Source organism: Vulpes lagopus, chromosome 10, assembly GCF_018345385.1.
Source record: "Vulpes lagopus strain Blue_001 chromosome 10, ASM1834538v1, whole genome shotgun sequence".
NCBI lineage: Eukaryota > Metazoa > Chordata > Mammalia > Carnivora > Canidae > Vulpes > Vulpes lagopus.
The window spans coordinates 32229180-32517537 of NC_054833.1; the positions used below are offsets into that span (position 1 = coordinate 32229180).

Below are 288358 nucleotides of genomic sequence, written 5' to 3' on the forward strand. Positions count from 1 at the left end.
ACCTGGGTTAAATGGGGCTCCATTGAGAAAGTCAAGAAATGTGAATTCATGAATATTCACATATTCAATAGAAAGTAAATCTAATGCATCAGCGGAGGATGAGACACCTTATCCCACTGAGCTAACTAAGTCTCAGCTACCGCCCCATTACTTAACTCTCCGTGGCTGAGTTAAATTTAATTGAAGGATAATTTGAAGGATAGAAAATAAAGCGTGATTTGGTGTTACCCCAGCCAGTAGCAATATTTGCTTTTCCACCTAGACCGAAGAGCCTGTCCTAGAGGCTGCCTCTGCGGTGTCAGGGGCTGGTGGCATACTGCCTTTTTTTCCAGCTTTCCCGGCCTTGACCACACCCCCCAATTTAAGGAGGCAGCTCTATTAGGAACATTATGGTCTTTGCATCCTCTATAGCCATCGAGCGGAGGATTCCCGCAGGTAGTTGGAAAGAGACCACAGACATTGAGGGAACCTCACTCAGGACCTTTCCTTCACCCAGTCTCTCCGGCAAAGTAGTAAGTGAAGTGTGAGTTTCTGCCTAAAACTTTGCTATTTTCCTTCTCCTTTCCCTTTTCCCTTTTATTATTATTATTCTTTTTTTTGGTTTCATTCCGGGGAATTAAACAGCAAATTGATGGGGACTTTCAGGATACCAGCGGGTTTTCTCTTCCTCTTTTCACATTTTTCTAGATTTTCCATTCAATTACTTAATAACAATTTTCAAAAATATTTCTTTCACATTCTTAAAATAGTCTGAAATCAAGAGTGCTTCACTCTTTTCCCTGCTTTATAGAAGCAAAAATCACACACGTTTTAGATACTCACAGCTTACTTGTCAGAAACTCTGAATTTTCTTCGCATATTGGAGCAGTTCCAAAGAAATAAAGCTGTAGTTAAACATAGAATTCCTCTTTTTTTTCCGCTTTCACTCCTAGCAAGCCTATTGCTTTTTTTTCTTTCTTTCTTTCCTTTTTTTTAATTTTTTTTTTTTTTTTTTTTTTGCCTAGCAGCTTAATGAATTATTATAGAGAGGAAATTGCTACAGGTTTGGATCTTGTAAGCCAGACCAGCCAGGTTTTTCTGTGTTTGTTTGTTTGTTTTTTTGGGGGGGTTGGTGCTTCCCCCTGTTTTGTGACTCCTCGTTCTCCAATATTCTCCTGTTTTGGGGGCTGTAGTTGAGAAAAGGGGAATCTTGAAGTCTGGGAGGCATCTCTTCCCTCCACCGCAGAGCTAGACTTCAGGGGCACTGCCATGGAACGGTAGGGGGTGTGAATGGCTATTTCCCTGCATTCGCTGATTTTTATCCTGCGATGCCACTTTGTGGCTTCTCATCTGCTGTTAAAAAGTCCCTGTTACCCCCACCCCTTAAAGTAGCATTTTACGTGAACACAGTGTTCCAAAAGATTCTGGGTGACTGAGATCAAGGCATTCACTTGTAGCTTTCCCTTACTGCCTTTTGGGTAAGATACATTTTTTAAAACCATTTCCCCCCTTACTTCTTAACCATTACTGGGCAACTGAAAAGAGAGATATTGGCTAAACAACAGTAAAAACAGACTCGAAAATCATAATTCTGGCAGTTCCATTTGATTTGTAAAATGACTGACAATTTGACTCTTCATCGGTTGTGGCTCTGGGTTGCTCTGGGTTGCGTCGCCTCCTTATTACTAAAAAGAAAACCTTTTTGTACTGCGGGCATGGGCTATGCGTGGAGGGTTGCTGGGCACCCACTGTTGCTATCGAGATTCTTACTTACCTGTTTCTGAATGGAGGGAACAGACAGCTAATGAGTTAATGTCTGCAAAGTGCTTTGAAGATGAAAAGCCCTTTTCATGTGTTCAGTATTGTAGTTATTAATATTAATATTTGAAGAAGCATGCTGCTTCTAATTGTAAATCAACAACTTCCATCCTTGCCAACTCAGTAGTGAAAAAACAAACAGTCAAAGCAGCCACACAGCCTCTTCCGTCCTGGTTCCGCTGCTGAGGACGAGGGAGGCAGAGAGTCTGATTACAGAGAGGGTATCTTTGCCTTACAGGCTCCTTGCAGCGATGTGCTAGTGGGTAGAGGCACCACGAGGTCCAAGAGTAGAGCCCGGAAGAAGGTGGGTAAAAGGTGTTCTCCTCCTTCCACACCTGGTCATCTGTGACCGTGGAGAACCGGTTGAGAGCATGGACCTGGGCCAATTGCCTGCCTTGGATTATAATGTGGTTCAAAGACGAGTAGGGTCAGAACTGGAATCAGCGCTGGATTTGGAGTCAAGAAAGTGGATATGCATTTGGGTTCTATTAGGGATTGGCTTGGTAACTGAGAAGAGGTATTGAGCCTGACTGTGCCTTCTTTTCTTCATCCCTAAAACGTGAATGATGATTTGTGCCCCACCTATTCCACAAGGATGAGAGAATAGGAGTAAACAGGATAAAGAGTAAAAGTGCCAATCTGGTTGAGGAACAGTCTGAAATAATATTGTAACAAATTGGGTGTATGGGTGCAGGTCCCTAGGGGAGAGTGAGGCAGAAGACAACCAAATGGGAGGGAAGCAAATAATTGGCATTGATATTCCTCTCTTTGATTACACCCAGAGCCTCAGTGTACAACCGAATTTCTCACTAATAATTCCATTTCTGCCTCTCCTCCTGTTTTTATTTATTGATGAACAGATCTGTTTTCCACAGCAACTCTCCTTTTCTAATTACCCATCGAAAATTCCCATGTCTTCATCAAGCAGCTGAAGGAAGGGTTACATCTCAGAAGCTGAGACCATCCCCCACCCTTGGTTTTCTTTCTTTCTATATGGAAATTTAAAAGTATTTGGTATTTGAGCAAACTTAATGTGGTATGCAGCAATTTAGTGGCATTGGAAGCAAATTTTGTGAGTTTTCAATCTGGGGAAATGCTGGTATGAAAACAACTCATTTTATGCCTCTTCATCTCATTTGTCCCTGCTCTACTGGAAATTCAGCTTTAGGGAACTCCACCTTTTAATCTTGGGGACTCTCTGGGTATCATACCTGGTTTCCTCCACTCTACCTGGGAAAGGATGATAATTCCTAATATTTATCAAGCACTTGGTATGCTCTGGGGCCCTTGCTGAGTGCTTTGCACAGACTCCTTCATTCAATCTATATCTCCGGGCCCTTGCTGAGTGCTTTGCACAGACTATTTCATTCAATCTATATTGAAATATTTAAGGTGGGTACTCTTGTTATTCCTGTTTAACAGATGAAGACATCGAGGCTTGGTGACATGACCAGTTTAGAGGTGGGACCTGATTAGAACCACGGGAATGTGAGTCCAGACCTTGGGGCTGGCACCGGATCTCATAGGAACTTTAGTAGCTTTGAGATACTTACACGAGTTTAGGTTGGAGTTTTCTGCGCGGACTCACAATTGGCTCTTATTTGGGACAATACTGTGGATCAGGCCTCTTTTCCAAAGGGAGATCCGTGGATCAACTATTCATTGTCAGAGATACTATGTAGAAAACCTATCTGGTTGACCAGATAGCAGATGTCTCCTTGAGTCTCTCTTGTGACAAGTATCAATTGAATTTCAGTGCTGTGACCAGTCTTGTGTTGGGTAAAGTGACAGATACAGAAGGAATAATTATGGAAGTTCCATTTCTAAAATCAACATAATTTTATTTTAGGGGGCAAGATCTTGGCTAGAAAGAGGTTGAAAATAATAGACATGTCAGCGTTAAGCTATGTGACACAGTCTATGAGTATTGGGACTTCAGATGGCCAGAAATGGTGTCTAGAGCAGGGAGTGAAATACATTTCTCACCAATTTCGCTTCTCATAGAAGAAGATAGATTTGATATTCCAGTTGACCAAGGGCTGCTTCTATCCAAGAACTTAGAGGAGAATGTTTGGATAATACGTACTAGAACGAAAGTCAAGAAGCAACCTCTAAGTGAGATGTCAAGAAAACATTCTCTGTGGGGGAAATAAAATCTATAAATTTTCAACGATGTGGGAAAATAGAAGGCCCCAGAATTTAAGTCTTTTTTTGCATTTAGATCCTTTTTACTCTTCATTTTGAGATCATCTCAGGTGCATCAGAGGTTGCAAAACACAAACCAGAGCGTTTACAAAAGACTTAGGTCCTTTAAAATTGTGAAAAAAATATACTGCAAATTAGTTTGCTTCATCATCTTTTGGTGCCCACAGTGATCTTTAATCCAAAAGGATTCCTGTCAATGGGGAGAGAACAGCGACACTAGTTTCTTGACATTAGAGGCTGAGTAACTAAAACCACAGGTTCTTAGGAAAGGCAAGAAGCCTTGTCAGATGTGGCCATCGCGTCTGGCATGTGGCTTGAGAGACAGGGATAGGTCCCAAGCTGTACATTTCCCTGGCCAGGTTTGTATTGTAGCTCAGATAAAAATCAAACTTCTGCTCAGCCTGTTCCACAGATGTCTTCTTGCCTGTTTCTCAGTGGGCTCTGCCTCCTGAACACCTGCCTTGTTATAATCACTCATGAATTTAACCAAATTCACCCAGAGGCTTCCTTGCTACTCAAAGTGTGGTCCGCTGAGCTGCAGCGTCAGCGTCACGTGGGATCCTGTTGGAAATGCAGATTGTCCGGCTGTACCTCAGAGCTGCTGACTCAGGGTTTGCATTGTAACACAATTCCCAGGTGATTCCTATGTAAATCAGCTGGGGAAGCGTGGCTCTAAAGAAAAAAGCCGAAACACACAAAAAATTAAAAACACAAACAAAAACTTGCAGTATTTCCATAGCTTCGTGAGGTTTGTATCTAGTTGCTCAGGTGTTACTCCACAAAAGATGGACATATATTTTATTTTTATTTTTTTAATTTTTATTTTTAAATATTTTATTTATTTATTCATGAAAGACACACAAGAGAGAGACACAGGCAGAGGGAGAAGCAGGCTCCATGCAGGAAGCCCGACGTGGGACTCGATCCCAGGTCTCCAGAATCAGGTCCTGAGCCGAAGGCAGATGCTCAGGACCACTGAGCCACCCAGGCATCCCTTGGACATTTATATCAAAAAGATGTTGGTTTAATTCGAGAAGCTACAATATTTCCCACTTTGTGCCATGCAATCTTTCAATGAGTTTGCTCCTCACTGTAAGAAAAATGCTTACTTCTTGGTTTTATGCATAACAATGGTACAAAGAGACTACCATTCAACAGAAATTGTGGCATTCTTAACTAATGCCTACTCAACCTCTGCTTACCGAAGAGAATCCTTTTCTGATTATTTAAATAGGAGTCTTTTAGAAAAAGAGGCAAGGGATTTAGGCCATCTGGGTTCTAGCTAATACCTGAATGAATAGCCTTTGCTGCTTTGGGCACTAAAAATAATAATTAATAAAAACCACTATGACTATGAATGAATGAATGCTCATTAATGCCAGTTGCTGTGACAAAATAGCAATAAATAACCACCACCACTATTTGTTGACATTTTATGCGTAAAGCACGCTACTAACCACGTTTATTTTATCCAACCCTCTACAATGATCTTAAAAGGATGAGGATTATTATCTCCAATTTAGAGTTGAGGAAACTAAGACTTGGTGAGGTTAAGAGACTTGCCTTACGCTCAGTAAGGAGCTACCGGCTAACTCAGTCTATAATTCCAGAGCTCTTTATCGCTGATAAACACTTAACGTCTCTGAGCTCAGCTTATTCAAATAAAAAATGGTGGGTTTGATGGATCTTTTCCAACTCCAAAATTGACTGAATTCGCAAAATCCCTCTTTCTTTAAGAAGGGCAGCAAGCTGCTTAACATTATATTCAGAAATTTGAACCTTACAATTGGGGCAGTAAAACAAATGAAACAACACCGTGAAAATCACAATCGGACATAGTCCAAGAAGTTGCTTGCTGGATTTGAGAGATCTAAGGCAGCTGGTGTCTTTTAGTTCACTTTGAAAAGGGCATTATTAAGATCTATCCCGTTCCCCTTTCATTGTTCTTGTAGTATCTACCTCCATTTATGACATCTTTCAGTTTTGTTGAGAGCTTCTTAGGAGCCAGAACCATATCTAAATTCTAGATTATATCTAATGTGCTCCACATGCTGTGAGTTGAGAAGTAATTTTTAAAAATTCTAGGCTCTTTAGGGATTTCTTTGGCAACATCCATCGGGTTAGAGGTGACATTTGTAGTCTTGCAGACCTTCTTTGGATTTGACTTGGCCAAGAATCTCATATACCATGACCTCCACTACATCTGTCATTGTGAAGCAGAGAGCACTTAATGTCATTTCTGTAGCTAACCCTTTTTTGTTTCTATTTCTTTAGTAAAAAAACAAAACAAAACAAAACAAAACAACACAAAAAACAATTTTAATTTATCTATTCAGCTATTCATAAATAACTACCATCTACATGGTGGCCAATTGTGATCATTTGCTGAGTTTCATGGTTAAATATAGAATTTGAGGAATGACGTTTGGAGACTGGGCTTGTAGACACTTTTCCTGTAAAACAGTGTACTTAAGGTTACCTTCAGTCTTCCAGAGGATGCTCCCACGTGAAGCCTGATTGACTAGAGAAAGTAGACTATGAGTTTCTGCTAAGTTACAGAGACTGGGGCTGACGTTGTGGTCATAAAATTCCTCTCATTTAAGAGCAGGCAGGTTTTCATGTATTCCCTTGATGTTTATGAGAAAGAACTCCATTCTACCCACTGTTCACAATGCCATTCCAACAGTGTGACTGGGAAGGATTTGTTTCCACGAGGAGGAAACATAAAATGGTCTACGAGGCACTCCTTATTTCCTAATTGCTATGGTACAGCAGCCTAAAACTGTCTTATATTCTCTCTCTTTTTCAGGACATATTAACGGGTTACTCCTTGAGGAAGGGCAAAACAATATACTCTGGTAATAGTATGATAACATGAGTGTATTTTTAGTCTTCCAAGAAAGATTGGTTGAGCTATGTCAATTCATACAGAACTTGAAAGTGTTATGCTCAGTTAGGAGATGGGGGTGGTTTAGAGAAATAAGAGATGGATATGAGTCATGTTCATGCCTCTATTCAAGTAAGGCTTGGAGCACTTATTATCAGTGAAGCGGGGGAGAAACAAGACTGTGATGTTAGCTGTACCCTGAACTGCTGCTTTGTGAATCTAGGGAAGGTGGTGCATTTAGTTTAAGACACAAAAGCCAACGACCCATAAATCAGAATGCTGCCTTTATGGGTCAGGGCTGGCTACTCAAAATAAAAAGGAACGTTTACTACTGTAACACTGAAATACCCAGTCAAGAAAATGAACTTCTTACAGATTTGGGACCGAGGAAGAGAAACTATCTCTAATTCTTTGAACTGTTTCTCTTTTCTCCTTATTGCAACCACAAAGTTTGCTTGGGAAACTATCTACATACGCAAAAATTTTACTTCTTGGGAGAATTGAACTTGGTAGCTCTTGTTACAACTGCAAGATTAAAGGAGAGATCTACCAAAATGATTTAAAAAATACCAATGAACTACTCATGAGAGTTAAGAGAGAAAAATGATACAAAACATAGATAAACTTGTCAATCTGGTACATTCATTAGTTTAAAGAAAAGTATGATTCTGCTTGAAGTTAACATTAAAGAAGTGTAACCTCAGGGTTGCATATGGACACATGTCATCATAGGTGATGGCTCTTTTTTGTTCCAGAGATATCTTCATTCTCTTGGATATACTCAGGCCCTGAGACAAACTGATGCCCATTCTAACTCCATTTTATGGACGGGTTCTTTCATTCAATTAACAAACACATTGCATATAAAAAGGCAGTCTTTCCAGGTTTTAGGGACAGAAATAGACATCTATACTGGAAGTACTCTGAATCAAATAACAAATACCAAAGTAGGGCACATTGTTACAGTGAGTCCCATGGACGAGGGTAGAGAGTGCCCATCTAACTGCCTGGGAGGTTCAGGCAAAGCTTCCTGAAAGAGGTGATGCCCACACTGAGTCTTTAAAAACAGATTTTTCATGGCATTCATAAAGAAGAAACTCAAACTACTCATTGGAGATTCAAGGTATTGCCTTGATGACATGGATGACAATGTTTTTAGTTTGGCAAAGGTTGTCATTTTGCTTTAAATGGATAGTCCTTTTGGAAGTCAAGCTCTTTTTCTCCTGCAGTTTAGGCCAAAGTGTGTCTTTTTAATGCCAATGAAGGGGAATCCTAAATTTTTGATATTAGGAGAGATCCTAATTGCAAAATCTATTTAAATTCTGCACAGCAAATTACCTTATCTATGGGTCATAGCCTTATTCCACAGTTGAATCCTCCACGTGCCATCTTTATACCTAGCAAACATTGTAGTCATGATTCCTGACCTATGAAGTTAACAGGAAAGACAGGAGGGTAAGGTCAAATTTAGAACACCATGCCGTTGGTGGCTGTATAGTTTTGGCTTCTCTGTTATGGAAGGCAGTTGGCATACATTCTTTGTCCCAACAATACCATTTGTAGGTATTTAATGAGAAGAGAAAATATTTTAGGAACTTTTATCATGACAAGGAGTTGGGGACAAATTAATTATAAGAGGCTCATTAAGAAAAGAATAACGCATACATAGAATAGAATACCCGATAGCCATAAACTTTGGAAGGTAGAGTTATATTTCTTGACATAGAAAAATGTTCATAGCAAATGTCAAATGTCAATGAAAAAAGCAGATAAAATAGCATGCAGATAATTATATCACGAAGGTAAAATTATGATCATATGTATATGTTATATCTGCATTTGGAAGGACACATTAGAAAAGACCCAGAGGAATGTTGAACAGAGCATTAGTATAATCACCTCTAGATGGTGGGATTTCGGGTGATTTTGGCATTCATTTTATTTTATTTTATTTATTTTTTTTTTTTTTTTTTTTTATTTATGATAGTCACAGAGAGAGAGAGAGAGAGAGAGGCAGAGACACAGGCGGAGGGAGAAGCTGGCTCCATGCACCGGGAGCCTGACGTGGGATTCGATCCCGGTTCTCCAGGATCGCGCCCTGGGCCAAAGGCAGGCGCCAAACCGCTGCGCCACCCAGGGATCCCTTGGCATTCATTTTAGACATTTCTATATTTTTATTATAATTTCTTAAATAAATACATATTATTTTGTCGAGAACAATCATTTTCGGGAAAAAAAAAGTGTTTAAGTGTAGTTTACTGTTTCCCTAAAGGCATAGCGTTTCCTTGGAGAGCACATAACCCAAAATGAAAAACACTAGCTGATGTCACAGTGTTCATCTAGAAATGCAGCCAAGCAGGGGCAGAGTTGATGTGAACTGGATTCGGCCTTTGTGAAGGCCTCATGTCTTTGGGATTTCCTTCTCCTGCTCCTTGGCCTGACACGCTCCCCAGCCTCTCTGCATCCTGGGCATCACTCACCCTGCCCTGGGGGGATCTGGGTGAAAGGCAGCCTCAGCCTGCAGGTCCAGCCCAGTCATTACACTTGCGGAAGAGGGTAGAAAGCTCCAGAAGCAGTCGGTAGCATGCTTTTACCAAGAATAGAGCTCTCCCCAGAGTCCCATAGAAAACTGTTCAAAATCCATTATTGGACTGATACACCCGCATAAACTAAATTGTTATCTTTTCTGTCCTCTGCACAGATTGAGCATTTTTTTATCTGGAAAATTCAGGAGAGTGAGGAGAGAAAAATCCAGGAGAAGGTAGCTGAAGACCTAGAGTCAGATCTCAGCCTGGTTAGTTTACGGCATTGCCTGTGTCCTACTCCTTATCTGTAAAAAAAAAAGGGGGGGCGCTTGAATGAGATAAAAGATGTGTACAAGTTTTCGAATTTAGCTCCTAGAGTCATCAAGTATCTGTGTGCCCATCTCCTACAAGTGCCGGCACAGGGCAGGGGTACAGAGTGAAGACTGGGCCAAAATCCTTGCCCTGGGGGGTGCTGAAATTCTAATGGGCTGTGAGTGGTCCCATAGGACAGCTAAGTGTCCTATGGGGTAAGAGAAATTCTAATGGGCTGTGAGTGTCCCATAGGACAGCTAAGTGTCCTATGGGGTAACAGAAAACGCTTCTGTGATAAGGTGACATTAATAGCCAATGCTTGGAAATGGATCATGCAAGAAACCTTTTTTTTTTAAAAAAAATATTTGAGAGAGGGAGAGAGTGCACAGGAGATGGGGGACAGGGGAGAAAGGGGAAGGGAAGCAGATTCCCCGATGAGCAGGGGCCCCCCACTCCTGGGGCTCCATCTCACGACCCCCCTGAGCCGAAACCAAGAGTCGGACACTCAGCCGACTAAGCCACGCAGCAACTACCCCCCAAACCTATTATTTCAAGTGGATCTTTTAATTTTTAATTTTTTTATTAGTTTTTAAAGATTTTATTTATTTATTTATTTATTTATTCATGAGAGACACACACACACAGAGAGAGAGGCAGAAACACAAGCAGAGGGAGAAGCAGGCTCCCTGACGTGTGATCTCAGGTCTCCAGGATCACGCCCTGGGCCAAGGGCAGTGGCTGAACCACTGAGCCACCTGGGCTGCCCAAGTGGATCTTTTTAATCCAGATCTTTGATCTCTTCAGATTCTCTGATTTGAGAACCAAATGTATGTCTGATCCGCTTTACATTTTCAGTCTTGTGAAACCAAGTTGTTCTTTCATTCACTAATTTAAAAAAATAATGAATTTGCTTATACCCCCCTAGTCTGTCTTAAAGTCTGGAGACACAAAAATGAAAAAGGCACAGTGCCTGCCTTCAGAGAGCGCAGAGTCGAGCGGCAGAGGCAAACAGCAACAGGTGTTTGTAAAACACCGCCTATGCCCAGTGATAGAAACACAGGCCGGGATCGCGGAGCCAGGGCAGCCAGCCCCGCCTGGGTGGAAGGATAGGGCAGGGGGGTCCTGGCAGCCAGGGCTTCTCAGATGAGCCACCCCCAGCAGAAGCGGGTAGATGGCTGAGGAGCAGGGGGGCGGAAGGGCATTTCCATCAGAGGTGATCACATGCCAAGGGCAGGGAAGCCAGAACCAGCCCCGAGAGCCCAGGGCGAGTTCCACATTACAGGAGCAGAGGCGGGGGTGGCATGCAGGGAGCATGAGGCCCGAGGGCTGGGATCACTGCTCCTGGAGTCCAGGGCAGCATCAGACACATTAATCTGCTGCTCAGCCATTGCTGGTGCCATTCGAGAAAAATGATCTCAGCCCTTCACAGCTCTGTTATCAGGTGTTCGGATCATTTCTGCATTCCTACAGGCCTGTGGATGCTTCGAGGCTGCAGAGCAGATCTTAAATCACACCCGTTATTTTGTATTTAGGTAATAAACGTTTATAATGCCAAGACGAAGAAAGCTGGTCCAGCTGATGCTTAAGGTTATGTGGGAGGGAATTCTCTTTGGCCAACAAGTCAAAAAAAAAAAGTATCACCCAGACACTCCTTTTGCTTTTTCTGAAAGGGTTTTATGTCCCAAGCAGCTGTTCTATGTCACAATCTACAAGTGGAAAAAAGGGTGAGTTCTTTTTTTCTTTCTCCAAAAAATAATACAGCAGTAATCCATTTCTGTCCCAGAGTTATTTCCTGAGATGAGAGCCCTCGAGTGCCCTGGCAACTCCCTCTTTTCAGCTTCCTCCCTGGGCGAAGGGCTTTTCCCCAAGGGAAGTGTCATTCATATAATGCAGCCGCAGGAATCCAGCGCTACACGGAATGCACCATATGTGAGGCCATAGGTTTCCTCCCTCACTCTGTCAATTGGAAAGAGAAAGCATATTTCCACTGAACCTTTCCCCAAGCCCTGTTGCTAGGAGGAGTGCTGTCTGGCTGGCAGATTGAAACTCTTGATGCCCTGGAGCTGGGCCCGCTTCAGGACAGGGCTGCCACTTCCAAATCTTTTTTATTCCAAATATATAAACGAAATAGGAATTCAGAAGAGTAAAGGTGTTTGTTGCTTGTGGAGTATAGAGATGATCCATACGGCCATGTGGTCACACCTCTCACTGGGACATCTTCCATGATTTCCCATTCCCCACACCCAACAGAAGGGACTGCTTATTTTTTTCTGTATTGTTGGTACTCTGTTCATCACATTCTATTATGGTTATAGGTAAGTCTGTCTTTTCCACTGCCTGAAAGTAGACACTGTCTTTCCCTGCCTTATTCAGAGTCAGAGAGAATGTTAAGGTCCATGAAGTCAGAGATCTTTGTTTACCAGAGTCCCAAATGCACAGAACAGTGCCCAGCACATGGCAGCTATTTACTGAGTGGATGAGCAACTTTCCAACAAAAGGCCTTCACTGTGTTTGTTGAATGAATGATTGAGGTCTGTGATGACTCAGGGGATCTGTGGGACCTTTTCGGAGGACGTCGGGGAGGGCTTAAAGGGACAGCCCAGTGCTCCCATACCTGACATTTTCCAAAGGTCAAGGCTGCCCTGGAGGGAAGACCAAAGGTACCCCAGGGAATCTGATCATGGTTAATCCATTCTCAGGATGACATACTCCGTGTTGTTGACTTGTAAGCCTCATCCATGAGTAGATCAAAAACTTTCAACTGGGGATGTATAGATTGATAATGATTCCTTAGGACTTCCGTGTCCAATTTCAAGATTAAAGGTAAGGAGTGTTTTGGTAGGAAGGGAACATTGAACTCATTGAGCTATCTTCACGACACATGGTCAGGCCCAGTCCTTGTTGACCTAGGTTGTATGTACCTTATTCTTTCATTCTCAGGGCCCAGCACAGTCTGATATGCGACAGCTGCTCGTTATTTTGAGAAATGAGCTCTGAACAGGTGATACTGATGGATACTGATTTTAACAATGTCCTTGGACTAACAGACTTTGATCCTTTTCTCTTCAGCTTCAACACTAGTGGTTCTTCCAGGGGCCATTTTGCTGCTATGGAGATCAGTTCCCCAGAAAATCATGGGAACAGCATGTTGATTAACATAGCCTAGCTTCTCTTAGTTATTTTATTTTTTTAAATTAATATTATTTTGCCTGCATTTACTTTTGGAGAAAATGCATCATAAGAAAAGTAAAGTTTTCATGAAAAACAAGAAGCACAGTTCTGGGATAAGGTGTGTCTGCAGCTTCCTGATCTCAATCCTGCGGCATCAACTGCTCTGTGATTGTGTCCTTAGTAGGTATAATTTTATATTGCTCAGCCAGTTTAACTATATTGTTTAAATTCATTTCATACGAAGGAAGATCTGCTCATTGGCTGTCAACTGAATGAAGACAGTAAACCCAAAACCACAGATTGAACATAGGACATAGAATACTCATTTTTTCCCTTGAAATATGCCAGTGGCTTCACATATTAGCAAGAATAAAGGAAAAGACAAATGCAGCCCGGAAATAATCAAGTTAAAACTAAAATGTCCCCCGTTTTTTTTTTTAAGTTTTTATTTATGTATTTGAGAGAGTGCGAGAGCGTGAGGAGGGGAGGGGGAAGGGAGAGGCCGACTCCCCCTGAACAGGGAGCCCAGATGAGGGGCTCCATCCCAGGACCCTGAGATCATGACCTGAGCCGAAGGCAGATGCTTAACTGACTGAGCCACCTGGGCGCCCCTAAAACATCACTTCTTAACAATAGGAATCTGGCCTTCAAATGCTGTGCCTCGAAACTAAATCTTCTAAGTCACACAAGAAAGACTTTTTTTCGGTATATAATATTGAATTTATTAAACTGTGTGAACTAATGCACATTAGGAAGCATTTATATCAACAGAAATGTTTGATACATAAATGATTTTCCTGATGACCGACAGCCAGCTGGAAAATCCCTGCAGCCAGAACGTTCCTCAAGCGTTCTTGACATTCAGATTTTAAGTTTGGATAACAGCTCCGGACAAGAATTATTTCATAGTGTTTCTCCTATTGTTCCAGATGAATAATGTCCAATCCCCTTTTGCAGGGCTTCTCTCTGTTTATCTGTGTCTTGGGGTCCTGGTTGACGGGTCTCTTCAGTCATGTTTTCCATCTTTCTTCCCCTCAGACCTTTCTTTATTTACTCTTTCATCAAATTTATACCACACCTGTGTGCTGAGTGCACCTGCTCCATGCCAGGCCTGGTTGGGGTGGAGGGAGGGTGATGGATGGATGGGGATATTCCTCAAAATGACACGTAAGACCTGATCCTTGTTCAGAAACCCTACAAAAGGGTCTTTTTGTAGATGCTTCTACTGCTTCGTGACTGCAGCTCACAGAGGCTGCCACTATCACTGCTACTTTGGAGGAAAGAGGCTGGCTCTCTCTGCCCGTTCTCTGTGTGCCAGGGATCCATTACTTTGTCTTTCTGAATTTTCACTTCCTTCCCTGTAGCATGAAGAGGTGAATGCTAGGGACACCTGGGCGACTCTTGATTTTGGCTCAGGTCATGATCTTGGGGTAGTGAGATGCAGCCCCAGGTCAGACTCTGTGTGGAGCCTGCTTAAGCTTCTCTTTCTTGCCCCTTTCCCTCACCTCTAAAAAAAAAAAAAAAAAAAGAATATTAAAAAAAAGGAGAGGTGAACTCTGTGGTTTCTAGGAGACAACCAGTTCTCAGATTCGAACCCACTGGGGTTTCTAGTGCACACACTGGTGCATCCAGTGGCTCAGCGAAGGCTTTCTCCCACGCAGGTGCTGAAGGTGAGGATGAGCTACTTTGTGGATTCTGCAGCCAGTGGCCCTGCCCCTTATTCAGCAGTGCGGCCCACCGTGGTGGTAAGTGGGGCCCCTTCCCTTGCCCACCCTGCCTCTCCTGTCTTGCCCTTGCCTCCCACTTCCTGACCTCTCCTGGACAAAGAAGCCCGGACCCGACTCCGGGGTTGGAATCAGCCTTGAATCTTTTGGAGGAGCTAAAATGTGAGATTATCTGTCTTTTTATCAGCACATAAAGTAAAAATCCAAGACTGATGGATTTGCTGAGAAAGGTTTTTTTTAGTATGTTTGAGTTTCACAGAAAATGACTCAAACATGATTAATGGTTAAAGCCAGGTGATTTTTCACTGCTCAGTTCACTTGGTGAAGATTTTTCCCACCTTGATATTCTTTAGACTTATCTTAACATAGTTAAACTTCTTTCAAGCCTCATACATAAGAGCTAAATAATGCAAGCCTTCTAATCACAGAATTTAAAACTGGGAAATATAATAGTAAGTTTACAGGAAAATGTTATAAATCCTAGAATAAGAGAGGTGAAAGGAACTTTAAAATAGGACTGGATAAAGTTTCTTGCCTGTATGAGAGAAGACTCTCATGCAAGCTATGCACCGATCAGTAGAAATGTTTAGATGAATTTCTTATAAATTTATTGTGTGAGTAATCCCATGATGCTATCATCGATCAATCCCAATATTAAATGAACCTTTATTATTAGCCGTTGTATTATTAACTATTCATCCTAAATTCTATATGTTTTCACATGAAGGCCCCCAATATAAATGCTGAACTTTTCTCACTTACTCTGGAAATGGACAGATAAAATTAATGTTAAAACTTCCTAGTACACTTATGGGTCTAAATAGACACCAATGGACCAGAGCTCTAATCTGACTGTCTTAAAGTGTCCTGCCTGAGGTTTGCAAAATTTTTGACACTGGTACCCTTAAGTTAACCATGTCCTCTCCATGTAAATTGATATTGAAGGATTTGATGTATTTGCAAATTATTTTCTGTAGCATTGAAAAGATAATTGCTCAAAGGTATTCTGTGTTCAAGCGGTGATTATCACAGCTCTCTTTACTGGCTATTCTGAAACACCTGTTTTTATTCTGTTTTAGATGGCTTCTGTTTTCACATAAACCCCATTCACTTTTCTAAAAAAATTAGAATCAGGCAAAAATTTAGAGTACAATTAACACCAGAAATATGTTTAGAAACATACACACACACACACACACACACACACAGTCCAGACCAGAGCAGTCACTCAGTTTTGCTTAGTAGAAATCGCCTAGAGACTTGCACTTGCAGGTCACATAAGGGGCTGGAAAAGTTGCGAGGGAAAGCCTCTTCCTGCTTCTCACACGGAGGTTATCATCTGAGGTCGGCACAAATTACACTAAATTTTTCTTAAAGATGATATTGTAGAGAGTTGTTCAAACAAACCAAGGGTATCGTGATTTCAGGGCGAAACATGTCATTGGCCTGGAAGAAGCGATTTAAAAGCCAGCCTATGTTAGTTCTTCTTACCAGTATGGTAATCAAAGCAAACAAGATTAATAACTTCTCCAAAAAAAAAACAGTGCCATGCAAATTTGTATTTATTATATTTCAGACACCGAAATACATGTGATTACAAGTATTCAAAAGACAGGTATAATATTAAATTATCCTTGACAGGGTATGTGGAAATTGGATGAAATTAAAAAACCAAAACCTAGCTCTGGGTACATATTTTCAATGAAAAGACCCCACCCCCAGCTGAATACACTGGCTAGTTTTAATGCATTTTAAATGGTTTCCACTGGTTGCAAAACAAAGAGCTCATTTACCCCCAGCCCAGCCCCAACAGCCATATCTGAAAAGCGTTATCAACGTGTGGGATCCTTTTTGCTGTGAGTTTCAGGGTTGCTTGGGTAAAAGCAGAAGGTTGCGTAAGAGAGTTGCTAAGTACTGCACCAGCACTTTCATGCCTAACTTCTCTCTGGGCCTCAGTTTCTCCATCACTAGGACTGGTTAGGCAACTTTTCAGAACCATAGAGCAAGCAGAGAAGTCCTACAGCTTCTTCACCTAAGCTCTCCCTAATGTGAATGAACGAATGAATAAACAAACAGACAAAAACCAATCAAATAAATAAAAAATCTTTGGGTACAAAATCTGGTTCGACAGACCAGCTCCTACAGATACCCTCCGACCCCCGACCCGACCCTGTAAGAGACAGTCGAGGGCTTTGTAAGTTGTCTGTAGACTCGAACTTGGGTCACTGGCATTAGCGAAACTAACAGATCTCACACCCTCGATCCTAATCTAAGACTTCAGGGAGGGGAGAGCACAGCTTCATGAACTTTCCCAGACAGGAAAGTCAAAGCCGCAGACACCACCGAGGTCTTCTCATTCTGCTGGAGCCACTCTATCTAGAGGTCAACCGATGGTACTTGATCCAACAATCCATGCCCTAAGCCTGGTGCCTGGGCTCCGATTTGGTTAGGCCTGGCCTCGAAGAAAAGAAACTCTGTCTCGGGTATGGGGTGTGGAGGGTGGCAGGAAAATTGTAAAGTGCTGTTTTTTGTTTTTGTTTTTGGGTTTTAATAGGGCTGGTTTTGCCCTCAGGGGATATTTGGTGATACTTTTAATTGTTAAAATTTGGCAGTGGCATCTGCTGGGATTTTGGGTGTAGAGGCCCGGGACGCAGCTAGCCATCCCACAATACGCAGTACAGTCCCCTCCACAACTAAGAATTAATGCGGCCCCAAATGTCAGGAGTGCCGGGTCGAGAAGCCCTGGTAGCAGCAGCCCCAAGATCACGTTTGACGGCCCGATGGTGCTAGGCGCACAAATTGGTCTAAGCACGTCTTTGCTGCTACTTGTCAACTGTTGCTGCAGAAAGGGGAAATCTTAAAGAAAAACGAATGAGAGTATTTTCGTGTTATGAGGAGTTCTGCTTAGGATGCTGCTTTAGTTGTTGGATCTGAGGTTTGGTTCGATCTAAATCGGGCTATGAATAGTCTCCGGTCTCCGAAGATGGCTAATTCCCAGATTCCTTACTGGTAGATTAGAGGTGGCATTAGCGCTCCTCGTCGTTCGCCTGCCTGGGGAAGGCTTAGGGTAGTCGCAGCGACGGTCATGAACTTCAGCCACTGGCAGGTAATTAGCCATTTTGCACAGAAGGCACGTTTTCTGCCTCAGGGTCAGCTTGTGGAAACCAGGATGAAACCAGGATGCGTGCTTTCCTCCTTGGAAGGTCAGTCCTGCAGGAGCCCGCGCCAATGAATGAAGTGACGTCACAGCCGGGAGGGAGAACAACAGAACTTTGGGGAGTTGTCTGGCCATTGTGTGGCAGGGGGTGACGTTTTCAGGTACGAATATGGGTTGTGTGTCAGGGACCCTTTCATCCAAGGGGAGGAAGTGCTCCTTCCTGTTATGCTGCCTCAGCAAGCCCACGGTGAGCCCTGGAAGTCCCCAGCAGTGCTGGTGGCTTCATCCTCCCATGCGTCATCCCCTCCTTGGTGGTGCTGGGGCTGCAGAGCTGGATGGGGGACTGGGGGGCCGGCATGGGAGGGATGGGCCGCCTCTGGCTTTGACCAAATTTGTCCCAGGCCTTGGCTACCTTGAAAGCGAGGAGGATGGGTGGAGGAGGCCCTCGGGGCGAAATGACCCCCTGGTCCTGAGCTGCTGGGGGACGGGGATAGTATCGCCTACTCACCTCCTGCAGCCAGAGCCCAGGCCTTTGGGGACGCAGTGCCCTGTCAGGGCGAGAGCGGCTGCCCCGAGGGCCAGACCGCGTGGAAGACACCAATGCCCGCGAGGTTGGTCACTATGCCCCAATTCCCTAGGGTGAGGCTCTGGGCTTAGGGAACAGCCCCCCTACTCTGAGACATGCACAGATTGCATCACACACTTGACATTCTTCCACTTTCTGGATCGAATGTTCTTGTCTTATAAATACGGTCGCTATATTTCCTGAATGAAAAGAAGTGTTTCAGAAAGTGTCCAACAAAAGTCCTTTTTTTTTTGACTTGTGACTTTATTCTAGGAATGGTATGAATGGGATCATACGTCCTGGGCACTGAGTTGCTATAATTGTATAGAATAACATGATACGAAGCCAGGGCTATTTCAGACGTAGGATCACTGAATAATTTGGGTGATGGACACACAAATGCTGGAGTGCACGTCAAATGTCAGCTCTCCAGGGGGCAGGGGAAGGCTGCCAGCCACTGGCTGGTTTTAGGCGCTGGCTGTTGTCCTTCTTGTGCTTTTCCAGTGGAACTCGTGGGGCTGGCAGGCCTTCTCGATCTTCAGTGTGGTGCCTGCAAAAGGGAGTAGCACGGCCATGGGGTCTCGCCGAGTGCATTGCAAAAACGAGCTCCAAACCATGCCCTCGGGCCCAGCTTGCCAACGCAGAGACCTCTGAAATTGAAATCTTGCCATCCGCTTTGTGGTTTGAGCAAATCCTCTTTTGTACATGTTCTTTCCTCCTTCTGTCATTGATCGATTGATTGTTTTTTTTTTTTTGGATACGTAACTCTGTTTCTATCTTCTGACTCTCCAATGAGGTGAAGGGGGAGGGACGCACCTTGTTCCCGCGTCTTTTATATGAGACGTGAGACCCAGCTTTCAGTCCCAGGCCAGGCAGCTGTGGAAAGCAGCCCATCCAATTAAGAAAGCATTTTGGAGTCAGACAGATGTGGGTTAAATTCTGGCCTGTTACTCCTTGGCCACGTGACCTCGGGCAAGTTACTTAACCTCTCTGGGCTTCAGTGTCCTCATCTGTGTAAGGGCAGAGCGTAACTTACCATGTAAGGCCATCATGATGGTTCAGGGCAAAAATGCTTGTCCAGTGCGTCCCACAAGTGTGGCCTCAGCTCATTCTCTCTCCCTCATGTTCACTGTCTCTTCTCTGCTCTTCTCTGACTTCTTGATTGCGTTGGTTGGAGGTTTGGAGGGAGGAGTGGAGATGATTCCACTTATTGTCCATCCGAGGGTATTGCCAGGCCAAGATGGGGCTACTGGGGTGAAGATGGAGACATTCTTCTTGAGCAACCTCCTTGCTTCATCACTACCCTGCACTAGAAACAGCTCCCTCGCCACCAGATCAAAGTTCCCTTGTAATGGGCTGGTGGTTTACAACCCCATTGTGTAAACAGACCTGGTTCTCTTATCTTGAGTAATTGCAGTTTAATTGGGCCTCCTTGGGAAGCAATTCCCTTCTTCCCCAGGGCTGTTCGCACACTCTTCACCTCCACCCCACAGGCCTCGGGGTTCCAGCCTTTGAGTGGTCACTGGGGAGTCTGCTGCCCCAGCCCTTTGTGGGAAGGGTTCATGTTTGTCCCTATAAAGCCGAGCCTCGGTGCCCCTGTCCTTCTCTGCCGATCCTGGAGGACAATGAATAAAGAAAGTATTTGGGATGAGAGGAGTAGAAACCCACAAAAGAAATTTGGAGTGGAAATGAAAACTGGAAAAAAAATTTGTTTTCCTTGTTGCATGGGGTGGCGATGGCTGTAGCCCTGGAGAGAAGGCTGGAGCGGAGTGCCCAGGGATTGTATACAAAGGTAGGGCTCAGCGCTGGTCTCGGACAAGCTGAAGAAAGAGCCATCGTGTCTATTTTTCCAGCACCTTAAAGAGGGAGGCTTTTCTGAGATACTGGGTTCAGTCAGCACAATCTAGAGAATTTTGGAGCCAGGACAAAACCCGCAGGCCATCTCCGGATATCAGGAGTTAGGGTCCTAAGAGATTAAATAAATTGCCTGAGTTTACAGAGCCAGCGGGAAGTGGAATGTGACCCAGATCCCCCGACTCCTGGCTAAGGACACCCCTTACTACTGAATTTAGCTTAATCAGTTTTCAGATATGTGGTAATTGAAAGAACTTATAATAGACTTTCATTCACACATCTATACGCCTTATCTATGATGAAATGGTCTTCCCTGATTTGGGGGGAAAAAAACAAACCCAAACTCCATTTTTGTAGACTGCTTAGTAAATTGGAGTTACTTTTTTTTTTAAATAAAAGATCGTATTTATTTATTCATGAGAGACACACAGAGAGAGGCAGAGACACAGGCAGAGGGAGAAGCAGGCTCCCTGCAGGGAGCCCAGTGTGGGACTCGATCCCAGGACCCCGGGATCACACCCTGAGCCGAAGGGAGATGCTCAACTATGGAGCCACCCAGATGCCCCAGCAAAATGGAATTACTGCAGGGTCCTTAAGCGAGGCGAATTCTTCCATCCGAGACCCCTGAGCCCGGAACGAGGCTCTGAGTTATCTGGCCCTCTATCTCTGCGCGATGGGATGCCCGAAGCTGTCACCTCTGGAGTCACCGGGAGTCTGCAGGTCCTGCTAAGCGAGTAGAAGCTGACAACACATATCTCCCTGCAGATCTTTCAGGAGGGAAGTGTCAAGTCCGGGTGCTCAGGCTGGTGGCGCGGTTCGGGGGCCTGGAGCATCCGCTGGTAGCACTGAGTGCGGGCCATGGGGTTGGGTGGTGGGGAACTGTGGTCCCAGGGGCTACCAGCAGCCTCAGCTGTGGGCTGTCCCGTGAGCAGTCCCATGTGCCTGTCTCTGCAGCACCACGTCCGTGCTTCACGTCTCTCCCTCAGAAACCTGCAGGAGGTCAGGCCTGCCCTTTCACCAAGGCCCAAGCCCATCACTCTTATTGTTTGAAAAAGAATTTCCTGGCCTTGAGTCTAAAATTAAACTGCCCTTTGAGAGTTTCCTATTTTGTCTGTTCCTGCCTCTCCTGCGGCGGCACCACCCTCCCTCCGCTCCTCCTGGACAGGAGCGCTGGAGAAAGCCGACTCCAAGCCAAGGGGCCTTTCTGTTGGCCTCCTTGCGCTCGGCCTCTCCAGGGAGCAGGGTACACGCGCCCTCCCCAGGCTGACGTGCCCAGGGCCCTTCTGAAGGCCAGACCTGGGCTGCCCCAAGCTTCCCCTTAGCATCGCCAGAGGAGCTTCTCCACCCTGCGCTGGGTAGCCAGGGAGCCTTGTCTAGCCTCTTGAAGGATGAGGAAGCCCAGACTAAAGTCTGTGGAGTTCAGCCTCGGGGGTTCGGGGCGGGGAGAGGCCCCTGGGGGGTGAAGGGTTTCGAGGTCCTGTGTTGGTTGTGCAGACTCTCCACCCCCCGCCCCCACCAGCATCTACGAGGCAGGAGCCCCAAGGGCGAGTCTGTAGACAGGTACTTCCGAAACTTCACAGGTCTCGACTGAGAAATGGGGGATGTGGGGTCCAAGCACTGCCTGAGCCTGGTTTTAGGAAGGAATTAGGACAACAGTAGGAAGACTTTCTTATTTTTTTTTAAAGATTTTATTTATTTATGCATGAGAGACAGAGAGAGAGAGAGAGAGAGAGAGAGAGAGAGAGGCAGAGACACAGGCAGGGGGAGAAGCAGGCTCCACGCAGGGAGCCCGACGTGGGACTCGAACCTGGGTCTCCAGGATCACGCCCTGGGCTGAAGGCGGTGCTAAACCGCTGAGCCACCCGGGCTGCCTCAAAGGCTTTCTTAAGAGCAAGGGGAGCATTGCACATCGTGAATCCAAACTACGACGACGACAAGTCTTGGCTCTCTGGGCTCCTCCACCCGTGAAGGCCGTGGGTCGCGGGTCAGGAGAAAGAATGTGGAAGGGTCGGCGGGAGAGGACGGTGGAGGTGGAGCTGTCGAGGAGCCTGCAGATCCCTGTGGCCAGCCTCCTCAGGAAGCAAAAGCTACAGAGGTTAAGTGGCAGGCGGGACGTCACGCAGCTCCTTGGGGACGGAGCAGGACTTGAATCCAGGCTTCCTAACCCCCGTCTCCTGTCTTCCTGCTAGAGCGTGTGGACATCGATGCGTTCCTGGAAAAACAGTTATTCCTGCAGAGGCACACACCCAGGCTAACTCAGCTTAACCCTGGGCCTAAAATGTTTGTTTTATTGTTATTCTGATTTTTTTCTTTTTTCTTTTTTTTTTTTTTTTAAGCAGCAGCATCTAGAAAGGAGGGAAATAATAGCAAACACGAGGACATCTATGGTTGCTTGGCTAATGGCAGACATGAATTTGAAGAAAGGATCACACATAGTCTTACAGACAGGGGGACTCCATATGTTTGTGATTTGGTGTGGTGGTGTGAAAATATTCCCCTCTTCCCTCTTTTCCGACTTTTGGGGGCAGGGAGAAGGGAGGCAAGGAGCAAAAGCTGTGGCTGCGAGGTTTGGTGGCATTGGGTGGGGAAGGGTGGGAAGATGGGAAGACGGTCAGAAAAGACAGCAGCAGGGAGCTGGGGCTGGGGGGCGAGATAGAGTCCCTGGCTCTGAAGCTTCGAGAAGGAGAGGAGACCTTGACTGGAGGGCAAATGGAGGTGGTGGCTTGATGCTGGTCATTAAAGCGGGCTCACTTGCAGAGCAGAGCAGGGGTAAGGTATGTCCATCGTTCTAGTAGCCTCCAGATTACTGGGGCTTTGTTTTATTTGTTTTCAGTGTCAGAAAGGTGAAGCATGTGGGCTTGGGCTGTGTCCTCTGACAGCCCCCAAGAGGACGGGAGAGGAGTGCTGTTCCCTAGGCAGCTGGTCACCATGTGTGTGACGGAGCAGGACAAAACATGTGCTCTCCCGAGATGCCCAGGGCGAGGGGACCCAATCCCTCCAAGGCCCTGTGGCTACCATCCTTCTCTTGGTGGCCACTGGCCAACCAAAGCTCTGCCTTTGGCTTCCACGACACTGTACACTTTCTTGTTTTTCTTCCTCTGTCTTCAATGGCGCCTTTGGGTTGTTTTTCCCCCTTTAATGTCTCGTAACTGTAGGCAACCTTACAGACCCAGTTTTGATCTTTTTTCTGTTTTGTTTGAACTACCATTTTTCTTGACTTTGTACTCTCGCCGGGTGCTCCACGCTTCCAGTTTTAGCCACACCCTTTCTTGTCCTCTCCTATCCTGCATCCACCTTCAGGATCCTTCCTCCCCCAAGGCCAAGTTGCTCGGCCACCACTCCATCTAAACACAGCTGAGGGAGAAGTTCTCATCCTCTCTCCCTTCTTATGTACTTAAACTCACCTTTTTCATTATGAAAAAAGCAAGTAATCCGAGCATTATCTGGGATCACCCCTTTCCTTCATCTCCTATCAGTTAGAAAATCATGTGGATTCTTCCTTTCAGGCACACTTATATTTCTTCTTTCCTCTTCCCCTCTCTACTCATGACCCTGATCTCACTGTCCTGTGCCTGAACTCCCGCTCAGCAACCAAACTAACAGGACACCAGTGAAGCACTCACATGAGGGCAAAACAAGGGCTGCCCAGCACTCAATAATCAAGCTACATGACGTCTTAATGCAATATTTTTAAGAGTCAAAATTAGTGCAAAAATTATTATAAAAAATAAACATTTTAAATAAAGTTAGGATTAGTAGCACTGATTCTTTTCCTCCTTGCCTCAGTCTCCAAAACGGCTCTGTGAGGCACTCTATTTCCTATGTCAGCTTCCTCACCTCCTCCTTTTGCCCAGCCCATCCTACTTGGCACCATCAAATGACTTCTCTAGAACATATTGATTCACCATGTCACTACCTCTAATGTAACCTCCAAAGCCTTTCTCCTGGAGCCAAATTCCTGTCTGGTATTTATTATGGCCCTAACACTGTGATCTTCCCCTGTCTTTCCAAGCTTTACTTCTTATTAATTACCCTCCATGGCAAGCATCCACATTGCCCAAGAGCACACCTTTTTTTCATCCTTCTCACTACCAAACAACACAGTCTCTCTAGATCACTTATCTGAATCTTTCTTATTCTTCCTTTGATAGTATTATATGTTCTTTTTTACCATAAGGTGCATGATCATCTTTTCTTGTTCTCTAGGCCCTTCATCATATGTTCTAGGCTAAATTTTACTCAACCTTTCGGTTACCTTAATTTGTTTCCTCCAGGAAGTATTACCTGCTGCCACTCCCCTCCCTCTACACGTTAGTACCTAACCCTCTCACATCTCCTCGCTGTAATTTCCTGTTTACTCATCTGAATGTTCCTAAGGGTGAAGTTCATTTTTTGTTCGTATTGTGTTCTTAGCATCTAACATAATATTTGGCATAGACTAGGTGCATGGTCTCAATTTGCTCCATAAATGCACATTGCTGTAATATGCCTAGTACTTATCCTAAGATAGCACTCACTCTTCTTGAGAAATCTGTACTTGAGCCACATAAGCTTCATATTGGATAAGTAGAAGAAAAGACAGTCTGAAACCAAATAGACCTGGATTTGAATTCTATCCTTATTATCTTATTAGCTGTGTGGCCTTTGGAAATTTACTAGTCCTCTGTTTTTTAAAGATTTTATATATGTATGTATGTATGTATGTATGTATGTATGTATGTATGTATTTGAAAGAGAGCAGGGAGAGGGACAAGTAGACTCTATGCAGAGCCTGACTTGAGGCTCGATTCTAGGACCCCGGGATCACGACCTGAACCAAAATCAAGAGTCAGATGCTTAATGGACTGAGCCACCCAGCCGCCTCTACTTGTCCTCTTAAAGCCTCAGCTTATTCTTCTGCAAAATGGGGGTAGAAATACTAATCTTGCATGAGTGTGGTGAGGATTGAATGTGACCATTTCTGCACAATGTTTATCACACCAACTGGCATAGAGCAGGTGCATGATGTACGTTAGTTCTTTTCAATAATCACCTGTGGGATAAATGAGTGAGGACCTGTCAGATGGTTTTCTTAAAACTGTGACAGGGACTGGAAATGTTGCTTGCATCTTATGAGTTCACCTTCAGTTGCAGCTACGAAAGGAAGGTGTCAACAAAGAGACTCAAACTTATTTTGGGTGGTGCTTTTTTAAAGCAATGAGGTGGGGGTTGTGCAGCCTAGATTTCTGACCTGTTAATAACCTGCTTCTTTCTCCTCAACTAAGACAGTTTCATAATGAATTGGAACTAGCTATGTGGTTCTTTTGAGTAAAAATGTCATTTTCATACTCTATGAAATAGGTATTAAGTCAGTTTGTGAAATGTCTAATAAACAGGCAGGTGTCTAGATAACAAGAATCATGCTGCTTCCAAGAGCATCTGCTAGCAAAGATGTTTGTGGTTCATGGTAGGCTTGGTGTATTAACTCCTTCTAATTTTTTTAAAAGATTTTATTTATTTATTTGACAGGGAGAGTCTCTCTTCAGGGGGAGGAGCAGAGGGAGAGAGAGAAGCAGGCTTCCCACTGAGCATGGAACCCAATGGAGGGCTTGATCCCAAGACCCTGGGATCATGAACTGAGCAGCTAAGGCAGCCGCTTAACCAATTGAGCCACCCAAGCGCCACCCCCTACCTTCTAATTCTTAAAAGTAGGGTCCTCTGGCTCTGCTGAAGGGTGCTAAAGAGAAAATATGTTTCAAAAATAGATTTCCATATATAAAGTAGTAAATAAACTACCCCCGACAACAAAATGCCTGCTTTAGGGTAGGAGAGAGTCCTCAAAAAAAAAAAAAAAAAAAAAAAAGGCCAACAACATAAATTCAGTCTGATGCTGAGCAGGGTTGTAATCAGAGGTTGGGGGTTGACTCACTACACTGCTACATTGCTTTCATTGCCTGGGTCTGGACCTCATTGCTGTGTCCCTAACCCACAGAGTACTCCTGCCTTCGATCTCTTCCCCTGCATAGTACATCCAGATAGTTTTCCTTCAACACTTCTTTGTAGACAACACCTTGCCATAAGTAGCCTTTCCTTAGCAGAGAAAGCCTAAACTTATAAACCTGAAAAAAAGTTCTCCATTCCATCTTACATCAAAAAGAATAAAATATTTAGGAATAGATTTAACCAAGGAGGTAAAACACCTGTACTCTGAAAACTGTAAGCATTGATGGAAGAAATCGAAGATGACAAAAACAAGTGGAAAGGCATACAATCCTCATGGATTGGAAGAATTAATATTGTTAAAATATCCATATTACCTAAAGCAATCTACAGACTCAATGTAATCCCTATCAAAATACCAATTACATTTTTCAAATAACTAGGACTAATAATCTTGAAATTTGTATGAAACAATGAAAGACCTTGAATAGCTAAAGCAATCTTGAGAAAGAACAAAGCTGGAAGTATCACAATCCCAGATTTCGAGATAAACTATAAAACTGTAGTAATCTAAACAGAACAGTACTGGCATCAAAATAGAAACATAGATCAATGGGACAGGTAGAGAGCCCAGAAATAAATCCATACTTATAGAGTCAATTAATGTACAATGATGGAGGCAAGAATATCCAATGGGGGAGACATTCTTTTCAACAAATGGCGTTGGGAAAACTGGACAGTTACGTGCAAAAGAATGAAACTGGACCACTTTCTTACACCATACACAAAAAGAAACTCAAAATGAATGGATTAAAGATCTAAATGTGAGACATGAAACCATTTAACTCCTAAAAGAAAACATAGACAGTAATTCCTTTGGCATCACCTTTAGCAACATTTTTCTAGATACGTCTCCTCAGGCAAAGGAAACAAAAGTAAAAATAAACTGTTGGGTCTGTACTAAAATGAAAAGCTTTTGCATGGTGAAGGAAACCAACAATAAAACAAAAAGACAACCCACCAAAGGGGAAAAGATATTTTGCAAGTGGTACCTCCAATAAAAGTTTAATATCCAAAATATGTAAAGAACTTACACAATTCAACATCAAAAAAAAAAAAAGCAAAATTTTCTGGGCAGAATATATGAACAGACATTTCTCCAAAGACATACAAATGTCCAACAGACACATGAAAAGATGCTCAACGTCACTCATCATCAGGGAAATGCAAGTCAAAATCACAATGAGATATCACGTTACACCTGTCAAAATCAACAACACAAGAGACAAGTGTTGGTGGGAATGCAAACCATGTGAAAAACAGTATGGAGGTTCATCAAAATAAATAAAAATAGAATTACTATATGATTCAATAATTCCACTACTGGGTATTTACTTAAAGAAAACAAAAAACACTAATTTGAAAAGACACATGCAGGCATATGTTTACCGCAGCATTATTTATAATAGTCAAGATATGGAAGCAACCTGTGTCCACGGATAGATGAATGGACAAAGAAGATGCGAGATACACACACTGGAATATTGCTTAGTGATAAAAACAAATGAAACCTTTTTTTTGTTTCAACACAGATAGACCTAGAGGGCATTATGCTAAGTGAAATAAGTCAGATGAAGACAAACGCTATATGGTTCCACTTGCATTAGTAATCTAAAAAGAAAAAAATAAACAGAAATAGGTTTGCAAATACAGTAAACTGGTATTTGCGAGAAAAGAGGGGGTTTAGGAATTGGAAGAATTAGGTGAAAGGGCTTAAGAGTACAAAATTCCAGTTATGAAATAAATATGTCATGGAGTTAAAAAAAATACAGCATAAGGAATATAATCGGTGACATAATAACATTGTATGGTGACAAATGGTGGCTATACTTATCATGCTGAGTATAGTGTAATATACAGTATCGTTGAATCACTAGGGTCTACACCAGAGACTAACAGAACATTGTATGTCAACTATGCTTGAGTAACAAATATAAAAAAATAAGTAAATGATATAAAATGCAAAACCAAAATGTTCTCATGGGGTTTCTACCACCCTCGCAGGGCCTATACCAAACTACCTACTACCTATCTACAAAGCTTCTGCTTGTACTACCTACTGCCATCTTCTAAGGCTTCTATAAGGAGGGCTTAGGCAAACCATGTACACACTGTCCCAAAATAACAGAGCTAGGCAACTTATAATTCTCCTTTGTATAATTTAGAATCAAACTTTCCTCACTTGAGACCTAATTCCTGCATTGACATTGAATTTTGAGAAAGACTCTAAAGACATATTAGAAGATGGGGATAGATATTGAGAGCACACAGGTAGTCTAGGAAATGTGTTTCAAAATGATTCAGTTGCAAAGGGTTGTTAAAGACCTACTTATCCTTGGGGTTCCAAAGGTTGTTGCCTCAGGAGCTTACAATATGAAAATACAGTGTCCCCCAAATGTTTTTAACCAGAATTCAGGAAACGTTTTCTGCCTGAAGCTCAGTAGAGTGTTCTTGCCAATGATTTCCCTAAACCTTCTGGTCCCAAACACAAATAACTAGCAGAACACAGTTGCTCCATTTACATTCTAGTCGTTTTCACCAGGGTCTGGTAGTAGAAACTAAGGATGTTAGCCTTGGCTACTCAACAGCTCAAGGTGACTCCATTGAGTTCGAACGGTACCATTATGTTCTCGGCACCTTTAGCCCAGTAGAAGCTGAACAGCACCAAAGTAAATTTCATCCAGCCAGCCCTACTTTGAATAATTTCATGAATGTTACAGAAAATGTCATCCTAATTAGTGTGCACAAATGTCCTTTTATATTCTGGAGTCAATTGTCATTTTCCTCTGTGTCAATGTACTCTCTTCTGTTAATTTTACTGAGCTTAAGTTAGTGGACAATTGCAAAATGGGGAAGTGAAAGTAGATAGGGAATGTTGAATCTAACAGAATAGCACAGAGTTCTTGTCCTGAGGCTCACGGGGAGAGAGGGCACAGGAAGTTCTCCAATGAGAGGATCTTACTGGGAGTTAACAAGCTACACTTCTGGGATGAGAATACGTCCCGAACTACATTTGTCCATTAGCCCCTTGACTTCAGTAGGTTCAACCAGTCAAATTCTAGCAGAGTTTGACTATTTTAATTGAGATTTTTACGGAGGTGGAGCGGCCATTAGAGAAGAGAAAAAGGAAAAAAAGAAAGTAAAGGATGGTCCAGTGTAGTAGAGATTCCTCAGGAAATCTTTCTGTGAATCTTCTGCTCCTCTTTTGGTGTCTTACTTTTTATTTTATTTATTTTTTATTTTTTATTTTTTTGTTTTTGGTTTTGTGTGTGTGTGTGTGTGTGTGTGTGTGTGTGTGTCTTACTTTTTAACTCTCTTGCTCAATCCCAGGACTGTTAAGGGTCTGTTATAGTAAGATAATATCCATGTTCTCTTAGGTATCATATAGACGATTTATATATGTATTTCATATTTTATTTTGTTTTATATATAATTTTCTTTACACAGATTTTACGTAATCCTTTCTACCTTAGGAGGTAGGTATTATTCCCATCTTATAATTGAGTAAACTGAGGTTTAGGTAAAAGATAGGCCCAGGCCTTCCGTTAGTAAGTGGTAGAGTCAAGATTTGAATCCACATATATATACCTAGTTTCAAAAAACAGGGTCTTTCTTTCTTTTTTTTTTTTTTAAAGATCTTATTTATTTATTCATGAGACACACAGAGAGAGGCAGAGACATAGGCAGAGGGAGAAGCAGGCTTCCTGCAGGGAGCCTGATGTAGGACTCGATCCCAGGACCCTAGGATCACCCCTTGAGTCAAAGGCAGACACTCAACCACTGAGCCACCTGGGTGTCCTGAAAGAATAGGGTCTTGAACACTGTAAAACATGCCTCCCACGTGTGCTTAGGGAAGCACATCTGCCTTCCTTATAAAGTCCTGGGTAGATGGTATATTTTATGAATTTCATAAAATGGATGAAAGAATGGCATAAGTTCCCAAAATGTTGCAAGAAGCTGAAAATTTCTGCCATTAACATCATTAACACCTATGCACAATGAACTGAAAAACAAGTGATTAGTATTACATAGGCCCGTGGGTGGGTTTTCCTTGACATTTGTCACCTATTGGTTCTATGAGATCAGAATATCTTGTAATAATATCCACTTACAGTGTTATTACAGAGTAAGATCACAAAATAATTCAAAAGTCAGGGTTGTGCAAAGATGGCCAAGATTCTGCATCACTGTTAATCATGGGTCCTTATTGGAAAATTAGAAAAGAGGGCGGCCCTGGTAGCTCAGCGGTTTAGCGCTGCCTTCAGCCCAGGGTGTGATCCTGGGGACTGCAGATCGAGTCCCACGTTGGGCTCCCTGCATGGAGCCTGTTTCTTCCTCTGCCTGTGTCTCTGCCTTTATCTCTCTCTGTGTCTCTCGTGAACAAATAAATAAAATCTTAAAAAAAAAAAAAGGAAAATTAGAAAAGATAGTTGTCAAATGCTTGAAGAAATGGATGAAAATCACTGCCTGTGCAGTCAAAGCAAGAGACCCTTCTCTTTCCCTGTGTCTGTTTTGGTGGCGGTGGTGGGGGATTGTTGTGATCAGTAGTTGGTTCTATTCTGTTATCTTCTATGGATGATTCCTACTCACGTGGTTATATGATAAGAAGTTATTGTGCTGTTCGGGCTGGAGTATAGAGATTTTCCTGTTAATATGCTTCCTTGTTTTTTCCTTGTCACAGAGGCAGGGGCCTATCAACTCCTATGAAGATCCTCGAATGGCCTGTGGTTTCCAGTCCAATTATCACCCGCAAAGAGCTTACTACCCCTTCTGGGATGAGATGGCCACTCAGGAAGTTCCCACAGGTCTGGAACACTGTGGCTCAGGTAGGAACGTGAACAGAAGCTCGGGATACAGAGAAAGTTGAAGGACAGTGGTGGTGTGATGTGGGCTGCATTCTCTGCAGCAGCAACAGCTGCCACGGCTTATGTGGGGACAAGATGCTATTGTTCTCTAACGGAAAGTCCCAGGACTTCTCCATAATTCTGAGTTACTTTATTCTCCAACGACAGGAAGATGGAACTCTAGGAATGAGCCCAAGAGAGGTTGCTTCAGGTCTCCATTCTGTAAATAGTTCTGGCCACCATGCATTTCCTGAAACTTGCCCATTTCGGCCTGGTTGTTGACAAAGGGCCTAGAAGTTCTCCAGTCGGAGAGTATGAGCTGGATAAACAGCCTTCTTACAAAATGGAATTTCTGTATTCATCTTTTTCTCCCCATTGTCTTCAACCTCTTGGCCTGTGCCCACTTGCATCTGGCTCCTTTTCCTCCGCCCCCTCCCTCTCCCCAGCTCTCCCTCAGCGACCTCCTTCTTCTCCAGCATTCCCTGCTCTCCTTGACCTACTGGTCACCCTGCTGCCCCCTGGTGAACAGGAATCGCACTCCTCCAGAGAACTCCCCTGTGGGTCCCATTTCCCAAAGACGTGACAGCTTGAGAATTCTTACCCCTATTCTGTTTTGCAGAAGTCACCGTGTATCTCACAAATTCTATTAGTCCATGTTTATCTGCACGCGCTTTTTGTTACTTTATTTTTTTAATGCAAAATGTAAAGCTTGATGTGGGGATTCTGAAGTGATAGATTAGGGTATTAAGTTTAATTTATCCTGATACCAGATTATATATTCAAGTACCAAAAAGCCAGTTCAAATCTGTATTTTCTCCCAGGATGAATTCTCAGCCTAAGAAATCTCATTACTCAAGTATGTTGAAGGTATGTAATTCTGAGGCATGCCATAGGGAGGAAGCCATTGGGAACTCACTTAAATAAATAAAAATTTTTTGTCCAATGTTTCTTTACTCCACATAACGATATGATAGACTACTTTTATAATAGCAAAGACAGAAAATTAATGTTTGTTTGTTGCCCATGCTTTAGTTTTGCCCAGAAATATAGAGGCACAAAGCAAGGTGCTGTAGCACTTGGTGGGTCCTGGGGGGAAGACATGAGAGTCGGTTTCTAGTTGTCTGGCTCTCTAGAGCAGAATGGAATCAATCCCTGTGTTCCATAGTCTCTTGAATCAATAGTCATTGATATTTGTGATACTCTTTGGCACCACTCTTGGATTTCAGACTTCGTACATTATTGTCACTTTCTGCTTGGTTCTTCCAAGCATAAATACAAATGTCTCAACCATCCATTTAAATAGGAGACAGGGAGGATTTTGTGTCTGTTTGCAGGTTAGATTTAAGGACCCCAAATTTAAAGAGATTAAAAAAGTCATCCTTTACAAACCATTCTAAACAAATAGGGTTTTTTTTTTGGTTTTGTTTTGTTGTTTTTTTTGTACGAGCAAAAGGTCAAAATGGTTGTGCCTACACTGGTATAATTCTTGAATCCTATCAATGACACCAGGCCTAAGTCTTGTATCTTCCAGTGCAACCCAAGTTAAAGCTATTTTGCCTTAATGCTTTCTTCTCTGGACGGTGCTTCTGTTTGCTGCAAGTCACGTCTTGTTAATAGGGGAGGTTTTCCAAGCTGGTCCATAGCCTCAAGATCAGAATGTTCTTTCTTCATAGCTAAAAGATATGGTTCTTCTCTTTTATTTTCAGCTGAGAAGTACATAAATTCCCAAGTGAAGATGATTTTTCATTCTCTTCCTCGTCAAGGTTCTCAAAGGCAGAAAAGTTTTATTTCAGGGCCAATGACACCATGTCTGTGATACATGTGAAGAATCTCTTGGGATGAAGCTGCTTTGAAATGCGAGGATTCATAGCAGGATAATATAGTCTTTTTCCCACAGTTGACTTCATTGTTGCAAGGAGAAGGAAGCCAGGGTCACTAGGCTAGTGGCTTTTGAGTAGGATGGAAAGATGGGTGCATAGAATAACCAGTCCTAAAATGACCTGGTTGTTGTCAACCGCAGCTCAGAAACTCTAGAAAGCCTCCACGGGGAGCGGTGCCTTGGTGGCACATGTGAGGTCTGTAGTTCCCTCTGCCCTAGGCTCCCTCTGATGGAAATATCTGGCAAGAACCCTGAGCTTTTCCAGCCCCTCCTTTGCCTTTTGAGCTGTCCAGACGAAATAGTTGCAACGATTATTTCTGGGCTGTGGTCCAGCCCTCCTCAGTGATGGGTGTCCTTTGGAAGGAGATTTGGGGTTATAGAGAAGGGAGATGAAGACATGGACCAACCAATGATTTCTCCAGCTGCAGCACATTTCCTTGGAGATGTGTTGAGTAAGAAGAAAGAGAGAAAAAAATACGCTACATTTTTTTCATCTTCTTTTATCCTATTTATAACTTCAGTTTCCTTCCCGTCCTCCGTCTCATGGCCACTCCCCACCCCCCGCTCTCATCTCACGTTTTGTGCTCTCAGAAGGAATGAATGAACTTCTTTTCCAAGGACTCCACATCTGTCAGTGACTGGAATACCCCGCAGGAGGGGCCATCGAGGAACATCAGGCCCCTTCCCAAGAATGTGGCTCCTATTCACGAAGGGGCAGAGGCTGAGGAGGACGGGGGTGGTGGTGAGGGAGGGAGGAGACAGGGAATGGAGCCGAGAGGAGATGTGACTGAGGGAGAGCCTACCAGGTGAGCGGGAGAGAATGCTCAGTAAGCAAGACAGTCAAGAATGGGTTGGACAGAACAGATGGTAAGAAAGGTGTCCAGGAAGACAGTGAAGCATGGAAATGGAAAGAAAATACAGGTATGGGTAGGCAGGTGGAGCAGGATGAGGAGAAAATGAAAGCTGAATGGGCAGGCAAGAGAAGGGGGTCCCAGAAAAAGACAAGGCCAGAAGGGGAGGGGAAGATGATATGAGAAAGAGAGACAGACAGAGAGAGACAGACAGAGAGAGAGAGAGAGAGAGAGAGAGAGAGAACACCAGAAAAAAAAAAAAAAACCCAGATGAATCTGAGGACATTAACTATACGGCTAAAAAGGGAAGCCACATTTGCATGCAATTGCCTGCGCAGCTGTACATTTCTTCATGACAATCTCGTAGTCATCATTTTCTTTTATTTCTCCTCCTCCCGTCCGCCCATTCCCCCCCGCCCCCCCAGCCTGGAGCCATTAGCAAGAGCCAATGGGGACGGGGAGCTGGTGTGCTGCATGAATGAATGGCCCTTTCTGTCTCCGCTCCTCGTCATCCCTCTGTCAGGGAGCCTTGTGAATCAATGAGCCCCTTACACAAGACACGGCTGAAATGTCTGTTACTGTTTATAGTCTGACTGGAGTGGAGCCCACTGACCCTGCCTCCTCCCTGTTCCCGTGTCCACTCTTCTGTCCCCAACATCGGCCCTTGCGCTGCATCATCTTAGCAAGGATCACTTTACTCCTTGTGTCTAAGAACTCATTGACATTTCACTGCCATTAACTGTTGGGACGACTTCTGAACCACAGTCCGGTTGAGAAGGGACAGGGTAGATGGCAAACCATTCTTGGATGGAGCCAGTGAGCTCAGAGCGGTGCCCAGTCCCCGCTGGAGTCCTGCGATGCCTGCTTTCCACTGGGATCTAGAAAACCGACACCAGAGACCCAACTGGGCACGCGGGCCACACGACCACAGCCCATACCGCCAGTCGACAGCTGTCCATATTTAATTTTAATATTATGAATGACAACAGCGTGTATCAGAAAAATCTGAGGCTTACTGAGCACCCTTCCAGTTTGTCAAATAACTTGACAAACTATCAAGTTATTTTTCATTTCATGGGTGGATTTATCTTGAATCAGCCACACTTGTGGCTATAAGGCGAAATAGTTGCTTGGAGCTGGAAAGCAGTTTGTAGCTGCAGAAGACAGTATCTCCAACTTATCCCTAATGGGAATGAACCCATGGTCTTGTTACTGTGGCCCTTGATTTCAGAAGCAAGACATTATTTCTTCTTGTATAATGCAGTTTGGTATGTTTTTGGTCATCGGACATAGGAAAAACCTCATGTACCCCCATTTACAGCCTACTTTCCACTTCTCATTCCTCAGGAGAGAGGACGTATATATAGTATATTGGTAAGGAATCCAGATTCTGGAACCAGATTGCTTGGGTTTGCACATCAACTCTTGCTAACTGAGTGACCTTACGCAACTTAACTGTATCTCTGTACTCTCGTTTCCTCACATACACCAGTGGTTCTCAAAGTGTGTCAGAATCACCTGGACGGCTTGCTAAAACACAGGGTGTCGGGTTCTAGCCCCAGGGTTTCTGATTCAGTGTGTGGAGGGTAAGATCAAGAATTTGCATTTTTCACAAGGTCTTAGGTGCTGCTGCTGGTGCTGCTACTGCTGGTCCAGAGACCATGCTTTGAAAACCACTAAGTTAATATATGTAAAGCTTGAAGCAGCGCTGTCACTCAGCAAGCACCATATGAATGTTTGCTATCATCACTTATCGCCCCGAAACGCCTGAGCGGCCAGAAATATCTGCGTATCATTGAGTCATAAAGTGACCCACTGATTGGTTGAACACTTTTGGTGGTCAGTGCTACATACTGGAAATAGAGGAGATGTCTGGAGAAGGGGAAGACTCGTTCGTCGTCTCTAAGCGACTCTGTTCAAGTGTGTACGGGGGGTGGGGGGGTACACTTACATGATGGGAGAAATTGCTCCCATGTGAAATATGACGCTTATTCATAAGATAATATTTGGCAGTGTGAGTGTGTGGCTTTGGATCTTGCTACTTAATATTTCTAAAATAAATTTACTGGTAAAATGGTAGAACAAAAGAATGTCTTTCTCAAATAAACTCTGGAAGTTCCAGTGGGAGATGTACTGGGAGCCTGGGTTTCTGGTCTCTCTTGGGGCTTTCTCAGACGGCCAGGCGGCTGGGAGAGATCAAGCCTGGCCCCATGTTTGGAAAGGGCTATTGACAACCAGGTGGGAAGTTTCAACAGGAGAAGCAGATGCCTCCGTTTGGCTTTTAAGCGTTGAGAACGTTGAGAGAATGCCAGGCAGACTTGTTGAATGGAGATTCACCTTGCTCTGAAATGTTTATTCTCATAGCAGTCTTGGCCTTTCAACTGACCATCTCAGATGGCCTTGCGGTTTTAAAGAACAGTATTTTCAACTCTATCTGCTACACATATCTGTTCTTTGCTCATTTGGGCTGCTTTCCTTCTCTGGAGGACCTGTTTCAGTTTCTTTGTTCTTCAAAAACAGCTCTGATCCTGTGTGTGCGTGCGTGTGTGTGTGTGTGTGTGTGTGTGTGTTTCTGGGATGCTGTAACATGGGTCATTCCTCTCGGGGAAAATTTTAACCTTCTCAGGTGTTAACTTTATCGTTGTGGCCTTTGGGAAGGAGGAAGGTAGTCTCATGGCCTTTCACTGAAGGCTGTGGTTGGGGCCTAGCTGCCCTGGCAAGTCACTTCCATGGGATGGGATGGGGCTGGGGGAAGCTTGATCCAAGAATCTCCTCCCCCCACTCGCATGGCATCTCTGAGGTTGCCAGGAGGTGAGAGCCATGGCGCGCATTAAGAAGAGAATCTACATGCACAAAAGCTACCCTCCATCGTTGCTATATTATTTTCTTCTTCTTGTGATGAGATTTCTATGAATGCCTGACCTCGTTCTCCGTTAAGTGAAGGATACGACTCCAACTATTGACTGAATATGTTCTGATTAACCGATGTCATGTCACCTCCTCTTTTCTACTCCCACCTCCCGAGCCCTTGGCAACTTTTTGGCCTGTGCTATCTCATATGCACATTACAAGAACTTATTGGCATGGATTTTTGAGTATGAGCTGAAGGGTGCTGAGTCCAGGCTAAGGGTTTAGCAGTGGTGTGATGGAAAAGAGCAAGAACATGCCCGGAATCTCGTTCCCTCACCGTTAACAGGTGGGATACTTGCACTGATTGCAAAGAGGTCTTGTGCCCATTAAATGGGCTATATACTTAAAAGGTCATGGCCTACAACAGGCGATCAATAAATGCTGCCTCCCTTCTTTCTCCCTTCAGCATGATTTGAGTGTGCATTTAAGTGAGCCAAAGAAACTAGACATCCCACCTTTATCCAGTGAATCTTGCCCGCTCATCAGGCCGGAGGCTAATTTTCTGACACCTCCCAACTTTCTCCTTCATGTGTCTCCTTTTGCCAGTGAAGGGAGCCGGGAGCCTGGGGCAGGGCCAAGAGAAGGAAGACAAGCTCTGCCCCCTTAGGGACGGGAGACTCCTGCCTCCCTGACAGCTCTGGGCAGTAAGGATTGGAAAGGTCTTCACACTCATGAATCATCTCAGGGAAGGTGCTCGGGAAGGAAGGTCCCCTAGAGGGAGGAACCGTTAGTGGAGCTGCCGTTAGCATGCCCGCCTTCTGGTTGGCTGTCCTGCGATGCGTTGCTTCTCAAAAAAAAAAAATCCTAGGATGCAACAGCGTTGCACTGACAATCCCAGGGGGCTGGAGACAGGAAAAAAAAACGTTCTCTGAACTTTTTCAGACCACAAATATTTGGTCCGAGTTGGGAAAAGGTCCCCGGGGCACCGAGTTCTTCCTTGATTGGAGCAGTTTGACCCCTCTCCTGGAAGTCCTCGGGCGAGGGCTGGGCTGGGGCCGGTGGGTGGCGCGCCTGGCGTCGGCCCCGGCCCCTCTGCGCGCTGCGGGCCCTGCTCGCTCTGTGTGAATGGAGAGCTGGGGCTGGGTGAATGGGGTGGGAGCTGGAGGCCGGCAGGGAGGAGGGGGTGCGCGCGACCCTGCAGGGGTGCGGGGTGGGGGATGCGCAGAGACAGCCTGTTTTTCTCAGTGTCTGGCCGCCGAGAGCCTCTTACCCGCGCTCTCTCTCCAGATGTTCGCTGTGTTTATAGCTGCTGAAGCAGGAGACCCAGCTCCCTCATTAATAAGTTTCTTTCTTGCACCGCGGCCAGGGGTCTGAGCCCGGAGCCCGCAGCTGGAGGAGGCTCGGCGGGGGAGGGCCGCCCGCAGGGGGAGGCGTCTCGCTCCCCCCCCCCCCCCGCCCCCCAGCCTCCGCGTCCCTAACCCCTACCCGCCTCCCTCCTCTGCAATCCTCCCAAAATACACGGGCGCACAAAAAGAAAAACACCAGCAGATTTTTTATTTCAGAGAGTAAACACTTGGGCCATGGGGGTCTGGAGGTTATGGGAAAAGAGGAAACCATCAGGCTAATCAGGCAGGCACACACTTCCCCTGCTGAAATAAAACAGAAATCATTGCTGCGCAGGGCTGGCGGGTTAACCCCGGCGCTGCCAGCGACGCCAGGGCGGGCGGACGGGGGAGGGAGGGCGGGCGTCCGAGGACGAGGACCAGGGTTTTTAAATCCAGATCCAGGCGGGGAGCAGAGGAGAGAGGAGTGAGCTCTCCGAGGCCTGAAAGCCTTGCATTCAGCCTGCGGTAGCCCATGGGCGCCTCCCCGGGCTTTGCAGAGAGGCGGTCGGACCAGAAGAGATGCTGCCCTGAGATGCAGTTTAGCAAGAGGTGGGCGGGAGTCCTAGGTAGGTCAGGGAGAGGGAGAGAGGGTGCACCCCGCGCTGCACCCCGCGCTGCACCCCGCGCTCCTGGATGGTTACTGTTCAGAAACCAGCAGCAGGGATAGTGGGGAGGGACCGGCCTGGGTTTTCGCCCTGCACCTTCAGCTCTGCAACCCTGGCCACATCCGAGCCCTCTCAGCCCTCATTTTTCTCATTTGTAATAGAATCGTGCTGACCTCCCCACCCCTCCCCGCCCCAGTTATGGTGGGGAGCAAAACTCCACATTGGATGTGGAAACTGCAAACACCAAAGCATGGCCCTCCATTCATGATTTCATAGATTGCTGTCAATTGATCAGGCTCTCCTCTCCCTCCCTCTGTCCCCCTCCCTCCCTTCCCCTTCCCTCCTCCTTCCTCCCTCCCTCCCTCCCTCACTCACTCCCTTCCTTTCTTCCTTCTTTCCTCCCTCCCTCCCTCCCTCCCTTCCTTCTTTCCTCCCTCCCTTCCTTCCTCCCTTCCTTCTTTCTTTTCTCCCTCCCTCCCTCCCTTCCTTTCTTCCTTCTTTCCTCCCTCCCTCCCTTCCTTCCTCCCTTCCCTATTAAATGCCTGGCTTCAGCTTCCACCTTCACTCACTCCCCCTGCTGCTGCCTGTCTGGAGAGCATAAATATCTTATTGCCTGGGCCAGAGGTCATAGGTCAAACATGAGACCTAATTGCTCTGTGAGAGGAATTACCTTTCCACTGATGTACAGGGCAACCTTTGGCTCTTTCCGAGGTTGCTATTTTTGAAAATAGGAGTGTGTTTTCTCCACTGGACACCCCAGTTCGATTCACTTACCACCTCCAAAAAAGAGGTGCGATTCTTTTAGACTTTCTTGCTGACAAAGGAAACAAACCTTTGGAACCTCTGTCCATCCTTGCAGGGGCGTTAACCAAACCAGACAAGGGAGCTACCCGTACTCAAGTTGTTTTGCGTCTTTCCCTGCGTCTCCTCAGACTTGGTGCACTGGGTGCTTGAGAAACGGAGAGGTCATACCAGTGATGAAGTAGCCACCGGAGCAGGGTTCTGGTCGCCTTTGCTGCTCTCTTGATTTCTTACCTGCTTCGTACATTTTGGTTAATCAACCCTGACCACTTTCCGCCCAGTCTCAGACCTGCAGATTCTCAGAGGAGCAGGGATGCTGGACCCGGATGAGTGTCAGAAATGCGTCATCCCTCCTCAATGGTGTGCGAGGAGTTTTTGAAGGGTCTGTAGCTTTCCTCTGGTTCTCAGAGTGGTCTGAAACCCTCAAGGAGTTAGGGACTCTTGCCCAAGAGGAAAGGTACTTTTGTACCCCCTCGCAGCATTTAAAAGCATGTTGCCCATAGAGGGTATGCAAAGCCAATTTTGTTGATCTGGGTTGCATTCCATGGTATGAGCTTCCTTCCTATCAATCCCTTCTCACCCCTCTGGCCAGTCCCAAGAGAGTGAATTTAAATCTGGAAGCCGATTCTATCCCATTGTGCCAGAGACACTGGGCATTGAAGCCTTGACTAAAGTCCAGCCACATCTCTCCTTTTTTTCTTTCCTCCTTTCAACATCTCCTTTTATTTGTTTTTATTATTATTTTTAAAGATTTGAGAGACACACAGAGAGAGGCAGAGACACAGGTAGAGAGAGAAGCAGGCTCCCTGTGGGGAACCCGATGTGGGACTCGATCCCAGGACCCCAGGATCACGCCCTGAATGGAGGCAGACGCTCAACCACTGAGGCACCCACGCACCCCTCAACATCTTTCATATCCTGCTCCTTAGAACGAGCTTTCCGAATGTCCATGGAGGTTGTGGACCTGTGGCCTCTGTACTGTGAGGTGGAGGTGGGGAGGGGCAGAGCATTTGGGGGGGGGGGCCTCCAGAGCTTCAGGGGAGAGTCACACTGTGATCTGCATTTTACAGACTTGCTGCTGGTCATAGACTTTCCCAGCACTCTGTCCTCTGCAGGGAGGCGGAGGTGGGAGGGCAATGGGTGGGGGAGAGAGTGAGCCGCAGAAACACTGCCTCTGAAGCGGGTGGGGGTCCAGAGCTAATACCCCCCAACAATGTGTACAGAAACCACCAGGGCACGTACACTTCCAGATGCTGCATACCCTCACCCGCCTGCCTCCAACTCGGGGCGCCCTTCCGATCTCGGCCCCCATTTCTGATCTCTAACCTCTTGTGGAATCACTGACTGTTCTATCTGTCGTCACAAACCGGCTTAGTCAAGCGGAGACCATTTTCAGAAAGTCTCAAATCTAGGGGGAGAGATTACCCCACCCTGGGTCAGCTACTTTGAACTGCCCAGTGACGTCGTAGCATTTCCTTCTTTGGTCAGGACAGATGGACATTCTTAACTGAACAGGGCTTCAGGCTTACGTGACGTTGATAAGTTGAATGTCGGGTTTTATAATGCAAGTGGCTGAAGCGTCTGTGGTCCTGTTCCTGGAGAGTTGAGGGAAGCCTGGGAAGAACAGAAAACTTGTCCTGCCTACTTCAGCCATACGTGAGAAATTCAGGCATTTTATCGGTACTTTGTGCCATGAAAATCTGAGTTCAAAGTTCCTAAATAACAATACCAACCTATCATGATGCCAAGTTTGATTGACTCTTAGTAGTTCTTTTTGTCCCCCTCTAACATAATTCAGATCCCTCAGAATATCCAGTTAGATATTGGACCTATCTGTATTTCTGTGGCTTCTCTCCTGATTAATAAAAACATAGAAGAGTGTAGAGTAAAAATAGTTTGTATGACATTCTTGTTCAATTTTAAATAATCTTACTGTAGGAAGAGAAGGCCTACCTTCTTTCTAGAACAGCTAGAGAGGATGAGTAATTGCCATTCGTTAAATACTTTCTATATGCAAGGAATCACACAAGTGTGGTGATTTCACTCTTCAAACATTGTCTGAGGGTGCTATGATGACCCATTTTACAGATGCCAGATGGGATGAATGAGGCTCAGAGGGGTAAACTGACTTCCCAAAGAAGTCCATAACTCTGGGAGATGAGGAGACGGTCAGTGAAACTGGGATCCTCCTCCAAAGCCCATGCTCTGACCCTGATGGAACCTTGGCCTGCCCCCAAAGTGTTCTTTTAGGTTCTTGTTGTTGCCTTGCCTCTAGTGGCTAATGTCTGCCCTAGACTGGTAGGGGAATACAAGCTCGTTGTCCCACCAACCAGAGACCCATGAAAATCTTGGAGGCCGAATGGAGAGGATGAGCCCACGTAGCCTGTCTTTTGGGACCTTCTCTCTGGTTCCTCTGGGTCTGACAGTGGGCATGAGGGAGCTGGGCCATCTGCAGGGCCCCTCGGGAGAATGGGATTTCCTTGGCTGGGCTTTCACTTCGGATCTGTCACCTTAGCATCACGGTCCCCTTTGCTGCCTCTCTCCTTTGCCACCAACCAGCTTTGGGGGCAGACAGAGTCGCTGAGCAAGAGTAGACCCTAAGAAGTTTGTGAAAGCTTATACCCTTGAAGCTCTCCGCAGTGTACACAGCACGTGCTAAAGTTAACACAGACTCCTCAGACCTCTGAATAGAGGGACTAATTGTGGGGAAGCTGCTTTTCAGCACACAGGATGGGCTGTTCTCTGTGGGTTTTACTATCAAAAGGCTTTTAAAAGTGCAGTGTAGCCATTGTTGAATATTTCACAATGAATTAAATACCATTTTTCTTCTCGCAGCTGTTCCGTGTGAGTGAGCGTAGAGTGCTTTTTTTTTTCTTCCCTCTTCTTCTTCTTTTTTTTTCCCTTGGCAGAAGACGTCTGCTGTATAAACCTAAGCGCTGCGGTAATGAGATTATTTGTGTGCGAATTCTTTAGGAAAAGCATTTCTTTATTTTAAACTCAATGTGATTCGGGGCTGCTGCTCTGGAGATGGGAGACAGGGAGCCTTGGAAAAGAATGGAATTGAAATGTCTCTGAGCAGAATTGGGAGCAGCCAGGGGTGGGGGGGGCACAGGGATGGGGCTTCTGGCCTCCCTGCATGTATCCACAATCCCCGACAATCCCCTGGGGGGCGGCCTGCCTCTCCCAGCCCTACTGACTGGGCTGCGGAGGAGGAAATTCCATATATATTTTTTTCTTTTTTTTTCTTTTCTTTTCTTTTTTTTTTTTTTTTTTTTTTTTTTTTTAGTAAGCAATCACTATTCCATCTGCCCTTTCAAAGTTTCTTCCTGAACTCCCAAGTTTTTTTTTTATTTTTTTTATTTATTTTTTTGAAATCCCAAGTTTTTTTTTTCTTTTAAGATTTATTTATTTATTCATTCAAAGAGAGCGAAGAGAGAGGCAGAGGGAGAAGCAGGCTCCATGCAGGAAGCCCAATGTGGGACTCGATCCTGGATCTCCAGGATCACACCCCGGGCTGCAGGCGTTGTTAAACCACTGCGCCACCCGGGCTGCCCGGAATCCCAAGTTTTAATGGAATTGAAGGGACATTTGTTTTGCTCTCTCCTGTTTTTATATCACAGAGCAGTTGAGAACTTTCAAGTATGAAATACACAAGGAAATACACAAGCTTTCCTCTCAGACTTAAGGTGATTTCCACAAATTAGGACATAGTCAACCTTACTGGTGCCATCAAGTGCTCTACCGAGTGTCCCTCGTCTTCCCTTGCTTGACTTCGTTTTTCCTCTTCCAATTTTTCATTGCCTTTCATAGCCATCAAGCGTCAGGTAAGCAGTGAGTTGGAACTAAGTATAAAATCAATGAAGATGAAAAACTATGCAGACGTAACTCTTCATAAAGGATCATCAGGGAGTTACCAGCTGTTCTTTAGATCCAGTGAAGACGAAGGAGGGGGGGGGAAATAGGGGAAAAAATGGGGAAAAGAGGTTTAGATTAGCTATGGTGAAATTTAACTCTGAAATCCATTATTAAAGGAGTTTGTGAATTGCCTATCCCTTGGAATATATTTCAGGATATTTCAGAAGTAGGTTAAGTAATTTTTTATTATCCTTCTGCTCTTATCACATGAGATAAAGATTCCAAAACCTTTTAAGGGAACTTCAAGGGAATGTTTTAGGAATCTATCAAGTGGGAAAGAGCAGATCGCATATGAAAAGAAAGCTATTGATTTCGAGAATAATCTTTTAGTTCTGCTTCAGTGAGTGAAGGAAAAAAAGGGGACTCGGCTAGGCATGTGTTATGAGAACTCAACCAATAAGATTGGGGGCAGAGGACAGAAGGTTTGAAATGTCATTCTGCATCTTTCCCATTGTTATTGATCACCTACTCTTTTCACTTCCCATATTTCCCGATATCTGTGGCAGGTGGGCAGGTGGAAATTAATCATTCTCCCCTCCCTTTACCCGAAGTGAAAGACCTGCTTCCTTTAAAGAAAGAAAATTTAAAGAAAATTTGTAAATTAAAGAATACCTAAGGGGAAAGGGCACTATCAGTTTCATCAGTTAATGATTAATGTTAAAGTCTATTCTATGAATATTTTCCTGTGAATAGTTCACCTGGTTTGTCACACAGTTATCTCAGTTACACTTGAGCTCATCACTTTCTCTCCTGCGTCTGTAATGTAACCTATACCCTCAATCCTGTCTTGACGGAAGTCAAGCAATCTACCCATCACCAGCCTAGAAAACTAGTAGTTAGTATTGACTTCCTCCTTTCTGCCTTGTGTTGTTTGAGGCTCTTTTTGTCTGCAAGTGGCAGAAATCTGGCTCAATTAACTTAAATTAAGGAGGAAATTCCTTGACTTACAAAGCTGAGAATTACAGAAGAGCCAGCTTGGGGAACCCTAGGATATAAAAAATCTTGTCAAGTCCCTTGCCTTCCTCTTCCTGTGTCTCTTTCTTCCTCTCCTCTTTTTCTTCCTCCTCCTTTCTCTTTAGCTTCTTGTCTTTTTGTCTTTCCTAGAAGAGAAATGGGAGGGGTGAAGTAGGAAGAAGAGGGGGAAACTCTAGGAATGCAAAAGCAGCAGGTGATTACCATATCCTCTTATTAAATTGGGCACAAGTCCTGTCAATCTTATCTTCTAAATACCTCTCAAATGTATAAGGAATCTTCTTCTTTCTTCCTTCTCCTCCTTCTCCTCCTCCTCCTCCTCCTCCTCCTCCTCCTCCTCCTCCTCTTCCTCCTCCTCCTCCTCCTCCTCCCCCTCCCCCTCCTCCTCCTCCTCCTCCTCCTCCTCCTCCTCCTCCTCCTCCTCCTCCTCCTCCTCCTCCTCCTCCTCCTCCTCCTTCTTCTTCTTCTTCTTCTTCTTCTTTCTTCTTCTTCTTCTTCTTCTTCTTCTTCTTTCTTCTTCCTCTTCTTCCTCTTTCTTCTTCTTTTTGTCAGTCTCTTAGTTTAGGCTCCAATTGCATTCCCCCAATACTGGTGAGTACCTGAATTGTAGAGATTATCTCCCTGGGTTGCAATCACTGGTTTTTGTCTTTGCTGCTCGCCTATATGCACCTCGAGGGTAGGGCTTTGTTCTAGTCCTCTTCCTAGGACCAGGCGGAGTGTCTGAATTGTCATAGGTGGTTAAGATCTGTTGGATAAATAAGATAGGGTTATGAGCTTCATCTGTCGGGACGACGGTGATAACTACCCAGGATTTCAGAAGTTATTACATTAAAACAAAACAAACCAATAAAACTCCCAAACCCTTCAGAAGAAAATCCAAAGATTGTTCCAGAAGGCTCTTTGTATTTGGTTTCTCTCCCTCTCAGCCAAGGGAATTTACCATTTATTTTCACATTTCCAATACTTAGCCCAATACTTGCCACAGAACAGAGGATGTGATTAAATATCTGTATCCTGGTTATCCAAACTCGTCATAGCTACTGGTGGGGTCATTGGTGTCTTGGTCCTCAACCAGACCAGAGATAATTCAACATTTCTGACTGGTTTAGGGTCTTGTTTATGTGAAAGCACTTAATCAATCTGTCATCCATCAACACATATTTATTGAGCCCTTATTCTGCATGAGAGATTGTGCACACAACATAGGGTGGCACATTTGTTCTCAAGGTGCTTCAACCCAAGCTTGATGTGAGGTTGAGACAGACATAAGCACACTGGGCAGTCAAGTGAGCACCAGGAGAGTGGGAATTATAAGAATATTCCTGTTGCACGCTAGAAAAGGGAGAGACCAAGGCGACCTGGTTCCCCCTCTGGCCTCTTTACAAATTACGCAAAGTGAAGATACAGAGTGTCTGCGTGAGGAGCACTCATTTGTCCAAACTTGGTCAGCAGTATGAGGATAGGGAGTCTGATTTGAAAAGGGGTTGTTTTACTGATGTTTAGAATAGTGGTCACTCCTGCTCTGTTTTATGTATCCTAGTTTCACTGTTATTCTTTCCTTCTTTACCCTGTGTTGATTTGCACCTCCCTGGCCCTAATCTGGCCCCTCCTGGGCCTTCCTGACTGCCTTCAGAGATGAGTTCAGACTCTCGGGCCTCCCAACCTGAATGAAATGTTCCATTCGTTAGGTCTGCTGCTCCTCACTTCATTAGTGTTCCTGATGTTTATAAAGCCAGGAGATAATATTTTTAGGTTCCATTTGGAGTTTCCCCGGGCAGCCTCTCTCTGAGCCACTTAGGAAGTTTAGAAAAGAAGGTCATGGAAATGTTAGATGTTTTTCCACTGAACTTTGGTTAAGCAAATGGTCTTGAGATGATGTTCATAGACTCCAGTAGGCAGGCTTTACTGGATGATAGGAAATTCTTTTTCTCCCTTTTATTTGTCTTGACTGCACCTCTGGAAAAGCAGAGGGTTTTTTTTTTTTTTAATTTTGTTTTGTTTTTAAGACAGTTTTGAGATGAACTTTATTGAGATATAATTCACATACTAGAGAATGCACCCATTTAAAGAGTACAATTTAAGAGTTTTACATATATTCACAATATTGTGCAAACACCACCATAATTCAATTCTAGAGTGTTTTTGTTTCTCTTAAAGGAAATCCCATATTAGTAGTCAGTCCTGATCTCTCCATCCCTCCCACCTCTATGTCTTAGTAACTCCCTGTCTATTTTTTATCTATGAACTTGCCCATTCTGGCCTTCTCTTGTCGATGCAGTTTTACAACTTGTGGCCAACTTTTTGGGACTATTTTCAAGGATTATCCATGTTGTACAATCTATTAGTACTTCATTCTTTTTCATCACCAAATAATATTCCGTTATATGGGAACATTACATTTTATCATCTAATGGACATTTGAGTTGTATTCACTTCATGTCTGTTATAAATAATGCTGCTATGAACATTCACGTATATGCTTTTGTGTGAACCTATGTTTTAATTTCTCTTGGGTTTATACGTAGGCATGGAATTGCCAGGTTATATGGAAACTCTTACAGAACTGACAAACTGTTTTCCAAAGTGGCAGCACCATTTTACATTTCTGGCAGCAAAGTTTCCAGGGTATTAATTTCCACATATCCTCACTACTATGTGTTTTGTCTTTCTGATGGCTTTCATAGTGAATGTGAAATAGTATTTCATTCAGGTTCAGATTTGATTTTTCTTAATGACTAATGATCTTGAGCATTTTTTCACCTGCTTATTGGCCATTCGTACTTGGGGTAATGTCCATTTAAATCTTTCCCCATATTTTTAAATTGGGTTGTCTTTTACTAATGAATTATAAGAGTTCTTTATATAGTCTGAATATAACTTCCTTATCAGATATATACTTTGCAAATATTTTCTCCCTTAATATACAGGTTATCTTTTTACTTTTTTGATGTTTTTGGTTTGCACCAATGTTTTTAGTTATGGTAGCCTGATTTATCTATTTATTCTTTTGTTTCTCATGCTTTTGGTGTCATAGCTAAGAAGTCATTGACTAACCCAGGTTATAAAGAAATACCCTGGGATCCCTGGGTGGCGCAGCGGTTTGGCGCCTGCCTTTGGCCCGGGGCGCGATCCTGGAGACCCGGGATCGAATCCCACGTCGGGCTCCCGGTGCATGGAGCCTGTTTCTCCCTCTGCCTGTCTCTGCCTCTCTCTCTCTCTCTCTCTGTGACTATCATGAATAAATAAATAAAATCTTTAAAAAAAAAAAAAAAAAAAAAAAAGAAATACCCTTATAATTAATTTCGTGTTGAGAGTTGTATAGCTTTAGTTATTACATTTAGGTCTGTGATCCATTTTGAGTTAATTTTTGTGCATAGTGTGGAGTAAGGGGATCAATTTCTTTCTTTTGTGTATGTATAGCTTGCTGCCCCAGCACTATCTGTTAGAAGATTTTTCTTATCCTGGGGCGGTAGGCTGGCTCAGTTAGTAGAACATGCAACTCTTGATCTAGGGGTCAGGAGTTCGAGCCCCACATGGGGCATAGAGTTTACTTACATAAGTAAGTAAAGATTTTTCTTATCCTATTGTCTTGGCACTCTTGTAAACAGATGTTTTTAAATACATAGGCCACCTATGTATTTCTTAATCAAAGGCATAGATATTCATTTGTATTAAGTGGTTCTGCAACATTGCTCACTGTAATGAGTGTTTTTTGATGGATAATGAGTGAACTTAGTGAGTTGAGGATGCCTGAGTTCTAAGTCTGGTTTGGAATGCATATATATATATATATATATATATATATATATATATATATTTTTTTTTATCAGCTTATTAGAGAGAGAGAGAGAGTATTCACAAGTGGGCGGAAGAGCAGAGGGAGAGAAACAGATTCCCCGCTTAATAGGGAGCTTGATGTGGGACTCGATCCCAGGAGGGTGGGATCATGACCTGAGCCGAAGGCAGACATTTAACCGAGTCACCCAGGCGTCCCTGGAATGTGATTTTAAAGATTTTGAACCTGAAAAGAAATTGCAATTTATTGTTTATTTTGAGCCAGATACTGTTAGATATTTTATATATATTGTCTTATTTAAATCTTACCAAAAAGTCCCGTGAGTCCATTTTATGGATGAGCAAGCTGAGCTTTATGTAGCTGAAGTAACTTGCCAAAAGTTGCACTGTGAGTAAGTTCTAGACTCCTAAATTTGAGCTCAGGTTAGCCTGACTCTGTAGCCTAGTATTAAACCCTGTGCTGGATCTCGAGCAGGATCTATGAAATAATAGTTACCAGGAAAAGGCCTCAGAAAGCAGCCACTATGTGTGAAATTAGTGAAGAATGCAAAATCTAAAAATCTAGTTTTGCTAAGTGGTTATCAATTTCCTCATCTCTAAATGGGAACATAACACTTTTCCCTTACCTCTTGTATTACAATTAAACTAAAGCAAAAGAGTGATTTTTAAGTCACTTTAGTGTGTTTCTTTTTGTCCTTCTTGGTGTACTGTTTTTAATCTTGAGGATGTTAAGAGGATTCATTAAAGCAAAGGATCAATCAGTCTCCAAGAATTTAACTCCAAAAAGAAAAAAAAAGTCAGCAGACTTTTCTAAGCAAATTTTATTAATTCATTTTATGAATGAATTGTATAAATCCCATTTAATGCATGTTTTTTTCGCCAAGGCTTTAATATTGATATTCTTCTTCTTTTTTTTTTTTTTTTTTTACTTTTTTCTTTGATAGGTTTCAAAAAAAGTCACTAACAGTTGTCTGGCAAATATCCTGAATCTATCGAGTTTGCCATAAATAATACTTTTAATATAATTAATATGTTCAATTTGGGCATCTTGAAGGAATAACCACTATGAATAAGGGAGGTAGAGCCACCTCTTATAGTAGAGATGTCAATAAATATTATATCTAAAATCCACCCTCGACTTCTGTTCCCATCTCTTTTCTCTCTCTCCCTTGTTTCAGATGCTCACTTGGCCTTTGGTGAAGAATGGGGATATGTGACTTTAGAACAATGGAACATTTCCCAGAATATATTGTTTGTGCATTTGTAATGTATGTCCTGCTTGTCCTGAAGTCACCATTGGAACATGCTATTATAAAATCCCAATATACATATATAAATAGAAAAAAAGATAATTTAGAAATATGCGTTTTGTGACCAGCTGCTCTTACTTCTAATGCTTCCTAACATTTTCCTGCTGCAGCTGTGAGGGAGATGTGTAGCAGACATTGAGCATTCTGAGCGCAGGAGCTTACCCTATGTCAGTTTCCCTTGCCTCTTCATTCCCATGGGAAGGGAGCTGAGTCCTTCCTCCCCTTTCCCTTAATCCTGACTCTGATTTCATTCTTCCTCTGGTTCATCCTTGAGCTCAGCCAGATACATCACTTGGGACCTTACTCTATCCACCTCCCAATAACAGCTCCCCTTATTTCTATTTTGAGTGAAGATGGCTGGGAATTAATGCATCGATAATCCCTTCTCCACTGCACCATACCTTCCCTGCTTCTCACCCTCATCCTTTCTTGATGGGAAAACAAGGACTCAGATGGTTTAAGGTACATAAGTGATGAAAGGTCTAATAAGATATCCAACAAATGAAGACAGAAGACTTGGTGGGCAAAAACCACATTTAAAGATCTCTGAGTCATAGGTGAGAGAGATGTGGGACATATGAAGAAATGGCAAGAGTTGAGCAAACGTGTGTCATCAGTATTTTGCACAGCTCTCGTGGATAAGAACTGAGCAAAAACAATGGAGAGTCTCTCCACCCTGAACAGATACTGGCATGTTGAGGGCTGGGATGCATGCCCTCCTCCTAGACGTATCTTGAGGGTACTGGGACATGATGTTGATGGAAATGCTTTGTGACCTTCGAGGTCAGACAAGGGAAAAGTATTACTGTGCCTTCAATCAGAGGAAAGGAGCTGTGCTCATTCACATTCAGTTCTGAGTTTTGACACATAAAGGATTTAAAAAGACTCAAACTCTATGAAGATGGCATGAAATGGATGTCATTTCCTGATTGCTCTTCTAGGGGATCCCATTGGCAGAGTTACGTGGCTAGCTTACTCTGAAATCACTGCTTAAAGAACCGGCTAACCGGGATGTATTGTCACCAACTACCAACACGGCTGCAATGTACCACCAATTCTGAGCTCTTCCTCCTCCTAAAGAGAGGGTTCTTATGTGTCTTGATTTGTCTATTTTATGGCTTTTAATATTGCTGAAAACCTCAGTTGGATTCAGAAAGTAGTCATGTCTATCCCACAAAAAGTATGCTATTTTCTAGGACCTTAATAATACCATGTTTACCCAAAGTACTTAATTCTTGTGCCCAATCCCTCCATGACAGTACTCATATTTACAAAACATAGTTCTTATCTTATGTTCCTACTCTTTGCTTAAAGTGCATTGATTATATGCATCTGATATTTCTCTTTGATTAATATGGTGGCATTCACACTTACATTCATTTCCAATCATTCTTCCCTTGCTACCATATTTTCTATTTATCTTTGTTATCATAGTTTATTTCTGCCAGGTAGTTTATTTGATCTGTCCTTGATAAATTAACAGGTGTGATTTTTACACGCTCAGTGCTCAATGGCTGCTTTGTATTCATAGCAAGCTGTGTTTTGAGTAGTCAGATCTATATAGAAATGCAGATCTATTTGTCTTCATTTATTGTCCTATTTTTATATATCTTAGAGGCCTTGGATGAGTCTTCTTTAAGACAAGATCTGAGAATGGGGGCACATTGTGGTAAAGTCAAGTAATAAAGAGCTTATTGCCAGCCAGAATCTAATTTGACGGCTTTCAATCCATTATGATCATTATAAAGTGGGCATTCCACTTTATGAAGTAGGAAGTTGGCCAGAACAAAGTGACTGCCGAATGAATGACAATGTTTTTTCCCTTAGCTTCAGGTTGGAGGTTACAGACTCGTGCTGAAATGGTTATCTCTTGCTGCTGTAGGACCATGGACTCTTCCTCTGTGTCTCTCTTTATGCCTTGATTTCTCTCTCTGTATGAAGGTACCTTCGAATATTAGAAAAACATCATTTTAAAAGTTGAGACTGTTTTAGGAAAATAATAAGGAAAGAACCAACCCAAAGTCATCATGCTTAGACGTGAATTCATAGACAAATCATCAGGTAATGAGTTTTGCTATGAGGTTTTATGTTTATTAGCTTATTTATTATTTTAAAAATTCTTTAAAGTAAGCTTTATACCCAACATGGGGCTCGAACCCACAACTCCCAAGATCAAGAGTCTCACCATCCACCAACTGAGCCAGCCAGGTGCCCCAGGCTTTATGTTTTAAAGAGAGTAATCATTCAGTGACTTTGGCTGCTCTTAAATGTTTGGGGATTTGGCAAAGTTCAAAATCTCTTTTGCCACATGCTTTATTTTTTTTCTTTTATTCTTTCCTGCTGATTTGGAGGCCCACGAGTATTTCATGGGATATTTAAGTGGCATATGGGTTTACTTTAAAATTTAGTCATCCACTCATCAGTATCGGACGTTCAAGAAGATTGGTGAATCTTCTTAAAAACACTTGGAAAGGAAGCTTTATATGGTCCAGTGACTCAGTGAGCTAGAAACCTTAAAGACTAGAGTTGGTTTGAAAAGCTAAGCTCTAGAACTATTAAGCAGATTTAGAAAATGGCTGGCCTGATCTCTTTCCATTCTATTATTTAAAAAAAAATTGTATCTAAGAAGTATGTGCATGTGTAAGCATGCGTATGAGATCAGACAATTCCTTTTTTTTTTTTTAAAGATTTATTTATTTATTCATGAGAGACAGAGAGAGAGAGAGAGAGAGAGAGAGAGAGGCAGAGACACAGAAGGAGAACCAGGCTCCCTGCAGGGAGCCTGATGTGGGACTTGATCCTGGGACTCCAGGGTCATGCCCTGGGTGGAAGGCAGGTGCTAAACTGCTGAGCCACCTAGGAATCCCGAGACCAGACAATTCCTTTTTTTTTTTTTTTAAAGACTTCATTTGAGAGAATGAGGAATCAAGGGGATGGGGCAGAGGGAGAGGGAGCTGGAGAATCCCAAGCAGACTCCACACTGTGCATGGAGCCCAACGTGGGGCTTGATCTCAGGACCCTGAGATTATGACCTGAACAGAAACCAAGAGTCGGACTCTCAGCCAACTGAGCTCCTCAAATGCCCTGAGATGGGACAAGTTGAGAGAGAGAGAGAGAGAACCATGTGTTAAGAGAACAGTGCCCTTTCCAAGCACACAGGTCCTGGTGTAGTGAAGCTGGGAACAGGCCTGTTTCTACCATCTCAGATCACATTTCATACCGAGTGGTTGTTTTATTAATTCATCCACTCATTCATGATTCCTTTTAATCATCTTTTTGGTTATCTGTTCTTTCAACATGTATTAAGCATTTACTATCTCTCTATGTCCTAGTCACTGTGTTTTAAACTGGAAATTATCATTTGAGTAGAAGATGGTTCCTGCCCTCGTTGGGCCTGAGGTGTTTTGTCAGCAATGTTGGAAGTGCTCAGTCAGAGCCTGTATGTGCTGACTCGGAGGCTGTTTGTTCTACGAGAGCAGAGGAGGAAGTGCCTGATTTTATCCAGGAAGGCCCAGGAAACCTTCTCCGGGGTGGGAGGAGTGCTTATGTTTGCTGCTTTGTCTTGAAAGATGAGTGGGACAGGTGGACCGGGGCTTTCTAGAAGTGCACAGGAGGGTGTGTTTCAGGGATTCCAAGTGCACGTGCGCTGGAGAGCAGTGTCCCTTTGCAGGAAAGAAGGTAAAGTGTGGTGGGAAGGTGGGCAGAGGCCAGTTTTGGCCCTTTGGGCTGTGGTTGGGTTTTATCTGCTTAGCAGTAGGAGGTTTTGAAGGAATTCATTACTTCTACATCATGTTTAAAACGTTTCAGTTGAACGGCCTCCTCTGGTCTCTGCTTCCCTCTATGATACCTTTCCAAGGAGCTCGGGCTTCGTCTGTCACAGCCCTCTGAGTTCTTCTGTGATGGAGAGCTGCCTGTGGCCCCTGCCCCTGGCTTGGCTGTGCCTTCCCCAGGCTCTGCGACTTCTGTTGAAAGTCCTTCATGCGTGCTGCACTTCAGGGCTGGCGGCCGTGCTTTCAATCCCATGTGGGTGGGTTTCCACCAAAGAGTCTGCACTGTGACAGACATGTTGCCCTTTCATATCATCTACTTTCTAAAATAATGATTAAAAAATAAGAACCGATAGCAATCACAAGTTAATAATACATTTTATCTATTCCGTTAAGGTGGAGGTGACTAAAGTCTGAACTAGTGGATGAATAGGGAGCATGAACAAGCTCAACGATATTGATAAGATGGCTTTTCAAAGGGGGAGCTTAGGAGAAGTCGAACGTTGGCTTGTCTATCTCTAGGCGCCTTGCAGAGAGGTCTTGGACAGAGGAAAGCTAATCAGGAGACCTGCATGGGGAGAGAGGCGTGTTATTTAATTAGCTTTACAATGGGCTGACTTGAAGGCACGTGGTGGCTTTAATAGAGGGAGATAGATGTCCTTTTTTACAGGGCTAATTGTTGGGAAAAAGCAAGGTCTTTGTTCAGACCCAGCATGAGGGCTCTGATCTCTTGGAGCCTAGGGCTGCCCCTGCTTATAATTTTAGACAGAGCTATTCAAGGCTGCTCTGTAGAGAAAAGAAGAACAAGAACCGTATTGTGTGTGCAGGATCAGTGCCCAAACCTCCCCAAAGTCACTAGGCAAAAAAAAAAGAATGAGAGGACCCAGCCATGTGCATTTTGGAGTATTTCCCCATCATTTATTTGCCACGGTTGTTGGAAAGGGCAAAGCCACACTTTAATCAACTTGGAGCTGAGGTGGGGTGACTTAACCAAACACCCCCAGAAAACCAATTAAGTCCACTTGCCCAGTGATGTGGCATTAATCTTGCCAAAATGGAGCAGGCAACTAGTGAGGAGGCTATGTGTGTTCTAATGTGCCAAGCTTGATGGCAGGGTGCCAGGTGCTGGTAGCGCCAGAATACAAATTATGTAGCCGGTGCCCCCTAAATAGCAAACTACGGGTTGCCATTGGGCAACACAGAGCGGTGAGGGGTCTGACTGGCGGCAGAAGGGGCAATGTGAAACACCTCTCCCCAGGGTTCCTTTGGGCAACTGGTCAGCGCAGGTTGTTGATGCCAGCAAGTACAATACTTCATCTGAATTCTGGGTGGCAAGTCCAAGCTTGGAGGAGTGCTACACGAGTCCAGAATTCTGTAACTAAAATGCACGCGTATGGCGCAATCGATGGTTCGAAGTTCAGAGTTACAGCCCAAGTCAAGTTGTTAGAAAACTCTAGCTCTCGAAACAGAGAAAGCCAAGGGAAATGTAAGATGGGAAAACACAAGACAGGACTTCCATGGAGTGAATGCAGTCGCGTACTGCCTAACGGGGGGCCAGCAGTGAGAAATGCCTTGGACAGCATTGTACAGGGCGTGTATCCCATAATGCGAAAGGTTCTGCTAAGTCACTGAGCAGCTTGAAAGCCAAATGGCACAGCCATTTGCTTAAGTTCCTGTTTTGCTCGAGTTGTACAGAATCACTGAATGGGTATGAGACCTGCAGCCCAGAGCGGGGGACAATCCAACATTGGAAGGTGTCCCAGAGGGTGACTCTTTTCTCTCTTTTTGCTGCTAATGTGTAATGTAGCCATGAACATATATTAGAACTTCCTTAACTGTATGTCATGTCTATATAATGAGAATCAATCCCCTTTCGTCCAAGAGGATGGTGTGATCTGCAAACCCAGACCCAAAGTTATCTTTATGATTATGTCATGGATTTAATGACACACACCAAGAGGGATCACCATGTCCTAATCTCATCACGGGAGCACTGTATACCATGGCTTGGGTTAACTTCTACGAAAATTTTATACTCCCTAAATCCACAGTCACAATTCTGGTTTTTCTAGTGAATAATAGGAGCAAAGTGTTGAGTGCTCATTCTGTATCAGGCCCAGGGCAAATTACTTGGCACATGTTCATTCCATATTTGGTTCAGCTCTGTGAGCGGGGCATGATGATCACCTCCGTTCTAGAGATGAAGAAATTGAGGCTTTCTGAGGCCAAAGGACTGACAGCTGGAGGGTGGCCAAGCTGCAACTCAGACTTTTTTCTCTCTACTGCCAAGCCTCTGCTCTTACTTACTCTACTGCAGTGCCTCCTCAGTTATTTTAGAGCTTCAGTGCGTTCCATGACGGATAGATTAAGACACCAAAGCCTGATAGTCGAGTTGATGAGAAACTGCAGGTCTTTGTATGGACTCTTTGGAAGCAGGGACACTTATGTGGAATTGTCTCTTTACCTCCACGCTTCAGCCCAATTAAATTCAATTAAACAACAACAACAACAACAACAACAACAAAACTCTCCATGACAGAAAATGTTAGCTCATTGAAAATGAAGAGTCTATGTGGATGATGGGCCTCTCCCGGATCTGGGAATGGTTGTTGCCAGCCATCTGGTCTCTCTCAATGCTGTGGAATTCCCTGAAAGAAAAGTCTGTAATCTTTCTGATTTTTGATAATTCTCAACATTATTTAGAATTTTTAATTCCTGGAAAGGGATCTCTCCTGGGAACCAGCCACAAGAGAGCTGACTGCTGTTTATTCTTTCTCCCACACTCTGTTGCCAGCTCCCCACCCAGCTGCACCTCCCTCCCCCCCCTCCTTAGCAGGTCCCTAACGGCCCTTCCCACCCAAGGCCTTTTTGTGATGAAGTCTTTCAAGATGGTTTCCCAGTCTGGGGAAAACACATGTTTCTGATCAGTCTGATGAAATACATTTCCATTAAGAAGTAACTTCTATATTTTCTACTTTCTTCATTCTCCACATTACCTATCATTACCTATCATTTCAAGCCCCGAATGCTTAAAAGTGCTTCACAGGCCTGACTGATTAAATGGCGCCTCTTGGCACGTCACACGTGTCGGATTTGCTTCTCTCCTCCTCACTAACTCCAAGGAAGAAAGGTTTTTATTGTATAGAAGCCAATCCAGATAGATGAGATGTGAGCTGGGGTCTGTTCCACCTCATGCGTCATTGCCAGGACCATCCACTCCATTCCGACTCCTTCCCGAGAGGTGATGTAAGATGCAGAGCGAGCACAGCTGGCTCCTTGCAAATGAAAGAAGGCTTCATCTCTCCTTGGCCCTTAAGAGCAGAGAATTACATGTGAGCTGTAATCCCAGAGAAGTTGACATATCCCTTCTTGAGGTGGTTTTTCAACTGTCAACTTTCAATCGGTGGCTTACTGAGGACTTTAGTCATTCTGAAAATGACCCTAGAGTTGTTTCTATGGCCTTAGGTTCCTGAATCTTTACAAAACTTGGATTTTGTTCACATTTTTCGGGGCAGTACACATACAAAAGGAGAGCTTTTGAAAGTCTTCTGCATTGCAAGGTTCAGCAGGGGCGAAGGTAGTATTCGTATGAATTCCTTGAGACATGGTGATGCTCAGTGGAGGGTGCTAAAGGTAAGACAGGAATATGCTCCTGAGTGAGATGTTTGTAGATGACCCACAGAACGGTATAATTATTGGCTAGGAGGGTGTTCTCTGTGTGACACATTCAATATGTTCTTGGGCCTGTTATATGGGCTGAGGTCCTTTGGTGGAGGTGATATAAAATAATGTGTGTTCATGATCCTCCTCACAGCTTGGTGGTAATGGTGGACCCTAACCAAACCAGTTATTGCCTTGGTTTCTATGGGTTAAGATCAGCCTGCTTTTCGGTTGCAATACTTCCATTTTCCAGTAGTTGATACAACCAAGTACAGAGCCGTAGTCTGCCACAGTCCAGCTGGCAAGGGGGGTTAGGTCTTCCTTAGGTGTTTTTGTGTGTGTGTGTGTGTGTGTGTGTGTGTGTGTGTGTGTGTGTTTTGTTTTCCTACCTGTTAGGTGCTTGTGGCTCCACTAACTCCCTGTGCCCTCCCCACTCCCATCTTCTCCCACTCTGGGGGACCCCCACAGTATGGCCAGTGCTTCCGGGAACCTGACCAATTAGAGCAAATTTGGGAAGGTAAAGGGGATTTGTTACAGGTATTGGCCTCCCTATAAGCATCGACAGTCTATATTCTTCCTCACAAAGATGGAGTTAATGGGGTTTCTTCCATGCATTCTCTGGAATCTTTTTTTAAAGATTTTTTTTATTTATTCATGAGAGACACACACACAGAGAGAGAGGCAGAGACACAGGCAGAGGGAGAAGCAGGCTCCATGCAGGGAGCCCGACTTGGGGACTCCATCCCGGGTCTCCAGGATCAAGCCCTGGACTGAAGGTGGCGCTAAACTGCTGAGCCACCGGGGCTGCCCCTATTCTCTGGAATCTTACAAATAATGGATATAACAATTACACATCTTACCTTCACAATAACCAGTGAAATACAAGATTCGACTTAAGGTTCAGAAAGCCCTGAAGACTGCCGGGTGGGACTACAGACAGTAGGTTGCAGTAAAGTTCAGACCGACACCGAAGCAACTGGTTGGCTTTGTGGTCAGCCAGATGCCATTTTTCACAAACAACTCTACCGTATATGCTCAGATGACAAATAAAACAAATATGCTGACCTTAAGCAACATTTTCCTCTAAAAGAGGTGGAAGAGGACAGGAGCACAGTAAAACTTCATAAAGACCTTTTCAGTTGAAAAAATGTCACTGGGCCCGGTCTTTAGTCTTGAACTTGGGGCAACCTTGAGTCTCACATTAGACAAAACTAAACAAACAAACAAGTAAATAAAATCGGAGATGATATATGAGTCAAAGATCCATATTTGGAATGCTGGGAAATTACCGGTTCCTTAATTAAACAATCAACGTATTTTCTCAAGCTCCTACCGTCTCAAACTGGGCACTGGAAGGTGTGATGTCTGAGACCAGTTGCCGCCCTTCTGTAGCGTTGGGGGTAGACGTGCAGGTTCAGGTATTCACTAGGTGTCTACACAGCCTTTTGAGCCCAAGAGGAGCACCTTTGTGGGGATAGGGAGGGAAATTCTTTGCATATAGTGTGTCCACCTTGGGGGGAGTCTGTGTTTGATGTCCGTTTTCAGCTTGGCCCTCCCTTGCATCTCCTGTGACCCCCTCCTGAGATCCTCACCCCTCTATCCCACTCTGTGTCCTAGGCAACGCTTCCCGATTGAGAACCTCCTCTTGATTTGCTTTATTGTCACTCCATGACCATTGGCTACCGGGAACCATTACACAGGCCCTGTGAGCATACGGGACACATTGCCAGGCCTTGATTTCATTTTGCCATCTTGGGGCTGTAAGTCCCCAAATGCCGAGGATACAGAATTGCTGTGACCGTACCTCTTCTTGCCTGTCCTCGACCCCAACTTGTCCTTCCTTTGTTCTCAGAGAAGGTCCCTTCCTCATGCTTCCCCCCTGTACTATCATCCCTTTTCCTGTCCGGACTATTTCTTGTTCTTCTGGTGCTATCTGCTTCCTCTGCCTGACTTCCAGCATCAAGAACAGGCTGGGGAAATTCTCCACCCTATCTCTCTGCTCCTTCATCTCTGGGGTGGTAAAGGCTAGTGTTTGGGGGCAATTGCCTTGGCATTTTAAAATGAAAGGGGGAAGGAAAAGAGGGGGAAGATTCCACAATGAAATTATCTTAATTTAAGATTCAGACCACAACTGCAGAGAACATCTGTTTTGAAGTCTGCTGTAGTCTTTGTAACCCAAGAGAAAAGCGGAGTAAGATCAGAGGAAGGCTTCAGCCTTCCACCAGATGAAACCACCTGCAGCCTGGGGCGGGGGCCAGGATTCTCTTCTCCCGGGGTACGGAGCTCCTTGCTAAGAGCCTGCCTCTCTGCTTCTGCAGGTTATTAAAGAGCACTGGTTCTCCGGCCACCTGTGCTAAGGCTATCATCCCTCTACCTCCTCAAGAGGCCAATTTAGGACAATTTAAATTGGAATCCAAATTACATGATCCCTAAAGGCTCATAGGGTAGCCTGCATTCTGCATTATCCAGGCCCGGGAGGGAGCAACAATCCCAGGAAATGGGCTCAGTGTGGGTGTGGAGGAAGCCTCGGAACCCTGCAGCCTTGATAGGCAGCTCCTCACCTCTTTCTGTGGGATCAGAGCCTGATTTGCTGCTAGAGGAATACGTGATGTCTAAACTGGTGGATTTTATAGTGTCGCTTGGTCTGTGGATTAGGCCAATCCATCCCACATTGTTGGGGCTGCAGATGCAGCTGAATGGCTCATAATTACAGCCTAAAGAAACTGCAGACAGCAATAGAGCCAACCCAGGCCCCTTTTCTCCCTCCGGCCCATGCCAAGCTGTCTCCCACGGGGAATGCTAGTGTGGTTGCCCTGCACCGTACTTGCCCAAAGACAACACTTCGGGCGCAGAGAACACTGTCAGATTTCTAGAAATCGGGGCCGGTCATCTATCTGTCACTGTGTACACTGGATCCTGCTTTGTGTCTCTAGAGCGTTGGGTGACGGAGCTCGCTGACCGGCCGGGGCTTCTGCAGACGCCGTATCCGTAGACCCGAGGATGCGCTTGTAGTACTGACACGGTCTTTTTTGCGGCCTGTGTGGCCTTGGGCAGAATGGCCTACCCTCTCAAACTCGTTTTTTTCCCCTCTGATGAGCAGGAGGGCTGGACTTGACCATCTCGAAGCGACTCCCAGCTAGCTCCGCCGTGTGACAAAGCCAGGACCCGAGAGTTCTGGCTCCCCAGAGGTACCACCAACACCCTCGTCCTTCCGAATTTGAACTGCGATTTTTCCATGACTCTTAAATGCAAATCTGCAGTTTTCTCTTCTGATCAGGTAGTACTGGGATTTCTCAAATGAGGCCAAACCTGGGCAAGTTCCCCAATCAAGAACTGAGTGAGGAAGGGGTCTGGAGAGATGTGTAAATTAAACACAATCGTTCTCCCTGTCTGTCTCCCCAAAGACAGTTCAGGTAAATAGAGGACCCAAGCTACCCTGCGAAGGGGACGGTCGTAGAGACAAACTAGGATCTCTTGACGGTTCTACCTCCTACTGGATCTTAACAGCCGCAGCAATGATTTAGCTTTAACTGAGCACGTTTTCTGACCTGGACCTGGACACTGTGCTAAGTGCTTTACAGGCATTATCCCATTGAATCCTCCAAATGACTCTAAAAGGTGGGTGCTATTCTTGTCTCTACCGTGAGTGTGGAGGAGCCGGGGTTTTGGAGTCAGCTAGAGTTTGAACCTGAGTCCTCCTCCAGAGCCTACACCCCGCTCACTCTTGTCTTTGTTTTATTGTAGAAGCTCTCCCGGGGCCAAGCAGCCCCCAATCCTCCCTCTCCCTGCTCCCCCTCCCCTCACGACTTCCCCCTAACTATTGCTCTTCTTATGGCCCATTGTTTATTGTGCCTTCTAAACAATAGCTAATGAGTCTGTATTACATGGTAGGGAGAGCCAGGGGTGATTTTATTCCCTGGAACAGAGATGAGGTTGTCACACACAAAGGTTAAGTGGCTCTGGTGAGGTCACAGTGAGCCCGCCACTTGGGTTCTTGAACCCACCCTCAGGCCTTCTGGCATCAGAGTTTAATTAAGAGAGTTATTTTCATTTTCCTTTCGATCTCCAATTTGCCATTTTATTGCTGCTTGATAATGGTAGATATTGAAGCCCCAGGCAGTTTTCTGCCCCAGTAGGCTTTTTTAATGACTCAACTTATCACGGAGAAACCACTTGCTTTAGAGTTAAGCTTTGGAGGCCTGTTTCTAGGTCCCCGTGTGTGACAGAGACCGTTTTCTGACAGAGGACTGTTTTTCTCAGAGAAAAACAACCACAAACGCAACTCAGGTTGGTAATTGAGGACCTTTTTCTTTTCTTTCTTTCTTTTTTTTTTTTTTTTAAATCTTACATTTAAACCAGTAAATCAACATCTGTGAGTCATAAACTTGTCCTGGATCAGCCGTTAGTGGTCTGAATGTTTTTCACCTACCTCCAATACAGCATATTTTAGCTCAAAACTCAGAGGTTTTCTGGTTTGTTGAAGCTGAAGACTCAAGAAAGAGACAAATAACTTATTCGAGCACACTGGTGGAGAGGCAGATCTGTCTTCCATGATTGTTTGAAATGAGGTGTATTTTCATATTCCTTTTTCATTGAGGCTGGTGTGGAGTTGAGTGGGGGAGTAGTAAAGAGAAAGTTTATGTTTTGGACATCTTCTATGTGAGGGAATTCTTTTTCTTTTTAAGATTTTATTTATTTATTTGAGAGAGAGAGAGAGAGAGAGAGAGAGAGGGAGAGAGAAAAAGGGCATGGAGGAGGGGAGGGGTAGAAGGAGCAGGAGAAGCCAACTCCCCACTGAGCAGGGATCCAGGGCTCCATCCCAGGACCCCAAGACCATGACCTGAGCTGAAGGCAGCCGCTTAGCCACCTGAACCACCCAGGCTCCTCTGTGCAGGGGAGTTCTTATAAAAATGTGTCTAGTTCCTTGATATCATTAATGCCTAACTGCACACCCCTGTCACCCAACTTTTGCAGCCCTGTTTTGATCCTTATCGACATGCTGTTCCAAGTTTAGGGAGTTTTAGCACTGGCTGGTTGTAATTCCCTATGTCCTAGGAATGTTTAAAAATACAATCCTGTTTTCTCCTAAGTGTAGGAGGAGCAGACTGCTAGCAGCATAACAAACAAAAGCAAAGAAGTATGTCCCTGGTTGACAAACCTACAAGTTACTGATGATGCTTCATTTTTCCTGAGTGCCTCCCCATCAGATATAGTCTTTGAACAATCTGCCCCAGTAGCTGGAAGGCAAGGCCCAAACTGATCTTGTTTTGCTTGTGGGGAAACTGAGGCACAAGTGAACCCGAGTGGACACTAATGCTTGGGAATGGGGGTTCTTCTCTGCCATGGGGGAAAAAGGGCAGACCTAGGGGCAGAGTCACCAACATGCTTTAGTTCTTCTCCACAAGCCATAGCAGAACCAATTCATTTAAACCTTCGAGTTAGAGAGAGTTGGTGGCAAAGTAGATGCCCGTAGTGACCAGGAAGTTGAGAGCTCATTACTGAATACACAGTTCCCGAGTGTCTGTGATGTGTCAGGCACTGGGCTAGGGATCATTTTTTAGGCTCCAGGACAATAGAAATGCCATCTAAAGTCCATAGAACATTCACAGGAATCTACTCGTGTCGTAGAGAGAATGACGTTTCATTTGCAGGCCTGATTGGATTATTAATATCCCAGATATGTAAACATATTTTTTAACTTGTCTACATCAGTGCCCCGTGTCCCAAGTGACATTTCAGTTAGATCCGAAGTCAGATGCATGATGTCTGATAACTTCGCTGAGTTCAATCAGCCTCAAGTACAGGGAGATTTCCTGGAGGTTTTGTGGTGGCCCCTGGTATCTCACCCACCCTCCCGTCTTACCTAACCCCCTTGCTTGACTTGGGCCTTCAAATATTTTGAGCTTCTGTGCTACAGGACTGGGTTACAAAAGGGTGATGGATAAGGTGAGATGCCATTGTTGAATAACTGGGGGAATAATTCCCCAGTGTTTCTGGTTGGATCAGGGTGGGTTCTTTCTAGTTTCTGATGGTGGGGGGTGTTAGCAGGGTTCAGGCTGGCCTGGGGAAGAAAATTGAGGAGGATTCTGGGGAAGAGAAAAGACTGACTCTGAGAAAAGTACTCACACTTGGGTTTAAAAATACCATCATTTTCTTAACACAACATCAATAAAAAAAAAAAAATGCCCCAAAGCAACTCTTGATTTGCTCAGTTCTTCTGCTGATGCATTCAGAGTGGCCAAGGCAGAATGGGTTCAAGATCCTTTTCTTTGTGGCTCATTTGGATATTTAAATGTCCAATTCATTCTTCCAGCCATTTCCCCTGGCTTTTCCCAGGATCAGAAGTGTCTGTTCTTGTCACCTGGAGGCCACCATTGTTTTCTCACACCTTTTGGAAACACAGCTGGATTACAACAATCCTTCAAGTATTAGAATTATCACATACAAATATTTTCCTCTCGTCACTGAAGGAAGGCTGTGATCCTCTGAGATTTGACGCAGGAGCCAGGGATTTATTTTCTGTTCCTGGCTCCCTCTCTCATTTGCTGTGGGAAACCTGCAAGTTACTGATGATGCTTCAAGGAGACAAAACTGGGATTAGGTGCAGGTAGGCAGGTGTGTTAAAATTGATCTGAGTCAGAGGGTACAGTTACAGGCAAGTGTGGTAGTTCAAGGTAGGCTTAGAAATCAGGAAATGGTATTAAAACTAGCTTTCTCTGAGTTTGTTCAGAAAGATTTATGTTGGGATCCTTGAGTGGCTCAGCGGTTTAACGCCTGCCTTTGGCCCAAGGTGTGATTCTGGAGACCTGGGATCGAGTCCCGCATGGGGCTCCCTGCATGGAGCCTGTCTCTCTCTCTCTCTGACTCTCATGAATAAATAAATAAAATCTTCAGAAAAAAAAAAAAGATTTATGTTTAATGGTCTAGTTAATCAAAGGTAGATCTTCACCTCTGGCTCTAGCTGTACACGTGTGTCCCGGGCTGGATCTCTAGATTTACCGGTTCATATGTTAATTAGAACCAACCGATAACCGACGTGTTAGTGCAAACTCATTATTTGGGATCGTGCTGTCGTGTCCCAAGTGTCTGGAATTCCCAAATGGAACAGGGGCTGTGTGCATTGTGATTTCTGTCACAGCCGCGAATGATGGACTCCAGAAATTCAAAACCACAGAGGCTCTGCATCACTTTTTTGCTGCTGCTGCTGCTGCTGCTGCTGGTGGTAGTAGGGTTGTCAGTTTTATCTAGAGGAGGAGAGTCTGGGATTGGAAAGGCGAAGGGCGACATAATCACAGAGGAACAGAATAATAGCTTTTCCCTTTCCACCCAAACCACTGCTGTAGGTAAACGGGAAGCTCATGGAAGCCCAGGTCTGGGTTCCAGTTTGGGGGCCCTGTTCTGTGCTCTCCCAATAGTACAGGAGCATCTGGGTCTTTGTTTTGGGGTCTCCAGTAGGCTGCCTTGGGCTTGATCCTTCTCCAGGGCAGCCAAGCCAGAATTCCACTGCACCCCCCGCCCCTTTCTTAACTCATGTCTTAACCATGACTCGGTTGGGCTCTGGAAGACGGAGGGCTCCCCCAGCAACACAGCCCCATCCCTGCCTGACTCACCAACCGGCGACAGTCCACGCAGGGCTCCTAAAGCCCCAGGACACGGGCTGGAGGCCCCCCGCGGGCACGCACGCCCCTGCCTCCGCATGCCTCACGTCCTGTGTGTCAGTCTTTGTGAATGAATGATGCACACGCACTCGGGAAACTATGCTGCTACCGGGAGGGGGGCGGGAGCGGGTGACCAAGTCCTCAAGAATGCGTGGCGAATCAGACGGACTTTCCCCGAACCCGCGGCGGCAGCGTGTGCAGCCGGTGCAGCGTGTGTAGCGTGTGCAGCCGGGGTGCTCGCCGGCCCGGGTCGGGGTCGGGGTCGGGGTCCGGGCTGCGGGGCTGCGGGGCTGCGGGGCTGCGGGCGGCGGGCTCCGGGCTCAGCGATGCGCCGCGGGGCGGCGGGGCCTCGGCGGGCGTGGGCAGCGGGCAGCGGGCGCGGGCAGCGGGCGCGGGCGGCCGCGGGCCCCGCCCCTCCGTCCTTTCGTTTTCAGCCCGCCGCCTCCGATTGGCCGCGCGTCTCCGGCCCCGCCCCCGGCCCCGCCCCCGCCCCCGCCCCCGGCCGCGCCGGCCCCGCCGGCCCCGCCCCTCGCTGCCCGGCCCCGCCCCCTCCCCCCGCGGGGACCCGGGGGGATGGGGAGGGGGGGCCGGCGCGCAGACCCGGCGGCCGAGGCTCGGCGCCGCGAGAAACGCCCTAAAGAGGAGGGAGCGAGGGAGGGCGAGAGCGAGCCGAGGCTGCTGCCGCGGAGCGGAGGAGCGGGGCGAGGCGCAGGCGAGGCCGGGACCCGGGGCGCGCGCACTTCTCCGCAAAGTGCCAACTTCCCGGGAGAGCGTGCGGGGCGCGCACCTCCAGGGCGCGGGGGGCAAGTCCGCGGGGGCTTGAGCTCTTAGGGCAGAGGGTCGGATCCCCGCGCCCCCGGCCCCCCTTCCCCCGTTACTGACCCCCGTTAAAAGGACCAGCGACAGGAATCGCAGCCAAACTTGCCACCTACTCCCGCCTGGCCCCGCTCCCGGCACCATGAAGGCGGCCGTCGATCTCAAGCCGACGCTCACCATCATCAAGACGGAAAAAGTCGATCTGGAGCTTTTCCCCTCCCCGGGTGAGTGGCGACTGTCGAGGCCCCCGCGCCCGCCCCGGTCCCCGCCGCCTGCCCCCCTGTCGCTGCTCCCTCCCAGGCTGGCGATGCTGGCGGCAGCTGGAGCGAGGGCGCGGGGGAGGCCGGCTGTTGGTGGCCGGACCCTTTTTGGGGGGTGGTGTTTATTTTCACAGCTGTGTTTTTGTGACTAGTGGGAAAAAGCTTATAGAATGTCCAGCACCCTCATTCCTGCTTTTTTTTTTTCTTTCTTTCTTTTTTTTTTTTTTTTTTAATCTTTCCCGAGGAGCGAGCACACTCTGGCCTTATTCCTTAGCATTAGGGGGGATGGACGCTGCCGCTGAAGACATCCGCCACTGGCCCTGCATCCCCCACTGGCCCCGCATCCCCCACTGGCCCTGCATCCCCCTCTGGCCCCGCATCCCCCACTGGCCCTGCATCCCCCACTGGCCCCGCATCCCCCACTGGCCCTGCATCCCCCAGCACTGGAGCTGGATGGCGGGCCGGGCAGCCAGAGCCCAGACCCTGCCTAACTGGCTGGCCTACAAGCACATTTTCAAACGTCTTGCCTCCCTGCGCTCCTCTGTCACATGTCCCTTTGCTATCCAGCTCCTCTTTTCTGGGTGGAGGGCAAGGAGGTGGTGGGAGAGCTGAACTGATCATCTTAACTTCTGAAAACATCCCGATTCTGTTCGCTCCCGGTGCAGGTTCCTCACTTTATCCTGATCTTTCTCATCTGCCACAAATTTGTCCTCTGGTACCAAAGATCTGGTATCGAAGAGGGAAGGAAAAACAGTCTGACAACCAAACGTGACTCGGGGACTTTGGTTGGGGGGTGTTCTCCAGCTCTGGTTTGAAGGATTTCGAGGAAGGGTCAGGAGAGAAATTTAATTTTTGCCTCAGATACAGTTTTTGATCCTAAGCAGTTTCATGGAGTCCAGGATTCCTGGAATAAACGCAGTCTGAGAAGAATAGGTGTTTTCTTTTAGAAGAGGGAACCGCCAGCTCTCCTTTAGAGATTAGAGATTTTAGAGGTGAGAGTATCTAATAAGATATGGAGAGAAGGTGATGCTTTCTGGAAAATAATTAATGGCAGCGACCTGCTGCTCTGTTGTATCTGATTATTGATAAGTTCAGCTGCTCTTGCCTTGGGTTAACACTTCTTTGCCTCTGGCATCATGAGTTGCTTATTTTAACCCTTTTCATAATCTGCTTAAACTTCCAACCCACGCCAAGCTGGTGCTCTGTCATCTGGAGAGCTTTCCGAGATGTTCTTGAAGACACGGCCCTGTCCTCTCCTGTTAGACCCTCTAACACTCAACCCCAGGGTTGGGAGTTCCACTGGGAAGTGCAAAAAGAAGGCTACGCTTGTTTGCTGTCACAAGGATGGGGAGGGTCAGAGCAATGCTGCTGAGTTAAACTAGGAACCGTGGAGACATTTCAGGCACTTAGAGCTACAGTTCGGAAATGATGTTGCCCTGCTGGTTGTGTTTGGGGTTCAAGGAAGCCGCAGTAAATTCTGTTAGTCACAACTGATCCAAACCGTGTATAAAAGAAATGAAAGGTTCGTTCCCAGCAAAGATATAAACTCAACTAATAGGTTCTTTCCTTAAGAAGGGCTTGTTTATGTGTGTGTTTATGGGGAAGAGACAGATTTGGCTGTCTGGGAAGTATCGTGTGAGATAGGTCAGCCCACATACCTACAATGGATTTCGTCTGCTGGGAATGAAGAAGCGCCCCTGGCAACACATGTTTTAGATCACAGTAAACAGTTGAAGTAATTTTGGGGGGATAATTTAATATCATATATTAGAGATTTTGAGCATATGGTGCTGTTATTTTGGTTATTGATAAAAATAAGCCCCAGGGCAAGTAATGTTGCTTAGCATTCCCATCTGTAAAATGGGGACAGTAAACCTTCTTGCTACAGTCAACTTCTATTGCATTAAGTGTCTTTACAGTGCCTCGCTTTTTCAAAAAGGGCTGACGAGCCACCGATCAGGTGTCATAAGCAGCCTTCAACGCAACAGAATGTCAGCGGGTCGGAGACATTGGGTAAATCTTGTGCTAGTCATCATAATTAGATTTGATTTCTGGCACTGTCATGGGGAAAATAGAGAAATTTGAAAATACATATAGAAGTTTTAGTTAATGTTTCTTTTTCCTAGATTTTTAGTAGCATAGATGGGAATACTATACCCGTATCTCAGAAAGGAAAATAGAGGCACAGAGAAGGTAAGTCACTTAAGAAAATCTTGTAAGCCGGTGGCTAAAGTAAAACGAGTCCCTCTTTCTAACTTCTCAGTGTGTGTTGCCTCGAGTAATACTGCAAGTTACTTTTGAAAAGCTCAGGAAAGAAACTTCAGTTGAGGCTTAAGCTTGCAGGTGCACAGAGAGAAGAAACATTGGCCGGGCCTGCCTGCTTTTGTTGGTGGGTGGAGAAGACACTGGCTAAGTGGGGATTTGCTTTGCCCATCAGACCATATAGGACATGTGTTTAAAGTTTAACTTTTCACAGCATGGCTTTGTGTCCACAGCTGTGACTTAAATATTTTTCAGAATGATTCTTTGGGTCGTTTAGTTTCTTACGTGTGCAGACAACTAGTTTGGGGTCCTATCTGACTTAAATAATTAAACCAGGATTTCCCTCCCCCCAACACATGGGAGCCAAAGACAGGCAGTAGGGAAGTGGGTGTTGAAACAGGAGTCCTGGGTTATTTGCCTGTCTTTGTGGCTAGGACCTGATCCAGAACCTTTATTCACATTTCTTCTAGATTGAGACCTCCCAGGATTTTCAACAGCTTTAAGTACCAAATTAACATATATTTTGAAATAACATTGGAATTGAATATCTCTTGTAAGCGTGAAGTGGGTATATACCATTTTGATTGCAATATGTGATTGCAGGTCTCTCGGATCTTAAATGGACTAAAACAAACAAAGCCTTGGAGAGTCCATGGAGTTCCCTCCTGGTGTGGAGCTTACTGAGGAGGGTGGAGGCTGGGTGCCAAAGCAAATACATTCCCAAGCCGCTTAATTTTTCCCCTCCTTCCCCACTCCACCTTCTCCGTGAGGTGAGCCTAATGTCCAGAGAAGAGCAGGAGGTCTAATTCTGGGTGTTTGCTCCCCTGGCAGGGAATGTGCATTCATCGGGGACCCATTCTGCCCTTAGAGATAGGAAGCTTCATGCCTCACCCCGTCCCTTTGGTCAGTCTTTGTGTCTTCATCAGTGTAGACAAGAAAGAAGGGCTGAGCTGCCCAGACTATTAAGCCTACTCACTCACTATGCCTCCAGACCCCTACGGACCACGCTCCATTAGTGACTAACGAGCCCCGGTGGTTCAGAGCCCTGACTCTGGAGCCAGCCTGTCTGGGTTTGAATCCCAGCTCTGCCACTTACTGGCTGTGTGACTTTGGACAGATTACTTCATCTCTCTGTGCTCTAGCTCCTGCATCCACAAAATGAGTGTAATATGCGTGCTATCTCATAGGGGTGGATATGAGAATTTTCTGTGTGTGGATGTGCACAAAATCTTCAAGCAGTGCTGACCCCTGATAGATTCTAAACAGTTAGAATCTGTTTAGAGATTCTAAACAGAGAACAAGTCAACAGAAAGTGAGCCTGGCCAGTGTAGCATTTTCAGGGGCCCTTGAAAAGTTTAGTAGGGGCCACTGCTGGATTGTGAGCCTCCTCTCATGTCCTTTTTGAGGGGGGAAAGAAGAGTCAAGGTAGAGGGAACTTTTTCATCTCGTGGCTGAGATCTCATGCCAGTGAGGTTCCGTGCTATGCTTTCCAGAGCTAACACAGCGAGCCAGGTAACTTTCTGAGTGTCCAGGTATCTCAAGGTCCCAACTCACAGCCAGAGAAAGGCCCAGCGGTTGGTCCATTACTCTGGGTGGTGGAGGTTATCAGTGCTACCTCGAAGCAAGAGGGCCACCGAGACTAGGGACCGGGGAGGGGGACATTTGAAAGGCTGATGAAAAAAAGTAGTGTTTCAGTTATGCAGAGTTGAGAAAGGCATCATGTCCAGTTATTATAAAGTATCTCACATTTTATTTATTTATTTGGTTGGCAGAGCTTGCATTCCTGGCATTTTTGGTTAGTTTGTATTGCTGTTTTTTTTTTTTTTTTTTTTGTCTATGTAACTTTTTTTTCTTTCTTAAAGAGACCAGACCACCCTGGAGGAGGATAACCACCCCCCCCAACCTTCCCCCCAGGAGACAAACCAGCCCGTGGTCAGCCTCCCAGAACCCAGCTTACTCTGGGTTCCAGCAAAATCTCTGCAAGGCAGAGAGCTGGTTAGTGTAGGTCAGGATTTTTCAGGAAACGAGGCTCTCTGTTTCAAAGAGCACAGATAACTCTACAATGGCTACGGCAACAGCATAATTACAGATGTCGCTCTGGTTTGTGGAATGAATAACCCATGGCTACAATGGTATTCCATGAGCTTGCGCTGAACGTAGATTCTTGCCATTCACAAATGACAAATGATGGAGCCTTCATTATGTGCGTGACCCTCTCCCATAAGATAACACTTCTACCTTTCACATTAACTCAGGTGGCGAGAGCTATTATTTTATCCATTTTTTTTTTTTTTTGCAGATGAGGAAAATGATATTCAAAGAGATGCATAATTCACCCAGGGCCACACTGTTAGAAACTTCCAAATTGAGGAGCTGTTGCAGGCATTGTAGACCTAAAATAAAAGCACCCTGCTCTTCACAGAAACTCTGGAAATCAAAAGGGGCATATGTTTAATATATATATATATATATATATATATATATATATATATATATATATGGGGGCAAATGAGAAAGCAGTGATGGTGGGTGATCTGGGGGTTGAGGAGGTGCTCTTCTGACCTCAGGGAGGGGGCCTGTGCCACGGGCAGCCTCCAGGCAGGCCAGTCCAGATGCGCTGCTTTAGGAAGGTGCTTGAGGGTTTGAGCAATGCTCGCCTCCAGTCACTGAGCAGAGAACCAGGGTTCTGGTTTTTCCAATGTCTTCCAGATGTGCTTCTCTCTCTCGCTCACAGGTGGGGAGGCGATTATGTTCCCTTCCAAGGTCACATCCTTCCTGGAGCCTCCTCATGCTGCCTGTTTTTGCCTCTTGCATCATGGACACAGCTCTGTATATAATCTCACTCACAATCTGGTTGATGAGAGATATAGATCAGCAACTAGTTTGGTTTCTTAATATGGTTGTAGTTTAATTTTCCTGCTTCCTAAAGAAGCCATAGGTGCCTATGTTGGCTGTATACACACCAGGGTTTTTATTATTTTTTTTTCCAACTAAAATTTAGTATTTTCAAGTCCATTGCATGGGTCTGGGCACTGTGTGTGGTTATTCTGGCACAAGGAGGAGAGGGCAAGCTTTGGGAGTCTACCTGCAGACCCACCAGCCCCCCACGACCCATGTCTAGTTGAGAAACAGTCGCCTTGACCACTTGTCCCTGGGTGAGGTATGGTTTCCTCTATCACTGCCTTAGGGGGAGCATTGTCTCCAAGTAATTCCTATCCTGGGACCTGTACAGTCATCATAGAGATGGATTTGGATATTGACAACATAGTCTCCGTATTTTTATCTGGCTTCTCCAGAATGAAGTGTTGGGCCTCCTTCCCTGCTTGAGCAGGATGTCTGATGAGATTCGCTCTCATGTTCACAGCCTCTTAGGCCCACTCTTTGCCTACAGCTGTTGAGCAGTTCTTAGCTCAGCATTGAGAATGTCAAGACAATTCCCAAATCTATCATTTCTATTTGTCATGTGTCTATAGCTTTGCTTTTCTTCGGTTGGGTTAAAGACATCTTTCAAAATGTCAGTAGATGTTTTTCAAATTGCATAAACAGGCTGTTGCTACTTGGCTCCTTTTTCCAAAGCCCTGTGCCTATCTGTGTTACTTTTCTCTTTTAATTGTGTACTTTAGAGTCTCCGTGCAGATATGGAGAGAAATTGGTCTGTGGTGTAGGTTGCAGTAGATCCAATTTCATTGGCAGGGAGCCATGCTTACAGACATACTAAAAATATTGCTGTCCAAGCCATAAATATTTATTGATTATTTGGCCAACCTCATCACATTTCCCAGGTGCTTTCCAGTTTCTGCTGCTTGGGTCTAGGCCTGTCACTGGGCCCTCCAAGTGTCGCTTCTTACTGTCCCATCAACTTTTTTTTTGTCTGTTTCTGCAGCATTTAGTTCTATCCTTGAGAATTGTAAAATAGTGACCCAGATGGTCCTTTAAGACCCAAAGTCATACTGGCCAGCTTTAGGCTGTTGGATTTTAGATCTTGATGGTGTATAGGTAGTGAGTTCATGTAATTTTCCATCTAAACTGGGACGCTTTTGAGAGTATAACAGGTGAATAATTATACTAGAATAGTATATAACATAAGTTTCTAACAGTGTGGCCCTGGGTGAATTATGCATCTCTTTGACATAAGTTGGGACTCTCCCAGCAAATGAGGGTCACACCGCTTAGACGCTGAATATAGATGAAAATATTCTTTATAATATCTATTCTCAATTGCTAGTCTTGGGGTTTAGACCATCCCATGTAAGCTACGAGGGCCAGATGAAGAGTTCAGATGAAGCAATTCAATGCAGTGTGGTTTTTCCCCCAACCATGAGTTATATTTTTAAATGTGTTTTTGACGCATAATATAATATTTCTCAGAGGCTGAGAAACAGCTACAAATCAACCTCAAACAAGTTCACTTCAAGCATTTGAAACCTCTTGGTAACTTTGGGTAGCTAAGCTAAGCTGTTAATTTTTGCTTTGCAAAGTTCTGCAGGGGAACTGTAAGCTTTGTGGATGTAGTGTGTGTGTGTGGGTGTGTGTGTGTGTGTGTGAAAATGAAGTTTTGAGAAGGGGGGAAATGTCATCATTGCACAAGTGAAGACAATTAACATTTTTGCTTTGTTTTCTTTTAATGCTTGTCTAAGATGAGGAGTTTTACTGATGGGATCAAAAGGGCAAGAAAAAAAAAGATTTTTTTTTTTTTTTTGGTACCATTAAAGTGGGTAAACACAAAAACAAAAGTAAAAAGCAAGCCCTCTGCGCTTTAGGAAGGGAGGAAGGGAATGGTGGATTCTATTGCAACATCCCTTTTGGCTAAAAAATGAAGAAAGAAAAAAGGAGTAAGGAAGTATGAAAGAACTCATAAAGGAACAAAAAGAAATAATAGAAAAATGAATCAAAGCATCGAAGTGATTATTTCATAGACTTTTGGAAAAATCCTCATAGGGACCTGTCTCGGGTGGTCAGGTGGGTGACCTCGGCTCTGCATTCTTCATCTGTGTTGTCTTTTCAGGAGCCTTTCAATCCCTCGCGGATGCATGGCTGGTGAAGGTGAATCAGACGTGATCATCTTCCCTGTGCTCTAGAGGCTTTCGTGGCTGAAAGTGCAGGAGGACCATTGTGTGAATTTACGGACCTGTGTGCGGATCAATGATTATTTATATTTTCTGTGCCTGTTGGGTTCTTTCTTCCAACACTTCTAGGCTAGAATAATTTCACGGGTCAGCTTCAGGGAGAACGTGGCTATTTTAGAAGCATTTGAAGGAGGCGTAAAAACAGGGAAAGGATTATTTTAGATAGAAAGAACAGTGTGGGAAGGATGTCGAAAGTTTAGTGTAAAAGAAAGGCTTACATAAATAGGAAGAAAACTACCTTGATTGTAGAAGGGGAAGAGAGAAGAAAACGTGAAGCCAGGACCCATGTGAGAACATTTTGAGTTTGAATTTTGCATTTGAAGGTAGGGAGGTTTTAAGGACAAAGAAGTTGTTACTGAATAGGCTTCTCAGAGAGGTGCTTTTTTTTTTCGGTGGCATTACTTTATCTCCTACTCATACTGTTAGTTATTAAAACCTCTATATCAGTTTATCAGAATAGGCGTTAAACCTCAGCAAATGACAGAATCAATCAGGTACATATTTTCAAGGTACAAATGGAAAATAAAAAAAAATCTAGGTCAGGCCAGGGCATTCCTAAACCCAGGGAGTGTTTGTATATCCATGGTTTTTGAAGTATTTAGGAACTCTTACTATGGGCCAGGTACTAGAACGGTTCTTGTCGAATGGCATTTTCGTGCGATGACAGTTTTGTGCTAGGATAATTCCTTGCTTAGTGTTCATGTTTAAAATAAGAGTGGGTAGTTGAGTCTGATTTGAAAATGTCCTTCAGGAGATCCATCGCCAGCAAGTTTTTGGTGGAAGGATTTCCATAGGATGACCTTTATACTTCTAGGCTTTATGTTTTTTTCCTATGGGATATTCGTTGCCTAGAACTTGAATTCTGTACCTTATGCAAAGGTTGTCATTAGTACCATTGAAATACTAATTGAATGTTTGGAGTACAGTGAGGATTCATGAATGGTAGAGGGAGACTTCTCAGCATAGTAGGAATCAATACTGTGAGTGCAGTGTACACACTGGGGGCCCCCTCATTCATTGCCTGGTGAGTCAACAGCCCTGGATTCCAGCCATGGCTTTGCACCTGTTGGTGTGCGTGACCTTGGGCAAGTCATTTCATTTTTTTCTGGACCTCATGTTCTTTCTCAGTCAAATACATTAACCAGAGAAGATGGCCTATGAGGTTTCTCTTTACCCTGACATTGTAGGGTCTCAGATAAATAATTCAGGCTTGGCGAGAGCATAGAATGCCACTCTGGAGGTAGGCAAAATGAGGAGGTTTTCCTCCTAATCCTTGAATTTTGTCAATCGCCTGGAGCATTTGGGATATACCTGTGAAGGTCAGTAACTTTCACGGAGAGAGGTGTTGGGAACTGTTCCCGGCCTTGCTTGCCGTTGGGGAGACCGGGCACAGTGGCTCAGGGGTGACACCGGACCAGGAGTCACACCTTCCTCTGGGTCCCCTCCGTGAAACAGCTTCCTCGTTCCATCAGCCTTTGCTTCGGTTGCGGCGGAAGGCAGTTCCAGCGTGGGGTCTCATCTGGAGGAAGGAGATGGAGGTTAGGGGTCCGGTAGGTGAAGCAGCCGGCCCCAGCTGCATCCTCAGGGCTGAGCATGTGGTCTGAGCCGGGAGCCGATTCTGTGTGAGCTGCCACTTCTCAGTGCACCGCTCGGGGAGGTAAACAGTCCCCTCCTGCAGCAGGAATGCATTCTGCTCAAAGCCACCTCAGTACCTCTTCCTGACATACTCAGTGACTCAAGGCCCCTGCCTCCTGTTTGTCTAGAGGGCAGGGCCCGGCCCGCTGGCTTCTGGCTGTTCACACAGCAAGCAGCTGACCCTTCTTCGGGGGATGCCCCCCCCCGGGTGTCAGTGAACAAGCACACCACCTGCTTGTTTCCCCAGCCGACCCCAAAGCTGCAAGTGTGTGCTGGGGTGCGGGGAGCACAGGCAGCCTTGCTTTGCAAAGGGCGTTCTCGCAGCCATGGATGAGCGTTGCCTGCACGAAGCTGTTATCTGAAAATCATTTTCTTGATGTTATTTCTACACTTCGAGAAAGGCCTCTCACACTTTACCCTTTCTGTCAGCGGCAGGCGTCTCAGAGTGGCAGGCCGGTTTGGGGAAAAACAAGAAAAACTGCCATTGGTATAAGGTACACTCTACCTACTAGTACTTACATGGGCGCCTCTCTCCACTCAGCTCGACCCTTTGGTTTTGTTTTGTTTTGTTTGTCCTATTAGTTACTAGGTGCTGACTTCTTAATATGTTAAGGTATTCATGTCCCCAGAACCTCATTATTTTACTTTAACCCCTGGTGGTGAAGTATTATTTCCATTTCACAGATGAAGAAACTGAGGAGTTCAGCAACTTGCCTAACACACACAGCTGGTGAGGGGAGGGCTTTGAATTCAGACCCACTCACTCTGAAGTTCCGTGTCTGTGGCCTCTAGAATGTGCAGAAATATCTGGATGCTTGTTGAATTTGGCAGAGGGGGGGGGGGGGAGAAATGCTGAGGTCTGTTGATGCTTATTAGCAGCCAGGTCACTTAATATTTGGTTATAATTTGGTAGCAGTTTTACAGTTAGACACATGACTTCACTACATTTGAACCTCAAGGTGGTTTTTCTTTAGTTAGTAACATTTTAGAAACGGGGCAACTGCAGAGCAGTGATTCTGAGTTTTTTTTTTCCCCAAGTTTGGGTCAGTAAGGTGTAGAGTTAGGACAGGAAGCTGTATTCCTCCAAGCCCCCTAACATTTCCATTTGGCCATACATGTTTTCACTATTTCTTTGATTTGGTGACTACATAATGGGTTCAATGTTAATAATAATAATAGTAGTAATAGGAATAAGCAGTAGCTCGAGATAAGAAATGCCAACAGGACACCCTGTTCTCTTTTACCAGAAATAGATTTCCCCCACATATCTTATATGTAGTTAGTAGGTTGCACACATTTGGCTAATTACTGAGTTCTGAGTGGGCTGCACATATGATTCTGACATAGGATCTGGAAAATCTGCATAGCTTTCTGTGATGCCAACTCACTGGGCCACCCCTAAGGAGGATAGCAAGTGAGTTTCTTCTCAAGAATCAAAAAAAAAAAAAAAAAGTGAGTTACTCCACAGGCTTCTAGATAAATATGCAATTTCCCTCTGGGACAGGTTGACCTTGGACTTTGAGAAATACATTATTTTTTAAATGTAAGGAATTCCTGTCCAACCTATTTTCCTATGTTGAGATATATAGACTTCTGTGCCTCTGTTTACCCATTTCAGCAAATGAGGCTCATTTTAATGTTGTAACAAGAACTTCGGATAGCTGGAGGAGGAAAAAAAAAAAAAACCAAACCAGAAACAAAAACCTTTGAATCTCATACTGCATTTCATGGGAAAGAATTGTGCCCAAGAGTTGTGTAAGAAGTATGACATCTTAGATGAGTGGGTCCCTCCCTCCATTCCCATTTGGAGCAGGGACATTTGCAATGGCACCAGGTATATACACTCCTGAACTCATGCCATGTGTTGTTCTTTAGCAGTAAAAAGAAGTTCCCTCCCTCCTTGTGTTGGTCCTTCTGGAAACTTGAGGGTTCCAAGGTGGAGTGACAGGTTGTTACACTGAGAAGTATCCCCTTGGAATGTTGTTCTTTTCCTAGGGGTGAATATAATACTAAGTAGTAGCCAGCAGTGCGCTTGGGAGGGCTTTGGAGGTGGGAATGGGGAGTAGAGGGTGGTATCCCTGATGACAGCAAAAACAGAGATGACCATTTCAAGTTTGGCACTTTTTAAAAAGGATTTTATTCGTTTATTCATGAGAGACACAAAGAGAGGCAGAGACACAGGCAGAGAGAGAAGCAGGTTCCATGCAGGGAGCCTGACGTAGGACTCGATCCCAGGACCCCGGGATCATGCCCTGGATCAGAGGCAGATGCTCAACCACTGAGCCACCCAGGTGGCCTATGTTTGGCACTTCTTTGAATCTTGGCCCTAGACTTAATGTTTAGTAGGAAAATCTTAGTGTGGCTGCGAAGTGCATCCTTCTCAGCCTGGCCTTTGGCTTCGTGCTCTCCACATGTGCGGAATTTGGGGCAAACCTAAGGCGCCCTTGGTCTTACCTTTTCCTGGGTTGAATGTTCTCTGTGCTTGAAACTGGGAAGGTCCACTTAGACCCCACTTAGTGCCTGGTGTGGGAATGAGGGCTCCTGAGTCTGTTTTTGCTCTGGGCTCCCAGAGTATCTCCACATCTCTGTATCATCTCTCCACTCTTCTGGAAGAAGGGTGCTCACTCCTAGTGAGTGAGCTGCCTCTCATTGGGAGAGAGTGAGAGAGAGTTCGGGAGCTCGGGTATAGAAAGTACTCTGGAGTCATTGGTGATGTAAGGAGTGTTATTAAATTAGGGAGCGATGTGATATAGAGTCACGTACAAGCTAAGGGTGAGTCATGGGTGTGTGTACAGGAAACGCATCCTTGATTTCACGTAAGATCAAGAGTTCAATCTTACACCTTCCTTGCCTCCTCATGGAAACCAAACGTTCTTCAAAACTGCTGGGTGCTCGTTTTTGGTCTTTGAACGGCTCTGGGTTTCAGTTTGGAGGAGTGAGAGAAGTAAAACAAATATTTATAGAGGACCTACTATGCGCCAGGCGCGTGATAGGGTGCTTTGCACCAACTTCGTGAGGTTGGTGTTTTTAATCTCCATTTTGAAGGTAAGAAATTGAGTCTTAGAAACGTTCTATTAATTTTTCCAAGGCTCCAGAGCTGTCAAGTCACAAATGTGGGCTTAGATCTATTTCTAATGACAAAATCCTACCAACTTAGAATCTGTTTGGAGAGAAAATTTGCTGACATTCTCATTAAGGGCCTTGATTCATGGAACATCCTTTTGGGTGTTACGCTCTTTTAGGTTCCTCATTATTATCAGGGTAAGGAAGAAAAAAAACACTCAGTAGGTCTCTAAATATCTACCATTGGGATGTGTAATACAGAGAGAGCCCCCAAAAAGTTCCCCCCAAAAATAGTTCCCAGAATTTTGGCTGTGCATTTTCAAATCCAAAATGCACAAATGAAAAGTCACTAACTGAATTCACCAAACTCATGTTCGGACCTAGGGCTTTGGCCCCCATTTTCCAGATTGAGAAACCGAGGAATGAAGTAAGAGCTCCACCCTAGGTTGAGAATTCTCCAGGGAGGGGATGTTCAGAGGCACAAGTCTAGGCCTTGAGGCCACTTGATGCAACAGGAATGTTTGTAGATAAATAAACACACATGGAATGAATCAGTGTCTACATGGCGGACCTGGAGTTAACCTTTGATTCAATTGAAGATTTTTTTTTTTTTTGAAAAGTAAAGTATCTTTTTCTTTATTTCTGGATTTCTGAAGGCTTCTCTTAGGGGGGCTTTGTGGCTTTTCCACACCCTCACCTGTAGTCTTCTGTGATGGATGGGCTGATGGGAGAAACGTGAAATTCCCAACTGGCTTCAGTGTCTCCAAAGAATTTGAGGTGGTGGATGAACAAAACAGAGATTTTGTTTTTTTTTTCAATGGGATTGGGCCCTGGAGACTTGCCTCTGGGTTCCTAGGGTTTGGTTAGGTTGTGCTCCCAGGGGCACTGCAGACAATGAGCGAGGAGCGGAGATGAGTCCAATCTCCAATGGCCCTCGGAGGCCTTGCTTTCTAAGAAGAGACTATTCAGTGTTTTTCTGGGCAAACCAATGCCAAATAATTAATCTTTGAATTTCTACAAGCTGGTGTAAGATGGGTTCCTTCTACCCAAACCAGTCACAAATCTATTTGCAAATCTCAAAATTCCACCCCCCTTGCAGTGTACCTTTTTTAGTAATTGTATTTGTTTTTTTTTTGTTTGCCAGGTGGATTTGCTTATGCCACGAGTTTTTTCCCATAATCTTGAGATCTATCTTCTCTCTTTTTTTTTTCCATTCAGTGGGTGAGACTTCTAAGGCAAAGGGAAGGGGTTTGCACTTAGATTGCTCTGTAGAGTGTGATCTTTGTCCCTAAATCACGGTCTGCCATTCATTGTGCATATGATAATGATGTGCTTCACTGCGGGCACCATGGTGTCCTAGGAAGAGCAGGGTTGACAGGAGCCGGTCCTGGGTTCGAATTCAGCCTTTCTGCTTGCTCATTTGCCCTTAGGCCAAGTATTTAACTTCCCCAAGCTTTGTTTTTTTTTCTGATCCTTGCAACGGGGGTCATCATGAAGAGCTTTCAGGGCTGTTGTCAGGATTTGAGATGATTTGAGACTATACTTTTCCACTGCCACGGTGTCCAATAGTCTTTTTTATCGTTATCTCATAGGCCACCGTGCTCATTGCTGACAGTGCTCTTATGACTTCAGTGGTTGTTAAAACTGTGGTTACTGTTAACCTGGTTGCAGAAATTTTCCACTCGACACCCCATAACCCGCGGGCCAGAGCAGTCCCTGTGGCCAGTTAGCAATATCTTCTTCCTCTCACGCATACTTACCGAACTTGAATTAGGACTTTGGTCACGTTTCCAACTTGAAAGCTTTATTTACAGGCATTGCCTCTGCCTTAATCCACGAGGACGTTCCCTGGAATTGTGGTTATCGGGGCACAGAATGATTTTTAGCTGCCCGAGGGACTCTCCCCCTCGCCCTGGCTGGGATCCTTTCTTTCCCTGGAAGCCGCCTTAGGGAATCTCTGCTACTTGTGAGAGCAGCAGGCCGGGAGGAGAGCCCAGGAAGGCCCAGGCCGGTGAAGCCGTCGGGCAACCCCCTGACAATGATGAGCCTCAGGACCCAGGAATCCTGCCTGCTGTCCTCTCTGTCCCGTCCGTGCACCCAGGGCGGCTGCTGGAGCTTCCCCATTGGGGCCCTGGCTCCCTCCCCGCCGTGTGGGAGCCGCCCCTCGAGCATGCCCGGTGCCAATTGCGATGGTTGATTTACAGCCGGAATCTGGCACCTCCAGAAGGGGATCCTGTGTCTTTAAACAGCTGTGTGCCAGTGTGTGTAAATGTGCCTGCTAATCCGGTGACTAATTCAGTGTATCATAAAGCAGCAGCGCTGGCTGCCAAGGCAGGGCTGTGCCCTGAGGGGACGGGGCCGTGGCTCAGGAATCGCCCTCAGGCCCGCTGCAGGCCCGTCCCCCAGTGGGCTCCAGGTGTCATCGTCGGTGCCTGTGCCGTGTGCCACGGTCGGCGCAGCCCTCTGTCCTGCCCTGGCTCGGCCTCACGGCTGCCCCCTCCCTCGGTTCCTGGGGTCAGTTTATTTACTCATCTGAGGGTGGAGCTGCACTCATTCTGAGTCAGGGCCCCGGCACCAATCAGGAGCGCCCTGGGGCATTCCAGGGGACAAAACTCATGATCCCTCTTGGAAAAGAATTTTCCAAAAGATGTCTTTTGGTCACAGTGCTGTGACTGCACCTTCCTCCGTTCCTGTCCAGTGGGCCTGGCCAGGTGTGTGTTTGCCTGAAGCCCTGGTCTGTCCTCCCCTTCTGTTGTCTCCCCCCAAGGGTGGGGAGAGAAACCTTCAGGAAGAACCTGGTCTGATGGAGATTTTTAAAAATTTTTTTTTTCTTGAAAGCCTTGTAGATCGAAGTATGAGTGCTTAGGCAGCATCTGGGGACGTCTTTGGGTCGGGGGAACGTGGGGTGTTCTGTGGCTTTCCCTCCCAGGCCTTGCATATGGGGCCCCGCCCCGAAGCTGTAGACACCACAAGTCGGCTTCTGGAAATGGACCTTGCCCAGCCTCTCTCTGGGGCTCCAGTGAGCAGAGCCTCTCTGCTATCTCAGGAGGCATCCACGTGGCAGGGTCCCAGCCTCTCTGCCGTCCCTTCCTCTGTATGCCATCCATCTGCCCTCCGAGTTGGCCTGCACACCTTGGCACACCTTGACCCCCTGCTGCCTCCCCCACACACACCCAGGACATCGCCAGGCTTCTGGAGCCCAGCTGCATCACTTCATCTCCATTGCAAAACCTTTTGTCTTAGTCATCGTTCTCTTGCTCATCATGAGATGTGCCTGTGGGGCCCTCGCTTGTGTGCCTGTGTGAGGTTTGTTTATTTCCCCCACAGAAAGAGAAACTCCACGGGAAGGGTCCCCATCACCCAGGTACGGCTCGGCTCATAGCAGGTGGCTCACTAGCTCCTTAAAAAAAAAAAAACCCAACTATATATATATAAATATAATAAATTATATATATTATAAATATAGGTAAATATATATATTGTTTTTCTAAATTGAGATTTAATTTCCATAACATGAATTTCACCATTTTAAAGGGTACGGTTTGGAGGGGTTTAGCACCTTCGCAGATGCATAACTTTGCAGATGCATCACGGATGCATAACTGTAGCACATTTTCATCACCCCCCTCCCCCCCAAAGGAACTCCATACCCCTTAGTAGACAGTAGCTCTTTCTGAATAAAGGAATGCAGCCAGGCTGTCCAGCAGAGGACGTGAGGAGGGGGACTCCTGTGTCAGGGTAAGAGCCCCCACTACTCTCCCCTGCTGCTCTCGTGTGCTCCCAGGGCTCTCCCTGCCTGTCCCAGGCTCAAGCGCCTTCCTGCTCCCTGCTGCCGCACCGGGCACGCCCCAGCTTTATTTTGGTGGCTCACTTGCTTAGGCTCCACTGTGTAGCGAGCTCCTGGATGTCTGGGCAGAGATAATGAGTGCTTTCACCATCTGCATGCAGACCGTCCGTCCGAGAGCTGAGGGCTGTGGTGGCTGCAATTTCCTAATGGCTTCCTGATGAGGCAGGGCCATTTATTAGCGGCGGATGAGGGCTTGAGGGCTCTGCATCTCGGCCTCCCTTTCCCTACTGACACGGGCAGATGGAGTGTGGCTTCTGCTCCTTCCCCTTTTTACATTGATCACCTTTTCTCTGCTCTCTACCCATTGGCCTATCACACCCATTGATCTGGAACTCAGGCCTGCCTGGCGACTTCCCAGCCTCTAGGGTTTGCCACTGGGAGAGGCATCCGGTGCTGTCTGCTGTGGGCCAGCGTGGGCGACACTCAGGGGGCAGTCAGCAGTGGGGTTGTCAGAAGGTTTGGGGCCATTAGGAGAGGTCTGTTCTGAAAGGAGAGAGAGAGAGAGAGAGAGAGAAAAAAAGAATCCCGTGGAGGCTGAGACATCACACTGAGGGGTATCTTTCCCTAAATCCTTAGCTCCCTGTCTTCTAAATGGATTTCATTTAGAACTAGAGCTGCTTGTGTTGCTTTAGGACATGGCCTTTTGAGTCAGACATCTGGCCTCATTAATTAGAAGCATCAGGTTCAAGGAACAGGCCGATGCCCCTGATTTGATGTCCTGGCTCTGTTGGTGGGGTTTGTTGCATCTCCTCACCCCTATCCCTGAGTCTCCATTACTCTGTTTGGGATACCAGCAGCAGGACTGGGATGGAGTGTTACAGAACCTTTGAATGGCGTGGTGGTGATCTGTTCTCCTTTCAGTGCTTTTTAGATAAAGGTCAATAGATCACTAAAATTAACTGCAGCCTTACTCTGTCTGGATTGATGTGAACAGCACCCTCAGATTTTAGAGCTGTCATACACAGCAGTATCATGCAATTGAACTTCAATATTGAAAGTCGCTTGCTTTAGAATTCCTGGTTTTCATCTGGAATCTCTGCTCAGAGGAAGCTCTTCTATAGTAGAGCCTGACTGTTGGTATTGAAAGTTTATAGTCTGGAGTGGGAACAGGTGGCGTCATGGGTCCATACAATCCCAAGTCATGCTTATTAGATCTTTGGGTGGATTGTGCCTCTTTGATTGTTAGGAACCTGGGGAAGAGCAGTGTTAGTCCAGAAGGATGAAACAGGGCTTGATAGTGGTGAAGTTATGAGGGAGACTGACTCCTTCCCAATCTACTGTTGTAAGTAAACAGCAGTGGGACACAGTTAGAAAAAAAAAAAAAAAACAACACTGGACAGGGAATCAAGAGGTCTAGAATTAGCAGCCCTGAGACTAAAGGCAAGTTGATTTCACCTCTCTGAGTTTCATTTTCCCTATTCTGTAAAAGAAAGGGTTTGATCTAGGTGACGTCTGGAGGGCCTTCTAAGTCTGTGTTCCAGGAAGAGCATAGGACCCCCGGCCAGTGACAGATCTGGGCTCCTCCTCCTCTCTACCAACAGCCTGCTTTCCATTCATCTTACAGTTACGTTGAGTTGCCAGGAAAGAGAACATCCCTCCAAGGAGTTGTTAAAGTTTTATAGCAAATATAAATTCCTCTTTCCTGCTTTTGGGCCCCAGATAAGGCTTTATGTGTCACATCGCCGTAGTGAGGTCCGTAGGGAGGAACAGAGAGGCGAGGAAAAGTGTGAACACACAAGTTGAGTGGATGGGATGATAGTTAGGGCCCAATGCCATAAAGAAAAAAGGCCAAAGTTGAAGAGATAGGGGCCAAAATTATAGATTAGGTAGGTCTAAACAAACCTTGGAGCAGCCTCAGATGATAGGTTTAGCAGCGAACCCAGTGGTTTAGGGAGAGTACCCACAATCCCTTTGAAGCCATCTCTCTGGGTCCGAGGTACCTCCTTAGCAGCTCGGCCACCTTGAGTGGGCACTCTGCAATTATTACCTAAATCCCTCAGAGCGACAGGATTTCTGATTCCTCATCAGGAACGTACATTTGGATTTACCAGACTGAGTGCGGCCTTTAGTTCATGAGTTGTTTGTTGAATCCATAAAGCCTGATGCTCTAAACTCCAGATGTTCCGTGTTCTGGCGATGCCATCAGTTTTTGGCCTGGTTTATCTGGCGCGCAGGCGTCTGTGAAGGCTGGTGGGTCCAGAGAAGGGCTGTCTCCAGCACTTGCTAAACATGCTATGGGTGGGAATCCTCGCATCTCCTCCGCTGTCAGCCCCGCTTCAGGGTGAGAGCGTTGTCTCTGCCTTCTTCTGCCATGTGGCTCCCACGTGGCTCTGTTGAAGCGCCCCGGGCTGGTGCAACAGGACCCTTGCAGTAGAAGGGAGCATGAAACCTGTTGGGAGCATGGGGGTGGGTGGGGTGGGGTGGGGTGGGGAGGGAGAGGGGCAGTCCAGGAGGCAGGGCTGGGATGAAGCAGTGGAGCAGGTTAGTGGCCCACACGCCCGCTTGGATCTTCAGAGTTGGGTGTATTTTGGGTGGTCAGATGTCTCATCTGGGTTTCAGGCTCTGCCATCTGTCTAGATAGAAAGATGTTTAGGAGCGTTTGCACGCTGTGGCCTTATACATATTATCTCAGTTAACTGGTAATTCAAGCTTCTCAGAGCATCTAAACCTGAGCATCTGGAGGCAGGCAGTCCTAGAGTCACCGGAGAGGGTGTGGGGCGGCCAGCGAAGGGACACGAGGCAGCTCTTGGAACCACTCGCCGGTGGCACCCGCTGCAGCCATGCCCAGCGCTCGTCTGCTGTGTGCTTAAGCCTTTACATTCCACACCATTGCCTCTACTACCTGGGAATGTGGTGACATGACCCAGGATAGTCTCCACGACACATCCTAAGCTGTGTCGACGAAAAGGAGGAAAGTGATCTTATTTGGGTCCTTTTCTGCCTCCTTACTGTTGGTTGTCTAGGTGCAAGGAGGGGAGCTGTGATAGGAACTGGTAGGCACTGGGGTGGGGGTGGGGGGCTGAAATTACTCCTCAGGGGATCTCTGTGAAGCCCTGAATTTCTTGCCTTTGGGAGATTCCAGCCTCGCACTTAGGATTCTAGGAGGGCTGTTAGGTTGGATGCTGAGGGCTGTCAGGGGAAACAGACCATAGAGGGGTGTGGCAGGGTGACTGCCCTCAGGGCTCCCTCCCGTGTCCCCACCCCTTCTTCCCTGGCGCGGCTCTGTTCATCTTCAGCTTGGTGTCTATCACAGGCTGTGACCCCTGCGGATCCTCTCCACCAGGCCTCTTGGAAGGTTAAGGATAGAAGTAACACGGTGACTACATTATACACCTGAAACCAATATAACACCATATGTTAACCCTCCTGGAAGTAAGATAAAATAAAATAAAAACTTAAAAGTGGAACCCTAAAAAAGAAAAGAATATGAGTCACTCAGGAAGGATTAAAATGGACGATGGCTCCATAGTCACGTCAGAGCAGAAGGTGGCCTTTCCAGAGAAGAGAGAGACCGTCCGCGAGGCAGAGGTCCTCGTAAGACGTGAGACACGCATATCAGCGGATTCCAGCTCCTCGCCCCTTTATGCCAGCTCCAAAAGAAGTGAGGAGGGAACTTTCCCACAGAAAACCTCTTTTCTGTGCCCTGCGATGGGCGTAATGAACAGACCTGATAGGGCTCTTGTTCCAGGAAGCGTAGAGTTGACCCCCATCCTGGTTAGTCTTCCCTTGGCCTGCCCACCTTCCTTTGACCTCTGTAGGGAAGGCCTTACTTATGTTGGGCTTGGGCTGAGCCACAGTTACGTTGGGGACCCGTCCCTTCCCAGCGGAGCCTGCATTCTCGCAGTAGCCACGCAAACTTCTTTCCTTGGCCGAAGAGACCCTTTAGGCTAAGAAGAAAGTCAACGAGCAGAAAAGGAGCCTGTGCTAAGCAGGCAACATTCTTGGTGACCTCATCATTCTCCCAGCTTGGGTCCAGTTGGAGCTGTGCGTACAGGGCAGACTTCCAGTTCCTCTCGTCTGGGACTAACAGTGGCAGATATAAATAGACCAAGACTTTGTCTGTAGCCATTGTTCTCTCAGTGACCATTGTTTCTGGATGCAAAGTGGCTGGAGCGCATGCGTGGAGCGTGCTCTCTCCCCCTCCCTCCCTCCCTCCCTCCCTCCTTCCCTCTTTCCCTCTTTCCCTGCCTCCCTCACACCCTCCTCTGTCTCTGGGTCTCTCTCTCTCTCTCTCTGTCCTTGTGCAGAGATCTCGATCCCAGCTCCATTTCCTTCAGCTGCCTTTGCACTCATCTGGCGCTTGGTGAGAACCCGGGAGAATGGGCTCCACATCAGGTGCATCAGCTCAATCTTGTAGCCTCATGTTTTCACTCCATCGAAGCTTTGGTCCAGGTCTTTCCATGATGTATTTGTGGTCAAGAGGAGGATATGTGGATCCAGCCAGAGTAAAATCAGGAGGATTTGTGACCGGTCAAGCAACTATTGCCCAAAGGGTCTTGGTGAATGCGTCGGTGTCAGAACGATGCAGGGTCTCTAGCGTTACAGGGCTCAGGACTTGCTCATTGCCCTTTCAGCGTTTTTATCGGGGGCTCAGATTAGAGAAGGATACAGAAGGCATGCTTACTAGACTGCACATGGTGCCAAGCTAATGGGATGAGGACAGATTCATGATATAAAAAAAGATCTCTGCACCTGGAAACATGGATCAAGACAAACGGGGTCAAGTTCAATATGGATAAATGCAAAGCCTTGCACTGAAGTTAATAAGATTCAGTCAGCGGGTTCAGAACTGGCTCAGCCTGACTTCCTATGGAAGAGAAGGCCCTGGTAGTGCACTTTGAGTGGCTTTGGTAGCGTCGCTGTTGGGAAACTCAGTGCTGGTGTGTACCCATGGAAGGGCACGGTGTAGGGGGATGGCCTCATTTCTTCCCCAGGAGTAGGACGTGCACCTGGGAATGCTCATGAGGCTCTTTGGGAACATGGGCATACGGGAATGCTTCTGGGGAGGGGGGCATGGATAGAACCATGCCATTGAGCTTGGTGGGAGGAACCACCAAGGAATGTAAAAACCTGGATAGACGTGGTGGCAAAGGGATGTTAAAGCAGTTGGAAAACCCACAGACGAAGAAAGATTTTAATCCTCTATGGGTGGCTTCAGCCTACAGAAGGAGGGCCAAAGGCTAGAAAGCACGAGAAGGCAGATTTGAACTCAAAGTGTGCGCGCATCATGAAATCGTTATTGCAGTTCATAAAGAAAATCAAGTGGCCCCCAAAGGCCAGAGCAGCTGAATGTCTTAGGAAGTCAGGCATCGTCCTAAAGGACCGCTGGGGGCCCTTCTGGGAAGCACGGCGATCGGGTCCAGGTGGTTGTCCTCACTCGTTAGCACAGGGTCCTTTGTCCATCTGGGGGCCTGGGCAGGCCACGTCCGTAGAGCGGACAGCTTCACTGCCCGTGGCGGCCTGTTGAGAACATTTGTCCCTGTATTGGGAAAATGGACTTAGGTATTCTTATTTTTCATTGTGGTTTCCCTGGGTTGAAAACAGACAGTTGTACTGTGTGAATGTGTATGAGTACGCGTTTTCCTTCTCTGTCCAGATTTATTTATTAAAAGAAAAACACATCTGCATAAAAAAGCCTCAGAACACAGGAAGAATGTCCACTTTGTTTTTCTTTCTGTAGCACCAAGACATGTGGGGTTTCAGCTTCCTCTAAGGGGTTTTTGAAGACTGGCTTTCATCTCAGACAAGGCCTTTTCCCATTGGGAAAAAAAAAACGGTCCTTTTTTGGTTTAAAAATGTATTTATATAATGTATAAATAAATAAGAAAGTCGAGAGAGAATTTCCTTTCAAAATTTATGGAAAAATGCTGCTTTCTGAACATCATTAATTGGAAGTTGCTGGCTCTTCCCAGCCTGCTTCCACTCTGCTCTCTGGCCTTTATTCTGGTTTAAGGTTTCCCAGTAGCTCCTTCCCCTGCCTTCTTTCTCTCCCTCTCTTCCTCCTCTGCCATCTGCCTTCCCTGCCAGCCCGTCCCCTCCTACTCCTCTCCCAGCTCCTACTGTCTGCTCCCTCCCCGCCCCCGTGGGTCTCTAACCAGCCCCCATACCCCTCTTCCCTCTGCGTCTCTGCTAGCCTTCAGCGACTAGAGCCCTCACTGCAAGAGGCCTGTCTCAGTGTTTGTTTCCTGCGTGGGAGGGAGAGGCCGGCCTTGAGAAAACAGTTCAAAAGTGCAGAAAAACTTTACCTCTTCCAGCCTAAATAAACGGGCTCCACTCCATTTGTTTGCCCAGATTTTTCCTTTGCCCGTGGAGAAAACTCCTCATCCTCCGCCTCGCCCAGCCTGGCCTTCCCGGTGATCCTCGTGAGGCCCCCGCCGTGGCTGTCTTGCCTCCAGACCCAGTGTCAGGTGGACCCTGAGCCCAGGGGGGTCACTGGTGGGCCCTGAGCCCAGGAGGGTCAGGGTGGGACGGGTGGTGAGGGCCCTCCCACTCCCCCATCCCCCCACGGCCCTGGGGATGGGACTGCTCTCTGCAGAGGGGCTCAGGGATTGGGGTGCTCTCCTTCTGCGGGAGGAAGGTTCTCAGCCGTGCACGTGATGGGGGAAACGGAAAGAAGTGTCCTGGTGTTCAGCGTTTCCGCCTCCCCTGCTTGGACCTCTGCTGATAGGTCTGGGTAGAGAACACCTGGCTTTAGTGCCTGAGGATCTGGGTTTGCGAGCCCGTCGGACCCCGGCATGCTGGCTTGGGCATCTTAGCGAAGTCACTCGAGTGACCCCTGTGAGCCTCCAGGTGTCCTCACCTGTGCGATGCAGGTACTACCGCTGCTAGGGTGGCTGTCTTCAGGATCCTGTTAGAGCATGGGAGAAAACGTCCTGTAAAATGTGAAATTCTGGGCTGATAACAGTCCTGAGAGGGCACCTGGGTGGCTCAGTGCTTGAGCACCTGCCTTTGGCTCAGGGTGTGATCCTGGGGTCCTGGGATCGAGGCCTGTCTCCAGCTCCTGCTTCTCCCTCTGCCTGTGTCTCTGGGTCTCTCTGTGTCTCTCATGAATAAGTAAATAAAATCTTAAAAAACAAACAAACAAACAAAAAAACAACAATCCTGAGAAATCCGAGGCAGGGGGCAAGTGAAGTGAAAATCAATTGCTGAGGCCAGCTCACCAGCATCTACAGGGTCTCCGGGGGTGAGGCATCAAAGGCCAGTATGTAACCTAGAAGTAGTGGCGCCTGGGATTATAGCAAGAGGTAGCATCTCGAGTGGGCTGATTCTGTGCCACACCACCACTGAAAGCCTGGTGGTCCCATCACAGTGCACGGTGGGACAGGGGTGTGTCCTCACTCAGAGGCAAAAGACAGGAGAAGAGCCAATAGGAGCTCCTGAGGCCATCTGAAAAGCCTTGGGGTCGAAAGGGGCCAATTCAGGCTTCCTCCTGAGTAATGTGGAAACGCGGCTGTGTGTTTTTCTCTGTATTTTTTGTGACCAAGAAGTCACACGGTTCGCGGACACTCAGGTCTTGTAAAATGTGTGATGTGGCGGGAGTCAAGTGTAATCATCCACATGGGAAATGATAGGAAGCATGTGACATACCCCGTAAATGGCTGGAAAGGATCGTGTCAGAGCTTTACATGATTCTTTACAATTCCCCGTTGAGCTGTCCCTTTCAATGCAGGAACCCAAATCTCCCAAATCTCCATTGTTCAAAGATTCTTTTAAATCGTGAGAGTGTCATCATTCATTTTCAGGACCGATGAATGACTCGGGGGGAAAAGGCAGCTTGGGTTTTGGCAAGTTTCGAACATATAGAGAAGCGTTTCGAGCCCCAAATTACAATTCTGTCTTGTGCCATGTGGACTCTAAGGTGGTACTCTTAGGAAGCTTTGAAAGCCAAAAGGCATCTTAGGTTGGATCCTGGAGGTGTTGTCGTGGCAGGACACACCTGGGGTGACAGTGCCGACTGGAGCCTACAGAGTAGGTCAGAAAAATAGTCTGTTCTGTTACAACAAAGAGCGATATTCAGGGGATGTCGATTTCCATTGACATCTCAGAATCGGATTTTTGCATTCATTTTTCTCCTTTTCTCAGTTGCTTACTTGTACCTGGGAAACTTGCCAGATTCCTACCCCTTGCTGTCTCTGGAAGCATTAGGAAATAAAAATCGCGTAGTCTTTTCACTCTTGATATTTTATAAGGTACTTTTTAGTTCTCCCCAAGTCCCCAGTAATTTACCGAGCCCCTCCTCTCTGCTGGGCGCTGGTATTTTCACACTTATTTAATTTAATTTAAACCTCACTGCAAGGTGGGGAGAGAATCCTGGATAACGAAAGAAAGCTCCATCTCCTTGGTCTTGGAGACCTGTCTCATGCACCTTCACTTGCTAGGATGCCAGAAAAGAAAAGAAAAAAAAAAAAAACCCAACACATAATTGAGGAGTCATTCTAGCAGGGCACACTCATTCAATGTTTCCCCTTTCGGGCCATTTGCCCAATGTGTAGGGTAGGAGATTTGAACTCCTCTAAGTAAAGAGCAAGAAAATTTAGCTGCAGGACCCAGGGGGCAGTTCTGCTTTCTGGCTCAGATTTTGGAACGGAAGAGCCTCTCTGGGTTTCCCTGAACACCTGGAATTAATTTGGGTTTTGCTCTGACTTCGAAACATTTGCTGAGGTGGAGGATGGTGGAAGGGGTAGGAAAGAAATAAATCCAGTGATTAAAAATAGCTTTGCATGTCAGGTGCCTGAACGGATTTGGGAACATGCCTGCAATCCCTTTTGTCTGGCAGGTCTGAACTCCGGCGCTGCCGAATTACAACCGCTTTCATTTGTTTTTCCTGCTCCCCTACCATGTAATGGTCAAGGGCTCATTGGAACCATGTGTGAGCCTGGTGAGTCACCAAATCCTCAGGACTTCAGTGGTAATAATGTGTTAAAACTCCTTTTGGGGGATGGGGCAGGGGTGGATGGAGGGGAGAAGGGAGAGGACTGAAGTCACTTCCTACAGATGTTCAGATGTTCAGAAGCCCTCTCTGCAGGCATCTTTCCCAGGCCCGGCTGCAGGACCCCGGGGCCGCTTTGCCGGTGCAGTTGGGAGCATGCTTTGCCTCGCCCTGGACCATCTCTTTTGTCCCGTGATGGCTTCTGTCCGAGAAGGGCCACCTACCCCCGAGGTGGCACGTTGTACCCAAGCAGTGTGCATTCCCCGGTGGTGGTGGCCTTGGCAGCAGAGCCCAGAGGCTGTAGCTGGACACTCACTGGCCTGCATTTTGGGTCAGGTCGTTGGAGGGTGAATTGGGGGTTTTTCTGCACAGCCCGTTTCTCCCCTCTTTGGAATGGCTTTTTATTGGCTGGTGACTCGTAGGAGGTTGGGTGTTAAGAGAAGGGCGGAAGCCTGGTTGTATGTTTTCCTAACCGATAGGAGTCTGTTTCAGAGCTCACGGTGTCCCCTTACTTGGGGGCAGTGATGGACTATTAGGAAGGGATGGGTGGCTCCACAAGGGGACACAAGCCCTATCTTGCTCTCGGCTTGCCGGAGCACAGTCCTGCCTGTCCCCCATTGCTCCGTCACATCATTAGGTCTGTGAAAACAGAGCTGAGGGGCTGAGGAGGGACATTTATTTCCCTTCTTTGCACTAAGCTCAGCCCAGAAGCTTTGTGGATTATTCTAGCTCCCTCAGCTGGAAGGCCTGCCTGCCAAGTTTCTAGGGCCTATTACAGGATTTAGAATCAGGAGTGTGGGAGAAAGAGTATCCTTACAGGTCTCTTCATCGCTCCTTCCAGTCCACCTGTCCATGAACGAGAGAGAGAGAGAGAGAGAGAGAGAGAGCAGCGGTGATGGGTTTTGAGATGCCCTGTCACATTCCTCTGAGCCGTTAGTGTCTTGACTGGGGAAGTCCTCTTTGAGACCAGTAACAACTTTCCAGGGACAGTCACCTCTGGGGTCAGCGTTAGCAGCCCCTGGCCACGGGCATTTTTCTGTTTCTCTTGATCTAAAGGAGTAAATGTGCCTTCTCTCCCACACTGGGACTTTCTAGGCAGCTTGGCACTGCCCTTTGGATGCTTGCCAGAGTCCGCAGCCTTCTCCTGCAGACTCGTAGCTGCAGTTATAAGTTCACGCAGACATTAGGAAGAATGGTCCCCGCAGTCTCTGCTTGTAGGACAGGGGAGTCCGAGGGACTGGCTTTCCATCCTAATTTGAGCCATCCCTCTCTGATCCCGCTTCCTCACTTTCCAGATCATGGTAATGCCGCTTTCAAACAAGCCCTTGTGGTTCACATGGGCCGATCAATAAGCTAGACCTAGGTTTAAGCACTGTGAAAAGTAATCTGAAGCCTTATTTTCCTTCTCCAGGAGTTTATCTGTCTCTCGTTAGCTTTCCTATTACGATCCTCCTTTATCTAGAGAATGTCTTCATGACAATAAAATGTTTGTGGGTGAAATGACATGTGGTCTGGGATTAGCTTTACAGTTTTTCAGTGTGGGGGAAGGAGATGAAATAGAAACTGGTAGTGTTGATAGATTCTGAATAGGATTTCATTGTACTGTTCCTTCTACTTTGGTGTATGGTTTGAAAACTGCGATAAGGAAAATTAAAAATGCTACTTAACATTAACCTAGAACCAATTAATAGCCTTCTTTTTAGCAAAGCACTGATTAAATGACTTATCCAGTGTGATTGTATTAATGGCAAAACTGAGATAAGAACCCATGGATTTTGACCAACAAGCCAAGTCAAGCCCCGCGCACACCCCACTATGTCTTTTTTCCCTTGTCTTCAGAATTCTCTTTATGTAACTAATTAACCTTATATTATGTGCACAGTTGCTCATCAAGGTGACTCAGGGGTGAACACAGACAGGGAAGGAAGCCAGGTTGTCATTTAACCTGTGTTACTTTGTATGGAAGGAAGGAAGTGTCACTACCCACACTCCCAAGAAAGGACACGATTACAGTTGATTCTGTGAATGGCTTTTAATTATGTCTTTGTGGGGCTAGCCATGTGAAATTCTGCATTTGTTCACTGTAGGAAAGGTTTTGTTTAAGTTTTTAATTATTTCCTCAAATGTATCTGATTTTCCAGCTGAGAAATAAAAGTCCCATTTTCTCTCTCTGAGCTGTAAAAAATTTAGTTTTCTTGGATCTCTGATCTATTCCTATTTTCTGCGATGGAATGGAGTTGAAAGAGCTTGAGTTTAAGAGTTGCAGGACTGGGGTCCAGCCCCAGCTGGGCCTTCCTGGTTCTGTAATTTTATGGCAAGCTCTTGATCTCTCGGAGCTTTGTTTCCTCATCTGTAAAATGGGGATCCTGTAATACCTCCCCAGGATCCTTGGATGTTTCACATGTGATATCATGAAATAGTATCCAGGAAGGGTCTTCGTGGGCCATAAATGGGTTTTCAGATATAAGGCATATTATTCATCCTTGGTGTTTCTTTCATGTTGTTGCTCTTGATTGGGACAGCACCCACCACACACAGATAATACCATCATGGTAACCTGGTGGGGTTTGGCCAGTTGGATGATCTCACAAGACTGGAATAACACACCTGGCCTTTCTAGTTCTTACTTTTGTTTCTCATCACCGAGCCTTTGGATCCCAGACACCCCACTTTATTTTTGAGAACGGTGAGGGGAGAAACGTCTCAGGTCAGTAAGGCCATGTCCTGACTTCTTCTGGAACAAACATCACTTCAGGTGTAGATTCTCCGTAACATGGTTGATATGAGCCATTCAGTTTCAAACGGCTTAACAGAAGGGCATGAAAAGTCACATGAAAACATCCTGGACAGGTTCTTGGACATCGAACAGCCCTTAACCTTGAGTTACATATAAGTGAATTGAAACCGTTGTTCCACATTTGACTTAAAACATCCATGGGGTGTGTATAAACTTTTCTTCAGGGTCAGGCCACAATGCAAAATGAGCAGATGTTTCCATGCATTCAGAATGCCCCGGCTTCGTTATGCCCCTACTGAATCAGGGAGTGCTCTCTGCTCATTTCCGCCTCGATACTGTGCAGGCTTGGTAAGACAAGCGTTTGGGACTGTTACTCATTCACCAGCTTCTGTACAACTCTTTTCTCTGAAACTCGGGGTGATTCTTATAAATATTAACTCACAGTTAGGGTCCTGAGGAATAAGCCCTGGGTAGGAAATCCAATATGCTCGCAGTGTCTTCAGTTTGTCATGTATTGTGTTTAGAGTCTCCAGTGTATTGGCATCATCTGTCTTTGGGTCAGGTCCTCAGCATTTTGAGACAAACGTGTTATTTGAGTCCAAGATACTGCAATTACCAATATTAACACAAAGGCAACTTTAGTTCTTGTCCATGGGGATGCAGTTAGTGAATTTCTAGGGGGGTGGGCATTGATTAATTTCTAGATGCCATCCATAAAATTAGAAATCTTTGGTACCTGAGGCAAAAATATTAGAACAGGTAATGAGATAAAAATGTAGCAGGAATGACAGAGGTGCCTGCTTGGGCTACCCCAGGTCATAGTCTCTCCACCTGTGTAATGATTTCCTTATTGTTGTTGATCAGTGTAATTAACAGAACTGCTGTGATCACAAACTAGCACCAGAGGGGGAATTTTTGCATTCATAGTTTCTATGAAGAGAGTTTAATCTCTTAGATTGATGTCTGCTTTCAAATGTGATTATTCATCATCATTTAAATGCAATGCCCAGATAGAGACAATCCTGGCTAATTGTTCACTCACTTGGAGAAGGGGTTTGCATTTTTTTTTTTTTAACCAGTATTCCACACTGTTTAACAAGGGAGGAAAGTTCTGACTTTCCTGTCTGAATCCTCTTGGTCCAAGGGCAATGACACGCCTTCTCCTGACCTCATCAAGTCTAAATGCAGGTGTCCCGAGTGTGCAGCGTTGGCCTTTGCCAACCAGCTGGGCTGTGAGCACTTTTCCAAGAGATCCAGCAGCCAGGGGCAGAGCTGATGGGCGCTGTGCAGCTGCAGCTGACAGCATGCGGACCAGGCTTTTGGAGATGGCATTGAGGTAGACAGGCAAAAGTCATTCCAGCTGCTTCTCTTGGAGAGAGCAAGCGAGAGCCAGGAAAGGCTAGTTCCCTAACAGGAAGCAGGAAGCTGCACGGAGAGTTGTCAGCCCAGCGGTCCTGTCCAGACCATACTGCCTGAGTGTGCAGGATTATAGGAAGCAGACTCCAGGAAACCTCTTTCTCGGGCTTTCTCTTGTCATCCTTAGCCTTCACATCACCTTGGCATCTTCTGTGTAGAAGATGCATGGGCCTCCCAGCCAATACTGGACTTCAGTTCCAGCTTGTAGCCCAACCACCGCTTGTGCATTTGGCCTGGCCTGTATTTTCCACATGTGTTGTCCTGGCCAATTTCCGCCATCAGTAAAGTTCTTTTCATCGAATCATAAATCAATAGTGGGAACAAACACACAAAACAAAACCCACACAGTTCAAGTTCATGAATTTGTGTTGGACGGGAGTGAAGGGAAGGAAAGTTGATTCAAATTTGGAAAACATTGAATTAACTAAACATTTGTTGATTGACTCCTGGGTTCTGCTCTGTGCTAGGAGGTGGGGATGCTGTAGTTGTCCCTTTGAAAAGGACTGCCCTTAGGCCATTAAATAAAAGGTCCCTTTCTCTGAGGTCAACCTGACTTCTACTCTAAGTGGGGACATTTCTGGACCTGACACTTAGCTGTTCTTGGGCGTGTAGAGTGGGGACAAAGGGGCAGCACTGATGTCTTTCTTGGTGACTCATTTGATGATTACTCCATTGTTTGAAGAGCTAGATGTTATGTAATCAACATTTTATCCCCTCCCCCTCTTAACAATCTGGGATTTTCCATCATTTTGTCAACCTTCCTGGAGGCATGTTGATTTTTCCACTAGATTACTAGAATTTTTTGGGCACGTCCCAGGGCAGCCCAAACTCTCCACTCCCTAGAACTTCAGATTCACCCTTGGTGGCAGGGCCTGTGGAACAGCTGCCGTGAACCCTTCGGTGCTTTCAGAGCAGAGCTGAACTCCAAGCTGTTTCCTTATGGCATCACTCAAAGCAAACTGGAGGGAAAGTGCTGGCTCTTCTTTCTTGCAATGTACTTTCCATTCATTTTGACATTCAGAGGCAATATATTGGCTCCTTTTTACAGAGATCAGTAATGGTCATCTTTTCCCTTCTGTATTTCCATCTTATTTAACCAGTAACACATACGTATGTCCAGGGAAATTTTTTTTTTTTTTTTAAAGGCCAGAGCTTAGGGATTACTGGTTGAGGAACTTCTACAGTAGCCTTGCCTGGAACTCAGCCATTGTTATAAGTCAGTTTCATATGATACACTCAAGATCCATGGTGAGGAAGAGGGCTTCTGGAAATTACTACGGTAAAGTGTCTCACTGCCTAAAGATCATAGGTTGGCTAGTAGGAATTCTCAGGTCATTTCTTTGTCTTCCTATTTGCTTTTTATGGGAATTTGTGCCTGAGGTGAATACAGAGGATTTTTAACCTGAGCCATATTTATGTATCTTTGCTCTGAACGTGGTCTGTGAATACAAGAGGGATTGGACGTGGAGATAAAAATACAGATGGATATAGCCAGGGGTGACATGTTGGTGGATGTGCAGATTTTGATTCCTCACTCTTCCTCACCACCTAATAGAAATCAGGCTTTGTAGATATTACCTCCTATATGCACTTCAACTTTGTCCACTTATATGACCTGTATCACCATCTCCCTAGTCAAAGCCACCGTCATCTTTCGTCACAAGTAATGCAAGAACTTTTTGCCAAATCTTCCCACATCTATTCGTGGTTACCTCCTCACCCACTCTATACAGAATAGCTAAGGCGATCTACTCTCTCCCCCCCCCCCATTTTTTTATTGTAGTAAAATACACATAACATAAAATTCACCACCTTAACCATTTTTAAGTGTACAGGTCAGTGGAGTTATATACATTGATAGTGTTGTGCAATCATCACCAATATCCACCTCCAGAACTCTTTCCATCTTGTAAAATTGAAACTTGGTTCCTATTAAACAACAGCTCCCCATTCCCTTTCTCCCTCCAGGCTCTGGCAGCTACTATTCTACTTTCTGTCTCTATGAATTTGATTATTCTGAGTACCTCATATAATTTGTCTTTTTGTGATTGGCTTATCTCAGCATAATGTGAAAGTTCATCAGTGTCATAGTTCAGGTCAGAATGTCCTTCTTTTTTAAGGCTGAATAACATGGCATTGTGTGTATATACTACAGTTTGCTTATCCATTTATCTACTGGTACACATTTGGGCTGCCTCTACATTTTAGCTATTGTGAATAGTGCTGCTGCGAACATAAGCATACAGATCTCTTTTTAAGACCCCACTTCAACTCTTTCAGGTATATAGAGAACTCCTAAAACTCAACAAGAAAAACTCAACAACTCTATTAAAAATGAGCACAATTCCTTGAATAGACATTTCTGCAAAGAAGATACAAAAATGGCCAATAAGCGCATGGAAAGATGTTAAACATCATTAGTCATTAGGGAAATGCAAATCAAAACTGCAGCATGGTACCACTTCATGTCCACTAGGATGCCTGAACAGATTCCATGCTTGTCTTTCCCCCTCCTCTTAATCAACTGTCCTCCTGGTTTCTCTGCTCCAACTGCATTAATCTTTTTGATACTAAGATGGACCAAGTTTCCCCTCCTACCCCCCTCTTCATAACCTTCATATGTGCTCTTCCCCTTGTCTAGGACCATGAGGATGGTCATTAGGATCACCTGGATTGTGAGTTAAAGCATAGATTTCTGGGGTCCCCCACCCCACCCAGAGGTTCTGATTCAGGAGGTCTGGAGAGGGTCTGAGAATTTGCATTTCTAGCAAATTCCAGGTGATGATTGATGCAGCTGCTCTGGGGACCACACTTGGAGAACTACTGGTCTAGAGTATTTTTTTTTTTTTCTTGTTTAAACTAGTATATGTGTTTTGGATCTCAGGTCAGGCATCTGTTCTCCTGAGGAAGGCCTTTTCTGATTCCCCCAGACTTGCAGGGATAACTGTTCCATGTTAACATCTCCTCTTCTGCTTCTCCTACGAAGCCCTTATTGAGATTTTGAATGTTTAATTGTGTAGCTAGTTTTGTAGTGATCGATCCCCTGCCAGAATGTCCTCACGTCCAGCTCCATGAGGGCAGTCATCATTGCTGTCTTGCTCACTGCTTGCTTCTCTAATTCCTTGCACACAGCAAGTGCTCAATATTGATTTGTTGAGTGAATGAATGTTGTTATTTCCTTTTCGTGGAAGTAGGTAGCAACATTAATACTCTCACTGAATGTGAAGGATGAGTAAGGACTATAGGTGAATTAGTAAAGCTACACAGAAAGAATGAGCATTTTTTTTTTTTTTCGAGGATGCAGAACATTCTAGGCAAGAGTCAGGTTTTTTTTTTTTTTTAAGGGGCCTACCATGCTGTGGAAAGCCCCCCAAATTTTACCTGCCCTAGTGAGGACGTGTAGTACAGTTATTTCTCAGCTTGCCTTCTTCAGGCCATTCATGCCCTATCGTATTTTATGGGTGGTTAACTGCCTATTAGTTTTTAAAATTAAGATACAATTAGCATATATTAGTTTCATGTGTACAACATAATGATTTGCTGTTTGTATCTATTGCTTAATGATGGCCGCAGTGAGATGAGCTAAGCTTCATCGCCTGTGTTGTTTTTATTATTCATATGGCATTTCTTTTCCTTACAGATATGGAATGTGCTGATGTACCACTATTAACTCCAAGCAGCAAAGAAATGATGTCTCAGGCATTGAAAGCTACTTTCAGTGGTTTCTCTAAAGAACAGCAACGACTGGGAATTCCAAAAGGTGTGTTTTGTTGATGGGAAAAGAGAGGGATGGGATCAGACTTCTGGGTGAGGTTGGTTTTCTCAGCTGTAGTGTGAGGTAGACATTATGACTAAGCACACGTCGGACAGCACCTGCCACTGCCTGCAGACGTCTGCTCCAACCATCGTAGGGCACATGCCAGTGCTTCCCCATCTCCCAGGTTTTGCCACTGCCATCTTGGTCTTAGGACAGTGGTTCCCAAACTTGTTTGCATGTGAGATTCACGATATTCAAAAAATTCCACAGCCCGGACCATGTCCCAGACCCAAGAAGTTGCAATTCTTGGTAATTCCAAAGCACAGTCAATCTTGGAAAACACAGTCTTAGAGTCATTTTGGGCCATCATTGGATGAACCCAGTGAGCTAGATTCCTTGGAATTTAACTGATTGCTCTTTTCTTTTCCATGTGATTTGGCGAAATGTGTTTATGCTTGGGTGTTCTCATCTGAAAGGGTTTATTCAGGAATGTAAGGGGACTGGAGTTGTCGGAAAGGACAAATGACTGGAGAACACTTAAGCCTCCAGCAAACAACAGTTCCCGAACAATTGAGAGTGGAGAGAACACTTTTCTGTTGAGTAAGAGTAATGCCCTCCACAGCTCCTAGCCCAGTCAGACCCACATCTTAGTCAGTCTGTGAATATACCTCCAAACCTTTTCTCATGTATATACTACGTCACTACAGACCTTAGCTGACAGCAGTGCCCAACATCCTATTAGGATCACAAAGCAGAAGAAGGTGAATTCTGACCCCTGGGTTTTCCCAGCATCTCATGAAGTCATCTGCTGGGTGGAAGTGGGGGGGGGGTACCTGGACAGCAGGCGATGTGAGCACCAAGCCTGCCTGCCATCCTCCGAGCTCTCTAAGGACCACACTGGCGTAGTCATGTTCAACCTCAGGCCCCGCAGGAAGAGGATATGTTATCTGCTCCCTGATGTGCCCCATTCTTGCAGGGTGTCTGGTATAATGGATACAGGCACCTGATAATGTTATCATGACTAAGTACCACTTGAATGACTTATTATTACTAGTTGCTATGGTTGTTACTAGCCACAGTCTGCTAAGATAAAAATGATTAATGCTAACATCTCAGGTCAGTTATGACAGTTAAGGGCAGGGGTAGGTAAGTGCACACATTTGACTTTGTTATTATTGTTATGAAAGGAGTCATTTTGTTCCTTGGTCCTGGACTTAAAAAAAAAAGAGCCTCATGAAAATAAGGCAGTGAGAGAGGAGATTCATGAATTTATGTCTGAATAGAGGGTGGAGACTTACTCATGTATTACGTTTTGGCTGATGGTAGTGATCCTCGTAGCTGGCAGGATAGAGAAGGTGGAGATGCTGAGTGTGGGGAGGAGTGTTATGGAAGGTGCCCCGCGACGTGCCTCTAGGGCTGGTGCTTCCTAAATCTGTAAATCAGAAAAACATCCTCAGTGAGTGCAGATCCTTGAATGTCCTCCCTGATGCTGGGGCAAGAGGTAAAAGCTGACCTGCTGGATTGTCTTTTGATCCCTTTCCTCAGACCCCCGGCAGTGGACAGAAACTCATGTTCGGGACTGGGTGATGTGGGCTGTGAATGAGTTCAGCCTGAAAGGTGTGGACTTCCAGAAGTTCTGTATGAATGGAGCAGCCCTCTGCGCACTAGGGAAAGACTGCTTTCTCGAGCTGGCCCCAGACTTCGTTGGGGACATCTTGTGGGAACATCTCGAGATCCTGCAGAAAGGTAATGGTGTGGGGACAGAGCAAGGTGGAAGCTGCGTGGGGTTGCTGCGGCAGTAGGTAGGGGAACATGCCCCTGGTGGGACGTTGATGCCGTTACCTGTGGGTGTCTTCTCACAGCATATAGGGTCTGCCGAGACACGTCAGGCTGGCATGTGCCAGGTGCTCAATAAATGTCCGTTTCTTTTTCTTTTTATGTATTGGAGGTTCAGATTTTAATATTTCACAAGATTGCGCCCCCCAAAGCTCCTTGATATGCAAAATTCTGATCCCAGTCCTTACCTTAGACTCCTATGCTCTTCAAGCAGTGCCAGACGGGTTTTTTTTTGGTTGTTGTTTTTGTTTTCCTGGCCACCTTAAAACACATTCCCTTGATCCATGGCAGTGTGACACCTGTCCACATCCACCAGAAAGCTTAGCTTCTCAGAGCTAATTACTGAGACTGGCTTCTCTGCCCCTTACCTGGGGTGGAATTGCAGTCGTGTGGGCTACCTTTTTCATCTGGAGCACAGCTGGGGTTATATCAGGATACCGTGTTGCAACCTTGTAATGACATGGCCTCCCCTACCAGCCTCTTCCAACCTTTTTGGACCAAGTGACTCATGTACCACAGTCCTGGCTGAGTATAGAAACAGCAGCAGGCGGCAAACTTGGGTGTTTTTGCACTTATTTTTCTGAATTTCTTCTTAAAATAAATTGCAGTTACCAGCAGTCAGCGGTGCCCTCCAGCTGACTGTAAGCCTAGAAGCCCGTTGCCCTCCCTGACCCAGGCCCACCCTTTCCCTGTGGTCACCCGCTCCAACCCTTGGCGCAGACGCTGGGGGCAGGGAGCAAAGCTCAGGATTAGCACTTTTAGTCCATATAATACCTTCCTTTGTTTCAGGGTATTTTCCACCCTGCAATGCTCAGGAGAGCCCCAAATTAGATTCCTCTGGGCCCAGGAGTGTTATCTTTCTTCCTTCTCTTCAGCTTCTGCTGGAAAATAAATAAATAAACACAGTCAAGAACTAGGTGAATCTTGCTGCGGCTGCCACCGCTGAGGCCGGCGGGGGAACAGGCTTCCTGAAGCTTGGTGTCCGCGTAACTGCACACACGCCCACTCCTGTGTGTTGACATGAGTGACCTGTTTATAGAGGGAAAAGATAGGGCAGGCTCATAACCCATCCGATGTAACCGTTGGCGTATAAACACAGCAGTGGATCCTACCAGACCGTGTAACCCAAATATATTCTCCTAATACGCTGTTGGCCTCTACTTAGCTCCATGGAGCGACCAGGTGGGCTGGAGGGGCTGTGATCACAGTTGCCATTAATAAGTCTGTGGCAGCTCCTGGTTTCCAGAGTGCCTGAAGATGCGTTTTCTCTTTGGATTCTCAAAGCAGCCCTTGTGAGATAAGAGGGGCATGTACTCTTGGTGTCCTCATCTGTAAAACGAGGGCAGATTAGGTGGTTTCCTCAAGATCACTCATTTCCTTAAACTAGGGTCTCTTCGATTTAACTTCCTGCCCTGCGTTCTTTGTGTAATAATATGGGGGAGCGTCTGGGCCCCTGAGACAGGTGTGGCCTACCTTCCTGCAGAGGAACAGTTTGAGAGAATGCAGGCAGATCAGGAAATCATTGAGAATGTTGGGGAACCAAAGTCCCATCATCCCACCCATTTTCATCTGGGAGAGGCAGTATGAACCCTCTCTGCTTAGATCCTTGAAGAGCCACAGCAAGAAGTTTGCATGGCGGCTACTGCTTTTGTTCTGTAATTAAACTAGAGCAACGCGGCCCCAGAACATAGCTGTGTGGGGTGGGGTGGAGGGCCAAAGGTACAGGGATGTTTCAATCTGATAAGCTGCTAAAGCAAAGCGTAATCATTTTATCTCAACTGGGAACTGTTTTTCTGTGCAGGCATAAACTTGTTTTCCCAGCAATCTCTGCTCCCAACGAGCTATCAGATACCTGAGGAAAAAAAAAAAAAAAAAAACAAGCCAACACTCCCTCTTTATGTCTGATTTGCAGTGAAATAGAATCAGACCACTCCATACAATGGTCAAGGTCACACCCATTGGGCTCCAGGGTGATGAGAGGATCCTCGAGCTCACCTTAATTCGGGGAGGGCCTGTCTGTGCTCCATTCCTTTCTCATTCCAAGGGGAGGTGGCACCTGGTTGCCAACAGCAGTTGGTGATACTGTCCTCTGTCTCTGCGTGAGCCCGGCCATATCCACCAACTTGTCACCTTCCCAGTATTCCTGTTCTTCTCTGGGCCTACCCCTTGAAATCTGGGGGTGATGGAAAAAAGCAACCCCAAAACTAGACAGCTTTTGGAAGAAGTGGAGGCTACAAAATCTACCTACCTAAAGATTGTAATATATTTCTGAAAAATTTTGGAACCGATCAGTTGGAGCGTTAGGGATTGATTTGGGGTAGCTTCCCCAGATGTCTTGAAGCCTCTGATGGTAATGTGTTACATGCGTGCATCAGAATGAGGGTGGGATGCCTTCCCAACCCTTAGAGATTACTCACTGGTGCTGCTTCCAAGATATTAAATCCCATTTTGCAGCTACTGAAATAATAGACTTAGCCATACTTTTGTGATCTCATCTCTAGACAAGGCCCCAGTCAGGGTAGACTCAGACACCAGCTCAGTTAATGAACATGCCGATTTCTTAGAGGGACTGAGATCATTGCGACCCTTGTGTCCAAGGTCCTCGTAGGCCAAACGTTACTTGCATATTGACCTTTTCGTTTGGTTCCCTGCCCCATCTGTTACAGAGGATGTGAAACCGTATCAAGTGAATGGAGTCAACCCTACCTATCCAGAATCCCGCTATACCTCGGATTACTTCATTAGTAAGTTCCTCTTCCACTCTTCTCTCATTTGGCTTGCTATGGTGGGAACCTAGGAAAGGATTCCTGACCCAGATGCTCTCAGGCTGTTTCGTGGTGATTCTCTGGAAAATAATATTGGCTTAAATGTAGCCTCTTTGTCACTTATTTTGTTATCTCCACGAGGCATGAGGCTTCAACCTAGCTACATGTTGATATGTTTATTAACCTGCAAACTACTACACACCAGGATCTCTCCTGATACCTTCAGCAGGAAAACCATGCGGGGGGCCCATGACTTGACCCCTGAATTTTGATCTTACTTGATGCTGTGTGCCCTGGTGGCCATCAGAGTTTTGGGTTAGGGATTTGGTTGTGGCTCTTGTTCTTTCCCTTTTACTACTAGCTATGACAACACTGCCTCTGATCCTTCCTCGAGACTGTGACATGTAGCTTCAGATTCCATTACAGGAAACAAAGCCTTCTCCCTTCAAATAGATGATACGTAACTATACTGGAGAGGTGGCCAGAGGAGCATTAGGGTAGGGCTGTTCTTATCTAGTGGTCTTGCTTTCAAATGGAGTCTTGAGCAGGTTTGTTTTCATTTTACCCTTTTACTTTATTATGATTTTTATTCTAATAACACCAATGATATTAAGTACTGAGATGCCAAGAGTTTATCATGTGCCAGAGGTATCGGTAGGCCTTTTACACATATGCCCTCATTTGCTCTTCATCACAATGCTCTGAGGGAGATTGCAATCATCCCTATTTTAGAGATGTGTAAATTAAGCCAGAAAAGGGAAGTTATCTTGTCAAGGAAGTATCTTGTTAAGTAGTGGAGCAAGGTTAAACACCCAGGCCCTTCTCACTGAAAATACGTTCCTTTCATTCTCTAATGCAGAGTTTGTTTTCATCTTGTGGGGCTGTTGTGAATGGTGAAGACCCGCCTATTTATTTTGGGTACAAATTGGACCTCTCTCCAACGGCACATGTTCTGTTTCCAGGTTATGGTATCGAGCATGCTCAGTGCGTTCCTCCCTCGGAGTTCTCAGAGCCTAGCTTCATCACAGAGTCCTACCAGACACTCCATCCCATCAGTTCGGAGGAACTCCTCTCCCTCAAGTATGAGAACGACTACCCCTCGGTCATTCTCCGGGACCCTCTGCAGACAGACACCTTGCAGACTGACTACTTTGCCATCAAACAAGAAGTTGTAACCCCAGACAACATGTGCATGGGGAGGACCAGTCGTGGTAGGTCAGATTTCTTCTCTAGGCGCTCTTGGGTTTCCAAGAATTACCTGACTGTGAGTTTTTCAGGTCCCATTTTTTTTTCCTTTGCCACGGGCCCTGAGTTTAGCCTTTCCATTAAAATGTCTAGATATTAAGAGCTTTCCAACATGGAAGTTTAGCCAAGTCTACCGTGATGGCAAAGACCATGTGTCCATGGTGGACTTGGAACTATTTGGGTAAAACATTTTATTAAATGGTAAGTCTAGTTGCAGATGGTTGTTTTTTTAAGGTATGATTTATCTTCTTTGAGAGCATTTTGCTTGGGGAAGACACAAATGGTTCAGGTGACCCTCCTCGAAAGCCCTTAGCTTCCCATGCATCCTAGTGATCTTCCCAGAGTAATCCCACATCAGACTGCAGACCCCGGCTTGGTATCTGGGTGACCTCTGCTTCCCAGCCTGGACTCTCTAGCCTCCTGTGACTTCTTTGGTTTGGGAAGATACAAGATGGTTAACCAACGGTTTATTTGGAACCGGTCATCAGCAGTGTGGTGAAAGTGTGTATTTAGCTGGAGGACCAGGGAAAGAGGTGGCCAGAGGCTTCCAAAAGAAGGTACTCTTGTTGACATGACTATTATGACAATGGTAAAATATTCACTGACAGTGAAGTAAGCGTTTCAAAATAGAACTGACTGACTTTATAAAGCAAAGAAAAAAAACAAAAACCAAAAGGGTAAGTACACCCAAATTTAAGATCAGGACATGAACGCTCAGAGGTGCAGCCCGCCTAAACAGATGTCCAGATTGTTTTGTGTCTGAGAAAAATGCTGTCCTCCGTAAGGAGGGATTCGTTCATCGAGGAAGAACTAGCCGATTTCTAGAGAGTTGAAAAAAAAAAAAAAAAAGACTTTTCCAGTGGATCTAGGGGAAAAAGCTATGGACAGGAAGAGGAACAGGGGAAGCTCATGTGAGCAGCGCTCTGAGACGTTTGGTCACAGAAGGCAGGCTTGGCCGGCCCCGTAGTGGTTTCTGCTCAGCGCTGACCCTGCTGCCTCTTCTGAGTCTCTTAGAGGGGAGCCCAAAGACATCTTTACTTTGAAGAATCACTGTACAGGCACTGGGGGCCATACACATTGTCGTCTTCTTCGAGTGTCAGCCTCACGCTTCCTCCCAGCAGGCCCTAGGATGAGCAGAGGGAAAGTCCCTAGCAAAATCTGAACCTGCAATCTTCCTTCTCAGGGCCCCAGGGTGTTTGTGTTCAGACCGAAGGGGATGGGTGGGACCAGTTTTGCCTTCCCCTTTCTGACTTTTTTATTTTTGGATACAAGTCTATTTAAATATATACACACATGTATGTGTATCTTTTCTTTTTTTTTTTCTCTCGGGCAGGTCAAAGCAACAAAATGACTTTCTTTCTCTTGGGGCTTTCTGTACATCTAGGTGATGAGGCCGGGTCTGAGGGCTGGGCCCATCCGCGGCGTTACTTGGGTAGCTCTGCTGTCTCCTTGTTTTTAAGTTGCGTCTGGCTTGGCTTTCGTGGGATTGTCCCTCCTCCGGCCCCTTCTGTTGGTTCTGGGTTTTGGTCCCAACCATCCTTCCAACCCCATGTCCATGAGTGTGGACCAGACAGTGACCTGCACCAAGGGGCACACGGTGTTTCTTTCTGACCTTGCGGCCCGTCCATTGCAACAACCCGGCCATGTGCACTGGAGAGGAAGACCTCGTTGTTCACGGCTGCTTTGGCACGTGAGGAGTCCTACAGACCTGACATCTTCTGGAGGCCGACCGCGTCTGACGTGGTGTGGTTGGCTAGACCCAAGGCCTCACCGCTAGCTGATTACTAGTAGCAATCATCCTGGTGCCCGTGTACTGCATGGTAGCGTACAAAGTGCTTCTGTGTCCCATGTCTTTGGACTCTGAGTACTGTCTTTGTGCCAGTCTGTCCAGCGGGTTGCTGTGGGGCCACCCCGTCTGCTATGTAGAATGCTCTGAGGTCTGTTTGGGGGAGTCAGATGGCTCTGGAAGGGCCGTGCTCTGAGACCTGTCACAGAGAAGCTGGCCAGTGGACGTCTGAGAGGACACATGCTTCCCTGCAGGAGCACAGTAGCCTAACTGAGTGCCTAATCCAGTTGGATTCAACCCATTTTTGGAGAGAATACCCGTAAACGAAGGTTCCCAGCTCCAGGATTGTGAAATAGAGCTAAAATGAAAGCAGCCTACTGCTATAAACCGCAACTCTCAACAGAGTTACATTTGGCTCATGTTTGAGAGGCTGCCAGAGGGTGGTTATGGCCTAGTTTAGTGCCCTTGCTTCTTGGGGCTCCTTGGAAACTCGGCTCTCCTGCTTGTGGAAACTCCAGTCTCCGTGCCCTCCGTGCCAAATATAAAAGTGGCTGATAGAGATAGAATCGTTTCAGAGAGAGATTGGAACATAAATACTGCCTACATACTGGTGCCGTGGTGGGGTGTTCTTCATGAAGAGATGACTTCTCTTTCTTAGGCTGGTGGTGGGTTTGCCTCACAAAGAAGTGGGATGACCATTAAGAGGGGTAGCTGGTCTAAGCAAGCACCTTTTATGAGATGCCACAACATTTCCTTTTTTCTGTTAAAAAGAGGCTATTGCATTCTGGTTGTAGGCTGTTTTCTTGAGTTTCTTCATGTGAATTTCTGGAAAAGACAATTCTTTCATTCGTTATGATAATAAAAAACTTAACAAATGTGCCAGTGGACTGGGTAGGCAGTGCCAGTAACCCATGGAGCTCTTCAGTTTGCCTTCTGGAGATTATTTTTCTTTGAATGGATGGTTTGAGGAAGGAATGAGATTAAGTGGATAAATACCTTTCTGTTAAAAGCAGTATTGGAAGGGATAAGAGGTTCAGGAAATCTACAACAGGGGCTTTACGAAAAGTATATATTTAACGGAATACCTTTTATCTTGGATTTTTTGGTTGCTTGTTTAAATTTTATGAGCAACGTATCTTCCCTCCTAATTATGGTAGATTTAATTTTGGTTTGGACACCATAATTAAATATTTGAATTCCACTGTTTTAACCAATCCCTAGTATTATGAGGGGGAGACTATGCCAGAAACCCACCCCTATTAGCTATATCACCCAACCTTATTCTGGGATTTAAACTTTATAGTAGGACCAGCCACCCCTGTACAATTGAGAGCTGACTTAGTATCTCTACATACACATTTGTCACATCCGTTTGCCCCTTGGCTTGTGCTGACTTGAGATGCTCATGTAGACTCCTGTGATTTAATTTAGGTTGCCTGAAAAGTGTCTGAGAAGGAAACATTGAAAATATTCCTTTGAGCTTTTCAGCTTTTAGATACATTTATTTTCCTCCAAATTATTTATTTTTTTGGTTAGTCTCCCTTTTCATGGCATTTTTTTTTTTTTTTTTTTGCCAATGGAAATTTCTCTAGGAGCTATTATGCAATCGTTGCAGCTGTTTATAACCTGGTTTGGGAAATTAATGAACTTGCATGATCTTGTGGTCAGTTAAGAATGCCTTAAGCAACTCTTAGAGTAAAGGATTTCTGACATTGCTATGGACCTTAACTCTTTAATCAACTCCTTTGTGTTTTATTGCCCACACTCCCCCAGTGAAGTATAAATTTCAAGTACAAAATTGTACTTGGAGGGGCTAAAGAACTTGGATTTCTATTTAGAAGACCGATAGTGGCTGTGTGTGTGTTTTTTTAATCTCCTGGAAAAAGCATCTCATAACTTATTTCTCTATATGAGAAAGCATGGAGGCAGGGCGTATATTTCGTTTTAAAATAGTATTTGGAAAAAAATGCTAAAAACTGACACTTAAGTTCCAAGGTCAAGGAAGGTCATGCTGCTCTTAGTCTAACGGAATATTTTTTCTTATGACCAAACTACTTTGCCAAATTGGGCCTTTTGAAATCCACTCGTTGGCCTGAGTTGGAATAGGGAGTTGAGGCTGACACTGCTCCGATTTCTTCATCTCTTCGCTGAGTCTACTACGTCAGCCAGAAATTCCATAATATCATGTGTGATGCTCCACTTTTGGATTTCCGGCTCTAGGGATCTTGAGGCCCCAAACACTGGTGTCTCCCTCTGACAGATATGAGCAGCTTGCAGCTGAATCTCTGTCCTCAGGCCTATAACATAAAACAGCACAGTGGCCGTCGGCCTGCAGATTGTGACCCACGGTGGCGTCCTTCCCCAGACTCAGCCCATAAGCTTCCATTTCCACTGGCCTCTCCTTCCATCCCTCCTGCGGGTCTGATTGGCAATCCGTCCTCACCAAGAGGGTTTTTACAGTTGTCTTTTCCCAATTCCTCCTCCCCCTGCCCTCTTCCTACCTCCTTCACCTCCAGGTAAGCTCGGGGGCCAGGACTCTTTTGAGAGCGTGGAGAGCTACGACAGTTGTGACCGCCTCACCCAGTCCTGGAGCAGCCAGTCATCTTTCAACAGCCTGCAGCGCGTCCCCTCCTATGACAGCTTCGACTCAGAGGACTATCCAGCCGCCCTGCCCAACCACAAGCCCAAGGGCACCTTCAAGGACTATGTGCGTGACCGTGCTGACCTCAACAAGGACAAGCCTGTCATCCCTGCTGCTGCCCTGGCTGGCTACACAGGTAGGTGCCCTGTCCCTGTCTCCGCAGCCTCTGTGTGCTCTTGGCCATGGGTGGGCTCTGTTCCGTACGAGGCACCAAGTGCATCTTCCTAGGCACTGAAGTCCACCTCTCTTTATTTCGGAGGAGTGGGGAGAAGAAGACTCTAGGAGGTCTGGTCAGTCTCTCACACCACTCTGTGACTAGCCATCGATTTTTAGAAGTAAACAGTATCATTCTGTCTCCCAGGGGATCATTTCCAAGAGTGGTAGAAAGAACTTCTCTCTCAAAGGCATCATTGCAGGGCTTACACTCCAGATTCTTCTGCAGTAGGGTCCTCAGTAGGCCAGCTCTTCAGATGGAAAAAGCATCCTCAGTCACCCCATACTCTGTCCAGATCCTGGCCTCTCTAGGAAACTGTTGTGTGTGTGTGTGTGTGTGTGTGTGTGTGTGCGTTTATTTTTCCCCCTCATTTAGCTTTAGTATTGATTTTCTTTGAGGAGTGAAAGTTCTAGTAGTGGTGAATAAAGAAAGAGCATAGGGAAAGGAAGATGTATGTTGAGAGCTTAGGCTTTGATTGAGAATCTTGTAATGAAACAATTCATTGTCTGAAGGAGTCATTAGCATGTGTGCTGCCCACGCTTGGAGACATTTGAAGAGTGGATCCGAGAAATATCCAAGGAGCATTCATGTGTTAACTATCAAATCCTTCCTGTAGGATCGTAGTGTTTTCTAAGAATTGGAAATTGTGTTGTGAGTGGAGCTTATTTTAAGCTTTGATGACTCAGCTGTGGGGTAGGCCGCTATTGTCTTATAATTGACTCCGCCCTCGGCAAGTTGACATGCGGGGACCCTTTGTGTGGATGGAGGCAAACAATCCTACCTGTGTTTCTAGGGAGGGACCTATCTGATCCTTATTCTTGTGTATGGGAAGTCTCAGGGTTTTACTAGGAAAGGCTTAGAGAAATTACTCCTTCAAAGATCAGGAGTGTGCCTTTCATGCTGCCTTCCACGTAGCTCCTAATGCAGTTCACTGCATGAAGAGGTGCTCAGGAGTTACCTCTGCATTTTGAGGAAGTGACAATGTCTATATAGAGTCAGGACCCAGAAAGGCACTTGAAGGTCCCCTACCCTGTTCTTTCGACTGGATCCTCCCATAGTCTTTGCTCAAATGTTGCTAGTATGTGGAAATGTGCTACTTTTCAAGGGAGTCCTCTCCCATCTCTGGACAGCAGACTGTTAGAGAGGTGGCCCCTTTCCATTAATGATGTCTGGGAGGAGGAAATGCATATTCATTCAGTCTCTTCCAAGATGTGCAAGAATGCTGGCTTCTGTAGCTTTAGCTCCTAGGTATTTTAAGCCCAGACTCCAGTTGGATAGTGATGAAGGAAGGGGAAAATACAGTTTAATAAGGGGGAGAAGGGAAAGGCCAAGGAACCTACCGCAGGACTCTGTGGGCTTTGGAGGTGGTGATGTCTCTACTGGGTTGCGCTTGCTTCTGTTCTCGTCACATCTGCCATTTGCCAGGGGTGAAAGGCTAGCTCCTCTGCAGCTTTCACCCTGACTTTGTCCTTATTGGAAGTACTTCTGTATTCTCTCTGGCATCATCACCCGTATAACCACAGGCAGCCACAACCATTGTTCTCCCATGGCAGTTTTCATCATTCTCTCTCAGTTAGGTATGACATAATGAAAAATTTGCTACTTAGGGTGGTTTTGTGGATAATAAGATTGAGTAAACTGACTTTAATTTCCAAAGTCTGGGTTATGGCCAAAGGAAGCCTTATGGTTGAGGTCATCCTTCATGGGATGAGATTCTGGTCAGGATCCCTGGCTACCACTTCTGAAGATCTAGAAGTTTCTGGGAAGGGCAAAAGGCTGATCTCCACCCCAGATAGAAGCCCCTCTGAAAGTATTACATGTATTAGTTACACATTTTCTATGTGGGAGAAGCCTGCAGCGCTAATGGTCTACAAGGGTGACTTAAAGTGTTTTGACTTTGATGATCTTAGTACCTTGAAAGAATTATCTGAAAGTTGGAGAATCTTTCCAAGTGTCCCAGTTTCACGGCGAGACAGAAAGGGATGAATTGGAAATTCTAAGAACTAGGAACACATATGAAATACAAATTTGAGACAGGAACTGCCCTCAAGTTAGCCAACACCAGGGTGCTACCCGAAAGGCTTCTCTGGTGATCCAGACTCAGAGCCAGAGAGATAAGAGCCTCAGAAAATTCTTTCAGCACAAAGACAGGTGTGTCCTGGAGGTCTGAGCTATAGTGGATGTCACTTCTCATTCTGGATGGGTTATTTTTATTTATTTTTTAAAGATTTTATTTATTTATTCATGAGAGACACAGAGAGAGGCAGAGACACAGGCAGAGGGAGAAGCAGGCTCCCCACAGGAGCCCGATGTGGGACTCGATCCCAGGACCCCGGGATCACGCCCTGAGCCAAAGGCAGATGCTCAACCACTGAGCCACCCAGGTGCCCCCAGATGGGTTGTTTTTAAAAGTTGCTGTCTCTTTCTCCCTCCCTTGGTCTCTCTCTTCTCTCTGTCTCTCTGTCTCTCTATCTAAGGGAATCAAACAGTCAGTGAGCAGAAGAAAAGGGAAGGTGACTCTCAGGTAAAGGCCTCAATGACTAAAGTAGGCCCTTGAATTAAAAAGCACGTTTTAAGCATCTCACTATCCAGTGTTGCTCTCTGACCCTGGGGATATAACTTTCACACCATCTCGGATGGTGGTAAGAACAATAGCCCAGAAAACAGAACTACCCTGGGCCGTACCCCCCCCCCCCCCCCAGCTGTAGCACACTGTGTGATTTTAGGCAAATTTACCTTGTACCCTTTTCTACTTTTAGTGAAGTGGAAGTGTTCATCCTTATCTTGGTGGTGGGAGATCTGTGAAAATGAAATTTAACTAAATCAATTAATTAATGAGTGCTAGACATTGTACCAGACGTGGGGTGTGGGGAGCTCAGTTATAACAAATCCATTGTTTCAGCAAATGTTTCTGAGCACATGTTGAGTGCAGATAAAGGCCAGTTGCCCTTGGGGGTTCATTATCTTGTCACATTCAAGATATTAGAATCATCCTTAGACTTGGCCTGGATTTTCTTCATGTTGTGGTCTGAATGAAGGTCAGGATTTTGTGTCAGGCACGTGGGGGGCAGCCCAAATTTTGGTGACGTTTTTCCTGGGCTCAGTGCCTGGCGAACATCTGTCCACACTGCAAACTCCTTCTACTTAGCGGTTCCCTTGCCCTCACATTGCACCCTCGTTGTGGTCCCTAATGATTCCAGGTACATCCCAGGGAGTGGGGATGGGGATGGAACATCCCCGCACAGCCCCCGCCACCAGCCCAGAAGCTTGCAGTGCCTGGGATTCCTAGAAATGGGGCTCTCACCGTGTGCAGACATGTGAGGATGAGCTAAAGTATGGAAAAGTGCTTTGGAAAGTGGAGCGCATCTTATGAGTGTTGGCAAACTTTCTATGGCCTGTAAAAGTCAGACCTCTTTTCTATCTCAAGTTCTGCCTCCTTTTTGTTCATTCCCTTAAAATCTGATTACTCGAGAGTATGTATGGCCACACCGTGGGAGCACTTGCACCCTGACTTCCCCGTTGCTTGGCGTGGACTACAGTGTGTTTGCACGGAGCCTTCGGGAAGACCGTCATTTCCCTGCCATTACACGCGGGGGGCCTTTGTCTGCATCACCTTCAAAGGAATACATTTCACTTCTTCATATGATGTCTTAGTTACTGCACTGTACGTGTGGAAATCAGTTAGAAACTGAATTTTCACATTCTCTTGCACAGTTACATTCTTCCTCCGAAGATAAGAAAATTGCATCAACCTTCACTGGGCTCCCATGGCAACTTGTTAAATTAGGTCAAGATGTGGGGGCAGATAACATGGCTTGAAAGCCTGCCTGTGAGCTGAGTTAAGAATACATCAAATGCAATGCTGGCTTCCGCCAAAATGTACCTTCTTACCTTACTGTGAACTGCTTACGGTTATCAAACTGATACAATCAGAAAGCTCCATTTTCTCTTGTTTGAAGATACATTATGAACCCCATCTAATTACAAAACAATCTGAGAGAAGTGGCCCAGTGTTTTCTATCTATTTAATAGACCTAAGGAAAATGTTCTCCAGATCCCTGAAAAATGGAGGGATTTTTTACTTTTTTTTCCCCCCAAATTGCAGTAGCTACAGAAGAATATACTGTATTGTCAAGCAGTATTCTCTCCTCTTCCAGCCCCATTTTATAGATAATGGAACTGAGGCACAAAAAGTGAGTTATTCAGGACCGTATAATTGCCGTGTGCCCAGAAGTAGCTCCTGAATTGAACCCTGAGTGCCAGATGTCTCACTCGATGGTGAAATCTATCTCCATGTTAAAGAATGAGCATACTCATTGCTTATCTCAGTTGCTTTCATATAGTAGATTAGGGGCCTCGTGTCCCGTTTGTTAGCAATTAGCCCCGTGTGTATGTGGGTTAGAGGTATGTAGGACATAGTGCTGGTCTTTGGCTTCAGTCTAGAGTTATTGGCCTATAAGTCACCTTCATAGAACTTCATTCCAGATTGCCAGACAGATAAGGCATTGCCACAGATAAGGCATCTGTTTCTATCACTTCTGCAACTCTTCTTGAGGCGGGCCTGGTGGTAAGGCTATTGTTGTCCAATGCCTGAGTATGTCCCCACCTAGAGTTGCAAAATCCTCAATGAGGTGATCTCTTTTTCATCCTGAAGCCTGAAAAGGGCTAAGCCCAAAGCCATCAATTAACTGTCAGGGAATTTTGTCTTCCAGTGCTGTGCAGATTTGTGAAAATACAGTCCCTCATTTTCCTTATGGCTAAATTTGGGTTATCTGGAATTCACCTTTCAAATACTTTTGCATGAAGCATCACACACACACACACACACAAGTGCTAGTCTTGTAGATAAATAAGCCCCACGCATTCCCTGTAGGTCCTCTCAAATTGCTTCTGGCCTGAAAGAAATCCTGCCCCATAACAGGTGGCTCTAGAGCCAGTCTGAGGTCCTATAGGAAGAAAGTCCCTGGGCTAAACCCAGAACCTTGGAGTTCTGGCTTGTAGTTAAGTTTTAGGCTTCAGTAACCCAGAGCTACTGCTAAAACATGTTTTTGAAAATAAACAGCTTCATTGCAAAGGAAGTGCTTCAAAGCCCTTCAATTCAGAATGAAACCTGAGATTTGGCAGCGTTACCTGAAATCACAGTTTTCTGAAGGAAAACTGGGTTGCAAAAAAAAGTCTCAAGGAACTCAGGTACAAATAGCAGCTGAGAGAGCTTTTGGTACGAGCCTTCATTACTGATAAGGAAAGGGGAGAGGGGTCACCGAAGTAAGTTTGTAGTGCAGCATCAGTTTGTGCAGAGAGTTCTAAAATCCTAAACCCAGGTGCCTATGTTCTTAAAGAAGCACAGGCCTCTTTAATTTGGGGGCCAGAGGAGGGATTATTACTATCCAAGCCAAGCGCTGGAATCTAGTGTCTGCCTATAAATGCTGTCAGTTTAAGAGAGTGTGAGTTGACCAAAGTCGAGAAGAAAGAACTTGTTGGCCTGAATACAGAACCCTGGTCCCCATTTGGGGCACTTGCTGCCTTTTCCACAGGCCCCGAGGTTCTTGGGGGCAGGCAAAGCTGGGGCTGGCCACCACAGTCTCCATGGAGAGCATCCTTGGGTAGCAGCTGACTGGGCAGGAGGACGAGGCCTAGAGAGGAGGAGGGCAGCAACAGGAGGGCTCCCCTTTCTGGCTCCGATGCCCTGTGACCCGCAGGTTGCAGGAAGCCAGGCTGAGCCCTGGGCCTAAGCGGGACCTTGCTGCCCGCCAGCATCTCGGACGCTGCGCGGATTCCCATTCTGGGTGCTGTGTTTGGCGGTGGGTCCTGGGTGGGGGGCGTGGGCGTGGGATGGTTTGGGGGCATCTCCCTGGGGAGAGGCTGGCGGGGAGATGGCGTGGAGCGGGGGGCAGGCTCTCGGGCACTTAGCACTGGCCGGGCGGGCGCTGCCCCGGTTTCTGCCTCCTGACGGCCTTGCGGACCCTTCCTGCCCCTCTGCCGCGAGGAGAAAGAGATCACGAGTGGCCAGATTCGGCCTCACTGTTCATTTTCCTTTTTCGAAATGTCTTTTAAAAACTATGGAAAGGGAGGCGCCCGCGTCCAGAGGCCGCTGGGGAGGGAAGCAGCCGCCGGGCTGGGGGCAGCAGTGCCGGGAGGGCCGTCCCCCCGTCCTCCTCCGCTGCTGGCTCTGCTTCCAGCCATCAGGGCCGCGTGGACACGTGGGCTCGGGGTGGCAGGGACCCCGAGGCCTCACCGTGTGGGGGTCACTGTTCCTGGAACAAGATCTAACTGCATGCGATGGACCTGGGTGGTGACGGTTCTGGAACTCAGCTCTGTCTCCAGCTCGACGCCCCACCTGTCGTGCCTTCAAAGCCCAGTGTTTCCACCGCGGCCTCCGGACCTGGTCCCTGTGCCCCGCCGGTCGTGGACGCTCCCGCCGGCTGCGCCCAGGCCCCTGCGTCGCCCTCCTTCCCCCGGGTGGCCCCAGCCGTCGTCTCCGTCCTCCCTGTGGCCACCTTCACGCCGCCCGCAGCTTGGGGGGCTGCCCCCCAGGAGTCCGGGGGGAGCAGCCGAGCCGGAGGCCTCGATGTCTGAGGGGCCCCCACGGGAGCCCGGGCCTGAGTGTGTCCCTGCTCTGCCGCTGACCGTGAGTGACCTCAGGCAAGCGGACATCGCTGTGCCTCAGTGTCCCTATCGGCGACACGCTAACACTAGCACGTACCATCTCGGGGTGTTGCGGAAAGCACCCAGGACCCCCGCTAGGCCACTGCAAGCCCTCTCAAGTGCTGGTTGGTTCCACGTTTCCATATTCTCCAACCTCCATCCTTCCAATGTAATTCTTTTTTTTTTTTTTTAAAGATTTTATTTATTTATTCATGAGAGTCACACAAAGAGAGAAAGAGAGAGAGAGAGAAGCAGAAACACAGGCAGAGGGAGAAGCAGGCTCCATGCAGGGAGCCCGACGTGGGACTCGATCCCCGGTCTCCAGGATCCTGGGCCAAAGGCGGCGCTGAACTACTGAGCCACCCGGGCTGCCCCTAATTCTTTTTTAATAAGATTTTTATTTATTTTAATATATTTGAGAGAGAGAGAGAGAGTGAGCGGGGGCGGGGAGAGGCAGAGGGAGAGGGAGAGGGAGAAGCGGGGAGCCCACTCGGGGTTCAATCCCAGGACCTCAGGATCATGACCTGACCTGAAGGCAGACGCTTAACTGACTGAGCCAGCCAGGTGCCCCTCCGATATAATTCCGTATTTATATTTCTTGAGGTCAGGGGACCGTGTATTTTATTTAGAGGATAGCAGTCACCCGTGGCAGTGACTTAGGGCCCAGAAGACATTTAATGTCAGATTAGGTCATTTCAGCTATTTCTGCTCACCCCACATGTGTTAGGCTCTTGCTGTGCCCCAGCCTCTTTCATTTACTTTTTTTTTTTTAAACTGTCGCCAACAACCTCATGAGGTAGGATCGGTTATTCTCATTGTACAAATGAGGGACTCAAGGTTCGGGGGGTGGGGGGGGGAAGGGTCTAGCCCAAAGTCCCAACAGAAAACCACAAGGAAGATACCGTTCAGAGCTTTTCACAATGTCAGACAAGTAGTAGGAAAATCATCACTTTTAGTGGACATGTTGGTGGTGTTATTTCGGGTCTGCTAAGACGCAGGTGGCACGATGTGGTGAGACTGGCGAGAAATATTACTGGGGTGTGAGGGAGATCTGTGAAGGGCAGGCAGGGGAGCCCCGAGGCCCTGCCGAAGGTCTGTCACCTGGAAAAGGAAGAGGAAAGGAGGATCTGAATGGGGAAGAGCCTCCACTTGCTGCTCGGTTCCAAGAAAGGTTTGTCCAGGCCCCCGGGGCATCCCCAGGTCAAGGGTGGAGGAGCGCCTCCTCCTGCAGCAGGAGGTCTGAGTAGCACCTTGTCGTGGCTGCCACAGCTCGGGTGACCGTCCCGTCAGACCCGACGGTTGGACGGGGCTTGTCAGAGAGGCCAGCACGGCTTTTCTGTCTGGCTAGTTGTCCGGCAGAGCTCAAGACCCCAGTCCCCATGCTCCTGGGGACCGGCGACAGGCCTCAGAGCTCGGTGCCTATTGTTGACTGTAACAAGGCAAATGGCATTGTCTTGCGTGTGACTCACCTCTCCCTGAGAATCACAAGAGTGAAAGTTCTCCTAAGGTGAGTGAATGTGAAAGTTCATACTTCGACGGGAGGTTGGGACGCTCTTGGCTGGAGAGGTGCTCGCAGGGCGCAGCTCTGTGGAGGTGTTTGACGTTCAGAGGCGAGGTGGGTGCAGGTTCTTCTAAAGGCCTCTCAAGGCTAAGCTCTCGGTCCTTTCTTCTTTAAAAGCCAGGCGTAGGTAGGACATGCTCAGCTCTCCGCACGATGGTGGAACAAAACGTGTTTTTTTCTGCTGCCTCTTTGGCTGTCGCTCACGTTCTGTTTGTCATCCCACCCAGTCTGGCTACCTCACCTTACATTTGAGGGGCGTTCAGAAATTATTTTCCGGATGAAGGCTGGAAAACTTCAGTGCCCCGATGAGGACTGGGGATGTAGCTCACCTCCCCAAGACTTCGCTCGTCCCTTCCGGCATCCCTGATCCGCAGGGGCAGCGTCACTGCTAGGACAAAATAAATTCCAGAGCCTGCACTCAGCCTACGGAGAGGAAGGACAGGCTTCAGAATCCCCAGATTCTACTTTCTGATCCTAATCAGCGCACATATCTTTCTTTCTTCTTGTTACCTAGATACATCATCATTGGGAGGCAGTTTCTATAGACCTCTGCATTGGCTTGAAAACGCATTTCTTTGGTTTCTAACAAAATTTCACCCCGTACCCTCAAATCCAAACCTAACCCATTTCTGGTGACTTCTTAAAACAGTCAGTTACCTAGAAGACATCAGAAGGAAAAGCTCTAAAGAACCCACTTCCTGACAAGAGCTTCCCCAGCTCTCTGTCCGAGGTTGAGTGGTAGCTTGAGTATGGTTCCCCAGAGCCCTTGGGTTGGGAGGCAAGAGGTGGCTGCATTTGAATCCAGGCTGCCCCTTTAAGAGAGGACCAGTCTCCTTTCTCCCTCCACCCCCACACAGGTGTACTTGAGCACCTGCAGGTGCTGGAGCCCAAGTGAAAACAAGGGTCTTTCCTCCATAGGCTCACTAAACGCGTGTAACCCTTTTGTTCTCAGGACCAGCACAGGCTGGCTGGGATGGGGGTGGAGAGGGGGCTCACGTACGCCTGGTCCTGTTGGGGCAGCCTGGGCTCGTGGCCCGGCCTGTCCTGGACATCAATTAGCTGGACGGGACTTTCTGCTTTCCCTCCGGTTGTGCTGTGTGGGATGTGTTCCTAGGCCCAGACTCTAGGCCCGACCTTTGTGAGCACTGCTGCTGAATCCCTGCTGGGTCGGCCCTACATAATAATTAGGTGGAGTAGGCTTTGTAAGGAGCATAAATGATTAGGGAGAAAAAGCACATTGGGGGAAAGAGGATCTAAGTCTGTCTGTGGCCAAGATTTCCCCAAACCGTAAATGTCTGTGATACTTTCACTTGCAAAGCAGTTTGCATCTGTTCTTTTTTGCGCATACCTACTTTGAATCAGAGCAAGAACTTCACAGAGTTATCCCTATCACAAATCTGCACTGGTCCTTCTCATGTACAGTTTTTTTTTTTTTTTAAATGTCGCAGTTATAGACTTTAACCTTTCTTTTAACCTGCAACTTTATCCCTTTCTGAAGTTGCCACGTTAAAAGGCCAACTTAATTCTTGGAAGAATAATTTAATTTTATCGAGTGCTTTCGCTATGTTTAATTTTTAAAAAATGTCATCCTTTCAATCTGTCTTTCTTTGAAAAGTCTGCTTTTGAAAATACATTTTCTGTTGTTTCGTTCTTCTGTTCAATCCCATTGTTGTATTTGATATTGTTCCCCAGATATTGGACGCTGTGGTTGCCTCTCTATATACGTGTATATGCGTATAAATTTATATTTATGTATTTTTTTGATAACAGGGACTCAGTTTACATTTCTATCAAGTAGGGAGGAGCAAGGATAACTATTTCTGTTTTAGGGACAGGAACACTAAAGCCCAGAGAGGTTAAATTAGTTGTGCAAGATCATGCAGCGAATCAGGGAGGAAGTGGGATCAAAGTGCTAGATGCTTGACCTCCCCACCTGGGGCACTCCTTGGGCGTATATATTTTTTGATTTCTTAGGGTACCGTCCACTCTCATCTCTCAGTTTTCCACCACTTGACATGTTGGTTTGTTTTCAGTTGTTTTTTTTTTTTGCTCTAACGTGCCAGAGACATGGACTTGACATCAAAGGCTGGTTTTAATTGATTCGAGAGCTGTTTTCTCTCTTGCTTCCATTGTGAGCTACTGGCTCTTTTGAGCAATAAATAAATGCAAGTTCATGAAGTCATTGTCCATTATGTTCATGGAGGGTGTTCTCCAGGGACCCGTCAGATAGTATTCTTTGTGGCCGTGTGTTGAATTTTTAGAACCTGTATCCCCAACTGCTGGTCCTTGAGTTGTTAACCATTGATACAGGAACTTACTGATGGACCATATGATTTATTGAGCCGAGGCATTGTTGGCTAGTTATGGAACGTACCATATTTAGATCATGTTGGAGATGAGAGGACATCGGGTTGGGGTTGGGTCAAAGGAAGGGCATAACTCAGAAGAAATGGGGAAAAGGTACCTACAGAGGTAAACCCAAGCCAAAATATGAAGCAATCTCTGCCCCTCCTTTTCTTTTAAAAGTCTTTGAAAAGACCACTAGTGCTTTGGTGGCCAAACCATCCAGGAGTTAGTTATTCATCCTCAGGCAAAAGAGCTTTACAGCTTCAGGTAGAGTTTGGTTCAGAGGGCAAGCACCTGTCAGGAGAAGGAGGGCAAGAACTCATCGGGATGGTTCCTGGTCGTCACCCAACTTTGTTTCATAAGGACTTAGTGGAAATAGATCTTTTGTGAATGATCGTTTACAAGGGGGTTGACAGGAAGGGCGTGATGCTTCCTAGACTCTGGGGTCACCCCCTGTACCACCAGCGGTGGGCACCTTTGCAGTGGCAGGAGGGGAAGAAAGATTTGTGAACAGATGGGTCATTTCTGGATTTGGGTGTTCTGTTTTTGCCATCATCGTTTGGCTGTGGGTAGAGACACCTGGGTGGAAGGGAGGGGCCAGTCAAGGCCCCGTTCCTCTGGTTTAGGACCACCTGCCAGATGTGTGCTCTTAGAGCAGAGTCTACCCTGTTGCAAGGGTGACCAACCATGAGAGTTTCATAGGTTAAAATAAATGTGGTGTCCTGCCCACACTGAGATATTTGATTTGACTTTTAGAGTCAAGCTGAAGAGATTAACTTCTCAAAGTAGCAAATGAATCCCCAAAGGACAGGTGGTGTGGGCGTTTTTATTTTGGGGAACGTGTTGATCCAACAGTCTGGGAGTCACTCATGTTGATTAGTCCCAGATAGGGTTTAATAGAGAGAAGCAGCTGGGGTAGGCTTTCAGATCCTTACACCTTCCTGCAGAGGACGAGTGCTTCAGCTGTACGAGCCCGTAAATGTTTATTGAGCACTTGTCCCAAACACCATACCTGCCGCCAAGAAAAGAGGTGTCAGAAAGATGCAGCCTGTGTGCGCAAGGAGCTAACAACTGGCGTCATTCGACAGCAAGTCGCCTTTAGGTTGTTGGTATCTGTTGGGGAGATCCCCACCTAGGCTTTGGATTGCACCCCGGCAAAAACACCCCCTCTGCCCTGGAGAGCATATATTCTAGTGATGAGAGAGACGGGCACAGGGCAGACACACCCTCAGGCTGGTCTCCGTAGGCAGACCCCAAGAGAAGGCTCCCGGGGAGCGCGACTGGCCCGTGCTGACCTCCGTCTGCATGGAATTCAGCTCTCACATGTTAGCCTCATGCTGGGGCACCGATGACCGGGTGAGATCTTGCTGTTGAAATGAAAAAGAAAAACTGAAGTGCAGTCTTGCACCCTGTTCACCAGCAGTGAGTCCATGGCCATGGCCTAGAAAATGAGAAGACACCCGACAGGCTGTCCAACGGAAAGTATGATTGCCGGGAGGCTCTTACTAGGATTTTTGTCCGAGCCTCTTTCCATGTATTGAACTTGTTCACTTCTTAGACTCAGAGTAAGGAAACAATAACAACCGCAACAGCAGGGCAGCAGGGGATTTTAAATAACCGACCCTCATCAGGATAGATGGCGGGCCTTCTAGTTCCTGGATGAGGAGAGGGGACCTAAAGCATCACCCAGATGAGTAGGAATTTACTTGAAGCTTTGCCTTAAAAAAAAAAAAATGAGACTAGGGCGCCTGGGTGGCTCAGTGGTTGAGCATCTGCCTTCAGCCCAGGGTGTGATCCTGGAGACCTGGGATCGAGTCCCACCTTGGGCTCCCCGCAGGGAGCCTGCTTCTCCCTCTGCCTGTGTCTCTGCCTCTCTCTCTGTGTCTCTCATGAAAAAATAAATAAAATCTTTAAAAATAAATGAGACTGACACCTTAGATTTGAAGTGCCTTGCGGGTCCCCACCTGATACTCCTGCTTCTAAGGTTTCGTCACGTTCTTCAAATCAGAACTGCCAGTGTTGTACTAAGAACTTTCCTCTTACCCAGAAGCTGAGGAGAACAAAGCAGTCAGAGGAAATCCCCCTGCTGCAGCCAGCGAGGAGCTGGAGGCCCAGCCAGAGTGTGTGTGTGTGTGTGTGTGTGTGTGTGTGTGTGGTGCCCTCCCTCCTGCACTTCTGGGGAGAGAGACTCCCTTCTAACAGGGACCCCTCTGTTGTTGTGGCTGAGAGTCTCTACTTGAGAAGCATAGTTTCCCAGTGATGCCACCGGATTCCTGATGTGTGACACCCCGGGGCAGCATGGTGAAGGACGCCGTTGACTGCCTTGGGGCCCCCAGACAGGCACACCATTGTGAGTCACACTGAGTATGTGAACTCCCCCTTCCCATGACTGGCACTATTCTTAGTACTATTCTCTGCTCCCTGGGACAGAGGTCACTGGGAGCACCGTCCAGTTGGGTGGGTGGGTGGGGCTGGGTACAGGGAGAAGGAGGAAGAGGCTTTAGGGTTTTAGGATATGGTGAAGCAAGGGCAAGAGATGCAGCCCCGGGGATTTGGGCAGAGCTACCCGAGGCAATCCAGAAATGTCCTCTAGGAGAGTCTGTGACTGGAAGCACCAGCCTCATTCCCGTGGTTCAGCAAGTCTGGGCCTTAAGAAGTGCCCATGGCCCAGATACGGGTCGCCAGTGTGCGTTCAGTCCTGGGGCTGCCTCCCAGCTGTGTGCTTCCATCAGGTGGCCCTCGTATCCCTGCCCAGACCTGAAGTGAACGTGACACCTGGTTGTGGAAGCAAGTGTAAGATTGACTGTCCACGAGTCCGTCCAGGGGATGGACCTACCCCGGACCCAGAATGCGCGCCCTGACCCGGCGTTTGCAACCGCAACAATAATTTGCGTCCTTCCTATTTATGGCTCCCCATACCCCAAAGGGCAGTCTGCAAAAGGGAGGACCCCTGGGTGGCTCAGTGGTGGAGCGTCTGCCTTCTGCTCAGGGCGTGACCCTGGGGTCCCGGGATCGAGTCCTGCATCGGGCTCCTTGCAGGGAGCCTGCTTCTCCTTCTGCCTGTGTCTCTGCCTCTCTCTGTGTATCTCTCATGGATAAATAAATAAAATCTTTAAAACAAAAAGAGTCCTCAAGAAAGAGGAATCTTTGGGGGTGGATCTCAAGGGCTCCTTTCATTTGGTGCCACACGCAAGCCTTCTGAAGGCTGAACAGCCACGTTAGGAGACCCATGGCAGGAGCCCTGCGTGTGCCTGTCAGCAGGGGTGGGTTCACAGGATCTGTCTTCCAGAATCGGGGGAAGGAGACTTGAGCTGACATCACCATGTTTTGCCTTTGCTTGTTGTGAAGCTGACCAGAGACATTTCTCCCCATTAAAGTCCGTATGCTTTTGTTAGGCATCTGGTTTTCCTATTTAGGCTCCCTCTTGCCTGTCGTGTGAATAGGAAAAAAAGAAGTTTGAGAGCACCTCACCCACGATCTGGGCTCCTAGTTCCCAAGTTTCACAGTTTTATGTTCCTTATGAACAGAGGAAGATTCACCATGGGGAAAACAAACAAACAAACCCACAGACGACAAGAATTCACCCTGCCGCCGCCGCCCCACCACCCGGCCCCACAGGCAGACACGGGTCACACACAGGCCTGCGACGTGTCCGTTCGGGCCGTGGCACCGGGCAGGAGAAACAGCAAAGGTAGTCCTGTCCGACGTCCCTGCCTCTGGGAGCTGCTGCCAGCGACGGGACTTAAACTCCCCGCTTTGCACTTTCTGGCTGCCCCGTCTCAAGGGCCAGGGACTGGGAGGCGTTCTTGGGCCTTTCTCTTGGGGGCCTGGAATGTGGCTGCTGCTCCCCTCCAATGACCAGGATGTGCCTGGGCGGAAGGACCCCGATCTGTCCTTCCTTCCTCTCCCGCAGTTTGGTGTGACTAGCCCTCCGCTCTCCAAAGGGATGTGAAGATGAATAGTGGGAAAGAGGTTTGAAGGTAGATAGTGGGAGGGAGAAGAGTGAAGTTACAGCCTAACAGCCACGAGGAGGGGACTGACCCGTTGGGCTGGAAAGGTCACCTGTGGAGATGAACCACAAGGTCACCAGGGTTGGATGGTCAGGAGAACCGTTGGCCATGCAGTGTCCCGAGTCTGCTGTGACAAGTGAAAAAGAGATGCTTTTTTTTTTTTTTTAAAGCAAACAAACAAACAAACAAAAAAACAACTTGGTCCTTTTACCCATTGGCTCCCCTCAGCCAGCCAGGCTGTTGGGAGGCCAGCTTCCAGGACAAAGCAGAGTGAAGATGAAGGGCTTGGGGGTCAGACTGCCTGGGCTCCACTCAATGGCCATTTTACTTCTTAGTGGCCTTGGACGAGGGCAGTGGACACAAGGGACACAGTACCTCAGTTTTATCTGTTGTAAAAATGGTGAAAGCAGGGCAGCCACAGTGGCGCAGTGGTTTAGTGCCGCCTACAGCCCGGGGTGTGATCCTAGAGGCCCAGGTTCGAGTCCCACGTTGGGCTCCCTGCATGGAGCTTGCTTCTGTCTCTGCCTCTCTCTCTCTCTCCCTTTCTCTCTCTCTCTGTGTGTGTCTCTATGAATAAATAAAATATTTTAATAAAAAAAATCATAAAAGCAAATTTGATAATCCCAGTATCTACTCCCTGGAGTTATCTTTAAGAATAAGTGGGATGAATATAAAGCATCACACGCAGTGTCTGGTGCATAGTAAGTACACAACTCCCAACTTTTGTTTGCTTTTTTCTTTGTCTGGGGCCTTTTTTTTTTTTTTTTTTAAAGATTTTATGTATTTATTCATGAGAGACACAGATTGAGAGAGAGAGAGAGAGAGAGAAACAGATTCTCTGCAGGGAGCCAGATGCTGGATTCAATCCCAGCACCCTGGGATCATACCCTGAGCCAAAGGTAGATGCTCAACCACGGAGCCACCAGGTGTCCCTGTCCGGGGTCTTAAAGCAACTGCCCTCTCTGTCTTAGGTCTCCAGTCTGTGGCCTTGGCCCAGGAGAGGACTGCAGACTCCAGGGCCCATTCCCATAGTTTCAGAGTAGTTGACTTTTCTTTGTCATATCTCTCTTGAGAATAATACTAAGACAGCGATGGCCTCTGGGGTAGAGTCATTTTGCGCCGCCTCAGGAAATCTGGTCTTTGGCAAGGGTTGTTACAACTCCTTTTTTCTGAGTTTCTTTGCTACCTGAAATTCCATAGCATTTCTTAGTAGAGACGTGTACTTAGCCTGCCCATCCAGGATGGCTTCTCAACGGATTCCTCACATAGGGTCACGTTTCATCCAGTGAGCCGAGCTGGGCAGTAGTGGCTGGCAACGTTATCTCAACTCCCAACAAATCTGCAAATGTGCCTGAGTTGTATGCGAAATGGTGTTTTAACAGGGGGTGAAACGGAAGAGGGTAGGGCTTTCCCGGTGAACGGTCTGGGCTGTTTCTTTGAATGTTATTTTGTAGGATCCACTGAATCATTTTTTTAAAAGATTTATTTATAAATTTATTTTTTATTGGTGTTCGATTTGCCAACATATAGAATAACACCCAGTGCTCCTCCCATCAAGTGCCCACCTCACCCCTGAATCATTTTATTCTAGAGTATGCATAAGGTATTTCTTACAGGATGGTTTTAAGGTGCTCAAGGTGCATTCCTAGCAAATAAGGTAGAGCTATTTCATCTTCCATATTTAGCTTGGACTGTGGGGAGGAGGATACGGAGAATCTCCTCCAGCAGACAGTCGCATATCCACGTCGGTGCCTATGGCCCGGGGGCTTGGATCCTGAAGGCCTGGGCACTAGACCCAGCACCACCACTTTCTCACTGTGCCCTGGTGCAAAATCACATCGCTTTTTTCTTTTCCTGCTTTAATAGAATGGAAAGAGTAAGATCAGTTGTGCTTTGTCTATAGAGAGGTCCAGGGTGTGGATTTTAGGAGTCAGCAAAATGATGCATGTGAACGTACCTTGTAGAAGTATAAGCTCTAATAAGAGATCACCCCTCTAGATTGTAAAGAACATTTCTGTTTTTAGATTTATTTATTTATTTATTTATTTATTTATTTATTTATTTGTGTGTGTGTGTGTGTGTGTGTGTGTGTGTGTGTTTAGATTTAAAAAAGCTGGTCTCCCATTGAATCACACTTTACTCTGGATGGGACAAATCTGAAGCTCAGGTTAAAGCTTAGAGCTTTAGAAAGTCAAGTTTTCCTGTACGAGTTAGAGTGTGCCTGGCTTCCTACGTCTGCATGGACTGGCTCTTTCCCAACCCTGCTCTGTCCAGATGGCTTCCGAGATGGTGTAGACATCTCACAAGCACCGCGGACTGTTGAACCCATCTTTGTTTCTCTGGCTATACCCATAAACTAGATAGGGATCACTGGCAGCATTGTCATATCTGAACAGGAAGTTATCTTAAAAGGAAATTTGTTAGCATAAATCCTTTAGCATAAGATAAATTGACGATCAGAGTATGTCTGGCTTTCCAGAACTAAGATCTTGGCAGTGTTGATGTCTAAGACAGGAGAATTGTGTGTGTGTGTACATAAGTTAGAATATACTGAACCCATAAATGATGTGTGAGACAGTCCTCACCTGACCTCTGAGGATTTCGTGGAGGGGCAGGTGAATCCCTTACAGAGTGATAGTGTTCTCCTTTCTTAGTTTGGGTGCCTGCCTGTGAGTGGCCTGGTGGGGAACGGGATGCTGGTGGAGAGTATTATGACCTTATGACCGAAAGAATATCTAACTTCTGTGTCCTTGTTCGATGACCCCAGCGTAGGGATCCATGTCACTGACGAAGAGGGGCCAGAGGCTCTCTAAGACAGAAAAGTACTTCTGGGGTTGGACTTCAGATGGGAACTGGCAAAGATCTTCCTTAGTTACTATCTTTATTCCTAGTTAAGGCAAAAATAATGAGTCAGTGCTTGAAGGCACAAAAGATTGTGCTGCCTTAGGATGTCCCAGAGGATTGATCTAGTAATAATTTTCTTTCTAGGGTTTGCATAGCAGCAGACATGGACTGACCTTGGAGTCAGTCAAAATAATATTGATAAGACAAGGGTATATTGTAAGGTTTTGTTTTTTTTTTCCCCAGTAGGAAGTTTTCCACCTTGCAGTCCTTTTGAACTCATAGCACCTCCTCCAACATTTGTGCTATGTGCTGCCTTCATTCTCTCGGGGCTGGATGGACTGGAGGGGAGGCAGGAGGAGTGCTATATAATGGGATTAATTGCTGGCAGTGCTGAGCATCTGGTGTAATGATTCACAATGGCTTGTGTTTCCAGGCAGTGGACCAATCCAGCTGTGGCAGTTTCTTCTGGAATTACTCACTGATAAATCCTGTCAGTCTTTTATCAGCTGGACAGGAGATGGCTGGGAGTTCAAGCTTTCTGACCCAGATGAGGTAAGAGAGGAGTGGCTTGAGAGCCCTGTGTTGGAGGAGGATGAGAGTGAACTCTGGAAAGTGGTGATGTGGGCCTGGATGACATTTTCTGGGATTCCAGCCCCACCTCTGCCCCTTGGTCCTTGTATGACCTCGAGCCAGTGACAAAGCCTGCCTGAGACTTGAGTTGCATCCTTTGGACAACAGAGAAAATATCTACCCTGCCCATTTGTTTCCCAGGATTCGTGGAAACGATACATAAGAAATGCCTGGCACATGGCGAGCCTTCATAAATACGGGTTGCCTTTTCTGACTTGGCACTTGTCCTGGTCCCATGGCCCTGTGAATCTAGAAGGGGGTCGGACAATTCAAGAGGTCTTGGAAGACCAGGACAATCTGTTCATTAATTCATGATTTTATTCAACAAATGCATGTGGAGCGGTTGCTCTGTGCCCTGCCCCATTCTGAGCACAACAGATTTGAAAACACCGACCAAGAGAGACAACATCTCTGGTCTGGCTGGCTAGAAGATAGGGTCCTCTATCTATGTAGAAAAAATTCTTCCCTTTGATGAAACACAGGCATGACTGCAGCTTAGCCCTGCCCCACTGCCTCACGTTAAATTTCACGCTTGCAGAGCGAAGGTATCCTACCAACAACATGAGGAAAAAGGAGAGTCTATAGTGTTGCTTGCCTTTTATCCCCCCATTATCAGGCACCTTAACTCTATTATATAGAAACACAGGGTCAATATATTTTCATTACTTTGAGCAATCTTGCCCAGCTCTTGAAAACTGGAATTCAAAATAAGTGAGTGAGAAAAAGATCTTCCATCCACTTGAATCTCAAGCCATCTTACCTGAACAACGTCATGGGTCAGGATGACGGGATATGGGGGCAAATAAACATATGTACTTGGATTATCCCATAGGTATTTACCCTCTTTTTCATTTTTTATTTTTAAATTTCAGGTGGCCAGGAGATGGGGAAAAAGGAAAAACAAACCTAAGATGAATTATGAGAAACTGAGCCGTGGCCTACGCTACTATTATGACAAAAACATCATCCACAAGACAGCGGGTAAACGCTATGTGTACCGCTTTGTGTGTGACCTGCAGAGCCTCCTGGGCTACACGCCCGAGGAACTCCACGCCATGCTGGACGTCAAGCCCGATGCCGATGAGTGATGGACACCACAGGGCTCGGGGAAATTCTGCTGAGACATTTCGAAGAACAACCATTTCGGTCGGACTCTTAATTTTTAATTGTTATTCTATTTTTAATTTTCCAGAACTCATTTTTTTTTACATTCAGGGGTGGGAGCTAAATGAGCTGCAGCTATAATCAATTGTGCGCAGTTGGAAAAAAAGAGAGCCAGGACTTGTGGGGTGGGTGGGACAAGAAATTCTTGAGCAAATTTTCAGGAGAGAGAGAGAAGGGTCTTCTTAGAAGCTTGAAGGATCTGGCTTAAGGGAGGAGGAGATGAACGTGTACCATTATTTCTAAAAATCATCCATGAAAAAAAAATGTGTCTTGAGTTATGGATCTATTAGCAAAAGAAATTGAGACATCAGGAGTCATGAGACCCATGAAAGGCAATTACCTTGCTTTTGTTTTAAGGTCTGGGAGGGAAAAAAAAAAAGAGGGAGGTGGGATAAAACATTTGTGTGGGGGATGCACTAAAAAACAAGGACTATTTACTTTTGACTCGACTTTTGAAACAAAGATGGACTTCAATGGAGAGGGGCCCAAACTGTTTTTGTGTTAAAATCTATTTTATTAAATTTTGTGCCAGTATTTTTTTTTTTTTCTTAAAAATCGTCTTAAGCTCTAAGGTGGTCTCAGTATCGCGGTATCATGCAAGTTTGTTTTTATTTGCCGGCTGAGAATTCTGTCAAAGTGCAAGGAAACTGTTTATATAGACCCCACTGGAAATGCAAAGTGCTGTCACTGAGATCGGGGATCCCAAATTCATGTGACTTCTATATGAAGGGAAAAAAATATATCACGCTGACTTGGGCACAAAGGACCTGTGCATGTGAATTTCATCTGGGTTTTAAAAAAGGATCACACCCCTCTACTTACCTGTCATTAGCGGATTCTCGGGGTTTGGACTTAACATTGAACTAAGAAGCATTAAGTCTTTGAACTGAATGTATTTTGCAGCCCTGGTTTTGGATCACGGTCACTGTAGGAGCACTGTTGAAGTCATAGAAAGGAGATTGAAAGAGGAAGAATGACTTGTTTCTTTGTTGGTTCTATACCTGCAACATTTATGACTTGGAATAAACGCTGTGTGCATGGGCATTACCCCTCAGGTCTTAGGAAGTAAGTCCTGAATGCATGTCATCCCAGACCAACACTCTATACTTTCTCCTTTTCCCAGCATCCCACGTTTATTGCTTCCCCCCTCACCCCCACTACCCTGTTACCCAGTAGAAAGAAATGTACAGCTTTCCGACCCGTGAGTGAAAGAGCAATGCGGTCATGGCATGAGTTGACAGGTGTCTGACAAAGCCATTCAGACATCCTGGGTTTTAGGGACAGTGGAAATTAAGGTTGCATAGAAGTATAATGTGGCTTGGCTGTCTTTGGGAAGAGAAGGGCACGGCTTTCCTTTGAAGAGTTGAAGCTAGCGGAGTCAGGTGTCAGGTGAGGCTGTGTATGCAGACACCGTGAGGGCCTGTGCTTGGATCTGTTTTCCTGGCACAGGGTAAGTGAGGGTGAATGATTGCAGAAGAGGCGAACGACATGAGGACAAAGGAAACATAAGAAAAGGAGCTTGAGTGAAGAAAATGAGGTGGTCCGTGAGATCCGAATAGATTTCTAGTTCCTCCCGAAGTTCAACGACAAGCTGAAAGGACCGGGGCAGCGTTGAAGGGTGGTCTGCAAATGTTTGGATTTATTCCCCGGGCGGGAAGGGTGGGAACCAACGTGTGACCAGTGAGAAAAAGTGCCTAATACACTCAAGCCCCCCTGCCCCAAATAGATGCCTGATTAAAAAGGTTGCTGACAGAGGGACAGCTCTCGCGGACTTCAGTGGGAGAGGGGAAGAGACATTGAAGGTGGGCTCCGGCTGAGAGACTGCAAGTACTACCTACCTGCTAGCAAATCTTCGAGAAAGTGGATGGTTGACTCGCGGGTCCTCTTGCAGACCCTCACTTATCAGGAACTTAGCTCTGGGGTTCATGAGTCTGCTCACTCTGATACATCGGAGCGTCCACTTGGGAAGCAAAGGCAGACTTGGCTTCCAGATGCAGATGCCTTAATGAAGCTCTCGAAATATTTTAGGAGCTGCTCAGGGAGTGTTAGGCAGAACCGTTGGGCTACATTGTTTCCTCTTAGACTATGTGATCTTTGTTGGGCACTGGCCAAGGCGTGCGTGTGTGCGTGTGTGCGTGTGCATGCGCGTGTGCTTGCAGATGTGCAGAACTGCCGCTAAAATAATAACCTGGGTTTTTCGGTTAAGTCTTTCCACGTTTCAGTAGGGGGCAAGAGTAGAACCAAGGCAGGGCATCGGCCCTTGCTTGCTGTCCGCAACCTGGCATAACATGACTTTTTCTCAGTGCACCAGCCTTTCCTTTGGAATTTATGCTGAGAACTCCCCTGGTGTGAGTGTGTCGAAGTCCTGCAGTAGCTCCGTAGCAGATAAGAGATAAGGAAGTGCCTCCTCATGCTCCTCATCCCGCTTGTTTGCTAAGAGGCCTCCCTCCTCTAGGTCCGCCATTTTCAGTATTTGTAGCTAGTGCGCTAGTGAAGACAGCTTTGTCCATCTGGCCAGATGCTTTTTTTCTCCTTCTGTCCAGAGGCCAGAGACCATCCCAGGAAGAGTGGTGGGTGGTTTATACACTGGAAATGTAGCAGAATTGTTGCATTTATGCTTTTTAAAAACACATGTTAACTTCAGAGGAAGGATGGGCGAATCTGGTTTAGTGATGAAACCCTTGTTTTCCTGGAGAAGCCTTAACCCATGTTGGTTTTGGTGGTCGGGTTCAGGGTCACTTTTGTTTCCCTCTCCATGCAGGGGAGGGACTTCCCTACACAGAGCCCCGGTTTTGTGGCTTTGGGGATTGGAGGTGGCATTCGAAGATCAGATGTGCTTTTCCTCACTTTGGAGACGAACACTCTGGGTTTTAGAGCATTAACCTGCCTAATCTTCATGGTGAAAATCACACCTTCTCTGTTCTAGTCATGCTGTGCATGCTGCTTTCTGTTGGGGTCTATATAAATGTGTTGAACTCATATCTACATTCCAAAGAAGTTTCAAGGAACCATAAATATATGTATACATATACATATATAAAGTATATATATTAAAATGAAATTATCTCTATCAGGAATACTGCCTCAGTTACTGAACTTTTTTTAAGAATACTTTTTTTTTTTAAGCTGAGAAGTATAGGGGTGAAAAAGATGTTATATTGTGTTTGACTATTTTCCAACTTGTATTTTCATATAATTTATATTTTTTAAAAGCTGAACATTTAAAAGCAAGATGAAAAAAAAAAGGAAAAGCAGGTGCTTTTTAAAAATCAGAACTGAGGTAGCTTAGAGATGTAGCGATGTAAGTGTCTATGTGTTTTTTTTTTTAAATGCAAAAAAATTTCTTATGGGGGAGTTTTTTGTTTGTTTATTTTAGTAGCTGATGCTGGCACATCATTTTGCTGGAGAGTTTTTTATATACTGTAGCCTGATTTCATATTGTATTTTAAACTGTGTGAGATTAAAGACAAAGAAATTCATTCATAACAATGTGGGTTTGGCTCGATTCTTTCCTGTCTGGTGCATGTGTGAAAAAGCAGGACAGACCCACCAACCAGAGACGAGCACAGGAGGAAATGCAGTTCAGTCTTGCTGATCTCACTGTGTCAAGACCAGTTCAGATAAAGATTTCCCAATAAACTTATAATGAGAATACAGGGAAGTATAATGCAATGCCCCGATTATTGGCTATGCGGTGTCATCCTTTGTGGAATGTTCCTGGCCTCGTCACACCGCATCTTGTTCATGTCTGAATGAACTAAGAGCCACGTGAAGCAAATTTTTAATGACTCAACAGATAAACATTTGATTTCAACTGAGTAAAGTTCCTGATATTAACACAGAAAGTCGAACATTTTAGTTGATGCTTTGGACGTGAACTGGATTCTGGTTTCTTCTTTCGATACGAATTTTGCTCTGTGAAAACTTGGCCCGATCACATTCATCTCCTTGGCCCTGACTCTTTCATTGAGGCTGAAAATGGGGAATGCTCATATCTGTCAGAACCCCCAGCAGTCCCCGTCATAAATAAAATCATATTTATAAGCGCTTTGGGGAGGAGCGCTTAGGAACACATCCTGCGTGGTATTTTTCTCTTGTTGTTGAAACTGTAGAAGGTGGATGTTTTTAATTAACACCAGCATTTGCAACATGAATCCCGACTCACAGCTGGAAAGGGAATTTTTGCTGAATTGTTCACAAAGAGAGCTCTGTTTTTGGAAAATCTGTTTCTCCCAGCCTGGAGCTTGAGGTTTGCTGAGTGCACGTTGAACATTGACTGTGTGGTCTAGTGGTTACAGAGCTGGACTGGCCACGGCGGGACAGCTCTGACAGGGAGGTGGGTGGCTCTGGATCTTCCATCTCAGCCAAGCTACCACCACTCACGGGGAGACTTGGGAAGATGGCCTGAGGTCCTTATATTTTTTAGTCTTCAGCTGCAAACCCAAGCAAAGACGCAACTCCTGAGCCAACCTGAGGCCACATCTGAGCCATCTCCCCTTGAAAAAACAGTGCACAGAGAATAGGTTTCTGCCTTAGTCAAGAATTTGGTCAGAGAGCTTACCTTCGGTAAGCCAAGCTGCTATTCTCCCCCAAAGGATCTGATTTAATGCTGAATAGGTTAAAAGATACAAGCAAGATATGTTTGAATGAAAAAAAAAATAAGCCTCTACCTCTGTTTCTCCCACTAGGAGCTAGACTTGAGAGGGGAAGTCTCAGTTTGGTGATTTCCCTTAATGATACTGCTGAGACCGCCATATTGAAGCTGTGGTGGTGGCAGCTGGGCCAGAGGCAGTGTCTTCTCGAACGACTGGAGGATTTGGGGGACTAGGGTAAGGTGAAGATAAAAAGAGATGCAGGGAAAAGGGGGAAATCGTTCAGAAGAGGCAGGTCATCAAAAACCTGTAGATTTGACAGGCTTTCAGGGGGTTATGGGGTTAGGTAATTGCCCAAGGCTAATCTGGCTCACCACTGCCATGGCTTTGGAGCAAACTATAATACTCATGCCACACAAACAAACAACAACAGAAACGAAAACGGGAACACCAGAAGTTTCCTGTATAATGAGGTGTAACTATTTTAACCTAAAAAGGAAGAGGCTTGTGATTTGTACTTTGGGTAAAATGAGGCAGGCAATGGACATGAGAACTTACATGTGGGCAGACTGTGGGCTGATTGTGCACCACACAGATGTTCAGTTTGGCCTCCACAGTCGTGGGACTCACCTCTGCAGCTCAAGGAACAGTGTACTACAGTAGGGTCATGGGTGGTCTTTGAATACTGGTGTTCCTCTGTAGTAATGGCCCATGGTCGACACTGAGTGTAAGATGCCCCTCAAATTGAACACGAATCTCCTGATTCTAGGAGGAAGTCAGCCCCACACATTGACACTCCTGCCTGGTCCTTGTAGAATTTGACTTCGTGACCCTTATGGGGATAGCCATCTGTTCACATCCCGTGTTGACTTGGCATGAAGCTCATTTTATTCTAGAACCTACAGTGGAAGGGAGTACAAGAGGTCATCGTGTTCATCGGCACCATCTGACTCCTGAGCCCTTGTTCTTTCCATTATGCCAGGCTGCCGCCAACAGCTCCAAAAGGTCTCCTTTGATGATGTTGGCTAATGGCCCCCTGTCCGTGGGAACCATAGCCCCAATTACTAGGAGGTACACTTCCCAACATCAAACACAGGACGACAGTCTTCTTTCTATAAGGACACCTTTCCACTTCCACAACTCTGCCCCTGCTTTTCCCCAGTGGTGGCTCCGGGAAGGTGGTTGATGATGCAATTTCCATTGTACAGAGGCCTTCTTCTGGCTCAGATACAGATGCTTGACCTGGGTATCCTGCCCTTCCCATTTTATGGGTGAACAGACTCAGCAAGCTGCTGAGTATTCACTGCTCTTTGAGATCCCTCCATGCTCTGAGAATCCTCCCCTAAGAACAACAAATAACAGAAGAGAAAAGCACTTTCCTGGCACTTCTGGCAATGAGGCAGAGACTTAAGGATTCTGATTAAAGCAGGTGTTGATCAATTGGTGAAAATTAGAAAAGGCTTGAAGTTGAGATAAAAAACACTCATTGAGAATTTAAAACAGCACAGTAGGAAGTAAGATGGCTCAGCTTTGCCTCTACCCCTTGGCCAGAGCCATTTCCTGTTTTACTCAGTGTTCCAATCCCTTTTCCCTTTTCCATTTTCCTGGAAAAATATTTCTATCCTGAGAAAGCCGGTTTCATTCAGTTGCCTGGTCTATCTCAATGTGCTGACGTCCAAAGTAATGATAGTGACGACCATCTGCCCATGGCAACCCAAGAGAATCAACAATGACCACCAGGTCTCATGACGCATGGTGCAATCCCCAGAGCCCTTGTGAGTTCACAGTCCTGTCCCTAATCTCTCATCCCTGCCACTCAGGCTCTAGTGTTCTCTCGACCACAGCATTTTTACAGAGCTTTGATGTCAGGTCAGCTCTGGTTGCTACATGTGGTACCACGTGTAGGAGCGAGGAAGTTTTCAGCAGCCACTTGTGGGAATTACAGGGGGTCAAGAGATAGTCACTGCCTTCTTCTCCTTGCCCAATCCACATTGTCGGACTGAGCCACTGACCCTGGGAAGTAGCAGGCTATTTTTAATTTTTTTACAGGCAAATCTTGAAATTTCAGCTGTGACACTGCTTCTCTCCTTTCAGGGGCTGTCCCCCAGATGTGCCTGGAAATAGTAAGTGACTCAAAGAGGTGGCAACAGTCTTCACAAGGCTGGAAAGTTGATGAAGCCTATTGGCTTTGATCTGGGACTCCCTTGTTGAGGCAAGGATATCCCAAATGTTAGGAGGAGAGATGGGATTGGGCACTTGGAAAGGGCTTGGGGAGTGGTGTAGTGTGTTCATATGAAGCAGTCCTTGCTCATACAGCTCACAGGGGAGCACAAGTTCAGAACCCCCAAAGTAATTGAATTGGGGAATCTTCTCTGCTAATCTACTTCTTGGGTAGACCAACTTTGTCCCATTGGTTCTGATTTCCATGAAAATAAGAAAGTTTACAATTACAGAGCCAAGACACTTTTTATCTGAGATGTTTACATATTAGGGGAAAGATAAGAATGATGGTAAAGACAATGTCCAGTGTTTGAAGGGTAAATAGACATTTTGTTCAGATATCTGTTTTCTCTTGGTTAAGTTTTCATGATGGCAGCACAGACCTGTGTACTTGAACCCAAGGGGATTTAAAGTGTTGTCTTTACTGACCGACTTCAGACCACTGGGGTAGTGAATGGACTTATCTGGGCTCAGGCTTCTTGCTCAGGAGCAGGTAGGGGAACCAGATGAGCACCTGCATGATGATGGGGCATGTTCGCTTGTTCTGGGCACCCATGTGTGCAGCCTGCTTGAAATCCTAGAATAGAAATCCCACAAATTCCAGATTGCCTTCTCAGCCACCACAAGTAACAACCGCAAACTGGAAACGCAGCCAGCAAAGACTGAATTAAAACAAGAGTGACCACAAAGCCTGGTGTACCTGGGACATTCCCAAGGTCTACCCATTGTCTGGGAATAATCATTCATAGCAGTTCCTCCCACTTACATTACACTTTATGCGGTCTCCTTATAAAACCCGTTAATGGCCTAGAAGCTGATGAATGGAAGAGCAAACACCAGATTTCAAAATCCTACATTTTCCAGCTAACAGGGACCTTGAAGATGATCTAGGTCAACCTCTTCAATGAGGCATGCATGAACTCAAAGTCAAGAGAGGCCAAAAGACTTGCGCATAGTTACCCGATTAGTGACAGAACTGGCAACCAGAAAGCACATCTGATTGCCCCCGTGTCATCTCAGTCCTATTCTTCTTCCTTTACCATATTGGACCTCATCCAACTTCCAGGCAACACATCCCAGTCTAAAGTTGACCCTCGCTGATTCAGAATTGATCATGACAATTCTTTCTATTAGTTCTGGTAGATTCCAACAGTCTGCTAAGTGCTCATGTTCAGGTTGTGAACGGGGAGGTCCTGGGGTGGCAATAGGTCTTAACATCTAGCTTTCAGAAACTGAAAGTGCAGGAGGCATGAAATTGCAATTTATGAGACTATAGGATGTCATGGCTGGAAGGTACCCTAGGCTATGATACTACTGAACAAATTTATTCAGGTTGCAACATTCATGGAACACCTGCTCTGTGGTTGGCACTGGACTCAGGGTTAGGGAAACCATAAGGAAAAGACAGACCCAACTTTTCCCTTTCCTCTGCTTTTAGTAAATTAAGACTGTAGGCAAGTCAAGGGAGAATGACTATCCAGTGCAATAATAGTACGATTTGACATCTAGGAGGAGCACCCGTCCTGGAAGAATTTATGCCCTAAAGGTGAGCAGCAGTCAGCCAAGCGGAAAGGGAAGGAGGTTCAGGTTGAGGTTCTAGAGGTGAGAAAGTTCATGGACTGAGAGAGAAACTGGAAGTCCTTTTGCAGAACCAGAGCACAGTGTGAAATGGAGAGGTGGTGAGTGGTGAGGAGGGGGAGATGGAGGGATGATTCACCTCATGTCCCAGGTGAAGGCTAAGGCTTCTGGAGGCCTGAGGACCTTCCTGCAGGCCAATTCACACGATCCAATCATTAGAAACATTGTTCTGTCTGCAAAGCGGAGAACCCATCAGAGGGCCCAAGGATAGAGGCAGGCAGACCAGTTAGAAAATGGTTCCATGTGTTCAGAAGAGAAGACTGCAAAGGGATGAGCAGTGAGCAGATCAGAAAGGTCCTCAGGAGATATAATCTCTAGGACCAGGGGACTGGTCAGTGTGGGTGGGCAGTGGGCCACTGTGCCAGGACCGGGACTTGGGGGGTATGCAATGATGACTTGTCCGTGGCCACAATATCATCATGCTATGGATTTAAGCTCTGGAAAGAACCTTAGAGATAAAGCTCAATCCCCTCATTGTGGGGCTAAAGGGTTTGAGGTGGGAGGGTTTAGGGGATTTACCTGAGACCATCTTGCTAACTGGTGACAGAGGCAAAATTAGGTCATAGGTCTTCTGACTCCAGGGTCCACCCTATGTATGTGGTGAGGGTCAAGGGCTTGTCCCCCCAAACACAGGCCAGAAATAACCTGTCTCTTCCTTCCCTCCTCCCTTCTTCTTTCCTCTCTCCCTGCATCCCTTCTTTTCTTCCTATCCTTCCTTTCCTCTGGGGACAAGAACTATTCAGCCTCCAAATGGATGTGACAAGCCTCCCTGGGTGACTGACACAGGCTGTCTCTTCTCATCAGAGTGCTAATCTCTCCCCGGAGCCCTGGACACCTGCCTCCACCCTGGTCTGTAATTGGAAGAGAGAGAAGGTGCTCATTTCTCTGGCCCAGCTGCCTGCTCTCCAGCCTCCCGAGAGCTGCCTGAGCCCCATTTGCTGAGTGATCTCGGAGTATTATTTCCAAAGTCCTATTTGGGGCATACAAAAGAACAGGTGTCTGTTTGGCCAGCGCTGTCATGGCTTCCATTCCCAACTCAGCATTTCCTGCCGTCCCTCTACCTACCTTGGTCTCACATGCCTTCTCCTGGACTGACAGTCTCCTGCCTTTTTTTTTTTTTTTCTTTTCTCTCTTTTTTTAAGTCTATGATTCCAGTCCTCGGTGATTGCTCCTCTCTCTTTCCTCATCTATTCCTTTTATTCCTCATCTGGGTTGCCTCCCTCTGTCCTTCATATGGTCTATTCCTAGAGAGGAGATGCATGTGACATTTAAAAATGCAGGTTGTGGTGCAAAGCTGCACGGTTATAAGTCCTCGCCCTGCCGCTACTTAGCTGTGTGGCTTGGGCAAGTTACTCAACCTCTCTGTGCCTCAATTTCTTTATCCATAAAATAGGAACAATAGTACCGACCCCACTGATACAGTGATTGCCGATTAATATATGTTGGGGTTTGATACACAGTGTTCTGTAGGTGGGAGCTATTAATAAATCTGAAACTACAAACTCCAGAAAGACTTTTTTTTCCCCCTTCTTTGCAAACCTGCCCCCACCCCCCGGTTCCCTGGACAAGGAGAAGACTTGAGCATTCAGGGCACGGCTCTGGAGGGCCTGTGTGAAGAGACGGGAGTGTGTTCCCTGCCCTCCCAGGCCCTGGCCAGGGCGCTGGCTGTGGGCCGCTGCTTGCTATGACAGCTGCAGGTGGGCAGAGCGCCTGGCTCCGAGCATGGAAAGGCAAATGCTGTTCCGGCCAGCTCCAGGACTCAGCATTTTCCACTACTCCTTGCTCTGTTTGCTTTCCTCTTTGGACTCCCCCCACGGAGTGGGGACTTCTGAATGATGTCCAACAGCAACGTTGGGCCTGCCCAGAGTCCTCTCCCACCACCGGGCTCCCAGCCCGCCTCTCGTCTCCTCCCGTTGGCAGGCGGGAGGAGCAGGGCCTTGCTGGCCCAGGCCGAAAGTTCTCACACAAAGTGCCATTGTATGGGGCTGGTCTGTGGGAGACAAATGAAAGGGATTTCAAAATCAACGGCGAGTTATTTTTATCCATGGAAGGGCTGAAATGCCTTTATTTTCCATCTTGGAAAACAAACTTTCAGGGGTCATTGTGCAGCAGAGTGTTTTCATTTACTCTGGTATTCACTCATTAGGGTGGGGGGAGGCCCCTCAAAGACCTGGATTCGCAGAGGCTGGAATCTTAGAAACCCAGGCTGTTGGACTGATGGACCCTCCTCGGATGCGGGTCTGCTGGATGGCCCCGGCGCCCTTCTCTGGCCGGTGCTCAGAGCACTTACTGTGGAGCTGGTCCAGCCTGAGCATCTTCTCGGCTCGGCAGTTCCCAACTGGCTGTTTTTCTCCTCCGAATCCTCAGCCTTCTGTATCTGTGTATGGTGTATCTCAGGACTATCGTGTCAGCCTCCCTCCAGGGCAGGGGTCTCCCAGGGAGGTTGTACATGCTCCAGGAATTGCACAGAGGAAGACATGGGGTGTGGAAGAAACCATTTCGAATTGCTACTCATATTTATTTTTAGTTTAAAACTAGGAAGTGGATTTTTATTTACTAATATTGAATAGACCTGTTGGCCCTAATGCCCACAGTCAGGCTTCTTTGGGTCCATTTGCATGTATTCCAAGCACCATTGGGGAAAGTGGGAATTACTCAATGTGGAAGGGGTGTGTACACTGGTGCTCTGATTTCTTTCTTCATTTTTAGCATCTTCTGGTGTTCTGTGGTTTACATATACACAATGGGTGGATTTATAAACTGGAATGTCTCTTTTTAACCAAATAACCTTCACAGAAAGGACAAGTGCCTTACAGTGTTTCCTGCAGTGGAACTGTGCTGTAGACATAGGAATGGTTCAAGCCCACAAAGACAAAAAAAAAAAAAAAAAAAAAAGGCCAGATTACTTCTACTCCTAAAACAAATAATTTGTCAGTCACATATTGAGGATAAAATAATTTAATTAGATTTGGTCAAAAAAAATGCCCAAATTATCAACATCATATTAAAGGTAGATTTACAACTCTTGTCAATGATGAGAATAAATGCCCTGGGGTACTGTATTATCAATCAATGCAAATAGATATTAACTAGTGCATCTAATTTATAAATAAATATGTATAATTGGAGGTACTTAAATTGGTGGTGCTTAAAGACATTTACTGATGGGAATACAGGGTCAGAAAAGTTTGGAGATGACTATTCTAAAGGAATATTTGCTGTGGGCCAGCAAGATTTCTGTTTATGATGGAGAAAGCTCAGCATTTGCAATCAGTTCAAAATCTGTGTTTAAATTCTGACTCCACCAGTTAATAAGATTTGTGACTTTGGGGAATACGTACAATTTCTCTGAGCCTCAGTTTCTACAAAATGACAGTGACAATTTCCACATCAGTTTTCTCACAGGTCAATTTTAAAGATCGATTCATATTAAGTGCACAGAAGAGTACTTATGGTGTAGTAAGCACTCAAGATGTGTTTTACTTTCCCATTCGCATCTTGCTTCTGCTGGGAAACTCGGAAAGATCCAAGGGTTTAAGGTGAAGCTCATTCTCTATGAAATCCTACTATTGACCCTCAGAAAGAATTCTCTTGTGGTTGAGAAGGTAAGCCCACGTTTTTCAAAACAATCACTGATTGGCTGTCCTTGGCTCTAAGAGGAAAGAAGGTTTGAATGTGTATGTTTAAAAACCACTCTGGGTAGGCCTTCCCGGTGGCTTCCTAACAAGTGTGCAATAAATGGTTGTATGTTGGTTTTAGCCCAGTTCCCAGCAGACCATTTTTACGTCAGAAGGTAGAACACAACAGTGCCACAATTGGCAGTAATTAGCCTCCCATGATGCAACTCAGCCAGAGGTCTCAGAAGTGAATGAGCCATGGAAACTAGGAAGCCCCACTGAGCCTGGGGCCTGGCCTTTGGCAGAGGATTTGGCACAGCCCAGCCCTGATATAAAAGAGGCAGTGTGAGGGGGTGGTGTGGGGAATGAGGCTCAGTTCTTCTGGTTCCTCTTCCCAGCTCCCATTTTGCACACAAGGATACAAGATGAAGGATGCTAGAGCCATCAGAGCGTGAGAGCCATACGCTTCCTCTCTGCCAACTCCCATCTATAACTGTATCAAACTAGGATTTCGCTGATCTCCTGTCATATGCTAGCCTTGAGAGAACCCTAACCAGCTTGCTCATCACTGTCAGAGCCCACCTCCACCCTATTCTAAATAGAGCTTTAGGTTCAAGTCAATCCCAGATCTTCCCACACCCCTGGAAACTGGTCCTGGGAGAGCTTTTTGGTAATCATAATTTCCATATCCCAAGCTTTAAGAAAATGATCAATAAACAGAAGGCAAATGAGTTTTTTTTTAAGCCCCGCAGTCCACGTTGGCATGTTTTAGATATTGAAACAGATTCACTAGACAAAGAAGCAACATGCAACAAAAAGTGGAGTGAGCGGGTGTGACCCGAGTAAGTTGACAAGGAAACAAATGCTCAGGCCCACTGCTCTCTGGGTGACCTCACTGGTGCGCTCTCCCACAGTCCATTCCAGACAGGTGACCAACCTGTGAGTCAGGCTTGCCTGGGCAGGAGGCAGCCAGTACAGGGAATGCACCCATTCCTGTAACCTGACAACCGTGACCCTTGACCTCGGAGGGGCTACCCCATCTAGGGACAAAGCAGCCTTTGTCCTATAAGCTGTTGACAAATTGTTAGGAAGAAACACATTCCTCTGGCTCCCACCATTAGCCATGCATGGTCCTAGGTTGGTTGGATTTTCTCGGAACCACCCACTTCTCTTCTTGTCTCACATCAGTCTTCCTTGAGTTTTAAATTAACTATACTTGATTCATGACTGCCTTCATGAAAAATTCACTTTGCCAGGAGAGTGAACTCCCTGAGTAAGTGCCAATTCCTAGGCCTGCAGACAGTGATATATTCCTGGGACTTTCCTATCCTGCCAAGCATTCTTTAGTCTCTGGATTTCAAAAGACCATACCAGGAACTTAAGCATCTTTTTAGAATCAAAATGTGGACTCCAGAAGCAGACAGACCTAAGATCAAGTAGAGGGACCTTGAACTAAACTATCTGCCTGAACCACCATTTCTTCTTTATCAAATGGGATAATATCTACTTCATAGAATTGTCATGTTTCTTAAATGGAACAATGTAATAAAGTGACTTTTGAAGGGCTAATATAGAGCAGATGCCCAGTGCATATTTGTTTCCTCTCCTTCATCCATTCTACAAGGCAGTCTCCCCAAAATACTTTCAGTCTTTAGGTTTATCTATATTTTGAAAAGATCATACATTTATTGAAAATTTAAGTAACACTGAAAAATATTCAGAAGATAATTTTACCAATCCCCTTATGTTCTTCACTATTGAATACATGTATACTTAATACTAAATGTGCTTTTTTTTATGGAAGTAGAATTTAGGTACAATGACATTCACAAACCCTAATCGTTCAATTTGATGTATTAACATACACAACACTCCAGAAAATTCCCAAATCCACCTGCAGTCAATCCGATTCCTATTCTGATTCCTATTACCATAGATTAGTTTGCCAGTTCATGAACTTCATAATTCATAAGGCATTGGGTAGAGTACTGAGAAAGGTTTTGCATCAGTCATGGAACAAAATTAGCCCTAGACTAACTGCTGTGTACTCCTGCCTAATAAAACTTAAAAGCAAAACTAAAGGGTCAAACTATTTCCAAGTAACTTAGCTCAAGAATATTTTTAGGGATACAAAAATAGCCAACAAAATCCACAGTGTCTAGCATCCAATAAAAAATTACCGGGCATACAAAGAAGCAGAAAAATATGACCCATAAAGAGTAAAAAAAAAAATTGGTTAGGAAATTTCCCAGAAATGACACAGATAAAATAATTAGTGCACAGAATATTACAGGAGAGTAACAACTTCACATGTTCAGACAGCTATTGGAAAGATTGAACATGTTAATTAGAGATGTGGAACATAAAAAAAAAAAGGACCCAATTCAAACTTCTAAGATGAATACTATAAGGTAAGAGGTGAAATGGTAATGGATGGTATTGATGGCAGATTTAACACAGCAGAAGAAAAAGATTAGTGAACCCGAAGTCATAGCAATAGCAACTAGCCAAAATTAATCATACAGAAAAGAAAGACTGAAAGAAAAATAAGTAGAACGCCAGTGAGCTGTGGGAAAATTTTAAGTCTCTGAATAAACATATAACTGGAGTCCTGAAGGGGCAGAAAGTGTGATAGAAAAAAATATTTAAAGAATTATTAATGCCTAAAACTGTCCCAGATTTGATTAAAATTAAAATTATAGACTCAAAGATCCGATATGTAGAAGTCCGACAAACCCCAAGCACAAGAAATTTGAAAGCAATTATAGAAAAGCATGTGGTAGTTAAGTTGCTGAAAATCAGTGATAAAAAAGGAAACTTTAATGGTAATTAAAGAAAAAAGATATAGACAGAGAATAAGAAGTAAGAAAAATAACAGATTTCTCATCAGAAGCAATTCAAGCAAGAAGACAGTGCGCATCTTTAAAGAACTGAAAGAAAAATATAAGTCAACCTAGGATTTATACCTAGTGAAAATATCAAAAACAATAGCAAAACAAAGACTTTTTCAGATATAAAATATTGAAATGTTTTATCACCAGAACTACACTATGAGAAATCATAAAGTCTTAAAAGTTGTCAGTGTAAGAAAACAATTTGTAATTATATGTGGTGATAGATGTTAACTAGACTTACTGTGATCATTTCACTACACACAGAAATATTGAATAAGAATAAAATAAAATAGGGATGCTTGGGTGGCTCAGCAGTTCAGCATGTGCCATAGGCTCAGGGTGTGATCCCAGAGTCTTGGGATTGAGTCCCACATCTGGCTCCCCGTGGGGAGCCTGCTTCTCCTTCTGCCTGTGTCTCTGCTTCTCTCTGTGTGTCTCATGAATAAATAAATAAATAAATAATATATATTTTTAAAAATAACAAAATAAACCTCACACCTGTCAGAATGGCTAACATCCAAAACACAAGAAACAACAAGTGTTGGTGAGGATGTGGAAAGAAAGGAACCTCCTGTACTGTCAGTGGGAATGCAAATGGGTGAGTCCATTCTGGAAAAAAGTATGAAGGTCCCTCAAAAAATTAAAAATAAGACTATCCTATGATTTAGTAATCATGCTGCTGGGATTTACCTAAAGAATATGAAAACATTAATCTGAAAGGGCATATGCAACCTTATGTTTATTGCAGCATTATTTACAATAGCCAAATTAAGGAAACAGCCCAAGTGTCCTTTGATAGATGAATCGGATAAAGAAGATGTGGTGTGTGTGTGTGTGTGTGTGCATATTATATATATAACAATATTATTCAGCCAAAAAAGAATGAAATCTTGCCATTTGCAACACATAGATGGATCTAGAGATTCTAATTCTGCAAAATAAGTCAGTCACAGTAAGACAAATATTGTATGATTTCATTTATATATAGATTTGAAGATACAAAGCAAATAGACTATGGGGGGAAAAAGAGAGACAGACTGAAAAACATACTCTTAACTACAGAAAGCAAACTTATGGTCACCAGAGTGGAGGTGGGGGTGGGCGGGTGAAATGAGTGAAGGGGATTAAGAGTACACATATTGATGAGCACTGAGTAATGTATAGAATTGTTGAATCTCTATACTGGACACCTGAAACTAATGTGACACTGCATGTTAACAACCCTGGACTTAAAATAAAATTAAAAATGTTTTTTAAAAAGTATAAAAGAAAATAAGCAATGAAAAGAAGATATCATAAAGGATATTCTTCAAGCAGATGGAAAATAATACCAGATGGAAATATGTGCAATAGAATTAAAAGCCTTGGAGTTGGTAATAATATGGAGAAATATAAAATACGCTTTTTCTTCTTCTTTCTTTATTTATTTAAAAAAGATTTTATTTATTTATTCATGAGAGACACAGACAGAGAGGCAGATACATAGGCAGACAGAGAAGCAGACTCCCTGCAGGGAGCCCAATGCTGGACTCAATTTTGGGACCCCAGGATCACGCACTGAGCCGAAAGCAGAAGCTCAACCACTGAGCCAGCCAGGCATCCCTTTTCTTATTATTTAAATCTTTCTGAAAAAGAAAAAAGACAAAAACAAAACATAACAAAAAAAAAAAACACTGTTTAAGGCAAACACAAGAGCACTGTATGTGGGGCTTATTAAGTATGAAGAAATAAAATGTCTGGCAACGGACGTCCAACGTTCATGAGGCAGGGAATGGAGGTGTATTGTTGTAAGTTTCTTTTAATGCATGTAATGGGGTATAGTATTACTTGAGGGCTGACTGTGATGTTAAAGACATATTCTGTGAACTCTAAATCAGCCATTAAAATAACAGAACAAAAGAGATAAAACAGAATAATAAAAATATGCTGTTGGTCCAAAAGAGAGAATAAAGAAAGGGGAAAAGGCACAAGAAACACATGGGACAAATAGAAAAAATTAGCCAGCTGGTAAATTTAAAACCAATAACATACATAATCCTATTAAATAGAAAAAGTTTAAACATCGCAAATTGAAAGTCAGAAATGTCACAGTGATAAAAAGAAAGATCCAGCTATATATATGCTAGCTAGGAGAATGCACTTCAAAAATAAAGGTACAACTGGGTTAAAATTAAAATTAAAAAATGATATACAAAGTTGATACTAGTCAAAATAAAGCTTGAGTGGATATATTAATATTGGGGAAAGAAGAGTTTAGAACAAAGAATTTAACCAGGGATAAAGAGGGTCATTTAATAATGATAAACTGATCAATTCACCAAGATGATACAGCAATCCTAAATATTTATGCCCTGAGCTTCACTAAATATGAGACAAAAAAGGATGAACCGATGGGAGAAACAAACAGATCCAGTTATAATCAAAGATTTCAATACTTGATAGAAGTTGTAGACGGAAAGTCAGTAAGGATCTAGAAGATTGGAGCAACACTATTAATCAAATTGACTCAACTGACAATTATAGAACACTGTATCTAACAAGAGTAGAATATACTTTCTTTTTAAGTGTCAATGAAACATTTACCAAGACAGACCATATGCTGTATTATAACACAAATCTAATTAATGTAAAAGGAGTCAAATCATAGAAAATCTGTTCCATAACCACAAGGAATTAAATTACTAATTAGTATCAGAAAGATAGCTGGTAAAACCCCCAAGTAGTCCTAAGCTAACATTCATAAATAACTCATGGGTTTTAGAATCAATCAAAAGAGAAGCTACCAAGTATTTTGAACTGAACAAAAATAAAATCCTAACACACACATAACCTAACAAAAAATGTGGATTCAAGTAGTTCTTAAAGGAATATTTATAGCACATATGTTCTAATATTAGAAAAGAAAAAAAAAGCCTCAAATCAATGAACTCAGCTTCCACCTTAAGAACACAAGCAGCTGGTCAACAGACACATGAAAAGACACTCAACACCACTCATCATTAGGGAAATGCAAATCAAGTCTACAATGAGATATCACCTCATACCTGTCAGAATGGCTAAAATCAAAACACAAGAAATAAAAAGTGCTGGTGAGGATGTGCAGGAAAAGGAACACTTGGAAAAGGAACACTTGGGCACTGCTGGTGGGAATGTAAACTGGTGCAGCCACTCTGGAAAACAGTAGGGAGTTTCCTCAAAAAGTTAAAAATAGAACTATCCTATGATCCAGTAATCACACTACTGGATATTTACATCAAAATGTGAAAACATTAATTTAAAAAGATATATGCACCCTGTTATGTTTATTGCAGCATTATCTACAATGGCCACATTTTGGAAGCAGCCCAAGTGTCCATTAACAAACAGATGAATGGGTAAAAATGTGGTAGATATATACGATGGAAAATTACTGAGCCTTAAAAAAGAATAAAGTCTTGGCATTTGCAACAACATGGATGGAACTAGAGGGTATTATGCTAAGCGAAACAAGTCAGTCAGAGAAAGACAAATACTATACGATTTCACTCATGTGTGGAATTTAAGAAACAAAACAAACGACAAAGGGAAAAAAAAAAACAGAAAACAAACTGAGAAACACATGGACTCTGAACTATAGAGATCAAACTCATGGTTACCAGAGGGGAGGTGGGTAGCAGAGTGGATGAAAGGGCTGTGGGGGTAAGAGTACATTTATCATGATGAGGACTGAGTAATGTACAGAGGTGCTGAATCGCTATATTGTACACCTGAAACTAATATAACACTGTATGCTAACTATACCAGAATTAAAATAAAGAACTTAATAAACAAAAAGAAACTAGAGAGAGAAAAGTAAATGAAACTTTTAAGACACAGATGATCAGAGCCCAAATCAATGAACTAGAAAATAGTAAAGCAATTGACAAAATCAGTGAAGTCAAGAGATGGTTCTTCGAGAAGCTCATTAAAATCAATTAACTTCTAGCTAGCCTGATCAGGAAAAGAAAGAGGAAAGAGAAGACCCAAATTACTAATGTCAGTAATAAGATAAAGGTGGCACAGCTAGTTTCTAAAAACACTAAAATATAATAAGAGATACAATAGTACCTACTGTAGGATTCCATTTATATAAAATCATAGAAAAAAGCAAATTGTTCAACGTTGAGGAAAGTAGTTCTGTCATTGTTGGGGGTGAGGGAGAGGGACGAATGGACTACAATTGGGCATGAAGGAAATTTTGGAGTTAAGTATTAATTATTTTGACTGTGATGGGATCTTATGAGACTATAATATTTCAAAGCAGTTCAAATTATACGCTTTATATGGGTGCACTTTAGTGTACTTTAATTAGAAACCATTTTTAGAAAATACAATGCTCTCCATTATGGCCAGGGGTCTGCTAAGATCCATTGCCTATAAGAAATTTACTTGGAGAAATTATGTTTTCCTTATAGTGGTTATGCGTTTCCCTAAGTCATTCACATAGTAATTCAACAACCCAAAATTGATGAAAAATACAGGTGCATTTTGTTGCCGCTGGAAATAGAGAAACTAACTGGCCTATGGATGACTCAAGCTTATGGTCTTGGCTTTGCTGACTCTGGACATCAACGAAGTGAGCTAACCCACCACTGATAACATTATAAAGAAACTTTATTGAGATTTTTGTGTGTACTAAGTTTTCCACTCTTTTGGGCAAACATTAAGGAGTGTGATTTCTGGATTGTATGGGAAGAGTCATACTTAATGCTTACATACATATAACTTCACACATCTGCAACCATTTCCGAAGGCCAAACTCTAGTGTCTTTTATTAAATTTTTTTTTGTTGAGGCATAATTGACATACAACATTATATTAGTTTCAGGTGTACAACATAATAATTTGATATCTGTATATAATGCAAAATGATCACCACAATAGGTCTAGTTAACATCCATCATCATCCAATGGGATTACCACCGAGACTTGTTTAGTTACAAGTAATAGAAGACATCTTGAGGTCTCCTAGGGAAATATGCATTTTATGGATTCAGGGGTGAGTGATGGGCCTCTGCAGCTGTCAGGAAGGCAGCTGGAACTGTGAAGGTTCCAGAACCAGGGACTGAAAGATCATCAGGACTTCCTGCCCATCTCCTATTTCTCCTTTCTGTACGTCTGAGGCTTAATTTCTTCTCTCTGTCGGCAAGTTTCCACTGCTTTTCTTGTTCCATGTGATAGGAAACATGGCCTTGCCAAAGTTCCAGAGTTATGGTGGCATGGGTCCAACCATGTAACAAGAAATCAAATCTCCTTTCTCTGTCATAATTTTTAAAATCCCAAGGAAAGGGCTCTGATTAGTTCAGCATGGGTCAAATGCTCACCTCTGGCCATGTAGCAATGGGAAAGGTACCCTCTTTCTAGGAGCTTCTCTTGTAGATAAGGCAGGTGGTATCTAGAGAGGATCGTCTGTTAGGACCCCTACTGGGTCAAAATCTATGCCTGTAACAATTTTAACATATATTACCCTGCTATCCTCCAAAATGGTCTACATTCCCATCAATAGTGTATGTGAGCAGCTATTTCTAAATCAAAACAGCAACTCTGTAATCTATCCCACTATATCCAAGTAGTCATGTAATATTCAATTTTGATCATTATAATATTCAATTTAGATAATTAAAATATTAGAGATGGAGAATCTAATGCTTTATCTTTTTCCTAAAGTGGAACATCTTTCCCGTGTCTTTAACTCATTCCTATACTCCTTTCCTACAGTCTCCTTTTCTTCTGCCCCTAATTTTGGGTGGCCTCAAAGACCCAGGCTTGGCATTCAGGGAGTACACCCTATCATAATTTCACTTAGTGCTTTTGTAATATTGATCTTCAATATCCATATCCTCTTCTTAACTGCTCTTCTATTCTGTTATTGGTACTATAATTTCTTATAATACTCATGGCCAGAAACTGAGACATTAACCTGGGCCACTCCTTTTCCCTCATTTTCTGTGTCCAATCTCTTGCCACGTTTTTTGGCCATCCATGTAGGATCTTTCTTTCCTATCTGCTCACCATCCATCTCTGTTATTCAGTCCACACAAAGGCAATAAATGGTAGCTCTTCAGCTCCCAAGTTTAGATTTTATAATTTGAGTCACATAAAGGACAAATGAACTCATCCCCAAATCCAAATTCTCTGCATGAGTCAAGGTCCTATTTCTGAACTAGTTAGGTATAGCCAGGGTTCAGGGTCACACAGCAGAAATATGATTGGTTACCAGCCCCTATGGGTGGACCAGGATGTTCCCAGAAAAGAGGGTCCAAGAGGAAAACTCTGTAGGTGGTCATTACATGAGTCACTGAAACATCATAGAGTTTCAAGTATTAACCAAAATCAAAATTTGGGATATATTCCACGCATTGTTGATGAACTTTAGATTAAAATATAGACTTCTTGAGTAAATAAAGCTTAATTTTATGCTGGAAATTTTTATGTAATTATTTCATGTAAAAAATCCTAAAAATGCAAATAAAGGAAACATCATCTTATCTTCCTGGTTTTTATTTAAATAGAAAAATCACACCATCTGCAACCAGCAGCCTTTTCAGACTCTCATTTTTCATCATCTAGACAAGCAGTATGTGATTCCCCTGATGCCAAAGTTTGTGGCCTCCAACTCCCTGTTGCTTCATACTGCTGGAGTGACATCAGCATTCTGGGTTTTCCCAGATGTGAGCCCAGAGCTCTTAGTACTCTTAGTATGAGTTGTTTTTGGATTAGGAAGAGTAAGCAGACAGGTCTAGAGGAGACTTCCCTATAGCTTAAAATACTGTCCCTACTATACTAATGATTAAAATTAAACTAAAAGAAAAAAAATTAAACTCAAGGAGAGAATCACTCTTTTTGGCTGCTAATTTTTAAAGTATTTCTATTAAGTATTTCAGGGTAGAGAAACACAACAAGCCCTTTCTGCCTCATCTCCCACATTCTATATGCCACATTCATACAGGATTTTTTTAAAGCCGGGGACTTGCTATACAATCTCACGCCTCTGAGTTTATGCAACTGTTGTTGCCTTTGGCTTTTCTGCGTAGTAAGAGTCTACATATTTGCCAAAGTCCAGCTCAGATATCTCCTTTTTCATTAAGTCTTCCTCTTAATTTTTCCTTCTTCTCCAACTTCTGCTGACAGAGCTGTTCCTTCTCAAGTGAACGTACCACACTTTGGCTCTTCACTCTTCGACAACGTTTAACAACTAGATTGAGCACCTACTTTGTGTCAAGTATAATAAGCATTTGACTTGTACTTGCACAGGATGAAAAGGCAAGTTTCTTGTCTACAAGTGCCTTTTAGTCTCATGGAGAGATAAAAAAGAGAAAATACCATGTTACATGATTAAGAGTTCTAATGTGTATGTGTGTGTAATGGAAGGGATGGGTCATTTTCTTCTCTCCTCTTGGCGTTTCCTTTAATGTGGAAGGAGCTCCATTAGTTAACACTCCTAGCCGTTCTCTGCCCTTTACTCAGTTGCCCCACTCCAAGGACGAATATAGTCGATTGCTGAGTTTTGAAAGAAGAAATTAGTCCTGCTCATCAGGTATTCATATTCTCTTGTGTTAGCCCATGCTATAAATCTTACAGGGGTAGGCCCTGCAGTGAGGAAGACTGACCCAGTCCATCTGAGCCTGTGCCTCAAAGGTTAGTTAAGTCAGCCAAATTCTGTGGTCACTATTAGAAAGCTCCATTGTCCAGTTGTCCATTGCTATTAACTTCATACTATTATGTCGGCTTTATCACAATAAGGGTAATATCTGGGGATCTTGTTGCATCTACTTTTTTTGGTCTTTTTTTAAAAAATTATTTCAGAGCTCATGTAGGAAAAATGGGTGCTATGTGCTGACCCATCAATCTCTTCCCAACATTGTGTAGTTAGGTGCAGGCTGCAAGGATCTTTGATGAAGGCAGAGCTGGAGGAATCAGAGAATTTGTTACAGAAGATGCATGCATTCTTTTCTAAAGAGGTAGAACATGCATTCCTAACATAGAGAGCAAGGCTCATAGAAATAATAGTGATTTCACAGAAGGATGTGCATCACCTTGGCTGAGGGGCTGAGGGTGTCCAGAGATATAAATGGAAAAAAAATAAGAATAAGATCCCAAAGCGCTCTTCCACGATAAGGAATTTAGTTATTTGTCTAATAGCCAATGGGGGATCGATATAGAGGTTCTGAATTGAGGAATGCTATGAGGAAATTTGAGTGCAAAAAAACATGGCTCCAGCTCAGTAAGAAACAGATTTGATAATTAAAACCGTATGGTATTGGCCTTAAAAAAGACATTATAAACCAATGGAGCATAAGAGAAAGCCCAGAAATAAATCCAGGCATAAATGGTCAACTGATCTTTGACTAGGGTGCCAAGAACATACAATGGTAAGAAGACAGTCTTTTCAACAAAATGGTGCTGGGAAAATGAGATATCCACACACAAAAGGATAAAAATGGGCCCCTACCACATCATACATGAAAGTAAACTCCAAATAGGTTAAAGATTTAAACTAAGGCTTAAAATGTGAAACCCGTGGAAGAAAACATAGGAGAAAAGCGCCATGACATTGGTCTAATGATTTCATGGCTATGACACCAAAGGCACAGGCAAAAATAGACAAGTGGGACTACTTCAAACTAAAAAGCTTCTGCCCCGCAAAGGAAAATCAGCAGAGTGAAAAGGCAACCCACGTAATTGGAGAAAATATTGCAAAGCATGTATATGGTAAGGAGTTAATTTCCAAAACATCTGAGGAACTCCTACAACTCAGCAGCAAAAGACCCAAATAACACCAATTAAAACAAACAAACTTGAATAAACAGTTCTCCAAAGAAGAAGGGAAGAAAGAAGGAAAGGAACTGACTTGATGGAGGTGAGGCAGGGAGACTGGTTATGCACTCGCTAGTCCCCTTGAGAAGTGACAAGGAACCAGAGTAAGCATCAACACCGGGAAAGGACCAAAGGGATGGGCTTCAATAGATCACCAAGAAGTAGACTCTGTAGGATATGGCAATGGAATGTGAGGTGGGCTGTTAAAGGGTCCATGCTAGCTCCTAGATCAGGTTTGAGCATCTGGAAGGATGGAGAAGATGAGATGCCTATGACGACTCTATCTTCCCACCTAAAATACTGCGTCATAATTCATTGATAATTCAACTGCACTCATTGAGGACTTCCTTAAAAAGACAGGTATGACTTTTAAGTGTCTGGAGAGGCTTGCTCATTGCCTGATATATAGCAGGCTCAAAATACTTCTTGAACTTTCCATGTTTTTTCTTTGTAAAACACAGTTAATACTTACTATGTGCCAAGTACTAGTCGAAATGCTTTACAAATATATTTCACATACTTCTTGTAGCAGCCCCATGGGATACGTATAATTGTCTTCACATTACAATTAGGGAAGTGAGGTACAGAGATTCATCAACTTGCTTAATGGGATAATAAGTTGCTGATCTGGGTTTCAGGCTTAGGCAGCCTGGCTTTGGAGATGTCTCCCTTTAAGCATTGTGTTATACTAAATAAATACATGAAGCTCTTGAAGGCTGCTAAGTTAATACATCCAAAGTGACTTCTATCTGCCTTCAATTGGATAACATCTTCAAAGCTCAGATCACATGTCCTCTGACATTCCAGCACTCACCTGAGCCCCAAGACTGGGTTCAGAGTCCCTCCCGTGTGCTTCCACCGTGTCCAGTGGTGACCCCTGTCCTAGGATAGAACCTACCCTCTAGGAATTGCCTATTTATTTCTCTTTTTCCTTTGCTAGCCGTGAGCTCCTTGATGGCAAAGGATTGTGTCCAATACATGTCTATAGTCAGAGCACCTAGCACTCATTCCAGAGTGCTAGGTTATCAGAAAGAAATAACCTAACAGGGTAGATACCCATACGGCAAGGTGCTCCACCTTTGCAAGATGGAGCAGCAGTTTGGTGGGGGTTGGGGTGCGTGGTTGGGACGAAGGAGAAATGTAGATAGAGCAAGAGACTGCTCTCAGGGACTAAGCCCTTCTAATCTCATGAAGAGAGGAGGTCAAGGTGGAGAATTCCCTGCCAGTGAAGGCTCCAGACATCTGTTTCTCATCTTACTATCCATTTATGATTTCCCCCCCTCTTCCTCTCTCTGACTCTTTGGGGTTTGTTTCAGCCAGAAAGCCCATGTGGAAGTAAAGTTCTCGGTAAATCACCAAGAAGGCTCCAGGGCTTTAGGGCTCATTTTTCACTGGAAAGAGCCAAATCTAGCAGAGGCTGGTGAGGGCTGGTAAAGAAAGCCAGGCGTGGGACATCTCTGCCCTGTTTCTCCTCCTCCGTACAATAAGTGGGGAGTGAGAGGATGGGGGCAGTGTATATTTGTGTGTGTGTGTGTGTGTGTGTGTGTGTGTGTGTGTCCAGATTATGGCTCAGACCCTTCCTTAGAGCTCTGGTAAGAATCAGAAAGTCAAAGTCTCCAGGGGCCTGAGCCTTGACAGCCCTGCCCGCACTCACCAGCCCCATCCTGCTAAACACAAGGGTGTTGCTCCCTGAAAAAGTTTCTCTGCAGAGGCCAGGTCTGCGCCAGGGCTCCTGCTCCCTGCTTGCCGCCCACAGACTTCACAGGAAAATAAACAGGGACAGGGAGAGCACACCCAGATGACTTGGAATAGTGGCCAAATTAGAGCAGAGCTAGGCAGAGACTGCAAGCAGAAAAATTAAGTAATAGGAAATGCCATTTATGGAATCTCTGTAGGGCTGGTGGTAAAACTGAGTTTCCCTATAACAGCGCCACCTTTTAAACTTCAGCTGCTTTCTACTTATGAAGCTATTTTATGTTGCCATTTGGTGAAAACCAGGTTAGGGCCCTGGGTTCCACGGCCTATGACAGTCACAGATGAGCCTGTGAGGAGCTCAACCTCCAGTCCGATCCCTCTGATAGACACTGAAACGTGCCATAGACCGTTCAGGCCCCAGATCTTTGTTACATCAGCCTTTAAAATTCACGTGATGCTATATTAGAACTAAGTAGATTTTGTTTTAAGATTCCCAAGGGACGGTGTTAATATATTTCTCTTTTACGAACTCCATCACTCTTTCCGGGAGGTTTTTACTGAACCAATGTGGTTCTTCTTAAGGCCTTGAAAGGATCTAGAATGGGCCTTTGTGGTAAAGTGCTTGGTTTGAGTTATGTTCCGTGAATTCTGCTTCTGAGCCCATCAAAGTCCTTGGCTGAGAGCAGAACTGATTGTCATCTAGAGTTCTTTCCATTCATGAACTGGCCCCCTCTAACAGACTAAATGTGAGACTCTCGTGGTATAAAAAAGGATTTCTGTACCACATCCAAGTGTGAGAAAAAGCCTGGGAAATGTACTTTCCAGAAAAAGTTAACGGGTCATGAGAATAACAGATGAGATTGTTTGAAATTGAGACCAGTCCTGACAACCTAGGACTCAGAGTTCCTATTGTACAAGTGGCTTTCCCATGTGTCCAATAGGGTCTCAAGGAAGAGCCTCCCGCTTTCCACAACACTTGCTACAAACTTCCATTTGGCCCAGAGAATGAGTTTTCAATGCTCCTACTGTGAGAGAGAACTAAGAGCCTGCTAGAATTCACACTAACAGGTAAATGACTAATAGCGGAGCCCAAGGGCAATGGGCAGAGAGTTTGAGAGTGTCTAAACTGAAATGAATAGATGACCCGCCACCATCCCTCCTATTGACAAAGATGCAAGGTCCTATTGGAAGGACCTTGGTTCCTTCACGGGAGCCTCTGAGAACCTCCCCAGGGCCTTCTTTGGCTTAAACTTTGCTACTGAGACAATTCACTGTAGCTGTACCTAGCTCCAACTTCTCTTTTTGTTCTCTCCTAGAGACCCCACACAGCTATTATAAAAGTAAGAATTGGGGGGTGGCCTCAGCTTCATAGCTGACGAGAAATGCACAAGCATGTTTGAACCCAGCAGCGTACACAGCCTGGGCCGAAGGATAATAGTAATGGCAGTGACGACATCTGACATTTGTTGAGTATGTGCCAGGCATCGTGTCAATCACGTGGCATAAGTTACGTAATTTAATTGTCACAAGGACGCTGAAAGGAAAGTACTCTTATTACCCCTATTTTGCATACGGGAACACTGAGGCCAGCGGGGAGAGGATACACAGCCCGCCCAAACTTACGCAACTAATAAGTGGTTATTTGGAGCCAGGCTGATCGACTCCAAGGGGTATACTACTCACGCCAACTGTGTTTGCTGCTTCTCTAGAAACCGAGAGCTCTGAATCATAAGTCAACACTTAGTCCCGACCGTCCTGCCAGTGCAACATGACATAGCCTGGCCACCTTAACTGGTCCCACAGCTGATATTCAGGGTACTAAGATGACATGTGTCCAGGAGTTGGATGCTCAGTATCGGCCCTTCCTATCTTCCCAGGAATAATTCCTGGTCAAATCTCTAGATCTCTGTGCTTGTGTTATTTCCGTGGCAGTGGCTGGATGTGGGTGGGAGTGGAAGACTTAGCTGTTGTTACCTACTTGCAAATGTGTAAAGGAGTATTACTATTCCTGGAAATGTGAGGACACAACGACCCAAGTTTCCTTGGGCAAATCCAAAGGAAAAGTGAGGAGAGACAGGTGATTCTTTCCCTCCAACCTTCCCCTCCCATTTATGTGACGGAAAGAACGAGAGGGGTGAGCATGACAGCAAACAGTGATTAATGTTCTCAGGGCTGAGCGAACCAAGGAGAATGTCCTAGGATCAACCAGCTCGGCCAGAGGGAACTGGTCCTTCCAAAACATCCTAGAGCCCAGTGGGGGTACCTCAGGGGTATTGACCCCTGTAAAGGGACCCGTGTTATTACTATTTTAACTATTTCAATGACTGCACCCCACACTGTGAAGAAGGGAATGCCCATTGCCTCAGTCTGCATAAAGGCTCTAGCCCCAGAGCCTCCTCTCCCTTTGGCCTCAGTGTTCCACATTTGGATGGGGGAACTCCCTGTTGACCTTTTGGAGAGAAGAGAGTGGGTGAGTGGGTTCCAAACCCTCTTCCCTCAGCTGTGACCTTTAAGCAAGCTCTGCATTCTTGGGGGTGCCCCTGAGCCCACAGTAGGCTTTCTCAGGCCTTGATTTGCATGCCTTCTAACTGCCTTCAACAGACAGGGGCTAGGGGCAGGAGGGCCGGGAGGAAGCTCTTGAGGAGGGAATCTGTGCCTCAGACGACCAGTGCTGGAAGACGTGCCAACAGAGACGACACCAGTCAGAAAGAGCCTTCTCAGCAGAGTAGGGAACTGAGATTTGGAGGGGACCAGAGGGCCTTCCACCTCTGGCAGGGCCTGAAATCCTCCACTTCCCCCACCTCAGGAGTGAGGCCTCCTGAAGGGGATAGGCATGATTTTCTCCTAGCCTGAGATGCGATAGTATCTGAAGGCAGGTCCTATGGGTGGTCGAAACTCTGTCTTGGAGTTTGGAGGTCAGGTTCCAAGTCCAGCACGTCACTGCGTCTCCTCCGGCCCCTTCCAGGAATGAGAGTAATGCTGGCCATTTTGTAGGCTAGCTGTAAGGCTCAGGTGAGGCACGGATGTGAAAACCTCCCATAAATCTATAATGGACTGTTCTGGGTCCGTCCGAGGTGACTATCATTCCCACTCAAACAAGGTAGTATGTTATTAGTGATATATATTTATTATGCAATCAGTTAATATGAGCAGCTAATATTTACTTAACAGACATTGCATTTAATACTTTAATTTAATAAGATATATAAATATATATGATAATTTAACATTTATTTAAGTGCCCGTTACGTGTCAGGCAGTGTGGCAGGAACTGGCGATAAGGTTGAAAACAATATCCTTGCTCTCCTGGGGCTTACTTTCTCCTGGGGGAGAGAGAGACAGTAAAACAATTATGCACAAGTAATGAAGACGATTTCAGGCATTAATGACTCCCAAGAAGTAAGTGATACAGAAAATGGGATACAGAGTCTCTGGGGGTGGAAGTGTAGCAGGTTCACGCAGATGGTTGCCTTCTGAGATGTTGACTTCTGTGCTGAGATAGAAGAGACAGACCGAGAAGCCACCCATGAGAAGCCGGAGGGGGAGTGGTGTTCCTGGGAGGAGAGAAGAGCAGGTGTAAAGGTCCTGAGGCAGGAGCACGTGTGAAGAGGGGAACCGGGTCCTGGGTGGGTGGGGCTGGGGCCCAGCTATATGCGGCTGCCCGCAGGTGTGGCCTGTGGGACATGGTGAGACTCTTGTTTCTGGTGGCAGCCACTGGAACGGTTCCGAAGGGAAGCCACACCATCTAACTCACCTTTTTAGAAGAGCTCTCTGGCTCTGGTGGCTAAGAATTAGAATGAAGCAAGAGTGAGGCTCTGGAGATCCTCCAGGAGGAACCTGCCTACATCATCTCATCACCTCCTGCCAAGGGGCCATGAGCTGTTTGTAGTTGACAAACTGAGGCTGCAGGGCAGCGAGTGGCCTGCGGAGGCCAGACCCCTAGTGAGCAGCAGAGGCGGTTCCCATTCAGTAGGATGGTTTCTCCTACCCAAGCCTGTGTCAGCAGGAGGCTGTCCCCTGTGGCTGGCCCAGGGCTGGGACAGGATTGGGGTGCGGCTGGGCGGTGTTGGGGTTGGTGGCCCGGAGTCGGGCCCCCCCCTCCCGTGGGCTTTCCTGCCCCGACCCGGGGTCACATTCCCGCCAGGGTCCCCCCAGGCGCCACGGAGGCCTGGGCCCCGGGTGGCTCCCTCCACGTGGGGCTGGGCTGCCAGGGGCAGGGCCGAGCCCCACAGTTCTGTTTTGCCCTAACAGCTGCCTCCATGGTAACAGCCTGCGGTGTGGCTGCAAGAGTGATCCGTGGGACTGCAGAGCTGCAAGCAGGGGACAGGGGGAGAGGGGGAGGGGGAGCAGGGGAGAGGGGGAACAGGGGAGAGGGGGAGGGAGGAGCAGGGGAGAGGGGGAGAGGGGGAGGGGGGAGAGGGGGAGGGGGGACAAGGGAGCAGGAGAAGAGAGGGGCAGGAGGGATGGGGAGCAGGGGAGCGGAAAGCGGGGGAGCAGGGGAGCCGGGAAGCGGGGGAGCAGGGGAGCCGGGAAGCGTGGGAGCAGGGAGCAGGGGAGGGCGGCAGGGGAGGGGGGGGGGAGCAGGGGAGGGGGGAGTAGAGGAGCAGTGGAGCAGGAGAGGGGGGAGCAGGGAGGGAGGCGGGGGAGCAGGGGAGAGGGGGACAGGGGAGCAGGGGAGGGGGGAGCAGGGGATGGGGGGAGGGGGAGCAGGGGAGCGGCCCGGAGAGAGCCGGAGCAGGTGGCACCCAGGCCAGCGCTGGAAGGTGCGACACCTGTCCCTTTCCGGCCTTGGCAGGTCGGCAGGTCGGCAGGTCGGCAGGTCGTGTCTTTGGGTTCAGGCTCAGCACATCCAGATGTTCTTCGCGGAGCTTGTGCGAAGTTGGCCCAGCCCTACCCTGGTCTTCAGCCCTCAGCCAGGCCCACAAACGTCATGGTAATGACTTGGTCTGCGAAGCCCGGGGCGCCTTTGGGCTGCAGGGGGTTAAGGGGACCCAACGGGGCCTGCGCGCAGCCTCCCACCCCCGCTGCGGCCTAGGCCAGCAGGACTTGCTGTCCAAAGGACCTCATAAGACATCCGAGCAGTCTTTTCTTAGAAACAGGAAACTGTCTTCAGCCAAGTACAAATGAACTGAAGCACCCAGAAACCTGAGGATCGCTCCAAACTCGGAGGCCTGGAGGCAGACGGGAGGGTTGAACTCCTGGCAGGGTCTCCCTGACTCATTTGCTCATGAATGGGATTGATCTCAGCTGCGCTCAGCCAGTCCCCACTGCTCTCAGACCATTATGTAAGTGCTGGTAACAAATTCATTGAAATACTTTCAGCAAAATCCTTTTCAATCCTAAAACAAAAATATGAATCAAGACAATATTACTTGTTATTTTTCATAACCTTTTCATTGGACAGACACTAATCACTAGCATGACTGGGGAAGATTAGGGACGTGCTGCTCAGGCAGTTGTTTGAATAGAGGAGGATGGGGAAAAATACAGATTATGTTTCTTTCTAAATATAGCAGGAGTAGTAATGGGGAGCGCCATGTGGAGATGGGTGTTTGCCGTCATGGGTTTGTGAAGCTATCTCGGGAGCTATCTTGTCAAGGGATAAATACATGCTCCTTGAGGATCAGGAGCACACACGTCTCTAAGCTTGCTGTGGCAGCCCCGGCACCTCTTTGCTTGACGCCTGAAATTTGCCTCATGGAATAGTTGTGCAATGGCCAAGTGACTGACTAATCAAGAATATTTATTCTTGCTTCCTCCAGGTCAAACTGAGGCACCACTGGAGTGGGGCATCTGCCTGTCAGGGGCTGGGCGAAGGGGAACGGAGGAGGGCAAGAGGGCTGGTGTGGTGGAAAGGCATTTTCATTTGGGGGTGGTGGTGCGATGTTAGGGAAGGAACACTAGACCTTTTTTTTTTTTTAATGATTTTATTTATTTATTTGAGAGAGAGCGACAGCACAAGCAGGCCGAGAGCCTCAGGCAGAGGGAGAGAGAAAAGCAGTTCCCCCAGTGCTCAATCCCAGGACTCCAGGATCATGACCTGAGCCCAAGGCAGACGCTTAACCAACTGAGCCACCTGTCTGTTCCAAGGCTAGTCTTCAAATCAGAAGAGCAAGTGCCAAATCCTGACTCTCTGAGTAGTTGTGGGGCCCTCAATTGTTCTATCTCTCTGAGCCTTGATTTCATCTCTCCATCAAGACTTGATACCTAAAAAAAAAAAAAAAAGACTTGATACCTATAAATATTATTACAATCACCTGGTGCTTAAATGGGACAAGAATGGAAGAGTGTGTCTAGCACACAGTAGGACCTCGGCACACTTTTGATGAGTTGGCATTTTCAGTGGGCCTGGCTCAGAGGCTCAAGCCCGTTTAGATGTGCTCTGTAATTTATTTTGCCGCTAATAGCACCCAGCACATATTTTCACAACCACCCAGTGTCCTCTTGGTATGATTTCCTATAGGTTGCCCCCAACCAGAAAGCCTCCTCCTGCCCTGGGTGAGCTGCTTCTCCTGGCTGGGTCATGCCATCTAGCATGCCCGGCCTTCCCTCTCTGGCGACCCATCATCATCAATGCAAGGAGTCTGAGAGAGGGCCTCATAGAAGCTTCTGGATGCATCCTCACGTACTGTTGGAGCTACAGAGCGTCAACATGGGGGGAAACTTCGTGTGTGTGTGTGTGTGTGTGTGTGTGTGTGTGTGTGTGAGTGCTTTTCTCTAAAACTGGGCCTGGGACCAGCATTCACGAGTGTGCCGGGGCCTACCAGCCCTTCATGAGCAACGAGTCAGGCAGAAAGCAGAGCCCTGCTGGGGCCCAAGCGTCCCTGGGCCTTGCACCATGTGCCCACCCCTCCCAGCACCTACACAGAGGCGCCCGCTGCATGACAAGGCTTCTGGAGGCAGCCCCCACTCTCCTCCCCTCCCCCTCCCATGGCACTTGGGCTTTCCGATGAGCCCGCCAGCTGAGGGAGTGGTTTCTGTGGTATTGTCCGCCACAGCTCATTTTCCATTAGGGTCACCAGGCAACCACCCGAAAGCGACAACTCTCCTGACGCAGACTCTACTTGGCCCAGCGAGCAGCTCTGTATCCCATTACCAAGCCTGGGCTGGCTCCAGGGCGGGATGTGCCAAAGGCCTGTTGCTGGCGAGGGCGAGGGCAAGGGCGAGGGCGGGTGGCGGGTTCCAGGGACCAGCTCTGAGCAGGAGCAGCGCCTGTGCCCTTGCGGGGAGGCTGGTCCCAGGGAGTGAGGGGATGTGGGCTGAGTCAGGTAGAGGCAGCAAGGTTGCTCCCAAACGAAGCATTCTCCTCTGTCCCTTCTGGCTGGAACATTTTATCCTCTCTTTAAGGTGTCACCAAGGAAATAAACTGCTGTGTTCCTTAAAAAAAATGATGTTAACATCTTTTTATATGATGATTTACAGTGTTCAAGTTTCCACGATTGACATTTACCCTCCACCTCGCTGTTGGAGGCAAGTAGGGTGCTGTCTTTATTTTAGGATGGAGAAACTGAGCTCAGAGATCGAGGTACGAGCCCCGTGTTGTCTCAGTGAGTAATTAATTGGCTGAAGCCAATCAGGACTTCCTCCCACACCAAGCTGGGGTGTTCATCTTGGAGGTGAGGGAGAGCCGGTACGGGCGTGTGGGGGATGGAGAAGGGCCTCTGTCCCAGGCAGGGTGATCAGAGAAAGCCTTCCAAGAAGTTGCCTCTTGATCGGAGCCCGAGAAGAGCAAGGGAGCCCTCGGGGTGCTTCTTGGGCACATGTTGGAAGGTATCATGGACTCGTACATGCACCCCAGCTTTCCAGGGGAAGTGTCATCACCCCAGGGAGAGATAAAAACCCTCAGAGCAGCTTGCTGGAGTCTCACAGCTGTCAGGAGGGGAAAGAGGGTGTGGACCAAGGGCTGTCTTCTTCAAAGCTCTGCTCCTAACCACCATCAGTTTCAGGCAGAGGCATCTCACCAGGTGGGGTGATATTTAGGGCAGGGTCCTCTCCACTCAGATTCCTCAGAAAACACTTGGTGTTTGCCAGCACCATCTAGGTGATTTAAACAGGGCACATACTGGCTTAAGAAAAACTGGCCTGTTTTATTATTTGACTAAATTTTTATTTCCTGTTTTTGTATTTCCTATCAGGCAAAGGACCAGCGCCCACAGATGACAGTCCATATCAAGTGCGTGATAGCTAGAGAGGCTGGACCAAGTATGACCAAGGTCATACTTCTTTAAATGTCACTATATGCCAGCACCACCGTTAAGACCTATTGGTCTAGGGATCCCTGGGTGGTGCAGCGGTTTGGCGCCTGCCTTTGGCCCAGGGCATGATCCTGGAGTCCCGGGATCGAATCCCATGTCGGGCTCCCGGTGCATGGAGCCTGCTTCTCCCTCTGCCTGTGTCTCTGCCTATCTCTCTCTCTCTCTGTGTGTGATTATCATAAATAAATAAAAATTAAAAAAAAAGACCTGTTGGTCTATCTAGTATCTCATTTAATTTTCACAAACATCCTGTTATACAGGCACTACTTTTATCTTCATTATACAGAAGATGATCTGGAGTCCAGGGTCCAGTTGGGCTTTTATCATTGAGAAGTGTCTGATTTACATTCAGTTCACTCCTTATGCCATAAACTGAGCTCTTGAGCCCTAAGGAAAGGGTACAGGACATCTTCAGTGGCAAGAGCTGATGGAGAGGAAGCATACAAGGAGAAAAGCAGGGGAGACTGGGGGTCTGCTCTGTTGGGGTCCCCTACTTACCCGAGACACCCAAGTAGAGTACTTTGGGATTGCTCATAAGCGAAACCTTTTTTTTTTTTTTCCTAGAACCACACTGTAGAATTATAAAGAGCAGTTCATTAATGCAGGAAGAGTGCAGGGGAATCTCCTGACATACTTCACGTTTGATTTTTTTTTTTTAATTTCCACCTTTGTTGAGTATTAAAATACAGGCTGAGTGGCAAAACATGAGAACATTGAGAAGGAGGTGAAGAAAATGGAAACACCCCTAATCTGACTACTCAGAGGCAACCACCACTACCACTCTGACATCTTCGTGTTCTATCTTCTGTCCGGCCTTCCTTAAAACACGTAATTGAGTCCCAGCAGTTCTTTACATGTAATGGTGCAGGATCACCTCTTTCTTGGGGATCGAGCTGCGCTGCAGGCCCGAGCTTCACACGCACGCAGACACAGCTCTGGCTCAAGCTGCAGTGCCCTCCTTTTCCCCTCTGCTTATCACTTGGAGTTGCACAGGAGTTTGTGGTAAACCCAGGCCCCAACTGAGCCCTGCTGTCTCTGGAAGGATTTCAGCTGACCCCGGGCTCTGGCACAGCCAAAGGGCATCCGCCTCTGCTACTGAGCTATACATTTCCCCTGACAGGAGCTCCCCTCCATCCTCCCGGGACGGCAGGCACAGCGAGCAGACAGCAAGATTCACGGCTGTCTGGCTTCCCCCTGTCCTCCCCCAGATGGGCTGAAGCCAGAAGAAGACAGAGCATTAGAGCCCAGCAGGAGCGGCCCGGGGGGTGACGCCTGGCCAAGCAGAAATGGACAACATCTCGTCCCACCTCAGGCCTTGGCTTAATCGCAGCCACAGGAGCCAACTCAAGGCTGCATCGTGTCATTGCGATTAGAATCGTGTCCTCGGGGAGACCAACGGGGATGGAATTGTTCACTGCGTGAGACAACGGACTGCTGTAGGCGCCATCCATCTACCGCCGTTTGCTGGTGACGGCAGCTGGCACAGCGTTCAGTGCCCTGGGGGGATTACCTCGTTGGTTTGCATAACCCATTGCACAGGTGGGTATTATTGCTATCCTCATTTTGGAAATGAGGATGTGGAAGCTCAAAGGGAATAAGTAGGGCACCCAAGGTCACCCAGCTAGTAGGTGATGGAGCTGGGGTTTGAAACAAGCCCGTTCTACAGAAGATCCTAAACCTCTCACTTAGGTTGGGTTTCATCCATTCACTCACCTACTCATTCATCCATTCGCTCAATAAATACACTGATTCAAGCTGCTGCCACCTTTCACCTGGACAAACAGGTGGTAATAAATTCCGACGTCTTGCTCTCTTTAATACAGAGAGCTTCCAGCTTGGCTGCACATTGGTATGACCTGGGAAGATTTTACTACTACAGGTACCCGGTCCCAGAAATACTAATGTAACTTGTCTGAGATGTGGTTCACGCAGAAGAGAAGGGATACAAATACTTATGTGTATAAAGTCATATCACATCCCTCTTGCGCTTAAGCCATTCTCCTAGACAAAGGCCCAGATTCCTAACGTGGCTCTGCAGCCTGTGGCCCGTCCCTCCTCACCAGCCTCCATTGATACAGCTCGTGTTCTCACTCAGCACACGGCCTCTCTGGCTTTCTTGACTTCCTGGAAGGATTCAAGCTTCTTTCTGCCTTAGGGTCTTTACACAATGAACACAATTCTCTTCTCTCTTTGTCTGGTTGACTCCTACTTTGTCTTTTGGCCTTAACCCCTTAACCCGGTGCAGCTGATTGCAAACATGGCTATAATTCTCCACTCCTCCCCCATCTGTGCTTTTTGGCAAGTGACTTTGCAGCTCTTTCCATTGAGAGGTGGGAGGTCTCTTTTTCCACCCTTTGAATCTGAGCTGGCCATGCGATCTGCCTTGGTCATTAGAATGTTGCAGAAGAGATGTGGTCCCAGTGCTGAGCCTGAGCCTCCTCAGGGCTTGCAGGCTTCTGCTCACTCTGGAACCTCATCATCAACATGTGAATGACTCTGGTCTGGCTTCCCCCGGGTAGGGGTGGGGTTGTTCCTAGCCAGTTCATCCCAGAGCAACTAACTCCACCTCACAAACTTAGGAGGAATCTTTCAATTGATCTGCAGATTTGTGAGCAACAGTAAGTTTACCATATGATTTGTTATGCAGCAGTAGGTAGCTGATACACTTCAATAGTGCTTCCTATTTCTCTTCTGGCCTAGATCTGGTTCTCCCACTTATCCACTTTCATAGCACCATATATTCATCAACTGTAGTAGGCATGACAATTCTATCAAAGCTAAATATTGTACAAATGATAGTTTTTTCTTCTCTCTGATTTGAGGTTAAGCTCCATGAGATCAGAGATCATATTTGATTTGCTCCCTGAAATATTCCTATCATCTAGCATTATTTTATACATGGTAAATCCTAGATAAATACTTGTTATAAAACAAATGTAAGAGTGAATTAATATGCTGACTAAACACTTGTAAAGTGCCTTCTATATATTGGGTACCATGCAAGATTTAAAAAAATTATTTATTAGAGAGAGTGCACATGAGAGAAAGCAAGAGTGAGAGCAAGCAAGGGCAGAGGGAGAGGGAGAAGCAGACCCCCCACCGAAAAGGGAGCCTGATGCCGGGCTCCATCCCAGGACCCCAGGATCATGATGTGGGCCAAAGGCAGATGCTTAACTGGCTGGTGGCTTAACTGGCTGCCCACCATGCAATATATTAAAGATGTAAGAATGAATAAGGCATAGTCTTTGCTCTTAAAGTAGTTCACAGTTTAAAAGCTGGGACATAAACTTGTAGATAAAACCTGTAGCCACATTAATAAGTGTAATTGAGGATATTTTTAGTGTTGATAAGGGCAGGGTAGATTAGTGGGTTGCATACAGCTGGAGAAAAGAAGTTTCTGGAAAGTGCTTTACAGAGGAAATAGTCTGAAATGATGATTCTGCATCTGAGGAGTGTGTTGCAATGGGGATTCCAATGCCATAAGTGGTACTGCCACTGGAAATATGGCTTTTCAGAATGATTAATGAAGCTTGTTAAATTTCCATACAAGCCAAAATACAATCTTCCCTCGATTTACATAGCAGTTGCATTTATGGAAAATTCAAACCACATAAAACCATGTCTAAAACTGTACAAAAATTAGGTCCTAGGTTTTTATATGTAAATGCAATAAAGTATTAGGCTCAGAGAATTATAAATAGGTTTTCATTCACATGAATGTCTAGAGGGACATTTCAAGACTATCTGGAGTGTGGGGCAATGTCCTGTACATTCCATGAGCAGCATCCCTGCCCATTGCCCGCTAAACAGCAGTAGCATCCGCTCTCGATGTTGTGACAACCTAAAATTCACTTCAAATTTCTAACGCTATTTTACCAGCATGGAGCTACATCTGCATTGAACTATTGACGTAAAAAAATTTGCTTTGACAAATTAATGTTAATATTTTATGGAACAGTGTTGTTTAAAAGAACGTATGTGATCCATACAAGTGTTTTCCCACTTCCAAATTACTTCAGTATTGTTGCAAAAGATGATTCAACACTTTCTTGAAGGACAAAGAAAGAACCTAAATGCTCCATTTCTACCTCTGGAAGCAAATAACCTTAGTATCTGCACTGTTCACAGAAGGATGTGGACAGAAAGTCCAGCTTGCCTGCATTTCCACAGTGCAGAGAACAACCTGGCTAAAACCTCATTTCTGAGTCAATAACAACAAAAAACATGTACAATTGCCTTGAGACCTACTCTGAATAGAACAATTCCTCATTAGTTTTTACTGATTGGGGTAGTTTGGATTAGTGAAGAATCCTAGCCTTATAAATTTGCAAGCATTTAACAAATCACTCTGAAAGGTACGTACATCAGTGAGCATCCATTCGAGTACCTACCTCATGTGAAATCACTGTGCTAGCTGCTTTGAGAATCCAAAGAATCCTACTACATGTCTCTGATCCTTAACTGAAAAATCTAAATTTGTCAATAGAATATAATCATGCAAAATTTACTGACAACACAAACTGCAAATACCTAATGAGTGGTATAGACATGAAGGGCTTTAGAAGCTCAAGGGTGAGGAGAAGGAGAAGGACCAAGGAAGTTTCCCCAGAAGCTGGATCAGGCCCTAAAGGATAGATATGAATCATAAAAGAAAATTAGGGAGGGCATTTTGGGTGGGAAGAGATGGCATGGGAAAAGAAAGGAGGCAGGAATATGAGTGTTGTATGCTAGAAATTATGAGCGCACTTATCTGGCGAGAGTCACACTCTGTTGTAGTTAATAAGAACACCCGGGTGGCTCAGTGGTTGAGCATCTGCCTTTGGCTCAGGGAGTGATCCGGGGTCCTGGGATCAAGTCCTGCACCGGGGTCCCTGCAGGGCACCTGCTTCACCCTCTGCCTATGTCTCTGCCTTTCTCTCTGTGTCTCTCATGAATAATAATAATAAAAATATTACATTGGTAAATTAGAGCCAGATATCTAAGCATCTTAATACCAGACTAAGATATCAGAATTGGTGCTCTAAAGAAAGAGGGGTTATTAAACATTTTGATCAGGAGAGTTTAAGATCAGAGGTTATTTAGGTATTGGGAGAAACCCTTTCTTTATTCCCTGTGGTTCATATTTCATTGTGTATAAATGTCTAATACAGAGATACTCCTGGCCTCAGAATCTCCTAATTCAATTCCCCTCAGGGAAGGAGGAATTATTTTTCTGATTGAGAATTTGGGATAAACCTGGTCATGAATTATCCAGCAGGCTCCTTACTCCTCTGCTGAGATATTCCTGCAGAGTGTATTTATTCTTGTTACTTGCACTCTGATTTTTATAGGTATAGGTCCACATGGAGAAGCCTGTGTCCAAATGTGCTTGTTACCGGGTAGGCAAGCCTGCCCAATTCAGAATCAAGTACTAGCATTCCCACTTGGCTGCAAACCTCAGTTGCATTCTCCCAAATAGATTTTATCTGTAGTGCAAGTGCCATTTTGATTCCCACTTGTCTAACTCCTGTGTTACTTAATTAATTCCCACTTGGGTGGAAGATGTCTGGTGCCTATTAGCCTCCACCACATTGGAGATAAAACATCCAACTAGACAGAGGTAGAAGAAAAGCCTCACCAATCCAAAGACCCTAAAAAAGATTCACCAACAGAAGCTTGTGTCAGATAAACTTTAGACTTAGCAATTAAGTTGGTATGGGAATAGTCAAGGTCCTATAGCAGCAGATGAGAAATTTCTGGATGCTTGAGATCAGGTGATGATGAACTATGACTCACCTGGTCAAATCAGGCCTAAGCACCAGTTTTTCTTAATAAAGTTTTACCGGAACACAACTATAGTTATTCATTTGCATGTAATTCACGGCTGTCTTAGAATTTAGATATACTCACTACTATGTTTATTTAGATCTATTTATCAGAATTGAATATTGGCAACAGAGAACATATGGCCTGAAAACTCTCAAACTGCTTCCGACTTCTGAGTGGTCATTGAGAATCAGGTACCATTCACACAAGTTTCAGTCTGCAAAAGCATAGTTGACCACATTGAAAGTTTGAGGTGGATTCTGAAGGGAAGGGAAAGGTCTTCTCTATTATTCCATCAGAATAATAAAGAGAAGAATGAAGAGAGAAGCTGCCAAATAAATAACCATAACAAACTATCCTTATCAATTCATTCTGTCCCTGTAATTAATTCTTGTGCTGCTAGATGTTGGATGCAGTCTGTGTTGAGTTCATCTGCTTTTTTTTTTATTGAAGTTCGATTTGCCAACATATATAGTATAACACCCAGTGCTCATCCCATCAAATGTCCTCCTCAGTGCCTGTCACCCAGTTACCCCATCCCGCCCAGAGTTTATCTGCTTTTGAACTAAAAAAGGTTTTAAGCTTTAAGGTCTGAAGCCTAATACTTGGGAATTTATACTCTGAAATTTCAGTAAAAAATGGAGCCCTTTGCATAAGGCTCTGAGATTGTCCTTTGTTGAACACACACACACAAAACGCTATGTGCATTCAGGTAAGCATTAGAAGAAAGCAGAAAATACTTGCGGATGAAATTAAATTAATCATAGCTTGTGTCCTTAATTTATTATAGTCATCAATAACATCCAAACGGAGCAAACTTCTACATTGGAGGACAATACATAACAGTTTCCTAAGGGTTTGACAAATGTTTCTCTGGAGGATAAGAACATATTATAGAGAGTGAAGACATTAATAAATCTCCAAGTACTTTTAATTCATAAAGTGTACAATCTCTGAAACATTTATATTAATGACATTTTTACCTACATAAAATTATCCTTTGATTTAACAACTCTCCCCATGCAGCTCTGGAAATATCACTGAGCTAATTAAAAAGTATGAGACCATACCAAGTATACCTAATCACATCTAGTATTAGTCTTTATATTACACAAAAGGATAAATCTTCATCCAGAACTTTCTGGGAAATCCCCAAAATAGTCTTAGATTTAAAAACAAAAACCAACAACAACAAAAAAGTGGTTTTTGGTCCGGGGGACCGACTTATTTATTTATTTATTTATTTATTTATTTATTTATTATTAAGTTTTTACATTTTAATTCCACTATAGTTAACATACGATGTTATGTTGGTTTCAGGTGTACAATGTAGTGGTTCAGTGTTTTTCTTCCCCCAATTTAGCATATGATCTCAGGAAAATAAATTCAAGAGTTCTCAAGTAGATGAAGATGGTATTATGGGCACCTGACAAACAATAGTGTGATAATTTAATGTGTCACCTTGGTTAAGCCAAGGTGTTCAGATCATTGGCCAAACATTATTCCAGATGTGTCTGTGGGGATGTTTTTGGCTGAGATTAACATTTAAATTGGTGGATCTTGAGTAAAGCAGGTCACTCTCCAGAACGCAGGAGGGCCTCATCTAATCAGTGGAAGGTTTGACTAGAATAAAAGGCTGACCTCTCTGGTGCAAAAGGGAGTTCTGACAGCAGATAGCCGTGGGATTTAAACTGCAGCATCAGTTCTTCCCTGGGTCTCCAGCCTGCTGCCCCACACTCACGTTTTTCTTGACAAACAAGGACACACTTATCATTATACAAACACTATTACTGCTAAGATAGTTTTAATTACCCATATTAATTATAACTTATAACTAAATCACTTCCACTTTTATAGGAAAAACAGGGAGATGGATGATTGATAATTATCTGTCCATTTATAAGAATTTTAGCAGACTCCCAAGAGTATGATATGGTACAACTGGCTGTAGCCACTTTTGCCTTTTCTAAAAGGGCAAAAATGAACATATCATCAATAATGTACCTTAGAGGTATATTCATTCCATAACATATAAAAGTAAGAAGCAAGAGTATATAAATCATGATATGTATGTATTATGATCAATGTTTTAGTATTCTTTCTTAAAGACTAGGTGTCTAAAGATTAGCCAAATTTAGTATCAATCCTAGTTAAAGTTAACAGAGACTCTTGGGAGTTGTTTTTAAGCTGAAACATTATATAACATGTTAAAACTTAGTTAAAATTAGATTTTAATTTAGTTTAACACATAGTGTTACAATTTTCACACTCATAGTGATTATGCAGGAGTAACATTGGTTAATTTGATCAGTAAGCCAATATAAGAAATTTAAGCAGTCCAGAATAATTCTTTCATGCAATAATAATTCAGATTTTGCAAAAAATAGGACATATGCTTGTATTATACATATTTAAAATACATACATATTTAAAAATATGGATGGGAATGCCTAGGTGGCTTAGCAGTTGAGCATCTGCCTTTGCCTCAGGGAATGATCCTGGGGTACTGAGATCGAGTCCTGCATCAGGCTCCCTGCAGGGAGTCTTCTTCTCCCTCAGCCTGTGTCTCTGTCTCTCTCTCTGTGTCTCTCATGAATAAATAAGTGAAATATTTGAAAAAAAAAAGGATGTTTTCAAATGAAATGACCAAACCAGTATGGATTCACCTTAATTACATAAATTTGGATTTTTACATAAAAATATTTTTGAGCTAGGAATTTCTAAAAGACAGAATTTTTAAAAAAGATTATGTATTTATTTGAGACAGAGCAGAAAGAGACAGAGCACAAGTTAGGGGGAGAGGCAGAGGGAGAGAAAGAAGCAGACTCCCCACTGAGCAGGGAGCCAGATGTGGGACTCAATCCCAGGACCCTGAGATCATGGCCTGAGCCAAAGGCAGATGCTTAATCGACTGAGCCACCCAGGTAACCTTAAAAAAAAGAATTTTTATTCCTACAAAAATACAGAGTATGAGTGTTTAGCTTCCAAATATTCTAGGAAAATATTCTGAATTCTGGAAAAAAATTTATGTAAGCACTTATTCTCTCTATACTATTTAAAATATAGCTCCTTTAATTTAAAGTATTTTTTAAAAAGATTTAATTTACTTATTCATGAGAGGCACAGACTGAGGCAGAGATATAGGCAAAGAGAGAAGCAGGTGCCTCGCAGGGAGCCTGATGTGGGACTTGACCCCAGGACCCCAGGATCATGACCTGAGCCAAAGGCAGATTCTCAACCACTGAGCCACCCAGGTGTCCCAATTTAAAGTACTTTTGACCTAATTTCTTAATATACTCCATAGGTTGAAAAATATTTCACATTAATTCACAAGAGATAAAGATTTAAGCAGTCCAGAAAAAGGCTCAGATAAAGATTTTCCACACTTACAGATACAGTTTGACAGTTTCAGCCATGGGTCAAAGTACACACAGAAAATCACCAGACTAGATCTCAAAGATTTCTTTTCCTTCTCAGAGGGCATATAGTATTCATTTGAACTCATAAGTAGATAGTAAGACAAATGTGAAACCAGAATGTCTGCTGTGTCTCCATCACCCAAGATCCCCCAATTTGCTTGTCACTTTACTAAGAGAGATCACCAAAGGGTCTGATGATAGGACTAGGTTGCCAAGCAGTGCTGCTCATTTATGAGGAAGAACTCCTCAGCCATGCACAGGTCAGACCCAGCACCAAGCTCGGTTAAGTGTAGAAGCAGAAAAAAACAAAAAACAAAAAACAGAATTAGATTTTTAAAAGACCAGAAATAGAGTCAGTGTAGGTTAAGTTGTAGTGCCACTTGAGACTTCCTCCAAGGACCAAGAAACGACGTTCTTGGACTTAATCCATGAAATGGACAATTACAGTTTAACTGGCTCTGTGGGCATCTTTGTGGGACCTCCCAGGCTGTTAAAGAGCGATTTTCAAAAAGTTAAAAACTTTGAATGACTCTCATTCAAATGCAGAAGGATTGTTTCTCCAACATTATTCATCATTGTCCATTATTGAGGGAATTTAGGAGAATGCAAACCTGGTTCAAAGAGGACAGATTTGAGGAAATAGGTTTTTCTAAGCATTAAAAAAAAAGGAACGTTAGAATTAAGATTGCTAGAATAGATACCAAGTCCATTAATGTCCTACAGGGCAATAAAACTTAACCTTTGGGATTATCTTCTCTACCAGACAAATATTCTCGTTAACCCAAACTTTACAATGTCTGGGCTCTAATCAAATTGTAATAGGAAAGCCAAACATAAACAAATTCCCCAAGAAAATTAAATCATCCTTGGGCTGGCCTATTAAACAATGCTTCTGTACGGTATTGAAAGAAAATACGATTCTCCCCCTTTGATTTTTTCCAGGTTTTGGACAATTTTTCCTACTATTTTATTGCCCCTGTTCTGTTTGTATGACTCAAATGTTTTGATTTTGCAAACTATTGCAGTTCCTCTTGAATTTCCCGAGCTGCCTTGATTCCCAGAGATCAAGCATTATAGACACAGGTATTTAAATTTATCTTCTAGCCTTTGAGTTTTTAATAATTCCATTAATAATGACTGGAACAATTCCAATAATAATCCCATTTTTTCCTCCATCATCCCAGGATGATGGCATATTCTTTTACTAATAAAGATTCTCCTTCCTTTTCATTTGTTTATGTAAGCAACCTATTCTTCTCTGGGAGAAGCTGTACCGTGGGACTCTGAAGCCTAAAACCTCCTTCTAAACTTATGTGATCAGTTATTCAATTTACTTTAGGGTGACTTTGAACCTGGGAATCAATCAGCTACATGAAGGCAAAGTTGTTCCTTCTACATTTCCCTCTTCAGCATAATATGAGATAAAACTATGGGTAGGTGATCTAGGACAAACTTCCACTAGTTTAAAAATTTAAAGCTAGCATCTCACATAATATGTTCTGTTGCACAAAAGGAAAGTAGCTACCTTTGAAGTTTGAATCTAGACCTACTTTCTGGACCGAGAAACACAGCTGAGCAGCCGCCATTCCTCTGCAGCATCTCTTCCCCGATACAGTCCCAGCAACTCGCTGGTCTACCACAATGCCCAAAGGGGTGGATAAGCACGATTCTTTCCTTTGATCAAATCCTTGCCACAACTGGCACAGTTTGCACATGTTTACCAAGCTCCCCCCCCCCCCAATTTGCTTGTCACTTTACTAAGCTCTGTGGTTGTTAAGAAAAACTACTCACCTGTGCACAGAACTGCCATAAAGTACAGTGACTTACAAAGGTCAAAATCCCATATGGTTTACTTCTAAAGCCTAGGGCTGAAACCTGCCTTCACAAGTCACTCTAGTTAAAAGCCAACCACACAACTATAAAAGCCAGTCCCATGGCATAAGGTCAAAACCTCACAATACCCATGGTTGCTGAAATTTACTTCAATCCAAGACCCAGTGGAGCCTTACTCTGCAGGTACTACTGAGTTCTCCAAGTTGCAATCCTTGCGTATTTCTGAAGATTTCCAACCCAATAAACAGGATGTTGGAGCTCACAGGGAAAGTGAATAGCTTCTCATTTGTTTCTTGTCCCAGTTTAGACACTGAGAGGCAGCCCATGGAGTCAATGGGCTGAAGATCAACATATTGTCTTTATAGTGAGGAAGTAGTTGGAGAATATGGCTTAGGTGGGAAGGGCATGTGGTCTTGCTAGAGAGTCTGTGCATTGCATGAACACTTCCTCCTTCCGCTGCCCTCAAACCAAAGGCAGAGTTCATCGCAGTTGTGCAGGGGGAGAGGGAGCACGTGTAGAGCCTGCCACACTACATAGCTAATGTACACGGGTAAGTTACTCTTCTGGGGACTAAAGGAATAAAAGGAAGGCGAGAATGTCCTCTGACGGCCCATGTAGTCCACCATTAGGTACAGGGAACTAGACTCCGTTTCTGAGGTCAGGACCTTGGAACACAAAGCCGGACAGGCCTCAGGATCCTTGAATTTCCCCTTCATGCATTATTCATTCCTTTATTCATTCAAAAAATATTGATATTTTACTACATACTCCACATTGTACTAGCAACTGGAAATCAACAATAAATAAGACTTACATGGTTTCGACTCTCATAAAATTTCCAATCTAATGTGAAAACCAGAAATCAGACAAAGGCTTAGTTGCATTGGGACTGCCAGAATTTAAGAACACACAGGGTTCTTAGGGACTTTCCTCTTGAAAATGACAGAGAATCCAAATCAAAATAGCTTAAGTAAAAAGAAAAAAAGGCGGGGCAAAAAGAAAAAAAGGTGTGGCGCAGAGAGGGCTGCCATTTGCTCACATAATTAAAAAGTTGAAATTAAAAAGTTGAAATCTGTAGGCATATCTGGTAATAGGGGTTCCAAAGCCATCTGAGTCTGGTTTAGTTTTCTCCATTTCACAACTCTGCTCCTACTGTGTGAATGCCCTTTTCACAAGGCTTGTAGATGCAGTAGCTTTAGATCTTCAATCTCAACTTTAAGCCTAGTGGAAAAGAGCAAGAATCTTTATTCTAGAATTCTCATGTAAAAGTCTGATTGGGTAGGGGTGTCTGGGTGGCTCAGTGGGTTAAACATCTGAATTTTGATTTCAGTTCAGTTCATGATCTCAGGGTCATGAGATTGAGTCCCACCTTGGGCTCTATACTCAGGGGACATCTGCCTGAGAATCTCTCTCTCCTCTCCCTCTGTGTTTCCCCTCCTCATGTGTGCACAGGTATGTGCCCTTGCACACACACACACACACACACACACACACACTCTTTCTCTCTCTCTCTCCCTCCAAAATAAACAAATCTTTTTAGAAAAGTCTAATTAAGTAATTAATAAACCCATCTCTATACCAGTCATTTGGGCTTAGGTCTAGACTCCATGGATCCCCACCAGAAGGAGACTATGGTCTATGAGTGAGGGGATGGGGCATGGTTCCCCAGAAATCATGGAATAGGCTTATTATTACAAAGTTGAATGGATACATGGGCACAAAACCCACAGATGTTCACCCTGAGTGAATTAGTCTGGGGACAAAGACAGGGCTTCTTTTTGGAAGACACAGTGTTTGTGATCTGAAGGATGTAGAAGTTATGTTTTGGAGAAGGCGAAAAGCATTTCAGATTGAGGGAAGAGCTTGTGAAAGATTGCCAGGGAGTGTGGTGGTGAAAAACATGGTGTATCTCAGGTTGGTATGATTTAAAAAAATAAATACATAAGTAAAGATGGGTAGGGAAAGGTGAGTAGGTTGGAAATGCAACGGGCATCAGATTATATGAGGCATTGTTGAGCACAGTAAAGCCTTTATCCTTTTGGTTTTAATGTAGATGTATGGGTCAAGAAACGGTGAACAGAGGACTAAAAGAGAATGCAGATTAGGGAAATTTGCCAGGGTGACTATAGTATTCCATGGGCAACATTTCATTACAATCTCAATGATCTGCCTGATTTTTATTTTAGTTTTTAAAAATTTTGTTAAAGATTTTATTTTTTTAAGAATTTTATTTAAATCCAATTTAACATAGAGTGTGTTATTAGTTTCAGAGGTAGACTTTAGAATTGCATATAACTCCCAGTGTTCATTCCATCATGTGCCCTCCTTAATGCCTGTCATGCAGTTACCCCATCCTCCCCACGCAACTCCCCTCCAGCAACCCTCAGTTTATTCCTTATAATTAAGAGTCTCTTATGGTTTGCCTCCATCTCTGTTTCCACCTTATTTTATTTATCCTTCCCTTCCTCTGTTTCGTTTCTTAAATTCCACATATGAGTGAAATCATTTGATATTCGTCTTTCTCTGACTGACTTATTTCATCAGCATAATATACTCTAGCTCCATCCATGTTGTTGCAATTGGCAAAATTTTGTTCTTTTGATGGCTGAATAGTATTCCATTGTATGTATAGATCACATCTTTATCCATTCATCTGTCAATGGACATCCAGGCCCTTTCCATATATTGGGTATTGTGGGCATTGCTGCCTTGAACATTGGGGTGCATATGCCCTTTAAATTACTATTTGTATCCTTTGGATAAATGCCTAGTAGTGCAATTTCTGAGTCTTAGAGTAGCTCTATTTTTAACTTTTTGATGAGCCTCTGTACTGTTTTCCAGAGTGGCTGCACCAGCTTGCATTCCCATCAGCAGTGTAATGCTTTCTCCTCATCCTCTCCAACAACTGTTGTTTCCTGACTTGTTAATTTTAGTCATTCTGACTGATGTGAGGCAGTATATCATTGTGATTTTGATTTGTATTTCCCTGATTTGTATTTCCCTGAGTGATATTGAACATTTTTTCATGTGTCTGTTGGATCTGCCCAATTTTTAAAATGTGCTTAAATGTAGGTATCTAATATTTCTTGAAATAAGTGGTCCCTTAGCTGGGCATTAGAAATTATTGTGCATGCTAGAGATGCTTGATGTAATGGAAGTTAGTGGGAATAGAATATGACCTGACATCATAAGGAAAAATATTACCACCATTCTCTTATGATTTAGACTTGCATATCCTTCAAGTTACTTTTTTGGTCTTTCAATGGTTGGGACTGGGCCAATTCTTAGCAATGGTTAAGTATGATATTAATAAAAGAAGAATGAGTGTACTATATCTCAACATAGACATAATTTCACCCAACACGAGGGGTGGGGGCTGAGTCATAGGATGAGTGTTCAGCTCCATTCCCGTTGGGAGAGCGAGGTACCTCAGAAGATGGAAAAATCTTAGGAAACAGACCATAGCAATATTAGCCAGATAATTCTCTTCAGATGGCTGTCAATTCTTTCACCTTAGCACTCTCCAGATTATTAAAAGATCAAAGGCTACTAAGGAGATAAGGAAACATCAAGAACCTTTGCTTCCAGCCCTGTAATGAGAAAACGAGTGACTTAAAACTATCTATCTGTAGCCCAGCCAGACTGAGATAGGACAAGAGCTTCCTATCCGAGGGAAATGGAAGAATCAGAAAGAAGGGTGGTAGAGAGAGTCTGGAAGGAGGTTAAATCATGGAGTGGATCCTCTGTAGGGCCCTAAGGTAGGATTAGCACAGTGACTTGGCAATATTTTCCTAAGCTTTCTGTCCTGGAACAATAGTAGACAAAATTAGGGGTGGATGCTGAAATTGGTAGAATCTGGTGTCTCTTAGGGGAAAAAAAAAGTTGTAACTATGTGAAGTGATGGATGTTAACTAAACTTACTGTGGCAATCATTTTGCAAAAGATTCACCTAAAGAATCATTATGGTTTACACTTTAATACAATGTTGTATGTCAATTACATCTCAGTAAAACTGGGGAAACAGAAAACTAGAATGTGACAAATGAAAAAAAAAAAAGCTTGTTTATGCCATATGTGTACAGCTGCTGAGTCAGAAATATAGGAAATGTTGGACTATGGAAAAAAAAAGGAACAATGGATATTAATGGATAGAAACCTCTCTTAGGGAGTAAGAAGATGTTGAATAGAGCCCCAGCTTCCTGGATACAGAAGTATAGAAAAGATAAGTGGAGATCTTAGAGACAGGGATATAACAGGACACATCTGAGAGCTCTCCTAGTACTGACCCACCCCACCCCAAGAAAAAGGTAGAGATAACCTTGCTCCTTGAGTTTGTCAGAATTGTTTCTGGCAAGGAATCTACGGATGTTTTAAGTGTGTGGGGTTGTGTACAAATGTGCCTTGGGTTGGGGGACAGGCACATCCGAATGGATACAGTGCATCTCTTTGCTTCTTGTGGTAAGGCCACTTCTCTTCTGACTTGTAAACGAAATAAAGGAATTATTCTAGTCTGGAGGCGGTTGTTTCAAAATTGGCCAGTAGAAGAAGAACTAGAAAAGCTAGGCTGGCTGAAAGGAAATCAGGCTATGATTTTTGAATTGGGGTCAAATTTTGGAGCTTGAATACTGAACTTTGGATAATTTCTATCTGATATATCATTACTGGCCTGTCTCTTGTGTCCAAAGAGATTTGTAAGCTTTCTGGGGGCTAACCGTTGAAAAACTGCTACAGGATTGTTTCTTTCAGCCAATCTTTTAAGGATAAGTACTTCTTTTCAGTACTTCTTTTTGGGATCTAAAATGCTGTGCAAATGATCAGCACTGGTCCCTTAGTTATTTGGGGTCAGATGAAATCTGGCAGAGCCTTAATAAACTTTGGTTTTGCAAATTGATGATTGCACAACTTGAGGAATGGATAATGGTTCCCTTTTAAAGAATGGCTTTCTCAGCATACGGGAACCACAAAAAAGTTAGGAAGATCTTGAAGCAAATTGGCAGGCATGAGCCAAATTCCTAGGAACAATACAGTGAATTGCTGGGGGTTCTCCTTACTGTGAGCAAGGGTGTGTACCACAGCTCGTGGAAGCTAATTTACAGTGTCGCTAATCTTTCCTCTACATCTTCTCGGCCTTGCTCTGAAGCAGATTTGGTCTCTGGTTGCTGGGTCCCAGAAACCTAGTTTCCTACCATTCTTTGCGTCTTTCTCTTCAGAAGACATTGGAGGAGGCAGATCAAATGAGACCTGCCTGCAGTCATCAAGGCAGGGAGGACTGTGTACCTCTGTATAAGTGGATGGGAAGGGTTCTGATCACTTACTAGAATGATTGCTCAGAAACACAGTAGGGAGACATGGGGGAGAGGTGATGGGAAAGCCAGTGTTGGGGAAGGAAGGGTGGCAGGGCTGTGGTCCTCTGGCCATGGTCCAGGACTGGAACACTGCCTGCCTTGAGGTTGCCTATACAACTCAAGGTTACCTCTAAACACACCTTGTCTTTGCTGGGGCAATAGTGGGAAGAGAAAGAGGAAAGGTAAAAGATCAGAGAGGAAAGTTCCAGAGAAATTTATGATTAGCTAAACAAGAGGCAAAAGAAAGAAGAAAGGACAGTGAAGGAGAGAGAGAGAGGCCACAGGAAAAATTTGCTGATGTGAACAGGACAGAAGAGGTAACCTTGACTGGCAGTCAGAAGCTGGGCGTGAGGAGGTTGGGGAACCTGGACACGAAATGGGAACCACTGGTGGCTTTGTGAGTGGTGGACAGCACCAACTTGCCATTCCTTTCTTTTCGTCTTTTTGCCCTTCCACCCATGACCATGCCATCATGCTCTGAAATGTGGGTGATCGTTGAGTGGATAAATGTTTTTCTTTTCTTACCCTCAGAGGGACATGCACTTCTCTCTGCAGAGGAATAAAGAATTATTCACATAAAACAACAGGTCAAGGCGTTCCAAGGTGTGTGTTTCACATGTTCGTTAATAGAGCTAATGTCGCTGCTAATGTATCTGTGTATATCTGGTGTCACTTGGAGTTGGACGGATGTGACCAGCTTGTTTTCCCCCTACCACTTTCCTCAGAAGCAGGAACCAGTTCATTGGCTTCTGAGCAAAGACATGCTGGGAAAATCAATGCCCTGGCCAAGGATGGCTGGACGAAGTATTGAGTGAGGCAGCTCCTTCCTCTTCTCCCAGAACTCTCTGGTTTGTGAAAGAATAGTGAAGCCTCTGAGGGATGATTGAATCCAAGAGTCCTCATTTTACAGAAAGTGTCCTCATTTTACAGATCTGGGATCAGAGAAGGGAAGTGACTTGCATAGGACGCCTATCTATGGCAGAAACGAGACCAGCACTAGGATTCCAGACCCCCTGTCTAATGTTTTTGTAGGTCAACAACAAGGCACTCAAGGGTCCTTGTTCCCTCTCTCCAAACCCTGGAGCCACGAATGGACAGATCTGGTGGCTTCACCTCCAGTTGTTTCCTCCACTTCTCAGGCTCATCAGCTTCTACACGAGAGGCTTTTGCAATCTCTTCTCCTTGTTTTCTGAGTTTCCTGGTTCACAGTCCAGGCTACCAGAGAATTCCTTCCCAGGGGCAGTCGGGGCATGTCAGCAGTTTTTATCTTCCCTGGGACAGACATGGCAGGACCTCAGAACTCTTGCTTCTTAAGACTCAGCTCAATCTCTACCTGACTCAGCAGGGGTTTCTGGAAATCTCCCCTCTGCGTGCAGACCAAACACTCAGATTGTCCCTAACCAGAAGCAGTAGGTTGCCTTTCTGCTTCTGTGATGAGAACACCAAAAAAGCTGACGATGACCATTGAGAAAGAAAATGCACAACGCGTAAACACAGCATTCTCTGCTCTATAAATAACCCTAATTAAAACGAAAACACCCGCATAGTCCCATCTTTTTATTTTTTCTGTTGGACATCATGGGAGGTCTCTCCAGCAGAACCTCCGGTGCTTGCCAACAATAACCAGGCTCTGAGGAGGAGAAATTTCCCTGCTTCTTCACTTTTTCTCATTAACTCAAATCTGATTCTTTTCTGAGGCTTGATGCTGGTCCTTCTCTGTTTCCCCTTCTGTCTTTTAAGTTGACTTTTAGAGCCCCCATCTGATTCTGTCTTCCCTCCTAAAGTTCCAGGCATTATCCGGTTGATTTATGAAAGCAGTTCAGCAGGGCTTAATTCATCACGCAATTAAAATAGTGCCATGAGGGTTTCCCTTGGAGAGAGGAGTTGTGGCTATTCCAGTCTCATTTTTTTTAAAGGGGACCAGATAACATTAGACATAGTACAGAAGTCTCTTTCTCTTAGAAATCAGTGGAAGTAGAAAGGGTGAGTCAGCTGCCTGAGGGGGCTCAAAGGGAGGGCTCCAGAGAGGATGGGCCTCTGTGCACAGAAGGGGCGGGGGTGCCATTCAACAGCAAGCTGACAGCGTGCATAGAGCTTACCAAGGTTCCTGCCCTGGCCCTACACTCTGTCCCCTGAAAGAGGGGCTTGAGATTTTCACACCCAGCCCTGCAGGCTGCAGGGATCATAGGGGCCCACCCCATATGTTTCTAAGGGTCCCGGGTAGAGAAGACAGTGAGGGAAGGAGTCTGGAAGCAAAGAAATCACAAAATCATCCAGCTTAAAATGAGAGCCTATCAAAATTTCAACTTAAACATTATTGTCCCTCAACTCCTAATTCTGTAAACAAAAGAAACAGACTCTGAGCTTTACACGCTCAAGTTCGCATCCATAGCCAGTGGCAGAGCCAGCACGGCTCATAAATGAACAGATTCTAGGTGGTCTCTTCAAAATCACACTCTGTGCTTGTACATCTCATGCCAACTTCAGATCTCCAAACACTCCCACACAGTTAGGCCACAGCTATTCATCGAGTATAAATATTTAATGCCCCTCCGTGCTTCCAAGTGTCCTGTGAATAACTCTATCATTCTCCCAATGACACTGAACTCATCTGTTTCTAACTGGGTCTTCTACTAGTTGTAAAGATTGAAACCATGGTATGCTCAGCCTTCACATTGCTGGTACCTGTGTCTGCAGGATTGTACTGATGTTTTTCAGACCAAACTCTGTTCTAAGCGCCTAAGAAGACATCAAAGTATATCGCCCTTTACTCCAGCAGCTTATGGCCTAATGGGAGGTATAAGGAGTACATGTGTGATCCATTTGTCCTTCTACACAGCGGCATCTTCAAAAATAATACCTTTAAATAAAATTAAAAAACACTGTCATCATGTCTTTTTTAAAATCGTATTTCTTTATGAAAGAGAGAGAAAGCACAAGCAAGGGCAGAGAGAGAATCAGGCTCCATGATGAGCAGGAAGCCCAACAGAGGGATCCACCCCAGGACCGTGAGATCAAGACCTGAGCTGAAGGCAGATGCTTAACTGACTGAACCACCCAGGTGCCCCCAAAGTGATCTTTTGCTTGGGTTTGCCATCTATTTACTGCCCTTGTTCATTCTCCTACATGCATTTCAACTATAAAGACAATTTCAGGTGCCCTGTGAAGTCTCATCCTTCCCTGGCCTTACTCACTTCCCATCTGGAGCGGCCTCCTCCCCACACCCTGCATTGAAATCCACCTTCTTCAAGATCCATTTCAAATTTGACTTCTTCCTGGTCACTTGCCTCCAGGACCCGCTTCAGCATGTGATCTGTCCCTTTCTCATGACACTTCATTGTGTAACGTGAATGATCTGTCTGGTTCCTTCCCTAGCCTTTTTATTCCTCACATCTAACTAATTTATAATTCAGTAACTGCCAGTGCCCAGCAAACAGGAGGGCAAATAACAGAGTCACTTCACACGGGGGGTAAACCAATCTACCTCAGTAGACTGGAGTTCCTGTAGGATGGGGATTTTATCTTGCCTTTGCATCCCCACCACATCTAGCTCAAGTCTTGCTTCTAGTAGTATGGGCTGAATTCATGTTTGTTGATGGAAAGCATGCCTAGTGATTACAGGGTAGCATGCCAAAGTGCAGAAGTATAGCGAGTGTTTTAAAGGTGCTAGCCTACGAAGTGGAGTTAAGCAGTAGAAACCCTGTGTTCCCTTGAGAAGGGGGTTTCTGAGCCAGAATATGGGTTGGGGTGGGTAGATGGGGGACAGTGCAAGGATGGAGAGAATCAGAAAATCACCAATAAGGAGAAACCAGGCCTTTATATTCTAAACCAAGGTCCCTCACAGATCAATGTCATGTGCATGGCTGACATGTCCCCTCTTCAGAGGGTAGGAAAGTAAGTGGAAAGATACTGGTTTTGGGCATCAGAAGACCTTTGGCAAGTTGTTTATTTGCTTTGAACCTCCATATTCTCATCTATAGAAGCCTCCTGGGTAGATCAAATGAAAGAATATACAGACTTAAATTTGAGCTGTTATTCTTTTGACATTTGAAGCAGCTTCTGGCATTTCTCTTCTGTAGCTTCTCCTCCATCAACTGTATTTTTCTTGTTTGTCTCTGCTCTCTGGACACAGGAATTTTATTTACTAGTGAAAGGACTATCTGCAGATCACTGGGCTAACTGTTGGTGTTCCTTCCTGAAATTCTTAAGTAAATAATCTTGGCTTTAGCTATAAAATTGTTCTTGACAACACTATTTATCAGAGCTGGAAACCAGATGTAATCTACACATCTAGCTATAGAGGACTAAATAAAATATAAAAACACCCATATCATAAAACATCATTCAACACAAATGTCGGTCAACCTGGGAAGTAAACAAAATGATACCTGTTTGTATTTGTTTAATTGCGAGAGAATTGCTGAGCAATTCTTTATTGACTCCGTGTGTTTGTGTATATGTATACTTGTTGTTTTTAGGGTGCAAATACCTCCAAAGACAAGGAAGGCAGTATAAATTTCATCGCCCAATAAACACAATTTTGAGGGTAAAAGCTGGTGCTATTAATAATATTACAGGAAAACCAGCAATAACCTCTGATTGCCAGGCCAATATGAGGGACATGGGCGACCCTTATGCACTAAGACTTCCCGCTTTCTTTTTCTGTATTACTTATTCTTCTCAAGAGTTCACTTAAAAAAATTTTTTTAAAGTTATAATGACATTAGATTCACAGAGAAGTTGCAAAGATAAGACAGAGAATTCCCATATATCCCTCATCTGGTTCCCCTAATGCTAACCAACTATTACTATCATGGTACATTTGTCAAAACTAAGAAACCAATATTGGTGTGGCATGATTAATTGATATTAAATGGTAATCAGACTTTGCCAGTTTCTTTTTTTAAATAATAGTGGCTTTTCTCTCATCCCAAATCTGACCCAAGATACCACATTGCACTTGGTCATCATGTCACCTTAATCCTCTATGCTTTGTGATGGGGTTTTCCCCTTTGTTCTTTATGATCATGCTAGTTCCAGGTAATTTGGGTTTGTCTGCTGTTTTTCTCATGATTAGACTGGGGCATGGATTTGGGGAAGGAATGTCATAAAGGTGAGGTCCTCTTCTCATCACATATTAGGAGGCACGTGCTATTGATATGTCTTATCACTGGTAAGGTTAACCTTGATCAACCAGTTAAGGCAGTGTCTGCCAGGTTATTCCACTGTATCACTTTTTTAAATGGAATTTACACTCAGTGAGAGAAAACTGATTGCTTGATGTTTCTCAGACTTTCTTTAATTGGCAAAATGTCAATTCTATAGCCCCAGAGGGGCGACCAAGGCTAACTATTCCTTTAGAGCCCAAACTCCTTCCATGGCAGTTATAACCTGTGGCTTCTGAAGTATAACTTATCCCCGAAAAGATGGTTCTATCAAAGGTCTAGGAGGAAAAGGCTAAACATAGGGGCTGGTTTGGGACATAAGGACAGGTCCAAGCCAGGAGTTCCATTATGATATAGCCCAGATATAATCCACACTTAATTTTCTTAAAAACAAAACAAAACAAAAACACAAACCCTCTCACCATCCTGAGAGTCACTCCAGGGTGGAGGTTGGGGGAGAATAAGAATATCCACTCTGGGTGCAAGCAATAGAAGGTGTATTTTCTATAAAGCATTAAAAACAATAATGAAGCTTACTATAAGTCAATCTGCTTTTTAATTATCACCATAAACAGGCAATTCTAAACCATATATGTGACATGATAGTCCTCCTCACAGTGTAGACATCTAACACCCTCTCCTTCAGCATGTCACTGGCCATCCCCAACTGAGACGATTTTGGATGGAGTGCCCTAGCAATCTTCAGTCGTTTTGAAGGCAGCACTGGCATAATGGTTACAGGCCTGAGTTTGTCCAGTGTCTGCCATTTGTTTTATTACCTTAGTGCGTTACTTTTCCTAAGTATTTCCTCATTGGTAAAGGGGAGCCAATGTAATATGATTATCGTGAGGATGAAGTGAGTTAATTTGTGGAAAAGGTTTAATGCATATGGTAGAATTATATTTTAAGAAATAATACTATACCAGCCACTTACTCCTGGCAGCTATACTGGAATATGTCAATTTTGAGGTTAGGAAATCTTTGTCAGCCTAATGCTCTCTGGGCTCCTAAATGCTTTTGGCTTTCAAAAGTACATATCATACTCCCAGGAGGCAACAGAATTCTGGGCAAAATTGCCTGGGAAGTTTGGTTCTCTGGGTCTTCTGGTCCAGCCCCAATATGTCTAGCTTCCTAAAAAGATTAAATTTACCAAAGGTTTTTTTCAAAAACACTGAGGTGTAGGAAGAATGAAGCCCGAGGAACTCCTGGGATTAGGAGACAACTTCCTAAGGAAGACTCCTACAGGGATGACTGATGAGGCCAAGCCTGAGGTCAGGGAGAGCTCTTTGCTGGCTTGGGGAGATGGAGTCTGTGTAGAGGCCACACCCAGGTTCTTTATTTTCATCATCATCATCATTATTTGTGATCATGAGCACATTCCATGAATGGGGTCAGCCAAAGCTCAGAGACCATAAGTCCACCTTTAGCATGGACCAAAGAATATGAAAGGTTGACAGTCAACAATTTTTCTAAGGCTAACAAAGTTCAGAGACTAATAGTGCACATATTAGGGACTATTGAGCAAACTTGTCTAATGGAGCAAATGGCACAGACCCCAGATTCTTTTTATCCTCATCCCATTGTGAATTGGAGCCCCACAGATCAAGGGTCAAATGCCATACAGGTTTAGACCGAAGAGCTCATGGAAGTCACTTGCATTTCTACTCCTTACCCTGCCACCATTGATCGTACCTCCCTGGGACCACTTGTACTCTGCTGCAGCTGTTAAAACCACCACTTGGCTCCCCTAAAGTGAGAACACTCCTAGATCATCCACAGCAGTCCCCTGAGATGAATCCATCTTTCTGAAAACCAGCATATTTTGGAGTCTACAGTGAATCCCTTGTGGCCTTCTCACCCTCGTGAGGACCTTTCCCTCCCAGGGAAATACTACTCTGGGATTAGTACTTGAAAAGATGACTTAATGCTTTGTCATTCTAGATACCCACAGAATTTTTACCACATAAATTGGAAGAATTTTCAAATGGAAAGATATGTTGGTTTTCTCTGAGTGAATTTTTGGGTCAGTGATTATAGATCCCTGTAAGCTATCTATTTAACCTGTTTTTTTTTAACCCCCTGACTTTCTGCCACATTGAGTCTATAAGATTAGGGCACTTTATCTAATGACTTCCATGTAGAAACAAAAGAAAAATAGCTCAAAGAATAAGCTAGTATATATGGTATCAACCTTTTTGGGTCTCGATTGAATTTGAAGCCCTGTGCTTTTTGGTAAGTTGGTTCTGTGACTTTAGCAGGCAAACTGAGGCTCTTTTTGTGAGAGAAGTCCTTGAATTCCTGTTTAAATTAGATGAAAAGGAGGTAAAAAAATTTTCATCTAAACTCTCTTTCGGCAAATGTTTAAGAAATACACTGTTGTTTATCTACTTTTCCTATAATGTATGTTGTTACCCAATTATCTTCCATCAGGCATCATAGTAAGACAAATAAAAAATTCTAACTATAATTCCAATTTTATTGTTACATGGTCTGGTTGTCTCCACTGGAGGTACCTAGGGGGCAGGGAAAGACGCAACACAGAAAAAACAAGAAGAAAAAAATAAAATTAATAAATAAAAATAAGTTCCCACATATAGGTGGAGAAATAAAAGAAAATCAACCATAAAACCAGAGAGGAGAGGATGAAAGTGATGGGAATGTGTACATGACTTAGTTGTGCACTCACTGTGCTGGAATCGGAAATTCTCATCTTCATCACTGATTAAAGGAATCTCTTTTCCCATCTGTGGCAGATCTCTCCCTGCTGCTTGGGTTGCTTAAAGTTGATAAGAGAGTTAGAGCCTTGCTATTGCCTAGGTGTGTGCAGCTTGACTTAGAGACCACTCCACAGGGTCTGACCAATGGAGAAAATGCAGTGTGCTCCTGATGCAAACCATGGGAAAATATTTAGAAGTAAGGAAAGTACTATTTATTGTCAAGCTCTGTCCCCCTATTTGACTTCTAAAATTCACTAGGTTGGAATCCGAAGGCTTTTTCATTAAAGAATCTTACTGTTCTTGCTCATCAGAGCTAGTAGGAGAAATTGGCCTAACCTAGTCCTTCTCAAACTAATTGATCTGTGGTGCTTTTTTTGTTTTGTTTTCTTTATGATTAACTTTTCCAAGAGAATTGAAGAAGAAGAAGAATATGTTAGGGCAGCTGTGCCTCTTTCCTTCTCAAGCAACATTCCTGAGGAGCTAGCAAAGCAAGCAAGAAGGCAGGTGATTGCAGTGGTCAGGTGGATGGACTTTTGGAGTCCACCAATCTGGGTTTAAGTCCTATCTCATCCTTAAAATCTAAATGACATTGGGCAAATTATTAATTTCAACATCATGTTTTTCTCATCCATTAATCAAAATATGGGTAAAATCAGAAACCCACTCACAGGATTGTTTTGAAGATCAAATGAAATAATATATGTAGTGCTTGAAATGTTAGCTTTCATGATCACAAACGGGATGCCAAGTTAGAGCTGCTCTTACCTCATGGTTTGCAAATATTTTAGTTGAGGTTGAGATTTGACATTCATAACTAAGGTTGGTATCTGCTCCCTCAGTGGAGGAGAGTTCTGCACCAGGCTACACTTGTGGTCCTCGGGCTGGCTAAAAATGTAGTTTCGACCTCTTTGAGGGGCCCTAAACTTGTTTTTCAGGCACATCTCATTGTGTGGTTTGGTTGCCACTGGTTAGCAACGAAAATAGGACCTATTTCCAATTCAGATAAATACCTTCGCATAATAACAGGGTTTAAAAACTGAGCTGAGAGTTTCATAGGAGTCAGCAGAGAGATGTGATATCAAAACTGGCAAAGTAAACTCAGATCATAATAATGGACATCTGAGAACCAGAACGAGGGAATGATGCCCACGCTGTGTTCCACGCTGGTTAGAACTTCTCCAGAATATTGTAATTATTTCTGAGCATTGCACTTTAAAAGGAACATGGACAAACCAGAACAAGTTCAGAAATTTGCAACCAGTGTAGCAAAGAGTCTTGGAATCATGTGACTAGCAACAGTTGAAGCGAATGGACAAACACAACCAAACTGGGACACTACCCTTGTCTTCAAGTATTTACAAGGGAGAATAATGAATCACATCGTCCCCAGTAAAAGAGGACCCAGAGGGTTATTATACATAGTCCAGTGAGAAGATGTTTAACCAACTTTTGGCTTAATGTAAGGAAAGGAAAGTCCATCAGGGTAGGGACTTTTTTTTTGGTTTGTTTACTGCTTTTCTCTAGGGTCTAAAATAGGGCTTGGGTACTTAGTTGTTCCTGAATAAATATTTGTTGAATGAATGAATAATGGTTTTCAAACAGTAAGAGCTGCTTCCAAATGGAGTGGGCTTCTTCACTCCTGGAATTTCCCAGATGTGATCTTTGGTGAGATGTGATGGAGGACATTCCAACATGAAGGTAGGCTGGGCTAGGTGACCTTCAGTGTCTATACCAACCTTGAGATAGAATTATTGTATAAACCATGGGAAGGACCAGTAACCAGCAAATAAACACAAAGTTTGGTGCCCTTCCAAAGGGATTTCTTGACTATTCATTTATCCCCAATACCCCAACCCCCAGTCTGAGTTTTGGTGATTATGAACTCACAGCTGGCAGAGGGGTTCATTCATTAGCTGGATTGCTATGGCCTCTCTAATCTGACAAGGACACAGCTCTCAGCTCTGACTTCCATCATCTTGTCCTGAGAGTGTCTCTGAGTGAAATCTGGTAGTCATCAGAAACAGGGAAGGAGATGAATTCTCTCACTCAGAATTCAAGATTGGTGAGTCCTTCCTTCCTCTGACCATTACCTCTTACCCCTACCACCAGGGATATGCCCGCAGCCCCCTGCTTACCTGCTTGGCCCCATCCTGTGTACACATCCCACCCCTGCATCTCTCTCTCTCTCTCTCTCTCTCTGTCTGTCTTTTCTTTCCAGAGCCGGAACCAAATTCCCTGAGCCCCTAACTGGTGTGTAGACTCCAAGTATAAACACAATCCCTGGCATTAATCATGGGTAATAGAAACCAGAGATGAACTGTCACCTAACTGGCTATCCTGTTGCTGAGTCAATGCAACCTTTTAAAAACACACTAAGAAATACACATACAGGCTGGGAACAGATCATGAAAGAAATTCCAAAGAATATTTTCCTTCACCCCCGCCCCCTTTTCTCTTCTTAATTGCACAGGAATTCAGTAACCAGAAAAATATAAAGAACTAAAAATAGAATCAGGACTTCTGAGGATCTGCAATAGAGTAGTGGCTGGAGAAGAAGCTTTTTATTATTTATATGGCATTTGTGTAGCAAGAGTTGTAACTATTTCAACATGGAAAATCTCCATTGTCCATCTGGTGGCTACCTCCTCATTTCAGCTGCTGCTCAGAGCAACCGTGTTGTTAGGCATATGTTGTCAGCCTTGAAGTTGAATGATCGGCACTTAAATTTTACTTATTTGCTTTGTTATCTCTGTAACTTTGGGTAAATTATTTACTGCCTTTCTAAGGTTTAATTAAATCGCTTGCAAAATGAGTATCAGAATATCCACTACACAGGATTTTAAAGAAGATTTAATGACATAATCATCTGTCCAGTCCAAAACCTAAAATACGGAAGGCACTTGAAAAGGGTTCATTGATTCTTTTTTTTAATAATAAATTTATTTTTTATTGGTGTTCAATTTGCCAACATACAGAATGGGGGTGAATGGGTGACGGGCACTGAGGGGGGCACTTGATGGGATGAGCACCGGGTTCATTGATTCTATATCTGATCTTAGTTGGGGAACATCTCAGAAGCATGAAGCCTGGCTCAAGAGCACACTAGTCACTCTTCACCCGAACCACTTTATATATATTTATATATATATATAATTTATTTATATATTTATTTATATAAATTTATATATTATATATTATTTAATATATTATGCATTATGTATTATATGTTATTTATATGTTATTTATATACTTATATATAAATGAATATATTTTTGTGTGTTTGTTTATATTATTATTCCTGATATAAGATATATATATAAAATATAGAGTTTTATTGTTATTTCACACTAACAGAGTAATATTTGCGGTGATAGAGAATCACTTTATTGGTCATGTTCACACTCCTTACTCTCAGGGGTAGCAGATGCCCAAGTGAAGCAGAAAATACAGCACCTAGCCCAACTGACTCTGATTCTAGATTAGACACTTAAAAGATGCATACTATTAAAACAAGATGAGCAATTAGCGGTGACTTACTTTGTATTCATTTAGACATCCATCAGCCACAATCTGCTAAGCTATGTTGCTAATTAGTACTTAAGCATTTTGCTCAGTTTCTGTCCAATTCCTAAACCTCATTACTTCCTAGATCATTATTTATTACCTGCTCTGGTAGGATTGATGTCATTTTCCCCTTTCCACAGTTATGTAGATAAAGAATAGAGGATAAGTAATTTCCAGAAGCCACCTAATAATGTCTGCTAAGGAGTTAGTCTGAGGGTTCAGACAGGTTTTGAGTTATTTTAAAATAGAAGGACTTGGGTAAAAATGAAACTAGGTCTGCCTAATAACCTCTGCTAAGCCCTAAGCACAGGATCATGTGTGAGGGCGACTCACTAAATGTTGAATATTAAATGAGTAAACATACTCCATATGGGTAGGTTAACTATTTTATAATTAACCATTCCAAGTAGAACACTCCTGTGCATGAAAGGAGGAGCTCTACTAAATATGCTGGGGCATTATGTATAAATAAGACTGTCATGGAAAATCCAAAACACACGATCACTCTGTCTAAAGCAGGCTCCCCAGGAGAGCTGTCTGAGGTTCTTGGTATACCAGGGAGCCAACTCTCTGTAACAAGTGGCATTTGACTTGACCCTGGAACTTGCAGCCCAAGCTCTCTTAGAGGTTTTTGGTTTAGAATCATGGAAATCACATAACACTAGGTCAGGTGATCACATCCTGCTTTGTGTTGCATATAGCAGGTACCATGTGCTAATGAGAGTTTTTTTTGTACGATTGCAGTTGATTACCTAAATGGTTCTTGTTAACTTGGTCTACAGAACTGGAGTCAAAGATTCTTGAAGGTAACATAAGGAATACTGTAAAATATTTAGTAAATGCCCAGACCATGGCATTTCTTTCTTTGAGTGGAAGTTATATGTCAGTCATTATAAATGTCAAATCTGAAACTCAGCTGAAGTATTTGGATCTGATGATCTAACTTGTCATGGCTTTTACGATAATGAAGCTAATACATTGTAGCAAAGCATACATTTCATTTTTCTTTTACATTTCAACAAGTTTTTGAAGAAACTGTCTTCAAGCTTCTGAATCAAATACAGGTTTTCTTAAATGATTTGAATCTTTAATTTCCTTTTTGAGGTCTTTTGTGAAAGTTCATTTGGTGTTCTTATAATATTTCAGTAAATATAGGTCCTTATATGTGATTTGAAACGAACTGTGTATTGTGGTCTTGTAAATATAGTGGAAACAACACAGGAATAGAAAAAACAGTATCTTGCTTTAATCCAAGTCTGCCATTAAATTGCTCTTGACTTCGAATGAGTCACTCAAGCTTTCTAGGTCTCTCTCTGTGTCTCTCTCTTTCTCTCTCCCTCTTTCCCTCTCTATGTATATATGCATCTATCTACCTATATTTATGTATGAAAACAAACCACACACATGCACACACACCCATATAACAACCCAAATGATGATCTTGAATACCCCTTCTAATTCCAACTGTCTATGGTTAATACTGGATTTTATGCTGGTTCTCTGAGGATCCTGAAGTAGGTGATAGAGTCTCAGGATATATTTAATTAATGTGGTAGCTTTCTACTTACAATGATGTGCCCAAATTAACTCTTAATAACTGCAATTCCACTTCTAGAATCCTTCCTTAATGAAATAATCCTAAATTTGAAAAGAAAACAACAGCATTTTGCCCAATGATGTCGACCGCAGTATTATAAAGATTGTGAAAATTATTACTTACCTAAAATAATCAGCTAGGTTGGGGATTCAGTAATTTATGAACATTTAAATGGTGTTTTTTTTTCCTAGCCATAAAATTATGTTTTTGAAAATTATGTACTTACATTAAAAATATTTTTGATGCAGTAAGAAAAAAGCATAGGTGGGAAATATATATCAAATGGTAATTTTGTTAAAAAGAAATTATGTAATCAGAAAGGACAGGAAGGAAATACAATAAAGTATTAATGAATGTTTTCAGATGATTAGAACTACAGGTGATAAACAGTACAATATAGCAAAAAATATCTTTATTTTAAATATTCTTTTTTAATGTGATGAGTCTGGTGTTTACTTTTCCTCTCCTTCTTCCTCCTCATTTCCTTAACATGACAGTAGGAACCTTTACTTTTGCTGCCTGACATCAATTAAAGTTTAGAAAGATTTGAAATGGCAAAAAAACATTTTGTAAATCCACCTCAGTAGGCTATGATTCTACTGAACTTTTTACAAATGGATCTTCTACATTTGATCACGTGTGTTTCAAAATCAGTTGGAAATCTTCAGTCAAAAAATCTAATGTTCGAGAAGTCAAAAGAAGCCATCTTTGGAACTTTTAGAGAATCTCAATTGCTAAAACTAAAGCTTGTAAACAAGACCATATTGCAGAAATACATTGAAATGCATTACTATGGAAGCAAAAGAGGAAAGAAATTTATTGAGTGATGAGAGTTTAAATAAGATGCAATGTTTAAGTCAGAAATTATGTAATTGTTCATTTTGAGAAAAATATTTTTAATATAGTTTTATTTTTTTATTGGATAAATTTATATTCTGTAGTGGAATAGAATTCTGTTGAGGTGTCTTAAAATTTGCCACATCCAAATTTGGCAAGTTAGAAAATAAATACTAAAAAACCACAGCTTATTGAAGAAATTTTAGGTTGAAAATGTATGTTTTTATATTTTTCTCAAAAATTTTAATTTGATGAAATGGCAAAGTGTCATTTTAATACAAGAATTTTCAGAGGGACCCTTTTAAGGAAATAATTTCCAATTACCTAATTATTAGGCTGGTGTGATGGCTGATGGATAGTCAGTGGGTACAAACTAATGACGTGGACATTTTGATTTCTTGGCTTCCAGTTCTGATTGCTTGGAATCTGTGCTGGTTTGTTGGTGATTGTTTAAATATTATCCCTGCTTTTTACAAAGTGAGGAAGTTGTTTCACTACTTGTATCTTGTTGAAGGAACAACTTGAATGAAAGGGTTGTTGAGACCTGGTGTTGCATGTTCAAGGCTGGCCAAAATGGGAAGCCAGGTGAGAAAGAGTAGGGGTCCTTTGTCTCCCTTGGAGGGCAGTGGAGGGGGTCAGTATCATGTTTATCTATGATGACTCTATGATGCTTGCTTTATTAGCTGAGCTGAACTTAAATATTCTGTTATATTTCCATGTAGCTACTCGTATAAGTATTTTTTAATTCATAACTTTCTTTTTATTTTTTAAATCTAATTTTTAATTGACATAGTTGACACACAATGTTATACTAGTTTCATGCATACAACACAGTGACCTGACAACTCTACATGTTATGCTAAGCTTTTAGTTGATTTTTTAAAGTCTGCAATTCAATGTTTTGTAGTATATTCACAGAGATGGCCAATAATGACCTCAATCAATTTTAAAGCATTTTTATCCCCAAAAGAAACCTTGTGCCCATTAGTAGTCACTTCCTAGATTCCCCCAACATCCCTCTTCCCTCAGGCTAGACAGCTACTAGTTTACTTTCTGTCTCTGCAAATTTGCTTTTCATGGACCTTTCACGTATATGGAATCATATCTGGCCTTTTCTGACTGGTTTCTTTTACTTAATATAATGTTTCCAAGGTCCATCCTTGCTGTGGCTTCATGCATATTCCTTTCTGTGACTATCCCACATTCCGTGTGTCCATTCTTCAGTTGATGGGGCATTTAGGTTTGTTTCTACTTTTTGGTTATTATGAATATTACTTCTGTGAATACTCTTGTACAAGTTTTTGCATTGACACATATTTTCATTTCTTTAGTTATAGATCTATAGGAATAGAATTTCTGGATCACTTGGTAACTATGTTTAAAGTGTAGGAAATTGTCAGTTTTCCAACATAGCTGTACCATTTTATACTCTCACTAGCCATGTATAAGGAATTCCAACTTATCTCCATTCTCACCAACACTTGTTACTGTTTGTATTTTTGACTCTAGCCATCTTAGTGGGTTTGGAGTGGTATCTCATTGTGGTTGTGATCAGCTCCTCTAACAAATGTCACACTATTAAAAGATAAACTGAGGTACATTGAGATTCTCAAGAGTTATTTGAACAAATATCAGTTTGAATCGGGCAGTGGCAAACTGGAAGTGCTTAGGAGCACTATGGCAACCAAAGCTAGGAGAAGGGCTTCTTAGAGAAGATGTGGAAGCAAACCAAGGACATAACTTGATTGGCTATAACTTAAGTGGTTGCCTTATTTGGGAAAGCCTCATTGGCTGGTTGTTGTTAAATGTCTCTTTTTCTTTCTTTCTTTCTTTCTTTCTTTCTTTCTTTCTTTCTTTCTTTCTTTCTTTCTTTCTTTCTTTCTTTCTTTCTTTCTTTCTTTCTTTCTTTCTTCTTTCTTTCTTTCTTTCTTCTTTCTTTCTTTCTTTTCTTTTTTTTTTTCTTCTAATATATGTGCCTTTATGGGAATTGACTCTGCTTTGGGTTTTGGTTTGCTTACCTAGATGAGCCAGTCACTAAGACACCAAGGCTAGCGGCTTCCTTATGTGATTATCTCAGCAGCACCCAGGCAGTCATTTGTCCTGATTGGAGTTAAGAATTATGGAATATTGCAAACATATCAGACATTCCTAAATGTGAGATTGGGTGAACAAGTGGCAATAAGAGATATATTTAAAGTTGAGCTTTAACTTAAGGAGGAAAATTTGGTTAGCCAACTCCTTGACTATACAAGAGGCCTAGCAGTTTCTGTTGAGGAAGAGTTGAGTGTAAGGTATTCCCCTTGGATTGGAGCCTTTGCCTGCCAGCTGGCTGATGTCCATCAGTGATCAGCACATTAGCACATTGTGCCCAGTCCAACACCTCTGCACTTGCTCCAATGGTTTGTTTGTCTAACGGCTCTTCACCAACACGAGAAAGAGAATCGCATCTCCCTTGAATGCGCATCCATCTTTCAGTTCCCCAGATGACATTTGCTTGCTCTGACCTTGGGAGTCTGTCTCATTCAGCCTTTTAATATATCAAATAGGTTGTGTTAAAACCTAGTTTGAGAAGAAAAAGTAAGCAAGGGCAAAACGTGTCACTCTGTAAGCCTCGAAACCCATTATTTTAAAGTAACTAACACATCAGTGAAGACAAATGATGGGACGATGGTTAGAGAGCCTGTGTCCCCATGGCCCCAGTTTCTAAGATAGTCTTCAAGTTCTGGTCATGTTGAAATTACCTATGGAAATTATTCTTGAACAGTGCATGCCCCTGCTGTCCTGGTGTCTGTTGTTCTGATTCAGGGCAGAGCCTAAACAACGATTATTGTTTGTTTGCTTCTGTAATAAATTCCATCCCTCCCTGTGTGGCTGGAATTGAGTAGGAATATGGATAATCAATCAAACAGCGAATAACCTAAAGTTGTATCTTTGGTTTCAGACTAAAATAGAGATAATTTCTCCTATGCTAGGTTTGCTTTTCATGCTGTGTTGTGGGTGTTAGGACACTATGAGAATGATCTTTTTTTTTAAAGATTATGTTTATTTATTCACGAGAGACACACAGAGAGGCAGAGACCGAGGCAGAGGAAGAAGGAGGCTCCCTGTGGGGAGCCTGATATAAGACTCGATTCCAGGACCCTGGGATCATGCCCTGAGCCAAAGGCAGACGCTCAACCACTGAGCCACCCAGGTGTCCCTATGAGAATGATATTATGTGGACGTGCTGGAGGGTGAAACAGCAGGAACACACTCTCTATTGCATGTCTACAGGAAACAATGCAAACTTGCTATAGTCAAAGCCTTCAACCTCCTCTCTTGCTATTTTCTCAGTTGGTAATCTACACCCTAGCCACATAGGGATACTTACATTTATTAAATTTACTTTTTCTTTCTTTATTTCTTTGCATGTGCTGTTTCCCTCGGAAAATGCTTCCACCGATTGGTCCACCTGAGGAACTCATGTTAATTCTTCAAGATTTATTTCAGTAGTCCTTTTTGTGAAGCCTTTTCAGATCCCATCTGCTCCCTTAACCTAGAACTGAGCAAATACAAAAACAATTTATTTTTTCCACATTTGCTGAGCACTTATTGTATTTTGGACATTTTGCTCCAGAACAATTGTAACATGCCCACTTCCCTCCTGGTGCTCTTGATATAGTAGAGGAGAAAGGAAAATATACAGATAATCACAATGTGAAGTATGCAAAGGCTTTGTTAGGGAAATTTAAGGACTTTCTAAAAAGAGATGGGAGGGACACCTAAAGGGGAGAAGATGCCACTGATAGCTTTTGAGTAAATTGGTGACTTGTGCCATGAAGGATGAGTAAAAATGAACTGGAAACAGAGGGTAGGGTAGCAGGCTACTAGACAAAGGAGAAACAGTGGACCCATCTTGATGGGCAGAGAAGGGATGGTACACTTGTGAGGCTGTAAGTCATCTGGATGGTTGGAGAACGAATGGAGTATGAAAGCATTTCGGTGGCAGGGGCAGGGGAGCTCAGGGTACTTGTGGGGCAAGTAAAAGCCACAGACATAGACTAAGATCCATTCTAAAATAATTCTTTGTTTGTGTCCCTTATCTTCTCTCCTAAAAGAAGGGTCTTGTTTTACTCAGATTTATATTTCAGTGACTGGTGCAATACAGATTTATGGAAAAAACATTTATTGAATGAATGAATGAATGAATGAATGAATGTGTGCACAGGAGGATGAGCTATATGGGGCTGAGATCACAACTCAGCCATGAACCGTCAATGTGGAAGAAATAGGGATTTTCACAAAGCATGTGGTTGACTTTGAGAAAAGATGTTGAGTGTTTTTTTTTTTTTTTTTACTCCCATCTCATCCAATTTTATTACCATATATTTCCTAAAGAGAAGGTCTGGCCAGTATCAAAACAAAGCATACCACTGTGTTTTTAATTACCCTTTTCAAGGTTGCACTACCAAGGCAAATGCTGCCTGGCCTAACTTGAGCAGCAAACAGAAACATTTAGTCTGCTTTCCTTGAAAGCGCTGAATGGAGCGCATAGAGCTTATATTGATAAGGGTTGAATTTTAGGCTTTATCTTTTAATAGGGGTGATAAGATTCTAATGCCTCAGCCCTCTATACTATCTGGATGCTGATGGTGGGAACAGTCACCAGAGTGATGTGCTGGGCGGTGGTGGGGGCCCTGGGTTAACCTCAGAGAAACACAAATATGAGTGGGTGGAGGGGCCTCTTTCCATGAGAATCTCTCTCCTTCTCTTTCACAGCCTGGCCCACAGATTGGGCCTTTTGCCAGTAAGCAAAGCAGTGGATTATTTTTTCCATTGGTCAGAGGAAGTTTTCTTTTTTTCCTCTTTCTCTCTTTCTTTCTCTCTTTTTTTTTCTCTCTCTCTTTCTTTCTTTTTGTGAATGGAGACAAAACCTTTCATTTTAAAGGGGGAACTTTAGGGATTTCATTTTAGCAAAATGAAAAACTACTCAGATTCCCAGGAAGAATTGGAGGAAGCCTAAGGAAACAAGGGTCCTTGGAATTGTACAGATGTGGGTGTAAAGCCGGTTTCGATTGCAGACCAGCTGTGCAGCCTTTCAAGTTGCTTTCCCCATGTGAGCCTCAGTTTTCTTGTCTTTAACATGGGAGAAATTTTAGCTAAATAAAATGAAATGAGTGCAAGCAAAATGTTTAGAGGGCACTCAGTATTTGTTAGTTTTCTTCTTTTGCTTTTGAAGGAAGACAAAGAATTACACCCGCTTCCCACCAGTCTTCTGTATATTTGGGAACAAAGTCATGAATACAAACCTAAGAAGCCCAAGGGAAAGCTTTACATACACAATGTCTTATCCTGCCAGCTGATCTCATTCACTTCAACTCACCAAATATTTATTAAGTGTATGCTTGCTTAAAGCTGCTTGAGACTGTGGAGTTTACAGTTGGATGACAGATGGTTACTGACGTTTGTCTTCAAGAAGCTTGTCTCTTACTGCAGTGACAAAACTTTATATGTCGGGCAGGTTAATAGCACAAGGGAGTATGTGCGTGCGAGCATGCACGCACACATGCATGTGTATGGTGTGTTTCATCATGTGCAGAAATAGTTTTAGGAGGTGAGAGGCCAGCAAGGACTAGAGGAATAAAAGCAACTTGTTCATTGGTTTGGCTGGGATGGGAGGGGCTGAACAAGGATCAAAACTATCATCCATATAACTGTTCTTCCTTATGGGCCTTGGTTTGGCCAAAGACAGAAGCCTTTGGATTTCACAAATACCCAGGCAATTTCCCTCTTAATACTGCTCAATATTTCTTTAAATGCCAAGAATGTTGGGGCTCTGTGCCTCCGGGCCAGCTCTTTCTTCTGGCTGTAATTTGTTTCTCCAACTATAGAAATCTGACTCATTCTCTCAGTCCCAGCTCAAAGCTTCTCAATTGAGCCTTCTCTCCTTTTGTATATCTATTACTTAATGTAGACATGATACATATTTTAGGAGTGAATGAAGTCAGTCTTATAAATGGTTTTGAAAGTTGATTTCTGCCAAAAATATTTCACTGGCCCTCAAACTGTCCTGGGACCTTTAATAACTTGCCAACACCCGTCTCTCAGTTCTTCCTACCCTCATCTCCTCCCACGTCCCTTCTTAGCAAGGTCAGAGAGCAAAAGCTTCAACAGAAGCATAAAGTCCCATCCACCATTAGCTTCCTCCTACTGGCAACCCAACAGTCAGAAGAAAAGCAGAACACACTACGTGTTTTGCAACACCAACCCCTCTCAACAAACTCATTGATACCAAATAGAGCAGTAGCACAGATGTGAGACAGACAGAAATCAAGAAGGGTATGAGGAGCATAAAGTGTTAAAATACTGGGAATTGTACCACTTGTCTGTTTCTTTCTTTTTTTTTTTTTTTAAGATTTTTATTTATTTAAAAAAGAGACACAAAGAGAAGGCAGAGACACAGGAAAGGGAGAAGCAGGCTCCTCGCAGGGAGCCCAATGTGGGACTTGATCCCCGGACTCTGGGATCACGCCCTGAGCCTAAGGCAGATGCACAACTGCTGAGCCACCCAGCTGTTCCCACCACTTGTCTGTTTTAAGGAGATGTGACAAGTGAGAACTCACCCAGTTTGTACCAACAGGACAACAAACCCAAAGACTGAAACCAGAAAGGAAACAAGGCAATCATTCCGCAAAATAATTAATTTTACCAAATTTCTCTTTAAAGTTGTATAAATTGATTTAAAGGGTTTTGTAAATCTGTAAATACTATGAAATGATCATACCATGAGGTAAAACTCTATATTCTCTTGGTTTACTCCTTCCTATAATGAGAATGCCTCTAAATCATGAATAATGATTATCTAAACAAAAATAACTTATGGCCTGGCAAGACCCAAAGACCTTGGCAGATGAGTCTTGTAAAATATCCCCCCAAAATGAATGAGTTCAACAGGACAAATGAAATTCAGTAGGAGATCATTGAGTCTTCTGGTAATTGTAAAGAATGTTTGGGAGGTAAAAAAAAATGTTTGGGAGACAAACTTTCTAGGGGAACCCACAGATTATGGTTCAAATTCTTGCTTAGTTACTGATAGAAATGACTTCTCTTCATGCCACGCTCACACCCCCCACCTACCCCTGGCTTCCCTGTTTGCCCCTGTACACTGTGGGTGGGCAACTGTACAGTTTGGGCTTGTGGCAGAAGAGAGATGTGGTAGGTAGTCCTCTGCCCCACATTCCCATGCTTGCATTGCTTTCTCTGAAATTCCAGTTCCTATTAAGATTTGTTTTCAGCAATTTGGTCTTCAAGCAATTTGTTAGGAAGGGGGTTTCTTTGTTTTGCTTTGCTTTTCTCTTTCTCTCTTTCCCTTCCTTCCTTCCTTCCTTCCTTCTTTCCTTCCTTCCTTCCTTCCTTCCTTCCTTCCTTCCTTCCTTCCTTCCTTCCTTCTTCTTTCCTTTCTTTCTTCCCTTCTTTCTTTTTCTTTGATTTGGAGGCAGCTCTGAAGTGCTTTTAGGGCATCAGACAGCTGATTTTTACCACTTTGCTGAGTTCATAGCATTTTCTTTGCCTCCCCTCCCCAATCAAATGGAAACTAATTGGTAATGATATGAAGCAGTTATGTTTTTTCCACCTCTTTTTTTATCAGGGGAAAAACATTGGAAAAACAGATTGCGTGCCCAGGCTATTGGCTTTTGAAATGCCTTCCCTCTTCAGACCTATTATCTCAGTAAGAGAACAGTTCAGATAACATAAATCTAAGTACTATTCACTTTAATTTGCCCCTGGGATGAGTGGGCTGGGCTCTCCCTCCTCTTTGGGGACAAAAATTAAGCTTTTGCAGGAATCCTCCTTCAGAAATGGAGGAGGAATTTGAGCTACACTCATTCGTTTGTTTCCAAGTGAAATGGATTTTTTTTTTTTTTTTTAAGAAACGAATTCAAAAGAAGAGAGTCAGAACCACCCCAGTGTGGACAGAAGGACCGGCTTTAATGCTTTAAGGGCCAGTTCTGGCCCCATACCTGGAACTCATACCAACCCTTATAGGTCACACTTAGGGTACTTGTGGCCCTGGAATTCCTTGTTCAATTGGCCTTCAACCTGCTTCAGAGTTTTTCTGGGCCTTTTCCTCGGGAGTGTTCTCTGGAGGGTAGATGGTATGTACATCTTAAGCCTAAATGGTGGCCACGAAGTGGCTCTTTATGGGGGTGCAGATAGATTGAGCTTCCATGCTGGAGGCCAGAGACAGAGGTGGGAAGATATAGGGAATGGGCCAAGGTTCGATTTTTCATGCTTCCATGTTTTGGTGTAGAAGTCAGTGGATACTGAGAATACTAAATTTGATCCAGGTCCTGCAGGTTATTAGGAAAATAAATAGAACAGGAAAGAAGGATAGGGTACTCAGGTAGCCAGATACCTTGTGTTTGAATATTTAGACCCATGGCATGTTGCTCTTCGATTACATTATGGCCCAAGGCCTCCATATGTTAGAGGAAAGTCTGGAGAAAGGTGTGGTGTTGTTACTCAGGTTCCTTGATCTGATGAAGTAAGTCAGGAGGAATGAGTTGAGTATATTTGCTGGATGGACCTATCTATGTCTTCTTTTTTGGGATTAGGGAGGAAATGTTCTATTGTGGAAAGAACCAGAGATTTGAAGCCCGGAAGACCTGGACTCAATAAACATTTATTAGTCCCCTATTGTGTGTCAACAACTCCAAAGAGAACACTAGGGGAGATAAAACACAGCCAAAATTCTCCAAAAACTGATAACTTAAGGGTGGTTGTGAAAAAATAGTGATAAGAAAACATGTTAAAAGTCACTGTTAGCCAGTATAATTTAAATAAATAAGCGTGAACATCTAAAGGAAGGAACAGGTCTCTGTAGGAGAAGTTGAACACTTCACAGAAGTGATACTTAGCCTAGGTATTCAACCTAGGATTAGGAGATGTTTGCCAGCAGGAAGGAGGGAAGCATGGCTGGAGGGGATGAGCTGTACAGAAGAGAAACACAGAGGAGTTTTAATCTAGATTTCAGAATTAACTTTGTCATCTTACTTGTTGAATGTCTTTGGGTAAATAATGTTTCTTAACCTAGTTTCCTCTTTGGGTTAATGGGGATAATCATAAGATATTATGACAGTTAAATGAAATAGCGAATTTGAAACACAGATTTTCAATTCTAAATAAAGCCCCAACCAAATCTTAATGATTGCTAAACAGGGGGCTCTAAATCCCAGCTGGGGAATACTCCGTGGATTTTGACATGAAAGTTGGAATGTCTCCTGGGGGTTCTGTTGGCACGAGTCCTGAGAATAATCATAGTAATATCTGGCCGTTCTTACAGAAGGAACATTGGATACAGGGCAGGCTGGTCTTTTTTTAGACAAGCCAATGCCTTTACTACAGCCCCAAAGTGAGACTGAGTGTTTGATCTCCTAGATTTGTGGGCAGTCTTCTCCATTTCTCTCTCGCAGAGCCCTCACTCCCCAGGTCCAACTTCTTTATCCTTCTTAGGCAAGAGTCAGCAATTTTGAATTCATCTGTTGGCACTGGTGTGGCTGATTAATACATGACCTGAGGACAAAGGCTGTATCTTATAGAACTCAGAAGCCCTGGGATCCTGAACCAACAATGAGCACAGCACACATAATGAGGTCTGTTCCCTTCCCTGCTGATTCAGAAAGACAAAGTGTCTTGTGTGCTCTGATCAGTGATTGGAGCTTGTGGCTCTCTAGCCCTAATTGCCAAACGCTGGCCCAGTGAAGACACATCAGTGACAGTGCGTCTTTTTTGGTCATCCCCTGCAGGGCAAACCCCCCATGGCCCACAGGACATTGGTAGCTTCTGTTTCACATCTGTTTTTACTTCTGGCTGGGCCTTCTGGGTCACTGCCTTGGCCCAGTGATTTCCCCTTTCACCTTGGTTCCCACTCCAGGTCAGGACAGGGAGGCCTCCTCTTCTCTTCTCATCCCCAGGGCCTCTCTCTGCTCCCTGACTGGACTCTGGGTCCTGTCAGTCCTCCTGGGGCTGCAGAGTCTGAGGCTGCCTCTCTGCACCAGGGCACTCAGCTTTCACCAGCCTGGCCCTGCTCTTGTTGCTCAATGAATGCCTGTTTGCTACTCACATGTGCTTGTCCTGACCTTTGGGCCTTGGAATGTCAGCATGCACACGTAGCAGAAGAATCCAATCTGTTAGAAGCATTAGGTCTTCAAATAGAACTCAGGGAGGCTTCTTGACATTAGCATTGTATCGGCTGCATGTTTTCTGGACTTATCACACATACACTGCCCCCTCCCCCCCAGCCTCCGACTTAATCATTTGGGTCATAGTGGACAGTAATGCCTAGATGTAAGGCTGACAGTTTGTAATAAGGAGAAAATACTGGGTCTTCCTTCTTTATAGTGCACACTTCATCTCAAAGGCTTGCATAAAAAACAAACAAGCAAACAAACAAAATCAAAACATGCTCACTGCAACAACCAATTCATTGCAGGGGTAGAGGAGCCCATCATAGCTATATTAGTGATCACTAAGGAAATGCAGCAGGAATGAAGGATGTGGCCTGTGATCTCCAGGAATTTATAATCTAGTTGTGTAGATAGAACTAACCCACATGAAACCATGACAAACCATGTGAAAGAGATTATTATTAAGTACCTAATTGGCACTTAGTAATAAACGATCGTGGAGGCTGTGGAGATTTGAGAAGACTGCCTGGAAGACATGGAGCTGAAGGGAGATCTATAAGGATGAGGGTGTGTGTGTGTGTGTGTGTGTGTGTGTGTGTGTAGTTTATTACAGTCCCAGCATCCAACACAATAACTGGAAACTCATAGGTGATCAATAGATACTTTGCATAAGTTAATGTATGGGAAAGAGAAAATAAAGGGGGAATGTGAACACGGAACTGAATATGGTGTTTGTAGTCCACAGACTAGGTGCCAGGCGAGTGTACATCAGACTGTAACTCAGGTAGGGAGAGGGGAGAAAACAGTAAATGCTTGCTTGTTGCCCAACTTTCTGTTCAGTGCAAGTCCATGCTGTTTGATGTCATTGGCCGTGTTCATCGGGGCAGAATGTGCTAAGCTCATATCGCTTTTCACTTTCTGAGCCAGTTTCTCATTCCAGGGGGTTTTGGGAAAATGCTGGTATCACAGAGATCAAAAACATGGGGCTGCAGATAAGGAGAGTCGGGTGACTGCAGGTAAGGGTCACTGAGATAGGCCTCTATTCCATAGCGAAGCCAAACAATTCAGACCTTCACACCCACAAACTCAAACCCAAACACAACTATTAAATGGGAAGGAGGGGCAGTAGGGAGGGAATTATGTGCCTGATGTGCAGAAATGCAGCTGGAATGGCTGGGCAGGACAACTGTGCTTTAGTACTAGTGCTCCTCTGATGGAAATCTGTGGAAAATTCTGCCCTAGGTGGGAGGTTTAGAATATAAGCGCCAGAATATACCTGTTGCCCTTTGAGACTATATGTGTATTTGTTTGTACCATAAACATTTATTGTTTCTTGTGTATTAGGCCTGTTTATATGTACGCTGCTGATTGTTATGAGCCACAGACTCTGTCCTTGTGAAGCTTATAGTTTAGTGGGGGGAAAGATAATAAAGAGGTAAATGAATAAGTCAGTCAGAAGATGAAAAAAATCTATTTCTTCTACCAAGAATATTCAGATAAATGAAGGATAAAGAATTTAAGAGTTCCAAAATATAGCATAACTGATTCTTGCTTTAGAAATGGGCCTTTTCTGGGACACAGAGTGGCTCAGTGGTTGACTATCTGCCTTTGGTTCAGGTCGTGATCCTGGGATGCTGGGATCGAGTCCCGCATCAGGCTCCCCACAGGGATCCTGCTTCTCCCTCTGCCTGTGTCTCTGCCTCTCTCTCTCTGTGTCTCTTATGAATAAATAAATAGATCTTAAAAAAAAAAAAGAAATGGACCTTTTCTTGTACTAGAAGGAAGGCTCAGATAAAAACAAAACAGTCTATAGCAGCATTATCAACAATAGCCAAATTATGGAAAGAACCTAAATCTCCATCAACTGATGAAGGGTTAAAGATGGTGTGGGACATAAATATACTATGGAACATTACTCAGCTATCAAAAAATTCTTTTTGCTTCATTCGAAGTCTTACCATTAGCAATGATGTGGATGGAGCTAGAGTGTACAATGGTAGGCAGAATAAGTCAGTCAGAGAAAGATAAATCCATTTGATTTTACTCATATGGAATTTAGGAAATAAGACAGATGAACATAGTGGGGAAAAAACAGAGAAGCAAACCATAAAACAGACTCTTAATTATTGAGAACAAATGAGGGTTGCTGGAGGGAAGGTGGGCAGGGTATGGGCCAAGTGGATGATGAGCATTAAGGAGGGTACTTGCTGTGATGAGCACTGGGTATTGTATGTAAGTGATGAATCACTGAATTCTTTTCTTGAAACTAATGTTACACTGCATGTTAACCAACTGGAATTTAAATAAAAACTTGAAAGAAAAAAATTAAAAACCACAAAACATAAAATTAATAAATAAAAAGAAGCACAACCTAAAAAAATAAACAAAACAAAACAAAAGAATACCAGAGTACAATGATCTGGGACTGCTTTCAAGCCGACTGTTTTTTCATACTAACTATAAGGACACAGGGCCAGCAGACGTGTGCTTACAGAAAGAAGCATACAGGATATCTGAGAGTAGATACACTTTAGAAAACATGCATTTGTTGAGCTGATGGGCATACATGAATGCACGAGTGAGGGTTGCAGGGAAGCAGGGCTGAGAAGTAAAGGCTTCAGAGTCAGAAATATCTGGATTTCAATCCAGGTCCTTCTTTCTACCTGCGTGAACTTTGATAGTTTAACCTCGTGAAGTCTCTGTAAAAGAAAGATACTTCTATCTACTAGGTGGTTAAATCAGATTGTTATTTAATCTACATAGCACAGAGCCTGGAGTATGATGTGCCCAGTAGATTGGAACCGTGTCAGCCTATATTCCAGGAGATACACTGGGTGGGTAGCAGCTGGAGATGGAACAGGCAGCCGAGGAGTGGGGAACAGGAAGCAGGATAGAGAGCGACATCTTAAAAATGAGATTTGAGGGACACCTGTGTGGCTCAGCGGTTGAGTGCCTGCCTTTGGCCCAGGGCGTGATCCTGGAGACCCAGGATTGAGTCCCACGTCGAGTTCCCCACTGGAGCCCGCTTCTCCCTCTGTCTGTGTCTCTGCCTCTCTCTCATGAATAAATACACAAAATCTTTTTAAAAAATGAGATTTGAGAGTGAACAAAAGATACCAGGATGTGTCTGCTGGCTGAGACGTTGGGATTTTCCAACTGTCTGGATCCTTCTCTAAGGATCTAAGTGCTGCTGTTTTGGAGCAGAGTGGAAGCTCTTACCTGAGATTGAAGCGGATGGGTTTCTTAGGATCTCTAAAAGAATTCAACCCTGAATGCTTGTGTCTGCTTGTTTGCATGGCTGAAGGTTCTGTTACTAAATATATATGATTGTAGGGGTGCATGCCAGCACGCATGTGGAGCTGCATATCTCATTTATGCAGTGTGTTCTGAAACACAGGAAAAATATTGCTTCTAGTTTATTATTCTGCATGAATCACTGTCCATTTAGTAAGGGTCACTGTGTGTGTGTGTGTGTGTGTGTGTGTGTGTGTGTGTGTGTGTATCTTACACTTACCAGAAAATAATGTATCAAAATTCTGGTTTAAAGTGTTTTTTGGGGGGTTAAATAAGCTTTCAAGTGGATGACTAGTCTTTCAGATTTCCTTTCCCTTTCTCTGCTTCTTTCCCAAGTAGTATATGGGAAAGCTTATGTGACCTCTTGGGGTGGGGAAAGAGAGTATCAACCTACCTGCTGACTTCAGCTCTTGCTGTTCTGTTTTGTGAAGAGCTGGTTTGAACAGGTCTTGTTGGTCATTAAGCTGAGATGAGACTGGTTCCTTTCTGGCTCTTGGGTCTATATTCTGGCTTCCATTGCTAAAGCCCCTAGACCCAGTCATCTGGTCTGGTTGTAGTTTTCACTACTGAGGGGACAGAGACTAGGTTCTCCTATTTTCTTCCCCCTCCACTCCTGGGACCTACAAGACTTTGAGACTTCTGGTATTCCACACACACAGACTGAGGAGAGCCAGTAGCCTGGCAGGTCTCAAAAGCCATCTTTTCATCCACCTGCCTCCTCAATGCTGTGTGTTTTCTCTTTCCCCCAAGCCAGTGTGGAAGTGACATTGAGCTGATTGCCTGTCTTCCCAAAGAGCAATAGTCTTGACCTTGCCTATATATCGGAATCAGCTGGAAAGTTTTTTTCAACTACTGATGCCTGAATCCTATGTCCAGATGTCATGCTCTAAGTGCTCTGAGTGTGTAGAAGTGACTCTGATGTGCAGCCACATTTGAGAACGCCGGCCCAGAGACTTGCAGCCTCCAGATTAGGAAGCAGGTCACTCAGTGTGGTACTGGCACAAAAACAGACACATAGATCAATGGAACAGAATAGAGAACCCAGAAGTGGACCCTGAAATGTATGGTCATCTAATATTCGATAAAGGAGGAAAGACTATCCATTGGAAGAAAGACAGTCTCTTCAATAAATGGTGCTGGGAAAATTGGACATCCACATGCAGAAGAATGAAACTGGACCACTCTCTTTCACCATACACAAAGATAAACTCAAAATGGATGAGAGATCTAAATGTGAGACAAGAGTCCATCAAAATCCTAGAAGAGAACACAGGCAACACCCTTTTTGAACTCGGCCACAGTAACTTCTTGCAAGATACATCCACAAAGGCAAAAGAAACAAAAGCAAAAATGAACTATTGGGACTTCATCAAGATAAGAAGCTTTTGCACAGCAAAGGATACAGTCAACAAAACTAAAAGACAACCTACAGAATGGGAGAAGATATTTGCAAATGACATATCAGATAAAGGGCTAGTTTCCAAAATCTATAAAGAACTTATTAAACTCAACACCAAAGAAACAAACAATCCAATCATGAAATGGGCAAAAGACATGAAGAGAAATCTCACAGAGGAAGACATGGACATGGCCAACATGCACATGAGAAAATGCTCTGCATCACTTGCCATCTGGGAAATACAAATCGAAACCACAATGAGATACCACCTCACACCAGTGAGAATGGGGAAAATTAACAAGGCAGGAAACAACAAATGTTGGAGAGGATGCGGAGAAAAGGGAACCCTCTTACACTGTTGGTGGGAATGTGAACTGGTGCAGCCACTCTGGAAAACTGTGTGGAGGTTCCTCCAAGAGTTAAAAATAGACCTGCCCTACGACCCAGCAATTGCACTGTTGGGGATTTACCCCAAAGATTCAGATGCAATGAAAAGTCGGGACACCTGCACCCCGATGTTTCTATCAGCAATGGCCACAATAGCCAAACTGTGGAAGGAGCCTCGGTGTCCATCGAAAGATGAATGGATAAAGAAGATGTGGTCTATGTATACAATGGAATATTACTCAGCAATTAGAAACGACAAATACCCACCATTTGCTTCAACGTGGATGGAACTGGAGGGTATTATGCTGAGTGAAATAAGTCAATCGGAGAAGGACAAACAGTGTATGTTCTCATTCATTTGGGGAATATAAATAATAGTGAAAGGGAATATAAAGGAAGGGAAAAGAAATGTTGGGAAATATCGGAAGGGAGACAGAACATAAAGACTCCTAACTCTGGGAAATGAACTAGGGGTGGTGGAAGGGGAGGAGGGCGGGTGTTGGAGGGGAATGGGTGACAGGCACTGAGGTGGACACTTGACGGGATGAGCACTGGGTGTTTTTCTGTATGTTGGTAAATTGAACACCAATAAAAATTAATTAAAAAAAAAAAAAAAAAAAAAAAAAAAAAGGAAGCAGGTCACTAGCCTTTGTGCTTTAGGAGTCCATCTTGCCCATCCATCATGCTCAATCCGCTGCCCAAGGCTCCTCACCCACGATGGGAGTGGAAATGAGGATGCAGACAGTGACTTCTCTATTTCACTTCTACTTTTTTCTTCTCCTAAAATTAGGAAGGAAGGGACTTCTACTTTGCTTCCCTTTCTTTCCCTAACTCCCTTTACATAATACTTCTTGAGTTCTTTTCACCTTTGCCTTTGGTAGCTGAATATTTAAGCTGCTTAGGCACTGATGGATCAATAGGAGCTTAAAGATTTTTAGGAAAAAAAAGACCTTTCCTCTCATGATATGCTTGGCATCCCAGACTATTATTTTAGGGAAGATTCAAAAATTCCATTGAAGATTTCAAAAACAATATTTGTTCTTTCTTTTTATTTGTATCTCTGCTATGAAAACTCTAAACTCTACTACAGGAAAGAAAAATGTAGAGGAAAGGGAGGAGCCAGTGGTGTATATTATATATAAAATTTATATGATTATTAGTCTTCTAGGGCTGCTTTAACAAAATATACACACTGAAGGGCTTAAACAACAGCATTTATTTTCTTGCAGTTCTGGAGGATGAAAATCCGAAATCAAGGTGCCATTAGGAGTGATTTTCTCTGCGATTCTCAGTGGAAGGATCTGTTCCAAGCTCTTCTCCTTGTTCTATACATGGCTGCCTTCTCTCTGTGTTCTGATGTGATGGCCCCAGGTGTCTCTCTGTGTGTCCAAACTTCCTCTTCTTATAAGGACATCAGTCAGATTAAATGACCATCATGATGACTTCATTTTAAGTTAATCAAAGACTTTATCTCCAAATATGGTTACATTTCAAGGTACTAGGGATTAGGACTACAGTATATGAATTTTGAGTGACATAGTTCATCCCATAGTAATGTGTATTCACATACAAATGGCACAGAAAAGTGAGAGCCTAAACTTTTATGTATTTTTAGCACCTATACAGTTCACAAAGCACATTTATAGTTTTTTTTTCATTTAGTCCCAACAAGTTCTTTTTTTTTAAGATTTTATTTTATTTATTCATGGGAGACACACAGTGAGGCAGAGACATAGGCAGAAGGAGAAGCAGGCTCCCTGCAGGGAGCGTGACTCAGGACTTGATCCCAGGACTCCAGGATCATGCTCTTGGCCAAAGGCAGGTGCTAACCCACTGAGCCACCCATGCACTCCTACTCCCAACAAGTTCTTATAATGTATGTGGGGATGAGGCAACTGAGACACAGAAAGTCTAGGTGGCTTTGTTCAAGGTCATTGGGATAGTAAACTAGAAGAGAACTTAAAGCAAATGTGTGTACGTTCATTTCAGTGTATTTCTCTCTCTAGGGTGTAGATAGGATATATGATTAAATAACAATACTTTAGCCTGTACTGAATGTGGAGGTGTGTGCAGGAGATTGAGAGAAATGACCAATACATTTGTAGGAAATTAGTAAAAGCCCTAATACAGAATGATGATCACATCCCCAAGCTCAGTGTGAATGGAGATCTGAGTAGAATACTGAAGGCTGTCTGTGACGAATATGGGATGAGGCCCCCAAAAAAGGTATAGACTGAGCTATTACATGAAGTTTTAAATTAAAGGAAACTTTGTATGATAAAGATAAAAACCTAAAAAAATAATACCCAACATTGGTTACAGTTAGGATCATTTATTAGCTGGGTTAAGTGAAATGGAGAGCACAAAGTGAATTGGTAAAATCATGTCCCACTAAATTTTTATAAAGTGTGTTTGAGTGACTTCTTTCAATGAATCTTCATATCGATTCTTTAAGGAATACTATTATTTTCATCATTTAATTTTTGAGAAAATTGAAGCACATATAGTTTGAAATGCATTGCCAAAGATCACTCAGCCAATAAGTAGAGATGGGATTAAAACCTGAATGCTTTGGTTTGAGACTTCATGCTCTTCATATTACACTATACCATTATTATTTTTTTTACACTATACTGTTATGACTTTTAATTATCCATCAGACAGAGATCTTTAACATGATAGCAGACCCTATGATTCATATATTGTCCTATGTCCAGTGCCTAGCATGCTGCCGGAAACCTAGTACATTGTCAATGTAAATAAATATTAAACAAATAAATGAATTAAATACAAAAAGATTTCTGTTCAAATATGGAGGCCTACATACATAGATTTTTCTCTTTTATTTCATTATAATATTCTAAACATATGATAAAATAATTTTTGAAAGATAGAAAATGGGAATGGGGTTATCAGAGACTTTGACAAATTTCTAGAAGATGGAAAGCATGTCAGGGGGTAACTATGACACTTTACCTAACAACAGAGACAACTGTATCCAGAACATGCAATTGTCTTTTTGTCACCTTTTCCTTAGATATGAACAAACAAACATTTGAAAAAATATAGTATAATACAAGAACAGGTGGTATGATAAAGGAAAATGAAGACTATGGAACTCTCATTATTTAAAAATACCATTTTACATAATAAATTTTAAGAGGATTGGAAAGTAGAATCTAAGAAATATCCAAAAGTGAGTAATAAAATGAAAAGATATAGAAAATAGAACAAAAAGTCATAAACATGGCTCATGACTCCAGGAAGCCAAATATCTGATTAACAGTTTTCCAAAAAGAGAAATGCATAAATATGGGGAAAAATAAAGCTTTAATTTACCTATCTAGATCTATCTAAAGGATGCATACAATTGTCTAGCACAAAGAATGAAAATGCTTTGTGCTAAGCTCATACTTAAGCATATTATTGTGAAATCACAGAATACTAAGGAAGAAGAGATCCTAAAAACCCACTGAAAGAGTGAGCAAGAAGGAATGAATAGACTACCCCACAAAGAAACAAAATAGAGGAAATTGGAGCAATAATATTACTAGCATAGGGGAAATGAGTCTTTAACCTAGGATTCTATACCCAACCAAACTATCACTAAATTTTTCTGGTAAAATAAAAACAATTTTTCACTTTTAAAGACTCAGAAAATTTACTTCACTCACTAATTTTAGGAAACTTCTTAAAGAAATGACTTTGTTGGCTAGGAAGGCTTTAGTACAAGAACAGAAAACCCCAACTTAACTGGCTTATACAAAAAATATAATTATTATCTGAAATAACAAGAAATATCTAGAAGTGGGTGGTTGACTCAACCATATCACCAAAGTTCTAAGTTCTTCCCATTTTTCTTTACTGTCATTCTTGGTGAGATGCATAGTCCTTAGATGGCACTCTTCTTGTTACAAGAAGAAATAATCTTGTTACAAGATTATTTCTACAACTAGATAACATGTGCAGGTATGATAATGGACAGAAGAAGGAAGGATATTCTATTCTTGTGGGTCTTTGTTTTAATTGAAGATTTCACTGGATATTCCTTAGTAAGCTTCTCCTCGTATTTCATTATTTAGAATGGAATGTGTAAACATTCTTAACTAATCATTAGCATGATAAGAAGTGTTAATGTGATTGGCTCAGCAATGTACAGGCTTATTAAATGGGATACTGGAATAGAAACAAGATTTTGTTAGAAAAAAGAAAAATGTGTCTACTACGTACTACAGCCAACCAGGAGTTAAACCTGTAAAGAAGATAAGATATGTTGGAATGGATCCAGGAAAGAAGAAAAGGAAAATCTCAGGAAGAACAATATACATGGCCAAGGGGGCACAGGTTTAAATTGGATCAGAAGGATAGAGGGACTTAGGTAGGACAAATCTATGTGAAAAGAGTGTGAATTTTAATTAAAAAAAATAAAAAATTAATATAAAGGCAACAAAATTAAAAATAGGCATTTGAAGTTCCAGAGGCACAGGAAGCATTGCAAGGAAGAACTATAATCATGAAAATATGACTAATTTTGTTGTGTCCAATACTGACATGGTCATAATAACAGAGATATTGCCAGTTGACTTTCAACTTCTAGAATCAGCCCATCAGTGAAAACTGGTTATAGAATGAGAGGTAACTGCCATCCATTTTGAAGATAGAAGAGAAGTGTACATGAGATAAATTGGTGATAGAAGATGGGAGAAAAAGCAGAGATTAGAAGGAAAGAGCAGGGATGCTAATATTCTTACCTGACCGAGTAGCCAGATAAGCAGAGATACTCTCTTCAGCTGGTGGAACAAAAAATCTAAAAATAAATTGTAAAAAGGTAAGGAATAAAAGACATAATTTTGATTTACTAAGATATTTGGTGCAGGGAAGATAGGGTGAGGCTGTGTGAACCAGATGCTAATTTATCTGGAATTCAAAAGATAATGTATAAAGTGAATAAGAAGTAGAGGCAAAACCATATATTATCTGGAGAGATGGCACTAACTCCCAGGAAAAAAAGTCAGAAAGAGTTCAAAATATTTTCTGTGGGGACGGAGTTGGGGGTAGGAGGGATGGGAGCCTTTGGTGTGTAAACCCTTTTGATTATTTCTTATTTCAACCATGTGCACACGTATCATTTTGTAATTGAAAATATATTGTAAAAAATGATGTATTTTTACTTTCTATCATAAAGCAGAAACATGCGTTTTCCATGTATAGCTTCATCCTGAACATTTTCCCTGGTACTATGTGGCCTTGAGAATGATTCAATTATCAGCCGTATAATATTTTGCTTTGTTTCCTTGGAAGTCCCGATGCATTTGTATACAATCCCTCGGTCCCCTGGTGTCAGAAACCGAAAGCAGTGGTTGAAGTTTGGGGGAGCAGCCTATGGCCAAAGAAGAATGTTGTTTTTGCTTTTGTTTTCATTTTCTCAAGAAAGAACTAAATCTTGAACTGGCCCATATTATTAGCACTGTGCATTAACCAAGGTCGACGCCCAAGCAGAACTGTGTGTCCTTGCTCATTGCAGAAGCCCTGGGTGGTACACACACACCTTGAGACAGAACTACAAGGCCCAGGAGTGCTCCGGGACAGCCTGGACAGCAGCAACCCAAGGCCGCCCTTTGCACTGACACTGCCCTCAAGTTCATTTGAAATGGGGCTGCCAGAAAGATGAGGCTTCATTTGCAAAGCAAGGGCATGGTTTTAATTAGCCTTTAGATCCATAAAAAAGAGAGGGGTGGGGGTGGGGATAGATTTATGGCTTTAAATTCTCTTCTATGCCGTTTATAAAACAGTATTTATCAGGTGTGGGGCACATGGCAGCTCTGAGGAGTGCCAGACAGGATCAAAAGCAAAGCATAAAAACCTTCCCCTTTCAACATACCTAATCTCCTTCTATCTATAAATGGCCACATTAACCTCACGGCTCAGAAGAGAGATTCATTCTGGCATTTTGCTGTCTGAGGTATAAGGAGCAAGTGAGAGGCTGGCTTCTGTGTGCCAGGCCTGTCTTGCCTCCCCTTTGATGTTTCTCTCAGAAGAACCGAATCATGGCCAATAGCACTGGGGCGGGGCACGTCTGCCATTGTGCTGGAGAGTGTCCCTTTCATAGGGAGGCATTTACATCCCTTCCAGGAGAGTATCAGATGGCAAAATGACTGGAAATTAGCAATCAATCATTCATTCCTTCAGTGCTGTTCAGTTATCTCTCATATGCCCCACACACTTGCAGGTGTTAGTAGATGCTAATGAAGCACAAGATAGGATTTCCACCATCAGAAAACTTCAGTGTTAGTTGGAAAAAAAATCCTACCCATCATAGACTCATAGATTATTAAGATAACTTTTGGTGTTGTTGAGTTTTGGGAAAAAGTTGGCCTTAGTGAATCTTCAGATTGAGTTGGGTTTTGCCAAGAAGGTGTGATATGGGCTAAACCTTGAAGGATGGGTTGGATTTGAATAGAAAGGAGGAAAGGAGAAATGGACAAAGCCATAAATAAAATCCCCGAGGCCTGCATAAATATGGTATGTGGAGGGGACAAGAGCAGAGAATTTATGTTGGAAATATCTCTTGGGCTCAGTGGTTTCTGGATGTGTGTCCTGCTCTCCTGAATTGTGACTTGTTGATCAACAAGAGCCTGCAAAGGGCAGATTCAGGAGGCATCTTCATTTCTAGAAAACAAAGCAATTTTTCCATGATTTTTCTGCTTTCATAGCTCTAGAAGATATTTTGCTTTTTTTCTTCCTGCAAACTGGGGATAGACCTTCCCTGAATTATAGTATCAGAGTGTAAAGTCTTTTAAACTTTTTTTTTTTTAAGATAGTCACACAGAGAGAGAGAGAGAGGCAGAGACACAGGCAGAGGGTGAAGCAGGCTCCAAGCACCAGGAGCCCGACGTGGGATTCCATCCCGGGTCTCCAGGATCGCGCCCTGAGCCAAAGGCAGGCGCCAAACCACTGCGCCACCCAGGGATCCCCAGAGTGTAAAGTCTTAAATGCATAGAAACCCTGAGGTTATCTAGAATGCAAGCTCCATGAGAATAGGAATTTTTGTTAGTTTAATAAAACCAACTAAGCACTCAGTGCTTAGTACAATGCCTGGCACATAGTAAAAACTCAGTAAGTATTTATTGAATAAATAGATGCATAAAAGTCTAGCTTCCCATACAACTGAGGCTAGACTTTTATGAGCCAGATTTCTGGCTCCTGCTCTGAAATATTTTGACTCTTATTAGGTTTGGTCACATCATCCCTAGTTGAAACTCAGTTTTCTCATCTTTAAAATGGTAGTATTAAAACCTATTTTAACCTACAAAGTTCTGAGGATCAACTACCGCTCAACGTATTTTAATTTCTGTAATTGTTCTATACTAGAGTCTGGGAGTTTTATGTGCATTTAGCTTTCAGGGAACTTAGTCTAATGGAGAAAGCAGAGAAAAACAAAAAAAAGATCTCAAGTCAATGTAACTAAGCTAATAGCTTAGTTGCTAGTATGCACAGAAGAGCAACAGCTAACATGGACTAAGGGGTGCAGGACACATTTCCTACAAGTGACAGTTGTGTGAGCACCTTGGTTCAGGTAAGATTTATTCAGGCTAAGTGAGGGCAGGGTACGTGTAGCATCAAGGCAGAGAAGGGGTGTGAATTCCCACAGGCCCAGAGGCTGGACAATGGTGGAAGTGTGCTTCTCTATACAGGTGAACACAAATCAAGTATATACTGATTTGTGCAGGGATTGGCAATAAATCCTTCTGGTGAAGCTAAGTAAGTAGCAGAAATCACATAAAGCATTAATTTGTAAATAATGACATTCAGGCTTTAGCGAAGAGCTGTAAATCATGTAGGGACATTATCAAATTCACATTCTAGAAAAATATCACTGAAGCATACATAGAGGATGGATGGGGAAAAGATGAAACTGAAAACAACACTGATGGTGACGGAAATCAATTAAGGAGCTACTGAAAGAATTTTGGGAAAAATGAGGAGACTTGGCACCTGAAATTGTGTTAAGGGGATAGAGATTTCGGGGGGTACATGTAAAGAGATTGAGAAAGTGGACTGAGTAGTGGCTGGCTGCATGCGAGTTATATGGAAAAGGGTAATGATTTAGGGGTATGACTTAGGCAACTGGTTGGGTCATCCAAACCAGACTGTAACAGCTGGAAATCTCAAGTCAGTAATAATGTAGTGCCCTATCAAACAGATCTATTGTACATACTGTGCATTGGGTGGAGAAGAAAGACACCTTGCATACATTCTCAGCCTATCCTCTACTGTCCTGAGCAATTCACCTCAAGCTTCAAACTTGCTTCTTCCATTCAAACCAACAAAAAGGCAGCAGTTAAGCAGGCTGTCCCATTTTGGAAGAGGGTTTAGTGAGCATCTCTTTTTACTAGAGCATACTTCTTTGAAAACTTACCTTCTACTGAAAGAGATTTATTCAAGTTGTCTCTGAGAGGAAATCTGCTAGAAGTGGGTTTTCTCTGTTTCTAGTAACCTTTTAACCATCACAATAGACTGTTTCTCTGAGCAAACAGCGGTCTAGTCTGCTCCATAATGCTTTGAATGATGGTATTATTAACTAAGTTGGGGACTATGAGATAAGATGTAGGGGATCTGGGAGTGGGGGATGGGGATTGGGGTGTGGTCAGGGAACTCAGGAGTCTCTGGAACATCCATAACATGTCAAGAGGGCACCTGCCTGCTTACAGCCAGAGCTCAGGTCAACAGAGAAATGATTGTGGAGAAGACCCACAAGGTGTCTATGTCCTTTGGCCTAAGAAATAAAAAGATCATTTGTGAGATTTGCTATTGACCTGTGGTGGAAGCCAGATTTTGGTGTTGAGGTAGCTAAGGGAAGTGAAAATCAGACAAAGTAGGTGTAGACAATACAAAACATAATACGTTTTTTAATGAAATTAAACTATTTTTAAAGAATTTTATTTATTTGTGAGAGAAAGTGCACGAGCTGAGCCATGTAGACTACTATGATTATATATCCTTTCTTGTAAAATGTTGCTTTTTCTAGCATTATTAATCTTCTTGATTTTTTTGCTTGTTTAGTTTCCCCCATACCTAGAACAAAAATCAACCCCAAACACTGTCAGAAGTGTCAGTTTTCTCTCATTTCTCAAGCATATCAGATGTTATATCAATTTGACTTCTTAGATAAATATTTCCTTTTGTCCTCCATTCTCCCATCCCAGTGTGAACTGGATGTCTTCTTTTCCCAATGTAGATACATCCTGGGTTTTCCGGTCTCATCCTGAGGATTTCCTTCTCCTGTCTCCTTTGCTGGTATGGCTGTTTCCTTTATTTTAGTCTTCCTCTATTTTTAATCTATCCTCTCATTCTGGTGGAAAATAATTGTCCCGTACATCCTGAAAAAGTATTTGGATGTAATTTTTGTCCTAAATTGCAAGCTGAATATATCTTTATTCTTTGCTCATGTTTAATCAATATATTGATATGGAATTCTAGGTAGAAGGTCATTTTCCCTTTTTCCCTCATAATTTGTAAGCATTTTCCCTGTTGTTTTCTAGCAACTAGACTGATTTTAGAATCTCTATGCCATTCTGACTTGAATTCTTTGTGCAGATAATCTGATTTGTATTTTTTCTCCTTTTCATGGTTATTAGGATCTATTCTTCACATCCTAAAGATTTCTAAAGTATTTCTAAAGTATTCTAAAATTTCATTCATAATGATGTGATTTCGTGTTGTCTATATTTATGCTAGGTACTTGATGGGCTCTTTCAATCTGGAAACTCATGTTCTTTGGTTCTATGTAAATTCCCTGTATGATTTCTCTGATAATTTCCTTCCTCCATTTTCTCTTTCAGAGTTCCCTATTATGGATAGCTCTTCTGTACTGGTTTTCAGTTATACTTATTATTTTCAGTTACATCTAATATATTTCTATTGTTTGTTAGTTTGGATGTCTTATTTTGGGTGACATTTTCTCAATCTTATTCAATTCCATTGATATTTTTAAAATATAGTTTAGATATTTTTAATAACCAATAGCTCCTTTTTTTACCTCTCTGCATATTCTTTTCATAGGGGCATAGTTTTGTTTCATTGACTTACAACTTTCATCTATTTTATGTTCTCAATTATAGATAACGTTTTTGTTTCTTTAGCTGTCTGATTTTTTTTAGAAGGAGGGTAGAGGCAGGGGAGAGGGAGAGAGAGAGATAGAGAGAGAATCTTAAGCCAAAACCAAGAGTTGGATGCTTAACTGGCTGAGCATGCAGGCACCTCTTCATTATTTTTGTTTTGATATATCCTTCATATTGCAGGATTTCCTCAAATATTTAATGATTCTTGGTTTTCTGTTCATATTTTAAAATTATGCACTAAAACCTCTTTGGAATCTTTTTGTACTTGAGTGGAACTTGTGGACTGGTGAGGTTCTCTGTAGGGTGAATTGATCAGTCACTGTTTCAAGACTCCCATATATCAGAATCTTTCCTAGTGGATAGGCAGATTTCTCAAAGAAGAATCTCTGGTCCTTTGTAAGGGAGAAATAAAGCTGATTACCCTTAAGGAAGGCAAATTGAGGTTAGAGGTACAGGTGGGGTCTTCACACATGGTGTGATTTAATGTAACACTCTTGTTTCAGTGCAGTGTTCCCACACTCTTCTGAGCCTCATGTCTTCAACTTTAGAAAATCTTTAGTTCAACATATCCAGAAGGCAACTCTTTATTCTTCTGCTAGAATAAATGATAGGCAGATGCCCAATTGAATGGAGGGAGTAGAGATTCGGGGATCTGGGAATCTAACCATTCCCACAAAAACTTCTAATAAATCTTGCTATTTTCGGTCTTATTTCTACCACCATTTTCAGAAGTATCTTGTCATCTCAAATTCCTGATCTTTTCTCATACAGGATAAATCACTCTTTTTTTTTTTTTTTTTTTACTGCCAGAGGAAGTTTTCTCTTTTTCTGCCCTGCTTAGTCAGCCTGAAGTTCTGTTTGTTCTGTACTTTGTATCTCCTTGTGATAGGTCATTTTTATCCCAAACTTAACATTCTAATACCAAAGTCTTCATTTCTTCCCCACCCAGACCTGCTGCTCTCACATTCTCATATTAGGGAATGACATAATCAATCACCCAGTTGCTGAGATCTTTTTAATTATCTTCATTCTTTTAATTTCGTAGTCAATCCATCATCACATCTATTGACTTTACCTTCAAAGTATATTTCAGTCTGACTTTTCATTACATTTCCAACTATTGACCTGGACCAACCCAGTATTATCTCTCACTTGGATTGCTGTCAATTGTTAATTCCATTTTTTTTTTTTTTTGCCCTGCTAAGAATATTCTCTACACAGCATATGGAGTGATCTTTTAAAATCTAAGTCTGATCATACATTTCCATTGTTCAAAGTACACCACTGATTTACCTTTATCTTTAGAATAAAATCCAAAGTCTTTCCTTAGCATATATGCTCTGTCTGTCCAAATTCTATCTCCTACCATGACCTCTTATACTTACTGGTCTCAGCCATACTAGCCTTCACTTCTATTGAAGATACTGAGCATTCTCCTGTCTTAAGACCTTTTGCTTGCTGGTCCAGCTTCCTGAAATTCTTTCCCTACAGATATTGTGATTCTGAAATAACAACTATTTCCATTTTCTATCTCCTCACATATCACAACATAAATTCCTCAATTCCAAAGACTGTTTTATCTGCTGCTGTATCCCCAGTGCCAAAAATAGGCCTGACACATAGTAGGTGCTCAATAAATACTTATGGCATGAATTACTGAAACTCCAGTTTAGTGGAGTTTCAAGTGGAAGTGGCAATAAATGTGCGCATTCAAATAGTCATCTCTAAACAGTCTGTGAATATTTTTTAATATAGGAAATAATTAAATTACTAAGGAGCTATAATTTCATCTTCTGTTTGAACACCTCAAATCATAAAGATTCACCATCTCAGAGGCAGTGAATTCTATCTTTAGGGAGAGCTCATAATTTTTAAAAATCATGTTCAGCTTAAAACTCAACAACAAAAAAACATGCAATCTGATTTAAAGAAGGGCAAAGGACTTGAATAGACATTTCTTTAGAAAAGATATATAAATGGCCAATAAGCACATGAAAAGATGCTCCACATCATTAAAATCAGGAAAATACAAATCAAAGTCATAATGATATACCACCTCACACTCAGTAGGATGGCTACTATTAAGAAAAATAAAGAATAGAAAATGTTGATGAGGCATTAGAGAAATTGGAGCCCTTGTGCGCTGTTGGTAGGAATGTAAAATGGTACAGCTGTTTTGGAAATAGTATAATAGATTCTTAAAAAATTAAACATAGAATTACCATATGATCCAGCAATTCCACTTCTAGGTATATGCCCAAAGAATGGAAAGCAGGGGCTCAAACAGATATTGGTACCCGCATGCTTATCGCAGCATGATTCACAATAGCCTAAAGGTAGAAGCAACCCTCATGCTGATCAATGGATGAATAGACACACAAAATGTTGTACATACTGTGGAATATCATTCAGTCTTAAAAAGGAATGAAATAATGATATGTGCTACAACGTAGGTGAAATGTAGGGACATCACGCTAAGTTGAGTGAGCCAGTCACTAAAGGACAAATAGTGTGTGATTACAATTATATGAGGTCTCTAGAGAGGTCAATTCATAGAGACAGAAAGTAGAATGGTGCTGCCAGAGGCTGGGAGGACAAGGGAATGGGAAGTTATTGTTTCGTGGGTTCAAAATTTTAGGTTAAGAAGATGAAAACAAGCTGGAGATGGATGGTGGTGATGGTTGCACAACAATGTTAATGAACTTAATGTCACTGAACTATACACTTAAAGTAATTAATATGATAAAGTTTATGTTATATATATTTTACCAGAGTTTTAAAAAAATTGTATTTGGCTAAAATATGCCAACTGGAACATTTTATCTAAAGGACCTTTTTAGCCACGGATGGAAACTCTGATGATAATAGAGGGAACATTTAAAGACATCAGTGATGGGTAGAAGATTCCAAATCTTCTCTTTTTTGGACCAATTTTCCCACTCAAGTGCCTGTAGCATTTTCTCCATAATCTGGTTCCTCATTACCCTTCTTTGCCTGTCATCCTATTTGGGGATAGCAGAGAACCCCAAATTTGGCAATATTCAATAGCAGCAAGTAACATTCTCAGTGTTTCTTTCATGGAAATGTTAAGTACCTTGAGATGTTATGTTTTTGGAAATGATGAATTTCATGGTCAAATTCGCTAAACAGTTATTGTTTTTGTAGGATTTTTCCAAGTATTTAACTGGCTAATGTACATTGTCAGTTTCCAAGAACAGGAAGACTGTTTGGGGCTTCTCTAGCACTTTTGGTCACAGCCTTCTATCTCAGCAGTTTCCCATAGAACATCATTTGGGGAAGTTGTCGTTAGTGCGATGGTTAACTCTGCTGTGTTTGCTGAGTGCCATCAGTTTATGAGGTTTTATAAGCATGTGCTCCAAGCACAAGAATTACTTCTGGATCTAGGCTATGGAGTGTTTCAGTGCTTGTAAAGAATTTCCCTGAATTGTCCTCTGAGAAAGTCAACGTGATTTCTTCTGATATGCTACAGAAACATATGCTTCACATACATGAAAGACGCTGCCACCCAAAATAGACCTTTGCCAAGCTGTAGGACAGATCATCTCACTTGAGTGCCACAAATCATGCTTTGCATTTTCTCAAGGCTCTGGGAGCACACAAGTTTTATATACAGGTCTATAACTTTTTATTCAAAATCCAAAATTGCCAGATGTGCCTTTCAATTGGACATTTTTTAAGTTTTAGAAATATAATACAATGCCTATGCCATTATAGTATATCCCAGCAGGGCCTGGACCCCCGGCCTAAAAATGAATGTAAAAAATGTTGGCTGAATATTCATACTAGGATAAATAAAGACTATAAATAAAAATATTCATCTATATCAGCTTTTTTAAAAAGATTTTATTTATTTATTTAGAGAGAGAGTTCAAGCACAAGGAGGGGAAGATGGAGAAACAGACTCCCTCCTGAGCGCACAGCCCAATGTGGGGCTCGATCCCAGAACACTGAGATCATGACCTGAGATGGAATCAAGAGTTAGATGCTTAACCGACTGAGCCACCCAGGTGCCCCTATATCAGCTTTTGTTGTCAAATGAGTTTCAGTGACTCAGTAAGAATAACTTTTAGTTCAGAGTATTCTTGCGTTTTAGAGTTTGGAATGGTGAACAAAGGGATCATAGTCATGCTAGTGATAACAAGGCCAGGGTAATGCTAACAGACTTTTGCTAGCAACAGGCTCCCATATATTTCAGCATTCTAATCTTCGGAGGCACCATGGAGAAGTTTCAATAGAGCAAATCCTTAAGGAATAAGGGCAGGGATAATTGCTCTTAAGCCTTCATTCCCTGGTCCCTCTGGCTTGACCCCCTCTAATATAGTTTTTGACAGATGAACTCATTTGTGTTAACCTGCCACCTTCAACTGAGGAAGGTAGAAACCTTCATGTTGCCAGAAAACAAAATAAAACAAAACAATGAGGTCAAATGGTTTTACAACCTAAGTTCACACAGCCAATCCAAGATGGTGGACCGATTCTGGAACTTTCAGAAGTGAACATTGTTTAATTTATGTAATGGGATAAACCAAGGGCCAGAGTTAGAAGGTGTGACTGTGTGACTTACTCTCTATATGACCTTAGGCAAAGCCCATACCCTGGATGTTCAGTTTCCTTATTTAAACAATGAAGATCAAACAATCATTTAGTATCTCCAGTCAAAACAACATTACCCACTAATAGATTAACCGCAGGTGAAATATCTGTTTGCTAGACAAACAAACAAACAACTAACAGTGGTATCTTCTTGCTTCTGGAGGATATCCTTTTAGAAAAGAATACTATCCTGAAAGACATGCATGGAAATTCATTTCCTCCGTCCTTCGGGACATTTTATCCTACTTGTAGCATATTGCACTGTATGTTCAATGTCTACAATAAGGACTTCATTTAGATTCAATAAGTCAGAATTGTAAGCATTAATGAAATGAAATAGAGTGATTAAGAACACATGCTTTGAAGTTCCTCAAATATGCACAGAGAGAGAGAGAGAGAGAGAGAAAATTTATAAGAAAAATGTCCAGACATGGAACTTTACCCTGTAGTGTTGTTGTTTTTTTCCCCCTTTCAGAATTGAAATATCTCTCAAATGCTCAGTACTGAACAAACAGAAAAACAGCAGGAGGATGAAAAAACAAGACTGAATTTCAGTCATACAGATCTCAGCAAGAAGTAAAAATAAACTCCTTAAATGATGTTCCTTGTCCGCAGCACCCAGAGACAGTTTTGATTAAAAAAAAAAAAAAAGTAACTTTCAAACAGACAAATTCATCCTCCACCCCTGCCTCCCCCAAACTTGGACCCCACTTTTTGCCTCTGCTCTGATTCTATTGATCCTGTAATTTCTTCCACATTAGTTGAAGATTCCTGGGAATTTGCTCTTTTATTTTTTTCCTCTCTATTCCCCGGATCTAACAAAGAACACAAATACACAGATAACAGAAGATATCTGCTAATTCTGCATTATCCCGATTTGAGGAAAATAGCACAGACACATTACATTGGCATTTCCCTGGCCCAAACTGCCATTTTCTCAATGAAATCTAGAGAAATGAAGTGATCTGTTGGGTGTCACTGCTAGTTTGTGAGCGATGTGACCAATCACGCAATACCGGTACTTTTCTCCCCAATACCATATGTTTCCTGCTGTCCCAAATTAACATAGGATAGTTTCCCTCACCAACCCCCTGTTGCTGTAAATACCTCTGTGGCATGGCATTCAGCTAGGCAGCTCCGACCACATCACGAGCTCCATGAAGCTGGGGGCCTTACAAGTTCAGCACCTGAGAAAAATTAAGGGGAGAATTGGAAATCACATCCAGCTGGGCGTTAGCATGTGTTAAACAGGGTTTTGATGTTAAAGGGTTTTAAGTGCGTGACTGGTACACCTCAGGGCAAGGCCCAAGCTTCCCTGAGAATCTGTTCTTGCTTTTCTTTCTTTTCACGTCTAATCGGTCCCATTCGGTTTTCAATTCTCTTTCTCACTTTGCAAAGTGCCAGACAAATTACTGGTATCCTCTGTGAGCCTCTGGTTCCTTTTTTGGTTTCTGAACTCATACCCTCTTGAGAATATTTCAGGGTAGATCTTGCTCAAGACACATTTCATAAAACTTTAGGAACGTAATTAAAGCAAAGACCTCTTCATAATTTTTATGGCCCTGATCCTCCATTTCCCAGTCCTCTCCTGGAATGTGTGCATGTTTTCTTCTTGTATTTCCTCCAAAATTCCTTCTTGTTCTTCAGCTTCAACAACAAGGCTTCTGAACTGTGGACTTTGTCAAAGTGTTGTTGTTGCACTGTAAAGATGGCAACTTCATTTGGTTCAGGCTAATAAATTTGGAATATACTCATTTTAGCAGAGTTTTTTAAAAAAGGATTTTATTTATTTGTGTGTGAGAGAGAGTGTGAGTGAGAGAGCACAAGCAGGGAGAAGGGGCTGAGGAAGAGGGAGAAGCAGACTCCCCACTGAATAGGGAGCCTGACGTGGGACTCGATCCCAGGACCCTGGGATCATGACATGAGCTAAAGGCAGATATTTAACCAACTGAGCCACTCAGGTGCCCTTTTTTTTTTCCTTAAAGAAACCATGTAATAAAACCATGAAGTTTACTGAACATTATAATGTGGAAACTTAAAAAACACTTTTTTGAGAGAGAAAGAGAGAGAGCAGGAGCAGGGGGTGGGGAGGGGCAGAGGGAGACAGAGAGAATCTTAAGCAGGCACCATGCCCAGCATGGAGCCTTATGTTGAGCTTGATCTCACGACCCCAAGATCATGACCTGAGCTGACATTAAGAGTCGGATGCTTAACTGACTGAGCTACCCAGGCGCCCCTGGAAATTAAAATATTTTTAAGAAAAAAATTCTGCTTAGATGATTTTGTTTGTTTACTTAAAGTACAAGTAATCTTATGTCTCAATTTGCTGGCAACCATCTTCGTATTTTGTCTATCGTTCAGCATTCTGTCCAATTTAGCATTTGCTCTGGGTTGTTCACTGGCTGCTGAAGTATTAATATTAATTGTTGCATTAAAATAATAATAACACTTATTTAGGTTAGTCTTGGTGGACTTCTACTTTGTAGCTAACACTTCCCATCTGATGTCTTCTAGAATTGTATGAGCCTCATTATAGTGAGCACAGCAGCTCTCAGTTGACTGTGTGGTTAAATCGCTGCTTTAAGACCAACTAATAGATGCCTCCTTCTCAAGGGAGGAACGTCAAGTGATCAGTGATGAAATCTGCTCAGATACAAGCCATATGGGGTGGTTAATTTTTTCTGGTCTTGAGTGGTGCCAGTGGAGGCATTTGAAGTTGCTGCCCTGGTGGCCACTTGATTTGCCAGCCAGTTGTGACATGGCCTTCCCGTGACTCCTGCTACAACCTGAGAGATGCATAAAGCTGCCAGGCCCCTGGTTGGCAGGACCAATGAATGAGACACATGGGAAATTTTGTGAAGTCTACATGAAATGTGTGTGTGAACTGGAAACTGGGCAGTCCTGTGTAGATCACGTAGTGAGTAGTGTGAAGGCTTTCGCTATGGTGATTTTGTCATCATATATGTGATATAAATCTACAGCCAACAGTTCAATGTTTGGTGATACATTTTTTTTTTCTTTTGCAATAAGCCTTTTTGACAGAAATAAGTTCAAAGGGAAGAAAAGAGCCTGTTGGATTCAAATTCAAAGCCTGTTAAATGCAAATTCAAAGACTACATCTTCATTCTATTCTCATGGGAGTTGATGATGAATGGGTAACTTGAACACAAGGTCTGTCCACATTCACCAGTCCCCCCAGAGGCTGCGGCGGTCACTGACCACATGGCAACATGAAAACACAAATCTGCTGAAGAAGCATCAGCAACCACTAGAGAATTACTAATTTAGGAAGACCATGCCCGAGTGCAATAATTTAATATCTATAGTTCTAGAGGGTGTGTTTACATATAATAATGGGAAGCTTGACTTTTTATGCACATTTAAAAAAGTGAATATTCTAAGATAATTTCTATGATTTTTTTATACCAAGTTTTCTTGTGTATATAATACAAAAACTGAAGTAATAACTATTAACTGTGTTAGCTCCTTTTATGGAAGAAAATATTCAGTAGCCGTTAAATGATGACAGTTTTATATTAGTGTGATCAACTGAGTTTCTGGGCTGAACCACAAAACACAGAAAAGTGACTTGAGAGACTATTTTCTCAGTTTTTCCCAAGATGGTAGATAACCAGTATCATTCCAGATGTGCATGCCATTACATACAATAGATGCCTTGGAGCCAGAGGAGTTTAATTCTCTCAAAGAATCCTGGTGGAAAAAGGCTGAGTCATATGTTTCAAATTGAAAGCCCATAAAGATAGTATCCCCAAAACAGGTTTTCTCCCAGTCATAGGATCAAGTAAAGCTTCTGGAAGTTCATTCTTCCAAAGGTGAAATTTCTGACATTATTTTGAATATTACTGTAATTTAGTTAAAATTTTCAACATCGAGGGATCCCTGGGTGGCCCAGAGGTTTAGTGCTGCCTTCAGCCCAGGGCGTGATCCTGGAGACCTGGGATCGAGTCCCACGTCGGGCTCCCTGCATGGAGCCTGCTCCTCCCTCTGTCCGTGTCTCTGCCTCTCTCTCTCTCTCTGTGTCTCTCATGAATGGATAAATAAAATCTTTTAAAAATTTTTTTCAAAAAAAAAAATAAAATAAAAATAAAAAAAATTTCAACATTGAAAGAGTTTACATACTTTGTGATGATGAGATAAATACAAAGTTTGGTGGGGCATATCCTCAAAATGATCAGTGTTGTTATAAAGTGAAGAAATCTGTGAAACAGAAGTGTGTATGGAGTTAGCGGTAAACATATTACTCAAACTGTGTCCATCCAAACAAGCCACAGTATTACATAGTCAAAAATAGAAGCTATCACTGATAACATTTACAACTACTTTTTATTGTTATAGTTAAAATAATTAAACTTAATTTTTGGTTAGGAAGCTGACATTGAATATAAAGGAAATAAAAGGAGGTAAATGTTTTGCTACCTGTCGAGCAAATGTTACAAATGTTAAAACTTTATGTAAATCATCCTACAGGTCCTATAAAGTTTTTGAAAAACTTTTTTTTTTTTGTAAATGAGTTACCTGATTTTAATTCCATTTTACTTCAAATCATTTGGACATCTTTTATTAAAGTTTTTTGGGATGTTCCGTTTGTTGGCTGCAATGCAGGATGCAGTTACTGTTCATGATGGCTGGGGCCCAGAAGCTCCTGTGCCAGGGTGGCCAACTTTTTATCCTTTAAGGACAGGCTGGAGACTGTGTGCTCACAGGTCAGCCACTGTCAAAAAAAAAAAAATTCAATAATTGGCACACTGAAAACCTTTAGTTTTTGAAGATTTTAGAAAATTGCAATTACTAAAAATAAAATGTCCAAGTGAGATGATCCTGAAAATTAATAAAAATGCAGAAAAAAAATGATCTTGAGTGCCAGCGTGGGGCACATTTCGTATAATGTGACGTTGAGAATTCAGAATATATAAGCCTTAATCTTGAAATTCCATAAAACCCTGACATACATCAGCTTTGGGAAATAGTCTTTTAATGGAAACTTTATTTTTAATTAGATGCATTTATATTTTCTTCCAGAATGGAAATGAAGTTGAGAAGCCTTATGATTTTGCAATATTTGCATTTTATGAAACATTTATTTTACTTATTAAGGATTTAAGAAGTTTTTGAGTATAGTTGACACACAATGTTATCTTAGTTTAAGGTGTACAACATGGTGATTCGGCTTCTCCATGCATTACTCTATGCTCACCACAAGTGTAGCTACCTTTTGTCACCATCCAACATTATCACAATATCATTGACTGTATTTTCTATGAATGCCTTTTATTTCCATGGCTTACTCATTCCATGCCTGGAGGTTGTATCTCCCACTCCCCTTCACTCATTTTGTCCAGCCCCCTCCCTTCTGGCCATATTTTTAAATGTGACAGATAGAAGCATTTTATTTGAAGAGTTTGATCCTATGTGAAATGAAAATAATTTGGGTGGAAACCCAAAAACAGAAACGTTGAAGACATTTGAGCTGAATATTTGTATACTTCCTTACAAAGAATTAGAATTAGGAATATTCTGTATTTAGTAGAATTTGGTCTGATGTCACCTGACCACCTGGAGATTTTTCAGTAAAATATAGCATGGTCTAAAAGATGAGTCCATTGGCAAAGCCAATAATTTCAAATTTATTAAACAAAAATTTAACTTTTAAGAAAATTAAAAGAAACTTTAGGATAAAATTAAAAATAATAAGACTGTCTTAATAAAAATAAATTCTACAGCAAAATATTTGTGACAGCTTTCAAGTCTGCTACAGCTAAGAAACTGATTAAAGTATACAAAGATACATCAGGAATAATTACTCTGCTTGTGTTTCTTAATGTTCAGAACATTAATATAAAGAGGTTTAAAAATTTTGGCCTTAATGTATACAAATATGTGATTTTTTTGTCCTTCAAACAGACTTTTGAAGAGTCTTTTTGAATAGAACTATCTATGGATGTGCCTACTTTGGCAGCAAATACACTGAAATGGGAATGATACAGAGAAGATGAACATGGGCCCTGAGCAAGGATGACACACAAGGGAAATATCAGGAAGGGAGACAGAACATAAAGACTCCTAACTCTGGGAAACGAACTAGGGGTGGTGGAAGGGGAGGAGGGCGGGGGGTGGGGGGGAATGGGTGACGGGCACTGAGGGGGACACTTGACGGGATGAGCACTGGGTGTTTTTCTGTATGTTGGTAAATTGAACACCAATAAAAATTAATTTATTAAAAAAAAAGGATGACACACAAATTCATGAAGTGTTCCATATTTTTAAAAAATAGGTGATGGGACTTAAGGAATGCACTTGTGATGAGCACTGGGTGGTGCATGGAAATGTTGATTTACTATATTGTACACCTGAAACTAATATTATGTTGTATGTTAATTAACTGGAATTGAACCAAAAACTTAAAAAAAAAAACAACAAAGAAGAACCTTATTCTTTAAAACAACCAAAGAACTTTCTATGAATACATAAAGCCAACTTTTAAAATCAAGAAATCACCCATGGAATATTTTCTCTCTTCCTTTCCATTTGAGTATCTCCTCTCCTTCTTTCAGGGCCAGTTCAAGCCTGACCCAATAAGGAACTATTTCTCTGAGCCTTTTATACATAACGGATTTCTCATCATCTGAATTATCTCTGAGTCTCTATGACCTTGCACTGAATTACCTTTTCATTCACTGTAGCTTTTAGGTGGTTTATACCATGTCTCATAGCTTTTGTGTCCCTGTATAAGAGTAAGTGCTCAAAAAATGTGTGTTGTTGATGACAGTATGGCCACATCATATTCAAGGAAGAAATGCTAGATGTCTGGATTCTAGGTGGGGGGTGAGGAAGGCTACAAATGAAATGTATGACTGTGGCAACTCAACTATTGCTAATCTTCTTTCTAGCAGCAGAAAGAACTCTTGCAACACTTCAGGTCCTGCAGATGACAAGAAAGGTCAGTCTGGGAATGGGGGTAGAGGAGGTTGGGTGGCTTTCACTTTAGTTGATCAGAAAGGATGAAAGATGAGGCTAGGACAGGAATATGTAAGATTATAAGAATGAAGAATTAAATACAGTAGTTACATTGGCAAATATGCTATATTAGCAGTACAGGAGACAAAAGCAAGTGTCAAAATCAAGGACATTAAAGAAAAGGAAAAAAAATTCTATCACAGTAGGAAAATAGGGAAAACAGGAAATGAACATGGCTGTTGGAAAGGCTTATTTATTTTGACAATATTTCATCTTAGCAGAGCCTAAAATGTGATGTGTTAACATTCATTAATAGAAACTGATTGGAAAGGAAATTTGCCAATAAAACTGTAATGCAGAAAGGAAAGTATGGATGAGTTTAAGTAACCCTACACAAAAATGGATTTTTAGAGGTTCCTGTGGGCACATTACCTCCAGCATTGGCTTTCAACAAAAACAATAACAGCAAAAAGCCTTTGTGACTTTAAAATGAGGTTATTGGTACAAACATGTGCTGGAAATCAAGGCACAATTAGCATTCAAAGATTTGTTATTAGGTTAAGAGCATTTTGAACCAACTTTATTTTATTTACATATAAGGCCATGTCTTAGAGGGAATGTAATCTCTCATTTCCTGCTCCAAGGAGCATGAGGGGCATGCTCCTTGGAGACTCTGTTTTTTTTTTTTTTAATATTGTATTTATTTATTCATGAGAGACACACAAGGAGAGAAGGACAGAGACCTAGGCAGAGAGAGAAGCAGGCTCCATGCAGGGAGCCTGATGTGGGACTGGATCCTGGAACTCCAGGATCACCCCCTGGGCCGAAGGTAGAAGCTCAACTGCTGAGCCACGCAGGCATCCTGGAGACTCTGGTTTTTGTTACATCTTCATATCCTAACCATATAGAGAGGCATGGGAGAAAATAAACAAAAATATAAATAAATAAATAAATAAATAAATAAATAAATAAATAAATAAATAAATAAGGCAGGGTTTTAACTTCAGCTAAGTAGGAAAAATGACACAGTTTCTTCCATATTATACTCTCAGTTATGATGATCAGTGTCATTAATTTTGGCAAATATGTTTAGAATTTCCCAACTTTCTTGGATTCTCTCACTTGTAAAATAATGATTAAGAGGAACTTAACAAACCTGAATAGATGGTAGAGAAGGCTTTTAAAATGCGACTTAGGAGGCTTGAGTTGTTTGTCTGTTTGTTTGTTTGCTCGTTTTTATTCCAAATAAGATAGTAGTGATCTTGGACTAAGCTTCTTCACTTCTCAAAAGGAAGTTGTACAAGATGACAGCTGAGATACTTTCTGACATACGATTTTTAAACCTATGTAGTGATAATATGACCCATTTATCCAAACGGAAAGATGCAAGTGGTAGGACTGATGAGAGCAAAGGAACTGTCCAGGGTGCTTAGAAACACTGGGTCCACTCATTCTCTGGAGTGATGACCAGAAGCCACAATTCGACTCTCTCTGTTATTCATCCAGCATTTCCACTATGTTAAATACGTGGTGAGCTATTCCGTCAGTATCAAGTGGATATAATTCAATATGAGATCAATTTCCTTTTGCTTAAGGAGGAGATTACATATTGAGAATCATCGCTGTTCTGTCTCCAGCTCATTGCTGATCTTTAGACTAGTCATTTCACTCAATTATTATTTAGATAAAGATATCATAGTAGTTTTCATGGCATACCTGTGATACTGACTTTCCAGAAGGCATATCAGGAGTTATGAGGATGTGTACACTGTTAAAAAGAGAGGAGGGAGAGAGACTCTGAAAAAAATGTTTGATCACGGTACCAAAATAAAGGTAAAGGAACAAGGAAGAGGAAGAAACATAGGACAGATCTGGGGAGGCAATCATAATTAAGCAATCCTCAGTTGCCTGACTAGGATACACAAGAAGGGGTTATTGATGTGTATGTGTGGATAATATTAGCTTATACAGATTAACCTGGTACTCCGGCACTAGATGCTGTAGCTTTCTGCTGATAACCTACTTTGTGGGGTGGGGAGTCCCGATAGAGGGTGCAATGGGAATATGATGTTGGTGAGTCTTAGATGTAGGCCTGATAAGCAAAAAGTGGGGAAATAGGAACTAAAGACTTGTACTATCAAGTCAATATCTTGAAACTCTACTTTTGTGTCTATTGCTTCTGCCTGGATCTTTCTTCATCTCATGCCACCCTGACCTTTGCTTCCTTCCTTGTTCTATGCTGAGCTTAAAGCCAGAGTTTCAATCTCTTGGACTCTATGGCCCTGTGTTGTTGAGAAAGCAAATGTCGTCTTTTCCAGTCAACCCTCCCACTGACCCCAGGCCTGAGATATCTTTTCACTTTTGAGTGCACAAGATGGCAACCAGAAACTTAGTCTGGTATTTATCACAATACGAAAAGACTTTCACTCCATTTCATCTCTGTAACTGACACATCATTTCTATGGAGCTTACACAGGATTTCATGATGTGCTAGGCTTCGAAGGGTATACGAGAAGTTAATATTATATTAAACTCAAAGTTGTTCCTTTTTTTCAATGACCAAGGCTTTGGCTCATGACCTGTATTATCTGCCTAACCTTTCTTTCCTGAGATATGCACTCTCCCAAGGTGCTCATCACCCTCTTGTGCACATGAACTTTGAGTGGGCACAATCATACCCGATACACCAGTTTTCCAGATTTATGCTCAGACATACTTGAATTCCAATAGTTGGTAAAATTTAAGTTTTGATTCAAGGTGTCTCCTTATATGTAGGATACACAGAGGAAAAGGTTAGTGTAGGCAGCAGCTTCTCAAGCTGCTAATTTTGCTGGCATCAATATCCAGGCTAAGGGCCATAGGTTAGTACGCTCAGTGTTCCCAGTAGAGATTTTGAGGCAAGTGTGATGCTCAGAATGATATGGAAGCATCATTGAGGTCACACTGCTGTGGCACAGAAGATCCTCAAGCAGAGCTTGGTAAGGATCAGCTAGTGTCAGTGTCTCTGCTTTACACGGAAAGAATGAAGTCTTAGCAGAGTATTTGGAGAATGCATGAGATAACTGAGAGAGAAGCCCCACCACATGAACTTATCAAACAGAATGAATTAACAGGAGTTAATTCTAAAGACACATAGAGGTCAGGACTCTTTTTGGGTATGCTGGATATTAGGTTACAGGAGGAGTTGGGAAGAGGATGATACAGAACCTATGGAAATGACTGAAAGATCTGTGTTTCCATTCACTTAGGCTGAGAACAAATGATAAAACAGTTTGGAAGATGTTTTGTTTTTCTTTCTTTAGCCTATACCGAGTTTGAGGTTTTTGTAACACAGTCACAGGAGGCTGTGCAGTAGGTGGTCAAAAATGTGAATTTGGATTTTGCTTGAGAAGGTAGCCTCGGGATTATTTAATAACCTGCATATAATTTTGATTTTCCTCCTATTTTTATGTCTCCTCCATATTTCCCCCTTATTTAAATGATTTTTACGTATTTGTCTAGTGTTTCTAGGGATTCTGTAGCTGAGAGGTTTTCAGATTTTCAGTGTGCCATATTGTTAGAAGTCGCCTTACCAGTATTGGACATTTGATAAATACTATTAGGTAAACGAATAAACTGAAACAACATTGACAATAAGTACACCTGAGAGTAAAGCTTTCTGCAGAATGGCCCGATGGAAACATCAAAATATGTGGCAGGGAAACTAGTGGCAGGATAGGTGACAAGTTAGGGGGAGCTATATGGTGGGAGGAGGCACCTTTGTGGAGCGTTCATAAAAGATAAACAGGAAGGGACATCTGAGATGGAGAACAATATTTGAGGATTGGGAGATCTGAGATGGAGAACAGTATTTGAGGATTGTTAGGTAACTTTTTTAAAAATAATTTTTAGTAGGCTCCTCACCCAACGCAGAGTCCAGCTTGGGGTTTGAACTCACCACCCTGAGATCAAGACCTGACCTGAGATCAAAAGTTGGAGGCTTAACTAACTGAGCCACTCAGGTGCCCATGTTAGGTCACTTTCTACAGGTGATGAGAGAAGATCCCAGGTTACAAGGGCTCGGGGAATGTAGGGGAGGAGAATAAGAAATGTGACCATGAAAGCAAGGTGGCAGGTAAAATGGTAGCTTGGGTGGGAAGCAAATTAAAAGAGAGGTTTTTTTGTTTGGTTGATTTTTTTTAAAGATAAGGGCGGAGGTCATCAATTTGAAGTTTATTCACACCTCTACTATATGTCACCTAGAGATTCAGTATAAATCAAATGTTGCCTATAACTGTCTCCTCTGATTAATATTAGGCTTGAAACTATTATTAAAAATTTGGAGCATTACATGTTTAAAACTGGTATGTTGGGCAGCCTGGGTGGCTCAGCGGTTCAGCACCTGCCTTCAGCCCAGGGCGTGATCCTGGAGACCTGGGATTGAGTCCCACGTCAGGCTCCCTGCATGGGTCCTGCTTCTCCCTCTGCCTGTGTCTCTGCCTCTCTCTCTCTCTCTCTGTGTCTCTCTCATGGTTTTCCATAAATAAAATCTTAAAAAAATATAACTGATATGTTACTTCATAGGTAAGAAAATAGGGAGAGTGGTCTAAAACCAACAAAATCTTATTCCATTTAAAAATATTATCACTTTTTGTTCTCCTTTGCATACCTTACAGATGATTATAATAACGTCAGAGACTCTGGTAAATGGAGCCACATGAATTCAAACAATTTTAATTTAATGTTAAAATACCTCGAACATTGAACATGGCACAGCTATTTAACCAAGTATCCAGGAGCAAGAGGGTTTGGAGATGAGCTTACAATTATTTCCCTAGACTCTTTCAAAGACCATTGAGTATGTACTCAAGGAGATGTCATAATTTGATTTTGTCCAGGAATGCTTAGTTCTATTCACTGAATTCATTAAACCCAGCTGTGCTGCTCAAAGAACCAGCTGAAGGAAGTGGCAAAGGTGGTGACAGAGAAGCAGAAATAAAAGACAAGAAAAGGTGAGAAAGCCAGTGTCAAACAGGAGGGGCGATCACAGTTTCACACTGTTTAGAGCATTTGTTTCCTTTTGCATTCTCAGACTAGGGGAACTTATTAAATAAGACCCAACGCAGGGTCTCACCACCAACTTCTTCTCTAAAAATAAGATTGGGCTGGTTTGAACTTGTTGTGAATGTCGTAGCAATCAGCATTAGATGCCCGTACTTGTCTTTGACAAGTGAGGTTTCGAACTCCCTGGCATTGTCCACCCCCACGAGGCTCTTTGGCTATGGGGCCAACGTGCCCACTGACACCAACTTGTCGTCCTCAGCTCGGCAGAGTCTGATGGGGCACGGTGACAAATGAGGTCAAGTGCCACGAACATTCACCAACATTCCACGTGGTTGCCAAATGTTGTGAGGCATAGAGCTGCTTGTGGTAGTCTGTTGTTGGCTGGGGATGAGATTAATTAGGGAGCAGGATAAACATGCACGTTGCTTTCCGATAAGAGAAGGGCAGCCAATTGAGGCCAGGCTCTCAGGCTCGCAGAAATCACTTACCCTGAGGGCCCATGTAAACACACACGCTCACACGTACTTATGAAGACTTTTCTTCAACCCCAGCTAGAGCCAGAGAAAAATACAGAAGGCAGAGATTCCCAATCTCTATTAGACTTCATCTAAATAAATGGATTCTTTTTATAACCTGTACTTAAAACTTGAATAACAGTAAGTCAAATTGGCAGATGCATTTCTGCTGACGATGTTAGCTGGAGAAAATATTTAAATTATTTTCCATATGGAAAAATAGAGGCAGAGGCTGTATGTCTTCTTTCAAGATTATCCAAAGTGATACTGTTTTACTGGGGCATGGACATTTTTGTGAGGCTAATGAAAATTATAGACAGTTTCTCCAGAAAAATGCATGCATTCTCTACACACACACACATGCTCTCTATCTCTTTCTCTCTCTTTTGGGTGCTCTTTCTCTGTAACTCATTTCTGGTCCCATATATAGGTTCAGGATAAGAAATCCTAGCATAATGTATCATAGAAAATATCATGTGGGTTAGTAAAATCTGAAAATTTAGTTGGAGTCCCCTATATACCAGGAATTTTATTAGGTACCTGATGGGCATTATTTCTAATTTTCATAGCAATCCTGCAAAGTAGGCATCATAGTCTCTCTTTAGTAGGTGAAGAAAATTGACAGTAAGAAAGATAAACTAACTTCACAGGGAAATAGTATTTCTTAGTTGTTGGGAGGCTAGACTCTGGTATCAGATTCCTTGGGTTCAAATCCTATTTTTTTTTTCCCACTCAGCAGTTAGAAAATTCCGGGCAAGTGTCTTATCCCTTTGTGTCGGTTTCCTCAGCCCTTGGTGGGGATAATGATGGAATGTACTTTATAAATTCTCATGAAGATTAAATAATACAACACAAGCTAAGTGCTTAGAACATTGACTGGCATATGGTGAGCACTAAATAAATATTTGTCGTAATCGCTGTTATGGTTAAAGATCACAAAGTCAGTAAGTAGAGGAATCAAGAATCAAACCAACTTTTGTTGGGTTGCAGCCACTACACTTTCTGCCATACTATGAACATTTCCAAACCTTGCATTGCATTTATCCTTTGGCAAATCACGTAATGTTTCCAAATTTTAATTTCTGGATCCATAAAATATAGACAATGATAGTAACAATAAAGCATTTCCCCAATTTGTTAGGAGGATCCTATTTATAAAAAATAAACCAATAAATACAGTTGGGTAAAGTGTCAGATGCTGTGCCAATATCCATCACTGTCATTATCACTGATGAATGAATCGATCTGACTCAAAGGAAGGGCCTTATGTTTTCACTTCTACATTTATCATCATGGAATTAAATTTTTATCACGTGAACTCACATCTAAATCTATCTTGAATGACACAAGTCATTGGAGGATAGGCATGGTGCTGAAAAAAGAATTTCACGATCTTGACTTGATACAAGGCAGTGTTTAGCCACCCCACTGGATTTCCAGTAACACTTGCCAAAGGTAGGAAGAAAAAAAAAAAACACTTCTATTAAAACAAATGTTTGGGAATCACATTTATGTTTATCTAAAAACTGAGAGAATGTAGTAGTAGCCAACAAGTTCATTATGTTGGCACAGAAACTTATTTTTTAAACATCAAGTTCATTGTCCTCAGCTGGAATGCATGATTTTGGTTACTTTTTAAAAGGTCAGTTTATTTCTGGGAGTAATATTTCTGCAATGCTAAGAATCAGAAGCCAAAAGGGGAAAGAGGACACGGCCTGTGGAATAGATCATATCCCTTCCTGGGATCCCTTAGGGAAGCTTAGAGACTAGAGCTTAGCTGTCCTAAAGTGGAGACTTCCACTCTGGAATGGAATTACGATGTTGCAAGAGATCCATTTAATCAAATTTAGTTCCATTTTGTTCACAGAGTCTAATTCCCTAGACATCAATTCAGATCTCTTCTCTGCAACTTCATGTCCATCAGCTCCCTTAAAAAATAATTCATAGTTTACATGAATTGACCAGGCGAATACTGAGTGCCTAATGCGTATGAGATGTGTGCACTATCCCAAGGCAAAAGGCACGGTTTCTGTTTCCAAGTGGTTCAGCCTAGTGGAGAACACAGTTCTGCCAAAAACCCATGTCAGGCCCTGCAGTGTGGTAGGTGCCCGATAAACGTCTGTTGAAAGAATGAGTTCATGCTAATAAAATAAATAAAGTGCTATAGGGAAGCTGTTGCTAGGAAATTAGATGTTTTGTGGTAGGGGGTGGTCAGGGAAAAAATGTCACTTCCTGAGGGACAAGTGCACATTTGCACAATTTGGGGGGAAAGGTAGGAATGTGCTGGATGGGAAGCGAGTGGGAGTTGTATGAGGAGAGCACAGATGTGCGCAAGCGCAGAGTGGGCCAAGTGGGCTCGAGCAGCTTTATTGAGGTTTTCAGGTGTGAGTGAGGAAAGGAAAGGCAGTTAGCAAGATACCATCACTTCGTTAATAGTCTAAATAAGAGGAAGGCTCAGTTTATTCTATACTAAGGAGTCCCAGGGTGTTTCATAAACTCACCTCTTTCTTTTTGTTAGTTTTCTCGGAGCTCTGCACTCACAGAACATTACTGTCATTCTGCCCACATGAGCAGAGTTTTGTACCAAGTCTAAGAGTCAGACATTAAAGCCAAACCCCCAACCCACCCCAAGTGTTGAGCTCACACCACCCGCAGGTCCTTCACTGCTATGCTGTCTTTTTCCATGAATTCCTAAGGGCTGGGAAGTCAAGTGGCTTGAGAGCTGGTGGTGTTACTAGAGCTGGGCCCGGGAGAGGGATAGTGTATAGGGTTCTGCCAAAACTCCTCTGAATTGTGGAGGGGTGGCTGCTTAGACTGACTTCCTAAAGGAATACCAGGTGAGATACTCTGCAGCCAGGATCCTTGAACCTGGAATGGATGAAAAAAAGGAATCTGAGACATAGAGCTAAGTCTTTAGGATGACAGGAGGTTTGAAGAAGACACAGGGAGAGGAAGGCAAGTCTGAAGGAATTTCCTGAGCTGGTTTCAGAGACTTATGATGCTTTTGAAGAGTTGCCTGTGACCTCCTAGGGGGATTGCTGAGGTCAAAAAAGGGGTCCATCATGTGCTGGATAGTTAGAATCTCTTCTGTGGGCGTCCATTCACTCTGTGAATATCTATTAAGTTTATAATTATTTTTTAATGCCTGTATCCCCACCTGCATTGTAAATTCCACAAGAGCAGGATTCCTGGCCACCGTTCCTGCTTCTTTGGTGCTACAGTCTCAGTACTTAGCTTAGTAGATGCTCAGCAAATTTTACTAAAGGAATAATTGGATGTGTGTGTGTGTATGTGTGTGTGTGTGTGTGTGTGCATGCATGTGGTTCTACTTTCTGGCCCTACAGGGCATGTAACTAAGGGTTTTGCTAGATAGAAAGAATGGGCGAAATTTTGACTAAAACCGAGATCCATTGGAGCTCTTTCCCTGAAAGAAGGATTACGAAGACTCTTCTCTCCTGAAGGGAACTGCTGCCTTTTGAAATTGTACCTGAGGGAACTGATAACTTTACCTACTCTTCTACCAGAGAACATGATCCTCCCCTGAGCTCCCTTTCTCCCACAGGCTAGGACTGGGTTTTTGGTGTAGCAGACAGTCAGGAAATGCCTGGTGAATTGACTTTTTAATGTGCCATGCAAGAAAACAAAAGGCAAGACATTTCAGATTTTTCTGAAATGAAGGAAACAATTTGGATAAAGGTCATAAGAAGGAAGAGGACTTCTTTACAAGTATAGATTTAGATTTGGATGTTAGCCCTACTCTCATCTTACATGTGGGGATACTGACACCCAGTAGGTGAGATACTTTGCTCATCCGTCCAAATGCATCAGGCAGAACTGGAACTTGAACCCAAGCCTCTGACTTCCTCTCACGCCCAACCTTCCTCCTTTTTCAAGGGCAAGAAGGTAAGCACACCTGGCCCAGGAGTGGCAAACAGAGGCTGAAGGTGGTGAAGGCTGCTGAATCAAGAGTTCAGAGCATGCACCTTTTTAGCCTTGAATTTCTCTTAACTTTGAAGTTATCTCCAAGGCTCTGGGAGTTTTCTGTTATTCATCCACATGCAGCTCTGTCCCTCCAGACGGCTCTCCAGCTCCACACACATACACATCTATAATTTCCACAGACAGCTTTGATGGATATCCGTGAGGCCACATGTTCTTCCATTCATGCTTTTTCTTTCTCTTAAATATTTATAAAGGTTCACAAGCAGAAATAAAAGTCCCTCAGATTCAGAGCCAACTAAAAATAGCACTTCTCTTCCTTGCCAGGCAATCTGGCATCAATCAAGACCATCAGAAAGATGCTAGGGAGGCAAGAGGAGCTGATAACCTTTTTATCCAGTTTTTTAGTCATCCCTCTCTGTTATTAATAAGTTAGCAAGATGGACAGCTTGGGATGCAACCCAGATGTTCTTGGGATCTTGCCGCTGAAGATCATTTCTTCTTCATAGATTCTCTGATAAAGTGTGTCCAAGAAGAGAAAGGGCTTTGAACTAGCTAATTGCCAGGGAACTCTAGTTGGGCAAAGGGAAGGATGAGTAGAATTTTCTGAATGGGGTGGGGACTACAGGAGCTCTCAAGATAACCACCATTTCTTCTCATTGGGTTTAGGTTAAGCTTTCAGCCACATATCTGAGGCTGTCATTGATTAATGCATTCGGTAATGGCTCAGGTGAGGTGCCAATCATGGGGTCCTTTTTTAAGTCTTGCAGTTCACCAGAGTGATGATTCCTTCTGCTCCAGGGTTGGCCCTCCATCGTCTCTAACACACAGACTTGACATTTCTTCTGGGGGGTGTGGTCCCTTCATCCTCTCCCTGGGTGTCTTTATAAAAAGTAAGTGTTCTTCCGGGAACACTGCAAATACTGAAATTCTAGTCACATTTCTCTGATTCTCCTCTTCCTACCTATGGTTTGACTTTTATCTTCTTTCGATTGGGAAAATATTTTTAGATCATAATGCGTTCTTTTCTGTTTTCTTTTTTTCCCCTGCTTCTCACAACTTTGGTTTATGAATTTGAAAGCTTTGACTTTTGGTACCATTATCACTGATAGGAGATTTAAGGGCAGATTTTTCAAATTTGACCTCTTGAATTTGAGTCTTGGATTTTACCTGAATCAACTTCTCTCCACAGGATAATATATAAAGTTATTACTACTGGCAGAATTGAAGACAGAGAGAGTCATGGGTATGAGAGACCAATGGGAAACAGCTTGTGGTAATAGCTCGAAATTTTCTCTTGTTTTACAATCCACAGCATCTTTCTGGCTTCTATTTATTCTTATTTGATTTATTCCTATGTTAACCTGGATGTAGTCATTGGGAAGGGGAAAGGAGGAAAACAATTCTTCACAAATGGTTTTGCAATGGAAAAATAAAGAAGGTTGGAATGAATTCAGATCTGAACCGGGTAAATGACTTTACTAATAATCTAGATCCGGGAGTGCCTGGGTGGCTCGGTCAGTTAATAACTGCCTTCGGCTCAGGTCATGATCACGGTCAGGTTCCCTACTCAGGGGGTAGGTCTGCTTCTCCTTCTCCTTCTGCCCCTCTCCTATCTCATAGTCTTTCTCTTGCTCTCTCTGCCTCTCAAATAAATAAATAAATAAATAAATAAATAAATAAATAAATACTCTTTTAAAAAATAACCTACATCCTCTGTATTATGTGTATTGGTTTTCCCTCAGAAACATTTATTCCTTTGACTTCAGCTGAATTGATTGAAGAGAAGAGGTGTATGCAGTTTTCTTCAGTATTCAATTGTCCGGAAAATGTTTTTGTTGTTGTTCAGAAGATGAATGCCTTTCATTGCCACAAATAACTTAAAAATAGAATGGACAAGAGGTTCCTAATTATACCCACTGCCCATTTTTTATTCCATGAACTTTTGTTGTTGTAGTTGAAAACCAGAGAGCACATAGTTGAGAGCTTATTTTCATGGGCTTTTCTATTTATTCCCGAACACTAAAACAGGATTGTACTTAAACTATGGGATTGTTATGATATTTAAATGAATAAATGAATATGAAAATGCATCAAAAGCCCTAATGAACTATGTTAGTGGGAGAAAAAAAAACTGTGATTATTTTTAATGAAACTGATAATAAAAATGATGTGAGGTGTACTTCCTTATATTAGGAGATCCCACAATGTTACCTATCGTTACCTAACTGTTTCCAGCTCACACAGCTCCTCAGTGTCTTGGTGTTGTTTTGCAAATTAATGTAAATTATTTTTGCTTCTGGGTGAATATAGGCTTCCTTTATGGCCCATGATCATGCAATCTTTTTTATTTTGTTGAAAAATGACATACATCACCATGTAAGTTTGAGGTGTACAACACGATGGTTTGATTTACAGATATTGTGAAATAAGTACCACAAAAGGTGTAGTTAAGATCCACCACCTCATATAAATACAATAAAATGAAAAGAAAAAAAATAGTTCCCTCATGATGGAACTTAGGATCTACCTCTTAACACTTTTCCTATATATCCTATAGCAATGTTAGCTAGAGTCGTCATGGTATATATATTGTATCTCTAGTACTTAATTATCTTATAAATTTAATTTGTACCTTTTGACCACTGTCATCCAATCCCCCGTCCTCTCCTCATGTTGCCTTAGGATTACAGGAGCCATTCATACTTCTTCCTGCTGTGGATATCCATTCACTTGAAAGGCAGTTACCCAACACATGAAATGTTGCAGACAGTATGTATGTTTCAAGGAAGATATAGAGATACCTAAAATACAATTCTTATCTTCAAGTTCCTTTCAAATCCAATGATAAGAAACAGACATAGAAAAAGCTAAATCCATTATAAGGTATAACCTAGAGTGCTTTGAAGCAGCATCCAGTATATGGTGCTAGTTCTCTGAGAGAGTCAGGATTCACTCATTCAGGAATTGAAGAGTGGAAATAGAAAGGGTGCCATTCACTATTATCCTTAGTGAACTACTAGCCAAATGTTTGCTTCTTGTTCTTATGACTTTGTGCCCTGCTAGCCTAGAAGTCTTAACTCCAGAGGGCAGGTTGCTTCCACTAGGAGATATAACAATGATTCCAGTGAACTGGAAGTTAAGGCTGCCACCTGGCCATTTAGGGCTCCTTGTGACTGAATCAACAGGCAAAAAAGGGAGTTACACTTTTGTCTGGGGTGACTGTTCCTGACTACCAAGGGAAAATTGGACTACAGTTCATTCCACAGTGGGGATAAGAAAGAGTATGTCTGGAATGCAAGAGATTTCTTAAGGCTTCACCATGCTATGTGATTAAGGCCAATGGAAAACTACAGCAATCCAATCCAGGTAGGAATACTAATGGCCCAGACCCTTCAGAAATGAAGGTTTGGGTCACCCTACTAGTTAAGAACCACAACCAGCTGAGGTGCTTGCTAAAGGCAAAGAGAATACAGAATGGGTAGTAGAAGATAGTCATAAATACCAGTTATAAACAGGATATTAGTTAATGGAAATAAAGACTGTAATTGTCATGAATGTTTCCTTCTTATTTAGTTGTGAATATGTGTTTGTGTGTTTATATACACACATATTGAGCACATATCTTTGTTTTCTTTCCTCTTTTATTTCTCTATCATGTTACATAGGTGTATTGACTTTATAGTAGTATTTAAGTCCTGTTAATTTTACATCATGGTACTTAATTATGAACTTCTCCTACCCTTGAATATTCCATGGAATATTGGTGTTCCTTATTCTTGGGTCTTTACACCCTGAGTGGGATTTATGCTACTGGCTACTCTGGTTCTCAGGCCTTTAAATTTGGATTGAATTATATCACTCACTTTCTAGGGTCTCCAGCCTGCATATGGCAGACTATGGGGCTTTTCAGCCTTCATAATTGTGTAATATTCCTATAATAAATGTTTTATTTTATTTATTTATTTATTTGCTTGTTTATATATTAATTCCAGTATAATTTACTTACAGTGTTATATTACTTACAAGTGTACAATATAGTGATTCAACAATTAGCTACTCATTACTCGGTGCTCATCATTGTAAATATACTCTTAATTCCTTCCCCTATTTCACCCATCCCTCCACCCATCTCCCCTCTGGTAACTACCAGTTTGTTCTCTACAAATAAATCTCTTCTTATATACATATTTGTACATATCATATTGGTTCTGTTTCTCTAGGGAACTCTGATTAATACACTTTGTAAGTGATAAGTAGAGTTGTGAGTAAGCTGCTGGGATAATCTAGTTGGGAACATTAGGAAACTTTATGGAAGAAGTGAGATTGAAGACTACACCCGAACCTAATTTTTGAATGTGGTGTTAGTGCAAGAGACACTCTTCATTCTAGGCTAAGAAACAGCATGTGTGAATGTTTATGCTGACATTGGGGTTTAGAGAAGGTGTTGGTAAACTTTGCCTACAAAGGGCCATGTGGTAAATATATAGGCTTGCAGGCCATATAGTCTCTGTCTCAACTATTCAACTCTGCTAATATACTTTGAAAACAGCCATAGACAGTATGTAAATGAATCAGTGTGACTATATTCAATAAAACCATATTTACAAAAGTGCCTGATTTGGCCCATGGGTTGTAGTTTGCCAACCTTTGGTCTAGAGAATTGAGAACAATGTACTCAGAGTGAGCCGAAAATGGACTCTTTTATAGAGGGTATTGAAGTCTGGGCAAAAGATTTTGCTACATTTCTATGGTAATGGGGAGCCACTAGAGGATTATAAAAACATGGGTAATCAGAAAAAAATAAACAGAAGGATCACTTAAACTGAGCAATTAAAGTTTAATAAAGAGGCAGAATGTGGTAAAAGCACAAGGAATGGTGTCATACTTTCAGTTTTGTAAGAGTAGGTTGTTGACCTCCCCGTGGCGATGGGGTAGTAGTGGTTTCTGGAATACAGAAAGAGTTAAAGTGATATTCCTATAATAAATATTTTATTTTTATTATTTATTTATTTGCTTGCTTATATTTTAATTCCAGTATAATTAACTTACAGTGTTATATTACTTACAAGTGTACAATATAGTGATTCAACAATTAGCTACTCATTACTCAGTGCTCATCATTGTAAACATACTCTTAATTCCTTCACCTATTTCACTCATCCCTCCACCCATCTCATGAATGGTGGAAACTCAGCCCTGTTCCCAGTGATGCCACAGGAATAAAAAGGAACCATTATCTTGAACTCAAAGCATGCTCTATGGATCAAACACAAGAGGAAGTCAAAGAGCAGGTGAGCATTTGGTGTTGTGTGCATGGTTCAGCTTTCCAGGACACAGAATAGGATGGAGAAGGGTAAAGAGCACCTTTTAAAGGGAAAGAAAAAAAAATTGTCGATTCTCATTATGGCTGGGGATGGGGTTTCCTATCCTTGAAAAGTAGTTTGGCAGAGATATTTAGAGCTCCTTGAATTTCCATGTACTTCCCAAATTTTTCCATGTGCCAAGTGGGGCCATGTGACTACTTCGGAAAACTGTGTTGTTTTGCATAGTTAGAAATAAAACTGTACTATTTGTTGTTGTTGTGTTAGTGAGATTTTTAGAGTCAATTTCTTCCTACAGCATAACCTAATCATCCTAATACAGCTAAGAAATGACCAGCTACAAGCATTAAACTCTTAAAAGTGTATGGACTATCACTGTTGAAGATGAGTTTGCCACTCTAGGAGTCCATGTGATATCTTTAGGAATGAATACCAGCCACTGTCAGCTGGAGATCTTTCTCTAAGACTGTGGTTAGAGGTTTACTGATCCTGGCATCCTTATTGCCCAATTTATTTGACTTTTTTATTTCTGAATGTATTTTTCCCCAAATTTCACCTCTCCACACTTCCCATCCAGATGTAACTGAATTAGCTACTTCTTCGGAATCACTGCCTCTTGAAAGATAGAGGCCAACTGAGTTTCTTAATGTGACTTGGGACAGAGGTTATCAATTTGGAATCATAGCTTCTCCCTATGAACTGTGAGAGAGCTTAAACTTTGCCACAAGGGTTTCATTTCAGCTACTCATTTCAGTTGCTCTGTGACCTTGTGCCTATTACTTATCTAAGCTTCAATTTTTTCTCACCTGTTAAATGGTAGTACATACTTTACAGGTTGTTGTAGGCATTTAAAAAAAGATCTACGTTAGGGGCACCTGGGTGGTTCAGTCGGTTAAGCATCTGCCTTTGGCTCAGGTCCTGATCTCAGGGTCCTGGGATCTGCCCCTGGGCTCCCTGCTCAGTGGGGAGTCTGCTTCTCCCTCTCCCTCTGCCTTTCCCCCCACTTGTGCTCACACTCTCTCTCTTCTCAAATAAAATTAATTTAATAAAGACATACCTTAAGAAAATAGCACAGTGGCTTCCTGATGCATTTTAGGAACAAAGTGATTCATATCTTCCTTATTTTCAGCCTGTGAGAATTCAGGTAAGTGTGTGGCTAACAGTAGTTGAGTTAACCATAACAGTCTTGAGTCTTTACTTCATGTATGGTTATGTTGGCAGGACCCTATTCTCATAGAGCTTTGTGGGGCTTTTGTGAAGGTAAACACAGATATTTTTGTTTGAAGAGCATTCTCTAAAGCATAATGTTCAATTAAAAATGTGGAATATTATTTCAGTGAGGCCGTTTGGAATGTTGGATCAGAAATGAGTCCAAGAATTAAAAACCGTGGTTACTGGCCCTGTCTCTCATGATTTTTAGATATGCAGTCACTATTCAATCATTTACTCTCACCAGTTCCTAGTATCCTCATGACTGAGGTGGGAACAGGTATGTCTGACTTGCCTACACTCACAGGCTTATTGATAAGGCTCAAAGAAAATAGCACGTATGAGAGGCCATGGAGAATTATTAGTTGGCTACAAGTTACTACAGTAATTTCCATATCTATCATGGTACCTTGCATTTGACTGTATGTTTGCTGAGTGGAGATGACTGAATAAATAAAAAACAAATCAAAGGAAATGGAAGAGATACTTGGTTTCTTCCTGTTTCCCCTGAGTCTAGGGAAGTGAGGACTGAATTTAAAATATTGGAAAATATTGGAACATGGAACATAGAATACTAGAGTCTTATTCATATGGCCAGACATGGGGACTTCGAGCTACAAGAGTTCCATGTTAGAAAGAATTTTGAAACTTAACTAGTTTGATCTGCCCTAACCATAGGAAAGTGTGTACAGAAGGGGGAGATGGCTTGTGGAAAACAAGATTGGGAGTCCCAACCCTTGTCTTCTGCATTCAAGACAAGTGATATTTCTATCCTAATAGGCAGCATCCTGTCTGGCGGGCTGATGTCTCCCCCAGCCCTGACATTGTGTGGATTCTGGGGAGATAAGTCTGGCCCCTGTTATCACACACGTGGATGAGATCTGATTCACATGCTTTGCTTTAGATCCCCGAACTATATACTCATTAACTTATATACATTCTTTTCCCAAATAAGCCCTGAGGGTATTAATAGTTGTCTTCTGAGAATTCGAGAGTGACAGGTAGATTTTTCCATTCTCTCAGACTCCACCCACACTTTCAAGGTTCTGAGGCTCCTCTTTGGTTGAGGCTTTTGCATGTTGAGGTAAACCTGTTCCATGTGGTCTGGTGTTTCCAGGCATAGGTAAAGGTTTAGGCACATGGGTGATGTCACATTCTGCCCCTGCTCTGTCATAAATGCATTTTCCATGGTGAACTTTTCTTGCATTAAGGATCCTGAGATAACAATAGAGTGTGTTTCTGCCTCAGGCCAACCCTTGGTCTATAAGGCCCAAATGTCTGTGCTAATAAAAGTTGCTGAAGTCCTAAGAGCATCGTTCTTATTCACAGGTTGGCTGCAAAGTTATAGCTCCTGACTCACTCCTGAGAGTGAGAGTACATGTGGGTGGAGATATATGATCATTTGTACTTTGACTGGAAGTGGAAAATGCATTGGGTAACCCTCTTTCTTGCCTTTTGTGGTTCCTTACCATAAACTGGAAGCAACCCAACATTGGATTTCAGCGTAGCTCTTGGGTATTTACCATGTAGGAATATAAGTTATGCCATGTTCATTCTTTATGTCTTTCCCTGAAGAACAATGGGAAAAATTCAAGTTTCTATTTATTTTAGGTTGGATCATTGATTGTGATCAAACAAGTTTTCATGACTCGATTATAGGAGGCTTCACTCCAAAGTATGGATTGAACCTGAGTCTCCAATGCAAAAATGCAGGTTGAAAGAATTTCAAACGTTCTTATGGAAAAACAGATTCACTTTCATTTACTCATAGGCATGGGTGTTGTGAATAAAACACGTCTTATGTTAAAAAAAATAAGAGCAGTAAGTCTCAATTATATAATTATAATAACACGACAAATATATGAACTATCCCTTCTCTGAGTCAAAATTTGCCTTTAGTGAGAGTAGTTTTGACATGATAGATAGTTGGATAGATGGGTGTGTTTATGTGTGTGTGTATTTTCGAGGGAGCAAACATAAAACATGAGTCCATTCACAATGAAAATTGGTCAGACATGAAGGACAGGGAATAGGGGCAAGGCATTCAGGCTGATTTCATGCTCCTAACAAAGGAGGAGAAGTGGGTTTGTAAAAGTGTGGACATGTTGGTTAGACTAAACTGGAGGTAGATTATTGGACCACCCCTTTCCTTTATCCACCTGAATTCTGTGAAAACACAATAAATCCAATTCTACTTTTTCCATTTAGCCTAGTTTAAAACATTCTCATTGTTATTATTTCTAACCCTTTAATTTAGTGCCTTACTGAAGCTGAGGATGATGAGGTAGTGGTCTTCTATTTTCTCATATTCAATGTTCCTGGGATTTGGTAGCTATGAATTTTACTTCCCACCATAGCTCTTCAATTGCTGGGTGATCTTAGTTAAGACTTTTGATCTCACTTTGGATCTGAAAAATAAGACCAATGAAACTAATCTATATCTGCATGTTAGGTCCCAAGAAATAGCACATTTCAACATTTCCCCTGGCAGATAAGGCTGAGGTGAGGCATTTCATCATATGCAGGGAAACAGGAAATGTAAAGACAATAACAGAAAGAGGTAAAAAGATGAAATTAAATAGTGTGTTCAATTCTTTTTTAAAAAATTTTTAATTTTTCAGAAGTTTGATTTAGGATTAGGATTTAGAAGAATTAGGTGAGGGTGTAAGTTGATGCCTTTGCTGGGGACCGGCAAGAGATAAAAAGAACCAGTGTGTGGTGAATATCTTTTGATGAGAAAAAACAAATTCAGGTATCTGTGGTAACACTGTCTCCTTGTTTATCTCCTCAACCATCCCTCAATCTACACAGAACCACCAGAGAAAAACCACTGCAGAGTCATCATGTTGCCCCAAATATATCTTAGAGAGCTGACCTGAAAATTAAGATGGAAATTCCGTGAGTGGTGTGCCACATGGCGCAGAGTGTGCTCTTGGCCATTGTTGGATATCCACCAATCTCAAGTGTACACACAATCTTCCCACTTAATTATCTTTGACTTGGGGAAAGCTGGCTGCAGTCCTAGCTCAGAATCCATCCTCTTTAGTCTGTAAAGTAGGCCAAGTGATTCTTAGAAATGATTCCTGAGATAAAAGGGATTTAAAGAATATTAAATGCATCATCTAATAATTATCCTGCCATTTAGAACAATATCTAAAATTCTTCTGTGAGGAGTCTGACAGGATGTTTCCTTGCAGTACTGAAGCTGAGAATTCTGTCCCTGCTTCATGGATAGAACATGGGGGTGGGGAGTGCAACTTCTCTACCAGGCTAAGAGGACTGACATTCCAGAGTTGAAAATTGCCAAGAACTTAGAGGAGAAATATCCCTACGAAGACCATTGATATTCAGTTCTGAGGTTTTGTGGCCTGGAAGCTCTCGTAACTCTGACTTTGGAAGCCATCACCATACGAGGAGATTCTAGATCTAATTTGGGTGCTCCCAGTACTCTTTCTGGAAAGAAAAAAAAAACACATTAGCTTAGTTCATCTATTAATATTTTGTACAGGGCAGAAGTCAAAGTTTTTCAGCCATCTAAACAGAGCATTTTTCTAAATTGCCCTAAGTCTTTGGAGATTTATTCCTCCCACAGATAACCTATTTTATGCTATTTTGTACTGAGTTGAGGTCTACACATTAGATATACATCAGGGAAATGTGACACTTTCAGGGAGCTTAAACCTATATTATTTTCCCTTCTACAATAAAAAAATCTACTGAAAATTCTGTATCCATTTCCATGTGAATTTCGTATTTGTCTCTATTGCAACTGCCTCTACTATGTGGATGATGCTTGACATCTCTCCTAAGCTGTGGTCTAAGATCGTCAACTTTGTACTTTACACGCTTATATGTGTCTCAAGCTCATACTCTCTGAGACCACTTACATAAAACTTCCCCTTTTCTCCACCAAACATATCATCCCCATAACTTCTTTCCCTTAATGGCATGATATTTCTTCAGCCCCTAGTTGGGGACTGTCCCCCTTCAGGGGTCCCTATAAGCAACGCGTCAACAGATCCTTCAATTCAACTTCTCCTATACATTCCCCATCAGCTCTAACTCTCTACGCCCACTGCCATCTCATTCTGGTCTAATTTACCATTATCTCCTGCCTGCTCTGTGACAGACCCACCCAGGGCACCCCTCATTTCTTCTACTTCTTCTCTCTCTTTCAGCTTGATCATCACATGCACTGTGGATTACTCTTTCCAAAGCCCAGTTCTGTTGCGTCGTTCTATTGTTCAAATACATACCCTCGTAACTCCCTTGTACCCACAAATAAAACCTAAACTAAGTAATATTCATTCTCTGTCCACAACCTACCAATTTCCTCCGTAACACCAATGATTCCCCTCATACGTGTGTCATTCTTATCAATCTAGAAAGTTGCTATCTACAAACACGCCTTCTGCTGTGCTTTGCTTGAACATGTTCCTGTCAGAAATACTTCCTCTTTTGGCTTTATTTTCCTCGAAGTTCCAGTTTAAGTGGTGGGTTCTTTGTAAAGCCTATAATGGACCTTCCGTGGCAACCACTACTTCTGATGTGGATCTCACCTCTCCTCACAGTATTTTTAGTTGGGAGTGTGTTATACACGCTTACATGTTATGAGGACCTTGTGTACATGTTTCAGACTGTTTTGTGCCCACTTTCATTTCTCACACAGTGTCTAGTCAAGTATCTTCTTATCTTATTGGGTATTCCAGAATATTTGGTGAATTAAAAAATAAAAGAAAGAGGGGCACTGGGGTGGCTCAGTTGGTTATGTGTCCGGCTCTTGATTTCTGCTCAGGTCATGATCTCAGGGTTCTGAGATGGGGCCCTGCTTCAGGCTCTGCACTGAGTGTGGATCCTACTTAAGATTCTCTCTCTTTCTCTCCCTCTGCGCCTCCCCCATAGCTCGCACATGCACAGGCACTTTCTATCAAGGAAATTTAAAAATAATTAATTAATGGGAGAGAGTAAGTGACAGGGGTAGATTAGGGCTTTGAAGTCAGATGTCTGGTTTCAAATCCAGGCTTTGCCTCATACTAGCTGTGCAATCTTTAGCCACATTACTTAATCTCTTCATACATTGATGCCATTATTGATAAAGTGAAGATAATATTAGTACCTGTCTCCTGAGCTGGTTGTGAGGAGGAATTATGGTAACATGGCATGCTTAGGGTAATGCCTGATATAGAGAGGCCACTCAGCATTAGTAATCACTACTACTCTTGCTGTGACAAATGCTGTTGAAATTCAGAGAAGAGAGTTCTGGGTAAGCAGGAGTAACTGAAGGAAGTTTCAAGCAGGTGGGACAGGAGCTGGGATCATGAATGGAGGACAAGAGGAGAGGACATAGTATGTTTTATTTTCCTCAAGATCTTCTCAGAGCTAATCATCCAAATGGTACCACTCATCCTTGGCCATAAAGGTGGTACTTCCTTCCCAGTTCTAAGCCCTTTTGTTAATTAAAAAACAACAACTTTTCAGGATCTTGTACTTCGGGACATTTTTATCTCCCCTGCACCTGGCCCACATTTTTCAGGAGGGCCATCACAACTCAGAGTTCAGGGCCGCCTCCTGTTGCCTCCTGCTGCCAAAATCTCTGCTCTCAGCCTTGCTCAGGCTCAGCCCAGGAAACATCTGCAAGGGCGGCTTTGCAGTGACACATTGTCAGCATCAGACCGCCTGGCCTGAGCAGCCTGCTGGGCTCACCTCCTCCAGAACGTGCGTGGGGAGGCCCAGGAAAGAACTGGGGGCCGAGCATGTCACCTGGGCATGGAGGCCTCAGATGACAAGATCCTATTGTCTAAAGGACAGCCGTCTGTTGTTTTGTTCTTTTTAGTAAAATAAATAAAACCTCCTGTTGCCATGGTAATGTCTGAGCCGCCCGCCCAAGCGTGGCCTAATGGTCCCACCTGGACTCATCACCTGGGCTCTTGGCCTAGCAGGCTTATGGAGCAAGTAGGAGACTAATTATTTGCACAGCCCCAGCCTAATGAATAGCTTTGGATAGGGAACTTCCTGGACTTGGCTGGGGACTACTCCACCCATGAAGCTTGATTATAGCGGCTATTTTGAAGTTCATTTTTGTGACTCCCAAAGGGAAAGGCCACTTGATGGATGCAGATTTTCCTTGGAGGCCAGGCATGGCTTACTCACCTTACACCTCAACACATGGTGGCTGAGCCAGTGCTTCCCTCACCCCCCCAACGCATTCTCCCAAAGGAAGCAGTGGCCAAAGAGGCTACATGAGGTGCTCTCAATGGTTCTATTTCCCTGCTTCTCTTCCAACTTGTGCCTTCCTACTGGGAATAGGTTCATCTCAAGTTGGAGATGAGGAAAGATTTCTGAAGATTTCTATGTTCAGGAAACAGATCTTTTCTCCATTTTCAACTTCCCATGTGTGTATGAACAGCAGAGGTAAGGCTCTCTCTTCCTGGTGGTCTCGGAAGCCACTTCTCCTTTGAGACCTGAAAGGTAAAACACATCAACATTTTCTGAGTTGTTTTACTTTAGCTATGCTCATGGACTATGCCAAGCAGTTCTGAAATGTATTTCTTCAGAGGGTAAACACAAGGTTGGGATGGCTTGATGGGATGGTCAATAGATGATTCATCACTGGAGATGAGAAAAACAAGGACCGAGCTGCTCCAGCTTAAAGCTATTTCTAAATGTGTGCCAAGGAGCCCAACATCACTTTCTTCTCAGTTTGGCTCTCTCATTGAAGACCTCTGCAGTCAGTGTGTTTTCCTTTGATATGGAAATGCACGCATTGATCCTGGCTGGAGGACCTGCCTGCCTGCCTAGGGATCCCACAGCTCTGGGAGGCTGTCTCAGGTTGAAAGTGGGAGAGCAGAATTCATCTGGTCTCTGTTTCCACTTCCTTCCTCCACCCTGTGTCTGAAGTTTTGTTTCCCTTCTGGTGTTCTCTTTCCTATCTCAAATTCTTTCTAGTGCTTAGGGAAATCTCTTTCCATTTTCAAAAGCAAAATAAACGAAGCTGCAGGACAGGCGTGTCCTGCTCCTAAAAATACATAGTGGGGTACAATTGTATACATCTTAAAACTGAAGTGTGATTTGGGAGATGGGTGCACTAGGCCCTGTCTATGAATAATTCAAAGTGATAAGGAGATTCTGTTTGCTTACCAAGTGGTTTTTAAACGAACAGAAAGAAGACATAGGACTGGTTTTCGGGCAATAGAGCCAAGGCCGAGGATGCTCAACCAAGACAATCACAGACAGACTGCTGCATTTCCTCAGAGTATGAGATATCATGCATCTGCATTTTGAAGCTTATAAATAATGAGGCTAAAAGTTGTTTTTCAACGTACAATATTCGTTTGGGGAGACCATGTAATTATTCCAACTGCGGGATCCTAAATCTTTCTGGGGTCCTCCCTTGGACAAAACTAGAGAGGTAGGTATTGCCCTCATTGTTCCCCTATAGTCTATAGATTTTTCAAGGCCCTAAGATAATATTTGAGACTAGAAAAAAAGTAACTGCGTTGAATTCAAAAGGAAGCTATAATAAAAATTAATAAATTTGTTTGTTATTATGTCAAATGGTCTATAACCATTCAACAAAGAGATAATCCATATTTGTGTAAGATGTAGGCACAATGTCATATGTTTGATATATTATAATGTAGGCTTCCACCAGTTAGAATCCTTAAGTTGTAGGAGGGTTATTCAATGGCCCTGTGCAGGTCTACATCATAAGGCATCATTTTAATTAATTAATTAATTAATTAATTAATTAAAAATATTTACTTATTTATTTGAGGGGGTGGAGAAAGAGAGAGAGCAAGCATGTGAGTGAGGGGAGGGACAGTGGGAGAGAATCTTCAAGCAGAAGCTTGAAGCTTGATCCCATAGCCCAGGAGATCATGACCTGAGCTGAAACTGAGTTGGACATTCAATTGACTGAGCCACCCAGGCACCCCAAAAGGTTATTTTATTATTTTTATTTGTTTCAGTCTGAGAATTTAGTGATTCATCAGTTGCATAGAATACCTGTTGCTCATTACATCAAGTGCCCTCCTTAATGCCCATCACTCAATTACCCCATCCCTCACCCACCTCCCTTCCAGCAACTCTCAGGTTGTTCCCTATAGTTAAGAGTCTCTTATGGTTTGCCTCCCTCTCTGTTTTTATCTTATTTTTCCTTCCATTCCCCTATGTTCATCTGTTTTGTTTTTAAATTCTATATATTAGTGAAATCATATGGTATTTGTCTTTCTCTGGCTGATTTTAAAATAATACCCTCTAGTTTACACACATTGTTGCACATGGCAAGATTTCATTCTTTTTGATGGCTGAATAATATATCATTGTAAATAGAGACCACATCTTTTTATCTGTTGATAGACAGATGGGCTCTTTTCATATATTGGTTATTGTAGACATTGCTGCTATGAATATTGGGGTGCAAGTGTCCCCTTTGCATCACTATTTTTGTATCTTTTGGATAAATACCTACTAGTGCAATTGCTGAGTTACAGGTAGTTCAATTTTTAACTTTTTAATTTTTATTTTTCAGTAATCTGTACACCTGATGTGGGGCTTGAACTTACAACCCTGAAATCAAGAGTTGCACGCTTCACTGACTGAGCCAGCCAGGTGCCCCTATAAGGCATCATTTTAGAGTCTTGTGTTGCTGAGAAAAAAAAAATGTCATAGTTGTTAAGAACTCAGATGGTGGGTTTAGGCCTCATTTCAGTTCAGAATCTTTACATGATCTGGGGCAAGTTCTTTATGTCTTACAGCTTTTTTCCTCCTCATTAATAAAGTAGGAATAAGAGTTCTGTATTTACTACATATTTTTTTAAGTGGAAAAGCCATTTTGTACAGTACCTGGCATATAGAAAGTCTTCAGCAAACTTTTGATTGTAATTATTGTTCTTCTGTTGGCCAATATTGTCCTGCATTATTGCTTTTAGTATTCTTCATGCCGGGCTCTAACTGGGATGTAGGCTGTCTCCAGAAATCAAATTCACACCTGAAAGAATAAAAATGAACCCCTAGTAAGGATATCTGGAACAATGGGCTTCAGGTTTTGAGGGCAGCTCTAAATGATTAGGTGCCCTATGTCATGTGAACACCACTGAACTATGTACAGAATGCTTCTCAGAGTGGAACCTTCTCACTTGGCTGATTTATTCTGGCATTTTGGGTTCAAAGAACAAAGATACATATAAAAATAAGCTACATTTCTCTCTTCATGGAAATATCACTTGGGATGACAGCTATCTCCATAGAGTATAAATGTCTTCTTGAAATTTCCCAGCTCCACCATGCTTTCCCATATCGCTCTCTTTATGCACACATCACAGCCTTTCTGCCCTCTTCTTGGACTGCTTGCCATTTCTTTTTATCTGACTTATTCCTCCTCATTCTTCCAAACCCTGCTCAGATGTATCTCCAAAAGCATCCCCCAGCTCCACCAGTTTGCATCAGGTTGCTTTTAAACTTCTTGGGATAATATCTAATTGCAATTACATTAGCCTGCATCTGAGGTTAGTGCCCAATCCTAATTTATAAATGATTAATTAAATGCCTGTAAAGTGTGATATTATTTAGGCCTAGTCTACATCAATTTAACTCATTTGGTTGTATTTGTAAAATATTCAATGTATGCTTTAGGGGCATTTTGATATGAAATGTAAGATGAGGTCTACGAAAGTAAAAGTGCCTAAGACCTGTGAGGGCCTTAAAAGATAAAGCTGTTTAATGATCAAGAATTTGAGAGTGTCCTCTGAATAATAGAATGGAGTAGTGAATATCTCTGTGAATCCAAGGATTAGACTGTCTGGGGTTGAATTAATTTTCTAATAGTTACTATTTGTGTGAATTAGGCAAGTCATTTAACTTCTCTAAGCCCTGATTTTCCCATCAGGAAAATTGGAAAAATAATAGTAATAAACATAGAGGTTTCTTTTGAGATTGACTGCCAGAGTACCTGTCATGTTATCCATAATGTGCCCTTTGGACGTATAGCAAGCTCTCAGGAAGCACTCTGTTGGGAAGACTGTCAGCCTGGTTGTTCCACAGTGCCTGGAAACTAGTTGCTTCTCATTAATATTTGTTGACAGATGCTGATTAGACAGTGTAAAGTGATAAGTTCAGTTTCTGACACTGATCAGTGTCAGCAAATGGAAGCACTCGTCTAGGCTGTTCCAGAGCCTTCTTGCTGCCTGTTGCACCTCCCTTCAATTCATTTTCCACTTGAGTACTAGAGGTTTTCCTTATTGAAAGCATCATTCTCTTAGTCACTGATATATATTGCGACATATCTCTTTGCCGAGTGAAGAAGTGAGAGAATGACTGAATCCGTGGTTGTCTGATTGACTGAACAATCTTATATGTCAGGGGCTGTGTCTATCTAGTTTGAGTTGAGTGGTGTTGGCATGACCACACAAGTCTGTACATATTTGTGGATTGAACAAGTGTTATTTGGTGATGATGCTGTCTTTGTGTATGTGTGTATGTCCTTTTTTTTTTTTTCTTTCTAGTATTCATTGCTATGGCTCTGTGACTTCAGCTTCACACAAAGTAGGTCAGAGCAAGGCAGTGGAGGGGAAACTGGTCCCCCAGGGCAGGAGGCCATAGTCTCTTCTGTCCCCCCCTACCTGCAAGGAAGGATGTGTCTTGGGCTGGAGAATTCGTTCCTGGCATTTCATTCTTTGTATTCTTTTGAAGTTAACCTGAGAAATAAGGATATCCTCTTATCTGTAACTCATATTTCCAACCTCCCCTCTTAACCCTGGGGAGGACTTTTCCAGACATGGCGGCATAATGTAGCTGAAGAGGTCACTGGGCTGGACAGGGGAGTTGGGTGTGGATTACAGCAGGTTATTTGAGCCCTGTGGACCTCTGTGCCTTCATTTATTAAAGGGGGCTTTGCCATGCCCCCTCCAGTTTTAACATTCTAGTGTTATATAATGACTATGGTGCTGATAAGGGTGATTATGCGGTAGTAGTAGCCTTAGGAGAGGGTCAGTGGTGAGTTCAAGTCCTCCAGGCAAGCTCTTGCCCCCTGTGGCATAAAATCAAAGAGGGCACATTTTGCTAATGTGCTTTATCTTGCCCATCAGCTCTGGAAACTAATTCCATGGGGTGATCACAGTCAGCCATCCTCTTCATCTGAGGAGATGCTATCCCAGGAGCAACTGCCCTCTGACCTGCTGGCTGGCCTGTGCATTACTCACCCTGTCACCAGTCCGGAGACTGGCCCAATGCCTGCCGGGAGCTTCTCAGGCTGGAGCAGCAGCAGAGCCAAGGATGAAACAGGATGCTTATTGGAGAGGCGGCAGGGTGGGAGGATGATGCAGCCCAGACCAAAAACACATGCTCAGTTTGAGTGCCCGAGGAAATGTAGATGCACCATGATTAGAGAAAAACAGAGTGGCTACATGGGCCCCTGGGAGAAAAATATCTGGTTTTGGTACCTGGACACAAGGAAAGGGTCATGGTTTTGCCAAACCAAACAATTGAGGTATGAGAAACAGGCCTGGCTAATATGCTGGTGGTAAGTCACCTTTGTCTGTCTTTCCCATTCAATCCAGAGCTCTGGCTACAATAATAAAAAGGATCAGTTAAAAGGTCAGTTCCTGACAGGATCCATAGTGCACCACAAAAAGCCAGCCTGGGTTGGAGTCCGGTTTAACAAGTTGCTCATCCTGTGAATGGAGCCTGGAAAGTTCTTCTCTAGCAATGGTGGGTCTGGAGGACTCCACAGAGAATCCTTCTAAAAGGAGTTCCTGAGTTTTTGTGGACATTACATCAGGTATCCCACCACGATCCTGGAGAGGAAATGAATGAAGATAGGGGGAGATGGGGAGATGGTGGAAACTGGAACCCTGAGGAAGGAAAGGAGTGGGGTAACATCAAGAATGAGTACAGGATGAAATGTCCAGGGGATGCAATCTGTTGAGCCACCCGCTCTTGGTTTTGGCACAGGTCATGATCTTAGGATTTTGAGATTAAGCCCCAAGTTGGGCTCCACACTTAGTGAGAATCTGCTTGTGATTCTCTCTCTCCCTCTGGCTCTCCTCCACTTGTGTGTGGGTACACACTAAGTAAATATTAAAATAAATAAATACATTTTTTAAAAATAACTGACTACATGACCAAAGCTATCAACCATAGTGCTTTTAGGTAGAAGCTGGGCTCTGCAATAGCTAATGACTGTGAACAAATTTCTTACTCACATTGACTGAGCTTTGGTTCTCTCATCATGGACACAGGAAATGGAAGGAGCTCCTTATCAAATTAAGTTTGAAAACAGACTAGGAATTGGACACTTTGAAGTATTATAATCACAGATGCACCAAAGTACTGCTCTTTCCCTTCACCAACATACATGATGTAATGCACTCATCCCACCATGGTCTTTGATTTTGCTTAATCCAAAGACTAGAACACCTTTCAAGGTTCCAGTCCATTATGAGGAAGTCCTTCATCCTTTGGGCTGTTTGATTCTAGGCAAACTGCTAGACTGGAATAGGAATACAGCCCATGATGGTATAAATCAGTGCTGCTGGCCTCTGAGGAGTGGCCAGAGAGATGCTTGCAAAACATAGTAAACAGGACATGGAGGAAGTCAGGAGTTGGACTCAGGCTGTTAACAAGCTCCCCCCTCATTGTCAGGAAATGTGGGGAGCTGAGGGCCACTGAGCACACAATGATGCAGCGGGAAGTGGCCTTTATAAATACCCAGGGGTCAGGGCCGGCCTGACAAACAATAGGGGAAATGATGATGGAGGGCAGTGGGTGTGCAGGGTGGAGAAGGCCAAGATGATTCCATCAATGACAATAGCTGAGCAGGCAGTTGGTGGGGGTGGCGGTTGCAGAGGGAGGCCTGGGGATTGTGAACCAAACAATGCAAATTGCCAGGCAACTCAGTAGCCATAACACAGGGCAGTGAATTCTGTAAATAGTCCATGGTATGTCCCACTGTTCCTTCGAGAACTTCTCTTTGGCTCCTATGTTTGAAAATCTGTGTTTTGCTCCATTTACCACTGGAAGCTACTTCAGCATTCAGAGGACACCATTCCTCACCAGTGGTAAGGGTGGCCTATTTGGCCAGTTTCTGCCTTGCATTCATCGTTTGAAGCAAATAGCCACCAAAGGAAGCTCGAGAAGCCTGGTGTGGATGGGACAGAGGGCAATAGACCATGCTCCTAGATCTGCACTTTGATCTAGATCCATATGGTGTGATGGATGGGGATAGATAGATTGAAATATCACTATCCTTTGCCATGTAAGAAGATGCATCTACGGAATATAGTCTGTAATGAAACAAAACATGTGAAGGGCTATGGTAAAAGCAATAGACCGACGTAGGATTTTTTTTTTTTTTTTTTTTTTTTGGTCACTTTCTCAGCATGAACTGTTACCGGCTGGTCAAGTAGGTTGAGTGAATGGCTATTTATAAAACCAACTAAAGGAATTAGCCCATTTCTTTCATAGGGCAGTTCCTAGTTATTTCCATGATAGGCTATAAATGGGATCCATCATTTAAATTCTTTGAGCCTTAATTTTCTTTACTACATGGAGTTTGTCATTGAGAGTCTCTGAAATGCTATACTTATGGAAAGAAAAATTTTAGCTAAACTCACTTTTTTCCCTCCATCTTTGCCAAGCCATTATCTGTTGAGCATTGGAAGTTCATCTTCTATTCCAACATGTAGACTGTGGTAGGGAGACAGCACCTATTCTATCAGCACCTATTCTATCTGCATGATTTCATGAAACTCCAGGAAGTATAAAGGAGAGAAATTGTCGTCAAATGGCATTTTCGATCTTCCTGCATGGGTGATTTCCAAGCAGCCAATGACTATACCTCAAGCAGTAATTGTAAATTCATCAGACTGAATGTTCTGTATATCTGCTAATATATTTTCCCACACTTCATTGTAAATATGATTAAAGATCTAATTCAGTAGTCAATTGTTTAATATCATTCCTTTCTCTAAATTTTAAGCATTGCAAAGGCACATGCCAGGTCTCTCCTGTTAATGTGGTTTTCCTGGTGCTCAACATAGTTCCTCTCAACGTAGCTGGCTCTTAGCTCACATTTATTGAATAACTAGGGGAAAGAACACTTTCTTGCTGAGGGATTCCTTCTCTATATACAGACTACAAGCAGCCAGCTGGAATCTGTGACTAGGGTCTTGCTTCTTGCAGGGGACTTCCCATAATCTTCCGGGTCTAGGGATGGCTTCAGCATGAGGATATCTTCAGGTTACCATCCAGGATGATCGCTGAAGCCTTGATGGCAGAGGAACTACTCCTTAAGTATCTCATGGCAGTCATAATTAACTAAAGTTGTCTAAATTGGAGTGAAATAAAGTATGAAATTCAAATGAGGATTAAGTCACTTCATATTTCTTTTAATACTTATTGTTTATAATGCACATTTAACATAAATTTGTGGGCCAAGTGGGCTAGGTGTTGCATGTAAGCGATGGGTATTGTATGTAAGCAAAGAATCACTGAATTCTACTCCTGAAACCAACATTACACTATATATTAATTAACTAGAATTTAATAAAAATTTGAAAAGAAAAACAAACAAAAACCTACATAGGCTTTGACTTTCAATGAGAAAAGATGAAACAAAACATAAACTTAGAGCTTGCTAAGGGTAACCTAATTCTAACTTTAACTTTCACATAACACTGGTGAAAGCATAAATTGGTATATACTTTCTGGCAAACAATTTTGTATTAAGTTATATCAAAGCCTTAAAATATTTATATTCTTCAACCCAACAATTTTGTTCGGGGAATCTTTCATAAATGCGGACGAAAATTTATAACCAAAGACGTTTTCCTATTTAAAAAGTAGGAAATAATTTATCTAATAATAGAGTATATTTAATTAAATGGTTGATATGAAAATAATAGAATATGATAATGCCATTGAATTAAATTATTGAATTAAAGATATCATTAAAACTACTTTTATATATAGTTTGGATGAGTGACTATTATTTGACAAAATGGGAAAAGACAGGCTACAAAATATATGCAGGATGTATTCTCAACTATGAAGAATAATATAAATCGAAAAAAGTCTGTAAGCATTTTTTAAAAAAGATTATTTATTTATTTGAAAGAGAGATATAGAGAGAGAGCACAAGCAGGACAGAGGAGCAAGCTCCCCACTGACCAGGGACGCTGATACAGGGCTCAATCCCAGGACCCTGGGATTATGACCTGAGCCAAAGGCAGATGCTTAACTGACCGAGCCACCCAGGTGCCCCTGTAAGCATTGTTATAAAATATTAACAGTGAAGGTTTCAGGATGTTAGAATGATGGTTTTCTATTTTTCTTCTTGATACTTCTTTTTCTAGAATTGTTCATTGTAATTATAGACATATATTCTATAATAAGTTTTAAAAAACTTTTCTTTGGTTGGTTTATCTTTAAAATTCCAGGTGTAATTAATGTACTTCTGTCAATCTCTGGAAGGAATGAAAATGTAGGCACGAGTCTCCTCAAAAAGAAAGAAGAGAAAGAGAGGCAGACAGAGGCTCAGTGCTGTTGGAGGAAATATTCTTTTGGTTTTGGAAACGATCATGAGGGAATCACAATGATAACATACAAAGACATTCTAAGTACCTGTATTCTTTTTATCTTCCCTTCTTAACAAGTCATTGAATGGAAGAGGAGATAATTTATAAAGGGTGTTTTCAGCAGAAGCTACGAAAAGTGACAGCCGTATGTCAACTTGAGATGAATTCTCACAGTCATAAAAGTTAGATGTTGGAATGGTCTTTGACATTAGAAGGTTTCCAGGTAGAGGTCTGTTTTCATGAATGAATGAGCTAAGCAAACTACAAACAAAGATGCCACAGGATGATAGTGGTAGACTATGGGTAGGTTAAGCAATGAGAGCTGACATTGATTGTGAGCTCACCAAGTGCCAGGCCCTGTTCTTAGAGTTTGGTCTGTGCTAATTCCTTTAATTTTTGTGGTAAATCCATGAGTGAGATGATATAACTATGTTCACTTTATAGATTAGTAAATTGAGGCATAAAATATTAAGTAACTTGTCTGCCGTCACAGAACTCCTGGAGAAATTGCTTAGAGCATTTACTTTTTTATCATGATATAACTCCTCATTGAAAAGAGTTCTGAACAATAGAAAGGCATTACATTATTCCCAGGTGTTTGTATTCCCATAGCCATGAGTCTCATTCAGTAGGACAAGAAATTGCACTTTAACAGAAAATAATATTGTAAAAGGAAATAGCTTTATTTCCCTTAAGACCTAAAGTCCCATTCAATATTCATTCATTCAATAAATATTTATTGAGGGCAGGATGCCCTGGCAAGAGAGATAAAAAGACTTCTCTAGAAAGACAGACAGATAGACAAGTAAGCAAATGATAGGCTGAAGGGCACTGCAAGCCTTTGATGGACTTACTCAGGATTGATGTAATTACATGGACATTTTTAAAAAGACACTCTGACAATCTGAACAATGGCAAAAAGACTACAGGGAGATAGCTTTGGAAGTAACAGCAATCAGCTCCGAGGGCTTAAAATACAGTCATCTGAACTGGATGAAAAAGCTAGAAATTGGTGACTATAATAGTTGCAGTCCCATTAGGAAAAAGATGGTATACTCTAGCTTTAATAAGTTAAATATAGGGATTATTTACAGAGTGTGTGAGTGAGGCTTAAGAAATGAAGTGGGGATTGAGGAGTGCCCTGGGGTTGCTAGCATCAGGGAGCAGGAGCCTTTATCACCTCCAAGCCTGATGGGCAGTAGAAGGATTACTGGAACCCCGGGAGGGTTGTGTGGAAAGGGATGTGTGATGGGGTCTGCCCTTATGTCTAGAGAACTGCCAGACCATGGCGACCCTGAAGGGTGGGTGGGAGGGAAGCACCCTCATTCTCCTGCCTTATTCCAGTCTCCACCAGTGCTCACCAAATGCAGATCCAACTGGCAGCCAAAGAGCAAGGAAGCTACTACAGTTTATGTCCTGTAAGTCAGTCTCCTTGGGCTTGTGCTTGGGAAGGGAATATGGTTCTGGTGGGGCATGTGGAAGGGTCTAGCTCAGTAAGCACATGCACATGGTAATAAAAGAGGGGCTGGAATCTGCCATGAGTCCCAGGTTTGGGAATGGGGTCATTATTCCCGGGTCCTAAGATAGGCAACCAAGGAACATTGAGGAACACATTTTCAAAGTGCATGTGAAAAATTTATGTAAAACCTCTAGGATATAGTTATTATATGAAGAGATGGTGAGAGTTACAGAAGGCTGGTAGTTACAATGGATTTATATAGATGAGAGTCATAACCATGGTAGCAGAAGAGGTAAATCTGGAGAATATATAGGGCAATTTGAAAACATGAGTAAGGGCGGAAGGCGGGGGATCAGTAGTCTTTAAAGATGTGATGAATATAATTAAGGCAGTCAGAAGAACCAGTACAGGAATTTCAAAGCCATCTAAACCTGGTCTCTTCTTATGGACCAGGATTCTTGGGTTTGTATTTGCTTTATATGGACTCCCACGGATCCAAATGGAAAATGCATGTTGATTGGGATTTTAAGATGAGAAGTAAAAGACCAGGCCTCAGAATAGAACCTCAAACGATGACCTTTCCTCTCAAAGCCTTCCTTACCTTTCTGGAATAGTATTCGTTGACCACATCCTACCTCACAGGGTGTTTTTAAGGATAAATGAGATAACGTCTGTAAAGCCCCAGGAGAGGAAGCCCCGATGTAGATAAGCACATGCTCGGGTATTTTTAGCTGAGTGTTGGGTGTTCAGGACGTGCCATTTAGCAATTCCTGGAGCCTTGAAAAGGAAAGAGAAAGGGGTGGGGAGACAGGGAATCAGTGGCATACAACAAATGTTGTTTTTCGAGAAATCCCTCCCACCCTGAGTGTAAGAATCCACGTCAAAGGAAGCAAACACCATGTGTAGATAAAACAGGAAAGTGACAGGTTTGCTTGCTTGCAACCAAGATGGGGTGATGCCAAAGGGTTAGTCCTGGCTGCTTGTTCTCTGTAGGGGGCAGAGGTCCAATCGCTGGCTACTCTACTGATAATGAAACCAGGGTTAACTAACTCTGTCCTGTGTAGAATGGCAGGAAACATCTTCATCACCCATGACTCCTGGAGAGAGTGGTGGCGGCTCAGGGGGGAGGTTGCATTTCCTGTCAAGATTCCAGAAAGGGTGCTCACTCTCTACGGAGGCATGAGCACTAGCATGCTGACCCAACACAAGCAAGGCTGCAGAGTGACCACAGGGCCTGGCCCATCCTCCTCAGCCCATATCTGCTTCATAAGCACAAAGCCTTTGAGAAAGTAATAACAGGAACCTTGGAAAGATAACTTACTTGGAGAAAGGTCTTGGAAGAGTTCATCCAACTGCACCACCAATGCTCTTTTTCCTTTTTCTCCCCCGTTCTGTCATAAAAAATGTTTATTTCTAAATCCCATAGTGCAGATCTGTGTCTTCTTATATATGAAAAGACAATAAAGTTTGAGTGCCTCTCATGCCACATTTTGTATATATCATGTCATTTAACCCTCTCTACAAAACCATGATTTGTTGATCTGTTTTTGGTCAATATATATATCGATATATTATTGATCCATTTTTGCAGGCAAGTCAACTGAAGCAGACACCTAAGATTGAATAGCAAGAGTTAGATCTGGGGTCGAATTCTATGTCACTGTATGTAAGCAGCATGGTATTCGGGGAACAGTTTAACCTTTCCAAGCTCGGTTTCTCTATCTACAAAGTGGAGGGCATAATTGCCATCATAGGATTATTTTGAAAGTTAAGTGAGATAGAGCAGATAAAATTTGAATTTAGTTGTATATTATGTCTCTGTTCTTTCCAAGACTCCTCTGGTAAACTCAGAAGCCAAAAAAGACACAGATTAAAACTAGAATGTTTTTCTAGGCTGCTTGACCCCAAGTATTCAAACTTATTTCAGAGGAGAATTCGTGGGAGAGAGTAATTTTATTTTGACCTTGGTAATCTTGTTAGTTTTGCTTTCTTAAAACAGAAGGAGTATGCCCTCTATAGATACCTGAAGAGATATCTAGATGCGCCTTTTTGATTGTGTAATATTATCCCTTGGTCTGTGAAGCAACGAGAGACAGAACCTATTTTGAGGGGTGATGAAGCTCATCTCACATCCCCTAGCCTCTCATGGTGAGTGGTTTAGTATCACGCCGGCAATCACCTGCAAGATAAAGAATTGGGAGAAATGCAATTTCCTTAGAAGATAGCAAGGTTTTAATTACGTGAAGCCATAAAACATTAGCTTCGCCAAGGACCCAATTCTCTTAATTGAGAGTAAGGAAATTAGGAGCCTGTTCAGTCAAGCTTAAATTCTCAGAGCCAGCTAAGGGTAGGGGCAGGATTAGACCTCAGTACCCCTAAACCCAAGGCTCTTCCCACTGCATTAGATTCAAATTTTTACATTTCCTATCTTTCACACGTTCTCTCAGTTGAGTATCTCTTACCCCTTTGCTGAGTATTCTCCTCCTAAAACAATGGATAGGGTTTGTAACAGTGCCTTCCCATGGGAAATGTTCATAAAATATTTGTAACATGAATAAACCATGGCATACCTGGAAGCACTTTACTAAATGGTTTCTCGAATCTCTGACTGGCTCTTCCTGTTACTAAGACTTGGATTTGGATCAGTTAGTTCAGATCGTGTAGACAGCAATTCACCTGTAGCTGGAGAATGAAGAACAATTGTCTCCCCTCCCCTTTTTAAAAGTGTGTCATCCTTTCCTCTATTCTCGAGATTGTCCCTCATTTGAGGAATATTAAATATTGCAATTGCCTTCAAGTAATCACACCCCCAATGACAGGTCAGTCTCTGGCAGTGAATACTTCTTACCAGTAGAGAATTAGACAAAGTGACAGGGTTAATTCCCAGCAGGACACAAGGGTGTTGGTAGTGTGAAGCAATCCTGCTCAGGGAGGCACATCAATTACTTCCCTGACAGTCCGAAACGAGGGGGAAGGGCTTCATCGTGCCTAGAATATTACCTCTTCTCATCATTTATCAAGGCTTTTGATGTTCTTCATGATGTGAGTGGGAGGAAGTCAAGGTGCTTTCTTCAAACCCGGGTTTGGAAATTCCATTTGTGTGAGGTTTGAAAATGATTGGGTAGAAAAGAACTCCTAACATGAAAGGGGAAGACATGCAATAGCATGCCCTGTGCAGCTTGAATCTGTTCTTCGGGCAAACCTCGCCAAGACTCATCAGGCACAGAGGGAATTATCAGCCTATCAAGTGGAAAGGTGAAATGAGTTTTATCATCTTCTCACTAAAATGACAATTCTAGTGTCAAGTTTCATTTGGTTGATAAATGTCACGTGGGAAGGGACAGTAGCAGACCTACAGCCTCTCTTGGCCGGCCCGCCAAGAGCCTGCAAGATGGCAGAGTGCAAAAACTTGAGGGGAAGGTGCTATGAGTTGGAAAGAAAGGCAGGTTGCACTCCGTGCTCACCTTGGAGGTACTGAGAGATCATTGAGCCTACAGCACAGCCATGTTGGGTTCCAGAGCCACCTGTGGCATATAAATTTATGTCCATGTCAACTTATGTCCTCCATTGCAGTGTAATCATTGACAAATCCCAAAGAGGTATTGAGACTTGATGCTGCCTTTGACATCTTGGTTGGTTCATCCCAACTCAATGTAAATTGAGTATTTACACCAGATATATGGTTACTTAGATTGCAAACAACTGTGTACTGTTCGATCTCTAGTGTATGAACACCTTTAAAAAAATAGGGAAGGGCTGGTTAATGCTTAAAATAAGCCAACCTCAGTTGGTAATCAGGAAACTTATGTTGAATGAAAGAATGCTGAGTGAACACAGTGTTAGAGAATTTGATTCCTTCCTTTAAAGCCTTGCTACCCACAGGGTGGTCCATAGAACCAGCATTCTCATCATCAGCAAAATCGTTACAAAAAGTGCCAAATATAACTGGGCTCACTCCAAACCAACTGATTTAGAGTCTATATTTTGTAAAACCCTCCAGTGATTTGTATGCACATTAAAGCTTGAGAAACTCTGCTCTAAGACACTACGCCCATCAGTTGGGTGGTTTATACCAGGTAGACAGAAATATGCTTTATGCCTTTGAATCTTAGTTATAAAGAATCTCACAGACCTGCGTAGCTGAAAGGTGCAAATGTGTGTGTGTATATAGCACAAAGCATAATCACACCGTTTTCTAGAAAAAAAAAACCTGTTGCTTTTAAAATAAGTTAATGAAAAATCATTTCTCCTTTCAGCTATTATTATTGATGTATCAACATGCCTGAATTCCTGAAAGGGTTTTACACTCCTGGAAGGTTAGGATCACATTTCAGGCATTTCTACATATCACTACAATTATGCACATAATAATTGCTTTAAAATGCTTATTGAATAGGCTCAAACCTCTGGGTAAAAGTGTTCTTTCTCATAGCACCTCACATTCTTTGTTTAAAACACTGATTACAATTTATAATTATGTATTTCTGTGCTTGTTTTTTTTTTTTTTATGTCTGCTCCCTCTGCTAGATAATAAACCGTATCAGAACAACACTAGGTTTGTCTCATCCACTTTCTACTGTGTTTGCCAAATCAAGGAATGCATGGTGGTCACTGTGCACAAATTTAGATGCATCAAAGACCTCCTTAATCAGATCATGATTTATCTTTCTACTCGGAGGGGGGAAAAAAACCTTCCTTATACACAATCTTTATATAAAAATCATACTTATAGAAGAGTAGCGGTAGGAATTATCAAGAGTTGTGGGTTCTTGCCCCCTGGATGCATAGCAGATGGAAATGTCCATTGCTTCCTCGAAACCCCAAATTTGGACTTCCCTTGCTCCATCCACCGTCACCTTGAGAAAGATATCGTCTGCAATTCTACGAAGTAGAAATGTTCAGTTTCAAGCCCTGAGAACAGTCAAGGTGTTTTGCTTTGTTTTGTTTTGTTTTGTCTTTCCTCTCAGAACTGCCCCCTCAAAGAAAGCCAGGCAGCTTCCACACTCTGTAGTACCAGCCCCGTCCCTGCTGCCACCAAACCAATCTTTCCTTTCCAGTTTTGGCTTCTTTGTTGGTGCACAAGCACTTCCTCTAGCTCCGGGGACGTTGGGTTTGAACCTTGTTCTGGGGTGTGTGTGTGTGCGTGTGTACGTTGCTCTGCGTTTGCGGTGTTTCTCTAGCAGCCTTTGCCATTCTGTGGGTGTTCTCTTGATCTGAAGTGGAACCACTGACTCTCAATAGCCACCGATGTTTGTGCAATTCTCTGCAAAAATGGCTTCAAGTGTTACCTTGGCTGCTCCACTTCGCGCAACCACAAAGATGAACAGGCACGAACCCCTTGACACATGCACTTCACCTCCCCGACAGACCCGATAAGATCAACCATCAGGCTGCAGGCGGTCTGGCATGTCAGTGTGCTCTGCACCCAGGTGGTGGGGGGCACTCCACACGCCTTTGCGGGAGCTTGCTTGGGCTGCCATCGCTCACCCAGCACCCCACTTCCAGGAGGTGGTGGGAGGCACAGCTGAATCTGCAGAGGGGTCTCAAGGCACCTTTCAGACACACAAATGGGGCTAGAAAGACGGGTTGCTTATTTCCACCCTTAGCTATTTCCCTACCACCGATCCCCCCAATAATCAAGAAGATTTCTAAGGGCATGAGCATTTACTTTGGGCCCCATCCTGCGCTACAGTGTTCACAAAATAAATGTATACACATGCTCTCTGAGCCACCTCTCTGCTCCAAAAGTATCTCTGGCTCTGAGCTGATGGGCGGAGTCCCCCAGAAGTCAGCGAGAACCCACCCCCCCTGCAGCCTGGTTAGGTGGGTGGTACGTGTGGTGGTACTTCTGATAGGCTTTTCACATTTTTTTAAAAGATTATTTATTTATTTATGAGAGAGAGAGAGAAAGAGAGAGAGAGAGAGAGAGATTGGCAGAGACACAGGCAGAGGGAGAAGCAGGCTCCATGCAGGGAGCCCCATGTGGGACGTGATCCCAGGATCACACCCTGGGCCGAAGGCAGGCTCTAAACCGCTGAGCCACCCAGGCTTCCCAGGGTTTTCACATTTTTAATCTTTCATGTAATAAGGAAAAAATAGAACTTGTTACTCAAGAGGGAAGAATAATCCTTGGTTGGAACAGGAGGAGACAGTAATTGTGTAGTGGGGCAGGATTATCTGAGTCTCATCTTCATTACAAAAGTCATACTCAGTAAACTCTAACTGACATTGCCTGAGCATGGGACACTGAGTCTCAGGAACCTGACAACCCCTGACACAAGAAGCAGGTAAAAGGTGTTTGCATCTAGATGTGAGATCCAGGACTGGGTGGTGCGGGGGTGGTTCAAGGGACTTTTGTTCAGTTGAACTGAGGATGGTGGGAGGTGGGGATTTTTTTTCACAGACCAGGAAATTGAGGCAAGGAGCAGAAGACTGGATCCAGGATACGTAGTGACTCAGCGACACAAGAAAGGTGCCATGGCAAGGGGATTATTTTTCCCCTAACTCTGCAAAAGGTGGCTAGTCATGAGAAGAAATTATTCATCTTAATTGTTTTTCCAGGAAGACAACAACTATTAAGGTTCACTCAGAAGAGAGAAATGGACATGTGCAATGTTCCAGGTTCCCTAACTTATAATGGGGGTGTTTTGAACTTTGGCTCATTGATGGAGAATCTTATGCTTTGAGAGGTTAGGCAACCTGACTGAGGTCACGAGGCAAATCTGTGGTGGGGTGGCAAGGAGAACGTTACTGTGTGTGACCGTCACCCACGACACTGCCCCATGTGTGAGTGCAAAGCAGGTGGGCAAGGCTTTAACTCTGTCTCACATTTTTATAGGGTTTCTGGCCTTCTGTTCCTGCCTGTGGGCTGAGCCTTTTTTCCTTGAGGTCTGCTTCTGTTGGGAATCTATAGGTGTTTCCTGCAAAGGGGTGTGCTGAGGCCTTTCTTCCATTGGTCACCCTGCCTGCTTCTTTCCCCAGGCTCAGCCACTCTCTCTGGCCACAGATGGTTGGCCCAGTGTGCAGGTGCTTCTAAGAGTAGCCTATTAGTGACTGTGAAAGCATCCCCTGCCCATCCTCCAAGACCCAAAACAGTCCACCAACCATCATAGATGGCTCAGTAGCAATGAGAATGAAATTGGGAGTCCATATACTGGGCAGAATGATCTTACAATTCTAAAAAGAGAATGAAAGCAAAGGAGGGATGGTAAGCAAATTCTATACACCTATGGTACTGCTGGTAAGCTTTCTGTACCCCAGAGCCCAGGAAGAAGGGGGGGGTGTCTGGGAATACCTTAGGCAGTCACTATGCCTGGGTGTTGTCGGGCTCATCCTGGGAAGGGCAACTCCAGCAAAGGGAGCGCCTCCTCCTGAGGATTTTGCACTGCTCTCTCGTCCCACTCTCCCTGGGCCTCTCTGTGTCAGCTCACAGTTGGTGTGTTTCCTTCTTTCTACACTGAGTTAAAGGTGCTAACTCTGCTGCTGCTCAGAATGGCTTAGGGACACTGTTTATCACAACTGGATCGGTAGTTCCCAAACTATTAAATACTCACACTTCTGACCTTGACCAACAAGCATAACTGCCTGCAAATGTCACGAGGCTGGATTCCAAAGATTGGACCAGCTGAACCAGTCTTGAGAGTGTCCAGGGTGAGTTTTTGCACGCAAAAATAATCAGAAATTCCTGGGCAGGAGAAAAGTGAAGAGAGAACATGGGGATGTAAGCAAGCGTCCCCCCATCCACCCCTCCTGGCATCTTCTTTGAATACCTAACTTCTTGTCCCAGTTTCCTTTTCCCCAACACATAGTCAGCAGTAGGACAGGAGCCATTCACACATATTTAAAAACAGAGTCACTTCTGACTGTCTCTCAGATGCCACCTTCCTCTCTTGTCTCAACACTCCTCCCTTCTGGACACCTGGGTGGCTCAGTCCGTTAAGCATCTGCCTCTGGCTCAGGTCATGATCCCGAGGTCCTGCGATCGAGGCCTGCATTGGGCTCCCTGCCCAGCGGGGAGTCTGCTTTTCCCTCTATCCCTCCCCCCATGCTTGTGCTCTCTCTCTCTCAAATAAAATAAAAAATAAATCTTAAAAAAAGAAAAGAAAAGAAGAAAAGAAAAGAAAAGAAAAGAAAGAAAAGAAAAGAAAAGAAAGGAAGAAAAGAAAAGAAAAGAAAAGAAAAGAAAAGAAAAGAAAAGAAAAGAAAAGAAAAGAAAAGAAAAGAAAAGAAAAGAAAAAGAAAAGAAAACTCTCCTCCCTCCCAGAGGAACTGGAAAAGTTGACTAAGTTATACAATATTTTTTGCTTTCAGAAGCTTTAGTGTGAATCACCCCGGTGCCAAGTCTCTCTTCAAAAATTTTGGGTTGCAAAAAAATGCAAGTCTCATCCGTGAGGAGAGTGGCCATTCAAATACTTGAGGTCAGGATGGTTTTGCTTTGTTCAATCACAGAGTTTCAAAACTGCTAAAGCCCTTAGAGTTTCTCTCATCTGTCGTTTTACAAGTGGTAAACTGAGGCATTGAGAAGTGAAATGATGTGGCTTTTACAGAGGAAATTAGACCTGCTCTCTGGCCTTAGAGCTCTCTGCTGAACTCACTCATGACCATCATGGAAGTCGTTCTTTCTTTTTATTGAGTGCAATACTGGAACAAGAAGGCTTTTAAAGCAGTCGGCATGACTTGATGCTCTTGTCACCTTTTCCTGCTTGTTGTTCTTGTATTCAGTTACAAATCTGGCTCTGACCCTTGTTGAAAGGGGTCACTGAAAGTGGTAAGGAAAGAGAGAGAGCAATAAGCTTGGTCATGACCCAATCAGTCCATGGTTACTAAGTTTCTCAGGAATGAAGCCCTTTTCACAAGGTTGAGAAGTGGAAGTGGAGGGAAAGCAAGAGTCATGGAGAAAAGGTCCAGGGAAGGGATAGACACCGGGCAACACCGCTCATTCTGGGCTTATGTACAATCCTAGTGGCCCACGTTGGGTCTGCAGACTCAAAGCACAGTGAGGAAGCAGCATCCACAGAAAACAGTGGACACTCCAGAATTCTAGTATAGAGTTGATTCCATCACTAACTACAAGAGGCAGAAAGAAAGAAGATAATTCTTAAAATACTTGTTAGGAATGTCTTAAAAAATAGTTGTTCTTAAATTTTAGAACTTTTTAAAAAGTGAGGCTTTTTACCAACCCCCAACTCCAGCGATTCTCATATAATTTAGTGCGAGGCCAGAAATATCTTTTTCTTGTTGGTCGTGGTGTTCATACAGTCATCCAGTAGTGTTTTTATGGGTTTTTTTAAAAATGTTTTTTTTAAATAAACTTTTTTTTTGGTGGAAATGATTTTAGATTTACAAAATAGTTGCAAAAATAACATTGAAATTCAAATAACCTTCATTCCATTTCCCCTAATGTTACTTTGATTGTTTATATTTTTTAAAGATTTATTGATTTATTTGAGAGAAAGAGAGAGAGAAAAAACAGAGGGAGCTGGGGGAGAGAGAGAATCTCAAGCTGACTCCACACTGAGCATGGAGCTCCATCCCACGACCCCAAGATCATGACCTGAGCAGAAATCAAGAATTGGATGCCACCCACGCAAACTTGTTACTTACTTACTTACTTACTTTCTTCTTTTTTAAGTTGTGGTAAAATATTCATAACATAAAATTTGCCACTTGACCATTTTTGAGTGTATAATTCAGTGGCATCAAACACATTCCTAGGTTGTATAATCATCACCACCATCCGTCTCCTGAGCATTTCCATCTTCCCAGACTGAAACTCTGTGCCCCTTAAACAACGACTCCCCACCCTGGACACCACCCTTCTGCTTCCTGCCTCTGTGAATTTGACTACTCTAGGTGCCTTATATGAGTGGAATCACACAATATTTGTTTTGTGACTGGCTTATTTAACTTATGTCTTCAAGGTTCATCCATTTGTAACCTGTGACAGGATTTCCTTCCTTCTTAAGGCAGAATAATAATCTGTGATGCATATATATAGCACCTATATGAAAGGTAGTGTGTGTGTGTAAACATGGCACATGTTTAGTGGTGTTCACTAAGCTACAGATTTTATTCAGATTTTGCTGTTAAAATATAACCTTTTAATAAGCATCCCAGGTGATTCTGGTTTATTGAACTAAGGCTTTAGAAACATTGATTTTTTTTTTTTTAGTGATGGATTTAGTTCAGGAAGCAGTGCTGGCTATTGGACAGAGAGTCAGCCCCTATGCTGCACCCAGAATAGTTTCAGTGGCAGCCTGTTGCCTTTCACGGAGCCCAACTCTCCGACTTTCAAAGAAGAATGAGAGCACGGATGTCTTGAGAATTACCTGGAGAATTCTAGAGAGAAGAAGCTCTAAGATATAAAGTTGTTCCATAAGTAAGAACTTCCCAGACAGCAGCTATCAAAGAAGAACTTGGCCAGTGTTTCTGAATCCTAGACGCAGGCTCAGGAACAGCAAAAAGCTTTGAAAGAAATGTGACTGGAGGTTTTCTAGAGCTCTTGTTTGTCTGGCATTGTCAGAATGCAGAGTCCAGACAGGTGACATCTGCCCTCCGTAGTCGCTGAGGACAGAATCACAAGAAATGTACTTTGCCTGTAGTGGGTGGGATATGTTTCACTCGAGGAAGCATTTCCTGATATGACAGTGGGTGACCCAAATCTTTGGTGCCCTGGTTTTGCTTTCCCAAGTAAATGAATCTTTTGTAGTTTCTCAAGTGACTACTGCTAGTTTTATTGCTTCATTTACTCAACAGATATTTATTAACAACTCATAATATATCTGAACCTTACTAGGCCATGAAGAAGCAGGGACTGGTCAATGGAACTTCTACCCTTAAGACCCATGGAGGCTAGTGAAAGAAACAAGTACTTAAGTAAGTACACTTCAGAGTAATGATTATTTCAGCATTGCAAATTATTTTTACATGAATTATGCGTGGTTTTGACTACTTGTCAAGAGTCCTAGGATCCTTTCACAGCAGCATTGAGTCCTTACAAAGCAGCATGTGAGTATTTTTCTGTAAGAACCAGCTCAACATGGCCCTACAGAAGTGAGCTTCTGAAGGCAAACACTAAGTATAGGTTATCCCTGACTTATGATTGTTCCATGTATGATTTTTCAACTTTACAGGGCTGTGAAAGCAACATGCGTTCAGTAGAAACTGTACTTCAAATTTTGAATTTGGATCTTTCCCTGGGCTAGTGAGTAATATGTGGTAGGATCTTCTCTCAAGATGTTGGGCAGGGGCAGAAAGCTGCAGCTCCCAGTCAGCCAGGTGATCATCAGGATAAACAATCAATAAAACTACAAGCATTCTGCACCCATACAACCATTCTGGCTTTCATTCCCACACACTATTCAATAAATTACAAGAGATAGTCAATATTTTATATATATATATATATATATATATATATATATATATATATATATAATAGGCTTTGTAGGTTGATGTAAGTCTTCTTTTTTTTTAATTTTTATTTATTTATGATAGTCACACACACACATAGAGAGAGAGAGAGAGAGAGAGAGAGAGAGAGAGGCAGAGACACAGGCAGAGGGAGAAGCAGGCTCCATGCACCGGGAGCCCGATGTGGGATTCGATCCCGGGTCTCCAGGATCGCGCCCTGGGCCAAAGGCAGGCGCCAAACCGCTGCGCCACCCAGGGATCCCCTATGTAAGTCTTCTGATTGCCTATAAGGTAGGCTAGGCTAAGCTACGATGTTGGATAGGTTAGGTGTATTAAATGCATTTTTCACTTAAGGCATTTTCAACTTGGGATAGATTTGTTGGGACCTAACCTCATGGTAAATCGAGGAAGACCTGCCAGTGGAGAAGAGCTTAAAGGTCTATAAACAGCAACATCATTACTGCTGCCCCAAGCATATGGTATTCTTCAAGCATTCTTTCAACTCAATTTTTCATGAAAATATGTGGGAGAAAATGTAAAATGAACCCAGGGGGCCATCTTTATGATGCAGCTTTAGGTATAGCACAGGGACTTGCATTTCATGGTAGAAGCATGTGAAACCAAAAGCAGGCAACCCAAGATACTCCAAGGAAGTATTAAAACAGGGAAGTGAGGGAAATTCAGAGAAAGGGGAGGAACTGGGCTGAAATCTGGTTTGGCTTCTATTTATCTCAGTGACTTGGGAAAAGCCCTAGAGGGCCCTTAACGAAGGTAGAGGTGGTCATGACCTCAGCACTAACATCTTTACATCTTTTTGGAGAGGTGTCAATTCCTGGGGACCCCCTTGTGGCAGCCCTGACTCAGAAGGAAACTCATCAGCTACTACATCATATCATCACAGACCACTTCCTGAAGGGCTTTGGGTTTTCCCTAGAAGGCTCTTGTTCATATACAGATCCTGCCAGGAACAGAGAGGAGATCTTCTAGGCAGGCCAATTTGAAACTGAGACCTTCTCCGTAATAAATACACACTTCATAATACATAAATGAAGAATATCTATAGAGCTAGAATAAAAGGAGCAGAGTAGAAGTTGGACCTTTTCATATGTGCGTATTGACATATATACAGAGTTCGATATACAGAGAGACATACCCACGCTCACAAATTATTTATGATCTATGCCTTTTAATGCATATGTAAAAGATAGATGCAGAAGTAGGGGAAACAAACCCATCTCTAGAAGAGCGAGAGAAACAAAATCAGTGATGTAGGTCAGCCTTTTCCCACATTCGTGTGTTTCATGAGAAGTATTATGCAAAGACAGAATTGTGTAATCAACTACATTCAGCAGAGGTTGGATAAAACAAATTCAAACAGTCATTGTTGGACCTCTTAGAATTGTTAATATGCTAATGGAATTGTAAATCTCATTTCTCACACTTGTGGCCATTAAACACATTTTTTTTTTGGAAAAGCAGCTTGCAGTAGCGATCTACAGAGTACCCTTTGGGAAATGCTGACCTAGGCCGAATGCAGTTGCTTTGTTTGAACATTAGTTCTGCCTGGGCTTTCTGACAGGCAAGGCAATTAAAGAAACATAATGGGTTATAGTTTGATCATCTGATAAAAATCTATTTTTGCTTCAGATTCTAAGTTAAAATGAATTTTTGGATGCAAAGAAGATGGCCGAACTACATAAAGAATGATCTTTTTAGCAAAGGGTTCGTGAAAAATGTAGAGTAATAATAATAATAATAGTAAGCCAAGGATATCACCTGAAAATTTAACTTAGGAAAAGAGATTTTGTGTTGGGGAAGGAGAGTAGGGCCTGTTGCTTTCTAATAACTCCATTTGATAAAAAAAAAAAAAAAACATATTTAGAATACCTTGAACCCCCCCCCCCTCCTTGAATGCTAATGCATTTATTTCTGATTTCTACTAGTGTTGGAATTCACTAATTTACATTTCAAGCCTATAGCCGGATCCAGAGCTGCTTCCTGATTGAAGGAATTTCCACAAGCTTTTGATGCTGGGTCTGCAGATGACAAAGTTTGGACATTTTATTAGGCACTTAGGAGCCGAGCCTCTTCTTTCACCTAAATAAAAGGAATTCTAACCCCTCCAAAGACAGACTTTGCAGGATCGAAAGACCAGGACTTTCTCAGGAAGCCATCTTGGATTTGCTCAAATGCTCAGAGGGGTGCTGAAGTGGGTTGCACAGATGGACCAGGGTGGCTGGGTGAGTAATCATAACAAGTCATGCCATCAGAGTTTGGGAAGAAAGACACCATCCCTTTTTTATTGGCAGAGAGTTTCTAAGTAAAGAAATGCAGTCAATCTTTGTAACAGCTGTCTTACCCCTTGATCTCATTACTACTTGTTAGCACAAACTATTTGGGACAGTTATAGTGAAAGTCCTGATAAGGAGGAAGTGATCACTTTCAAACTAATCTAGTTTGCCTGTCATGAGATGGTGATAAATAAGGACGGTCTAACTATTAAGTAATCAGTAACATTGATTTGAAATTGGAGATACAGTTTTAGTTCCTTCTTGACTATCTCTCCTACCAGCCAGCACACAAACACACACACACCTGCATGCGCACATGTGCACACACACAGAGATATTAACTAAATTGAGTCTGGTTCTTTTCTTTCTTTCTTTCTTTCTTTCTTTCTTTCTTTCTTTCTTTCTTTCTTTCTTCTTTCTTTCTTTTTTATTCTGTACCGATTGCATCCAGTATTTCTCTTTATCAGAGAATTTACCACACGATGTTGAAATTAACTGTTCGTGTGTCATCTTCCTCACTAAACTATACACTCCTCAAAGATAGGGCCAACATATTAGCCCCTTAGGGGCACCTAAGTGGGTCAGTCAGTTAAGCGGGCATCTCTTGATTTCAGCTCAGGTTGTGATCTCAGGGTCTGGGATCAAGTTCCATGTTGGGATCTGTGCTCAGCATGGAGTCTGCTGGAGATTCTCTCTCCCTCTCCCTCTGCTCTTCCCCCACTCTCATTCACTCTCTTGGAAATAAATAAATAAATAAATAAATAAATAAATAAATAAATAAATAAATCTAAACAAACATATTATTCCCTTTAAGCCCCACTGACCAGCATGAAAATTTCCTCAAAATAGGGTGAGTATATCATGTTTAGACTAGTTCCATGGACACTCAATCATGCCACAATTACAGATGAGTTTGGCTGGGTGTTTCCTTCTTTGATATAATCTACTCTTTTTAGATGAGTGGTCCATAAGAAAATAAGCTTTTTAGTCTAGACTATAAAATGGAGATACCATGTCTGAAGAACCTACATGCATCTTTTCATGAGTAATATAACTTTGAAACATAATTAGAATAATACAAACCTGAGACAACCCAGGTCAGTCTCTCTTGTGAATTCTATCAAAACTGCCAGAAATGAACAAATAAATAATCCAATTAGCATAACCCAAATTTAGGGTGCCCAATCCACTCTGAGTTTTACCAAAATTCCTTTGCTTCATGTCTGGAAAAGAAAAAAAAGATTCACACCCCATATAAAAGGGAATTCACTTTCTAAAATCTTTATTCTTCACATCCAAACAATATGAACTGCTTCAAAAATGATTAAGAAATTGAACTCTAGGGATCCCTGGGTGGCGCAGCGGTTTGGCGCCTGCCTTTGGCCCAGGGCGCGATCCTGGAGACCCGGGATCGAGTCCCATGTCGGGCTCCCGGTGCATGGAGCCTGCTTCTCCCTCTGCCTGTGTCTCTGCCTCTCTCTCTCTCTCTGTGACTATCATAAATAAATAAATAAATAAAAATTTAAAAAAAATTAAAAAAAAAAAAAGAAATTGAACTCTTTACTCTTTGATTTGCATCCTAACATTCTTCCCCCAAACTGTTTTTAGATATTGGAATATTATATTCTAGAACAGCACTCTTCAATAGAAATATAATGTAAGCCATATTTGTAATTTTAAATTCTCTGGTAACCTAATTAAAAAATAAGAAGAAACAGGTGAACTTTATTATAATAATGTATTTTCTTTAACTCAGTATCCTCAAAATACTTTTATTTTATCATGTAATCAGTATAAAATTATTCATGAGGTATTTTGCATTCTTTCCTTCTCTATGAAATTCTCTATGTATTTTATACTTACAGCACATCTCAATTTAGACCAGTCACATTTCCATGCTCAATAACACACGTGTCAGGTGCCTACCATATTGAATAACACCATCTATGAAGGCCCTCACATCAGAAAAAGTCATCTGTTTTATGGTATATATGCTTTTATTGAGAAGATATTAGCACCAGAATTGAAGGGTCTTTATCAAGTTCTTAACATCTTCTTAGCTTTATTCTAGGCACTAGCAGTATAATTTTGAGCAAAAAAGTCAAAATTTCCTTCCAGAGCCAACACTCTGGTAGTAGGAGACAGACAATAATCTAGGCATCAGAACTTTTTAATGTCAACAAATAATAAGGAAAAAATTAAAGTTGGATGAAGAGGATACAAAATGTTGAGGTAGGAACTTAGGTTTTACAAACAATTGCCAAGGAAGATCTCACTGAGAAGGTCATCCTTTGATAAGGACTTTCACATTGGTAATATTCCAAGAAAATTATGGTCTTGGATAACTTTTATTTTCATTTTGGTAAAGAAGAGTAATGATGGAAGGTACAAATTAATCTGATTTAACTTTTAAATTAAAATTTACATATATACATTAAAAAGAATGAATCAAAATAAAAAGGCTTTCATTCAATTGTTTTTGAGGGCTGACCATGTGTTAAGCAGCATGGATGGAACAAAGAGTAAAACAAACAATCTCTGCTCTCCTGGGATTCGTATCCCAGAAAGAGAGAGAAAATATTAACCTATTAATTAAATACTTCGAATGATAAATAGGTAAGTAAATATTAGGATCAATCCTATGACTTCATATAAGTAAAGGACTCAAACCAGACTTGAGCTAGATAAAGGATGTCAGAACTTCCTGAGTCAAAAATGAAGGAGATAGTGGAAAGAACATTCTAGGAGGAAGGAGTAGCATATATAACTATTCTTGGCAGTGTATTCAAGAAGCAAAAATATAGTTTGTCTGGCTGGCATGAGGGAAGAGCTCTATCAAAATGAAGCTGAGATTTAGGCTATTATCTATAGGGACTTGTTGCTCATCTTAAAACTTTGTTTTTGTCCTCATTAGAAGCAGTGGGATGCCACTTAAAGTGGTTTGTTTCTTTTATTTTTTTTGAAGTTTGTATTTTATTCCAATTAGTTAACATACAGCATTATATTAGTTTCAGATGTACAATATAGTGATTCAACAATTCCATACATCACCCAGTGCTTGTCGCAAAAAGTGCACTTCTTAATCCCCATCACCTATTGTCTCCCACCGCAGAACCTCCCTTCTGGTAACCATCAGTCTGTTTTATCTAGTTAAGGGTCTGTTGTTTAGTTTGTTTCTTTTTCCCCCTTTGCCAGTTTGTTTCGTTTCTTAAATTCCAGATATGAATGAAATCATACTCTATCTGTCTTTGTCTGACTGACTTATTCCACTTAGCATTATACTCTCTAGCTCCAGCCATGTTGCAAATGGCGAGACTTCATTCTTTTTTATGGCTGAATAATATTATATATACAAATCATATTATATATGTATATATTATATATCTCACAAAGTTGCTCATCATCACTTATCCTCAGGAAAATGCAAATCAAAACTACAATGAGATATCACCTTACATCTGTCAGGATGGCTAAAATTAATAGTACAAGAAACAACAGGTGCTGATGAGGATGTGGAGACAAAGGAACCAGCCCTTATGGACTATTGGTGGGAATGCAAACTGCTGCAGCCACTGTGGAAAACAGGACAGAGGCTACGATTCAGCATTCACACCCCTGGGTAGTTACCTAAAGAATACAAAATCATGGAACCCCTGGGTGGCTCTGTGGTTGGGCATCTGCCTTTGGCACCGGGCATGGTCCCAGAGTCCTGGGATTGAGTCCCACATCGGGCTCCCTGCAGGGAGCCTGTTCTCCCTCTGCCTATGTCTCTGCCTCTCTCTGTGTGTCTCTCATGAATAAATAAATAAAATCTAAAAAAAAAGAATGCAAAAACACTAATTCTAAGGGATACGTACACCCCTATGTTTAGAGCAGCATCATTTACGACAGCCAAGAGATGGAAGCAGCCTAAGAATCTATCAATTGATGAATGGATAAAGAAGAGGTGGCATATATAGGCAATGGCTTGTTTCTTTTAAACATTTAAAGTTTTACAGAAGGTAACTAGATAAGAATTTGTTTTGAAATAATCCCACTGGCTGCAGTATGGTGAATGGATTGGAGGGCTGGCCAGAGACCAGCAGGTAGTACCTGGAGCTGTCCTCAGTTCAGGAACAGAATGTACATCTTGTGAGCTTTGCCAACCAATTCCTTGTGAAGAGAAAATCAACGGGCTTTTAGATATTATGACTCTTCAAGTGAAGTGGGTGAGGGGCAGTCTAAGCACTCAGGTCCTCAGAAAAGAGTCTGTTAGTTGACTTTGCAGCATAGGGATATTTGGAAAGGAAAATGTTAATAAGGTATGGATGGGACAGGGTTCTAATCAGGGAAAGTTTCAAGAGAATATGAAGAAATTTGGGCTGCTCAGGGTCCTATTATATTAGATAATTTAGAATCTACATGTCAGCCTTATGTATTAATTAATTTGTTTTGCAGGTTTCAATTCTGCTTATGACAGCTCCGCCACCCCTTTAAAAAAAAATGAAAGTGAGTAGAGTACAAGAGGCAGTCATTAAACTGGTTTCCTTATTTTAAAATGATTTCTTTGGGTCCAAAGTGACCAAGATGTAAGGCCATTAAGGTTCTTGGAAAGTTGTCATTGATCAATGAAGTTTCTATATTATGCTTGCACAGGTCACATTGAGTGGCACAATGTAATCCATTCTAAAAACTTGATAAGAGATAATCTAATTTTTTCTTACAGCCTAATAGGACAGAGGATAGGGATTTAGAATGCTTTTTATATTAAAAGAGTTCCTTAAAGCTTTCTGTTGACTGAAAATAAGCAGAAAATGATGCAATGGAGTTCCAAATAACTCCATAATACAAAATCTCTCATACAATAAAATCTTGTTGGGATTATTAATAATAATGATAGCTAAGATTTATTGAATGCTAATTACATCTAAACTCCATGTCTCCATATGACATCTTCACAATAAATTTATAATATAAGCCTTATTGTCTTTACATTTTACAAAGAGGCAAACTAAGATACAGAAACATCAAATTTGCCTCGAATCATTTGCCTCAATTATTATATGAGTTGGGTGTTATATGGAGCTGGTATATCAGCCATGTCAGTGTGTTATGGGAGCTCATGTGCTCCATTTCTCCTAGATTCATATTTTTCTCCCTTTACTCTGGCAAGCACAAGGTGAGTTACCCCACTGAGGCTCATAAGTGAGTGTTCTTTTGAACTGAAATAGTGTTGAGTAGACTTCCTGCATCACTATGGCCCCAGAAAGAGTTTTGGTGTATCCTTGAAGTTCTGCTTTCCAGGTTGTTTCTAAGCCAAGCAACCTCATGGCATTCTCTTGCTCATCAGCGTGATACCATGCCTGAACCTCACGTAATGTACAAATATACACATGGGCAACAGATGAGCTCCAGCCATCAACCTGAGCTCTCAAAAACTTTCCTCAGGCAGCAAAGACAAATATCTCATATGGAACATTCCCCATTGAGAGACTAAAACTCTTTTTGCTTTATCCTCTTGTTGGTTTCAGGTGCAATGTGTAAGTTCACCTGCAGACTACCTATCTTCTAATTGAAATGATTCCAGGTTATCTATTTTATTTGAACATTTAGACTGATATGATATTCATTTCAGTAACAAAAAAGGAAGAATCATTCTGAAAGTCATGTGAGTATGTGGTGATGGGAAGGAAAACACTGAGTTTAGTCAACCAGGACAATTAACTGAAAAAGAGACTTGGGGCAGAGAGAGACACTACACATCGAAATGCGCGAGACTGTCAAGGACTTCGGTATACCTCCCTCTTCTTGTCTTGGGAAGGAGTTTAATTAAATACCCCTACATAATTGAATTTTGGTTAAAAACATTTAAAAGTTACAAGAAAATCCCCAAAGATTCGGAAAGCCAAGACAGGCAAAGTTATAGCCACTTTCAAAGCACCCTCATGGATTGAACTTGTAACATGAGTCCACCCAAGAGATGAAAGTCATAGCATCTTTTCCAAGGCCACAGCCAAGTGCAAGCTCTGAGTTCATTTGTGCTGGGGGCTGCTACCTCTTTCTCCTAAACATTCACTCAGTTAGCCTATTCATCCATCATTCTAGAGATCAAGCAAATGTCTATCAGAAGTTTGGTCTTTGTCCCAGGAGGGCCCCTTTATGCTCTCCTCTTTCCCTCCCCACCACCCTCCCTCAGCTCCCTATCCTTCATGGAACTCCATGAATAGTTTCCCATATTTTATTCCCTGCCACCATCCATGATGAACCAGTCTCCTTGGCACTCATTCCATTTGGACAAAGGGCACTGTGGCCTAAGACTCTACTCGGTGATACACAGTCCAGGGCTCACCTTCAACGCCACATCCACTACTCTTGCCTGGCCTGCTGGGCTATACTGGGGAGGACACCTTCAAGGTAGGGGACTGAAGAGGCTGCAGCTTTGGTTTCATGTTCACATTACTGCTACCCTCCTGTCCCTTCTTGTCCCAGTCTAAGTTTCATTTCTGTTTTCTTTCTTTGCCTCTGGTTGGGGAATTGCTCTATGTAGTCAAAGGCCGTTTTGGTTTCTCATAATGAAAAGATGTAGTGCTGGACAAAAGGTGGATAAACTTTCAGTGAACTGCTGAGACATTGGGACAAGTCTCTTCTAATTCTATCACTGCCCATGTCACTTATAGATGGAAAATTGCTCTGTAGAGGGATAGTATCATGAGATTCACTTTATTAACACAAGTCCAACTCAGGAGCCCTAGTTTATGGTGGAAGTGGCTAAAATAGATGCCCAGTTCTAAGGGACCAAAATCAGAAAAGCTGAACATAAGTTATTGAGGAATCTGCTAAGGCAAAGGGAAGAAAGGGGAAAATTATTTATATCAATAGCGTGGCAATACATCGTGTTAGGACTTCATCTAAAACTAATACTCAGTCTAACATACTTTATCCTGTCAGTTACCCTGTCTGCAGGCTTCTCTTCCATCAGCTAATGGCTTGGTGATCCAGTGACTCTCAGTCTGGGGTTGAGGGGTTTATGCCACAAAGAACAGTGGAAAAGAGCAAATCACCAGAAAGAGATAAAAATGGGGGCATTGGAAGCACAGGGACTTCCTAGAAACGACCCACAATTCCTTGACTCACGAGAATTTTTATAGAATTCTTGAGCCAGGCCTATTAGAACTTTTGTAGGATGTGTGTAACAGAAAGAGCCCGAAGCTCCCATTCCTGCTCAGATCTGCAGCCACAGGCTGTGCCTGTGACTGAAGCCCTCCAACTCTTTGGATCCCTAGGCAAAGACAAGTGATAATAGCTTGCTTTCAGGTGCTGAGCACTGCATTCCAGAGAGGTAAGCCCGATGTGTCTATTCCTGTCCCTGGTCTAAAGTGCAATTCCTTATTGATCCCCTTATAGTCATTCATTTATTTACTTATTCATTCAACAAATATTTACTGATTACCTACTCTGTGCCAGACACTACTTTGGGTTCCACTGCTAGAATGGTAAATAAGACAAAGTCCCACCTCTTAAGAAGCATTTTGTGCTACACTGCTGCTGGCTTGACATTTATACAGCAACTTTCATATAGATTTGTCAACATCCATGTGGATGCTCTTGGCAGAATGGTTTTCCCCAAGCTCCAGCCACTCTTTCCTCACATTGGAAACTCTTTGTTGTCCAACTCTTCCCTGGTTCCCACTGCATAGCACCTAGCCTCTTTCCACAGCTGCTCCAACCAGTCATCTCTCTGACTGCTCTCCCCATCTGTTAGGCGGCTCTTGCTCTTCCTTTGTACGATTGTTCCTGCCCAAGATTTATGCTTATAACCGACCAGTGTGTCTCATCCATAGCATTCCACCTGCCCAGTTACACTGAAAACTTTCTGAATGCGGGGTCTAAGTCTTTTAATTCTTATGTATTGTTCTTGAGCAACGAATCTAATAATGTAGCACAACTAATGTAGTCATAGAGGCAGGATCCCACTGCTACTCCCTTGCATTATGATATTTTCGCAGTCAGCTCTTCTGCTCATCAAGATCTGCCTAATAACTCTGTTTTGCTTCTTGCTTTCTCCTGGTAATTCTCAAATATCTGTACTTATTCACCACTGTATCCCCTGCATGCAGCAGAGTACCTGGAACTATAATGGGAACTTACTACATGTTTCTTGATTCCCAGTGGACTGACTGATTGGCTGAGACAGAAGTAGCAATCTGCCCCGTCTGATGTGTGGCCAGTGTTTAGGAATATTGTGCCACATACAAGAATTCTGGGGCCTGCTTACTGAGTTATGCAAATGCCTATTGACTTATTCAGAAAAGCTGATGTTGGAGAAAAGAAAGCTACTGAGGTACAGAGTAATGCTCAACAGGAGAGTCAGATGGTACCTGGTGCCCTCTGGAATGATTTGCTTTGCAAAAAGATTGCCTTGCAATCTGAAGGGCCCAGATTGTGAATTTTTACATTTGACTTATAAAAACCAGAGAGGTGGAGGATAGAGGAGGGGAGGGCGAGACAAACATGCTACACTGCTGGCTTGGAAGATTAAAGAAGAAACCACAAACAAAGGAATGCAAGTAACTTCTAAAATCTGGAAAAAGAAAGGAAACAGATTCTCCCCTAGAGCTTCCAGTGGGAATGAGGCCCTGCCAACACATTGGTTTTAGGACTTCTAATCTCCAGAATCATAAGATATTAAATTTGTTTTTGTTTGAATCACTAATTTTTGGTGATTCGTAATAGCAGCAATAGGAAATGAATATAAGGTAGCAGGGCCCAGGGAAGCCAGAGAGTTCTGAAACAATCTTAGGGTCTGGCAAAACATGCATATAACTCAAAATGCCATATTAGAGTAGAAGAGCTGGATTATTTCAGAAGAGGAGGGGATCCTGCTATATAAGGCACAAATCGAGGTGCCAATTTTTCTAAATATCTGTAGGAAAAAAAATTACTCTTGAGACAGAAGAGTAGAGAGCTTAAAACCCCATGCTAATTTTGACCACATAGACCTTGTCCTAAAAACCCCCAAAAAGACTTGAATGTGGGAGGGAGATTGAGCACATAGTTCATATTCTCAAAATGAAAATTAAAGGAGGTACACAGATTCAGACCTACAAATACAGAGAATGAACTGGTAGTTGTTAGAGGGAAAGGGGTTGGGGGTGAGCCAAATGAGTGAAGGGGAGTGGGAGACACAACTTCCAGTTGTAAAATGAATAAATCATGGGGTAAAAGGCACAGCACAGAAAATATAGTCAGTGGTATTGTAATAGCGTTGTATGGGTTCAGGTGGTAGCTACCCTTGTGGTGAACATAGCATAATGTATAGAATTGTCATATCACCATGTTGTGCAACAAAAACAATGTAATGTGTATCATCTATCCTCAAATTAAAAAAAAAACAATAAAATGTGAAATTTTTAAAAGGAGGTAGAGTGGGATCTATAAACAACTCTTTATGGGATATTATATGATATGGTTTTTTTTTTTTTTTTTGAGAGACAGAGTGAGAGCAAGACCAGGAGGGCAGAGGAAGAGGCCGAGATCATTCAAAGCAGAATCTGCACCGAGCGCAGAGCCCAACTCGGAGCTCAGTCTCAAGACCCTGAGATCAAGACCTGAGCTGAAACCGAGAGTCGGGCACTCAACCGACTGTGCCACCTCATTTGCTCCTTAAATCTCTCTTTTGTGGCTGTTATGGTATCTGGGCTAAAGGATTCTCTCCAATCTCCATAGTCTTGATATTGTTTACAGTATATCCCTTCTATAAAAATGTACTGTATTCAAACATTCAAAGTGCATAGACATCCATTAAATAATGGAGGGTGATTTTCTTTATTAAAATAAAATCATGTGTTGGGGATCCCTGGGTGGCGCAGCGGTTTGGCGCCTGCCTTTGGCCCAGGGCGCGATCCTGGAGACCCGGGATCAAATCCCACGTTGGGCTCCTGGTGCATGGAGCCTGCTTCTCCCTCTGCCTGTGTCTCTGGCTCTGTCTCTGCCTGTGTCTCTGGCTCTGTCTCTCCTTCTATCTCTCAAGAATAAATAAATTTAAAAAAATAAATAAATAAAATCATGTGGTTCCTATGACTAGGTCTCCAAAATGCTGTTTGATTGATACAATATCCAGTACATGAGTTCCCAGCAGGAGCTGCTTCATCTCAAGCCCAGTGGGAAGTCCCTGAACCTCACTTAAAAGGGATGTAGCAAGTAGAGCCCAGAGCCAACAGGTTTGTTTAATTGACCCTGTTTCTATATAGCTCACATTCTTTTTTTTTTTAAATCTTTTTTTTTTAATTTTTATTTATTTATGATAGTCACACACACACAGAGAGAGAGAAGAGTTTTCATTTCACAGCAAAATTGAGCAGAAGGTACAGAGATTTCCCCCCACAGGAGTAGCCTGGACCGTTATCAACGTCCCCCACCAGAGGGGTTCATTTGTTAGAACTAATGGACCTACACTGATGCATCATTATTACCCAAAGTTCCTAGTTTACATTAGTGTTCATTCTCAGTGTTGTATGTTCTACGGGCTTGGACATATAATAACATGTATCCATTGTGATGGTATCATACAGAGTATTTCCAGAGCCCTAAAAATGCTCTGTGGCTCATCCCTCACTTCTCTTGGCCTCTGGTAACCACTGATCTTTTATTGCCTCCACTTCCAGGATTCCTATAGTTAGAATCATATAACACGTAGCCTTTACAAATTGACTTCTTTCATTTAGTCACATGCATTTGGGGCTCCTCCACGTTCTTTCCTGGCCTGATAGCTTTGTTTCTTGTGCTGAGTAACATTTCATTGTCTAGATGTACTCTGGTTTATTACCCATTCATCTACTGAAGTACAGCTTGGTTGCATCCAGGTTTTGACAATTATGAACAATGCTGCTGAAAACATCCATGTACGTATTTTTGTGTGAGCATGTTTCAACTCCTTTGGGTAAATACCAAGGAGCCTGATGGCGGCATCATATGGTAAGGGCACATTTAGTTTTGTAAGAGACTGTCAAACTGCATCCCAAAGTGGCTGTACCATTTTATGTTCCCACCAGCAACGCATGAGAGTTTCTGTCGCATCAGGATTTGGTCTTGTCAGGTTTTAGATTCTGGCCATTCTAACAGGTGTGCAGTGGTTTCCTATATGTTTTTGCCTTTACACCATAAACTCTTTAATGGCAGGGACTGTGTCTTGTCTTCTTTTGTATCCTAAATCATAGAGATAAGAAAAAATAAATCCTAAAGTCTGCTCAGCCTAATCTACTATGTTATTACCTCTGTGATGATTTCCAAATTATTTTATATAGAAATTAATGCATTATGCACATAACCATTAACATGTAACCCTCTTGAGGGCAGGGACCTTCAAGTCATCTTTCTTAGAAGAAAGATGGAAGACCACTGTAGGCCCTTGGACATGGAGAGAGAGGGTTCCTCTGTCAAAGAGTGGCCTTCTCCTCATTGGAGGTGCACGTAGCTGTTATGCAGAGTACGCAGGCACTGGGGGCAGGTGTTCCATGAAGTGGCCCCCAAACTCCATCCAACATTGTAATTCTATGACCTTTGTTGTTCAAGTGGCACCCTCCGAGAAGTTCTATCCTGCCAGGTCTTTGTCTATAAATGATACCAAAACAATGCAAGATCCAGTGTGATCTGGAGAAAACCTGCATGATTTTCTCCTTCAAATTCATCTCTTTCTCTTGCCCATCTTCGATGCTGTGTCTGGTCATAATAAAAAACTCACTGTTCCTGTCATATAATCTGATCTCCTCCACCTTTAGGCTGGACTCATTGAGCAGAATGCAAACTTTTGGTCTGTCTTCACAGGCTGCTCCTCCCTGCTTCTTTCAGGACTCACCTTAGATACTATATCTTCTACGAAGCTTTTTCTGACCATACACGACCGTTCTAAGCTCCCATCATTTTCTGAGCTTCTCATGGTCACATCTTAATTTACCATTCATTTGTGTTTGTCCAGGAGCCTGCAAGCTTCTGAAGGGCAGAGAGTCTTGTTCCTTCTCAATCCCCAGTCACCAGCATTACTACCTCGCCTATAGTAAATGTTCCATAAGCATTTATGGAACACATGCTTAAATACTTAAATTTAATGAATGAATGATTGAATGTGCAAATACATCAATTTAGTGCTCAACTTAAGCCCAGTTTTTAGCTCTACATCAGTAATAGTTTAACAGATATGGAGAGACAGACAGACAGAGAGAGAGAGAGAGAGAGAGAGAGAGAATTACAATTGAGAGCATTGTGTGCTGAGTTATAATTTCCTATTTTCATTCATAAAGGCCCACAGTAAAGCCTTATGCTCACAGGCAGGAGGCCTGGGTGAAAGTGTCTGCACAGAAGCCTTGCCTTTTTCCTGAGTGAAGCTCCATAGCAGGAGCTTGGAAGAGTGTAAGAGCCTATCTGCTCCCCCAGCACTGACTCCATGCCTGGACAAGGTGGGCAGCTTTCTCTGCCTGGTCTGGTTTTACAGGTCCCTGAATTTTGTTGGCAATTAATCTCTTCTGTCAGCGTGCCCTTAGGCATACTACCTCTGCAACTAAAATCCAGGCCTTTCCCCACAGTAAGACTGTGTCTCCAGAAGTTCACATTTTGAACACAAAGCAGGTACCTA

At 43.2% G+C, this 288358-nt stretch overlaps 1 protein-coding gene and 1 pseudogene across 4 annotated transcripts; both read left to right on the forward strand.

Moving 5' to 3' along the window:
• Window positions 1–440: 440 nt before the first annotated feature.
• ETS1 (ETS proto-oncogene 1, transcription factor) lies at window positions 441–131489 on the forward strand. Of its 4 annotated transcripts, none has more exons than XM_041770477.1 (11): window positions 441–512; window positions 14559–14642; window positions 30858–31002; window positions 90254–90355; window positions 98200–98319; window positions 99862–100062; window positions 102819–102896; window positions 103880–104128; window positions 108465–108725; window positions 126643–126761; window positions 127712–131489. In XM_041770477.1, the coding sequence occupies exons 2-11, from the start codon at window positions 14574–14576 to the stop codon at window positions 127925–127927; spliced, it is 1560 nt and encodes a 519-aa protein (XP_041626411.1). In that variant the 5' UTR covers window positions 441–512; window positions 14559–14573; the 3' UTR covers window positions 127928–131489. The 4 variants fall into 4 exon arrangements, with proteins under 4 accessions (XP_041626411.1, XP_041626413.1, XP_041626412.1 ...); XM_041770478.1 differs by having other exon boundaries at window positions 468–523; XM_041770479.1 differs by lacking the exon at window positions 90254–90355 and having other exon boundaries at window positions 442–512.
• Window positions 131490–227977: 96488 nt separating this feature from the next.
• LOC121501056 lies at window positions 227978–228056 on the forward strand (annotated as a pseudogene).
• Window positions 228057–288358: the final 60302 nt, after the last annotated feature.

What these genes read in the sequence shown, in the direction of transcription:
- ETS1 (XM_041770477.1), top strand. Translation starts at nt 14,574, where the DNA reads ATGAGCTACTTTGTGGATTCTGCAGCCAGTGGCCCTGCCCCTTATTCA. An exon ending in ACGACTGGGAATTCCAAAAG is followed by an intron (nt 98,320 to 99,861) that starts GTGTGTTTTGTT and finishes CCCTTTCCTCAG; the next exon opens with ACCCCCGGCAGTGGACAGAA. An exon ending in AGCTTTCTGACCCAGATGAG is followed by an intron (nt 126,762 to 127,711) that starts GTAAGAGAGGAG and finishes TTTAAATTTCAG; the next exon opens with GTGGCCAGGAGATGGGGAAA.